Raw genomic sequence first — 288,358 nt, forward strand, 5'->3', positions numbered from 1 at the left:
CGCCAGACAATTTTTGAAGGATGCGGCAAACGAAGGATGAAACGTGAGGCCATCCGTCGCTAATACAAGTCTATGAGAAAAATATGGATCCGGAAGCATCAGTCGCCGGATCTGGTTTTTAAAAAAAAAAAAAAAAAAACTTTGACAGATTGCAACTGATGGCAAAAAACTGCTGTGTGAAAGGGGCCTAAGCCTGATGCAGCCCATATTACACGACAGCCTGGGGTCTACGGAGCGGCCATCTGGAATAACGGGACTCGTCTGTTCTCGGGTCGCCGGCGCCATTCTATATAGTCTCAATAAAAGGCAGAAAACCACAATGTGAACATTACACAAAGAAAAATGCATAAAACCAGAGGCCTCAATGCGGCTCCAACCCTGAGGTAACCGGTGAGGTCTGAGGTAAATCTGCCCCATACGTCTGTGAGGAGGAGGCTATTATATACTCACACACATGGCATGTATGTATCATTACTGGTCACCATCACTGGACCCTGCACTCCTCGCCTCACTCCTCTTCCCTCATCACCTCAGCACTAATATATTATTCCCGCCTTTTCTTTCTTCAGTCACCGAATTCGAACTACAGATCCCGGCATGCAGCGCGGCACTGGCGCAGCCTCGGTCACTGTACGTGTAACAGCTGATCCTCTCCCAGCAGTCAGTGCGCCGGCGCCGCGCAGAGTGAAGCCTGCCTGGACGCAGTGGTGACGTCACCGCGCAGAAGACGTCCACAGGGTGACGTGGGCTTTGGGCCCCGCTCCGCTCCTGGTTGTGTCACGTGACGTGTGCCGGTCCCGGGTCGGTTTCCGCCGCTGATCTTTCACCATTTCGCGCCTTTTTTGGGGGGAATATCGCGGTTCTGTCTCTCTCTGGTCGCCTTGTTACCTTTGGATGTTTTTCGCTGCTCCCTCACCATGACATGATGGCTGCACATGCGCGGGCGTCAACAAGAGGTTAATGCGCCATACACGTCTGTGGTAAGGATGTGTGTGCTGGGTCTGTGCCTTTCTGCTGCCGGTGTTCGGTTCGTTTATGGCTTTTCCTATAGATTCTCATATAGGAAGAAGAAGAGAAGGCGCAAAGAAAGCGGAACGGCGAGAAATCCGGAAACGGCAGCATCAGACGCCAGGTGCGGAGCCTCAGACGTCAGGTGCGGAGCCTCAGACGTCAGGTGCGGAGCCTCAGACGTCAGGTGCGGAGCCTCAGACGTCAGGTGCGGAGCCTCAGACGTCAGGTGCGGAGCCTCAGACGCCAGGTGCGGAGCCTCAGACGTCAGGTGCGGAGCCTCAGACGTCGGTGCGGAGCCTCAGTCTTCACGTGCGGAGCCTCAGACGTCAGGTGCGGAGCCTCAGTCTTCACGTGCGGAGCCTCAGACGTCAGGTGCGGAGCCTCAGACGTCAGGTGCGGAGCCTCAGACGCCAGGTGCGGAGCCTCAGACGCCAGGTGCGGAGCCTCAGACGTCAGGTGCGGAGCCTCAGACGTCAGTGCGGAGCCTCAGTCTTCACGTGCGGAGCCTCAGACGTCAGGTGCGGAGCCTCAGTCTTCACGTGCGGAGCCTCAGACGTCAGGTGCGGAGCCTCAGACGTCGGTGCGGAGCCTCAGTCTTCACGTGCGGAGCCTCAGACGTCCGGTGCGGAGCCTCAGACGTCCGGTGCGGAGCCTCAGACGTCAGGTGCGGAGCCTCAGTCTTCACGTGCGGAGCCTCAGACGTCAGGTGCGGAGCCTGACATATGAAGTAGCCTCAGACGCCAGGTGCGGAGCCTCAGACGTCATATGAAGTAGCCTCAGACGCCAGGTGCGGAGCCTCAGACGTCATATGAAGTAGCCTCAGACGTCAGGTGCGGAGCCTCAGACGTCGGTGCGGAGCCTCAGACGTCGGTGCGGAGCCTCAGTCTTCACGTGCGGAGCCTCAGACGTCCGGTGCGGAGCCTCAGACGTCCGGTGCGGAGCCTCAGACGTCAGGTGCGGAGCCTCAGTCTTCACGTGCGGAGCCTCAGACGTCAGGTGCGGAGCCTGACATCATATGAAGTAGCCTCAGACGCCAGGTGCGGAGCCTCAGACGTCATATGAAGTAGCCTCAGACGCCAGGTGCGGAGCCTCAGACGTCATATGAAGTAGCCTCAGACGTCAGGTGCGGAGCCTCAAACGTCATATGAAGTAGCCTCAGACGTCAGGTGCGGAGCCTCAGACGTCATATGAAGTAGCCTCAGACGTCAGGTGCGGAGCCTTAGACGCCAGGTGCGGAGCCTCAGACGTCAGGTGCGGAGCCTCAGACGTCATATGAAGTAGCCTCAGACGTCAGGTGCGGAGCCTCAGACGTCATATGAAGTAGCCTCAGACGCCAGGTGCGGAGCCTCAGACGTCATATGAAGTAGCCTCAGACGTCAGGTGCGGAGCCTCAGACGTCATATGAAGTAGCCTCAGACGTCAGGTGCGGAGCCTCAGACGTCATATGAAGTAGCCTCAGACGTCAGGTGCGGAGCCTCAGACGTCATATGAAGTAGCCTCAGACGTCAGGTGCGGAGCCTCAGACGTCATATGAAGTAGCCTCAGACGCCAGGTGCGGAGCCTCAGACGTCATATGAAGTAGCCTCAGACGCCAGGTGCGGAGCCTCAGACGTCATATGAAGTAGCCTCAGACGTCAGGTGCGGAGCCTCAGACGTCAGGTGCGGAGCCTCAGACGCCAGGTGCGGAGCCTCACGTCATATGAAGTAGCCTCAGACTTCAGGTGCGTAGCCTCAGACGTCAGGTGCGGAGCCTCAGATGTCATATGAAGTAGCCTCAGACGTCATATGAAGTAGCCTCAGACGTCAGGTGCGGAGCCTCAGACGTCATATGAAGTAGCCTCAGACGTCAGGTGCGGAGCCTCAGACGTCATATGAAGTAGCCTCAGACGTCAGGTGCGGAGCCTCAGACGTCATATGAAGTAGCCTCAGACGTCAGGTGCGGAGCCTCAGACGTCATATGAAGTAGCCTCAGACGTCAGGTGCGGAGCCTCAGACGTCATATGAAGTGGCCTCAGACGTCAGGTGCGGAGCCTCAGACGTCATATGAAGTAGCCTCAGACGTCAGGTGCGGAGCCTCAGACGTCATATGAAGTAGCCTCAGACGTCAGGTGCGGAGCCTCAGACGTCATATGAAGTAGCCTCAGACGTCAGGTGCGGAGCCTCAGACGTCATATGAAGTAGCCTCAGACGTCAGGTGCGGAGCCTCAGACGTCATATGAAGTAGCCTCAGACGCCAGGTGCGGAGCCTCAGACGCCATATGAAGTAGCCTCAGACGCCAGGTGCGGAGCCTCAGACGCCATATGAAGTAGCCTCAGACGCCAGGTGCGGAGCCTCAGACATCATATGAAGTAGCCTCAGACGTCAGGTGCGGAGCCTCAGACGTCAGGTGCGGAGCCTCAGACGTCAGGTGCGGAGCCTCAGACGTCAGGTGCGGAGCCTCAGACGTCAGGTGCGGAGCCTCAGACGTCAGGTGCGGAGCCTCAGACGTCAGGTGCGGAGCCTCAGACGTCAGGTGCGGAGCCTCAGACGTCAGGTGCGGAGCCTCAGACGTCAGGTGCGGAGCCTCAGACGTCAGGTGCGGAGCCTCAGACGTCAGGTGCGGAGCCTCAGACGTCAGGTGCGGAGCCTCAGACGTCAGGTGCGGAGCCTCAGACGTCAGGTGCGGAGCCTCAGACGTCAGGTGCGGAGCCTCAGACGTCAGGTGCGGAGCCTCAGACGTCAGGTGCGGAGCCACAGACGTCAGGTGCGGAGCCACAGACGTCATATGAAGTAGCCTCAGACGTCAGGTGCGGAGCCTCAGACGCCATATGAAGTAGCCTCAGACGCCAGGTGCGGAGCCTCAGACATCATATGAAGTAGCCTCAGACGCCAGGTGCGGAGCCTCAGACATCATATGAAGTAGCCTCAGACGTCAGGTGCGGAGCCTCAGACGTCAGGTGCGGAGCCTCAGACGTCAGGTGCGGAGCCTCAGACGTCAGGTGCGGAGCCTCAGACGTCAGGTGCGGAGCCTCAGACGTCAGGTGCGGAGCCTCAGACGTCAGGTGCGGAGCCTCAGACGTCAGGTGCGGAGCCTCAGACGTCAGGTGCGGAGCCTCAGACGTCAGGTGCGGAGCCTCAGACGTCAGGTGCGGAGCCACAGACGTCATATGAAGTAGCCTCAGACGTCAGGTGCGGAGCCTCAGCCAATGCCAGGTGCGGAGCCTCAGTCTTCACGTGCGGAGCCTCAGCCGACATCAGGTGCGGAGCCTGACATCATATGAAGTAGCTTCAGACATCACGCGCAGAGCCTCAGCCAACATCAGGTGCGGAGCCTCTGTCACCGCATGAAGTAGCCTCAGACATCAGGTGCAGAGCCTAAGACATCACATGCAGGGCCTCAGGTGCCACGTACGGAACCTCAGACATCACATGCGGAGCCTCAGTCACTGCATGAAGTAGCCTCGGACGTCACGGCAGAGGCTCATCCGCCACATGAAGTAGCCTCAGACATCACGTGCGGAGCCTCAACGACCAAGTGCAGAGCCTCATACATCACATGCGGAGCCTCATCCGCCACATGAAGTAACCTCAGACATAACATGCGGAGCCTCAGCCACTACATGAAGTAGCCTCAGACATCACATGCGGAGCCTCAACCGCCAGATGCGGAACCTCAAACTGGTGTTTTCTGTGTCTTCAGGTCGCTGCTGTCACCGTCCTCCCATCAGAGGAGAGCATGGAGGATTCTCTGCGGAGAACGTCTGTAATGGGGCGAGAGGTGCTGGAGCGGGCGAGACGCAGGGATGTTGACTGGTGGTCTGTACGTACACACAGCGGCCACAGGCCAAGGATACGGCACAGTGCGGAGAGTCCAGAGGTCAGTGCCGGGCTCCTCACCTTCCACGGAAATACTGGACAACTGTGTAGTCACCTGCCACCACACCAACTAATCCGCGGCTCCTCCTACCGCCACAGCAAATAATCCAAGGCCCATCCTACCGCCGCACTAACTAATCACAGCCCCTTCCACTGCCACACCAGCTAATCCACGGCCCCTCCTACCGCCACACCAGCTAATCCACGGCCCCTCCTACCGCCACACCAGCTAATCCACGGCCCCTCCTACCGCCACACCAGCTAATCCACGGCCCCTCCTACCGCCACACCAGCTAATCCACGGCCCCTCCTACCGCCACACCAGCTAATCCACGGCCCCTCCTACCGCCACACCAGCTAATCCACGGCCCCTCCTACCGCCGCGCTAACTAATCACGGCCCCTTCTACTGCCACACCAAATAATCTAAGGCTCCTTCTACTGCCACACCAGCTAATCCACAGCCCCTTCTACCTCCACACCGACTAATCCACAGCCCCTTCTCCTGCCACACCGACTGATCCACAGCCACTTCACCGACTAATCCACGGCCCCTTCTACCGCCACACCAACTAATCCACAGCCCCTTCTCCTGCCACACTGACTAATCCACAGCCCCTTCTACCTCCACACCGACTAATCCACATCCCCTTCTCCTGCCACACCGACTAATCCACAGCCCCTTCTGCCACACCGACTAATCCACAGCCCCTTCTGCCACACCGACTAATCCACAGCCTCTTCTCCTGCCACACCGACTAATCCACAGCCCCTTCTCCTGCCACACCGACTAATCCACAGCCCCTTCTCCTGCCTCACCGACTAATCCACAGCCCCTTCTCCTGCCACACCGACTAATCCACAGCCCCTTCTCCTGCCACACTGACTAATCCACAGCCCCTTCTCCTGCCACACCGACTAATCCACAGCCCCTTCTCCTGCCACACTGACTAATCCACAGCCCCTTCTCCTGCCACACCGACTAATCCACAGCCCCTTCTACCTCCACACCGACTAATACACAGCCCCTTCTACCTCCACACCGACTAATCCACAGCCCCTTCTCCTGCCACACCGACTAATCCACAGCCCCTTCTACCTCCACACCGACTAATCCACAGCCCCTTCTACCTCCACACCGACTAATACACAGCCCCTTCTACCTCCACACCGACTAATCCACAGCCCCTTGTCCTGCCACACCGACTAATCCACAGCCCCTTCTACCTCCACACCGACTAATCCACAGCCCCTTCTCCTGCCACACCGACTAATCCACAGCCCCTTCTCCTGCCACACTGACTAATCCACAGCCCCTTCTCCTGCCGCACCGACTAATACACAGCCCCTTCTACCTCCACACCGACTAATCCACAGCCCCTTCTGCCACACCGACTAATCCACAGCCCCTTCTACCTCCACACTGACTAATCCACAGCCCCTTCTCCTGCCACACCGACTAATACACAGCCCCTTCTCCTGCCACACCGACTAATCCACAGCCCCTTCTCCTGCCACACCGACTAATCCACAGCCCCTTCTCCCGCCACACCAAATAATCCACGGCCCCTTCTACTGCCACACCAAATAATCCATGGCCCCTTCTACTGCCACACCGACTAATCCACGGCCCCTTCTATTGCCACACCGACTAATCCACGGCCCCATCACCGACTAAACTACGGCCCCTTCTACCGCCACACCGACTGATCCACAGCCACTTCACCGACTAATCCACGGCCCCTTCTACCGCCACACCGACTAATCCACAGCCCCTTCTACTGCCACACCAGCTAATCCACAGCTCTTTCTACCACCGCGCTAACTAATCAGCGGTCCCATCTACTGCCACACCGACTAATCCACAGCCCCATCACCGACTAAACTACGGCCCCTTCTACCGCCACACCGACTGATCCACAGCCACTTCACCGACTAATCCACAGCCCCTTCTCCTGCCACACCGACTAATCCACAGCCCCTTCTCCTGCCACACCGACTAATCCACAGCCCCTTCTCCTGCCACACCGACTAATCCACAGCCCCTTCTACCTCCACACCGACTAATCCACAGCCCCTTCTACCTCCACACCGACTAATCCACAGCCCCTTCTCCTGCCACACCGACTAATCCACAGCCCCTTCTCCTGCCACACCGACTAATACACAGCCCCTTGTCCTGCCACACCGACTAATCCACAGCCCCTTCTACCGCCACACCAACTAATCCATGGCCCCTTCTACTGCTACACCAAATAATCCATGGCCCCTTCTACTGCCACACCAAATAATCCACGGCCCCTTCTACTGCCACACTGGCTAATTCACGGCCCCTCCTACCGTCACACCAAATAATCCACGGCCCCTTCTACTGCCACACCGACTAATCCACAGCCCCTTCTCCTGCCACACCGACTAATCCACAGCCCCTTCTCCTGCCACACCGACTAATCCACAGCCCCTTCTCCTGCCACACCGACTAATACAGCCCCTTCTACCTCCACACCGACTAATCCACAGCCCCTTCTCCTGCCACACCGACTAATCCACAGCCCCTTCTCCTGCCACACCGACTAATCCACAGCCCCTTCTCCTGCCACACCGACTAATCCACAGCCCCTTCTCCTGCCACACCGACTAATACACAGCCCCTTCTACCGCCACACCAAATAATCCATGGCCCCTTCTACTGCCACACCGACTAATCCACGGCCCCTTCACCGACTAATCCACGGCCCCTTCTACTGCCACACCGACTGATCCACAGCCACTTCACCGATTAATCCACGGCCCCTTCTACCGCCACACCGACTAATCCACGGCCCCTTCACCGACTAATCCACGGCCCCTTTTACTGCCACACCGACTGATCCACGGCCCCTTCTACCGCCACACCGACTAATCCACGGCCCCTTCTACCGCCACACCGACTGATCCACAGCCACTTCACCGACTAATCCACGGCCCCTTCTACCGCAACACCGACTGATCCACAGCCACTTCACCGACTGATCCACAGCCACTTCACCGACTAATCCACGGCCCCTTCTACCGCCACACCGATTAATTCACGGCCCCTTCTACCGCCACACCGAATAATCCACGGCCCCTTCAACCGCCACACCGACAAACTGAGGAGATCAGTGGGGACCATAAATGGGGCACTGTCACCCACATTCTTGGTATTCGTGAGGTCGGGGCCCCTGAGCTCAGACCCTTATGATGTGTCCGCTTGGTGTTCAGCTTCTGCTTTATCTCCTTGTGCAGGTGGAGTGTCCCGCGAGCTTAGAAGAGGCGTTCAGCACGTTGTCCCTCTTCATGCGCCAGACGACGGAGCAGTGTGAGGTACCGGCAGGTGGCGGTTTCAGGCTTTGTGTAATTGTACAGTATTACGGTGCTCTGTGAAGGAACGTGGCGGCACATTCTCCTCTAGTATTATACATTGGTCTGTGCTCTACGGCACAAGTTCGGTGCCACCGTAGTGTCAGGTGACGGGTCAGCGCCTGCTGCTGTGAAGTGTCTAATCCTTCCATATAATAAGATAAAACTGCCCCCGCCCGGCACCCTGATGTGTGCCGTCCTTTTACCCTTCAGTACATGGCATCGGAGGCATTATTCTTCCTGCAGCCGCACTTGTACTCGGGATTTCTGACACTGATTTCATACACATACTGAACACAGCAAATAGATATATATCACATAAAATAGTCTAAAGAATAAATCCGATCTCTATAATGAGTCCCATGACGGTATATATCTGCTGTATGTGGAGACCAAAAGAGAGAACCCGAACTTGGGGTACAAAAAAGCAGAAAAAGGACAATAAATGTAAGGATTTTTAATATATTTTTACCTCTGTTTAATCATGTTTCGCATTTTAACTCTTGCTGGCTCCTCTTTTATTACCCTCACCAATAAAGGTATTTTATTCTTAAATTTATTGCCCTATTTTTGGTCTGATTTCAGCAGTGATACCCCCACACATCACAGGATTATCGCAGTCTGTAGTAAACCCCCTATATCGCCTGCCTTTACCTGCAGCATGTCATCTAGGTATGTGGGCCGGCGGCAGTGTCTCATAATGACCCCAGAGGGCCGGAGGTGACATCTTCCCATCAGTCGCTTATATCTAGTGTTATTATATGTTGCCTGATACTTTCCCCCAGATACAAAAGGATTCATGGGATAAACCCCCGACCGCGCCCGGCCCCATAGGATGGGCTGTGTCCCGTCCTAGGATGGGCTGTGTCCCGGGCCTGTGGGCAGCCATAAACGATGCACACTCGCGGTGAGGTGTAGAGCAGATGAGACGTATGAATCCTGACCGCGGTACATGGATATTACAATATATCTCCTCTCCTAGAGGTATCACAGCTGTATCCCAGCCCCGGAGATGAGCAGGAGCGAAGTGCAGCACGTCTGCAGATTTCACTGCAGGAGACGCCAGCGAGCACCCGGGAAGCCTCCTCCTCCGGCATCGGTGAGTGGTGCAGCCGGTGGTGATCGTACGTGCAGTCTGGTCACGCACTGTGTCGTGTCAGATTATAGGGATCTTCCCTGGTTGTGACATTTACATACCAGTTTGGATGATGGTTTCTCCGTACATCTTGTGTTTATACTCTGCAGAGCTCGGCCGCTGGCCCCTTTCGGTCTCCTGAGACATTGCAGGACACCCGGGACGTTTCCATTGAAGTCGCTCCTGGAACATACAGCATCTCTGCCTCTTCCCCCAACTACCAGAAGCAAACTCACCTGCTGAACATCACCCCCGGGCAGAGCGTGGATCTCACCTTCACTGTGTAGTCTGTGGTGGGAGTCTGTGTAAGACGACCGGCCCTTTAAATCTATTCACCCAGCGATTTGTACAATCATTAAATACCAGAGACCACATCGTCTGACGTCCCTGGAACATGGTGGCAGAAAACCTGTGTGTGAACAATCGTGTACAGTCATGGTCATGGGTAGCTGCACTTTATATCTCTGGGACAACAGCAATGCAACTGGATTCTCTCTGCGAGGACGCACATAAGTGTCCTGGATTTTTAGATGCCATTAAAATGAATTCATGCACAAAGGTCGCCATGATGACGTGAGATGCCGGATGGCGTCCTATGAACTGAATTGGTGACTTTCAGTGTAGTATCCTCAGGGGGCAGCAGGCACCTTCTGATTTCCGGTCTTTATTTTAAATCGTTTGGTATAAATTATTTTAATAAAGATTTTCCTCTTTTTATTTATCTGCACAGAAGCTCGTCCATCCGGTCCTGAGTCTGGCACAAGGGTAGGACAACATGAGCAAATCATTATCAAAGGGACGATCCGGGCCTGGAAAGTCGTACACATAAAATCCAGAAACTCCTTGTGGCATCACCGTGGCCCTGTCTGGAAGGTCTGCAGCTCTCCTGCACAGAGAAGAGGACACGGCTATAGCACTGCATGGCGTCCTGTTGGGTGGTCGACTGTCACGTCGCTGGAAGGATGAGCAACCACAGATCGCTCTGTGCCGTGCTACGTCGCAGCAGAATACAGGGGACTGGTGGTGCGTTGCAACCTGCTCAGCGACTGGATTCCACCTTCCTTGCCGAAGTTGCGATATTTGCTACCACATTCACCTGCATTGCGATGTAGCAGGTGCTTAGCCTGTGCAAAGGCGAAAGAAACTGTCTGGCCTGAGAACAATACTGGAGGATGCTGGGTAATGTAGTGCATCAGCGCGAATCCCGCCTCCATCATGGAAGTAAGCGGCGGTGGACCTATGAGCAGATGCTATAGAGATGTGCAATCCTGGGGTGCGGAGGACAGCCATTGGACGGGGAAGTAGTGTTGCCTGGATGACTCCTGCAGGCAATGGCCGGTACTACACCACAGAGAAGACATTACAGCAATAAACGTTCACAAAGTGATTATTACAGGCGGAAAGACATAACCTCTGCAATCAAACCAACATCAGCTACATGACGCCTGTGTTCGGGCACCAGCCCTGCGGACTCGGCCGGCTGCTGGATTGTTTCCCTCGGCATCTACACCTCGGCGTCCTGGTGGCTCCCGCTTCGCCCTCCTTGCTGTTCAGCTTGGTAAACTCTTTCAGCCACCTGCTGGTAATGATCCTGAACTCTTCGCCTCCGCGCCTCCTGCGATGGATGAGAGAGACAGCCATTAATCAGGGCCGGGGGTAATCACTACATCTACCGCAGTGCAATGCACCGGAGCATGCTCCGTACAGACAGCACTAAGAGAGCGGTGAGGAGCAGAACTGTCCACCACCTCCTGGCTGAGCGCTCCACAATGCTGCGCTCACCATGTGATCTCTTTCTCTCTGTTCATTGACCGCACACTTCTCGAATTCCTTCTGGTCGATCCGTTCCCGCACCTTCCTCAGGTGTCCCAGCCTCCGCTCTTCTTTCTTCTTATCCTCCACAGCTAGGGTTTGGTACCTCTCGCTACGCTCCTCTTGTGCTGTTATCTTGGCCGTCATGGCGGTCACATTTCGCTCTCGTTCGTCCTTCAGCTTCTGCTCCTCGTTCTGTAGACGATGGAGGGTCTTCATCCTGCATGGAGAAATGGAAGATGGATTATAGCAGCCCAGTGCAGAGGGGTCAGACCTATACTTATACAGTCCTGGCCAAAAGTGTTGGCACCCTTGAAATTGTTACAGAAAATAAAGTAACCAGATAAAAGCAAGAGAAGTTGCCTCAATCTTTGCATTGTGTGTCTGTGTGTGCCACACTAAACATGGAGAACAGAAAGAGGAGAAGAGAACTCTGAGGACTTGGGAACCAAAATTGTTGAACAAATATCAATCTCAAGGTTACAAGTCCATCTCCAGAGATCTTGATGTTCCTTTTTTTCCATGGTGTGCAACACAATGAAGAAGTTTACAACCCATGGCACCGTAGCTAATCTCCCTGGATGTGGACGGCACAGAAAAGACTGATGAAAGGTTGTAACGCAGGATAGACCAGATGCTGCATCAGCACCAATCAAGATCCAAAGAAATTCAAGCTGTCCTGCAGGCCTAGGGTGCATCAATGTCAGCGAGATCTATACGTCCACATGTGAAAGAAATGAGACACTGTGGCCTCAGACCCAAGAGGTTCCCACTGCTGACACAGACATAAAAGCTACACTGCAGTTTGCCAAAATGTCCATGAGTTATCAAAAATCAAAAAAGCGTCTTGTGGACAGAAAAGACCAGGATGGAGCTTTTTGGTAAAGCACATCATTCTACTGTTTACCGAAAATGGAATGAGGCCTATGAAGAAAAGAACACAGTACCTACAGTTAAATATGGTGGAGGGTCACCTGTTTTGGGGTTGTTTTGCTGCCTCTGTCACTGGGGTCCTTGACTGTATGTGTGTATGTACATGTATATATGCCCCACACCTGTGAGCCTCCTGGCTGTCGCTGTATTTCTCTCCGGCCTCGTTTTCCCTCTTTTGCTCCCATTCTAGATGTTTAATTTTCTTCTTCTGTTGATGTTTCTGCTTCTGTTTCTTATGCTGTAGTTTTACCACTTCTGACTCTCCAAGACGATCAACTGCAGGAGGAGACTGTACCTTTAAGAAAAATGTATACCAGCAATATTAATCAACAATAATGAAGAGATGACAGGCATTCTCAGTGATGTCACCGCTGATCTCTAGTGATAGACAGGAGGCAGTCTCAGTGATGTCACCGCTGATCTCTAGTGATGGACAGGAGGCATTCTCAGTGATGTCACCGCTGATCTCTAGTGATGGACAGGAGGCATTCTCAGTGATGTCACCTCTGATCTCTGGTGATGGATAGGAGACATTCTCAGTGATGTCACCTCTGATCTCTGGTGATGGATAGGAGGCATTCTCAGTGATGTCACCTCTGATCTCTGGTGATGGATAGGAGGCATTCTCAGTGATGTCACCGCTGATCTCTGGTGATGGATAGGAGGCATTCTCAGTGATGTCACCGCTGATCTCTGGTGATGGATAGGAGGCATTCTCAGTGATGTCACCGCTGATCTCTGGTGATGGATAGGAGGCATTCTCAGTGATGTCACCGCTGATCTCTAGTGATGGATAGGAGGCATTCTCAGTGATGTCACCGCTGATCTCTGGTGATGGATAGGAGACATTCTTAGTGATGTCACTTCTGATCTCTGGTGATGGATAGGAGGCATTCTCAGTGATGTCACCGCTGATCTCTGGTGATGGATAGGAGGCATTCTCAGTGATGTCACCTCTGATCTCTAGTGATGGACAGGAGGCATTCTCAGTGATGTCACCGCTGATCTCTGGTGATGGATAGGAGACATTCTTAGTGATGTCACTTCTGATCTCTGGTGATGGATAGGAGGCATTCTCAGTGATGTCACCGCTGATCTCTGGTGATGGATAGGAGGCATTCTCAGTGATGTCACCTCTGATCTCTGGTGATGGATAGGAGACATTCTCAGTGATGTCACCGCTGATCTCTGGTGATGGATAGGAGGCATTCTCAGTGATGTCACCGCTGATCTCTGGTGATGGATAGGAGGCGTTCTCAGTGATGTCACCGCTGATCTCTGGTGATGGATAGGAGGCGTTCTCAGTGATGTCACCGCTGATCTCTGGTGATGGATAGGAGGCGTTCTCAGTGATGTCACCGCTGATCTCTGGTGATGGATAGGAGGCGTTCTCAGTGATGTCACCGCTGATCTCTGGTGATGGATAGGAGGTGTTCTCAGTGATGTCACCGCTGATCTCTGGTGATGGATAGGAGGCGTTCTCAGTGATGTCACCGCTGATCTCTAGTGATGGATAGGAGGCATTCTCAGTGATGTCACCTCTGATCTCTAGTGATGGACAGGAGGCATTCTCAGTGATGTCACCGCTGATCTCTGGTGATGGATAGGAGACATTCTCAGTGATGTCACTGCTGATCTCTGGTGATGGATAGGAGACATTCTCAATGATGTCACCTCTGATCTCTGGTGATGGATAGGAGGCATTCTCAGTGATGTCACCGCTGATCTCTGGTGATGGATAGGAGACATTCTCAGTGATGTCACCTCTGATCTCTGGTGATGGATAGGAGGCATTCTCAGTGATGTCACCTCTGATCTCTGGTGATGGATAGGAGGCATTCTCAGTGATGTCACTGCTGATCTCTGGTGATGGATAGGAGGCATTCTCAGTGATGTCACCGCTGATCTCTGGTGATGGATAGGAGACATTCTCAGTGATGTCACCGCTGATCTCTGGTGATGGATAGGAGACATTCTCAGTGATGTCACCTCTGATCTCTGGTGATGGATAGGAGGCATTCTCAGTGATGTCACCTCTGGTGATGGATAGGAGGCATTCTCAGTGATGTCACCGCTGATCTCTGGTGATGGATAGGAGGCATTCTCAGTGATGTCACCGCTGATCTCTGGTGATGGATAGGAGACATTCTCAGTGATGTCACCTGATCTCTGGTGATGGATAGGAGGCATTCTCAGTGATGTCACCTCTGATCTCTGGTGATGGATAGGAGGCATTCTCAGTGATGTCACTGCTGATCTCTGGTGATGGATAGGAGGCATTCTCAGTGATGTCACCGCTGATCTCTGGTGATGGATAGGAGGCATTCTCAGCGATGTCACCGCTGATCTCTAGTGATGGATAGGAGACATTCTCAGTGATGTCACCGCTGATCTCTGGTGATGGATAGGAGACATTCTCAGTGATGTCACCGCTGATCTCTGGTGATGGATAGGAGACATTCTCAGTGATGTCACCTCTGATCTCTGGTGATGGATAGGAGGCATTCTCAGTGATGTCACTGCTGATCTCTGGTGATGGATAGGAGGCATTCTCAGTGATGTCACCTCTGATCTCTGGTGATGGATAGGAGGCATTCTCAGTGATGTCACCTCTGGTGATGGATAGGAGGCATTCTCAGTGATGTCACCGCTGATCTCTGGTGATGGATAGGAGGCATTCTCAGTGATGTCACCGCTGATCTCTGGTGATGGATAGGAGACATTCTCAGTGATGTCACCTCTGATCTCTGGTGATGGATAGGAGGCATTCTCAGTGATGTCACCTCTGATCTCTGGTGATGGATAGGAGGCATTCTCAGTGATGTCACTGCTGATCTCTGGTGATGGATAGGAGGCATTCTCAGTGATGTCACCGCTGATCTCTGGTGATGGATAGGAGGCATTCTCAGTGATGTCACCGCTGATCTCTAGTGATGGATAGGAGACATTCTCAGTGATGTCACCGCTGATCTCTGGGGATGGATAGGAGACATTCTCAGTGATGTCACCGCTGATCTCTGGTGATGGATAGGAGGCATTCTCAGCGATGTCACCGCTGATCTCTAGTGATGGATAGGAGACATTCTCAGTGATGTCACCGCTGATCTCTGGTGATGGATAGGAGACATTCTCAGTGATGTCACCGCTGATCTCTGGTGATGGATAGGAGACATTCTCAGTGATGTCACCTCTGATCTCTGGTGATGGATAGGAGGCATTCTCAGTGATGTCACTGCTGATCTCTGGTGATGGATAGGAGGCATTCTCAGTGATGTCACCTCTGATCTCTGGTGATGGATAGGAGGCATTCTCAGTGATGTCACCTCTGGTGATGGATAGGAGGCATTCTCAGTGATGTCACCGCTGATCTCTGGTGATGGATAGGAGGCATTCTCAGTGATGTCACCGCTGATCTCTGGTGATGGATAGGAGACATTCTCAGTGATGTCACCTCTGATCTCTGGTGATGGATAGGAGGCATTCTCAGTGATGTCACCTCTGATCTCTGGTGATGGATAGGAGGCATTCTCAGTGATGTCACTGCTGATCTCTGGTGATGGATAGGAGGCATTCTCAGTGATGTCACCGCTGATCTCTGGTGATGGATAGGAGGCATTCTCAGTGATGTCACCGCTGATCTCTAGTGATGGATAGGAGACATTCTCAGTGATGTCACCGCTGATCTCTGGGGATGGGTAGGAGACATTCTCAGTGATGTCACCGCTGATCTCTAGTGATGGATAGGAGACATTCTCAGTGATGTCACCGCTGATCTCTGGGGATGGATAGGAGACATTCTCAGTGATGTCACCGCTGATCTCTGGTGATGGATAGGAGGCATTCTCAGTGATGACACCTCTGATCTCTGGTGATGGATAGGAGACATTCTCAGTGATGTCACCGCTGATCTCTGGTGATGGATAGGAGGCATTCTCAGTGATGTCACCTCTGATCTCTGGTGATGGATAGGAGGCATTCTCAGTGATGTCACCGCTGATCTCTGGTGATGGATAGGAGACATTCTCAGTGATGTCACCGCTGATCTCTGGTGATGGATAGGAGGCATTCTCAGTGATGTCACCGCTGATCTCTGGGGATGGATAGGAGACATTCTCAGTGATGTCACCGCTGATCTCTGGTGATGGATAGGAGGCATTCTCAGTGATGACACCTCTGATCTCTGGTGATGGATAGGAGACATTCTCAGTGATGTCACCGCTGATCTCTGGTGATGGATAGGAGGCATTCTCAGTGATGACACCTCTGATCTCTGGTGATGGATAGGAGACATTCTCAGTGATGTTACCGCTGATCTCTGGTGATGGATAGGAGACATTCTCAGTGATGTCACCGCTGATCTCTGGTGATGGATAGGAGGCATTCTCAGTGATGTTACCGCTGATCTCTGGTGATGGATAGGAGACATTCTCAGTGATGTCACCGCTGATCTCTGGTGATGGATAGGAGGCATTCTCAGTGATGTCACCGCTGATCTCTGGTGATGGATAGGAGGCATTCTCAGTGATGACACCTCTGATCTCTGGTGATGGATAGGAGACATTCTCAGTGATGTCACCGCTGATCTCTGGTGATGGATAGGAGGCATTCTCAGTGATGTCACCGCTGATCTCTGGTGATGGGTAGGAGACATTCTCAGTGATGACACCTCTGATCTCTGGTGATGGATAGGAGGCATTCTCAGTGATGTCACCGCTGATCTCTGGTGATGGATAGGAGGCATTCTCAGTGATGTCACCGCTGATCTCTGGTGATGGGTAGGAGGCATTCTCAGTGATGACACCTCTGATCTCTGGTGATGGATAGGAGACATTCTCAGTGATGTCACCGCTGATCTCTGGTGATGGGTAGGAGACATTCTCAGTGATGACACCTCTGATCTCTGGTGATGGATAGGAGACATTCTCAGTGATGTCACCGCTGATCTCTGGTGATGGATAGGAGGCATTCTCAGTGATGTCACCTCTGATCTCTGGTGATGGATAGGAGGCATTCTCAGTGATGTCACCGCTGATCTCTGGTGATGGATAGGAGGCATTCTCAGTGATGTCACCTCTGATCTCTGGTGATGGATAGGAGGCATTCTCAGTGATGTCACCGCTGATCTCTGGTGATGGATAGGAGGCATTCTCAGTGATGTCACCGCTGATCTCTGGTGAAACCTGGGATGGCTGGACACTACATACATTGTAAAGCCTTACCCTACGCACATATAGTATGTTTACTTGTGTACTTACTTTTTGGGAAGGGTTGAAGTCCGTATGGATCATGACATCTTTCATTGTTAGTCTTCTGGACGGGGAATCTGAAATGGCTTCAAACAGAGCGCTTTGATTGGACGACCCGATGATATCAGACGGCGCCGACCTCAGATCTGACGTACACGGTTTGCTCTTTGGTGTAATTATTCCTGGAAGACACAGAATCATTTCTTTATGAGATGATATCGCCATTATGTGAGGCGGGTCTGTGACGCCCTGGCAGTGCTCGCCGTGACGCAGATGTAGACCGGCGCGGTGCCGGTGTCTGTATATGACGACGTTATCCTTATATACTGAACGTCTCCATAACTCTGTGTTATACAGGACAATGTCCTATCCGTTCTCACATTTCATGTCTTTCCTGATAATGTTACAATGTATCAGTGTCGGATTCCGAACTGTTAAACTCCTGGATTGCACATTGTACCAAAGCCTCAGCAGTGAGAAGTGAACTGCTGGGTTTTCACCTGTACTCAGTGGTTTCCAGCATTTGTCTACCTAGCAGCTACACAACTACCCCTTCTACTGTGCCATGATATGGACTCGATGTCCTGACTTTATAGCTGTAGTTCTGTAGCTGCTGAGAAGTAACCGATTTACAAGCATATAGATTCTTTATAAAGCTGTTCGCTATTTTGCTCAGATTTGAACATCAGTGTGCGAGTTTTTCCCAGTTGCAGGGTGAGTGCAGCGTGTCCCCCCTTCATACCTGGCTTTCGATAGAAGGGCTCTGGTTGACCCCGCTTCCAATACCTCCATTCCGGCCGGCCGCTGGGCTCCAGTTTTGGCTTCTCCCACAGAGTGGAGTCCGTGTTCACAGCGCTGTCCACCATCGTACTCTGCGTGGTCTTGGACAGGTACGTCTCACTGTCACTCTCATCGTCCAGAGACTCTTGCCCTTCAGACTCGGATGATGAGGAGGAGAAGCGGCATTCGCCCTGCCTGCGTCTCTCGCCTTTCATCTTCATGGTTGAGGATAAGTCTCCTTCGTCCAGCTCCTTATTCCCATGGACGTAGACCGTGGTCCTGGGTGAGAGCGGCCACCAGTCCTGGCACTTGGGGTCGTAGCAGCAGGTGGAGAAGCAGGAGCAGTGGGGGTGGGTGACATGTGAGTGGACGCTGTGACAGTTGCATCGGTGGATGTGGTCGGCGGAGCACACGGGGATCGGCACTGGGGCGCAGCGCTCCGTGATCACATACGTGGTGCTGCTTCGTGCTGTGCACGGGCGGCTGCTGACCGGACGGTGAAGGGTGTCTACAATGCGGTGGTGAACCGAAGGGGAGATCCACACGGCCACCTGCAGTGGGACTGTTGATTTTTTGCCGTTCCAAAAGCTAATGGTGAGCTGCTCGTCCTCTGCGCCTGCGGGAGATAACGACAGTCGTGAATTTGTGTGTACAAACCATTGTATATTAGATATGCTATAACCCAGGAGGAAGAGCAGCAAAACGTATACAGGCTATACATGTAGAGTAAGCGCCGTGTACCCTGGCCTCTATGGCCAGGTCGCTGCAGAACTTCTTTACAACATTCAGTAAATTAAGGTTCTGTAACTTACAGACTTTGTGTTTCAGTTCCTTATCATGTTACAATGTATCGGTGTAGATGAGGTTCTGTGCGCTCAGCTCATCAGCAGCAGAAATATCTTTTCTTGTGCTGAGTGATTGTTACTGTGTGTCAGTGCAGGTAGAATATGCTACTAGAATCCAAGTTGTTGAAGGGGTTGTCCAGGACTGTGATATTGATGACCTCCCCTTAAGATAAGACGCAAGTATCAGATTGGCACAGCCAGAGCTGGACCCGAGATCGCCTCATACTCGGTGTGCGGAGCTCGGCTGCTCTGGCTCTGCACACTTCTGTATTTCTGGCAGCTGATCGCGGGGGACCAGGTGTCGGACCTCCACAGATCTGATATTGAAGACCTATTCTAGGGATAAATGATCAGTATCTCAATCCTGGACAACCCCTTTTAAGCATCTGGAGGGTACTCCAGACTGGATGCAACTGAAGCAAACCATCAGCTGTGAGATGACTTAGGTCATCATGGAAGTGCAAGTAAGAAAGTGTCCCATTCACTGACCGAAAGCAAATATCTTAATAGTGGAGAATGCAAGCACAAAGTCTATGATACACATCTGTGGAAGGGATGAGTGTACCTCGGAGGGGATCTCTCGTCTCCAGGCCTAGAATGACTGTCCCCGGCCCATATCTCGTCAGCTGTGGTTCCCAGGGGGCCAGCACATTGTCTCCGGGCACAACGCAATGTCTCAGCGCCTCCTCGTGCTGAATGATGTCACATGCGCGTGTCTTCTGTAACATGGCGGGATAGCGCTCGCCCTCCACGCATGGCTTGGAAAATTCTATAAGAAACACTCCGGGATCCTCCTGGTGTGAGATAAAACGTGCTGTATGTAATATTCACCTGCCATATAGTGCCGCATAATATGCACCATACCTCCTGTATCACCACACCGACATAGTAGAACCCATCAAGGTCTCTGCGGGCCAAAACCGTGTTTCGCCTAATGATTGACGTTAGACGTGGAAATGTGGGGGACGCGGTCGTCTTTCTACACGTTACACTGGTGTAATGAGGATAATGACCACTCAGGGAACATCTATAGAAAAGAACAAGTATCACGTGGACAGCTACTATAATACTGCTCCTATGTACAATAATATAACTACTATAATACTGCTCCTATGTACAAGAATATAACTACTATAATACTGCTCCTATGTACAAAAATATAACTACTATAATACTGCCCCTATGTACAGGAATATAACTACTATAATACTGCTCCTATGTACAAGAATATAACTGCTATAATACTGCTCCTATGTACAAGAATATAACTACTATAATACTGCTATGTACAAGAATATAACTACTATAATACTGCTCCTATGTACAAGAATATAACTACTGTAATACTGCCCCATGTACAGGAATATAACTACTATAATACTGCTACTTACAATAATATAACTACTATAATACTGCCCCTATGTACAAGAATATAACTACTATATTACTGCTCCTATGTACAAGAATATAACTACTATAATACTGCTCCTATGTACAAGAATATAACTACTATAATACTGCCCCTATGTACAGGAATATAACTACTATAATACTGCTCCTATGTACAAGAATATAACTACTATAATACTGCCACTATGTACAAGAATATAACTACTATAATACTGCCCCCTATTTACAGGAATATAACTACTATAATACTGCTCCTATGTACAATAATATAACTACTATAATACTGCTCCTATGTACAGGAATATAACTACTATAATACTGCTCCTATGTACAAGAATATAACTACTATAATACTGCCACTATGTACAAGAATATAACTACTATAATACTGCCCCCTATGTACAGGAATATAACTACTATAATACTGCTCCTATGTACAATAATATAACTACTATAATACTGCCCTTATGAACAAGAATATAACTACTGTAATACTGCCCCATGTACAGGAATATAACTACTATAATACTGCTCCTATGTACAATAATATAACTACTATAATACTGCTCCTATGTACAATAATATAACTACTATAATACTGCTCCTATGTACAAGAATATAACTACTATAATACTGCCCCATATGTACAAGAATATAACTACTATAATACTGCCCCTATGTACAAGAATATGACTACTATAATACTGCTCCTATGTACAAGAATATAACCACTATAATACTGCTCCTATGTACAGGAATATAACTACAATAATACTGCCCCTATGTACAGGAATATAACTACTATAATACTGCCCCTAGGTACAGGAATATAACTACTATAATACTGCTCCTATGTACAGGAATATAACTACTATAATACTGCTCCTATGTACAGGAATATAACTACTATAATACTGCTCCTATGTACAAGAATATAACTACTATAATACTGCTCCTATGTGCAAGAATATAACTACTATAATACTGCCCCTATGTACAGGAATATAACTACTATAATACTGTCCCCTAGGTACAGGAATATAACTACAATAATACTGCCCCTATGTACAAGAATATAACTACTATAATACTGCCCCTATGTACAAGAATATAACTACTATAATACTGCCCCTATGTACAAGAATGACTACTATAATACTGCCCCTATGTACAAGAATATAACTACTATAATACTGCTCCTATGTACAAGAATATATCTACTATAATACTGCCCCTATGTACAAGAATATAACTACTATAATACTGCTCCCTATATACAAGAATATAACTACTATAATACTGCCCCTATGTACAAGAATATAACTACTATAATACTGCCCCTATGTACAAGAATATGACTACTATAATACTGCTCCTATGTACAAGAATATAACTACTATAATACTGCTCCTATGTACAAGAATATAACTACTATAATACTGCCCCCTATGTACAAGAATATAACTACTATAATACTGCTCCTATGTACAAGAATATGACTACTATAATACTGCTCCTATGTGCAGGAATATAACTACTATAATACTGCCCCCTATGTACAAGAATATAACTACTATAATACTGCTCCTATGTGCAGGAATATAACTACTATAATACTGCTCCTATGTACAAGAATATAACTACTATAATACTGCTCCCTATGTACAAGAATATAACTACTATAATACTGCCCCTATGTACCAGAATGTAACTACTATAATACTGCTCCTATGTACAAGAATATGACTGCTATAATACTGCTGATATGTACAAGAATATAACTACTATAACACTGCCTCCCTATGTATAATAATATGACAACTATAATACCGCCTCAATATAAGAGAAGTTAGTGGCGGTGCTACTTACGGTCTGTGGATGGCGTGGTGAGTGGTCACGCACTGATGTCCTGTAGCTGAACAGCTGCACAGCGGCTCGGGATGTGTAACCAGGCTGTGGCAGGATGATGTAGGTAGGGGGGATGTCACGCTGCAGTATTTGTGGTCCAAGCACAGTGTCCCCATGTAGGGATCCATCTAAGTGATGAAAATGTGTGTACATTACATTCGATACATGGAAATCTGTGGAGGCGATCTATAAGATCATCCTGGATCCGGTGATCCATGGTAATAATGTGCTATGTGGCAGGATGCCGGCTTTATGGTGCATGTAATATCGGTGTAGACTTTCCATCCTTCATGTCTGTGAGCTGGTGAGTCTCTGCTCTCCACAATGATTCATTTTCACTGCACTGATACATTGCAACAAACCTTCAGTAAATATTTGTGCTGCTGCTGTAAGGATAGAATATTATGTAAATTGTAGCAAACCACAAGCTGTGCGAACTCTTCTTCCTAAGGGTATGTGCACACGTTGCGGATTTTGCTGCGGATTCGCAGCGGACTCGCAGCAGTTTTCCATGAGTTTACAATGCCATGTAAACCTTTGGAAAACAAAATCCGCAGTGCACATGCGGAAAAAAACGCGCGGAACGCTGCGCTGTTTATTCCGCAGCATGTCAATTCTTTGTGCGGATTCCGCAGTGGTTTACACCTGCTCCATAATAGGAATCTGCAGGTGGAATCCGCACAAAAAACGGTAATTCCGCAGTAAATCCCCAGTACGGATTTTATGCGGAATTACCAAAATCAGTGCGGAAAAATCTGCACAAGATTCCGCAACGTGTGCACATACCCTAAACGTTTCGATCCTCGTTTACTTTTTGTCCTTATTGAGAATATTTCTGAGCATTTGAAACAATACTGTATTATGGACTGAGGAGTGTCAGTACCCTGCACTGTCATGTTCTGAGTGATTGTTCTAGATATTATCTGGTGGAAGGTGTTATAGCATATAGATGGTTGCCAGCCCCAATGTCTTTGATCATCTAACCACCCCCTGGTGTGCTGACCCCAGCTGCCAAATTATCCACAACCAGTTCCCACAGTCCATCTCTTCTGACCCAGCATTCTGGACAATACATTTAGAAACATCCTTAGGGGTGCATGCATGTGGGGGTGCACGTGAGCATCCCGAAGATGAGCATCGATCAAAAGGCAGTTATTCCATGGCTGTTAGGGCAGGAGTCAGGTAACCCACACTCTACTCTCCCTTCTATTCATGTGCTTTGTTCCTATCCTCCTATGTTCCCTTGCCATTCACGTTCATAGCCCCATCCCCCCCTCCATCATGACTCATATACATCAGCCCCTCTCTCCTTCCCTCTCCCATGTACAGCTCCCATGCACTTCTCACCTTCCTGAAAAACCTCAGCCCATCTTGCCCAAACACACATCACAAAACAACTTCGTACAATTCCAATACCTACTTGCTCCTTATCTTCCTACTCCTACTAATTTCAGGGGACATCTCCCCCCAACCCTTGTCCACCATCCCCCAACCTCAACCCCTACCCAACCTCGTATCATAACCACACTAATCTTATTAATATTACTTGCCTACCCTGCTGCCATGGTGGCCTAATTCTCCCATTCCCCGAGACCCCCAAACAGACCTGGTGGTGGAGTCGGCATACTCCTGTCCCCACAATGCACTTTCCAGGTCATCCCCCTAGCTCCTTCACTCTCATTCCCTTCTTTTGAGGTCCACACCATCAGGCTCTTTCGTCCCCTCTCCCTCAGTGTAGCGGTCATATACCGGCCCCCAGGCTCGCCCACCCACTTCCTGGACCATATGTCTGCCTGGCTACCGCACTTTATGTCCTCAGAACTCCCAACCTTTATTTTGGGAGACTTCAACATCCCCATTTACAGCCCCACTTCCACATCAGCGTCCCAGTTTCTATCACTAACCACTTCTCTCGGCCTCTCACAGCTCTCAACCTCTGAGACACACAAAGACGGTAACACCCTGGACCTGGTCTTTGTCCAGCTCTGCTCAATCTCCTACCTAATAACTTCCCCTCTCTGACCACAACATTCTCTCCTTCACCCTCTCACCCTCCTACCTACCACACATTCAGAAATCTACATGCTATCAACCCTCACACACTCTGACTCCTTACACTCATCACTGTCCCCAATCTCCTCCGTTTCCTGTCCTGATCTGGTGGTACAGCACTACAATGACTCTCTTAGAAGCCCCCTGGACCAAGTAGCTCCCCTTACCCTCAGAACCTCCAAACACAGAGTGAAACAGCCCTGGCTCACATCGCAAACTCTGCTTCTCCAGCAATGCTCTAGGTGTGCTGAACGCTTATGGAGGAAAACTCGCACACCAGAAGACTTCATACACTTCAAATTTATGTTAAGGACACATAACTCTGCCCTTCACCTCGCCAAACAGACCTACTTCACCACTCTGATCTCCTCACTATCCAACAACCCCAAGAAACTTTGTGACACCTTTCACTCCCTCCTCAAGCCAAAAGCACAAGCCCCTATCACAGGCATTTGTGCTGATGACCTGGCCTCCCACTTTATAGAGAAAATAGATAATATCTGTCAGGAAATCTGCTTCCAGACACCAAGTGCATTTCCCCTGGCTCTATCCACATTCGATCCCATCACAGAAGAAGTCTCCAAGCTCCTCTCTTCTCGTCCAACTACATGCACCACCGACCCCATTCCCTCTCATCTCCTCCAGTTTGTCCAGTCGTCACAACTGACCTAACTACAATCTTTAATCTCTCCCTCTCCTCTGGCATTTTCCCCTCCTCCTTCAAACACTCTATCATTACTCCATTAGTAAAGAAACCCGCCCTCGACCCATCCTGCCCAAATTACTACAGACCAGTCTCCAACCTCCCCTTCATCTCTAAACTCTTGGAGCGCCTGATCTACTCCCGCCTGACCCGTTACCTCTCCGCTTACTCCCTCCTAGACCCTTCACAGTCCGGCTTCCGCCCCCTATATTCTACAGAAACTGCACTCATCAAAGTGACCAATGACCTTCTGACAGCAAAGTGTAATGGTGACCACTCTGCTCATTCTTCTCGACCTCTCTGTAGCTTTCGACACTGTCGACCACCCTCTCCTCAGTGTTCTGTTCTCTGGCTCCACTTTGTCTCCTCTTCCTCTCACTGTCGGGGTACCTCAGGGCCCAGTCCTTGGCCCCCTTCTCTTCTCTCTCTTCTCACCCCCGGAAGAAGGCACGTGGCCGAAGCGCGCGTTGGGGTGGATGGCATCGTGGTCCCGCAGGTAAACTTCTTGCTACTTTAACTGGTCATGCACCATTACTATATGTGCGGTCACCCTGGATTTTTTGCATGAGGCTTTATGGTACTTTATAGACCTTATATGTATTGGTCTATATACACATATGGGCATATTCTTATTGAAACCTCTTTGCAAACTATGTACCTTAGCACTGTTGGGCTGACTATTTACTTTGTGTACTTCATGTTTGCCTGTTGGGAACCACTCTGCCATCTTTTTGGTGAGATCCTTTGTCATTTTCCTGTTTTATATATTTTTGTCGTGTGTTATTACCCTTCTGACTTAATAAAATTCCTACTTTTACAAACAAAATTTTGGTTCTTTTGGTGCTATTTTTCTCTTTAGTCTCCAACATCATGTCTGTTCTCTATCTGAAACTCAACCTCTCCAAAACTGAACTTCTTCTGCTCCCGCCATCTACTAACCTCCCTAAGGCTAGGGTCACATTGCGTTAGTGCAACCCTTTTAGCGCTAGCGGGTTGCGCTAACGCAATGTTTTTAATGTGGCCGCGTCCCGGGGTCGCGGTAACGTCCCCGCTCTTGCAGATCCCCGATCTGCGAGAGCGGGAAGTGGACCGCGGGCGCGCCTCGGACGCTACAAGCAGCGTCCGCGGTGCGCCAGGAAACACCGGCGCGTCCCTAGCGCGTGCCGAACATGGCACGCACTAGTGCTGTGCGTTCCCATTGCCGTGAATGGGCGCGCTAACGGACGCGTTGCACGGCGTTAAGTTCGCCGTGCAACGCTGTCCGTTAGCGCTTTCCCATTAACGCAATGGGAACCAAGCCTAAACCTGACGTTTCCCTCTCCGTGGGTGGCACCATAATAACACCCCGGCAGCAGGCGCGCTGTCTGGGTGTTATGTCTGCCTCCGATCTCTCCTTCACCTCCCACATACAATCTCTTGCCCGCTCGTGCCGCTTACACCTAAAGAACATCTCTAGAATCCGTCCTTTTCTCTTACCCCATGACGGCACTAACGAGAGAGGGATCCGCCCTCAGGGACAGGAAACCCACAGGTTAAAAAGGCGGGACCTCTCCTCCACCTCAGTTCGGTTTCCTGTCCCCGACGGGGATCCCACAACTCACCATCCAGGAGTCCAGGGACCATCAGGCCGAGTTCAGGCAGCGGGGGGCCCTGCCACGGTCTCAGGTGGATTCCTCCCTGAGGGCGCGATCCGGGGTCGGCGGGCCTCGTAGATGCGCGCAGAGGGGAGGCAGTGAAGAGGATGCCGAGAAAGCCTGCCTCTTCCTTTTCAAAGGGATGATCGGCAATAGGTAGCGGCGGCTACCTGGAGGGTTTCTCCACCGATCCATAAGGCACACAGGAGTGGTGACGCCGGTCACTGACAAGAGAACGCTGGGAGCAGCGGCGGCTGCGGAAGCTCCGTCCCTCCTGTGAGCCGGCAAACAGTGAGCGCGCGCGCGGGGTTCGGCGACTTACTGCGCAGGCGTGGGGGTCACTTCCGGGGCGGCGCAGGGCACCTCTGGGTAAACCGGAAGTTGCCTGGCGCCGCTCCATTAGTATATATCCAGAAGAAAAAGGGGTATACCGCTGCTCAGAGATTACCACCATGAGTGGAATAGAGCAGTCGGTGGAAGAAATTTCACAGGCCCCTGTGACAAAGAACCCGAAGGAGCGCCATTCCTCAAGAAAACCCACGCAGCGCAGCAGCTCAGGATCCCAGCGTAGCAGAGGCTCTGGTGGATCCAGGAGGGAGACGGTGGTTCAAGTGGAGGAGGCATCCTCAAAGCCACAGCCGGTATCTTCCTCACATTAGGAGGGTAAGTGACCTCCGTGAAAGTGTAAATTCTAATAGGGGTTTATTGTTTCCTAGGGAAAGAAATGCCAGGGGAAAAGTAAACATAGAGTATGCCCGCTTTGTTCAGCAGATTTGCCGGATTCATGGGTTAAAAAACTCTGTGCGCCATGTATTAAGAACACCATTGATGAGGAGACACCAAGTTTCACATCTGAATTAAAAGATTTAATTAAAACCCAAGTAGCAGACGCATTAAAAAGCGTAAAAAACCGTAAAAGAAAACATAAAGAAAAATCTCCAGATTACAGCTCCAGCGAGGGAGATAGTACGAGTGGGGATTCTGATAGCTCTACAGCTTCATCATCCTCCTCCGCATCTTCAGAAAGCGGTCGCAACTGTTTCCCAATAGATGAAACGGATGCGTTGGTGAAAATGGTTAGGGCGACAATGGGTCTGGCAGACACTCGTTCCAAAAAATCTGTACAAGATCTTATGTTTAGTGGCCTGGAACAAAAGAAGTACAGAGTGTTCCCATTAAATGAAAAAATTCAAGCCCTTATAAAAAAGGAGTGGAAAAGACCAGACAAAAAAGTACTGTTAACACCCAAAAGGAAATACCCATTTGATGACCCAGCCTGCGCCTCATGGGGAAAAGCGCCAAAATTAGACGTCGCCATCGCGAAAGCCTCTAAAAAGTTCGCTCTGCCTTTTGAAGATATGGGGACCCTCAAGGATCCTATGGATAAAAAGGCCGATGTCTTCCTAAAAGGGTCCTGGGAGGCCGCCAGCGGGGGGCTAAAACCCGGTATAGCTGCTACGTGTACAGCTAGAGCACTAATGGTCTGGCTGGATCATTTAGAGATGTGAAGGTGAATATTTGTTCGGTCCCACCCTAGACGATGTCCTCGAAAAAGCGGTTGATAAAAAGAAAGCCTTTCCGGGATTCCTAAATCAATCTTATAGGCGGCCCTTTCGAGGAAGGAGGTTCACACAAAGACGCCCCCCAAAAAATCAAAAGGAGGGGTGGGAAGACAGAAAATTCAAAAGAGGAGGTTTCATGTTCAACAAGCCGGATAATAAAAAACAGCCACAATGAGGGTGTGCCCCAGGTAGGAGGGAGACTGACCCACTTCCTTCCAACCTGGGAAAAAATTTCTGGAAGTGCCTGGACTCTAAACATCATAAAGACGGGCCTAAAACTAAGCTTTCACACAATGCCACACAATCAGTTTGTGGTCACACCACGTAGAAAGTCAGAGATCGAGCAGCTAAGCATCCAGAGAGAAGTTCTCACTCTTCTGGAGAAGAAAGTCTTACAGGAAGTTCCACAACAGGAAGAGACGAGGGGGTTTTATTCTCCGCTCTTTCTTCGAACAAAACCGGACGGAACTTTCAGAGTAATTATAAATTTGAAACAACTAAACAGATACCTGGTAATAGAAAAATTCAAAATGGAGACAATAAAATCATGTGTCAGATCCCTTATCCCGTCTTGTTTCATGACTGTTATAGACTTAAAGGACGCATACTATCATGTGCCAATCCATCCGGATTTCCGGAAATATCTCAGGGTTGCAGTAATGATACAAGGGGAACTGAAACATTACCAATACAAGGCTCTTCCGTTTGGTCTAGCCATTGCCCCGAGAGTATTCACAAAATTAATGGCGGAAGTAATGGCCCATATAAGGGAACAAAACATATTGATTGTGCCTTATCTGGACGACCTCCTAGTGATGGGCAGTTCCTCTCTACATTGCAGCCAGCAACTAAACAGAGTGATGGTAGCCCTATCGAATCTAGGATGGTTTCTGAACCTGGAAAAATCCAGGCTTATCCCATCTCAAGTACAGTTGTACTTGGGGATATTAATAGACTCAACAAAGCAAGAGTGTCGTCTGCCAGAAGAGAAAGTATCCAACATGATACATCTAGTGAATCAGTTGAGTATCTCTCCTCTGATCTCTCTAAGGAGAGCCATGTCCATACTGGGATCAATGACATCCTGTATCCCAGCGGTACAGTGGGCTCAGAGCCACTCGAGAGATCTCCAGTGGGAAATACTAGAGGCGGTATCCCACGCAGGAGGAAATTTAGAAAAGCAATTAAAAATATCCTCTCGGACAAAAACTTCCTTAGCTTGGTGGAGAGACCCGTCCAATCTCAGGAGGGGGGTTCCATGGGTATGGCCGGTCTCGATAATCCTGACCACAGACGCAAGCCCTTGGGGGTGGGGGGCCCACCTAAACAGGCAAATTGCCCAAGGTCCTTGGTCAGTAGAATAAAAAGACCTTACTTCAAACATGAAGGAGCTTTTAGCAGTTCAGTACGCCATCAATCATTTTTTAACTTCCCTCCGTTCCCACCACGTGAGACTACTGACGGACAACAGGGTGGTAGTAGCATATTTAAACCATCAGGGAGGGACGAGGTCTCAATCCCTAATGAAAGTGACAAATTTCATCATGTCACAAGCAGAAGCCAACTTGTCCTCCCTGACAGCCCTTCACATAAAAGGGTCAGAAAATCAAACTGCAGATTTTCTAAGCAGAACCCAATTAAAACAGGGGGAATGGGAGTTAAATACAAGTATATTCAAACGCATAGTGGATCTTTGGGGGGCCCCGGATATAGATCTATTTGCAAACAATCAAAATCGGAAAACGGAGGCCTTCTGCTCGATAGATCCTCGGGGGAGTCCAGTGGCCATAGACGCGTTGTTAATTCCATGGAAATTCCATCTAGCTTATGTGTTTCCTCCGATAGCTCTAATTCCCTTAGTCTTGAAGAAAATCAGGGAAGACAGAGCCAAAGTGATACTGATAGCTCCGTTCTGGCCGAAAAGAGTATGGTTCCCATGGCTACGCCTAATGTCCATAGCGGATCCATGGGTACTCCCAGATATCCCAGACCTTCTGCATCAAGGGCCAGTGAATCACCCTCAAATAAAAAGTTTGCACATGACGGCCTGGCTTTTGAAAGGGAACTGTTAACAAAAAGGGGGTTTTCTTCAAATTTAATTTCTACCCTGCTGGCCAGTAGAAAACCTATAACTACCAGAGCCTACGGCAAAGTCTGGAAAAAGTTCCTCTCCACGTCAGGAGTTATCCTATCAAATCAGATGCCAATTCAGGAAATCTTAGAATTTCTTCAAAAAGGTTTAGAGAAAGGCCTAGCAACAAACACGCTGAAGGTTCAGATTGCAGCATTGGGTGCCCTTTACAACCAGGATTTGGCGGGGAATCACTGGGTAAAAAGATTTATTAGAGCATCTACTAGGTCCAGACCAGTTATACATCTCACCGCTCCTCCCTGGGACCTGAACTTAGTCCTTTCAGCACTAACTAAAGCGCCGTTCGAACCTTTATCTCAGGCTTCACTAAAAATAATATCTTGGAAAACCTGTTTATTGGTGGCCCTAACCTCAGCTCGCAGGATTAGTGATCTGCAGGCCTTATCAGCCTACCCACCTCTAACCCAAATATTAGAGGACAGAGTAATCCTCAAAACTGACCCTTCTTACCTTCCCAAAGTGGCGTCAAAATTCCACAGATCTCAAGAGATAGCGTTACCATCTTTTTGCCCCAATCCAAAAAACAAAAAAGAGGAGGCTCTACACACTCTAGATGTAAAGAGATGTCTAACACACTATCTATCAGCCACAAGGGAGTGTAGGAAAGGGAGGGCTCTGTTTGTCTGCTTTCAGGGACCAAATAAGGGTCACAAGGCATCGAAAGCCACGTTGGCGAGGTGGGTAAGAGATGCCATCAAGATGTCATATACCTCATCCGGGGAAAAAGTTCCAGACACAGTTAAGGCTCATTCAACCAGGTCGGTGGCAACCTCTTGGGCTGAACGTGGTGGAGCATCAATAGATCAAATATGTAGAGCAGCCACTTGGTCTTCCCCCTCTACATTCTTCAAGCACTATCAGCTTAATCTATCCTCTCCCTCAGACTTAACTTTTGGTAGGAGAGTTCTTGAGGCAGTAGTCCCACCCTAAAATTTTCATTCTTTGAAATTCTCTCGTTAGTGCCGTCATGGGGTAAGAGAATATCGTAGTTACTTACCGATAACGGTATTTCTCTGAACCCATGACGGCACCTGTATATTCCCTCCCTTCACGTATGGGTGTCCACACTACTTATAAATTAAGTCACGAGGTGTGCATAAAAAAAAAAAAAAAAAAAAAAAAAGTGTATATATATATATACAGTGGGGCAAAAAAGTATTTAGTCAGTCAGCAATAGTGCAAGTTCCACCACTTAAAAAGATGAGAGGCGTCTGTAATTTACATCATAGGTAGACCTCAACTATGGGAGACAAACTGAGAAAAAAAAATCCAGAAAATCACATTGTCTGTTTTTTTATCATTTTATTTGCATATTATGGTGGAAAATAAGTATTTGGTCAGAAACAAAATTTCATCTCAATACTTTGTAATATATCCTTTGTTGGCAATGACAGAGGTCAAACGTTTTCTGTAAGTCTTCACAAGGTTGCCACTCACTGTTGTTGGTATGTTGGCCCATTCCTCCATGCAGATCTCCTCTATAGCAGTGATGTTTTTGGCTTTTCGCTTGGCAACACGGACTTTCAACTCCCTCCAAAGTTTTTCTATAGGGTTGAGATCTGGAGACTGGCTAGGCCACTCCAGGACCTTGAAATGCTTCTTACGAAGCCACTCCTTCGTTGCCCTGGCAGTGTGCTTTGGATCATTGTCATGTTGAAAGACCAAGCCACGTTTCATCTTCAATGCCCTTGCTGATGGAAGGAGGTTTGCACTCAAAATCTCACGATACATGGCCCCATTCATTCTTTCATGTACCCGATCAGTCATCCTGGCCCCTTTGCAGAGAAACAGCCCCAAAGTATGATGTTTCCACCACCATGCTTTACAGTAGGTATGGTGTTTGATGGATGCAACTCAGTATTCTTTTTCCTCCAAACACGACAAGTTGTGTTTCTACCAAACAGTTCCAGTTTGGTTTCATCAGACCATAGGACATTCTCCCAAAACTCCTCTGGATCATCCAAATGCTCTCTAGCAAACTTCAGACGGGCCCGGACATGTACTGGCTTAAGCAGTGGGACACGTCTGGCACTGCAGGAGCTGAGTCCATGGTGGCGTAGTGTGTTACTTATGGTAGGCCTTGTTACATTGGTCCCAGCTCTCTGCAGTTCATTCACTAGGTCCCCCCACGTGGTTCTGGGATTTTTGCTCACCATTCTTGTGATCATTCTGACCCCACGGGGTGGGATTTTGCGTGGAGCCCCAGATTGAGGGAGATTATCAGTGGTCTTGTATGTCTTCCATTTTCTAATTATTGCTCCCACTGTTGATTTCTTCACTCCAAGCTGGTTGGCTATTGCAGATTCAGTCTTCCCAGCCTGGTGCAGGGCTACAATTTTGTTTCTGGTGTCCTTTGACAGCTCTTTGGTCTTCACCATAGTGGAGTTTGGAGTCAGACTGTTTGAGGGTGTGCACAGGTGTCTTTTTATACTGATAACAAGTTTAAACAGGTGCCATTACTACAGGTAATGAGTGGAGGAAAGAGGAGACTCTTAAAGAAGAAGTTACAGGTCTGTGAGAGCCAGAAATCTTTATTGTTTGTTTCTGACCAAATACTTATTTTCCACCATAATATGCAAATAAAATGATAAAAAAACAGACAATGTGATTTTCTGGATTTTTTTTTCTCAGTTTGTCTTCCATAGTTGAGGTCTACCTATGATGTAAATTACAGACGCCTCTCATCTTTTTAAGTGGTGGAACTTGCACTATTGCTGACTGACTAAATACTTTTTTGCCCCACTGTATATATATAGAGGAGCTTATATAAGTTATACAGTTATATTTTGTTGTGTAAAAATAACCAATTAAGTTACAGCAGAAATTCCCTGCAAGGCTCTGTAAACCAACTGAGGTGGAGGAGAGGTCCCGCCTTTTTAACCTGTGGGTTTCCTGTCCCTGAGGGCGGATCCCTCTCTCGTTAGTGCCGTCATGGGTTCAGAGAAATACCGTTATCGGTAAGTAACTACGATATTCTCACCATGGAAACAGCAAAAACACTCACTGTAGCCCTGATCCACTCCCGCCTGGACTACTGCAACTCTCTATTAATTGGCCTCCCCCACACTCGACTTTCCCCTCTCCAGTCCATCCTTAATGCGGCAGCCAGGGTCGTCCGTCTGGATAATCGTTACTCGGACGCGTCCGCTCTTCGCCAGTCGTTACACTGGCTGCCCATTCATTACAGGATACAATTCAAAGTACTTGTTCTCACCCACAAAACTCTCCACAGTGCGGCCCCCCATACATCTCCTCCCTCATTTCTGTCTATCGGCCTAACAGACCACTGCACTCTGCAAATGACTTCCGACTAACCTCTGCACTAATCCGTACCTCCCACTCCCGACTCCAAGACTTCTCCCGTGCTGCGCCAATCCTCTGGAATGCTCTACCCCAAGATATTAGGACCATACACAATTTGCATAATTTTAAGTGCGCCGTCAAAACACATTTGTTCAGAGCAGCCTTTCACATTCCCTAATCAGTCATTTTATGTGTGTGTGTAGCCCATTCACTATCCCCATCTATTCCCCAACCCCTGAAGATGGCTGGACCATCATTGTAAATACATCATTGTAAATACACACCTGTACTTTGTATCTCCCCCACCTCATGGTAGATTGTAAGCTCTCACGAGCAGGGTCGGCTTATTGGGCTTTAATTATTGTATTGTTAACGTTGTTACTTATGACTATTGTGTTTGAAACTGTTAAGCTGTAAAGCGCTGCGGAATATGTTGGCTCTATATAAATAAAGATTATTGTTTTTAAAGTCATGTGACAAGGCTCGTTAAAGGGTCGATATTGACTTGTAGAATCGCTACTTCCATTAGGTGGCGCTAGATTTCTAGTCTTCCTCCTCTCTGAAGAGACAATTTGCATATTGAATTATGGAACATTCTGCCACTTTCTTGTACACTTCCCCATTATCAGTATCTGCTGCTTTTCAGTGAATGTTCATGTTTACAGAATATAAAATCCCAGCATAGCCTTGTTGTGAGCAGAGCTAAAGTTTGTTACAATGTATCGGTTCAGATAATTGCACCATCTATGGATTATAATGTCCGCAGACCCTACCTTACCTCTCGTCCTGCAGCGGAGTGACCGGCTCGCTGCACAGTTTACTAGTCAGTCCTCATGTTTCCTGGTTACTTTGTTGGTTTCTATAGAAGCGGCTGGGAATGTGATCTGATAGGAGAGATCCAGCGCCTGCGCCCTCCAGGCCTGCAGCTCACATCTCATCTGATGTGTCCTGCAGACTATCGCAGCGCAGATCTCTACACCTGCAGAGCATCGCTGGGCTTCATCTGTACTAATATTAAATCCGCAGAATTCGAGACAATGGTGCAAGATCATTGAACATGTCAAAATTCTGCAACTTTTCAACGCGTTTTGTCCCCGACTCATCAAACGGTTATTACCTATTCTGCTAAAGTGTTTGGCCAGGCTCGATAAATCGGGGCCTTCGTGGTCCAATTCTTCATCAAGCTCTGGATCTCTGCTTGCTGTCAGTGACTGGAAGGATTCTTGTTTACTTCCAAAGCCTCAGATCCGTATAGTTTAGGCAACCTTCCCAGTCCTGCCCTTAGTACATGGTCAGTCTGTGATCCAGGTCGTGTCACTCACTGGTCAGGACACGTCTCTGAGTGAAAACAAATAGGTTTGTGCAGCATGGCAGCCTCTGGGAATACAGGACTGTCCATTCACCGCCTTAAAACCTAGATCCTTAGAATGGAGAGATTTCAAAAGAGAAGGAGATGTTTCCATTTCTGTGAGACTTGCAAAGTCTTATAATCTGTAACATCCTGCGGTGCTGGATTATGGGGCGCTCCTGTGCTGGGGCGCTCCTGTGCTGGGGCGCTCCTGTGCTGGGGCGCTCCTGTGCTGGGACGCTCCTGTCTTGGGGTGCTCCTGTGCTGGGACGCTCCTGTGCTGGGTGCTCCTGTGCTGGGACGCTCCTGTGCTGGGGTGCTCCTGTGCTGGGGTGCTCCTGTGCTGGGACGCTCCTGTTCTGGGACGCTCCTCTGCTGGGACGCTCCTGTGCTGGGACGCTCCTGTGCTGGGGCGCTCCTGTGCTGGGGCGCTCCTGTGCTGGGGCGCTCCTGTGCTGGGGCGCTCCTCTGCTGGGATTTTCCTGTGCTGGGACGCTCCTGTGCTGGGACGCTCCTCTGCTGGGGCGCTCCTGTGCTGGGGTGCTCCTGTGCTGGGGTGCTCCTCTGCTGGGACGCTCCTCTGCTGGGACGCTCCTCTGCTGGGACGCTCCTCTGCTGGGACGCTCCTCTGCTGGGGCGCTCCTGTGCTGGGGCGCTCCTCTGCTGGGATTTTCCTGTGCTGGGGGCGCTCCTCTGCTGGGACGCTCCTGTGCTGGGGCGCTCCTCTGCTGGGACGCTCCTGTGCTGGGGCGCTCCTCTGCTGGGATTTTCCTGTGCTGGGGCGCTCCTGTGCTGGGACGCTCCTCTGCTGGGGCGCTCCTGTGCTGGGGCGCTCCTCTGCTGGGATTTTCCTGTGCTGGGACGCTCCTGTGCTGGGACGCTCCTCTGCTGGGGCGCTCCTGTGCTGGGGTGCTCCTGTGCTGGGGTGCTCCTCTGCTGGGACGCTCCTCTGCTGGGACGCTCCTCTGCTGGGACGCTCCTCTGCTGGGACGCTCCTCTGCTGGGACGCTCCTGTGCTGGGGCGCTCCTCTGCTGGGATTTTCCTGTGCTGGGGGCGCTCCTCTGCTGGGACGCTCCTGTGCTGGGGCGCTCCTCTGCTGGGACGCTCCTGTGCTGGGGCGCTCCTCTGCTGGGACGCTCCTGTGCTGGGGCGCTCCTGTGCTGGGACGCTCCTGTGCTGGGACGCTCCTGTGCTGGGGCGCTCCTGTGCTGGGACGCTCCTGTGCTGGGACGCTCCTGTGCTGGGACGCTCCTCTGCTGGGGCGCTCCTCTGCTGGGACGCTCCTCTGCTGGGACGCTCCTCTGCTGGGGTGCTCCTGTGCTGGGGTGCTCCTCTGCGGGGATTTTCCTGTGCTGGGGGCGCTCCTCTGCTGGGGCGCTCCTCTGCTGGGGCGCTCCTCTGCTGGGGCGCTCCTCTGCTGGGACGCTCCTCTGCTGGGACGCTCCTCTGCTGGGGTGCTCCTGTGCTGGGGTGCTCCTCTGCGGGGATTTTCCTGTGCTGGGGGCGCTCCTCTGCTGGGACGCTCCTGTGCTGGGGCGCTCCTGTGCTGGGGCGCTCTTGTGCTGGGGCGCTCCTGTGCTGGGGCGCTCCTGTGCTGGGGCGCTCCTGTGCTGGGGCGCTCCTGTGCTGGGACGCTCCTGTGCTGGGGCGCTCCTGTGCTGGGGCGCTCCTGTGCTGGGGCGCTCCTGTGCTGGGACGCTCCTCTGCTGGGACGCTCCTCTGCTGGGACGCTCCTCTGCTGGGGTGCTCCTGTGCTGGGGTGCTCCTCTGCTGGGACGCTCCTGTGCTGGGGCGCTCTTCTGCTGGGATTTTCCTGTGCTGGGGGCGCTCCTCTGCTGGGACGCTCCTGTGCTGGGGCGCTCCTCTGCTGGGACGCTCCTGTGCTGGGGCGCTCCTCTGCTGGGACGCTCCTCTGCTGGGGCGCTCCTGTGCTGGGGTGCTCCTGTGCTGGGGTGCTCCTCTGCTGGGACGCTCCTCTGCTGGGACGCTCCTCTGCTGGGACGCTCCTCTGCTGGGACGCTCCTCTGCTGGGACGCTCCTCTGCTGGGACGCTCCTGTGCTGGGGCGCTCCTCTGCTGGGATTTTCCTGTGCTGGGGGCGCTCCTCTGCTGGGACGCTCCTGTGCTGGGGCGCTCCTCTGCTGGGACGCTCCTGTGCTGGGGCGCTCCTCTGCTGGGGCGCTCCTGTGCTGGGACGCTCCTGTGCTGGGACGCTCCTGTGCTGGGGCGCTCCTGTGCTGGGACGCTCCTGTGCTGGGACGCTCCTGTGCTGGGACGCTCCTGTGCTGGGACGCTCCTGTGCTGGGACGCTCCTGTGCTGGGACGCTCCTCTGCGGGGATTTTCCTGTGCTGGGGGCGCTCCTCTGCTGGGACGCTCCTGTGCTGGGGCGCTCCTGTGCTGGGGCGCTCCTCTGCTGGGGCGCTCCTCTGCTGGGGCGCTCCTCTGCTGGGACGCTCCTCTGCTGGGACGCTCCTCTGCTGGGGTGCTCCTGTGCTGGGGTGCTCCTCTGCGGGGATTTTCCTGTGCTGGGGGCGCTCCTCTGCTGGGACGCTCCTGTGCTGGGGCGCTCCTGTGCTGGGGCGCTCTTGTGCTGGGGCGCTCCTGTGCTGGGGCGCTCCTGTGCTGGGGCGCTCCTGTGCTGGGGCGCTCCTGTGCTGGGGCGCTCCTGTGCTGGGGCGCTCCTGTGCTGGGACGCTCCTGTGCTGGGGCGCTCCTGTGCTGGGGCGCTCCTGTGCTGGGGCGCTCCTGTGCTGGGACGCTCCTCTGCTGGGACGCTCCTCTGCTGGGACGCTCCTCTGCTGGGGTGCTCCTGTGCTGGGGTGCTCCTCTGCGGGGATTTTCCTGTGCTGGGGGCGCTCCTCTGCTGGGACGCTCCTGTGCTGGGACGCTCCTGTGCTGGGGCGCTCCTCTGCTGGGGCGCTCCTGTGCTGGGGCGCTCCTGTGCTGGGGAGCTCCTGTGCTGGGGCGCTCCTGTGCTGGGGCGCTCCTGTGCTGGGGCGCTCCTGTGCTGGGACGCTCCTGTGCTGGGACGCTCCTGTGCTGGGGCGCTCCTCTGCTGGGGCGCTCCTCTGCTGGGGCGCTCCTCTGCTGGGACGCTCCTCTGCTGGGGCGCTCCTCTGCTGGGGCGCTCATGTGCTGGGGCGCTCCTGTGCTGGGACGCTCCTGTGCTGGGGCGCTCCTGTGCTGGGACGCTCCTGTGCTGGGACGCTCCTGTGCTGGGGCGCTCCTGTGCTGGGGCGCTCCTGTGCTGGGACGCTCCTGTGCTGGGGCGCTCCTGTGCTGGGGCGCTCCTGTGCTGGGGCGCTCCTGTGCTGGGACGCTCCTGTGCTGGGGCGCTCCTCTGCTGGGACGCTCCTGTGCTGGGGCGCTCCTGTGCTGGGACGCTCCTGTGCTGGGGCGCTCCTCTGCTGGGGCGCTCCTCTGCTGGGGCGCTCCTCTGCTGGGGCGCTCTGGTGCGGGGCCTCATGCAGTTTTTTACATGGGACCTGTGTACTAATGTGCATTCATAACATACAGAAACACACGGCTGCCAAACCTGCAGGATAAAGAAACAAGACAGAAGACGAATCGAAGTCTTCCAAATGTGGTGGAGGAGAAGGTTTTCAATACCATGGATCTGTAGCGCCATAACATGCAAACATGAAATATGAAAATTGAATTACATCACTGCAATAGAAATATGAGAAATTTAGATTGGCCAATTCATGTGCACACATACCTGGTATATATGAATTGGCCTATTTATGCGCTAAACTTTCTCAATTTCTCATTTCTAATGCAGTGATGTAATTAAATCTTCATATTTCATGTTTGCATTCTGTGGCGCCGCAGTGTGCTGCCTTTTTTGGTTGTATAGGAGTTGGTGACTCTAAGTTCAGCACCTGTTCACACTTAGTCTATGTTTGGATGTGACGGTCATTTTTTTTAAAATCCGTACCATGGATGGCAAGAAGAACAGATCAAGCCAGACATGTCACTGAAGTTAAGGACCATCGAGCCACTACCTGTGGGCACATCATACGGAGAGAATGATCACTGGAGAAGGACATCATGGTCTGAAGAATAGAAGGAGCAAGGCAAAAAGGAGGACTAGCATGGTTTGATACTATCAAGATAACGGTGGAGAAGGCCCTGGTGGACCTTTCTAGACCTTAGTGTACCGATCTAGGCCCTGGTGGACCTTTCTAAGGACCAGTGGATCTTTCTAGGACCCGGTGGACCTTTCTAAGCCTTGGTGGACCTTCTAGGACCCGGTGGACCTTCTAGGGCCTGGTGGACCTTTCTAGGACCTGATGGACCTTTCTAGGATCCGGTGGACCTTTCTAGGACCTGATGGACCTTTCTAGGATCCGGTGGACTTTTCTAAGCCTTGGTGGACCTTCTAGGGCCAGGTGGACCTTCTAGGCTTGTACAAGATACATCTCGCTACAAAGCCTTCATCCATCAAGTCGCCATGGCTCGAGATCCAATAATAACTGATGTGCAGGTGATTGGTGATATCTGCTGCATTATAGGTTTACATTCTTCGCAGTATTATAAGGATATTACAAGTTGCCCGGCCTCTGTCTAATCCCAGACCTGGCAGTGACTGTTCCTATAATCTACAGGCTTTGCAATTACTGACTGATCCTCATTGTGTCGGTGACGAGCCTGAATCTCCTAAGTAATAAGATAAGGATGTAACACGCCCTGACGACGGGCGCGCATGTCCAAGGCTTATAATAGTGTATGAGTGACACAGCAGCACAGATGATACAGGAAAGATATATATCTTGATACCTGTGTAGTCTCGAAAGCTGCAATTTGTTACCATCTTTCCAGTTAGCCATTAAAAAGTATCAACTACTGAGGACTCTCAATTCTAAATATTTTTCACAGCAGCACAGAGCATTTCAGGAGAGGAGTGTGCTGATCTTGTGGGAGGTGACAGAATAAGATCTATACAGCAGCACAGCATTTCAGGAGGGGAGTGTGCTGATCTTGTGGGAGGTGACAGAATAAGATCTATACAGCAGCACAGAGCATTTCAGGAGCGGAGTGTGCTGATATTGTGGGAGGTGACAGAATAAGATCTATACAACAGCACAGAGCATTTCAGGAGAGGAGTGTGCTGATCTTGTGGGAGGTGACAGGATAAGATCTATACAGCAGCACAGAGCATTTCAGGAGCGAAGTGTGCTGATATTGTGGGAGGTGACAGGATAAGATCTATACAGCAGCACAGAGTATTTCAGGACCGGAGTGTGCTCATCTTGTGGGAGGTGACAGGATAAGATCTATACAGCAGCACAGAGCATTTCATGAGAGGAGTGTGCTGATCTTGTGGGAGGTGACAGGATAAGATCTATACAGCAGCACAGAGCATTTCAGGAGAGGAGTGTGCTCATCTTGTGGGAGGTGACAGAATAAGATCTATACAGCAGCACAGAGCATTTCAGGAGCGAAGTGTGCTGATATTGTGGGAGGTGACAGGATAAGATCTATACAGCAGCACAGAGCATTTCAGGAGAGGAGTGTGCTGATCTTGTGGGAGGTGACAGGATAAGATCTATACAGCAGCACAGAGCATTTCATGAGAGGAGTGTGCTGATCTTGTGGGAGGTGACAGGATAAGATCTATACAGCAGCACAGAGCATTTCAGGAGAGGAGTGTGCTCATCTTGTGGGAGGTGACAGAATAAGATCTATACAGCAGCACAGAGCATTTCAGGAGAGGAGTGTGCTGATATTGTGGGAGGTGACAGAATAAGATCTATACAGCAGCACAGAGCATTTCAGGAAGGGAGTGTGCTGATATTGTGGGAGGTGACAGGATAAGATCTATACAGCAGCACAGAGTATTTCAGGACCGGAGTGTGCTGATCTTGTGGGAGGTGACAGGATAAGATCTATACAGCAGCACAGAGCATTTCAGGAGCGGAGTGTGCTGATATTGTGGAAGGTGACAGAATAAGATCTATACAGCAGCACAGAGCATTTCAGGAGAGGAGTGTGCTGATCTTGTGGGAGGTGACAATAAGATCTATACAGCAGCACAGCATTTCAGGAGGGGAGTGTGCTGATCTTGTGGGAGGTGACAGAATACGATCTATACAGCAGCACAAAGCATTTCAGGAGAGGAGTGTGCTCATCTTGTGGGAGGTGACAGAATAAGATCTATACAGAAGCACAGAGCATTTCAGGAGAGGAGTGTGCTGATATTGTGGGAGGTGACAGAATAAGATCTATACAGCAGCACAGAGCATTTCAGGAGAGGTGTGCTGATCTTGTGGGAGGTGACAGAATAAGATCTATACAGCAGCACAGAGTATTTCAGGACCGGAGTGTGCTCATCTTGTGGGAGGTGACAGAATAAGATCTATACAGAAGCACAGAGCATTTCAGGAGAGGAGTGTGCTGATATTGTGGTAGGTGACAGAATAAGATCTATACAGCAGCACAGAGCATTTCAGGAGCGGAGTGTGCTGATCTTGTGGGAGGTGAGATAATAACATCTATACAGAAGCACAGAGCATTTCAGGAGCGGAGTGTGCTGATCTTGTGGGAGGTGACATAATAACATCTATACAGCAGCACAGAGTATTTCAGGAGAGGAGTGTGCTCATCTTGTGGGAGGTGACATAATAACATCTATACAGCAGCACAGAGCATTTCAGGAGAGGAGTGTGCTGATCTTGTGGGAGGTGACAGAATAAGATCTATACAGCAGCACAGAGTATTTCAGGAGAGAAGTGTGCTCATCTTGTGGGAGGTGACAATAACATCTATACAGAAGCACAGAGCATTTCAGGAGAGGAGTGTGCTCATCTTGTGGAAGGTGACAGAATAAGATCTATACAGCAGCACAGAGTATTTCAGGACCGTAGTGTGCTGATCTTGTGGGAGGTGACAGAATAAGATCTATACAGCAGCACAGAGCATTTCAGGAGAGGAGTGTGCTGATATTGTGGGAGGTGACAGAATAAGATCTATACAGCAGCAGAGTATTTCAGGAGAGGAGTGTGCTCATCTTGTGGGAGGTGAGATAATAACATCTATACAGCAGCACAGAGCATTTCAGGAGAGGAGTGTGCTCATCTTGTGGGAGGTGACATAATAACATCTATACAGAAGCACAGAGCATTTCAGGAGCGGAGTGTGCTGATCTTGTGGGAGGTGACAGAATAACATCTATACAGCAGCACAGAGTATTTCAGGAGAGGAGTGTGCTGATCTTGTGGGAGGTGACAGAATAAGATCTATACAGAAGCACAGAGCATTTCAGGAGAGGAGTGTGCTGATATTGTGGGAGGTGACAGAATAAGATCTATGCAGCAGCACAGAGCATTTCAGGAGAGGAGTGTGCTGATCTTGTAGAATGGATACATATTGTAAGAAGCAGTGTCCACAGCAGCACAGAGTGTTTCAGGAGAGGATTGTTGCTTCTTTGGAGGCCTTTCATACATCCAGTCTTCTTCTGTGTGACTCCTGCATCCGTGAGCGTCCACGGTGTAAGCTGAGCCGGGTGTCAGGTGTCCTGCCACAATGACCGGAGAGACGGAGTCGCATCTTGGCCGCTGCGGCCATTCACTCCTGTAATTGCATTTCACTTGTGAGCACCTTGACAGTACAGGGTGGTGACTATATGCAGTCTGCAGGACATGCACTGCATCGCTTCGTCACAGGATCAGTGGGGGCGCCACAGGTCATCCCCTTATAAGAGACGAGTACCACTTTAAGGAGGTGTAAGTTATATTCTAGTGGTAACTTTTGCTTGGAGCAATAAGAATCATTTGAATGAAAAGGTGTTTGCCCAGCGGGCACCTGCCCAGGCCACGAACAAAGAACTGCACTTCATCCCCTCCAAGTCCTAACAGCGGGACCGGACCCCATAGTTTAGCAAGTGATGATCTATCCCTGCTGTATATATCCCTGCTGTATGCCAGCACTGGCTGCTCCTGTAAATGGATAGATCTGGAAAAGCCTGAAACTATCATATTTTACAAGCGCATGTTCACATTGCCCACTCAACAGACAAAACGAAAATAAAAACAAAATAAGCAAATACCCTGCAGTAAATAAATAGCAATAGTGCATAAAAATAATATAGGATAGTAAGTTAACGTAATTTTGATAAACGTAAAAACCATCTCACCACGCCAAGGTAATCCTATTCGGGACAGTCCTAGCCTCTAGTATTAAAACCTTGCAATATGTCAAGTGACACCTTGGCATGGTGGGATGGCTTTTACTTTTTTAATCAAAATTATGTTAACCCTATGTTATTTTCATGCACTATTGCTATGTATTTACTGCAGGGTATTTGATATTTTGTTTTTATCTTAGGTTTTGTTTATTTACTTTAAGCAGCAACACTGATGACATTATACAGAAGTACTAAGCAGTGCAGTAGTGCATTCAGCACTGGGGTGAGATAAAACACTCTTGAATGCAGCTGCAGTATGGTGGACATAATACAGAGGTATTGGGCAGTGTAGCTGTGCATCCAGTACTGGGGTGAGATAAAACACTTTCTGCAATGCAGCTGCAGTATGATGGATATAATACAGAAGTACTGGGCAGTGTAGCTGTGCATCCAGTACTGGGGTGAGATAAAACACTTTCTCCAATGCAGCTGCAGTATGATGGATATAATACAGAAGTACTGGGGTGAAATAAAACACTTTCTGCAATGCAGCTGCAGTACGATGGATATAATACAGAAGTACCGGGCTGTGTAGCTGTGCATCCAGTACTGGGGTGAGATAAAACACTTTCTGGAATACATTGGCAGTACGAAGGGTATTATACAGAATTTGCTGAAACAACAGCGACAAGTCCGGATCCCGTCGTGCTCGCACAGCTGGGGGGCTTCTCACAATGTATCAGCGCCTATAAGACCTCAGTGCCCTAGAGATCCATGCTTCTAGTGTCCACAGTGATAGATTATATCTCGTCCTCAGTAGAACTAAGTCACAGAAGGTTTTAGCCTTTTTCATGTGTTGATATTAATTGACAACAAGCAGAGATTTTGAAAATGTCAAAGTTAATATAAAGTATATCAGAAACAATTAAGCTGTAAATAAAAGCTAGAAAACCACAGCACAATGACCGTAACGCTGCTGTTTAACATTTCTTTATTCACGTGTCTGTTGGTACAGTCTGTTGCTCGCTGTTATCAGCCATTCCAGGCTGGGTGCACTGGGAGCCCATCTGTCAGTGGTCGTAACTCTGCTGAATGGCGTCTCCGGAGTCCTCCGTCTTCTCCCAGCGGAGGGCTTCTTGCAGGCGACAGATGTATTTAATGGCGGCTCTGAGGGTCTGCACCTTGCTGAGCCGTTTTTCCGTATAATCCTGTGGTAGATGTCTCCGGAGCCGGGCGTAGCCTTCGTTCACGCACTTCACCCGCTGTCTCTCCCGTTCATTCCTCTTACGGACGTATGACGGTCCATAATAACCGTCACTATTCCCATACTGCTGACAAGGGGGCTGGGTTGGGAGGCCATATAGGCTGCTGTAGTAATGATCTATCCCCGGGGTCTCTACATAAGAGACAAGGGTCATGTCCTGACAGCGGTGCAGCTGATACATCTCAGGGGGCAAATGGAACATCACTGGGGCATCCACACAGAACGGGGGCAGAGGCAGGGAGGACAGCGCAAAAGCGTCACTGGCGTGAGCCGTCCTCTCCGGCTGATCATACAGATCATTACTCATTGTTCAGCCAGACCTATAGAAAAATAAGACCGCAAGAAATCTCAAACAAATGAGTGCAATTAAACTCCAGGATACAATATCACACCAATACCCCATTGTATAAACAACCCAATGGGTGAGGAGGTCTTTAAACAAAATCCAATATTTTATTACATATACCAGAAAAGAATCATTTACAAAATTATAGAGTACAACAAGCCAAGCAGGACTGAATGGGGGTGAGAACCAGGTATAAATAGATAACGGTCTACATCATTAAAATGTTATCAGTGTTGTAAAACTTTTTTTAGATTTTTTTAGACTGTTATGAAAAGACACAAATGATTAAATAAAATTATATAAATTTGTATTCTCACCCATCCCTTGTAGATTGTGATCCCTTGTGGGCAGGGTCCTCTCTCCTCCTGTATCCTCACCCATCCCATGTAGATTGTGATCCCTTGTGGGCAGGGTCCTCTCTCCTCCTGTATCCTCACCCATCCCTTGTAGATTGTGATCCCTTGTGGGCAGGGTCCTCTCTCCTCCTGTATCCTCACCCATCCCATGTAGATTGTGAGCCCTCGCAGGCAGGGTCCTCTCTCCTCCTGTATCCTCACCCATCCCATGTAGATTGTGAGCCCCCGTGGGCAGGGTCCTCTCTCCTCCTGTATCCTCACCCATCCCTTGTAGATTGTGAGCCCTCGCGGGCAGGGTCCTCTCTCCTCCTGTATCCTCACCCATCCCTTGTAGATTGTGAGCCCTCGCGGGCAGGGTCCTCTCTCCTCCTGTATCCTCACCCATCCCATGTAGATTGTGAGCCCTCGCGGGCAGGGTCCTTTCTCCTCCTGTATCCTCACCCATCCCATGTAGATTGTGAGCCCCCGTGGGCAGGGTCCTCTCTCCTCCTGTATCCTCACCCATCCCTTGTAGATTGTGAGCCCTCGCAGGCAGGGTCCTCTCTCCTACTGTATCCTCACCCATCCCTTGTAGATTGTGAGCCCTCGCGGGCAGGGTCCTCTCTCCTCCTGTATCCTCACCCATCCCTTGTAGATTGTGAGCCCTCGCGGACAGTGTCCTCTCTCCTCCTGTACCCTCACCCATCCCTTGTAGATTGTGAGCCCTCGCGGGCAGGGTCCTCTCTCCTCCTGTATCCTCACCCATCCCTTGTAGATTGTGAGCCCTCGCGGGCAGGGTCCTCTCTCCTCCTGCATCCTCACCCATCCCTTGTAGATTGTGTGCCCTCGCGGGCAGGGTCCTCTCTCCTCCTGTATCCTCACCCATCCCTTGTAGATTGTGAGCCCTCGCGGGCAGGGTCCTCTCTCCTCCTGTACCCTCACCCATCCCTTGTAGATTGTGAGCCCTCGCGGACAGTGTCCTCTCTCCTCCTGTACCCTCACCCATCCCTTGTAGATTGTGAGCCCTCGCGGGCAGGGTCCTCTCTCCTCCTGTACCCTCACCCATCCCTTGTAGATTGTGAGCCCTCGCGGGCAGGGTCCTCTCTCCTCCTGTACCCTCACCCATCCCTTGTAGATTGTGAGCCCTCGCGGACAGTGTCCTCTCTCCTCCTGTATCCTCACCCATCCCTTGTAGATTGTGAGCCCTCGCGGGCAGGGTCCTCTCTCCTCCTGTATCCTCACCCATCCCTTGTAGATTGTGAGCCCTCGCGGGCAGGGTCCTCTCTCCTCCTGTACCCTCACCCATCCCTTGTAGATTGTGAGCCCTCGCGGACAGTGTCCTCTCTCCTCCTGTATCCTCACCCATCCCGTGTAGATTGTGATCCCTCGCGGGCAGGGTCCTCTCTCCTCCTGTACCCTCACCCATCCCTTGTAGATTGTGATCCCTCGCGGGCAGGGTCCTCTCTCCTCCTGTATCATCACCCATCCCTTGTAGATTGTGAGCCCTCACGGGCAGGGTCCTCTCTCCTCCTGTACCAGTTATGACTTGTATTGTTTAAGATTATTGTACTTGTTTTTATTATGCACACCCCTCCTCACATGTAAAGCACCATGGAATAAATAGTATTATAATAATAATAATAGAAATATAACATGCAATAGTGCTATATATGATAAACCAATGTGCCAGCTAATCGTAAGGAGAAGAATGTAAGGCCGGGATCACACATGCGAGAAACATGTCCGTGTCTCGCATGTGAAATGCAAGCTCTGGCGCCGGCACTACAGAGCGGAGCGTGCAGCTCCATGTGTTGCTATGCGGCCGCACGCTCAGCTCTGGAGTGCCAGCGCCAGAGCTTGCATTTCACATGCGAGACACAGACGTGTTTCTCGCATGTGTGATCCCGGCCTAAGAGAACAACACATGTGCTAAAGGCAGATCACCTGAACACTAAATAGAGCAAACAGGGTATAGTCTGCAAATGCAGAAGTATATAACCTCTCTATAAAGTGCAATCCATGCCAAAAAGTGCAATTATTAGACAAAAAAAATGTAATCAAGTAACATGGGTAACGCGTGTTGGACTATAACTTACATTAAAGATGGAAGCCTGGACCCCAGCCTGCCGCACCTACGTGCGTTTCGCCGTTCTTCAGAAAAATACTGAGGAAAGAACACGGCCAAAGAGAAGGGGCAATTATAAGATGGCTACAAAATAATCTAATAATGCACATGCACTTACAGAGTACATCCAGAGCTGCACTCACTATTCTGCTGGTGCAGTCACTGTGCGCATACATTACATTACTGATCCTGAGTTACCTACTGTTATACTCCAGAGCTGCACTCACTATTCTGCTGGTGCAGTCACTGTGTACATACAATACATTACTGATCCTGAGTTGCATGCTGTATTATACTCCAGAGCTGCACTCACTATTCTACTGGTGCAGTCACTGTGTACATACATTACTGATCCTGAGTTACATCCTGTATTATACTCCAGAGCTGCACTCATTTTTCTGCTGGTGCAGTCACTGTGTACATACATTACATTACTGATCCTGAGTTACATCCTGTATTATACCCCAGAGCTGCACTCACTATTCTGCTGGTGCAGTCACTGTGTACATACATTACTGATCCTGAGTTGCATCCTGTATTATACCCCAGAGCTGCACTCACTATTCTGCTGGTGCAGTCACTGTGTACATACATTACATTACTGATCCTGAGTTACATCCTGTATTATACTCCAGAGCTGCACTCACTATTCTGCTGGTGCAGTCACTGTGTACATACATTACATTACTGATCCTGAGTTACATCCTGTATTATACCCCAGAGCTGCACTCACTATTCTGCTGGTGCAGTCACTGTGTACATACATTACATTACTGATCCTGAGTTACCTCCTGTATTATACCCCAGAGCTGCACTCACTATTCTGCTGGTGCAGTCACTGTGTACATACATTACTGATCCTGAGTTACATCCTGTATTATACCCCAGAGCTGCACTCACTATTCTGCTGGTGCAGTCACTGTGTACATACATTACATTTCTGATCCTGAGTTATCTCCTGTATTATACCCCAGAGCTGCACTCACTATTCTGCTGGTGCAGTCACTGTGTACATACATTACATTTCTGATCCTGAGTTACCGCCTGTATTATCCTCCAGAGCTGCACTCACTATTCTGCTGGTGCAGTCACTGTGTACATACATTACATTACTGATCCTGAGTTACCTCCTGTATTATACCCCAGAGCTGCACTCACTATTCTGCTGGTGCAGTCACTGTGTACATACATTACTGATCCTGAGTTACATCCTGTATTATACCCCAGAGCTGCACTCACTATTCTGCTGGTGCAGTCACTGTGTACATACATTACATTTCTGATCCTGAGTTATCTCCTGTATTATACCCCAGAGCTGCACTCACTATTCTGCTGGTGCAGTCACTGTGTACATACATTACATTTCTGATCCTGAGTTACCGCCTGTATTATCCTCCAGAGCTGCACTCACCCCTATAATGAAGCATCTTACCTCCCCGTGGTGTCGGGCGTCTCACTGCCCTCACATCGTGGAGCCTCCCGTCATTTATATTGGTTGAGACAATACCCCGAGTTGTGTATACAAGAGCAGCTCCGGGATCAATTCCACTACATAAATGGAATAACAGTCGTGTTTATGGGACAATATGAACACTTCTGTGTTGTCACTTTCCCTTCACACGTCTTCCTACATCTGTAATTTTAGGATGAATTCACTGGAGACTCTCTTGCAGAAATTGCAGCGGCTAAGAATCACATTGTTAATGCATACGGCGGCCACATTTTTTTGCTTCGGTTTTGCAGTTTCTTGCAGTGTGGTTTGAAATTGTCTCTGCCGCTCCATAACTATATCCTGCTCCCATTACTGATAGTCATAGATGCAATGATTATCAATGACCAAACAGATTTCATAATACAAACTACACACATAATGGAATAGATGTTGTGGAGCTGATGAGGCTGGTGTACATTCTGTGGATATCCATGTCAGAATGGCGGTATATTCCTGATAGTAAAATGAGTCTAAAGAGTGAGAGAAAACAAGTCCAAGTGTATTCAGTCTCCATCCACCCAGCCTGACAATTGTGCTGCAGAAGATTCAGATAATGCACGAGGAGCGCTGAAGAAGATTGAGATAATGTAGGAGGAGCGCTGCAGAAGATTGAGATAATGTAGGAGGAGCGCGGCAGAAGATTGAGATAATGTAGGAGGAGCGCTGCAGAAGATTGAGATAATGTAGGAGGAGCGCTGCAGAAGATTCAGATAATGTAGGAGGAGCGCTGCAGAAGATTCAGATAATGTAGGAGGAGCGCTGCAGAAGATTCAGATAATGTACGAGGGACGCTGCAGAAGATTCAGATAATGTAGGAGGAGCGCTGAAGAAGATTCAGATAATGTAGGAGGAGCGCTGAAGAAGATTGAGATAATGTAGGAGGAGCGCTGCAGAAGATTGAGATAATGTATGAGGAGCGCTGCAGAAGATTCAGATAATATAGGAGGAGCGCTGCAGAAGATTGAGATAATGTAGGAGGAGCGCGGCAGAAGATTCAGATAATGTACGAGGGGCGCTGCAGAAGATTCAGATAATGTAGGAGGAGCGCTGAAGAAGATTCAGATAATGTAGGAGGAGCGCTGAAGAAGATTCAGATAATGTAGGAGGAGCGCTGCAGAAGATTGAGATAATGTATGAGGAGCGCTGCAAAAGATTCAGATAATATAGGAGGAGCGCGGCAGAAGATTGAGATAATGTAGGAGGAGCGCTGCAGAAGATTCAGATAATGTAGGAGGAGCGCTGCAGAAGATTCAGATAATGTACGAGGGGCGCTGCAGAAGATTCAGATAATGTACGAGGGGTGCTGCAGAAGATTCAGATAATGCACGGAGAGCGCTGCAGAAGATTCAGATAATATAGGAGGAGCGCAGCAAAAGATTGAGATAATGTAGGAGGAGCGCTGCAGAAGATTCAGATAATATAGGAGGAGCGCTGCAGAAGATTCAGATAATGTAGGAGGAGCGCTGCAGAAGATTCAGATAATGTAGGAGGAGCGCTGCAGAAGATTCAGATAATGTAGGAGGAGCGCTGCAGAAGATTCAGATACTGCACGAGGAGCATTGCAGAAGATTCACATAATGCAGGAGGAGCGCTGTAGAAGATTCAGATAATACACGAGGAGCGCTGCAGAAGATTCAGATAATACACGAGGAGCGCTGCAGAAGATTCAGATAATACACGAGGAGCGCTGCAGAAGATTCAGATAATGTATGAGGAGCGCTGCAGAAGATTCAGATAATATAGGAGGAGCGCGGCAGAAGATTGAGATAATGTAGGAGGAGCGCTGCAGAAGATTCAGATAATGTAGGAGGAGCGCTGCAGAAGATTCAGATAATGTACGAGGGGCGCTGCAGAAGATTCAGATAATGTACGAGGGGTGCTGCAGAAGATTCAGATAATGCACGGAGAGCGCTGCAGAAGATTCAGATAATATAGGAGGAGCGCAGCAAAAGATTGAGATAATGTAGGAGGAGCGCTGCAGAAGATTCAGATAATATAGGAGGAGCGCTGCAGAAGATTCAGATAATGTAGGAGGAGCGCTGCAGAAGATTCAGATAATGTAGGAGGAGCGCTGCAGAAGATTCAGATACTGCACGAGGAGCATTGCAGAAGATTCACATAATGCAGGAGGAGCGCTGTAGAAGATTCAGATAATACACGAGGAGCGCTGCAGAAGATTCAGATAATACACGAGGAGCGCTGCAGAAGATTCAGATAATACACGAGGAGCGCTGCAGAAGATTCAGATAATGTAGGATGAGCGCTGCAGAAGATTCAGATAATGCACAGGGTGCACTGCAGAAGATTCAGATAATGTAGGAGGAGCGCTGGAAGAATATTCTGATAATGTAAGAGGGGCGTTGCAGAAGATTCAGATAATGCACGGGGAGCGCTGCAGAAGATTCAGATAATGCACGGGGAATGCTGCAGAAGATTCAGATACTGCACGAGGAGAATTGCAGAAGATTCGCATAATGTAGGAGGAGCGCTGCAGAAGATTCAGATAATGCACGAAGAGCGCTGCAGAAGATTCACATAACTGTTCTACCCTGTATGCACACATGGATTTTTCCTCTCTGAACCCTGTTCACACAGGTTATATACAGATGATCAGGTTTTTATATACATCAGATAGGGATTGCATACATTAGTTAGGACTGCTCTGATAAGGGTATACAGTGAAGATTGGTAGAGCAGCTTAGTATACATTTTTTGCAAAAAACGTATCAACCAAATACCCTGTTTTTTACATCTTTTACTAGCACTTGCGGATTACTGCAACATTTTTTCAAACTGAGTGTTTTTGGTTTTACTATTCTCTTTTGTGTCTTCAGGTTTCTTGGTGGTGTGTGAACATGATCATACAGACTTGTTCACTGTGCAAGTAGCCCATGTGTTCCTGTTTCCAGAAGATTCACATAATGTAGGAGGAGCGCTGTAGAAGATTCAGATAATGTAGGAGGAGCGCTGCTGAAGATTCAGATAATACACGAGGGGCGTTGCAGAAGATTCAGATAATGTACGAGGGGCGCTGCAGAAGATTCAGATAATGCACGGGGAATGCTGCTGAAGATTCAGATAATGTAGGAGGAGCGCTGCAGAAGATTCAGATACTGCACGAGGAGCAGTGCAGAAGATTTGCATAATGTAGGAGGGGCGCTGCAGAAGATTCAGATAATACACGAGGAGCGCTGCAGAAGATTCGCATAATGTAGGAGGAGCGCTGCAGAAGATTCAGATAATACACGAGGAGCGCTGCAGAAGATTCAGATACTGCACGAGGAGCATTGCAGAAGATTCGCATAATGTAGGAGGAGCGCTGCAGAAGATTCAGATAATGCACGAAGAGCGCTGCAGAAGATTCACATAATGTAGGAGGAGCGCTATAGAAGATTCAGATAATGTAGGAGGAGCGCTGCTGAAGATTCAGATAATACGAGGGGCGCTGCAGAAGATTCAGATAATGTAGGAGGAGCGCTGCAGAAGATTCAGATAATGCACGAGGAGTGCTGCAGAAGATTTAGATAATGCACGAAGAGAACTGCAGAAGATTTGGATAATGTAGAAGGAGCGCTGCAGAAGATTCAGATAATGTAGGAGGAGCACTGTAGAAGATTCAGATAATGCAAGAGGAGTGCTGCAGAAGATTCAGATAATACACGAGGAGCACTGCAGAAGATTCAGATAATGTAGGAGGAGCACTGCAGACGATTCAGATAATGCACGAGGAGCTCTGCAGAAGATTCGGATAATGTAGGAGAAGCGCTGCTGAAGATTCAGATAATGTAGGAGGAGCGCTGCAGACGATTCTGGTAATGCATGAGGAGCCCTGCAGAAGAATCGGATAATGTAGGAGGAGCGCTGCAGAAGATTCAGATAATGTAGAAGCACTGCAGAAGATTCAGATAATGTAGAAGCACTGCAGAAGATTCAGGTAATGTAGGAGAGCTGCAGAAGATTCAGATAATGTAGGAGAGCTGCAGAAGATTCAGATAATGTAGGAGGAGCACTGCAGAAGATTCAGATAACACAGGAGGAGCGCTGCAGAAGATTCAGATAATACAGGAGGAGCACTGCAGAAGATTCAGATAATACAGGAGGAGCGCTGCAGAATATTCAGATAATGTAGGAGAGCTGCAGAAGATTCAGATAATGTAGGAGGAGAGTTGCAGAAGATTCAGATAATACACAGAGAGCGCTGCAGAAGATTCAGATAATGCACAGAGAGCGCTGCAGAAGATTGAAATAATAATTCATAATAATGTAGGAGGAGCATTGCAGAAGATTCAGATAACACAGGAGGAGCGCTGCAGAAGATTCAGATAATGCACAGAGAGCGCTGCAGAAGATTGAAATAATGATTCATAATAATGTAGGAGGAGCATTGCAGAAGATTCAGATAACACAGGAGGAGCTCTGCAGAAGATTCAGATAATGTAGGAGGAGCGCTGCAGAAGATTCAGATAATGCATGAGGAGCGCTGCAGAAGATTCGGATAATGTAGGAAGAGTGCTGCAGAAGATTCAGATAATGTAGGAGAAGCACTGCAGAAGATTCAGATAATGTAGGAGCATTGCAGAAGATTCAGATAATACACGAGCAGTGCTGCAGAAGATTCAGATAATGTAGGAGCACTGCAGAAGATTCAGATAATACATGAGCAGCACTGCAGAAGATTCAGATAATGTAGGAGGAGCGAGGCAGAAGATTCAGATAAGACACAAGGAGCGCTGCAGAAGATTCAGATAATGTAGGAGCTGCAGAAGATTCATAATAATGTAGGAGGAGCATTGCAGAAGATTCAGATAACACAGGAGGAGCTCTGCAGAAGATTCAGATAATGTAGGAGGAGCGCTGCAGAAGATTCAGATAATACATGAGGAGCGCTGCAGAAGATTCAGATAATGTAGAAGCACTGCAGAAGATTCAGGTAATGTAGGAGGAGCGCTGCAGAAGATTCAGATTATGTAGGAGAGCTGCAGAAGATTCAGATAATGTAGGAGGAGCGCTGCAGAAGATTCACATAATGTAGAAGCACTGCAGAAGATTCAGGTAATGTAGGAGGAGCGCTGCAGAAGATTCAGATTATGTAGGAGAGCTGCAGAAGATTCAGATAATGTAGGAGGAGCACTGCAGAAGATTCAGATAATGTAGGAGAAGCACTGCAGAAGATTCAGATAATGTGGGAGGAGCGTTGCAGAAGATTCAGATAATGTGGGAGGAGCGTTGCAGAAGATTCAGATAATACACGAGCAGCATTGCAGAAGATTCAGATAATGTAGGAGCGAGGCAGAAGATTCAGATAAGACACGAGGTGCGCTGCAGAATATTCAGATAATGTAGGAGCTGCAGAAGATTCAGATAATGTAGGAAGAGCATTGCAGAAGATTCAGATAACACAGGAGGAGATCTGCAGAAGATTCAGATAATGTAGGAGCGCTGCAGAAGATTCAGATAATGTAGGAGGAGCGCTGCAGAAGATTCAAATAATACACGAGGAGCGCTGCAGAAGATTCAGATAATACACAAGGAGCGCTGCAGAAGATTCAGATAATGTAGGAGAGCTGCAGAAGATTCAGATAATGTAGGAGAGTTGGAGAAGATTCAGATAATGTAGGAGGAGCGAGGCAGAAGATTCAGATAATGTAGGAGGAGCGCTGCAGAAGATTCAGATAATGTAGGAGGAGCGCTGCAGAAGATTCAGATAATGTAGGAGGAGCACTGCAGAAGATTCAGATAATGTAGGAGGAGCACTGCAGAAGATTCAGATAACACAGGAGGAGCGCTGCAGAATATTCAGAAAACACATGAGGAGAGCTGCAGAAGATTCAGATAATGCACCAGGAGAGCTGCAGAAGATTCAGATAATGTAGGAGGACGCTACAGAAGATTCAGATAATGTAGGAGGAGCGCTGCAGAAGATTCAGATAATACACGAGGAGCGCTGCAGAAGATTCAGATAATGTAGGAGGAGCGCTGCAGGAGATTCAGATAATAATAATAATAATAATAATAATTTTTATTTATATAGCGCCAACATATTCCGCAGCGCTTTACAAATTATAGAGGGGACTTGTACATACAATAGACATTACAGCATAACAGAAATACAGTTCAAAACAGATACCAAGAGGAGTGAGGGCCCTGCTCGTAAGCTTACAAACTATGAGGAAAAGGGGAGACACGAGAGGTGGATGGTAACAATTGCTATAGTTATTCGGACCAGCCATAGTGTAAGGCTTGGGTGTTCATGTAAAGCTGCATGAACCAGTTAATTAATTTTTTTTTTTTTTTTTAATATAGGCCACACAGTGATCGTTAGGTTAATGCATTGAGGCGGTAGGCCAGTCTGAACAAATGAGTTTTTAGGGCACGCTTAAAACTGTGGGGATTGGGGATTAATCGTATTATCCTAGGTAGTGCATTCCAAAGAATCGGCGCAGCACGTATAAAGTCTTGGAGACGGGAGTGGGAGGTTCTGATTATTGAGGATGCTAACCTGAGGTCATCAGCGGAGCGGAGGGCACGGGTAGGGTGGTAGACTGAGACCAGAGAGGAGATGTAGGGTGGTGCTGAGCCATGGAGTGCTTTGTGGATGAGGGTAGTAGTTTTGTACTGGATTCTTGAGTGGATGGGTAACCAGTGTAATGACTGGCACAAGGTAGAGGCATCGGTGTAACGGTTGGTGAGGAATATGATCCTGGCAGCAGCATTCAGGACAGATTGGAGCGGGGAGAGTTTGGTAAGAGGGAGGCCGATTAGTAGAGAGTTACAATAGTCCAGACGAGAATGAATAAGTGAAACAGTAAGAGTTTTTGCAGAGTCGAAAGTAAGAAAAGGGCGAATTCTAGAAATGTTTTTGAGATGCAGGTAAGAAGAGCGAGCCAGTGATCGGATGTGGGGGGTGAATGAAAGGTCAGAATCAAGGATGACCCCAAGGCAGCGGGCATGTTGCTTTGGAGTAATGGTGGAACCGCAAACGGAGATGGCAATGTCAGGCAAAGGTAGGTTAGTAGAGGGAGAAAACACGAGGAGTTCAGTTTTTGACAGGTTTAGTTTCAGATAGAGGGAGGACATGATGCTAGAGACAGCGGTAAGACAATCACTGGTGTTTTCTAATAAGGCAGGCGTGAGATCAGGAGAAGAAGTGTATAGTTGGGTGTCGTCAGCATAGAGATGGTACTGGAAGCCAAATCTACTGATTGTTTGTCCAATAGGGGCAGTATACAAAGAGAAGAGGAGGGGGCCTAGGACTGATCCTTGAGGAACCCCAACAGTAAGGGGAAGGTGAGAGGAGGAGGAACCAGCAAAACATACAGTGAAGGATCGGTCAGAGAGATAGGAGGAGAACCAGGAGAGAACGGTGTCCTTGAGGCCGATGGAGCGGAGCATAGTGAGGAGGAGCTGATGATCCACAGTATCAAATGCACCAGGAGCGCTGCAGAAGATCCAGATAATGTAGGAGTGAGGCAGAAGATTCAGATAATACACGAGGAGCGAGGCAGAAGATCTGGACACAATACTTGGGAGAACTCAGTATTTATTTTACAATATCAACATACAAAAATCTGAACAAGTAAATTCAGCTTCAACACAAAGATGGCCACAGGGGAGGTCACCGGCTGTGGAGTCAGAGAAACTGGCATCACCCCGTCCATCATTAGACTACTACTCACATCTGGCAGCCAGAGCTGCAGTTCCATGGTCTGAGGGGAATGTCTAGGACGCCGACCAGCGCAGATCATGCTAATGCCCGGCGCGGCTGATGTCCTCTGATGTGAGACGTTCCTGTGCAGACACCGAACACTAGAACTGCCGTGGTGATCTCCGTTCCAGTCCAGCACCTGATCACAGCGATCATCGTACATCAGGCGCTAACGCCTCATCCTGTCCAGTGCAAATAACTATAAACTGCAACTTTCTATTTTTACTTGTTAATGTTTTAAGCTGAGGGTTTGTTACAATGTATAAGTGCAGATAAGAACATCATCAGAGATATGTGCTAACCTCAGGTGAAGCCGCCTGCACTGACACACTGTAACAAACATCCGGAGGCTGAAAACTGATCCTGCACTACCTGTGTATGGACTTGTTACAATGTGTCAGTGTAGATAATAACCATCAGCCTGGAGTTCAAGACAGTACCGAGATTTGTGTTCATCTCATAGAGGCAACACTGTAACAAACTTCCAGCTGCGAAACCATGGAATTACAGTGGAACCAAAAAATGTTGCAATCCACAGGAAGCAAGCAGAGTTCTTCAGTGGTGAAAAAAAGAAGTTGCAGAACAATCATAAAAGGGGAGGTTCGGGATTAGAGAAGGATGGCTACTCTTCTCCAAAACAGTGCCCTCCCCCCTTCCGAAGGATGTGTGTGGTACTGCAGCTCAGCCCCGCTCACTTATAGAAGGCTTAGCTGCAATAACAGTCACGACCTGAAGATGGCAGAATCGGGTAATGGTGATAGTAAGGTCTCCAGTCTTACAGCGGTGTCCAGTGTGGTCTCTGCCCCTGTGCAGACATGCACTACAAATACAGAACCTGTGAATGCCGCGGAGCATGCAATAATCAGGGGTCTTGCCGATGATTACATTAGGGGTATGGGGTCCTCTATATATGATGTATGATCTGATCGATCACCCAGTAATCAGCGATGAGAAGGGATCCGACAGCCCAGTGCCGGAGGATATGCAAGTCCTTCAGTTACGCAGGAATCACAGTGACGGGAATATAAACACGTAATCGCGGCAGCGACAGAACACATTAACCATTTTATTAGTAGGATCATCTGTATTTACACTGCGGTCACTACCCAGGAATCTGCCTGTTACGGGGTCCTGCACAATGCCCAGGAGTCCAGAAACCCACCAGTGCGGACGGTACCATGGTGGAGTCCTGACTGCGGAGCCGGCCTTCCTCTGATTAGCTCAGCACCACGTGGCGGTCAAACACGGACTTGCGCTGTTCTTGCACTTGTAACTTCCAGCGCTGCTGAGCGTATTCCACCTTGTTCAGCACGTTGGCGCGGCTCCTGGATCGGGCCAGCACATCGTGGGCGTTAGCGAAGGGCTGGTGATCCTGAAAGATAGAAAGCCAGAATGTGCGTCACGACGGCGTCATCTGGAAACACCGGAACGAGTGAAAAGCTCTGCAGATTGCTAACAGACTGTGGATAGGAGCTCTGCGTCCTGTCAGTGAATGAAGCCAGGGTCGGCCCTTGTCCTGCTCAGAGCCGAGAGCGCTGAGAACCAGATCTACGCACGTCCGCTCACGGACACTAAAACGTGTCAGCTCTCCTGATGTAGACCGCCGCCAGATACCATCCGGACAATGACGCCGGGACATTGGTGACTCGCCATTGTCACTATGTGTTTATACAATGAAAACCAAGAATGTAGGCGCACAACCATAACAGTCATATACGAGCAGGGGGTGCAAGTAGCAGAAAAATAGCATGAACAAGAGAAAGAAAAAGACACTGCTACAAAAATGCACACCACCCAATATATAGACAAAATACAAAAAACACTTTATTGGCAAAACAATAAAAACAGTTAAAAACACTACACCACCGCAGACCACCTGGATACAAGATACACATATCTATATACAAGCAATAAATACAGCCTGTCACCATGCCCATAGGGTATATGAAGCGTATATAGTAATACTATCCTACCTAACGGCTCATGGGGAATCTAAGAGTAACCATATAAAAGTGGTAACTCACACACCCTCAAGATGAATTAGGCCAAATAGCCACAAGACACCCATATGTACCGGTGGAAAAGGAAGATCCCATTCATAGGTCAAAAGGGCATAATACCTGTGATAGAGTACAAGCCAACCTATAGACTGGCAAGCCGAGGTATGCAGGGGACTGGGTGGACCATAGCCCCACGCGTATCGCCTCCCAAATGAGGCTTCGTCAGGGGAAGTATGTGCCCAGCCAATAAACAAGTGTTTATATAGATCCGCAATCATGTTTTAAAACTCTTACCGGTGTGTGTACACGTCTGACCATAAGGGCTGCAGCGCCACCCCCGAAACCGGAAATGACAAGCCTAGAAGGCTAGAGAGCCAGGCATATAGAGCATCCGCAAGAGGGTGCACATGAAGCGCGCATGCGCAGTAGTGTACAGAGAAGCGCAGTTACAACAAGAGCTGCGGCCTCCCCCGAGCCGGAGACAGCGCACCCAAGGGGCCAAAAAGCCAGGCGTACCAAGCGCCTGCATATAAGCAGAGAGGTGCACACGGAACACGCATGCGCAATACAACGCCATAATATGCATAGTAGCAGAGAGGCGCAGTCATAATAAGAACTGCAGCCTCCCCCGAACCAGAAACAGCGTACCTGAAGGGCTATAAAGCCAGGCGTACCAAGCGCCTGCATATAAGCAGAGAGGTGCACACGGAACACGCATGCACAATACAACGCCATAATATGCGTAGTAGCAGAGAGGCGCAGTCATAATAAGAACTGCAGCCTCCCCCGAACCAGAAACAGCGTACCTGAAGGGCTATAAAGCCAGGCGTACCAAGCGCCTGCATATAGGCAGAAAGGTGCACAGGCACACGCATGCGCAGTAGTACCTAAAGGAGCGCAGTCACAATTACAGAAACGCCTGTATAATAACAGCGCCTGTATATAAATACCATACGCCTGTGGCCAGATATAAAGTGGCCGTACCATCAGATGCGCATGCCTGGGACAATCCCATGATAATGAAAACCGCACATAACCACATGAGCGATGGGTTAAAGGTGCACATGCCAAATAGACCCAAACACCATAATACAAAAACCATATAGATAGACGAGCGCGCGTCCGCGACTAGTGCCAAACAATAGTTCCCCCATATGGTGTATTCCAAATCATATAAGTCCCTCCCTGCGTATGCCCGAGAGATATTCCCGAGCTGGCGCAGACAGGTTGCAAAAATGAAAAAGGGCCCATGCAGAAAAAGGGGGGGAAGAGTGTATAGCACTACATACATTCCCATAGGGTCCACACAGATATATAGATGCCAGAAGAAACGACAAAGCATGCAGACCAGGGGGCATAATTATATCTCACTCACACATATAGACTCATCTACCCCCAAGGGACCACATATACAACAATACACATATATAAACCATCCATATGAGGGGTCTCACTCATACCCATACACACAACACATAACAACCACACATACCCAAAACAACACATATATGTAGTCTACACATAGCAAAAGCTCACATATCCCATCAACACCAGAAAAGAAGGCGAGAAAGAGGTGGAAGGGGAAGTAGGGAAAAACAGAATCACACAGACACGTCAACCACCACAATAAACCAATAATGATTATAGACAACCAACATAGTAATTAAGTATTTATTGTATATAATATATGATATGTCTTGAATAAGTATAAATACCCTAGATCTAATATATATGCCCCAAATGGAGCAATCCCAAATCCTATCAAATGGGAACATAAAAATATAGAAATACCCATCAGAATTGATGAGGATAAGACCAAAGGTGAATGATAGTCCGGAACCATTGGGAGAAAAATTTGTCGTATCCATCACAAAGGGTCCCGATATAAAGACCTAAGTAGGTCCATGTGAAGCCCCAAAGGATAATGCATAATATGGGACCAGCCCATCCTTTATTAAGGCTTCTTCTTTTTACCCAAGTATAAACACCAAAAGGCCTACCTAAAACACTGTCCCACATATCCACAAACCATACCCCGGAACCCCCCCACACACCAATATGCATATCATCCAAAACCTGCCCCCATGAGCCAGCCTGAATCACTAATACTGCCCCCATGAGCCAAACAAGCATATACCATGTAATAGATGGCACAATGGCCAAGGAGGAAAGACCAAAATCAGTGTTGGGCATAAAGCCAATATTATTAGTCCCATAATGGTCTTGAATCCAAAATGAGAATGATATGCCAATGAAGAACCATCCATGATGTTTCATGTTCATCCTAGGTCCCATGTGTTTAACATCATTTCTCCAGGGGGGGGGGGGGGAGGGGGGAGGATACAATCCGATAGTCCACATGTACGTAGATTAACCAAGGAATCCGGTGAATAGCAGCTCCTCATTCAAACCTGTAGGAGCACCAGATCCCAAATTAAAAGTCCACCGTGACTCTACTTGAAGTAAGCCTTTTTTGGGGGAGCCCCCCCCCCCCCCTCTCCGACATAAGGATCTTTTCTAATCCAACCACCCGTGTATTCATGGTACTCCCAGAGTGGTGTGTTAGACAGTGGGCCGCCACCAGGGTCAGGGTCCTCCCTTTATCACTGTCACTTCTTGCCAGGTTGATTGTAGAAAAGTGTTTTTGGACCCTCCGTCGCAATTCCTGAGAGGTCTGGAACCACACAGACCATCTTACAAGGACAGATGAGAGCATAAATGACACATCTGGTCCTACAGTTGATATACCCCCCAAGTTTATATGTCACACCATCGACAGGATTTTGAAAAAATTCCCTAGTTGGACCCATGTGGGGACAGATGTTACAGTCCCCACAGGGAAAGGACCCCCTAAGTCTAACCCCACATTATCCTTTGGGGCTTCAGATGGACCTACTTAGGTCTTTATATCGGGACCCTTTGTGATGGATACGACAAATTTTTCTCCCAATGGTTCCGGACTATCATTCACCTTTGGTCTTATCCTCATCAATTCTGATGGGTATTTCTATATTTTTATGTTCCCATTTGATAGGATTTGGGATTGCTCCATTTGGGGCATATATATTAGATCTAGGGTATTTATACTTATTCAAGACATATCATATATTATATACAATAAATACTTAATTACTATGTTGGTTGTCTATAATCATTATTGGTTTATTGTGGTGGTTGACGTGTCTGTGTGATTCTGTTTTTCCCTACTTCCCCTTCCACCTCTTTCCCTCCCTCTTTCTCGCCTTCTTTGCTGGTGTTGATGGGATATGTGAGCTTTTGCTATGTGTAGACTACATATATGTGTTGTTTTGGGTATGTGTGGTTGTTATGTGTTGTGTGTATGGGTATGAGTGAGACCCCTCATATGGATGGTTTATATATGTGTATTGTTGTATATGTGGTCCCTTGGGGGTAGATGAGTCTATATGTGTGAGTGAGATATAATTATGCCCCCTGGTCTGCATGCTTTGTCGTTTCTTCTGGCATCTATATACAGTGGGGCAAAAAAGTATTTAGTCAGTCAGCAATAGTGCAAGTTCCACCACTTAAAAAGATGAGAGGCGTCTGTAATTTACTTCATAGGTAGACCTCAACTATGGGAGACAAACTGACAAAAAAAAATCCAGAAAATCACATTGTCTGTTTTTTATCATTTTATTTGCATATTATGGTGGAAAATAAGTATTTGGTCAGAAACAAACAATCAAGATTTCTGGCTCTCACAGACCTGTAACTTCTTCTTTAAGAGGCTCCTCTTTCCTCCACTCATTACCTGTAGTAATGGCTCCTGTTTAAACTTGTTATCAGTATAAAAAGACACCTGTGCACACCCTCAAACAGTCTGACTCCAAACTCCACTATGGTGAAGACCAAAGAGCTGTCAAAGGACACCAGAAACAAAATTGTAGCCCTGCACCAGGCTGGGAAGACTGAATCTGCAATAGCCAACCAGCTTGGAGTGAAGAAATCAACAGTGGGAGCAATAATTAGAAAATGGAAGACATACAAGACCCCTGATAATCTCCCTCGATCTGGGGCTCCACGCAAAATCCCACCCCGTGGGGTCAGAATGATCACAAGAACGGTGAGCAAAAATCCCAGAACCACGCAGGGGGACCTAGTGAATGAACTGCAGAGAGCTGGGACCAATGTAACAAGGCCTACCATAAGTAACACACTACGCCACCATGGACTCAGATCCTGCAGTGCCAGACGTGTCCCACTGCTTAAGCCAGTACATGTCCGGGCCCGTCTGAAGTTTGCTAGAGAGCATTTGGATGATCCAGAGGAGTTTTGGGAGAATGTCCTATGGTCTGATGAAACCAAACTGGAACTGTTTGGTAGAAACACAACTTGTCGTGTTTGGAGGAAAAAGAATACTGAGTTGCATCCATCAAACACCATACCTACTGTAAAGCATGGTGGTGGAAACATCATGCTTTGGGGCTGTTTCTCTGCAAAGGGGCCAGGACGACTGATCCGGGTACATGAAAGAATGAATGGGGCCATGTATCGTGAGATTTTGAGTGCAAACCTCCTTCCATCAGCAAGGGCATTGAAGATGAAACGTGGCTGGGTCTTTCAACATGACAATGATCCAAAGCACACCGCCAGGGCAACGAAGGAGTGGCTTCATAAGAAGCATTTCAAGGTCCTGGAGTGGCCTAGCCAGTTTCCAGATCTCAACCCTATAGAAAACCTTTGGAGGGAGTTGAAAGTCCGTGTTGCCAAGCGAAAAGCCAAAAACATCACTGCTCTAGAGGAGATCTGCATGGAGGAATGGGCCAACATACCAACAACAGTGTGTGGCAACCTTGTGAAGACTTACAGAAAACGTTTGACCTCGAGTCATTGCCAACAAAGGATATATTACAAAGTATTGAGATGAAAATTTGTTTCTGACCAAATACTTATTTTCCACCATAATATGCAAATAAAATGTTAAAAATACAGACAATGTGATTTTCTGGATTTTTTTTTCTCAGTTTGTCTCCCATAGTTGAGGTCTACCTATGATGTAAATTACAGACGCCTCTCATCTTTTTAAGTGGTGGAACTTGCACTATTGCTGACTGACTAAATACTTTTTTGCCCCACTGTATCTGTGTGGACCCTATGGGAATGTATGTAGTGCTATACACTCTTCCCCCCTTTTTCTGCATGGGCCCTTTTTCATTTTTGCAACCTGTCTGCGCCAGCTCGGGAATATCTCTCGGGCATACGCAGGGAGGGACTTATATGATTTGGAATACACCATATGGGGGAAATATTGTTTGGCACTAGTCGCGGACGCGCGCTCGTCTATCTATATGGTTTTTGTATTATGGTGTTCGGGTCTATTTGGCATGTGCACCTTTAACCCATCGCTCATGTGGTTATGTGCGGTTTTCATTATCATGGGATTGTCCCAGGCATGCGCATCTGATGGTACGGCCACTTTTTATCTGGCCACAGGCGTATGGTATTTATATACAGGCGCTGTTATTATACAGGCGTTTCTGTAATTGTGACTGCGCTCCTTTAGGTACTACTGCGCATGCGTGTGCCTGTGCACCTTTCTGCCGATATGCAGGCGCTTGGTACGCCTGGCTTTATAGCCCTTCAGGTACGCTGTTTCCGGTTCGGGGGAGGCTGCAGTTCTTATTATGACTGCGCCTCTCTGCTACTACGCATATTATGGCGTTGTATTGCGCATGCGTGTTCCGTGTGCACCTCTCAGCTTATATACAGGCGCTTGGTACGCCTGGCTTTTTGGCCCCTTGGGTGCGCTGTCTCCGGCTCGGGGGAGGCCGCAGCTCTTGTTGTAACTGCGCTTCTCTGTACACTACTGCGCATGCGCGCTTCATGTGCACCCTCTTGCGGATGCTCTATATGCCTGGCTCTCTAGCCTTCTAGGCTTGTCATTTCCGGTTTCGGGGGTGGCGCTGCAGCCCTTATGGTCAGACGTGTACACACACCGGTAAGAGTTTTAAAACATGATTGCGGATCTATATAAACACTTGTTTATTGGCTGGGCACATACTTCCCCTGACGAAGCCTCATTTGGGAGGCGATACGCGTGGGGCTATGGTCCACCCAGTCCCCTGGATACCTCGGCTTGCCAGTCTATAGGTTGGCTTGTACTCTATCACAGGTATTATGCCCTTTTGACCTATGAATGGGATCTTCCTTTTCCACCGGTACATATGGGTGTCTTGTGGCTATTTGGCCTAATTCATCTTGAGGGTGTGTGAGTTACCACTTTTATATGGTTACTCTTAGATTCCCCATGAGCCGTTAGGTAGGATAGTATTACTATATACGCTTCATATACCCTATGGGCATGGTGACAGGCTGTATTTATTGCTTTTATATAGACATGTGTATCTTGTATCCAGGTGGTCTGCGGTGGTGTAGTGTTTTTAACTGTTTTTATTGTTTTGCCAATAAAGTGTTTTTTGTATTTTGTCTATATATTGGGTGGTGTGCATTTTTGTACCAGTGTCTTTTTCTTTCTCTTGTTTATGTGTTTATACAACACGCGGCAGCTGCCGGGCATTGAGCAGACGGATCAGGTTACCCCTCTGTTATAGTAATCAACACGAACGCCCGAGAGCTGGAGCCAGAGCCGACGTGGAGCGACCGCAGCGTTACGCTCAGCACTCATCAGCTCTGCTGTGTAAACAGGCGCTATTGTGTATGACGGGGAGATAAAGCCACCAAAACTGCCCAGCACCAAGTGTGGCCATAGTGCTCCCATAATGCACTATGTGGAGGAGCGCCCCCCGATGGAGCCGCAGTGCAGGTGTCCAAACTCACCCCAACATCTTCATCATTCTGTATCAGCTGAGAGTGACCAAAGAGACGTCTCTTCAGCATGGGCTCCACCAGGGTCAGGTACACCATGTACAGCAGGAGGAGGCCGAGGATGGACAGGTAAATGATGATCGTCACCTGCGGAGGACAAGAACCGAGCGCAGCTCTGGAGTATAATACAGGATAAGCAATGTGTGTGCACAGTGACTGCACCAGCAGAATAGTGAGTGCAGCTCTGGGGTATAATACAGGATGTAACTCAGGATCAGTAATGTATGTACACAGTGACTGCACCAGCAGAATAGTGAGTGCAGCTCTGGGGTATAATACAGGATGTAACTCAGGATCAGTAATGTATGTACACAGTGACTGCACCAGCAGAATAGTGAGTGCAGCTCTGGAGTATAATACAGGATGTAACTCAGGATCAGTAATGTAATGTATGTACACAGTGACTGCACCAGCAGAATAGTGAGTGCAGCTCTGGGGTATAATACAGGATGTAACTCAGGATCAGTAATGTAATGTATGTACACAGTGACTGCACCAGCAGAATAGTGAGTGCAGCTCTGGGGTATAATACAGGAGGTAACTCAGGATCAGTAATGTAATGTATGTACACAGTGACTGCACCAGCAGAATAGTGAGTGCAGCTCTGGGGTATAATACAGGATGTAACTCAGGATCAGTAATGTAATGTATGTACACAGTGACTGCACCAGCAGAATAGTGAGTGCAGCTCTGGGGTACAATACAGGATGTAACTCAGGATCAGTAATGTAATGTATGTACACAGTGACTGCACGAGCAGAATAGTGAGTGCAGCTCTGGAGTATAATACAGGATGTAACTCAGGATCAGTAATGTAATGTATATACACAGTGACTGCACCAGCAGAATAGTGAGTGCAGCTCTGGAGTATAATACAGGAGGTAACTCAGGATCAGTAATGTAATGTATATACACAGTGACTGCACCAGCAGAATAGTGAGTGCAGCTCTAGGGTATAATACAGGATATAACTCAGGATCCGTAATGTAATGTATGTACACAGTGACTGCACCAGCAGAATAGTGAGTGCAGCTCTGGGGTATAATACAGGATTTAACTCAGGATCCGTAATGTAATGTATGTACACAGTGACTGCACCAGCAGAATAGTGAGTGCAGCTCTGGGGTATAATACAGGAGGTAACTCAGGATCAGTAATGTATGTACACAGTGACTGCACCAGCAGAATAGTGAGTGCAGCTCTGGAGTATAATACAGGAGGTAACTCAGGATCAGTAATGTAATGTATGTACACAGTGACTGCACCAGCAGAATAGTGAGTGCAGCTCTGGAGTATAATACAGGATGTAACTCAGGATCCGTAATGTAATGTATGTACACAGTGACTGCACCAGCAGAATAGTGAGTGCAGCTCTGGAGTATAATACAGGATGTAACTCAGGATCAGTAATGTAATGTATGTACACAGTGACTGCACCAGCAGAATAGTGAGCGCAGCTCTGGAGTATAATACAGTAGGTAACTCAGGATCAGTAATGTAATGTATGTACACAGTGACTGCACCAGCAGAATAGTGAGTGCAGCTCTGGAGTATAATACAGGAGGTAACTCAGGATCAGTAATGTAATGTATATACACAGTGACTGCACCAGCAGAATAGTGAGTGCAGCTCTGGGGTATAATACAGGATGTAACTCAGGATCAGTAATGTAATGTATGTACACAGTGACTGCACCAGCAGAATAGTGAGTGCAGCTCTGGAGTATAATACAGGATGTAACTCAGGATCAGTAATGTAATGTATGTACACAGTGACTGCACCTGCAGAATAGTGAGTGCAGCTCTGTGGTATAATACAGGATGTAACTCAGGATCAGGAATGTAATGTATGTACACAGTGACTGCACCAGCAGAATAGTGAGTGCAGATCTGGGGTAAAATACAGGAGGTAACTCAGGATCAGAAATGTAATGTATGTACACAGTGACTGCACCAGCAGAATAGTGAGTGCAGCTCTGGAGTATAATACAGGATGTAACTGAGGATCAGTAATGTAATGTATGTACACAGTGACTGCACCAGCAGAATAGTGAGTGCAGCTCTGGAGTATAATACAGGATGTAACTCAGGATCAGAAATGTAATGCATGTACACAGTGACTGCACCAGCAGAATAGTGAGTGCAGCTCTGGGGTATAATATAGGAGGTAACTCAGGATCAGGAATGTAATGTATGTACACAGTGACTGTACCAGCAGAATAGTGAGTGCAGATCTGGGGTATAATACAGGAGGTAACTCAGGATCAGAAATGTAATGTATGTACACAGTGACTGCACCAGCAGAATAGTGAGTGCAGCTCTGGGGTATAATACAGGATGTAACTCAGGATCAGTAATGTAATGTATGTACACAGTGACTGCACCAGCAGAATAGTGAGTGCAGCTCTGGAGTATAATACAGGATGTAACTCAGGATCAGAAATGTAATGCATGTACACAGTGACTGCACCAACAGAATAGTGAGTGCAGCTCTGGAGTATAATACAGGAGGTAACTCAGGATCAGTAATGTAATGTATGTACACAGTGACTGCACCAGCAGAATAGTGAGTGCAGCTCTGGAGTATAATACAGGAGGTAACTCAGGATCAGTAATGTAATGTATATACACAGTGACTGCACCAGCAGAATAGTGAGTGCAGCTCTGGGGTATAATACAGGATGTAACTCAGGATCAGTAATGTAATGTATGTACACAGTGACTGCACCAGCAGAATAGTGAGTGCAGCTCTGGAGTATAATACAGGATGTAACTCAGGATCAGTAATGTAATGTATGTACACAGTGACTGCACCAGCAGAAAAGTGAGTGCAGATCTGGAGTATAATACAGGAGGTAACTCAGGATCAGTAATGTAATGTATGTACACAGTGACTGCACCAGCAGAATAGTGAGTGCAGCTCTGGAGTATAATACAGGATGTAACTCAGGATCAGTAATGTATGTACACAGTGACTGCACCAGCAGAATAGTGAGTGCAGCTCTGGGGTATAATACAGGATGTAACTCAGGATCAGTAATGTAATGTATGTACACAGTGACTGCACCAGCAGAATAGTGCGTGCAGCTCTGGAGTATAATACAGGATGTAACTCAGGATCAGTAATGTAATGTATATACACAGTGACTGCACCAGCAGAATAGTGAGCGCAGCTCTGGAGTATAATACAGGATGTAACTCAGGATCAGTAATGTAATGTATGTACACAGTGACTGCACCAGCAGTATAGCGAGTGCAGCTCTGGAGTATAATACAGGATGTAACTCAGGATCAGTAATGTATGTACACAGTGACTGCACCAGCAGAATAGTGAGTGCAGCTCTGGAGTATAATACAGGATGTAACTCAGGATCAGTAATGTAATGTATTTACACAGTGACTGCACCAGCAGAATAGTGAGCGCAGCTCTGGAGTATAATACAGGATGTAACTCAGGATCAGTAATGTAATGTATGTACACAGTGACTGCACCAGCAGAATAGTGAGTGCAGCTCTGGAGTATAATACAGGATGTAACTCAGGATCAGTAATGTATGTACACAGTGACTGCACCTGCAGAATAGTGAGTGCAGCTCTGTGGTATAATACAGGATGTAACTCAGGATCAGGAATGTAATGTATGTACACAGTGACTGCACCAGCAGAATAGTGAGTGCAGATCTGGGGTAAAATACAGGAGGTAACTCAGGATCAGAAATGTAATGTATGTACACAGTGACTGCACCAGCAGAATAGTGAGTGCAGCTCTGGAGTATAATACAGGATGTAACTGAGGATCAGTAATGTAATGTATGTACACAGTGACTGCACCAGCAGAATAGTGAGTGCAGCTCTGGAGTATAATACAGGATGTAACTCAGGATCAGAAATGTAATGCATGTACACAGTGACTGCACCAGCAGAATAGTGAGTGCAGCTCTGGGGTATAATATAGGAGGTAACTCAGGATCAGGAATGTAATGTATGTACACAGTGACTGTACCAGCAGAATAGTGAGTGCAGATCTGGGGTATAATACAGGAGGTAACTCAGGATCAGAAATGTAATGTATGTACACAGTGACTGCACCAGCAGAATAGTGAGTGCAGCTCTGGGGTATAATACAGGATGTAACTCAGGATCAGTAATGTAATGTATGTACACAGTGACTGCACCAGCAGAATAGTGAGTGCAGCTCTGGAGTATAATACAGGATGTAACTCAGGATCAGAAATGTAATGCATGTACACAGTGACTGCACCAACAGAATAGTGAGTGCAGCTCTGGAGTATAATACAGGAGGTAACTCAGGATCAGTAATGTAATGTATGTACACAGTGACTGCACCAGCAGAATAGTCAGTGCAGCTCTGGAGTATAATACAGGATGTAACTCAGGATCAGTAATGTAATGTATGTACACAGTGACTGCACCAGCAGAATAGTCAGTGCAGCTCTGGAGTATAATACAGGAGGTAACTCAGGATCAGTAATGTATGTACACAGTGACTGCACCAGCAGAATAGTGAGAGCAGCTCTGGAGTATAATACAGGATGTAACTCAGGATCAGTAATGTATGTACACAGTGACTGCACCAGCAGAATAGTGAGTGCAGCTATCAGTTATTTCTGATTTTGTATAGATGTCTCCGTACTCTCCCGCTAACATGTCAGGGAAGAGAAGGATGGGGACACTTCAATGTCAGCCGTGTGATGGAATATAAGTCACCATTATCCGGCTGAGGACACATGTATGGTCAGTTGTACCGAGTGTGCATGTGTAAGGGAGATGGATCCACGTGTCAGGTATCTAATGTACACGATCGCCTGCAGCGGTGTCTCACCTTGATGGTGACGGAGCTCCTCTCCTCATATTTACATTCACAGCGCAGACAATACGCTTCCACGTCCGCTCCCGGTACAGGCATGGGGCTGACAACATGGAGGCAATCGCTGAAACCAGGAGAACAGAAGCGCAATTATCAACTGCTTTACACACAAAAAATACTCTTTTGCTTTATTCTAGGTGGCAAATTCTATGCTGCTTGTACATGAGAGGACGGTAATATCAGCTAATCCCCACAAATCCTCTTGGTGCGGGGGCTTCACGTCTGCTCCCCCCTATTACCTGCCATATAAAGAACAGCTCAGATAAGCGACAAATATAAACAAAGGCGGTGATTTCTGCTACAGAACCATTCTGGTTTCCTTTAATAGACCTGCTGTTGTTACAATGTATCAGTGCAGACGATCCTCTGAGCTGTACACAGCAGCGCACACTTGTGCTGGACTCCAGGCTCTTGGCTACGCTGACACATTGTAACAAGCTATGAGCAGAATGTCTTGTTTTTAAACTCTTTAAAGTGAATGTATCTATTCACTGACTGCAAGCAGTGATCTTATGGTGTTCTCTCTGTGGTTCGGCGCCAGACTCTACATTCTGTCAACAGTTCATGGAGCTCAGCAGTAACCGGCACAGGAAGTGGCACTGACCAGTCCTTCTGCGTCACGTTCCGGTTGTAGATGTTCCCCGGCTTGTCCTTGTAGGGGGGACAGATACATTTACAGCGCACGTCCTCGGAATTCTGGGAACCAATGAAAACAATTACACCGTGGTGATCTGGGACTATGCGGGGGAGGAGTCAGCAGTGATCTGGGACTATGCGGGGGAGGAGTCAGCGGTGATCTGGGAGTATGCGGGGAGGAGTCAGCAGTGATCTGGGACTATGCAGGGGAGGAGTCAGCGGTGATCTGGGACTATGCAGGGGAGGAGTCAGCGGTGATTTGGGACTATGCGGGGGAGGAGTCAGCGGTGATCTGGGACTATGCGGGGGAGGAGTCAGCAGTGATCTGGGACTATGCGGGGGAGGAGTCAGCGGTGATCTGGGACTATGCGGGGGAGGAGTCAGCAGTGATCTGGGACTATGCAGGGGAGGAGTCAGCGGTGATTTGGGACTATGCGGGGGAGGAGTCAGCGGTGATCTGGGACTATGCGGGGGAGGAGTCAGCGGTGATCTGGGACTATGCGGGGGAGGAGTCAGCAGTGATCTGGGACTATGCGGGGGAGGAGTCAGCAGTGATCTGGGACTATGCAGGGGAGGAGTCAGCGGTGATTTGGGACTATGCGGGGGAGGAGTCAGCGGTGATCTGGGACTATGCGGAGGGAGGAGTCAGCAGTGATCTGGGACTATGCGGGGGAGGAGTCAGCAGTGATCTGGGACTATGCAGGGGAGGAGTCAGCGGTGATTTGGGACTATGCGGGGGAGGAGTCAGCGGTGATCTGGGACTATGCGGAGGGAGGAGTTAGCGGTGATCTGGGACCATGCGGGGGAGGAGTCAGCGGTGATCTGGGAGTATGCAGGGAGGAGTCAGCAGTGATCTGGGACTATGCGGGGGAGGAGTCAGCGGTGATCTGGGACTATGCGGGGGAGGAGTCAGCAGTGATTTGGGACTATGCGGGGGAGGAGTCAGCAGTGATTTGGGACTATGCGGGGAGGAGTCAGCAGTGATCTGGGACTATGCGGGGGAGGAGTCAGCAGTGATTTGGGACTATGCGGGGGGAGGAGTCAGCAGTGATTTGGGACTATGCAGGGGAGGACTCAGCAGTGATTTGGGACTATGCGGGGGAGGAGTCAGCGGTGATCTGGGACTATGCGGGGGAGGAGTTAGCGGTGATTTGGGACTATGCGGGGGAGGAGTCAGCGGTGATCTGGGACTATGCGGGGGAGGAGTTAGCGGTGATTTGGGACTATGCGGGGGAGGAGTCAGCAGTGATTTGGGACTATGCGGGGGAGGAGTCAGCAGTGATTTGGGACTATGCGGGGGAGGAGTCAGCGGTGATCTGGGACTATGCGGGGGGAGGAGTCAGCAGTGATTATAAGGTGTATATATTCAGTACTATGACTGTGTATATAGATATATATATATATATATATATATATATAGTCATTGTGCATATTTGGGGGTCTGCATATGTTCAGCCGTTGCTGTGTACATATTTGGGGGGTGCCAGGACATCTCTTTTGGACGTACACACAGATATGATCGCAGCGCTATAGCTGGGCATGCTTCCCCCCTGCACAGACCCCGGTCCCCTCCTCTCACCTTCTCCTCAGAGCCGTGCACCGCAGCCAGCAGCAGGATCACCACCGCGGTGTATGCGGGGATCGCCGCCATCATCAATGATCCTAGGCAGCCCCTAGCCTGCAGTCAGCTGACTGCACCACAACAGGAGCAGCCCCACTTCCGGCCGACTTCCGGGTCAGTGTGCACAGTGATTCCCTTCCTTCCGGTGACTTGGGAGTTACAGAACAGTTCCACTCCCATGTGCGCTGCCATGTGCGCCCCCTGGTGGACGACTCTGGCCTCACAGGAGCTGGGAAGGCAGCGGAGCGCGGATGATGAGGGCGGATGATGATGAGGGCGGATGATGATGAGGGCGGATGATGATGAGGGCGGATGATGATGAGGGCGGATGATGATGAGGGCGGATGATGATGAGGGCGGATGATGATGAGGGCGGATGATGATGAGGGCGGATGATGAGCGCCGGACTCACGCGAGAAGACCCCGGTTTATGTGTCCAGGGGTGGAAGGAACTGCGGGGGCTGCAGGGTGGCGGGAGCCCGAGGAGCCGAAACGTCCCTGTGGCCTCTATGAAGAGACCATTACTATTAAACACTGCTGGGGCCCCTGGAGATGCTGCATTGGGGCCCCCGAGCTCCAGGTTAGACCACCCGATGTGTCAGCAATGTGTATTGGAGTTTAGGCTTTTCTCACTTTTTGCTTTTCAGGATCTCTTGCTGTCGGTGCTTTGAGAACCTGGTCTTACATGGGGCTGCTAGTGCAGACCTTACATGGGGCTGCTGGTGCAAGTGTGACAGACCCTCAGCTGTGAAGGGTTTAATCCTCTGGGAAAGAACAAGACCATTCTGGTCACCAACAGCAAGCAGAGATCTTGGGAATGGTGAGGAATGAAAGCACTGGAGGGACTTATAAAGAGGGGCGCAGGGGGGTGCGGGGCGACGCTCAGGCCTCGTGGCGGGGCACGTGCACACGGAGGATGAAGTGGAGGCCATTGATTCCATGCGGTGGCCGTGGCCTCGTTGTACAGGGTTACCATAGTAACCGTGCTGGATAATCTTGGCTCCTTTTTTTCTGATCTGCAGCTCACGCCACCGAAAAGATAAGAAAAAAGTCTAATGATATAGTATATGGTGTGTGGAGAGGACGGGACGGAGGCGCCATCATCACCGGCCATGGTCTGACTGCTCATCACTACTGTCAGGACCTCTGCTTGCTGTCACTAAATGGAAACCGTCACTGTAACATGAAAAAGCAGAACATCCTCCCGTCTCACACAGCTGGGGGGTTGTTACAGGTGCATTAAACAATCCAGCGGAAGGAACAGCTGCATACAAGTCTCCTGCACAATACATTGTGACAAACTACCAGCACAGGACACAGGTTTGTGCTGCTGATTCTGGTTTATGAAGGACCATATACATTGTAACAAACCCTCAGCGATGGCAGCAGAATTAGGTCAGCACTGATCGTCGGCCTTATGGGATTAATTATAACTGGGGAAGTGAGAAAGAGCTGACGTGTCAACCTCCATTGCAGTAAGGATCTCTGTAGTGACCAGGTAATTTAACAGGATCTGCTCTGAGAGCCAGACACTAAGACTGGGATCCATTTATGCAGAGGCGGAGGAGTCCACTTCCCAGGGATAGCGCTTCCTCTGATCAAAGCACGATTCTGAGACAGTTTCAACATTGTAGCGAAACAGTGCATTCACTCACATCACCGTAATGGCGGCAGAACCCCTCCGACCTAATATTGGGCCCATAGATGCTGCTATCCATGTCATGATTCATCTCTATAGACAGGTAAAGTCGCAATATCTAACGCCTGGGACCTCCTGAAAGTTGGGGATCTCATAAACGTCTAACAGACCTTGCACATCCCACAACAGCCCCCACATGAGCTCCCCAAGGGGATGTCTGTGGGCATCAGAATTCTGGTTAGGTCCTTTGTCAGTCCTGTAAGGTTCACCTTGTTATTGTTCTGTCCATTTCCATGAGGTTTACTTCCCTCCACTAAGCTCTGAGCCAGTTCCATGACATCAGCTTCAGTACTTCTTTATCCCTGTTATTTTATGTCATTGTTTGTACCTTATTGTTTTGTTTCCATTTTGGATCATCTTTGTTCATTCGTTACACCCTGTTTACCTTTCGCTTTGTTCCTCTTTCTCTATAGACTTCACTCCTAAAGCCGTACGCCACCTGTAACGGGCGTCCAATCGGACGGTATAAACGATTGGTGGCAGCAGCTACGAGTTCCTTTTATTATTGTGGAGTTGGCAGTGACTTACTGGGGTGTACACAGTGGTTTGTGAAAGTATTCATACCACTCCCTTGGCTTTTTTCATGTTTTGTTAGTATGTCACATCCCGGAATTTCACTATTTTTTGGAGGGTTTGTGTCCGTTCATGACAACTGTGAACATTTGTTTTTCTTCTTTTTTTGTGAAGCAAACAACTAGGAAAAAATAACAAAACTTCAATGTGCAGAAGTCTTCACCCCACTTCAGTCAGTACTGTGTGGAGCCTCCTTGTGCAGTAATCACGGCTGCGGTCTCTTTAGATAAGTCTCTATGAGATTTCCACATCTTCCGCTGGGATTTTTACTTATTCCTCAAGACAAAACTGCTCCAGGTCAGATGTTTCCTCTGTGAGCAGCCATCTTCTCGTCTGACCACAGATTCTCCAGTGGATGAAGGTCGGGGCTGTGACTCGGCCGCTCCAGGACATTTCCACGTTTCCCCTTACACCGCCCAGTGTTGCTTTAGCCGTATGCTTTGGGTCATTGTCTTATTGGAGGGTGAACCTTGGTCCCAATCTCAAATCACTGACAGACTGAGACAGGTTTTGCTCAAGAATATCCCTGTATCTCACATCATCCATTTTCCCTATCCTGCTCCAAAAAAAACGTCCCCACAGCAGCATGTGGCCACCACCATGTTTCACTGTGGGATGGTGGTCTTGAGTGATGAGCAGTGATGGTTTGGCGCCAGACATAGCATTTACCTTGGTGGCAAAAAAGTTAAATTTTGGTCTCCTCTGACCACAGCACCTTCCTCCATACATTTGCGGAGTCTCCTACGTCTTTTGGCAAACTCAAAATTACCCTTACAGATTTTGTGTGTCTGTAAAGGCTTTTTTTCTCCTTTGTCTCATTGGGGGACACAGGACTGTGGGTGCATGCTACTGCTGCCAGGAGGCTGACACTAAGTAGTTTAAAAAACAATTATCTCCTCCTCCAACATATACACCCTGACACTGGCCGAGACAGCTCCACTTTATGCTTAGTGTCCATAGGAGGCACATCTCTGGGTTTTTCCCCAGATTCTTTCCCTTTAAAACTATGACGATGAGACAGGGGCGAAGAACCCTTTTGAAGTGGTCTGATCTCCCCAAACCTACAACAGGCGAGCACATGGAGTGTCGCCTCCACGTATCCTCCCTGCGACGTGGGAACACTTGCCGGACTTGCCCATGTCCACCCTAAGGTAACGAAACCCTAGGCTGTACAGGCACACATAGTCTGTCCGTGCAGCCTTCACTTCATCACCGCTGTCAGTGCATTGGTGACTATGAGAGGCAGATGTCCCTCTCCTCACCTCCTGAAAGGGTGACTGAGTTAGGGTGCCTGCACCGTCTTATACAGAAGCCCCCCTCTGACCTTGTTTTCGGCGGTGGTGGGCTGGAAGGCTCCGACAGCGCTATGATTTATCTTTTCTGCCAGGATGGCGTGGGTTCATTCCGCAGCAGTGGCGCTGCTGGAAACTATATCCCGGGTACTTCCCCGGGCGCCGGCTAATCAAGTCCCCGGCTCTTGACATGTTAGGCCGCGGGCGGAAGTCCCGCCCCCTTTTTACCGCGTCTTCTTCCGGCGGTCACGCCCCCCTCCCCGGGAAGGATCCAGGAGCGAAAATCTAGGCCCCGGCTTTTGCCTGAAGTAGGCCGCAGCCGGAAAAACCCTTCCCCCTCGCGGTGGATCCACCCTCCAATCGAGCGCACTGTGTTATAAGGATGGCGCCAACACTTCTCCCGGTGACAGCCTTCACTACAGGCACGGGGCCACAGGACTGGGGTAAGTGCTACTCCCCCCAGCCTGACAGCTGAAATACTTGATTCAGCAGCATTTTTTTGAGGGTGCGATTGTCAGCACCAACAGCAGAGTCACCATGTCTAGAAAGACTAAGTCTCACAAGGTTTTATATACCACGTGTGTTGCCTGTCGGTCTGCTTTTCCGCGTGCCCAGAGCAACCGTCTCTGTGAGGCCTGCGATTCCGAGCGCGCTCAGGAGCCCTCCCCGTGTCTCTGTCCAGTGCGCCTGTATCTGAGATGGCGGTGTTTCCTCCTGATGGGTCGCATCCTTGACACAGTCTATGTCGTCCTTAACTAAGGCGATCAAGTCCCTCCAGACCCCGCCTGGGGCCAGTGACGACGGTTCATCTGTCTTAGAAAAATCCTCCGGTTCACAGGAACCTCCGGCCTGCAAGGGCAGCGCTCCCTCTAGGCAGACGCGGGGGAAACAAACCCATACAGCGTCTCTCGGTCCGTCAGGTGCATCTGCATCCTGGAGTTCCGTGTCCCATTCTCCCTCTCCTGCTGAGGTGAGTGAACATGGTTTGGACTATGACTCCGAAGGTTCTCTGGATTTAGAGGCTCCTGATTACCAAGAGTCAGTAGACAGCCTCATCGAGGCCGTTAATCAAACCTTGGGAGTGGAGGACGAAGCCACCTTGACTTCCGGTCATGAGGTGTCTTTTAAGAGGTTCAAGCAGCCTCATAGAATTTTTTCCGCTCATCCTGAATTTGAGGACCTAGTCCAGCATCACATGGAATGGCCGGACAGGCGCTTCTCGGGTCAAAAAGCTCTAAGTGCAAGTTATCCTTTTTCCCCTGAGTTACGTAAAAAGTGGGCGGAATCTCCTGCGGTAGATCCACCTGTTTCTCGGTTGGCTTCTAATACGCTCCTATCCCTGCCTAATGGTTCCTCTATTAGCTCTCGCGCCCTCTTTTGCGGCGACCTGGGTTGCCAAAGCCATGATATCCTGGTCAGAGTCTTTGACCAAGGTTCTTCAGGAATAGAGGATTACCGATAGATGTGACGGAAATGTCAAATCAGATAGCTTTAGCCGGAAGTTACCTGATCAATGCATCCTTGGATGCAGCAAATTGTGCTGCATTGGCAGCTGCTAATGCAATATCCATTAGAAGGGCTCTATGGTTGAGAACTTGGCGAGCGGACTCTACCTCAAAGAAATCTCTTACAAGTCTCCCCTATCAGAGCGGCCGACTTTTTGGCGAAAAGTTGGATCAACTCATTTCAGATACCACAGGAGGAAAGAGTAATTTTCTCCCACAACAAAAAGTTAAACAGCCGTTTCATCGCCAATTTCAGGCGAGGTTTAAGCCCTTTCGTAACTCCAAGTGGACCACAACAGCAAACCCTGTCGCTCTAGCCAAGACACAGACCATCAGGTCTCATATAGAGCCAACCCATTGGGAAGAATGCGGTCCCAATGGCCAAGGTCAAGGGGATCTAGATCCCATCGGTCCTCAGCCAAATGACTGGAGGCATCCGCGGCTCGTTTCCAACAGAGTAGGCGGTCGTCTGCTCCTGTTTCATCAGTCTTGGCTTACCGTCGTTTCCGACAGATGGGTAAGAGACCTGGTGTCTTCAGGGTACAAGATAGAGTTCCTCTCTCTTCCCCCGAGCCGGTTTTTTCCATCCTGTCTCCCCCGTTCAAAAACCAGTATGCAAGCGTTGGTCAAAGCCGCCGAATCCCTTCAGATCAACGGGGTCATTTCTCCCGTCCCAAAGGAACAAAGGTTTCAGGGGTTTTATTCAAATCTGTTCATCGCTCCCAAAAAGGACGGAACAGTAAGGCCCATTTTGGACCTAAAGTGTTTAAACAAATTTGTCTGCATTCGTTGGTTCCGAATGGAATCCCTCCGGTCAGACATTGCGGCTATGGAAAAGGGAGAATTCCTAGCCTCCATAGATATTCAAGATGCCTATCTTCATATCCCCATATTTCCTTCACATCAAAAGTTTCCTACGTTTTTCCATAGGCAATCGGCACTTCCAGTTCACAGCCTTGCCCTTCGGGCTTGCCACTGCTCCCAGAATATTCACAAAGGTAATGGCAACAGTTGTCTATCCTGCATTCTCAGGGCGTAGTCATCATGCCATATTTAGACGACCTTTTGGTAAAAGGTTCAACTTTTCGGGCATGCGAGGAGAATGTCAACATTACTATGAATACTCTGTCTCGCCTAGGGTGGCTAGTGAAGTTAAAGAAGTAGTCTCTGGTGCCATCCCGGAAAATTTCTATTCTAGGGATGGTCTTCGACACCTCCCGAGGTCTGGCTGTCCTCCCCCAGAACAAGGTACTGACCCTCCAGCAGAAAGTGAGGGTCCTTCGCCAACCAGGCGCCCTCACGATCAGGTTTTGCATGAAGGTCTTAGGAAAGATGGTGGCAGCAATAGAGGCAGTGCCTTTTGCGCAACTCCATCTTCGCCCTCTCCAACATGTGCTTTTAACATCCTGGGACAAAAGTCCATCCTCTCTCAATCTCAGGTGTCGTCTGTCTCCCCAGGTCAGACAAGCTCTGACATGGTGGACAATGAGTCCCTCTCTGCAGCAGGGGAAGCCTTTTCCCCCGCCCATTGGCTGGTGGTCACAACGGATGCCAACCTGCTCGGTTGGGGAGCAGTATTTTGCCACCACACAGCCCTGGGACGCTGGTCCTCAAGGGAGTCAATCCTTCCGATCAACCTGTTGGAGATTCGGGCGATTCGGCTGGTTCTGCAGCACTTTCATCCCTTTCTGGCAGGCCACCCGGTCAGGATCCAATCAGACAATGCCACGGCGGTGGCATACATAAATCACCAGGGAGGCACCCGCAGCAGGGCAGTTATGCACGAGGTGAAACAAGTCCTCTGCTGGGCCGAGATGAACCTCTGTTATCTCGGCGGTTCATATTCCGGGCAAGGAAAATTGGGCAGCGGACTTTCTCTGCAGGCAGGGCCTTGCGTCCGGGGAATGGTCTCTCCATCCCGACATTTTTTTGCAGATATGCCAGCGTTGGGAAACCCTGGATGTGGATCTAATGGCCTCAGTATTGAATGCCACGGTACCCAGGTTCATTGCCCGGTATCGAGATCCACAGGCAATAGCGGTGAATGCATTAGTTCTACCTTGGAACCAGTTTCGGCTCCCATATCTGTTTCCCCCTCTGGCACTACTCCCGAAGGTGGTCAGGAAGGTCAGGATAGAGGGAGTTCCTGCAATTCTAGTGGCCCCAGATTGGCCTCGTCGGTCATGGTACGCAGACCTGGTGCAGTTGCTCGCCGAAGCTCCGTGGCGGCTGCCTGCCCATCCGGATCTTCTGTACCTTCCTTCTTGCCAAAGGTGGTTTCCTCGTTCCACATTAACGAGGATATTGTCTTATCTTTTGTCCAGCACCAGCGCATCGTGTGGAAAAAGCTCTCCATACGTTGGACCTAGTGAGAGCTCTGAGGAGATAAGTTTCAAGGACTGCATCTTTTCATCAGACAGATGTTCTGTTCGTTCTTCCTCAGGGTCGTAGGAAGGGACTCGCAGCCTCAAAATCTTCCTTAGCCAGATGTATACGATCAACTATTCAGGAAGCCTACCGTATCAAGTGTACGGTTGTCCCGGCTGGGATCAAGGCGCACTCCACTCGAGCAGTGGGGGCTTCCTGGACGCTTCGGCACCAGGCATCAGCAGAACAGGTTTGAAAGGCCACAACCTGGTCCAGTCTGCACACCTTTGCCAAGCATTATAATATTCATATTCAGGCCTCTGCAGATGCAAGTCTGGGTAGAAGGATTCTTCAGGCAGCGGTAGCACACCTATAGGCGGTAAGTGCCTAGGGGCTTATTCAGCTGGGTTTTCTTCCCACCCAGGGACTGCTTTGGGACTTCCCACAGTCCTGTGTCCCCCAATGAGACGAAGGAGAAACATGGATTTTTGTGTTACTCACCGTAAAATCCTTTTCTCCGAGTCGTTCATTGGGGGACACAGCTCCTGGAGTTATTCTAGACATGTTGTCTCTATATTAATGCTGTTTTACTTTCTCTCCTACTGCTTTTGCACCAAACTGGAGCTGTCTCTGCCAGTGTCAGGGGGTATATGTCGGAGGAGGAGCTATTTTTTTTTTATCTACTTAGTGTCAGCCTCCTGGCGGCAGTAGCATACACCCACAGTCCTGTGTCCCCCAATGAACGACTCGGAGAAAAGGATTTTACGGTGAGTAACACAAAAATCCATGTTTTCTGCCCACTCTTCCATAATGGTCTTATGGACAGATGCTCCAGTCTCTTCTTGGGAACTCTGCAGTTCCTTCAGGATTACCTTTGATCTCTTCTGCCTCTCTGATTAATGCCCTCCTTTCCCGGGCTGACAGTTTTGGTGGGCGACCCTCTCTAGGCAGTTTTGTTGAGGTACCATGTTCTTACCATTGGATGATAATGGATTTGATGATTCTCCAGGGAGTTCATCAGAGATTGGGATATTTTTTTTATAACCCAACCCTGACTTGTATTTCTCAACAACCTTGTCCCTGACTTGTTTTTAGATCTCCTTGGTCTTCATGGTGTTGTTTGGAGCGCTCATTGGTCTTCGCAGTGTTGTGCTGAGATCTCCTTGGTCTTCACGGTGGTGTGTGGAGATCTCCTTGGTCTTCACGGTGGTGTGTGGAGATCTCCTTGGTCTTCGTGGTGTTGTGTTGAGATGTCCTTGGTCTTCACGGTGGTGTGTGGAGATCTCCTTGGTCTTCATGGTGTGCCGTTGAGATGTCCTTGGTCTTCACGGTGGTGTGTGGAGATCTCCTTGGTCTTCGTGGTGTTGTGTTGAGATGTCCTTGCTCTTCACGGTGGTGTGTGGAGATCTCCTTGGTCTTCGTGGTGTGCTGTTGAGATGTCCTTGGTCTTCACGCTGGGGTGTGGAGATCTCCTTGGTCTTCGTGGTGTTGTGTTGAGATGTTCTTGGTCTTCACGCTGGTGTTTAGAGATCTCACGGTGGTGTGTGGAGATCTCCTTGGTCTTCGTGGTGTTTGGTTAGTGGCCCCTCTTGTTAATGGTGTTGCAGCCTCTGTGGCCTTTCAGAAAAGATAAAGTGTATATACTGACAGACGTGTGACACTTAGTTAGCACACTGGAGGATGTCACTAAGCATTGGACTTTAGAAGGGAATTGCTGGCACCAAAAATTTTTAGGAGCTTCATAGCAAAAGGGGTGAATACATATGCACATGCCAATTTTTAGTTATTTGAGCCCATAAATGTAATGTATGCCTATATTTTTCTTACTTTCCTAAGGCTACTTTCACACTTGCGTTGGTACGCGGCCGTCGCAAAGTGTCAGCGCGACGTACCGACGGACGTTGTGCAAATTTGGCAAAACGTGGGCAGCGGATGCAGTTTTTCAACGCATCCGCTGCCCATTCTAAGTCCCGTGGAGGAGGGGGCGGAGATCCAGTCGCGCATGCGCAGTAGGAAATGGCGGATCTGACGTACTAAAAAACGTTACATTGAACGTTTTTTCGTGCCGGCGGTCCGCCAAAACACGACGGATCCAGTGCACGATGGATGGCCACCCGTCACAATCCATCGCTAATACAAGTCTATGGGAAAGTGCAGGATCCTGCATTCTCAAAAAACAATGGATTGTGACGGAAGCTGAAAAACGCACGTGTGAAAGTAGCCTAACTTCAGTGCTGTTGCAAAGCGTCTCATAAATATTTTCCTAATGTTCACAAAGCCATTTTGCTATTCATATTTCATGTATTTCATATTAGACAATGCTTTGGCACGATAGAGTGCAACCTTTCTTTGTATATTGTGTATGGAGGTAGCTGCTCCGGGTATGCCCCTATTCACACTAGTTTGGATGTGGAGGTAGCTGCTCCGGGTATGCCCCTATTCACACTAGTTTGGATGTGGAGGTAGCTGCTCCGGGTATGCCCCTATTCACACTAGTTTGTATATGGAGGTAGCTGCTCCGGGTATGCACCTATTCACACTAGTTTGGATGTGGAGGTAGCTGCTCCGGGTATGCCCCTATTCACACTAGTTTGGATGTGGAGGTAGCTGCTCCGGGTATGCCCCTATTCACACTAGTTTGGATGTGGAGGTAGCTGCTCCGGGTATGCCCCTATTCACACTAGTTTGGATGTGGAGGTAGCTGCTCCGGGTATGCCCCTATTCACACTAGTTTGGATGTGGAGGTAGCTGCTCTGGGTATGCCCCTATTCACACTAGTTTGGATGTGGAGGTAGCTGCTCCGGGTATGCCCCTATTCACACTAGTTTGGATGTGGAGGTAGCTGCTCCGGGTATGCCCCTATTCACACTAGTTTGTATATGGAGGTAGTTGCTCTGGGTATGCCCCTATTCACACTAGTTTGGATGTAGAGGTAGCTGCTCCGGGTATGCCCCTATTCACACTAGTTTGGATGTGGAGGTAGCTGCTCTGGGTATGCCCCTTGTTGTGAATTCCGCTCTTGGGCTCCCTCCGGTGGTTGTAAGTGGCACTTTTGTGAGTTCTGCTCTTGGGCTCCCTCTTGTGGTTTCTAGTGGTATGGCTGCTCCTTGGAGTTAGCTGTCTTCAGCTGCCTCCACTTATCTTCTCTTCTGCTCAGCTATTTAGGCCTGGCTCTTTCTCCAGCCAGTGCCACTTGTAAATGGTTCCTGGTTGGATTCACATCTCTTTGGAGTTCCCTGTTATCCTGACCAGTTCAGCAAAGCTAAGTTTTTGCTTGCTCTTTTCTGTCCACAGATTGTGGACTTATCCGTTCTGTGCTTTCTTTGTTTGTCCAGCTTATCAGTGTGAATTAATTCTGTCTTGCTGGAAGCTCTGGGAGGCAGATTTGCCCTCCACACCTTTAGTCAGGTGTGGAGATTTTTTGTAAACTCTGCGTGGATTTTTGTAGTGTTTTATACTGACCGCACAGTATTCCATCCTGTCCTATCTATTTAGCTAGACTGGCCTCCTGTGCTCATCCTGGTCTCATCCTGTGTATGTCTTTTCCCTCTCCACTCACTGTCATTATTTGTGGGGGGCTAATCTATCCTTTGGGGATTTTCTCTGAGGCAAGTTAGCTTTCCTGCTTCTTTCTTTAGGGGTAGTTAGCTCTTAGGCTGTGACAAGATGCCTAGGGAGAGATAGGAGCATTCCACGGCTACTTCTAGTGTTGTGTTGAGCTTAGGGACTGCGGTCAGTACAGTTACCACTTCCTTCAGAGCTCGTTCCATGTTGCTCCTAGACCACCGTATCATAACAGCCCCTATTCACACTAGTTTGTATATGGAGGTAGCTGCTCCGGGTATGCCCCTATTCACACTAGTTTGCCAGTCGTTTTTCTGTCTTTTCTGTCATTTCAGTGCTAATACGACATCAGACACAAAGCGATGACACAACTATTTACACACAGGTTGTAATGTAACGCAATAGGTAAAAAGCCACGGGGTGAATACTTTGGGAAGCCACAGTATATATGTTCCATGTGTTGGAATCGGAGGTGTATATGTTCCCCAGTAGTCGGCCTAGTAGTGGAAGCCGCCGCGTCCATCACTTGTCAGTCAATTCCGTAATTCCTCTGATGATTGGAGGCAGCGGCGGAGGGCAAGTGATCTCCCCAACTGTTACCCCTAGCAAAAAGGTGATGGCGGGGGGATCTGTGTACGACCCCCTCATAGTTTCCTCCTTGACAATTGGTGGCAGTGGTGGCATCTGCGCACCTCACCCCCTTCCCAAAAGGCCCCAACACTGGACACCCCCTTTATACAAGACCAGACTCCCACAGGGGTGGTCACCTGGTTTTGCTGAGGGTCCGATCTGCCCAGTTTTGTAGTGATGCTCTGCTCCCCCGTTTTCCTGATCTGTGTACCCGCTCCTCTTAGTGGGGTCACGCAGAGCGGCTGATGCCAGTCTCCTCCTGTGCTGCCCCCCGCACTGCGACTGCCTGTTCCCTGGAAGCTGCAATCTTCCTGCTGACACATGTAAGGGCCCGGCCGCCGGGGGTCTCCTGCTTGGTGGGACAGAGCTGTATGAGCGCCGCCGTCACTCAGATCAACTGCTGAGAAGCCGAAGGACGATAATAGCGCAGGACGCAGCGCGACGTCACAGCAGCCTGCACCCGCACCATGGAGATCAGGCCACTGCTGCAGAAGAAGGCGACGTGATGAAGCTCAGCAGACAGTATCACACAGGATAGGATTAGATACACGGCTCAGCAGACAGTATCACACAGGAGAGGATTAGATACACAGCTCAGCAGTCAGTATCACACAGGAGAGGATTAGATACACGGCTCAGCAGTCAGTATCACACAGGAGAGGATTAGATACACGGCTCAGCAGTCAGTATCACACAGGAGAGGATTAGATACACGGCTCAGCAGTCAGTATCACACAGGATAGGATTAGATACACGGCTCAGCAGTCAGTATCACACAGGAGAGGATTAGATACACGGCTCAGCAGTCAGTATCACACAGGAGAGGATTAGATACACGGCTCAGCAGTCAGTATCACACAGGATAGGATTAGATACACGGCTCAGCAGACAGTATCACACAGGAGAGGATTAGATACACAGCTCAGCAGTCAGTATCACACAGGAGAGGATTCGATACAGGGCTCAGCAGTCAGTATCACACAGGATAGGATTAGATACACGGCTCAGCAGTCAGTATCACACAGGAGAGGATTAGATACACGGCTCAGCAGTCAGTATCACACATAGGATTAGATACACAGCTCAGCAGTCAGTATCACACAGGATAGGATTAGATACACGGCTCAGCAGACAGTATCACACATAGGATTAGATACACAGCTCAGCAGTCAGTATTACACAGGATAGGATTAGATACACGTCTCAGCAGACAGTATCACACAGGATAGGATTAGATACAGGGCTCAGCAGACAGTATCTCACAGGATAGGATTAGATACACGGCTCAGCAGACAGTATCACACAGGATAGGATTAGATACACAGCTCAGCAGACAGTATCACACAGGAGAGGATTAGATACACGGCTCAGCAGTCAGTATCACACATAGGATTAGATACACAGCTCAGCAGTCAGTATCACACAGGATAGGATTAGATACACGGCTCAGCAGACAGTATCACACATAGGATTAGATACACAGCTCAGCAGTCAGTATTACACAGGATAGGATTAGATACACGTCTCAGCAGACAGTATCACACAGGATAGGATTAGATACACGTCTCAGCAGACAGTATCACACAGGATAGGATTAGATACATGGCTCAGCAGACAGTATCACACAGGATAGGATTAGATACACGGCTCAGCAGACAGTATCACACAGGATAGGATTAGATACACGGCTCAGCAGACAGTATCACACAGGATAGGATTAGATACAGGTCTCAGCAGACAGTATCACACAGGAGAGGATTAGATACAGGTCTCAGCAGACAGTATCAAACCAGGGATTCAAGCTTCAGGAGGCTAATTTGCATATTCCAGGTGCCTTCTGGGAGAAGCGAAGTCTCCCTAAGCTAGAAGATCGTTGGGTACAGCCGGGACCAGCTGCTTCGAAAGCATCACCAAACCTGTAGGACATTATTGCAAGAGAGCTTGGCTGAGTAGATTACACAAGAAGGAAAACACACAGCAAGTCAGCAGGATCTAGGAGCAACATGGCAGATGTGACAACCTACATGGTGAGCTGCAGCATGTGCTACATGTTCACAGATCGACCAGAAGAAGAATCCAATTTCACCTGTCAGAAGTGTAGACTAGTGGCCCTTTTAGAAGAAAAGGTGCGGGGTCTGGAAGAAAGAATAGCAACTTTGAAACTCATCAAAGAGAATGAAGACTTTCTAGACAGAACAGAAGCATCTCTACTGGTCACAGAAGGTGCAAAAAGTGTCAGAGAACCTCCAAAAGCAGATGAGTGGAAGTATGTGACCAAAAGAAGCAAGAAGACCATGGAGAAATCACCAACCACACAACTGAAGAACCGATATCAAATCTTTGTAGAGGATGAAGATGGCACACCTAAGAATGAAGCAATACCAGCAAGCAAAAAAGAAAAGGGCACACAGCAACAAGTGACAGCAAAAAGTACAGCCAAGAAGCAACGAAGAGTGGTGGTGGTGGGAGACTCACTACTGAGAGGCACCGAAGCAGCCATCTGCAGACCGGACATAACTGCAAGAGAAGTATGCTGCCTTCCAGGTGCGATGATCAAGGATGTGACCGATAGGATACCAAAGCTCTTCAGCTCCAAGGACGTCCACCCATTTCTTCTGATACATGTTGGCACCAATGACACGGCAAGGAAGGACCTACCGACAATCTGCAAGGACTTTGAAGAGTTGGGGAAGAAAGTAAAGGAACTGGATGCACAGGTAGTTTTTTCTTCTATCCTTCCAGTAGACGGGCATGGCACCAGGAGATGGAACAGGATCCTTGATGCAAACAACTGGCTAAGACGATGGTGCAGACAACAAGGATTTGGATTCCTGGACCACGGTGTGAATTACTGGTATGATGGACTCCTCGCCAGAGACGGACTACACCTCAACAAACCTGGGAAACACACATTCGCCAGAAGACTCGCTACACTCATCAGGAGGGCGTTAAACTAGAAGAAGAGGGGACGGGAAGAAAAACATTAGACTCGTACAAAGACGACCCAGGAAAACATACTCAGAAGGGAGGTAAGAACATTTCTAAAACAATCCACAGTGAGGAGATTGGAACAAAACAAAATCCTCTAAACTGCATGCTCGCAAACGCCAGAAGCCTGACAAACAAGATGGAAGAACTAGAAGCAGAAATATCTACAGGTAACTTTGACATAGTGGGAATAACCGAGACATGGTTAGATGAAAGCTATGACTGGGCAGTTAACTTACAGGGTTACAGTCTGTTTAGAAAGGATCGTAAAAATCGGAGAGGAGGAGGGGTTTGTCTCTATGTAAAGTCTTGTCTAAAGTCCACTTTAAGGGAGGATATTAGCGAAGGGAATGAGGATGTCGAGTCCATATGGGTTGAAATTCATGGAGGGAAAAATGGTAACAAAATTCTCATTGGGGTCTGTTACAAACCCCCAAATATAACAGAAAGCATGGAAAGTCTACTTCTAAAGCAGATAGATGAAGCTGCAACCCATAATGAGGTCCTGGTTATGGGGGACTTTAACTACCCGGATATTAACTGGGAAACAGAAACCTGTGAAACCCATAAAGGCAACAGGTTTCTGCTAATAACCAAGAAAAATTATCTTTCACAATTGGTGCAGAATCCAACCAGAGGAGCAGCACTTTTAGACCTAATACTATCTAATAGACCTGACAGAATAACAAATCTGCAGGTGGTTGGGCATTTAGGAAATAGCGACCACAATATTGTGCAGTTTCACCTGTCTTTCACTAGGGGGACTTGTCAGGGAGTCACAAAAACACTGAACTTTAGGAAGGCAAAGTTTGACCAGCTTAGAGATGCCCTTAATCTGGTAGACTGGGACAATATCCTCAGAAATGAGAATACAGATAATAAATGGGAAATGTTTAAGAACATCCTAAATAGGCAGTGTAAGCGGTTTATACCTTGTGGGAATAAAAGGACTAGAAATAGGAAAAACCCAATGTGGCTAAACAAAGAAGTAAGACAGGCAATTAACAGTAAAAAGAAAGCATTTGCACTACTAAAGCAGGATGGCACCGCTGAAGCTCTAAAAAACTATAGGGAGAAAAATACTTTATCTAAAAAACTAATTAAAGCTGCCAAAAAGGAAACAGAGAAGCACATTGCTAAGGAGAGTAAAACTAATCCCAAACTGTTCTTCAACTATATCAATAGTAAAAGAATAAAAACTGAAAATGTAGGCCCCTTAAAAAATAGTGAGGAAAGAATGGTTGTAGATGACGAGGAAAAAGCTAACATATTAAACACCTTCTTCTCCACGGTATTCACGGTGGAAAATGAAATGCTAGGTGAAATCCCAAGAAACAATGAAAACCCTATATTAAGGGTCACCAATCTAACCCAAGAAGAGGTGCGAAACCGGCTAAATAAGATTAAAATAGATAAATCTCCGGGTCCGGATGGCATACACCCACGAGTACTAAGAGAACTAAGTAATGTAATAGATAAACCATTATTTCTTATTTTTAGTGACTCTATAGCGACAGGGTCTGTTCCGCAGGACTGGCGCATAGCAAATGTGGTGCCAATATTCAAAAAGGGCTCTAAAAGTGAACCTGGAAATTATAGGCCAGTAAGTCTAACCTCTATTGTTGGTAAAATATTTGAAGGGTTTCTGAGGGATGTTATTCTGGATTATCTCAATGAGAATAACTGTTTAACTCCATATCAGCATGGGTTTATGAGAAATCGCTCCTGTCAAACCAATCTAATCAGTTTTTATGAAGAGGTAAGCTATAGACTGGACCACGGTGAGTCATTGGACGTGGTATATCTCGATTTTTCCAAAGCGTTTGATACCGTGCCGCACAAGAGGTTGGTACACAAAATGAGAATGCTTGGTCTGGGGGAAAATGTGTGTAAATGGGTTAGTAACTGGCTTAGTGATAGAAAGCAGAGGGTGGTTATAAATGGTATAGTCTCTAACTGGGTCGCTGTGACCAGTGGGGTACCGCAGGGGTCAGTATTGGGACCTGTTCTCTTCAACATATTCATTAATGATCTGGTAGAAGGTTTACACAGTAAAATATCGATATTTGCAGATGATACAAAACTATGTAAAGCAGTTAATACAAGAGAAGATAGTATTCTGCTACAGATGGATCTGGATAAGTTGGAAACTTGGGCTGAAAGGTGGCAGATGAGGTTTAACAATGATAAATGTAAGGTTATACACATGGGAAGAAGGAATCAATGTCACCATTACACACTGAATGGGAAACCACTGGGTAAATCTGACAGGGAGAAGGACTTGGGGATCCTAGTTAATGATAAACTTACCTGGAGCAGCCAGTGCCAGGCAGCAGCTGCCAAGGCAAACAGGATCATGGGGTGCATTAAAAGAGGTCTGGATACACATGATGAGAGCATTATACTGCCTCTGTACAAATCCCTAGTTAGACCGCACATGGAGTACTGTGTCCAGTTTTGGGCACCGGTGCTCAGGAAGGATATAATGGAACTAGAGAGAGTACAAAGGAGGGCAACAAAATTAATAAAGGGGATGGGAGAACTACAATACCCAGATAGATTAGCGAAATTAGGATTATTTAGTCTAGAAAAAAGACGACTGAGGGGCGATCTAATAACCATGTATAAGTATATAAGGGGACAATACAAATATCTCGCTGAGGATCTGTTTATACCAAGGAAGGTGACGGGCACAAGGGGGCATTCTTTGCGTCTGGAGGAGAGAAGGTTTTTCCACCAACATAGAAGAGGATTCTTTACTGTTAGGGCAGTGAGAATCTGGAATTGCTTGCCTGAGGAGGTGGTGATGGCGAACTCAGTCGAGGGGTTCAAGAGAGGCCTGGATGTCTTCCTGGAGCAGAACAATATTGTATCATACAATTATTAGGTTCTGTAGAAGGACGTAGATCTGGGGATTTATTATGATGGAATATAGGCTGAACTGGATGGACAAATGTCTTTTTTCGGCCTTACTAACTATGTTACTATGATAGGATTAGATACAGGGCTCAGCAGACAGTATCACACAGGATAGGATTAGATACACGGCTCAGCAGTCAGTATCACACAGGATAGGATTAGATACACGGCTCAGCAGTCAGTATCACACAGGATAGGATTAGATACACGGCTCAGCAGACAGTATCACACAGGATAGGATTAGATACACGGCTCAGCAGACAGTATCACACAGGATAGGATTAGATACACGGCTCAGCAGTCAGTATCACACAGGATAGGATTAGATACACGGCTCAGCAGTCAGTATCATACAGGAGAGGATTAGATACACAGCTCAGCAGTCAGTATTACACAGGATAGGATTAGATACACAGCTCAGCAGTCAGTATCACACAGGATAGGATTAGATACACGGCTCAGCAGTCAGTATCACACAGGATAGGATTAGATACAGGGCTCAGCAGACAGTATCACACAGGATAGGATTAGATACAGGGCTCAGCAGACAGTATCACACAGGATAGGATTAGATACACGGCTCAGCAGACAGTATCACACAGGATAGCATTAGATACAGGGCTCAGCAGACAGTATCACACAGCATAGGATTAGATACACAGCTCAGCAGTCAGTATCACACAGGAGAGGATTAGATACACAGCTCAGCAGACAGTATCACACATAGGATTAGATACACGGCTCAGCAGTCAGTATCACACAGGAGAGGATTAGATACACAGCTCAGCAGACAGTATCACACAGGATTAGATACAGGGCTCAGCAGTCAGTATCACACAGGATAGGATTAGATACACAGCTCAGCAGACAGTATCACACAGGATAGGATTAGATACACAGCTCAGCAGACAGTATCACACAGGATAGGATTAGATACACGGCTCAGCAGACAGTATCACACAGGATAGGATTAGATACACGGCTCAGCAGACAGTATCACACAGGATAGGATTAGATACACGGCTCAGCAGACAGTATCACACAGGATAGGATTAGATACACGGCTCAGCAGACAGTATCACACAGGATAGGATTAGATACACGGCTCAGCAGACAGTATCACACAGGAGAGGATTAGATACACAGCTCAGCAGTCAGTATCACACATAGGATTAGATACACAGCTCAGCAGACAGTATCACACAGGAGAGGATTAGATACACGGCTCAGCAGACAGTATCACACAGGAGATGATTAGATACACAGCTCAGCAGTCAGTATCACACATAGGATTAGATACACAGCTCAGCAGACAGTATCACACAGGAGAGGATTAGATACACGGCTCAGCAGTCAGTATCACACAGGAGATGATTAGATACACAGCACAGCAGACAGTATCACACAGGACAGGATTAGATACACGACTCAGCAGACAGTATCACACAGGAGAGGATTAGATACACAGCTCAGCAGACAGTATCACACAGGAGAGGATTAGATACACAGCACAGCAGACAGTATCACACATAGGATTAGATACACAGCTCAGCAGACAGTATCACACATAGGATTAGATACAGGGCTCAGCAGTCAGTATCACACAGGATAGGATTAGATACACAGCTCAGCAGACAGTATCACACAGGATAGGATTAGATACACAGCTCAGCAGACAGTATCACACAGGATAGGATTAGATACACAGCTCAGCAGTCAGTATCACACAGGAGAGGATTAGATACACAGCTCAGCAGTCAGTATCACACATAGGATTAGATACACGGGTCAGCAGACAGTATCACACAGGATAGGATTAGATACACGGCTCAGCAGACAGTATCACACAGGATAGGATTAGATACACGGCTCAGCAGACAGTATCACACAGGATAGGATTAGATACACGGCTCAGCAGACAGTATCACACAGGAGAGGATTAGATACACAGCTCAGCAGTCAGTATCACACATAGGATTAGATACACAGCTCAGCAGACAGTATCACACAGGAGAGGATTAGATACACGGCTCAGCAGACAGTATCACACAGGAGATGATTAGATACACCGCTCAGCAGTCAGTATCACACATAGGATTAGATACACAGCTCAGCAGACAGTATCACACAGGAGAGGATTAGATACACGGCTCAGCAGTCAGTATCACACAGGACAGGATTAGATACACAGCTCAGCAGACAGTATCACACAGGAGAGGATTAGATACACAGCTCAGCAGACAGTATCACACAGGAGAGGATTAGATACACAGCACAGCAGACAGTATCACACATAGGATTAGATACACAGCTCAGCAGACAGTATCACACAGGAGAGGATTAGATACACGGCTCAGCAGTCAGTATCACACAGGAGATGATTAGATACACAGCACAGCAGACAGTATCACACAGGACAGGATTAGATACACAGCTCACCAGACAGTATCACACAGGAGAGGATTAGATACACAGCTCAGCAGACAGTATCACACAGGAGAGGATTAGATACACGGCTCAGCAGTCAGTATCACACAGGAGATGATTAGATACACAGCACAGCAGACATTATCACACAGGACAGGATTAGATACACAGCTCAGCAGACAGTATCACACAGGACAGGATTAGATACACAGCTCAGCAGACAGTATCACACAGGAGAGGATTAGATACACAGCACAGCAGACAGTATCACACATAGGATTAGATACACAGCTCAGCAGACAGTATCACACAGGAGAGGATTAGATACACAGCTCAGCAGACAGTATCACACAGGACAGGATTAGATACACAGCTCAGCAGACAGTATCACACAGGAGAGGATTAGATACACAGCTCAGCAGACAGTATCACACAGGAGAGGATTAGATACACAGCACAGCAGACAGTATCACACATAGGATTAGATACACAGCTCAGCAGTCAGTATCACACAGGAGATGATTAGATACACAGCACAGCAGACAGTATCACACAGGACAGGATTAGATACACAGCTCACCAGACAGTATCACACAGGAGAGGATTAGATACACAGCTCAGCAGACAGTATCACACAGGAGAGGATTAGATACACGGCTCAGCAGTCAGTATCACACAGGAGATGATTAGATACACAGCACAGCAGACAGTATCACACAGGACAGGATTAGATACACAGCTCAGCAGACAGTATCACACAGGACAGGATTAGATACACAGCTCAGCAGACAGTATCACACAGGAGAGGATTAGATACACAGCACAGCAGACAGTATCACACATAGGATTAGATACACAGCTCAGCAGACAGTATCACACAGGAGAGGATTAGATACACAGCTCAGCAGACAGTATCACACAGGACAGGATTAGATACACGGCTCAGCAGTCAGTATCACACAGGACAGGATTAGATACACAGCTCAGCAGACAGTATCACACAGGAGATGATTAGGTACACGGCCCAGCAGTCAGTATCATACAGGATAGGATTAGATACACGGCTCAGCAGTCAGTATCACACAGGAGAGGATTAGATACACAGCTCAGCAGTCAGTATCACACAGGATAGGATTAGATACACAGCTCAGCAGACAGTATCACACATAGGATTAGATACACGGCTCAGCAGTCAGTATCATACAGGAGAGGATTAGATACACCGCTCAGCAGTCAGTATCACACATAGGATTAGATACACGGCTCAGCAGTAACTCTCTGGACCCTTGACACAGTTCTGTTTATTATAAGAATCTCCAGTAATCCATCAGATCCGGTTCTGGCGACCTTTTGCTGTTACAGTGGAATCTCCAGAGGAAGCCTGATCTCCAGCACAGCAGACACAGGAGAAACTGTTACAATGTGTCATTACTTCTCTTAAAGGGACAGAACTCCATTTTCATTTAGCCTTATTCTAATTGGCCACAGGTTTGCCTCTGCTGCCATTTCATCGGTTGTCAGCGGTAACACTTCTGTGTCCACATGGCGTTATATAGAGGTAAATAAACTATTAACCCATTCATTTTCGGAGACAGATTGCACAAAATCTTCAGGATCCCATGATTATTATTATTATGTTGTTGAGACGACAGAGGGGCCATTTCTATGGTCGGTATTAATAGCTGGGTTCCCAGGTTGATGGGAGTCACATAATGTCTTTTATGGAAATCTGCAGAATGAGGGTTATAGTTCCCTGCGGCGTGCAGACTATACGGCTTATGTGTATGTATGCAATATAGGAGAAAGTATTCACACCCTTCAAGATGTTTCTGATCTGTGCACACATTGTAATGTCGCACCTGTGGAAATCGTTAGGACCAACAGGAATATCCCCACATGCAGAAGTGCGTGCCCCCTATAATGATCAATCTGTGACGGAATATTCGCCGGCCGCGCTCCCGGCTCAGATGAGGACGCAGTGGTCCTGATGATAGTGCAGCCATTAATGAGGAGCATCTGCAGGCGGGAGGACTTTTTATACCATTTTATTAATATGTTTTTATGTGCAGATATGTTGAGGTTTGACCATCGACAATATGAACGTTTATCCAACAGTTGCACGTTCCCGTCACGATGTCATATACAAATCTCTGCTATCCGGGAAGTTTCCACCTCCGGCCTCGTCTCATGACTCCCATTCATCACTTGGGGGTTTTGTAGTCACTTTTCTTATTTGTCTTTTTGCGCCAAATTCTTCAAAATGAAACTTTGCCTTCTACTGTTTTTTCCTCTTTTTTGAGCAAAATGTTGCACAACCCTTTAAACAGTCGCACTCGCGTTTAACATTTGTGTATAAAAGAAATCACTCCTGTGGGGGAGGGTTATTTGGGGTCAATTTGCGCCAAAAAAAAGTGACTTAAGTCCGAAATAATTAGCCACAAACTGCTGGATTACAAAATCCGCACTCACAATAACGGATGGATAGAACAGATAGAAAAGTGACGAACAAGTAGAAAATAGACTTTAAGAACAAGTTTGGCACAAAAAAAACAGCCTGAATCCAGCAAAAACGAGTGACATATTGAATCGAGCCCTTACACGTAAGGTAAAAATATTGGCGAGCAGTTCCGGAGGGCTATATGGATGGCTATCTGCACAGGATACATTGTGACAGCATCTAGTATAAAATCTCCAGCTGTAGTGATATCTTCAGGAGGAGGGGCAGGTAGAGAAAGCACAGAGATCAAGGCATCACAGGTTCCGCGGGCAAACGACGACACGGGGGATGGGAAAAATGCGGGTTATCTTTAATTCCATCTTCGTATGCATCCAGTGAACTGATATAAAGAGAGGGAAGGGTTAATCCAAACCTATTGTAACACCGCTACATATTAACCATATAATCTATATCCTCATAGGAAAGCAATAAGCCCCTCGTCTCCCCCTCTGCAGCCTATGGCTGTCGCCCCAGCATTGCCCCTGCTCCCTCCTACGTCCTATTGTGGTCCATCACCCCAAAACCAGATGTGTACAATGGGCCCAGGTAAATTTCCCCTTTGTGATCCCCATCGTCTGATCTAAGGATGGGGGAGTAGTCCAGACCAGGGGAACCAATATGGAATATATTGAGGGAGGTCCATTTACGTGATTCCCAGACCCCGCCGCTCTGCCAGCACTCACCACTCCTCTTTGGCAGCGCTGCGGCTGGCGATGAACGGCACGACCTCTCTGTCCGCTCTTCCCACTTCAAGATGATTCTTCTCCAGGTTTATTACACACTAGGAAAATAAGTGACATCAGGCAATGCTGATCCCAGTGATTCCGGGCTGCAGAATTATTAGTGGTTGCCCCTGGTTACAGCACAATGAGCCCTCATAGATACATTGTATCCAGTGCAGGGGGCACAGCTGATGTCATCCATATACATCCGGACCGTACTGGTGGACACACGCAGAATCTCAGCCCTGTGCAAGAACAATAATTGGGCCCTCTGCAGTCCAATAACTTATTATGATGTACAATTCCCCCTGTTTTAGATGTAAAGCCCCCCTCGCCTCTTGGACCCCTGTTGCCCCAATATGTCCTCCCCTGCAGACCCTCTTACCTTCAGGGAGCGCAGAGCCTGGAGCCCCAGGGAGAAGTTGCGCTCCTTGTCATCTGCAGAGAAGAGGCAGAGATGTGAGGACCCCTCTACAAACAATGCAAAACATCCCCCCAGGACTGAGCTTCCACCCCTCTCCGTGTTAATGACAAATTGGTGTGAGCGGTGGGGAAGATAAAGATATCCTCCCCGTGAACCGTGACATGGTGTCTGTGTGTAATACTTGCAGCACACGTGTGACAGCCATGTGCCGTATCAGTAGCACATGTGCCAGCGCCTGGGAAGCAGTAGTACAGTTAGATCTGTTCCCCTGTGCCAGGTGCTGGACGAATGATGAGTTATATTCAACTGATAACAGCGATGGCAGGAGCGGGTGATGTGAGTTCGTCACCCCTGCCTGCTCTATAAATAAATAAAACGGCGTGGGTTCCCCTGTATTTTTGTTAACCAGCCAGGCAAAACAGCTGGGGGCTGCAACCCTGTTTTTTTAATTAATTAAATAATTGCCATGGGTTCCCCTCCATTTTTGACAACCAGCCTTTCTAAAACAGACAGCTGGGGGCTGGTATTTTCAGGCTGGTAACGGGCCATAGATATTGCCCCCCCCCCCCAGGATAAAAGTAGCAGCCTGCAGCCGCCCAGAAAAGGCGCATCTATTAGAAGCTCCAATTCTGGCTCTTTGCCTGGCTCTTCCCACATGCCCTGTAGCGGTGGCAAGTGGGGTTCATATTTGTGGGGTTGACGTCACCTTTGTATTGGCAGGTGACATCAAGCCCACGGCTTAGTATTGGAGAGGCGTCTATAAGAACCTATCCATTACTAATCCTATAGTTATATGTAAATAAAAACATAGCCAGAATATAGTCCTTTATTAGAAATAAAACAAAATACAGTTTTCCATTTTTATTTAATAATAACAAACACAGTTATACTCACCTACGCCTATTCCATGGGAGTATAACTTATTTTTAAATAAAAATAGAAAAGTATGTTTTGTTTTATTTCTAATAAGACTTTTATTCTGGTCGTGTCTTTATTTACCATGTAACTATAGGATTAGTATTGGATAGATGTCTTATAGACGCTTCTCCATTACTAAGCCATGGGCTTGATGTCACCTGACAATACAAAGGTGACATCAACCCCACAAACATGAACCCACCTGCCACCACTACAGGGCAAGTGGTAAGAGCCTGGCAAAATGCCAGAATTGGTGCATCTAATAAATGTGCCTTTTCTGGGTGACAGCGGGCTATTTTTTTTAATCCTGGGGGCCAATATCCATGGCCCCTTTATAGTCTGAGACTACCAGCCCCCAAGTGTCAGCTTTAGCTTGGCTGGTTGTAAAAAATTGGGTGACCCCACGCCGTTTAAAAAAAAAAACAATTATTTAAATATTAAAAAAAAAAAGAAAAACAGCTTGGGGACCGCTCTATTCTTGATAACCAGCCTTGCTAATTCTGACAGCTAAGGGTTGCAGCCCCCAGTTGTCAGTTTTGCCTGGCTGATTATCAAAAGTACAGGGGAACCCACGGCGTTTATTTATTTATAGTGTAGGCGGCGGCTGATGAATACTCCCATCAGCCGCCTCCTGCTCTCACTGTTAGTAGCAGCAGGTGTAGGCTGATAGGAGTAATAGTCACATGAGCCGCCGCCTGCTGTTGCCGTTATCAGTTGAATATAACTCATCATTCTCTGCTGATTGTCGGCAGAGCAGGGGAGAATAATTAGATCTGTCTTCAACACCCGGTGCCGGGGAGCAGCGCTAACTGTACAACTGCTTCTCAGGTGCCTGTGTATCCGGATGACATCCATGTGCACGTGTGCGGGATGTTTTGCGCCCATGCTGCTGTTAAAAAAACAGACATGTCAGCGTGTTTTGTCCACAGACACATGATCCGAAAAACACTGATGTGCACAGACGCGTGTAAGTGTCTCCGGTATGTGTGAAAACTGTCACCACACGCACCAGACACAGTGACGTCTGAAAGAGACCTAATAGCCACGAATCATGCAGCCGCAGGGACTCGAACATCCGAGCACGCCCAAAACACTCTGATAACACCCGGGCATGCTCAGATAACACCTTTTCCTAGCGCGTTCACTCATCACTATAACATCTAACCCTTGGGGATGATCGGCTGAGCGTGTGGCATCTAGTACGCACCGATCACAGCGGCGCTGCAGTCCAGGGACATGTGGCCCAGCGTCACCGTCACACGATCTACCTGACCGATGCTCTTCACATTGTATGGCAGAGATAAGATCTCCTCCTCTTTCTTGTAGGACCTGAAATGTTCCTTCAGCCTAAGATAAAGGAAAAGAAGATGTCACATCTCCGATTATAACGGCCCGGATCCGGACGTCTTCCAGGGATTCAAGCAGGTGTAATCATTGTATTATGAGAAGATCGGTTCCTTTTCATGCCTGCTTGCTGTCAGTGAATCTCTCTGCTGAGAATTTTCTACAATTGTATTCAGTCTAGGCAATCCTCTGTGAGATGGACATCTGGGGCTCCAGATTCATTTTACCTGCACTGATACATTGTAACGCATCACGTGAACTGAACTTGGTCTGAACGTTTTTCAACCTCTAGAGGTCACTGAAATAATTTTATAAAGGATCTGTCACGAGATTTAAAAATATAAACTGCATCAGCTCAATTTCACCTGATGAGGCTGCTGTACTTACTATGATGACTCCTGATGGAAAGGCTGTATGTGTAAATTTATAAATAATCACCTAGCCTGATTGACAGCTCCTCATTGTCCTCCCTGCAGAGATCTCACACTGCTCAGCATAAGCTGCAATTCTCCAACAGACTGATGGGAGGCAGAGACTGGATAGCTGTCAAGCTGGGTGGGCAGTGGTTGGATAGCTGTCAGGCTTGGTGGGCGGGAATTTGATAGCTGACAGTCAAACATCAAACTGGGTAGGTGGAGTGTGGATAACTGGCAGGTTGGGTAGGTGGAGATTTGAGAGCTGTTGGGTAGGTGGAGATTTGAGAGCTGTTGGGTAGGTGGAGTGTGGATAACTGTCAGGCTGGGTGGGTGGAGATTGGATAACTGTCAGGCTGGGTGGGTGGAGATTGGAGAGCTGTCAGGCTGGGTGGGTGTAGATTGGAGAGCTGGGTGGGTGGAGTTTGGAGAGGTGTGAGGCTGGGTGGGTGTAGATTGGAAAGCTGTCAGGGTGGGTGGAGTTTGGAGAGCTGTCAGGCTGGGTGGGTGGAGTTTGGAGAGCTGTCAGGCTGGGTGGGTGGAGTTTGGAGAGCTGTCAGGCTGGGTGGGTGGAGATTGGAGAACTGTCAGGCTGGGTGGGTGGAGATTGGAGAACTGTCAGGCTGGGTGGGTGGAGATTGGAGAACTGTCAGGCTGGGTGGGTGGAGATTGGAGAACTGTCAGGCTGGGTGGGTGGAGATTGGAGAGCTGTCAGGCTGGGTGGGTGGAGATTGGAGAACTGTCAGGCTGGGTGGGTGGAGATTGGAGAACTGTCAGGCTGGGTGGGTGGAGATTGGAGAACTGTCAGGCTGGGTGGGTGTAGATTGGAAAGCTGTCAGGGTGGGTGGAGTTTGGAGAGCTGTCAGGCTGGGTGGGTGGAGTTTGGAGAGCTGTCAGGCTGGGTGGGTGGAGTTTGGAGAGCTGTCAGGCTGGGTGGGTGGAGATTGGAGAACTGTCAGGCTGGGTGGGTGGAGATTGGAGAACTGTCAGGCTGGGTGGGTGGAGATTGGAGAGCTGTCAGGCTGGGTGGGTGGAGATTTGAGAACTGTCAGGCTGGGTGGGTGGAGGTTTGAGAACTGTCAGGGTGGGTGGAGATTGGAAAGCTGTCAGGCTGGGTGGGTGGAGATTGGAAAGCTGTCAGGGTGGGTGGAGATTTGAGAACTGTCAGGGTGGGTGGAGATTGGAAAGCTGTCAGGCTGGGTGGGTGGAGATTGGAAAGCTGTCAGGCTGGGTGGGTGGAGGTTTGAGAGCTGTCAGGCTGGGTGGAGATTTGAAAGCTGTCAGGCTGGGTGGAGATTTGAGAGCTGTCAGGCTGGGTGGGCACAGACTGGAGAGCTGTGAAGCTGGGTGGGCGAAGATTGGAGAGTTGTCAAGTTGGGTGGGCAGAGATTGGAGAGCTGTCAGGCTGCGTGGATGGAGATTTGAGAGCTGTCAGGCTGGGTGGGCGGAGATTTGAGAGCTGTCAGGCTGGGTGGGCGGAGATTTGAGAGCTGTCAGGCTGGGTGGGTGGAGATTTGAGAGCTGTCAGGCTGAGTGGGCGGAGATTTGAGAGCTGTCAGGCTGGGTGGGCGGAGATTTGAGAGCTGTCAGGCTGGGTGGGCGGAGATTTGAGAGCTGTCAGGCTGGGTGGGCGGAGATTTGAGAGCTGTCAGGCTGGGTGGGCGGAGATTTGAGCTGTCAGGCTGGGTGGGCGGAGATTTGAGCTGTCAGGCTGGGTGGGCGGAGATTTGAGAGCTGTCAGGCTGGGTGGGCGGAGATTTGAGAGCTGTCCATCGATCTGGGTGGGTGGGGATTAATTACACTAGAACTTCTGAGATCACTTTGTAGCTGGACTGATAAAATGCTCATTTCAGCATTGGAATTTCATGGCTGTTCTCACCTGGATTTTCATAGTAAATACACCAGCCACATTGGGTCTAAGGGATCAATTTATTAATTGATTAATCACATTTAGTGTGAATTGTGAAATCTGGTGTCACATCTGCTTTGATTCACTGAATACAATCAGGGATCTGGCGACCTCTGATGACCTGAAACACTTGGGGGGGTCTGCCATAACCTATTTAATTACTTCCATCGAAGTCTATTAGAAAGTTGTAGGATATCTGTAGGAGTAATAGAAATTTCTATGGAACTGTGGGGGGGGTCTGCCGTTTGGGGGTCTGCACAGATGCTGCCCCAGGTACTGCATAGACAATCAACTACAACCACTATCGGCCTCCCCGGGGTCCTAGCCCCCAGATTAAAGGGCCGGTAGGGTCCAGCTCTGACTACAACCAGCGTTTATGGACAGCAGAGCTCAGACTGAGCGGCGGCCCCCTGACCATGACCGTTCCATATATTTCCATGAGACGCTCACAGTCGGGACCCCCAGTCAGTCCGTGCGTTTCCTTAGCGCTCGCTCCCACTTGCTCGGATTGCATTCTTACCAGTTTAATCCTATGTTTGTGTTCTCGGCGGTTTTTTTCCTACTCTGATGGGATCTGTGCTGTGATTGAACGTCAAATTCGGATCACACGCTCCCATATACGTCTATGGTGCTTGTGAAACATCGTGCTGCACTCGGAAATCACCTGAGCGCAGTGCGATTCCTGCGGACGCCAACAGCGGAGGAGATGGAGAAGTGACTTTCTCCGTCTCCTCCACAGCTGTGCTCTGATTCTCACGCAAGATAGCGGAGGGCGGACGTTCGCAGCAGAGCCGAGGGTTAGTGGCATATCACATCTGATGCTCTCACTAGTGGGGCCCCGGCCTCAGACCACTCCAGAGCTGCGGTCACTATTCTGCTGTTACATGGTGTCTTATCCTCCAGAGCTGCAGTCACTATTCTGCTGTTACATGGTGTCTTATCCTCCAGTCACCTCCAGAGCTGCAGTCACTATTCTGCTGTTACATGGTGTCTTATCCTCCAGTCACCTCCAGAGCTGCAGTCACTATTCTGCTGTTACATGGTGTCTTATCCTCCAGTCACCTCCAGAGCTGCAGTCACTATTCTGCTGTTACATGGTGTCTTATCCTCCAGTCACCTCCAGAGCTGCACTCTCTATTCTGCTGTTACATGGTGTCTTATCCTCCAGTCACCTCCAGAGCTGCAGTCACTATTCTGCTGTTACATGGTGTCTTATCCTCCAGTCACCTCCAGAGCTGCAGTCACTATTCTGCTGTTACATGGTGTCTTATCCTCCAGTCACCTCCAGAGCTGCAGTCACTATTGTGCTGTTACATGGTGTCTTATCCTCCAGTCACCTCCAGAGCTGCGGTCACTATTCTGCTGTTACATCATGTCTTATCCTCCAGAGCTGCAGTCACTATTCTGCTGTTACATGGTGTCTTATCCTCCAGTCACCTCCAGAGCTGCGGTCACTATTCTGCTGTTACATGGTGTCTTATCCTCCAGTCACCTCCAGAGCTGCAGTCACTATTGTGCTGTTACATCGTGTCTTATCCTCCAGTCACCTCCAGAGCTGCAGTCACTATTCTGCTGTTACATGGTGTCTTATCCTCCAGTCACCTCCAGAGCTGCAGTCACTATTCTGCTGTTACATCGTGTCTTATCCTCCAGTCACCTCCAGAGCTGCAGTCACTATTCTGCTGTTACATGGTGTCTTATCCTCCAGTCACCTCCAGAGCTGCAGTCACTATTCTGCTGTTACATGGTGTCTTATCCTCCAGTCACCTCCAGAGCTGCGGTCACTATTCTGCTGTTACATGGTGTCTTATCCTCCAGTCACCTCCAGAGCTGCAGTAACTATTCTGCTGTTACATCGTGTCTTATCCTCCAGTCACCTCCAGAGCTGCAGTCACTATTCTGCTGTTACATGGTGTCTTATCCTCCAGTCACCTCCAGAGCTGCAGTCACTATTCTGCTGTTACATCGTGTCTTATCCTCCAGTCAGCTCCAGAGCTGCAGTCACTATTCTGCTGTTACATGGTGTCTTATCCTCCAGTCACCTCCAGAGCTGCAGTCACTATTCTGCTGTTACATGGTGTCTTATCCTCCAGTCACCTCCAGAGCTGCAGTCACTATTCTGCTGTTACATGGTGTCTTATCCTCCAGTCACCTCCAGAGCTGCAGTCACTATTCTGCTGTTACATCGTGTCTTATCCTCCAGTCACCTCCAGAGCTGCAGTCACTATTCTGCTGTTACATGGTGTCTTATCCTCCAGTCACCTCCAGAGCTGCAGTCACTATTGTGCTGTTACATCGTGTCTTATCCTCCAGTCACCTCCAGAGCTGCAGTCACTATTCTGCTGTTACATGGTGTCTTATCCTCCAGTCACCTCCAGAGCTGCAGTCACTATTCTGCTGTTACATCGTGTCTTATCCTCCAGTCACCTCCAGAGCTGCAGTCACTATTCTGCTGTTACATCGTGTCTTATCCTCCAGTCACCTCCAGAGCTGCAGTCACTATTCTGCTGTTACATGGTGTCTTATCCTCCAGTCACCTCCAGAGCTGCAGTCACTATTCTGCTGGTACATCGTGTCTTATCCTCCAGGTCTTTTATTAAATAAAATGAAATACTTTACATGACAATAACTGTGATACATTACAAAATAAAACACAACAGAACAGAACATAAGAACAAAGCTCCAATCAGACGACAACAAACGACAAAAGCCACAAAGTAATAAACCGGAAATGGAACAAAAATGGAGAAAGTTGATGACCTACAAATCAGGGACTAGAAAGAAAAATTCCAATAACATAAAAAAAACAAAACTAAAAGACAACAAACAAAATACTCATAACTTACGTGAATACCTGTAAAAAATTATAAATAATAAATAGTATAAAATCATGTAAGACCCCCGGCCCAGCTTCATTCATACTACTATATACAACCCCAACTACATTCACACCGTCCTATATACAATATTATATACAATATATACACTATAAACACATTACACTAAACCAAACACTATACAACACCGCAAACACAACAAAACCCTACTGGTCCCACTGCCTCACCTTACAACCCCCCTTACACCACCACATTCACCCTACAACAAACTAAACAACACAGTGTACAACATAACATTTGTTTTTGTTTTGTTTTTTTATTATTTAATTTATTTATTTATTTATTTATTTTTTAATATATATACACACACCTACTCTAACTATCCCGCCACCCCTGATCCAGCTCTGGCCACAAAGTTCAGGAATCATCCGAGCTAGGATCAGGCCCCAAAGTTTTTCCCCAGGCGGGGCCTGGGCCAGACCAGATCAGTCTCTTATCACCGCCGTTGAACCCCCCAATCCCCCACCCAACCTAACTAAGACCCTCTATTATACACACTATGTACAATATATACAATACACTATATACAATATATACATAAACCAACATCACAGAACACAACCTACATTCTCACCACCCGAGGCTCAAGTTCGATGCCTGCAAACCTTCTATTCAGGGAACAGAAATACAAAAATCTAGGGTGTAAAGACATCAGCCCACCACCAGGATATAGGAGCGCTAACGGACTAAGGCACCCGGAAGGAGAAACCCCTCCAGAGATGGGCCGCCCTCCGGGCACCCAGTCCTCCGCACTCCAGAGAACGCACCTTCACCAGGGCACCTAGGATGCTGCTACAAACTTCATCTACATGGAGGATTTTACTCTGCGTGGAAACTAAAACTCGTGCGTTCCACGTGAAATACCTGACCACTGCGCTGACTAAGAATAAAGTGGCTCGGTCCCTTCTCCCGAGGTCTCTGAACGCTCCATAGGCCCACTCGGCATAGGACAGAGTGGCCAGCCGCGGCCAACCAATGGAAGCGCCCACCCTGTTGTACACCTCTGTATTAAAGGGACAATGAAGCAAGAAGTGCTCCATGCTTTCCAGCAAGGTAGCGCAAGCCTCACGGGGACAATTCCTGTCCGCGGAGCTCCTGTGCTTCAAATTGTCCCTCACATACAACTTACCTTGGAAGCAGCGCCAAGTCAAGTCCCAATACTTTTTGGGGATCCTGCTAGAATTTAACAAACTCAACCCAACCTCTAGATCCCGACTCGGGCAGTCCTTGAGGACCAATGGTCTCTGAAAATGCGAAAGCAAGACCCGCATGTCGAGGAGTTTCCTCGGGAGGGACCTCACTTCCCACATTCCCAGACCCCACCGGCGCATCATTTTCAGAACCGGGGTAACATAAGCCGGGAGATGCCCGTGGGGTGTGCGAAGATCCTTCAATCTTCCCCCTGTCTCCCATTCCTGGAAGAAAGGCTGAAACCATCCCTTGCAGGAGAATACCCACGGAGGAGCCCTCTCTTTCCAGAGGTTTGCCACGTTAACTTTCAAAAAGGTGTTCACTAGAAACACCACGGGGTTCACCATATTCAACCCCCCTAGTCTCCTTGTGCGATAAGTGACCTCCCGTTTGACTAGGTTTAGTCTATTCCCCCATAACATCTGGAAGAACAGACTGTAGACCCGTGTCCAGAGAGGCTCCGGCAAGACACAGACGCTGCCCAGGTAGATTAGCAAGGGGAGCAGGAAAGCTTTGCACAGGTCAACCCTTTCCCTCAGGGTCAAAGACCAACCCTTCCATTGGTCCACTCTTTGGGCGGCACCTTTGATTCTGCCTTCCCAGTTTTTCGTGGGGTAATCACCCTGGCCAAATTCGATGCCTAGGACTTTGGCATGTTCTTGGGGTTCGGGGAGGGTGTCCGGAAGATCAAACGTGGGATCCCCGCCTCCCAGCCAGAGACTCTCACACTTGTCCTGGTTGACCTTGGACCCGGATGCCTCCGAGTAGCTCTCCACTTCTGACATCACCACCATCGCCTCCTCTTGCGAAGAAACAAAGACGGTAACGTCGTCGGCGTAGGCCACTACCCTCAGGATAGCCTCTGGCGCCAACCCGCCCATCCTCACCCCCGCCAACGGTCCACAATCAACCCTTCTGAGGAAGGGATCGATCGCAAACGCGTAAAGCAAAGGGCTAAGAGGGCAGCCCTGGCGGACACCAGATCCCACCCCGAAAGGTTGTCCAATCCACCCGTTTACCAGAGGGAAAGTCTCAGCCCCTGCATATAAGGTCTTAAGCCAGTCCACAAACCCTCCAGGCAGACCATACCTCAAAAGAGTGGACCAGAGGTACTCGTGGTTGACCCGATCAAAGGCTTTTGCCTGATCCAGGGCCAGCAAGAACCCCTTCCAAAGGCCTGCCCTGCCCTGCTCCACGGCCTCTCGGACACCCAGAACAGCACTGAAAGTGCTACGGCCAGGAACGCAACAGTGCTGGGCCTCCGAAAGGAGCCGTGGCGCAAACTTCACCAGCCTGTTGAAGAGTATCTTAGCCAAAACCTTCCTGTCCACATTGAGAAGTGATATGGGACGCCAATTCTCAATGCGTGACGGATCCTTACCCTTTGTCAAAATGATCAAAGCCGACCTCCTTAATGATCTCGGCAGAGTGCCCGAGGAGAGACACTCATTAAACACCTGAGTCAAGAGGGGGACCAAGGAGTCCCTAAAGGTCTTAAAGAACTCGGATGTTAAGCCATCTGGACCTGGCGATTTTTTGGGCCGGAGCCCATCGATCGCCAGTCTCACTTCCTCTTCCTTGATCGCTTCTGTCAAAACGCCCAGCGAGAGGTCAGCCCCTGGCTCTGGAACAGCTTCAGCCAGGAAAGCCGACATCCTGTCACGATCCAGTTCCTTCCTTCCCAAGAGGTGCGAGTAGTATGAACTGACGACCTCCAAGATCCCTGATCTGGACCTTCTCAGGGATCCCGTACTGTCCATCAGCCCTGTCACTATCTTACTATTCACTGACATCTTGCAGCTTCTGTAAGGGTCGGGTGAGTAGTACTTCCCGTAGTCCCTCTCAAAAACCAAAGATGCGTGCCTATCGTACTGACACCTCTTTAGCAAGGATTTCACACTGGAGATCGCCTCGCGGCTACCCCCAGTCGAGACAAGATGCTCGAGTTTCCTCCTCAGGCTCTGATACAGGCGATCCCTGTTCAGGCTTCTGAGGTTCGAGAGTTGCCGGAAGAATCTCGCCACCCGATGTTTGAACATCTCCAACCACTCAGACTTAGTGTTACTTAGGCCCAGCAGCGGTACCTGGCTCTGAAGAAATTCCTCAAAGGACCGTCTTACAGCTTCTTCCTCAAGGAGTAACGAATTCAGCTTCCAATAACCTCTTCCCATCCGAGGGGTCTCTAACGCTCAGAGAAAACATAATCAAACAGTGATCGGAGAATTCCACCTCCACAACCGACAACGGCGAGGAGACGGCCTCCTCCTTCAAATAAAACCTGTCTATCCTAGACCTGCACTGACTACCTCTAAAAAAGGTGAACCCCGCGTGGCCTGTGTTGTGCCGGATGTGGACATCCACCAGGCGTGCCTCACTTACTATCCTATTTAGCGCGACGCAATCGTAAGCCAGCCGGTCTCCGGAACCTCCTCTATCACAGGGTCTCGTGACGTTGTTGAAATCCCCTCCAAAGACCACCTGCCGGCTCGAAAATAAGAAAGGTTTGATCTTCATGAAGAGACACTTGCGGTCCCACTTGGACTGGGGACCGTAGATGTTAATGAGCCGAAGCTCCTGTCCCCCCATGGAGACATCTAGGATCAAGCATCTCCCCATTTCTAACTCGATCAATCGTCTGCATTCAACCGCTGCGGTCTTAAAAAGGACCGCCACCCCGCTATACGGCTCGGCCGCAAGAGACCAGTAGGAGGGCCCGTGCCTCCACTCCCGCCTTGCCTTATGCATGGTTGATAGGTCGGTCAACCTGGTCTCCTGCAAAAACAAAATGTCGGCATCAAGTTGGCCGAGAAAATGAAAGGCCATGTACCTAGCCGCTTCTGACTTTATGCTGGCAACATTAATGGTTGCCAGCGTCAACGGGGTGGGTGCCGCCATCATGATTGATTGAATTAGACAGCCTTTTTCTTCCCACCCCCAACAGTTTCACCCTCTTCCTCTGACATTGATGAGTTTTTAGTGCGTTTAAGACAAACAGACTCATCCATTCTCTCCTTACATACACTCTGGCCCTCGTCTGGTGGTCCTGAGGTAGTCCCCCCCCCAGAAGGCTTTGTGTTTACCCCCTGAGAAGAAGACCCAGCGACCTCCTGAGCCCCAACAACCTTGTCCGCAACCTCCGGCCCCGGGTCCCCATCGCCCCCCTCTGGAGGGGAGTCCTGGAGGGCCCGGAACCGGTTAGAGAGATCCACCAGAGGGGGGGCGGCTGGACCTTCCAATGGCACCTGGATCAGGGCTACGGAGTCAGAGGGGTCGCACTCCAAGGAGGAGGCTCGAGGCCCGGACCCCCTCTTATCCTTAGTTGTTTTCCTGTTACCCTTTTTCTTTTGCTGTGACCACTCGCCCTCTCCCTCATCCAGACTGTCACCGGATGAAGGTTCCTGGGCAGACATGGCGTCATTTTGCTCCTCCCTTTCAAGTCTCTTGACTTCCTCGCTCAATTCGCTGTCTTTAGGATCCTCAGCTGCAAGTGAAGCACCCGGGTCAGAGTTTAGGGTCATTACTCCCTGCCCCCTGTTCCCATGGCGCTGCTCCTGCCGCCTGATATTGGATGGCGGCAGCCTGCTCCTCACCGGTTCCCTGCCTCCTCCGCCTCTGCTGGTCCCTTCACCGGCGAGATTGGTCCCGGCTTTCGCCTGTCCCGCACTCGCCGCTTTCAGGACCGCATTGGCGAAGGAACGCGGACAGCGACTGAACGGGTGACCGAGGTCACCACACAAGTTACACCTAATCCTGCCACAGGTAGCAGCAAGATGGCCGAGGTCCCCACACAGTGCGCATTTCTGGGTGGTACACTGCGCACTGAAGTGTGTGGGGCTGCCGCACCTGTGACAGACCTTAGGCTGCCCCCGGTAGAAAATCAAGATCCTGTCCCTCCCCAAAAATGTTGAGGAAGGGATATGGGTAACAGTGTTTCCTGAAACCTTCAATTTCACCATGAAGGTCCAGGCTCCTGACCAGATACCATGCTCATCGAGGGTCTTCTCGGGAATACCGACGATGTCGCCGTATCGTCCAACCCAGGTAGAGATGTCGACACAGGAAAGGGACTCGTTACTGGTCAAAACGGTCACCTTCCTGACCGAGTTCTGGCAGGATATTGCTACAGCGAGGAAACCACGCCATTCGGGGCAACCCCGAGCCAGCTCATGGCGAGACCAGAAAAGCTCAAGGCCCTCCGGTCTCACGAAGCTGACATCGAAGTAGGAGGTCCCATAGGGATGGATCAAGGCAAAGATGTCATATGCCGCGAAGCCCATCCCCAGCAGGAGCTCAGCAACCTTTGACCGATCAGGACAGGCATCCTTGCTTACCCACTGGAGACGGGCCACGTTCCTACGGTTACTCCTCTGCCCCGGTGTCGGCAGAGACCAGTCTCTGCCCCTCTATCTCGGAAGGCGGAAAGACCGTGTCTCTATCCAGAAAGACAGATCAACCTCCCTCCCCTCTACATTGGTAAAACTCTCCCCTCTCCTCAGGGCGTCCAGGAAGCGCTGCTGCAAGTCAGCATCCTCAGGGTCACCAGACAAGGGCGCACTACTACCCCCAGCAGTGACAGCTCCTGAATAGCTTGGGGCTGAAGCCCCCGCCACCGCTGGGGGGGCAGCGGGACCACTACCTGCTTCCCCTCCACCAACACCAATAATGCTCTCCTCATTCACTCCACCACTACTCCCATCATTTGCAACATCACTACTCCCACCATTCACTCCACTACTACTCCCATCATTCACTCCACCACTACTCCCATCATTCACTTCACCACTACTCCCATCATTCACTCCACCACTACTCCCAACATTCACTCCACCACTACTCCCTCCATTCACTCCACCACTACTCCCATCATTCACTCCACCACTACTCCCTCCATTCACTCCACCACTACTCCCATCATTTGCAACACCACTACTCCCAACATTGACTCCACCACTACTCCCACCATTCACTCCACCACTACTCCCACCATTCACTCCACCACTACTCCCATCATTCACTCCACCACTACTCCCATCATTCACTCCACCACTACTCCCACCATTCACTCCACTACTACTCCCATCATTCCCCTTACCATTGCCACCACTTCCCGTCACTTTATTACCAGTAGTGTCACCACCATTTCTTCCAGTGTTCTCTGCACCTTCCACAGTCACATCCATTCCTTCCTCACTTGTGTCTGGCTTCTCTGCGCTCACACCTGCTGGACCGGGGGAGGGGTGCAGCACCACACCCGGTTTCCCTTGATTGGTGCTGTGTTGTGTCTCTGGAGCATCTTGCCCCCCTACTGCAGCAGTTTGCATTTTATTATCCTGGGCCTGCTGCTTGTTGGGGGGCGCCGCCTGCCCCGCACCGACAGACTTCGGGGTCCTGGTGTCACGTTTGGGCGCTGGAGCACTCTGTCCCCCCGTCACTGCAGGGCGCCCAGTGTTCCCTGCAGATGATTTTTCCTGCTTTTTTTTTCCTTTTTGGACTCGCTGCTCCCCTGTCGCAGCCGCATGCCTCTTCTCTGTTGAGGCGCACTGCGCCCGTCACAACAGTGCGCCGCACCAAGTCTCTCGGACCTGCCCCCCACAGCCCCGGCGTCGGCCGGCTCAGCCGTAGTGAGCAGGGATGGAGTCTGCCCACACCGTACCCCTTTCGCAACAGCGTGGACATCCCCCTCGCCCCCCTCAGCCCCGGTGAGAACCGGCTTAGCCGCAGAGGGCAGGGAGGGAAACTCCTCGGGGTCCCCTATGTCCGGCGCCATGAGTACCACCACAGCCTCGCCCCCTGCACTGTTCCCCGCACAGACGGCAGCACCGCCGGACGACGTCCTCCTCCTCTCCCCACCTTGCCTATGCCCCGGACCCACTGCAGAGCCCGTGCCTTTAGGTTTGGTGGGGTTTACACAGGAGGCGGCAGGTGTAACATTATCCATCAGTACATATCTGTAACTCACCACCTCCCGTGCGGTCTCCTTCCTTGTCTTCTTCCTCTTCTTGGATTCCTCTGCTGGCTCGTCCTCACCAAAGGAAAAGCGGTCCAGGTTCACTGGAGACTCCAGCTGTCGGATCTCCTCTAGCAGACCGCCCTCCTCCTCTTCCTCCTCTAGCAGACCGCCCTCCTCCTCCTCTAGCAGACCGCCCTCCTCCTCTTCCTCCTCTAGCAGACCGCCCTCCTTCTCTTCCTCCTCTAGCAGACCGCCCTCCTCCTCTTCCTCCTCTAGCAGACCGCCCTCCTCCTCTTCCTCCTCTAGCAGACCGCCCTCCTCCTCTTCCTCCGCTGACACTCCAGCCTGTGCTGTCGGAGTCCTCTGCCGTGCCGGGAGGCCGCTCCCCTGTTGTCGGCTCTGCGACTCACTCTCCCGGCTGGTTCCAGCTTGTAGGACTCCAGTCACAGCCACGTCGTCCTCCTCTTCCTCCTCGTCGCTTAGGACGCCGGCTGGCGGCTCTCCTGAGGTATTTAACCCCTTCATTTCTGAGAACCGCCGCTGGTTCTTAAACCTCTCCAGGAAGGGACCTGCGCTTTTCTCAATCCCCTCCCGGAGGAGCACTAACCGGACCACCTCGTCTCTGAGGGCTCTGAACCTCTGGGAGGTCACGGGTCTCTCTTTGTTAGAGGTTTGGGTGTTCAGGACCCGAGCCTCCCGCAGCTTCTCCTTCAGCCCGGTCAGTGCTTTGCCGGCGTCCTCGTACTCACGTAGCATGGCGACCACTCGGGAGGAGAAGGTACTCGAGGACTCGCCGGAGCTCGTCTCCCCCCAGGATGTTCCTGGGCTCTCCTTCCTGGAGCGCCCCTGTCTCCCTCTCTGGGCGGACGATGAGCCGTCTCAGGGTTGGTGTCGGTGGGTATGGTTCTTCTCACCCGTCCCGACCTCCTCAGTCCCTCTTGGGCCGGTTGCTGCTGCTGCTGCTCTCTGTCCCCCGCCGGCACAGACCGGGGAACAGAAGCCTGGGAAGCCATGCCGGCCTCCCAGGAAGCCTGCCTCTCCCTGGGGAGAAGAGAGGCCGACTCTGGGCCTCCTCCTGGAAGTGCTGGAGCTCACAAGACAGGTGCTGCTCCTAGCAGGGTGTGACTGATTGTGGGCACCTGTCCTACAGTCACCTCCAGAGCTGCAGTCACTATTCTACTGTTACATTGTGTCTCATCCTCCAGTCACCTCCAGAGCTGCAGTCACTATTCTGCTGTTACATGGTGTCTTATCCTCCAGGTCTTTTATTAAATAAAATGAAATACTTTACATGACAATAACTGTGATACATTACAAAATAAAACACAACAGAACAGAACATAAGAACAAAGCTCCAATCAGACGACAACAAACGACAAAAGCCACAAAGTAATAAACCGGAAATGGAACAAAAATGGAGAAAGTTCATGACCTACAAATCAGGGACGAGAAAGAAAAATTCCAATAACATAAAAACAAAACTAAAAGACAACAAACAAAATACTCATAACTTACGTGAATACCTGTAAAAAATTATAAATAATAAATAGTATAAAATCATGTAAGACCCCCGGCCCAGCTTCATTCATACTACTATACACAACCCCAACTACATTCACACCGTCCTATATACAATATTATATACAATATATACATTATAAACACATTACACTAAACCAAACACTATACAACACCGCAAACACAACAAAACCCTACTGGTCCCACTGCCTTACCTTACAGCCCCCCTTACACCACCACATTCACCCTACAACAAACTAAACAACACAGTGTACAACATAACATTTGTTTTTGTTTTGTTTTTTTTTATTATTTATTTATTTAATTTATTTTTTTATTTTTTTTTTTTAATATATATACACACACCTACTCTAACTATCCCGCCACCCCTGATCCAGCTCTGGCCACAAAGTTCAGGAATCATCCGAGCTAGGATCAGGCCCCAAAGTTTTTCCCCAGGCGGGGCCTGGGCCAGGCCAGATTAGTCTCTTATCACCGCCGTTGAACCCCCCAATCCCCCACCCAACCTAACTAAGACCCTCTATTATACACACTATGTACAATATATACAATACACTATATACAATATATACATAAACCAACATCACAGAACACAACCTACATTCTCACCACCCGAGGCTCAAGTTCGATGCCTGCAAACCTTCTATTCAGGGAACAGAAATACAAAAATCTAGGGTGTAAAGACATCAGCCCACCACCAGGATATAGGAGCGCTAACGGACTAAGGCACCCTGAAGGAGAAACCCCTCCAGAGAAGGGCCGCCCTCCGGGCACCCAGTCTTTCGCACTCCAGAGAACGCACCTTCACCAGGGCACCTAGGATGCTGCTACAAACTTCATCTACATGGAGGATTTTACTCTGCGTGGAAACTAAAACTCGTGCGTTCCACGTGAAATACCTGACCACTGCGCTGACTAAGAATAAAGTGGCTCGGTCCCTTCTCCCGAGGTCTCTGAACGCTCCATAGGCCCACTCGGCATAGGACAGAGTGGCCAGCCGCGGCCAACCAATGGAAGCGCCCACCCTGTTGTACACCTCTGTATTAAAGGGACAAAGAAGCAGGAAGTGCTCCATGCTTTCCAGCATGGTAGCGCAAGCCTCACGGGGACAATTCCTGTCCGCGGAGCTCCTGTGCTTCAAATTGTCCCTCACATACAACTTACCTTGGAAGCAGCGCCAAGTCAAGTCCCAATACTTTTTGGGGATCCTGCTAGAATTTAACAAACTCAACCCAACCTCTAGATCCCGACTCGGGCAGTCCTTGAGGACCAATGGTCTCTGAAAATGCGAAAGCAAGACCCGCATGTCGAGGAGTTTCCTCGGGAGGGACCTCACTTCCCACATTCCCAGACCCCACCGGCGCATCATTTTCAGAACCGGGGTAACATAAGCCGGGAGATGCCCGTGGGGTGTGCGAAGATCCTTCAATCTTCCCCCTGTCTCCCATTCCTGGAAGAAAGGCTGAAACCATCCCTTGCAGGAGAATACCCACGGAGGAGCCCTCTCTTTCCAGAGGTTTGCCACGTTAACTTTCAAAAAGGTGTTCACTAGAAACACCACGGGGTTCACCATATTCAACCCCCCTAGTCTCCTCGTGCGATAAGTGACCTCCCGTTTGACTAGGTTTAGTCTATTCCCCCATAACATCTGGAAGAACAGACTGTAGATCCGTGTCCAGAGAGGCTCCGGCAAGACACAGACGCTGCCCAGGTAGATTAGCAAGGGGAGCAGGAAAGCTTTGCACAGGTCAACCCTTTCCCTCAGGGTCAAAGACCAACCCTTCCATTGGTCCACTCTTTGGGCGGCACCTTTGATTCTGCCTTCCCAGTTTTTCGTGGGGTAATCACCCTGGCCAAATTCGATGCCTTGGACTTTGGCATGTTCTTGGGGTTCGGGGAGGGTGTCCGGAAGATCAAACGTGGGATCCCCGCCTCCCAGCCAGAGACTCTCACACTTGTCCTGGTTGACCTTGGACCCGGATGCCTCAGAGTAGCTCTCCACTTCTGACATCACCACCATCGCCTCCTCTTGCGAAGAAACAAAGACGGTAACGTCGTCGGCGTAGGCCACTACCCTCAGGATAGCCTCTGGCGCCAACCCGCCCATCCTCACCCTCGCCAACGGTCCACAATCAACCCTTCTGAGGAAGGGATCGATCGCAAACGCGTAAAGCAAAGGGCTAAGAGGACAGCCCTGGCGGACACCAGATCCCACCCCGAAAGGTTGTCCAATCCACCCGTTTACCAGAGGGAAAGTCTCAGCCCCTGCATATAAGGTCTTAAGCCAGTCCACAAACCCTCCAGGCAGACCATACCTCAAAAGAGTGGACCAGAGGTACTCGTGGTTGACCCGATCAAAGGCTTTTGCCTGATCCAGGGTCAGCAAGAACCCCTTCCAAAGGCCTGCCCTGCCCTGCTCCACGGCCTCTCGGACACCCAGAACAGCACTGAAAGTGCTACGGCCAGGAACGCAACAGTGCTGGGCCTCCGAAAGGAGCCGTGGCGCAAACTTCACCAGCCTGTTGAAGAGTATCTTAGCCAAAACCTTCCTGTCCACATTGAGAAGTGATATGGGACGCCAATTCTCAATGCGTGACGGATCCTTACCCTTTGTCAAAATGATCAAAGCCGACCTCCTTAATGATCTCGGCAGAGTGCCCGAGGAGAGACACTCATTAAACACCTGAGTCAAGAGGGGGACCAAGGAGTCCCTAAAGGTCTTAAAGAACTCGGATGTTAAGCCATCTGGACCTGGCGATTTTTTGGGCCGGAGCCCATCGATCGCCAGTCTCACTTCCTCTTCCTTGATCGCTTCTGTCAAAACGCCCAGCGAGAGGTCAGCCCCTGGCTCTGGAACAGCTTCAGCCAGGAAAGCCGACATCCTGTCACGATCCAGTTCCTTCCTTCCCAAGAGGTGCGAGTAGTATGAACTGACGACCTCCAAGATCCCTGATCTGGACCTTCTCAGGGATCCCGTACTGTCCATCAGCCCTGTCACTATCTTACTATTCACTGACATCTTGCAGCTTCTGTAAGGGTCGGGCGAGTAGTACTTCCCGTAGTCCCTCTCAAAAACCAAAGATGCGTGCCTATCGTACTGACACCTCTTTAGCAAGGATTTCACACTGGAGATCGCCTCGCGGCTACCCCCAGTCGAGACAAGATGCTCGAGTTTCCTCCTCAGGCTCTGATACAGGCGATCCCTGTTCAGGCTTTTGAGGTTCGAGAGTTGCCGGAAGAATCTCGCCACCCGATGTTTGAACATCTCCCACCACTCAGACTTAGTGTTACTTAGGCCCAGCAGCGGTACCTGGCTCTGAAGAAATTCCTCAAAGGACCGTCTTACAGCTTCTTCCTCAAGGAGTAACGAATTCAGCTTCCAATAACCTCTTCCCATCCGAGGGGTCTCTGTAACGCTCAGAGAAAACATAATCAAACAGTGATCGGAGAATTCCACCTCCACAACCGACAACGGCGAGGAGACGGCCTCCTCCTTCAAATAAAACCTGTCTATCCTAGACCTGCACTGACTACCTCTAAAAAAGGTGAACCCCGCGTGGCCTGTGTTGTGCCGGATGTGGACATCCACCAGGCGTGCCTCACTTACTATCCTATTTAGCGCGACGCAATCGTAAGCCAGCCGGTCTCCGGAACCTCCTCTATCACAGGGTCTCGTGACGTTGTTGAAATCCCCTCCAAAGACCACCTGCCGGCTCGAAAATAAGAAAGGTTTGATCTTCATGAAGAGACACCTGCGGTCCCACTTGGACTGGGGACCGTAGATGTTAATGAGCCGAAGCTCCTGTCCCCCCCATGGAGACATCTAGGATCAAACATCTCCCCATTTCTAACGCGATCAATCGTCTGCATTCAACCACTGCGGTCTTAAAAAGGACCGCCACCCCGCTATACGGCTCGGCCGCAAGAGACCAGTAGGAGGGCCCGTGCCTCCACTCCCGCCTTGCCTTATGCATGGTTGATAGGTCGGTCAACCTGGTCTCCTGCAAAAACAAAATGTCGGCATCAAGTTGGCCGAGAAAATGAAAGGCCATGTACCTAGCCGCTTCTGACTTTATGCTGGCAACATTAATGGTTGCCAGCGTCAACGGGGTGGGTGCCGCCATCATGATTGATTGAATTAGACAGCCTTTTTCTTCCCACCCCCAACAGTTTCACCCTCTTCCTCTGACATTGATGAGTTTTTAGTGCGTTTAAGACAAACAGACTCATCCATTCTCTCCTTACATACACTCTGGCCCTCGTCTGGTGGTCCTGAGGTAGTCCCCCCCCCCAGAAGGCTTTGTGTTTGCCCCCTGAGAAGAAGACCCAGCGACCTCCTGAGCCCCAACAACCTTGTCCGCAACCTCCGGCCCCGGGTCCCCATCGCCCCCCTCTGGAGGGGAGTCCTGGAGGGCCCGGAACCGGTTAGAGAGATCCACCAGAGGGGGGGCGGCTGGACCTTCCAATGGCACCTGGATCAGGGCTACGGAGTCAGAGGGGTCGCACTCCAAGGAGGAGGCTCGAGGCCCGGACCCCCTCTTATCCTTAGTTGTTTTCCTGTTACCCTTTTTCTTTTGCTGTGACCACTCGCCCTCTCCCTCATCCAGACTGTCACCGGATGAAGGTTCCTGGGCAGACATGGCGTCATTTTGCTCCTCCCTTTCAAGTCTCTTGACTTCCTCGCTCAATTCGCTGTCTTTAGGATCCTCAGCTGCAAGTGAAGCACCCGGGTCAGAGTTTAGGGTCATTACTCCCTGCCCCCTGTTCCCATGGCGCTGCTCCTGCCGCCTGATATTGGATGGCGGCAGCCTGCTCCTCACCGGTTCCCTGCCTCCTCCGCCTCTGCTGGTCCCTTCACCGGCGAGATTGGTCCCGGCTTTCGCCTGTCCTGCACTCGCTGCTTTCAGGACCGCATTGGCGAAGGAACGCGGACAGCGACTGAACGGGTGACCGAGGTCACCACACAAGTTACACCTAATCCTGCCACAGGTCGCAGCGAGATGGCCGAGGTCCCCACACAGTGCGCATTTCTGGGTGGTACACTGCGCACTGAAGTGTGTGGGGCTGCCGCACCTGTGACAGACCTTAGGCTGCCCCCGGTAGAAAATCAAGATCCTGTCCCTCCCCAAAAATGTTGAGGAAGGGATATGGGTAACAGTGTTTCCTGAAACCTTCAATTTCACCATGAAGGTCCAGGCTCCTGACCAGATACCATGCTCATCGAGGGTCTTCTCGGGAATACCGACGATGTCGCCGTATCTTCCAACCCAGGTAGAGATGTCGACACAGGAAAGTGACTCGTTACTGGTCAAAACGGTCACCTTCCTGACCGAGTTCTGGCAGGATATTGCTACAGCGAGGAAACCACGCCATTCGGGGCAACCCCGAGCCAGCTCATGGCGAGACCAGAAAAGCTCAAGGCCCTCCGGTCTCACGAAGCTGACATCGAAGTAGGAGGTCCCATAGGGATGGATCAAGGCAAAGATGTCATATGCCGCGAAGCCCATCCCCAGCAGGAGCTCAGCAACCTTTGACCGATCAGGACAGGCATCCTTGCTTACCCACTGGAGACGGGCCACGTTCCTACGGTTACTCCTCTGCCCCGGTGTCGGCAGAGACCAGACAGTCTCTGCCCCTCTATCTCGGAAGGCGGAAAGACCGTGTCTCTCTATCCAGAAAGACAGATCAACCTCCCTCCCCTCTACATTGATGGAACTCTCCCCTCTCCTCAGGGCGTCCAGGAAGCGCTGCTGCAAGTCACCATCCTCAGGGTCACCAGACAAGGGCGCACTACTACCCCCAGCAGTGACAGCTCCTGAATAGCTTGGGGCTGAAGCCCCCGCCACCGCTGGGGGGGCAGCGGGACCACTACCTGCTTCCCCTCCACCAACACCAATAATGCTCTCCTCATTCACTCCACCACTACTCCCATCATTTGCAACACCACTACTCCCATCATTCACTCCACCACTACTCCCATCATTCACTCCACCACTACTCCCATCATTCACTCCACCACTACTCCCACCATTCACTCCACCACTACTCCCATCATTCACTCCACCACTACTCCCACCATTCACTCCACCACTACTCCCACCATTCACTCCACCACTACTCCCATCATTCACTCCACCACTACTCCCACCATTCACTCCACCACTACTCCCATCATTCACTCCACCACTACTCCCACCATTCACTCCACCACTACTCCCATCATTCCCCTTACCATTGCCACCACTTCCCGTCACTTTTTTACCAGTATTGTCACCACCATTTGTCCCAGTGTTCTCTGCTCCTTTCACAGTCACATCCATTCCTTCCTCACTTGTGTCTGGCTTCTCTGCACTCACACCTGCTGGACCGGGGGAGGGGTGCAGCACCACACCTGGTTTCCCTTGATTGGTGCTGTGTTGTGTCTCTGGAGCGCCTTGCCCCCCTACTGCAGCAGTTTGTATTTTATTTTTCTGGGCCTGCTGCTTGTTGGGGGGCGCCGCCTTCGGGGTCCTGGTGTCACGTTTGGGCGCTGGAGCACTCTGTCCCCCCGTCACTGCAGGGCGCCCAGTGTTCCCTGCAGATGATTTTTCCTGCTTTTTTTTTCCTTTTTGGACTCGCTGCTCCCCTGTCGCAGCCGCATGCCTCTTCTCTGTTGAGGCGCACTGCGCCCCTGTCACAACAGTGCGCCCCCCTTTCGCCGCACCAAGTCTCTCGGACCTGCCCCCCACAGCCCCGGCGTCGGCCGGCTCAGCCGTAGTGAGCAGGGATGGAGTCTGCCCACACCGTCCCCCTTTCGCAACAGCGTGGACATCCCCCTCGCCCCCCTCAGCCCGGTGAGAACCGGCTTAGCCGCAGAGGGCAGGGAGGGAAACTCCTCGGGGTCCCCTATGTCCGGCGCCGTGAGTACCTCCACAGCCTCGCCCCCTGCACTGTTCCCCGCACAGACGGCAGCACCGCCGGACGTCCTCCTCCTCTCCCCACCTTGCCTATGCCCCGGACCCACTGCAGAGCCCGTGCCTTTAGGTTTGGTGGGGTTTACACAGGAGGCGGCAGGTGTAACATCATCCATCAGTACATATCTGTAACTCACCACCTCCCGTGCGGTCTCCTTCGTTGTCTTCTTTCTCTTCTTGGATTCCTCTGCTGGCTCGTCCTCACCAAAGGAAAAGCGGTCCAGGTTCACTGGAGACTCCAGCTGTCGGATCTCCTCTAGCAGACCGCCCTCCTCCTCTTCCTCCTCTAGCAGACCGCCCTCCTCCTCTTCCTCCTCTAGCAGACCGCCCTCCTCCTCTTCCTCCTCTAGCAGACCGCCCTCCTCCTCTTCCTCCTCTAGCAGACCGCCCTCCTCCTCTTCCTCCTCTAGCAGACCGCCCTCCTCCTCTTCCTCCTCTAGCAGACCGCCCTCCTCCTCTTCCTCCTCTAGCAGACCGCCCTCCTCCTCTTCCTTCTCTAGCAGACCGCCCTCCTCCTCTTCCTCCGCTGACACTCCAGCCTGTGCTGTCGGAGTCCTCTGCCGTGCCGGGAGGCCGCTCCCCTGTTGTCGGCTCTGCGACTCACTCTCCCGGCTGGTTCCAGCTTGTAGGACTCCAGTCACAGCCACGTCGTCCTCCTCTTCCTCCTCGTCGCTTAGGACGCCGGCTGGCGGCTCTCCTGAGGTATTTAACCCCTTCATTTCTGAGAACCGCCGCTGGTTCTTAAACCTCTCCAGGAAGGGACCTGCGCTTTTCTCAATCCCCTCGCGGAGGAGCACTAACCGGACCACCTCATCTCTGAGGGCTCTGAACCTCTGGGAGGTCACGGGTTTCTCTTTGCTAGAGGTTTGGGTGTTCAGGACCCGAGCCTCCCGCAGCTTCTCCTTCAGCCCGGTCAGTGCTTTGCCGGCGTCCTCGTACTCACGTAGCATGGCGACCACTCGGGAGGAGAAGGTACTCGAGGACTCGCCGGAGCTCCTCTCTCCCCAGGATGTTCCTCTCCTTCCTGGGGCCTGGGGCGCCCCTGTCTCCCTCTCTGGGCGGACGATGAGCCGTCTCAGGGTTGGTGTAGGTGGGTATGGTTCTTCTCACCCGTCCCGACCTCCTCAGTCCCTCTTGGGCCGGTTGCTGCTGCTGCTGCTCTTTGTCCCCCGCCGGCACAGACCGGGGAACAGAAGCCTGGGAAGCCATGCCGGCCTCCCAGGAAGCCTGCCTCTCCCTGGGGAGAAGAGAGGCCGACTCTGGGCCTCCTCCTGGAAGTGCTGGAGCTCACAAGACAGGTGCTGCTCCTAGCAGGGTGTGGCTGATTGTGGGCACATATCCTCCAGTCACCTCCAGAGCTGCACTCACTATTCTGCTGCTACATCATGTCTTATCCTCCAGTCACCTCCAGAGCTGCAGTCACTATTCTGCTGTTACATGGTGTCTTATCCTCCAGTCACCTCCAGAGCTGCAGTCACTATTCTGCTGTTACATGGTGTCTTATCCTCCAGTCACCTCCAGAGCTGCAGTCACTATTCTGCTGTTACATGGTGTCTTATCCTCCAGTCACCTCCAGAGCTGCAGTCACTATTCTGCTGTTACATGGTGTCTTATCCTCCAGTCACCTCCAGAGCTGCAGTCACTATTCTGCTGTTACATGGTGTCTTATCCTCCAGTCACCTCCAGAGCTGCAGTCACTATTCTGCTGTTACATGGTGTCTTATCCTCCAGTCACCTCCAGAGCTGCAGTCACTATTCTGCTGTTACATGGTGTCTTATCCTCCAGTCACCTCCAGAGCTGCAGTCACTATTCTGCTGTTACATGGTGTCTTATCCTCCAGTCACCTCCAGAGCTGCAGTCACTATTCTGCTGTTACATCGTGTCTTATCCTCCAGTCACCTCCAGAGCTGCAGTCACTATTCTGCTGTTACATCGTGTTTTATCCTCCAGTCACCTCCAGAGCTGCAGTCACTGGAAGCAATGTCCGGGGCACTCTGCGTTTCATCTGGATTGATCATCTGGACTGTTATATGTGGGAGAGTCTCTTATTTTCCGTCCTCAGGTGACTCTGAATAACGAGCCGCCCAGGGATAGAGAATCGGAAACCTCTGCTCTGCCCCGGTGCATGATGGGACAGATGCTTTAATTAGAAATAATTGGAGGCAGCAGAACAGAACTGATAAATCTTTTCCGAGTGATCGGAGGGGTCCTGCCGTGGTCAGACCAGTAGTCAGTGGTGTTACCCTTTAATTCATAGAGGGGGCACTTACCCCAGGCGGTCCAGGCAGGCCGAGGACATGATGCTGTGCGGACACGATGTGTCAATCTTCACTTTCATCTCCTTCCCTGCGCACTGCAGGATAACGAGAACCATATTATCTAAGGACGGAGGAGGAAGGTCTCGGGGCAGCAGCATGTACCTGGATGGTGGGCGGCTAAGCAGAGGTGCCCAGGTCCCCCCACCCCGGACCAGTCCCCTAGTATCTTGTTAGTACCCCCCTTCCCTGGCTGCTGGGTGTGTTCTCATCCTGTACCAATAAGTCACCTGAGGCCGCATCACACTTTGTGACAGATGAGGCATTTCATACAGATTGTGATGAGGCCGCAGATGATTTACAGCAAGGTACAGCACCTGATTTACAGCAAGGTACAGCACCTGATTTACAGCAAGGTACAGCACCACTGGGGCTCGGGGGCTATAAACCGTAAGCTAGCAAATGTTTAGGGCCACTTGTTGTTTTAGAAGCAATGTACTGTGGTTGTATCAGAATCTAATTAGCTCCGCACAGCAGCACATTGGACTGAGAGGAGTGATGTCCTGCAGGAGACGGCTGTGTATAGAGGACTTGGAGGAGTGATGTCCTGCAGCATAGGGATGAGAGGAGTGATGTCCTGCAGAAAAGAGATTTATATAGAGGGACTGAGAGGAGTGATGTCCTGCAGGAGACGGCTGTGTATAGAGGACTTGGAGGAGTGATGTAATGCAGCATAGGGATGAGAGGAGTGATGTCCTGCAGAAGAGAGATTTATATAGAGGGACTGAGAGGAGTGATGTCCTGCAGGAGACAGCTGTGTAAAGAGGACTTGGAGGAGTGATGTAATGCAGCATAGGGATGAGAGGAGTGATGTCCTGCAGAAGAGAGATTTATATAGAGGGACTGAGAGGAGTGATGTCCTGCAGGAGACGGATGTGTATAGAGGGACTTGGAGGAGTGATGTAAGGCAGCATAGGGATGAGAGGAGTGATGTCCTGCAGAAGAGAGATTTATATAGAGGGACTGAGAGGAGTGATGTACTGTAGAGTGGTGCTGTATGTAGAGGAGCTGAGAAGAGTGGTCTACTGTAGAGTGGGGCTGTAAGGAAATAGGAAAGATCTGATTACTTCACTTACACATACAGGGCTCTCAGCTGCAGTTTCCTCTACCTGCAAACACAAGGCTGGAATTCTAAGCCACTCTTTCTCCCTCTGCCTGTGTGTGTAATCCTATACTTTTCCCCCTCCCTCAGGAATTTATATGGCTCTGTGCAGCGCCAGACAAGTCTCCCCTACACTCCTCATTCCCCCCTCCCACCTGATACTGGCTAAAACTGGTACAGAAACCATGGAATTCTATTGTTCATTTAAGGTTATGTATATTGGCACCGATCAGGGCTAGAGATATAAGGATTATATATTGCAGATGTCCATTGAGAGATCTACAGTTAGGGCCAGAAATATTTGGACAGTGACACAATTTTCGCGAGTTGGGCTCTGCATGCCACCACATTGGATTTGAAATGAAACCTCTACAACAGAATTCAAGTGCAGATTGTAACGTTTAATTTGAATGGTTGAACAAAAGTATCTGATAGAAAATGTAGGAATTGTACACATTTCTTTACAAACACTCCACATTTTAGGAGGTCAAAAGTGATTGGACAAATAAACATAACCCAAACAAAATATTTTTATTTTCAATATTTTGTTGCAAATCCTTTGGAGGCAATCACTGCCTTAAGTCTGGAACCCATGGACATCACCAAACGCTGGGTTTCCTCCTTCTTAATGCTTTGCCAGGCCTTTACAGCCGCAGCCTTCAGGTCTTGCTTGTTTGTGGGTCTTTCCGTCTTAACTCTGGATTTCAGCAAGTGAAATGCATGCTCAATTGGGTTTAGATCTGGAGATTGACTTGGCCATTGCAGAATGTTCCACTTTTTGGCACTCATGAACTCCTGGGTAGCTTTGGCTGTATGCTTGGGGTCATTGTCCATCTGTACTATGAAGCGCCGTCCAATCAACTTTGCAGCATTTGGCTGAATCTGGGCTGAAAGTAGATCCCGGTCCACTTCAGAATTCATCCGGCTACTCTTGTCTGCTCTTATGTCATCAATAAACACAAGTGACCCAGTGCCATTGAAAGCCATGCATGCCCATGCCATCACGTTGCCTCCACCATGTTTTACAGAGGATGTGGTGTGCCTTGGATCATGTGCCGTTCCCTTTCTTCTCCAAACTTTTTTCTTCCCATCATTCTGGTACAGGTTGGTCTTTGTCTCATCTGTCCATAGAATACTTTTCCAGAACTGAGCTGGCTTCTTGAGGTGTTTTTCTGTCTATTTTTGGTATTGGTGAATGGTTTGCATCTAGATGTGAACCCTTTGTATTTACTGTCATGGAGTCTTCTCTTTACTGTTGACTTAGAGACAGATACACCTACTTCACTGAGAGTGTTCTGGACTTCAGTTGATGTTGTGAACGGGTTCTTCTTCACCAAATTAAGTATGCGGCGATCATCCACCACTGTTGTCATCCGTGGACGCCCAGGCCTTTTTGAGTTCCCAAGCTCACCAGTCAATTCCTTTTTTCTCAGAATGTACCCAACTGTTGATTTTGCTACTCCAAGCATGTCTGCTATCTCTCTGATGGATTTTTTCTTTTTTTTCAGCCTCAGGATGTTCTGCTTCACCTCAATTGAGAGTTCCTTTGACCGCATGTTGTCTGCTCACAGCAACAGCTTCCAAATGCAAAACCACACACCTGGAATCCACCCCTGACCTTTTAACTACTTCATTGATTACAGGTTAACGAGGGAGACGCCTTCAGAGTTAATTGCAGCCCTTAGAGTTCATTGTCCAATTACTTTTGGTCCCTTGAAAAAGAGGACGCTATGCATTACAGAGCTATGATTCCTAAACCCTTTCTCCGATTTGGATGTGGAAACTATCATATTGCAGCTGGGAGTGTGCACTTTCAGCCCATATTATATATATAATTGTATTTCTGAACATGTTTTTGTAAACAGCTAAAATAACAAAACTTGTGTCACTGTCCAAATATTTCTGGCCCTAACTGTATAACCCCCTGAATTTGCTAGGAGCTAAACCCAACGAGTGCAAGGAGATGGTTTTTCCACAAGCGGGTCAGGTAACTACGCAGTGTTTACACTTAAAAGAATCCTCCCGAGGGGTGCACCTCCTGATCATTGTCTTTTGTATACGAGGTTCACACAGCGAGATATGTATAAAAATGGTTGCCATAACTCTAAGAAAAGAGGAGGATTCAGCCTCTAAGTGATGTCCCCACAGGGAGAGTGCCTTGGTTTTAGACTGGGAAATAAGTGAGTGAAGCAGCAGTCTTCACATGTCTTTTGTCCAGGGTCTAGCTGCCATACAAGGGTGATGCATCTGGATATATGCTCACCCTTCCCCCACAGCACACGGTCCGCCATAAGATGAAATGATCTGAACAAAATGTAAGTGTTCTTTCAACTTTAATCCCATTTTATTTGTAATTGTACTGTACATACAATACTTGTCTTCTTTATAATATCTTTTTATGCTTCTGTAAACACTGCCTACCTTTTTTGGAGTAAAATACAAAATTACTAGCTTTGTCTATCCTTGCTCTATAATGAACTGTCACGTTCTCTGGAGTGAATTATGCTACTAATCTGGGTTGGCTCCGGACCCGTTAATAATTAAGAAATCGGAGTGGAATTAGTTCTGTGCGTTTAGGAGGCTTTGTAGCGATGGCGGCGTTGATAATTATTGTTCCCACCTGAGTGGGAGTAGTTATATCGCCCTCGCTGCAGTGTGCCCAATAGCCAGTACAAAGTAATGCAGCCTTTCTGGTGACTAATTATCCTAGGTGCAGTACCCGGTCTGACCTGAGGGTAAGGGGGGCACCAAAGAGCTGCAGGTTTCAAACCGGAACTGGGAAGTGGGATATAGATAAATCCCCTTCAGAAAGGAACCAGGGCAAACAAACAACCCCGGTTCATGACAAATTGGAGTGAGTGGTGGGGAAGATAAGGGTATCCTCCCCGTGAACTGTGACATATTGAGCTGTATGTAGGGGGGCTGTGAGGAGTGATGTACTGTAGAGAGGGGCTGAAAATAGTGTACTGTAGAGGGGCTGAGAGGAGTGGTGTACTGCAGCATGGGGCTGAGAAGGAGTGATGCACTGCAGCATGGGGCTGAGAAGGAGTGATGTACTGTAGAGTGGGGATGTATATAGAGGGGCTTAGAGGAGTGATGTACTGCAGAAAGAGGCTGTATGTAGAGGGGCTGAGAGAAATGATCTACTTCAGCATGGGGCTGTATATAAAGGGGCTGAGAGGAGTGATGTTCTATAGCATGGAGCTGAGAGGAGTGTTGTACTGCAGGATGGGGCTATATATAGAGGTGCGGAGAGGAGTGATGTATAGTAGCTTGGACTGTATATAGAGGGGCTTAGAGGAGTGGTGTTCTTCAGGATGGGGACATATATAGAGGTGCTGAGAGGAGTGGTGTACTATAGCATGGAGCTGAAAAGAGTGATGCATTGCAGGATGGGGCTATATATAGAGGTGCTGAGAGTGATGTACAGTAGCAGGGACTGTATATAGCGGGGCTTAGAGGATTGGGGCTTAGAGGAGCGATGTATTGCAGCATTTATGGGGCTGTATATAAAGGGGCTGAGGGGAGTGGTGTATTGCAGGATGGGGCTATATATAGAGGTGCTGAGAGTGATGTACAGTAGCAGGAACTGTATATAGCGGGGCTTAGAGGAGGGGCTGAGAGGAGCGATGTATTGCAGCATCATGGGGCTGTATATAAAAGGGCTGAGAGCAGTGATGTATTGCAGGATGGGGCTATATATAGAGGTGCTGAGAGTGATGTACAGTAGCAGGAACTGTATATAGCGGGGCTTAGAGGAGTGGGGCTGAGAGGAGCGATGTATTGCAGCATCATGGGGCTGTATATAAAGGGGCTGAGAGGAGTGGTGTATTGCAGGATGGGGCTATATATAGAGGTGCTGAGAGGAGTGATGCACAGTAGCAGGGACTGTATATAGCGGGGCTTAGAGGAGTGGGGCTGAGAGGAGCGATGTATTGCAGCATCATGGGGCTGTATATAAAGGGGCTGAGAGGAGTGGTGTATTGCAGGATGGGGCTATATATAGAGGTGCTGAGAGGAGTGATGCACAGTAGCAGGGACTGTATATAGCGGGGCTTAGAGGAGTGGGGCTGAGAGGAGCGATGTATTGCAGCATCATGGGGCTGTATATAAAGGGGCTGAGAGGAGTGGTGTATTGCAGGATGGGGCTATATATAGAGGTGCTGAGAGGAGTGATGCACAGTAGCAGGGACTGTATATAGCGGGGCTTAGAGGAGTGGGGCTGAGAGGAGCGATGTATTGCAGCATCATGGGGCTGTATATAAAGGGGCTGAGAGGAGTGGTGTATTGCAGGATGGGGCTATCTATAGAGGTGCTGAGAGGAGTGATGCACAGTAGCAGGAACTGTATATAGACGGCCTTAGAGAAGTGATGTACTTAGACAGGAGTGATGTCATGCATGATGGGGCTGTGATGTGCTGCTCGATGGGACTGAGGAGTGATATACTGCATTACATCTTCGTTGCGTTATTATCAGACCCCTCTACCTGACACCAGACAAACACAGCCTCGTCCTCGTCGCTCTTCCTGGGGGGCTCTGCCTTCCCATGACGCAGTTTGTTGCTCTGGACTGAGGCTTCGCTCTTCGGGGTCAATGTCGGCCGATTATTCCTCACTTTGGATAAATTGGTCTCCAGCAAACGTCTTTGCAGAATATTGTGCGGCTGCTGTAAAAGACAAAATCAAGAAATCAGGCCCGAACAAATATGTCGGATGCACTGCTGGACAATTAAAGAAACGCATCAGAAGATGTTGGTCAGATGTCGGCAGTTCTGTGATATTGAAACACTGCAAATATGTCCATGGAGGCAGAACGGCTTCTCTCAGCTACAGGGTTAGAAAGTCTCCAAACTCTTTAGAGGTGGTGATTTGAGTAAGATCTTGAGCCAAGAATCTTACTGGATCTTCAAGTTGCAGACAAGAACCCCGAAGGGGTTAAATGTACGGCGAGATCTCATCCTCCAATATAACCGACTAGATGGTGGCCCGATTCTAACGCATCAGGCATTCTAGAATATGTACCGTACGTAGTTTATATATGAAGATTTCAGAATAATGCAATGAATACACAGGATTCGGCCGGCCGGGCGCGACCAATCGGCGAAGTGTGGTTCAAATCCCGCGCCAATTCGAGGCCGGACTGCGACTGTCACTGATTGTTCGTGGCCGGCCGGGCGCAACTAATAAGTGAAGCCAGGGCCAGCTCCAGGTTTTTGAGGGCCCCGGGCAAAAGAGTCTACGCAGTATATGGCACGGCGACGCAGTATACACTGTGCAGAATTATTGGGCAAGTTGTATTTTGCTCACATGATACTTTTATACATGTTGTCCTACGCCAAGCTGTTCAGGCTGAGAGCCAACTTCCAATTAAGTAAGTCAGGTGATGTGCATCTCTGTGATGAGGTGTTGTCTAATGACATCAGAACCCTATATGAGGTGTGCTTAATTATTAGGCAACTTCCTTTCCTTTGGCAAAATGGGTCAGAAGAAAGATTTGACGGCTCTGAAAAGTCCACAATTGTGAGATGTCTTGCAGAGGGAGCAGCAGTCTTGAAATTGCCAAACTTTTGAAGATTGATCACCGAACAATCAAGCGTTTCATGGCAAATAGCCTACAGGGTCGCAAGAAGCGTGTTGGGCAAAAAAGGCGCAAAATAACTGCCCATGAATTGGGGAAAATCAAGCGTGAAGCTGCCAAGATGCCATTTGCCACCAGTTTTGCCATATTTCAGAGCTGCAACGTTACTGGAGCAACAAAAAACACAAGGTGTGCAATACTCAGGGACATGGCCAAGGTGAGGAAGGCTGAAAAACGAGAAACATAAGATAAAACGTCAAGACTGGGCCAAGAAATATCTTAAGCCTGACTTCTCACAGGTTTTCTGGACTGATGAGATGAGAGTGACTCTTGATGGGCCGGATGGACGGGCCGGAGGCCGGATCAGTAAAGGGCAGAGAGCTCCACTCCGACTCAGACCCAGCAAGGTGGAGGTGGGGACTGGTCTGGGCTGGGATCATCAAAGATGGACTTGTGGGATCTTTTCAGGTTGAGGATGGAGTGAAGCTCAACTCCCAGACCTACTGCCAGTTTCTGGAAGACTTCTTCAAGCAGTGGTGCAGGAAGAAGTCGGTATCGGTCAAGAAAAACATGATTTTCATGCAGGACAATGCTCCATCACATGCCTCCAACTACTCCACAGCGTGGCTGGCCAGTAAAGGTCTCAAAGAAGAACAAATAATGACATGGCCCCTTGTTCACCTGATCTGAACCCCATAGAGAACCTGTGGTCCCTCATAAAATGTGAGATCTACAGGGAGGGAGAACAGTCCACCTCTCGGAGCAGTGTCTGGAGGCTGTGGTGGCCGCTGCACACAATGTTGGTCGTAAACAGATCAAGCAACTGACAGAATCTATGGATGGAGGCGGCTAAGTGTCATCATAAAGAAAGGGGGCTATACTGGGCACTAATGTTTGGGGGTTTTATTTTTGCATGTCAGAAATGTTTATTTCTACATTTTGTGCAGTGATATTGGTTTACCTGGTGAAAATAAACAAGTGAGATGGGAAAATATTTGGTTTTTATTAAGTTGCCTAATAATTCTGCACAGTAATAGTTACCTGCACAAACAGATATCCTCCTAAGAGCCAAATCTAAAAAAGAAAAACCACTGCAACTTCCAAAAATATTAAGCTTTGATATGTATGAGTCTTTAGGGTTGATTGAGAACATAGTTGTTGCTCAATAATAAAAATAATCCTCTAAAATACAACTTGCCTAATAATTCTGCACACAGTGTATAACACAGGCCACGTATTATATAACACAGGCCACATAGTATATTGCACAGCCACGCAGTATACAACACAGCCCACGCAGCATATAACACAGGCCACGTAGTATATAACACAGCCCACGCAGTATATAACAGCCCACATAGTATATTGCACAGCCACGCAGTATACAACACAGCCCACGCAGCATATAACACAGGCCACGTAGTATATAACACAGGCCACGCAGTATATAACAGCCCAGATAGTATATTGCACAGCCACGCAGTATATACACAGCCCATGTAGTATATAGCACAGCCACACAGTATATAACACAGCCACACAGTATATAACAGCCCACGTAGTATATAGCACAGAGACACAGTATATAACACACCCCATGTAATTTAGCACAGCGACGTAGTATATAACACAGGCCACACAGTATATAACAGCCCACATAGTATATTGCACAGCCACGCAGTATATAACAGCCCACGTAGTATGGTACTGTGCAGTGTATATATACAGGAGGAGTGGTACTGTACAGTGTATATATACAGGACAGGAGGAGTGGTACTGTGCAGTGTATATATACAGGACAGGATGAGTGGTACGGTGCAGTGTATATATACAGGAGGAGTGGTACTGTGCAGTGTGTATATATAGAAGGAGCGGTGCTGTGCAGTGTATATATACAGGAGGAGGGGTACTGTGCAGTGTATATATACAGGACAGGAGGAGTGATACTGTGCAGTGTATATGTACAGGAGGAGTGGTACTGTGCAGTGTATATATATACAGGAGGAGTGGTACTGTGCAGTGTATATATACAGGAGGAGTGGTACCGTGCAGTGTATATATACAGGACAGGAGGAGTGGTACTGTGCAGTGTATATGTACAGGAGGAGTGGTACTGTGCAGTGTATATATACAGGAGGAGTGGTACTGTGCAGTGTATATATATACAGGAGGAGTGGTACTGTGCAGTGTATATATACAGGAGGAGTGGTACTGTGCAGTGTATATATACAGGAGGAGCGGTACTGTGCAGTGTATATATACAGGAGGAGTGGTACCGTGCAGTGTATATATACAGGAGGAGTGGTACCGTGCAGTGTATATATACAGGAGGAGTGGTGCTGTGCAGTGTATATATACAGGAGGAGTGGTGCTGTGCAGTGTATATATACAGGAGGAGTGGTACTGTGCAGTATATATATATACAGGACAGGAGGAGTGGTACTGTGCAGTGTATATATACAGGACAGGAGGAGCGGTACTGTGCAGTGTATATATACAGGAGGAGTGGTACTGTGCAGTGTATATATACAGGACAGGAGGAGTGGTGCTGTGCAGTGTATATATACAGGACAGGAGGAGTGGTACTGTGCTGTGTATATATACAGGAGGAGTGGTACTGTGCAGTGTATATATACAGGACAGGAGGAGTGGTACTGTGCAGGGTATATATATATACAGGACAGGAGGAGTGGTGCTGTGCAGTGTATATATACAGGACAGGAGGAGTGGTGCTGTGCAGTGTATATATACAGGACAGGAGGAGTGGTACTGTGCAGTGTATATATACAGGACAGGAGGAGTGGTACTGTGCAGTGTATATATACAGGACAGGAGGAGTGGTACTGTGCAGGGTATATATACAGGACAGGAGGAATGGAACTGTGCAGTGTATATATACAGGACAGGAGGAGTGGTACTGTGCACTGTATATATACAGGACAGGAGCAGTGGTACTGTGCAGTGTATATATACAGGAGGAATGGTACTGTACAGTGTATATATACAGGACAGGAGGAGTGGTACTGTGCAGTGTATATATACAGGAGGAGTGGTACTGTGCAGTGTATATATACAGGAGGAGGGGTACTGTGCAGTGTATATATACAGGAGGAGGGGTACTGTGCAGTGTATATATACAGGACAGGAGGAGTGGTGCTGTGCAGTGTATATATACAGGACAGGAGGAGTGGTACTGTGCAGTGTTTATATACAGGAGGAGTGGTACTGTGCAGTGTATATATACAGGAGGAGTGGTACCGTGCAGTGTATATATACAGGAGGAGTGGTACCGTGCAGTGTATATATACAGGAGGAGTGGTACTGTGCAGTGTATATATACAGGACAGGAGGAGTGGTACTGTGCAGTGTATATATACAGGAGGAGTGGTACCGTGCAGTGTATATATACAGGAGGAGTGGTACTGTGCAGTGTATATATACAGGAGGAGCGGTACCGTGCAGTGTATATATACAGGAGGTGTGGTGCTGTGCAGTGTATATATACAGGAGGAGTGGTGCTGTGCAGTGTATATATACAGGAGGAGTGGTGCTGTGCAGTGTATATATACAGGAGGAGTGGTGCTGTGCAGTGTATATATACAGGAGGAGTGGTGCTGTGCAGTGTATATATACAGGAGGAGTGGTGCTGTGCAGTGTATATATACAGGAGGAGTGGTGCTGTGCAGTGTATATATACAGGAGGTGTGGTGCTGTGCAGTGTATATATACAGGAGGAGTGGTGCTGTGCAGTGTATATATACAGGAGGAGTGGTGCTGTGCAGTGTATATATACAGGAGGAGTGGTGCTGTGCAGTGTATATATACAGGAGGAGGGGTACTGTGCAGTGTATATATACAGGACAGGAGGAGTGGTGCTGTGCAGTGTATATATACAGGACAGGAGGAGTGGTACTGTGCAGTGTATATATACAGGAGGAGCGGTACTGTGCAGTGAATATATACAGGAGGAGTGGTACTGTGCAGTGTATATATACAGGAGGAGTGGTACTGTGCAGTGTATACAGGAGGAGTGGTACCGTGCAGTGTATATATACAGGAGGAGTGGTACTGTGCAGTGTATATATACAGGAGGAGTGGTACTGTGCAGTGTATATATACAGGACAGGAGGAGTGGTGCTGTGCAGTGTATATATACAGGACAGGAGGAGTGGTACTGTGCAGTGTATATATACAGGAGGAGCGGTATCGTGCAGTGTATATATACAGGAGGAGTGGTGCTGTGCAGTGTATATATACAGGAGGAGTGGTACTGTGCAGTATATATATATATATATATATATACAGGACAGGAGGAGTGGTACTGTGCAGTGTATATATACAGGACAGGAGGAGCGGTACTGTGCAGGGTATATATACAGGACAGGAGGAGAGGTACTGTGCAGTGTACATATACAGGAGGAGTGGTACTGTGCAGTGTATATATACAGGAGGAGTGGTACTGTGCAGTGTATATATACAGGAGGAGTGGTACTGTGCAGTGTATATATACAGGACAGGAGGAGCGGTACTGTGCAGTGTATATATACAGGACAGGAGGAGAGGTACTGTGCAGTGTATATATACAGGACAGGAGGAGTGGTACTGTGCAGTGTATATATACAGGACAGGAGGAGCGGTACTGTGCAGGGTATATATACAGGACAGGAGGAGAGGTACTGTGCAGTGTACATATACAGGAGGAGTGGTACTGTGCAGTGTATATATACAGGAGGAGTGGTACTGTCCAGTGTATATATACAGGAGGAGTGGTACTGTGCAGTGTATATATATACAGGACAGGAGGAGTGGTGCTGTGCAGTGTATATATACAGGACAGGAGGAGTGGTACTGTGCAGTGTATATATACAGGACAGGAGGAGTGGTACTGTGCAGGGTATATATACAGGACAGGAGGAGTGGTACTGTGCAGTGTATATATACAGGAGGAGTGGTACTGTGCAGTGTATATATACAGGAGGAGTGGTACTGTGCAGTGTATATATACAGAACAGGAGGAGTGGTACTGTGCAGGGTATATATACAGGACAGGAGGAGTGGTACTGTGCAGGGTATATATACAGGACAGGAGGAGTGGTACTGTGCAGTGTATATATACAGGAGGAGTGGTGCTGTGCAGTGTATATATACAGGAGGAATGGAACTGTGCAGTGTATATATACAGGACAGGAGGAGTGGTACTGTGCAGTGTATATATACAGGACAGGATGAGTGGTACTGTGCAGTGTATATATACAGGAGGAGTGGTACTGTGCGGTGTATATATACAGGAGGAGTGGTACTGTGCAGTGTATATATACAGGACTGGAGGAGCGGTACTGTGCAGGGTATATATAGGAGGAGTGTTACTGTGCAGTGTGTATATACAGGACAGGAGGAGTGATACTGTGCAGTGTATATATACAGGACAGAAGGAGTGGTACTGTGCAGTGTATATATACAGGAGGAGTGGTACTGTGCAGTGTATATATACAGGACAGGAGGAGTGGTACTGTGCAGTGTATATATACAGGAGGAGTGGTACTGTGCAGTGTATATATACAGGACAGGAGGAGTGGTACTGTGCAGTGTATATATACAGGAGGAGTGGTACTGTGCAGTGTATATATACAGGACAGGAGGAGTGGTACTGTGCAGTGTATATATACAGGACAGGAGGAGTGGTACTGTGTAGTGTATATATACAGGACAGGAGGAGTGGTACTGTGCAGTGTATATATACAGGACAGGAGGAGTGGTACTGTGCAGTGTATATATACAGGACAGGAGGAGTGGTACTGTGCAGTGTATATATACAGGACAGGAGGAGTGGTACTGTGCAGGGTATATATACAGGACAGGAGGAGTGGTACTGTGCAGTGTATATATACAGGAGGAGTGGTGCTGTGCAGTGTATATATACAGGAGGAATGGAACTGTGCAGTGTGTATATACAGGACAGGAGGAGTGATACTGTGCAGTGTATATATACAGCACAGGAGGAGGGTTACTGTGCAGTGTATATATACAGGACAGAAGGAGTGGTACTGTGCAGTGTATATATACAGGAGGAGTGGTACTGTGCAGTGTATATATACAGGACAGGAGGAGTGGTGCTGTGCAGTGTATATATACAGGAGGAGTGGTACTGTGCAGTGTATATATACAGGACAGGAGGAGTGGTACTGTGCAGTGTATATATACAGGACAGGAGGAGAGGTACTGTGCAGTGTATATATACAGGAGAGGAGGAGCGGTGCTGTGCAGTGTATATATACAGGAGGAGTGGTACTGTGCAGTGTATATATACAGGACAGGAGGAGTGGTACTGTGCAGTGTATATATACAGGACAGGAGGAGTGGTGCTGTGCAGTGTATATATACAGGACAGGAGGAGTGGTGCTGTGCATTGTATATATACAGGACAGGAGGAGTGGTACTGTGCAGTGTATATATACAGGACAGGAGGAGTGGTACTGTGCAGTGTATATATACAGGACAGGAGGAGTGGTACTGTGCAGGGTATATATACAGGACAGAAGGAGTGATACTGTGCAGTGTATATATACAGGACAGAAGGAGTGGTACTGTGCAGTGTATATATACAGGACAGGAGGAGTGGTACTGTGCAGTGTATATATACAGGACAGGAGGAGTGGTGCTGTGCAGTGTATATATACAGGACAGGAGGAGTGGTACTGTGCAGTGTATATATACAGGACAGGAGGAGTGGTACTGTGCAGTGTATATATACAGGACAGGAGGAGTGGTACTGTGCAGTGTATATATACAGGACAGGAGGAGTGGTACTGTGCAGTGTATATATACAGGACAGGAGGAGTGGTACTGTGCAGTGTATATATACAGGACAGGAGGAGTGGTACTGTGCAGGGTATATATACAGGACAGGAGGAGTGGTACTGTGCAGTGTATATATACAGGAGGAGTGGTGCTGTGCAGTGTATATATACAGGAGGAATGGAACTGTGCAGTGTGTATATACAGGACAGGAGGAGTGATACTGTGCAGTGTATATATACAGGACAGGAGGAGGGTTACTGTGCAGTGTATATATACAGGACAAAAGGAGTGGTACTGTGCAGTATATATATACAGGAGGAGTGGTACTGTGCAGTGTGTATATACAGGACAGGAGGAGTGATACTGTGCAGTGTATATATACAGGACAGAAGGAGTGGTACTGTGCAGTGTATATATACAGGAGGAGTGGTACTGTGCAGTGTATATAAACAGGACAGGAGGAGTGGTACTGTGCAGTGTATATATACAGGACAGGAGGAGTGGTGCTGTGCAGTGTATATATACAGGACAGGAGGAGTGGTACTGTGCAGTGTATATATACAGGACAGGAGGAGTGGTACTGTGCAGTGTATATATACAGGACAGGAGGAGTGGTACTGTGCAGTGTATATATACAGGACAGGAGGAGTGGTACTGTGCAGGGTATATATACAGGACAGGAGGAGTGGTACTGTGCAGTGTATATATACAGGAGGAATGGAACTGTGCAGTGTGTATATACAGGACAGGAGGAGTGATACTGTGCAGTGTATATATACAGGACAGGAGGAGGGTTACTGTGCAGTGTATATATACAGGACAGAAGGAGTGGTACTGTGCAGTGTATATATACAGGAGGAGTGGTACTGTGCAGTGTATATATACAGGACAGGAGGAGTGGTGCTGTGCAGTGTATATATACAGGAGGAGTGGTACTGTGCAGTGTATATATACAGGACAGGAGGAGTGGTACTGTGCAGTGTATATATACAGGACAGGAGGAGAGGTACTGTGCAGTGTATATATACAGGAGAGGAGGAGCGGTGCTGTGCAGTGTATATATACAGGAGGAGTGGTACTGTGCAGTGTATATATACAGGACAGGAGGAGTGGTACTGTGCAGTGTATATATAGAGGACAGGAGGAGTGGTGCTGTGCAGTGTATATATACAGGACAGGAGGAGTGGTGCTGTGCATTGTATATATACAGGACAGGAGGAGTGGTACTGTGCAGTGTATATATACAGGACAGGAGGAGTGGTACTGTGCAGTGTATATATACAGGACAGGAGGAGTGGTACTGTGCAGGGTATATATACAGGACAGGAGGAGTGGTACTGTGCAGTGTATATATACAGGAGGAGTGGTGCTGTGCAGTGTATATATACAGGAGGAATGGAACTGTGCAGTGTGTATATACAGGAGGAGTGGTACTGTGCAGTGTGTATATACAGGAGGAGTGGTACTGTGCAGTGTGTATATACAGGACAGGAGGAGTGATACTGTGCAGTGTATATATACAGGAGGAGTGGTGCTGTGCAGTGTATATATACAGGAGGAATGGAACTGTGCAGTGTATATATACAGGAGGAATGGAACTGTGCAGTGTGTATATACAGGAGGAGTGGTACTGTGCAGTGTGTATATACAGGACAGGAGGAGTGATACTGTGCAGTGTATATATACAGGAGGAGTGGTGCTGTGCAGTGTATATATACAGGAGGAATGGAACTGTGCAGTGTGTATATACAGGACAGGAGGAGTGATACTGTGCAGTGTATATATACAGGACAGGAGGAGGGTTACTGTGCAGTGTATATATACAGGACAGAAGGAGTGGTACTGTGCAGTGTATATATACAGGACAGGAGGAGTGGTACTGTGCAGTGTATATATACAGGAGAGGAGGAGCGGTGCTGTGCAGTGTATATATACAGGAGGAGTGGCACTGTGCAGTGTATATATACAGGACAGGAGGAGTGGTACTGTGCAGTGTATATATACAGGACAGGAGGAGTGGTACTGTGCAGGGTATATATACAGGAGGAGTGGTACTGTGCAGTGTATATATACAGGACAGGAGGAGTGGTACTGTGCAGTGTATATATGCAGGACAGGAGGAGTGGTACTGTGCAGTGTATATATACAGGACAGGAGGAGTGGTACTGTGCAGGGTATATATACAGGACAGGAGGAGTGGTACTGTGCAGTGTATATATACAGGAGGAGTGGTACTGTGCAGTGTATATATACAGAAGTGGTACTGTGCAGTGTATATATACAGGACAGGATGTATAGGGCTAGTATGTGTGTGTATACTGCTGTGTATACACATATGTTATTATAGGTATTTTATATACAATGTACATGCATGAGGGGGGCCCCGAATGTATTTCCTGCACAGGGGCCCATTGCTGCTTGTGTCCGCCCCTGCTGTGCAGTGTATATATACAGGAGGAGTGGTACTGTGCAGTGTATATATACAGGACAGGAGGAGTGGTACTGTGCAGTGTATATATACAGGACAGGAGGAGTGGTACTGTGCAGTGTATATATACAGGAGAGGAGGAGCGGTGCTGTGCAGTGTATATATACAGGAGGAGTGGTACTGTGCAGTGTATATATACAGGACAGGAGGAGTGGTACTGTGCAGTGTATATATACAGGAGAGGAGGAGCGGTGCTGTGCAGTGTATATATACAGGAGGAGTGGTGCTGTGCAGTGTATATATACAGGACAGGAGGAGTGGTACTGTGCAGTGTATATATACAGGACAGGAGGAGTGGTGCTGTGCAGTGTATATATACAGGACAGGAGGAGTGGTACTGTGCAGTGTATATATATAGGAGGAGTGGTACTGTGCAGTGTATATATACAGGACTGGAGGAGCGGTACTGTGCAGGGTATATATACAGGACTGGAGGAGTGGTACTGTGCAGTCTATATATACAGGACAGGAGGAGTGGTGCTGTGCAGTGTATATATACAGGACAGGAGGAGTGCTACTGTGCAGTGTATATATACAGGACAGGAGGAGTGGTACTGTGCAGTGTATATATACAGGACAGGAGGAGTGGTACTGTGCAGGGTATATATACAGGACAGGAGGAGTGGTACTGTGCAGTGTATATATACAGGAGGAGTGGTGCTGTGCAGTGTATATATACAGGAGGAATGGAACTGTGCAGTGTGTATATACAGGACAGGAGGAGTGATACTGTGCAGTGTATATATACAGGACAGGAGGAGGGTTACTGTGCAGTGTATATATACAGGACAGAAGGAGTGGTACTGTGCAGTGTATATATACAGGAGGAGTGGTACTGTGCAGTGTATATATACAGGACAGGAGGAGTGGTGCTGTGCAGTGTATATATACAGGACAGGAGGAGTGGTACTGTGCAGTGTATATATACAGGAGGAGCGGTACTGTGCAGTGTATATATACAGGACAGGAGGAGTGGTACTGTGCAGTGTATATATACAGGACAGGAGGAGTGGTACTGTGCAGTGTATATATACAGGAGAGGAGGAGCGGTGCTGTGCAGTGTATATATACAGGAGGAGTGGTACTGTGCAGTGTATATATACAGGACAGGAGGAGTGGTACTGTGCAGTGTATATATACAGGACAGGAGGAGTGGTACTGTGCAGTGTATATATACAGGACAGGAGGAGTGGTACTGTGCAGTGTATATATACAGGAGGAGTGGTACTGTGCAGTGTATATATACAGGACTGGAGGAGCGGTACTGTGCAGGGTATATATAGGAGGAGTGTTACTGTGCAGTGTGTATATACAGGACAGGAGGAGTGATACTGTGCAGTGTATATATACAGGACAGAAGGAGTGGTACTGTGCAGTGTATATATACAGGAGGAGTGGTACTGTGCAGTGTATATATACAGGACAGAAGGAGTGGTACTGTGCAGTGTATATATACAGGACAGGAGGAGTGGTGCTGTGCAGTGTATGTATACAGGAGGAGTGGTGCTGTGCAGTGTATATATACAGGAGGAATGGAACTGTGCAGTGTGTATATACAGGACAGGAGGAGTGATACTGTGCAGTGTATATATACAGGAGGAGTGGTGCTGTGCAGTGTATATATACAGGAGGAATGGAACTGTGCAGTGTGTATATACAGGACAGGAGGAGGGTTACTGTGCAGTGTATATATACATGAGGAGTGGTGCTGTGCAGTGTATATATACAGGAGGAATGGAACTGTGCAGTGTGTATATACAGGACAGGAGGAGTGATACTGTGCAGTGTATATATACAGGAGGAGTGGTGCTGTGCAGTGTATATATACAGGAGGAATGGAACTGTGCAGTGTGTATATACAGGACAGGAGGAGTGATACTGTGCAGTATATATATACAGGACAGGAGGAGGGTTACTGTGCAGTGTATATATACAGGAGGAGTGGTACTGTGCAGTGTATATATACAGGACTGGAGGAGCGGTACTGTGCAGGGTATATATACAGGAGGAGTGGTACTGTGCAGTGTATATATACAGGACAGGAGGAGTGGTACTGTGCAGTGTATATATACAGGACAGGAGGAGTGGTACTGTGCAGTGTATATATACAGGACAGGAGGAGTGGTACTGTGCAGTGTATATATACAGGAGGAGTGGTACTGTGCAGTGTATATATACAGGACTGGAGGAGCGGTACTGTGCAGGGTATATATAGGAGGAGTGTTACTGTGCAGTGTGTATATACAGGACAGGAGGAGTGATACTGTGCAGTGTATATATACAGGACAGAAGGAGTGGTACTGTGCAGTGTATATATACAGGAGGAGTGGTACTGTGCAGTGTATGTATACAGGAGGAGTGGTGCTGTGCAGTGTATATATACAGGAGGAATGGAACTGTGCAGTGTGTATATACAGGACAGGAGGAGTGATACTGTGCAGTGTATATATACAGGAGGAGTGGTGCTGTGCAGTGTATATATACAGGAGGAATGGAACTGTGCAGTGTGTATATACAGGACAGGAGGAGTGATACTGTGCAGTGTATATATACAGGACAGGAGGAGTGGTACTGTGCAGTGTATATATACAGGACAGGAGGAGTGGTGCTGTGCAGTGTATATATACAGGACAGGAGGAGTGGTACTGTGCAGTGTATATATACAGGACAGGAGGAGTGGTACTGTGCAGTGTATATATACAGGACAGGAGGAGTGGTACTGTGCAGGGTATATATACAGGACAGGAGGAGTGGTACTGTGCAGTGTATATATACAGGAGGAGTGGTGCTGTGCAGTGTATATATACAGGAGGAATGGAACTGTGCAGTGTGTATATACAGGACAGGAGGAGTGATACTGTGCAGTGTATATATACAGGACAGGAGGAGGGTTACTGTGCAGTGTATATATACAGGACAGAAGGAGTGGTACTGTGCAGTGTATATATACAGGAGGAGTGGTACTGTGCAGTGTATATATACAGGACAGGAGGAGTGGTGCTGTGCAGTGTATATATACAGGACAGGAGGAGTGGTACTGTGCAGTGTATATATACAGGACAGGAGGAGTGGTACTGTGCAGTGTATATATACAGGAGAGGAGGAGCGGTGCTGTGCAGTTTATATATACAGGAGGAGTGGTACTGTGCAGTGTATATATACAGGACAGGAGGAGTGGTACTGTGCAGTGTATATATACAGGAAAGGAGGAGTGGTACTGTGCAGTGTATATATACAGGACAGGAGGAGTGGTACTGTGCAGTGTATATATACAGTAGAGGAGGAGCGGTGCTGTGCAGTGTATATATACAGGACAGGAGGAGTGGTACTGTGCAGTGTATATATACAGGAGGAGTACTGTGCAGTGTATATATACAGGAGGAGTGGTACTGTGCAGTGTATATATACAGGACAGGAGGAGTGGTACTGTGCAGTGTATATATACAGGAGAGGAGGAGTGGTACTGTGCAGTGTATATATACAGGAGGAGTGGTTCTGTGCAGTGTATATATACAGGAGGAGTGGTACTGTGCAGTGTATATATACAGGAGGAGTGGTACTGTGCAGTGTATATATACAGGACAGGAGGAGTGGTACTGTGCAGTGTATATATACAGGACAGGAGGAGTGGTACTGTGCAGTGTATATATACAGGAGAGGAGGAGCGGTGCTGTGCAGTGTATATATACAGGACAGGAGGAGTGGTACTGTGCAGGGTATATATACAGGACAGGAGGAGTGGTACTGTGCAGTGTATATATACAGGAGGAGTGGTACTGTGCAGTGTATATATACAGGACAGGAGGAGTGGTACTGTGCAGGGTATATATACAGGACAGGAGGAGTGGTACTGTGCAGTGTATATATACAGGAGGAGTGGTACTGTGCAGTGTATATATACAGAAGTGGTACTGTGCAGTGTATATATACAGGACAGGATGTATAGGGCTAGTATGTGTGTGTATACTGCTGTGTATACACATATGTTATTATAGGTATTTTATATACAATGTACATGCATGAGGGGGGCCCCGAATGTATTTCCTGCACAGGGGCCCATTGCTGCTTGTGTCCGCCCCTGCTGTGCAGTGTATATATACAGGAGGAGTGGTACTGTGCAGTGTATATATACAGGACAGGAGGAGTGGTACTGTGCAGTGTATATATACAGGACAGGAGGAGTGGTACTGTGCAGTGTATATATACAGGAGAGGAGGAGCGGTGCTGTGCAGTGTATATATACAGGAGGAGTGGTACTGTGCAGTGTATATATACAGGACAGGAGGAGTGGTACTGTGCAGTGTATATATACAGGAGAGGAGGAGCGGTGCTGTGCAGTGTATATATACAGGAGGAGTGGTGCTGTGCAGTGTATATATACAGGACAGGAGGAGTGGTACTGTGCAGTGTATATATACAGGACAGGAGGAGTGGTGCTGTGCAGTGTATATATACAGGACAGGAGGAGTGGTACTGTGCAGTGTATATATATAGGAGGAGTGGTACTGTGCAGTGTATATATACAGGACTGGAGGAGCGGTACTGTGCAGGGTATATATACAGGACTGGAGGAGTGGTACTGTGCAGTCTATATATACAGGACAGGAGGAGTGGTGCTGTGCAGTGTATATATACAGGACAGGAGGAGTGCTACTGTGCAGTGTATATATACAGGACAGGAGGAGTGGTACTGTGCAGTGTATATATACAGGACAGGAGGAGTGGTACTGTGCAGGGTATATATACAGGACAGGAGGAGTGGTACTGTGCAGTGTATATATACAGGAGGAGTGGTGCTGTGCAGTGTATATATACAGGAGGAATGGAACTGTGCAGTGTATACATACAGGACAGGAGGAGGGTTACTGTGCAGTGTATATATACAGGACAGAAGGAGTGGTACTGTGCAGTGTATATATACAGGAGGAGTGGTACTGTGCAGTGTATATATACAGGACAGGAGGAGTGATACTGTGCAGTGTATATATACAGGACAGGAGGAGGGTTACTGTGCAGTGTATATATACAGGACAGAAGGAGTGGTACTGTGCAGTGTATATATACAGGAGGAGTGGTACTGTGCAGTGTATATATACAGGACAGGAGGAGTGGTGCTGTGCAGTGTATATATACAGGACAGGAGGAGTGGTACTGTGCAGTGTATATATACAGGAGGAGCGGTACTGTGCAGTGTATATATACAGGACAGGAGGAGTGGTACTGTGCAGTGTATATATACAGGACAGGAGGAGTGGTACTGTGCAGTGTATATATACAGGAGAGGAGGAGCGGTGCTGTGCAGTGTATATATACAGGAGGAGTGGTACTGTGCAGTGTATATATACAGGACAGGAGGAGTGGTACTGTGCAGTGTATATATACAGGACAGGAGGAGTGGTACTGTGCAGTGTATATATACAGGACAGGAGGAGTGGTACTGTGCAGTGTATATATACAGGAGGAGTGGTACTGTGCAGTGTATATATACAGGACTGGAGGAGCGGTACTGTGCAGGGTATATATAGGAGGAGTGTTACTGTGCAGTGTGTATATACAGGACAGGAGGAGTGATACTGTGCAGTGTATATATACAGGACAGAAGGAGTGGTACTGTGCAGTGTATATATACAGGAGGAGTGGTACTGTGCAGTGTATATATACAGGACAGAAGGAGTGGTACTGTGCAGTGTATATATACAGGACAGGAGGAGTGGTGCTGTGCAGTGTATGTATACAGGAGGAGTGGTGCTGTGCAGTGTATATATACAGGAGGAATGGAACTGTGCAGTGTGTATATACAGGACAGGAGGAGTGATACTGTGCAGTGTATATATACAGGAGGAGTGGTGCTGTGCAGTGTATATATACAGGAGGAATGGAACTGTGCAGTGTGTATATACAGGACAGGAGGAGGGTTACTGTGCAGTGTATATATACATGAGGAGTGGTGCTGTGCAGTGTATATATACAGGAGGAATGGAACTGTGCAGTGTGTATATACAGGACAGGAGGAGTGATACTGTGCAGTGTATATATACAGGAGGAGTGGTGCTGTGCAGTGTATATATACAGGAGGAATGGAACTGTGCAGTGTGTATATACAGGACAGGAGGAGTGATACTGTGCAGTATATATATACAGGACAGGAGGAGGGTTACTGTGCAGTGTATATATACAGGAGGAGTGGTACTGTGCAGTGTATATATACAGGACTGGAGGAGCGGTACTGTGCAGGGTATATATACAGGAGGAGTGGTACTGTGCAGTGTATATATACAGGACAGGAGGAGTGGTACTGTGCAGTGTATATATACAGGACAGGAGGAGTGGTACTGTGCAGTGTATATATACAGGACAGGAGGAGTGGTACTGTGCAGTGTATATATACAGGAGGAGTGGTACTGTGCAGTGTATATATACAGGACTGGAGGAGCGGTACTGTGCAGGGTATATATAGGAGGAGTGTTACTGTGCAGTGTGTATATACAGGACAGGAGGAGTGATACTGTGCAGTGTATATATACAGGACAGAAGGAGTGGTACTGTGCAGTGTATATATACAGGAGGAGTGGTACTGTGCAGTGTATGTATACAGGAGGAGTGGTGCTGTGCAGTGTATATATACAGGAGGAATGGAACTGTGCAGTGTGTATATACAGGACAGGAGGAGTGATACTGTGCAGTGTATATATACAGGAGGAGTGGTGCTGTGCAGTGTATATATACAGGAGGAATGGAACTGTGCAGTGTGTATATACAGGACAGGAGGAGTGATACTGTGCAGTGTATATATACAGGACAGGAGGAGTGGTACTGTGCAGTGTATATATACAGGACAGGAGGAGTGGTGCTGTGCAGTGTATATATACAGGACAGGAGGAGTGGTACTGTGCAGTGTATATATACAGGACAGGAGGAGTGGTACTGTGCAGTGTATATATACAGGACAGGAGGAGTGGTACTGTGCAGGGTATATATACAGGACAGGAGGAGTGGTACTGTGCAGTGTATATATACAGGAGGAGTGGTGCTGTGCAGTGTATATATACAGGAGGAATGGAACTGTGCAGTGTGTATATACAGGACAGGAGGAGTGATACTGTGCAGTGTATATATACAGGACAGGAGGAGGGTTACTGTGCAGTGTATATATACAGGACAGAAGGAGTGGTACTGTGCAGTGTATATATACAGGAGGAGTGGTACTGTGCAGTGTATATATACAGGACAGGAGGAGTGGTGCTGTGCAGTGTATATATACAGGACAGGAGGAGTGGTACTGTGCAGTGTATATATACAGGACAGGAGGAGTGGTACTGTGCAGTGTATATATACAGGAGAGGAGGAGCGGTGCTGTGCAGTTTATATATACAGGAGGAGTGGTACTGTGCAGTGTATATATACAGGACAGGAGGAGTGGTACTGTGCAGTGTATATATACAGGAAAGGAGGAGTGGTACTGTGCAGTGTATATATACAGGACAGGAGGAGTGGTACTGTGCAGTGTATATATACAGTAGAGGAGGAGCGGTGCTGTGCAGTGTATATATACAGGACAGGAGGAGTGGTACTGTGCAGTGTATATATACAGGAGGAGTACTGTGCAGTGTATATATACAGGAGGAGTGGTACTGTGCAGTGTATATATACAGGACAGGAGGAGTGGTACTGTGCAGTGTATATATACAGGAGAGGAGGAGTGGTACTGTGCAGTGTATATATACAGGAGGAGTGGTTCTGTGCAGTGTATATATACAGGAGGAGTGGTACTGTGCAGTGTATATATACAGGAGGAGTGGTACTGTGCAGTGTATATATACAGGACAGGAGGAGTGGTACTGTGCAGTGTATATATACAGGACAGGAGGAGTGGTACTGTGCAGTGTATATATACAGGAGAGGAGGAGCGGTGCTGTGCAGTGTATATATACAGGACAGGAGGAGTGGTACTGTGCAGTGTATATATACAGGACAGGAGGAGCGGTACTGTGCAGTGTATATATACAGGACAGGAGGAGTGGTACTGTGCAGTGTATATATACAAGACAGGAGGAGCGGTACTGTGCAGTGTATATATACAGGACAGGAGGAGCGGTACTGTGCAGTGTATATATACAGGAGGAGGGGTACTGTGCAGTGTATATATACAGGACAGGAGGAGTGGTACTGTGCAGTGTATATATACAGGACAGGAGGAGCGGTACTGTGCAGTGTATATATACAGGACAGGAGGAGCAGTACTGTGCAGTGTATATATACAGGACAGGAGGAGCGGTACTGTGCAGTGTATATATACAGGACAGGAGGAGTGGTACTGTGCAGTGTATATATACAAGACAGGAGGAGCGGTACTGTGCAGTGTATATATACAGGACAGGAGGAGTGGTACTGTGCAGTGTATATATACAGGACAGGAGGAGTGGTACTGTGCAGGGTATATATACAGGACAGGAGGAGTGGTACTGTGCAGTGTATATATACAGGACAGGAGGAGTGGTACTGTGCAGTGTATATATACAGGACAGGAGGAGTGGTACTGTGCAGTGTATATATACAGGAAAGGAGGAGTGGTACTGTGCAGTGTATATGTACAGGACAGGAGGAGTGGTACTGTGCAGTGTATATATACAGGAGAGGAGGAGCGGTGCTGTGCAGTGTATATATACAGGACAGGAGGAGCGGTACTGTGCAGTGTATATATACAGGAGGAGGGGTACTGTGCAGTGTATATATACAGGACAGGAGGAGTGGTACTGTGCAGTGTATACATTTAGGTCCATATATATTTGGACAGAGACAACATTTTTCTAATTTTGGTTATAGACATTACCACAATGAATTTTAAACAAAACAATTCAGATGCAGTTGAAGTTCAGACTTTCAGCTTTCATTTGAGGGGATCCACATTAAAATTGGATGAAGGGTTTAGGAGTTTCAGCTCCTTAACATGTGCCACCCTGTTTTTAAAGGGACCAAAAGTAATTGGACAGATTCAATAATTTTAAATAAAATGTTCATTTTTAGTACTTGGTTGAAAACCCTTTGTTGGCAATGACTGCCTGAAGTCTTGACCTCATGGACATCACCAGACTCTGTGTTTCCTCCTTTTTGATGCTCGGCCTTCACTGCGGTGGTTTTCAGTTGCTGTTTGTTTGTGGCATTTCTGTCTGAAGTTTAGTCTTTAACAAGTGAAATGCTGCTCAATTGGGTTGAGATCAGGTGACTGACTTGGCCATTCAAGAATATTCCACTTCTTTGCTTTAATAAACTCCTGGGTTGCTTTGGCTTTATGTTTTGGGTCATTGGTCGTCGTTTCATACTACAGATGGACAATCAGTTTGGCTGCATTTGGCTGGATCTGAGCACACAGTATGGCGGCTCTGAAGACCTCAGAATTCATTCGGCTGCTTCTGTCCTGTGTCCCATCATCAATAAACACTAGTGACCCAGTGCCACTGGCAGCCATGCATGCCCGCGCCATCACACTGCCTCCGCCGGGTTTATGCATGCCCGCGCCATCACACTGCCTCCGCCGTGTTTTACAGATGATGTGGTATGCTTTGGATCATGAGCTGGACCGCGCCTTCACCATACTTTTCTCTTTCCATCATTCTGGTAGAGGTTGATCTTGGTTTCATCTGTCCATAGAATGTTCTTCCAGAACTGTGCGGCTTTTTTAGATGTTTTTTCGCCTTTTTCTTCTTGATGCTTATGAGTGGCTGCACCGTTCAGTGAACCCTCTGTAGTTACTTTCATGCAGTCTTCTCTTTATGGTAGATTTGGATATTGATACGCCGACCTCCTGGAGAGTGTTGGTCACTTGGTCGGCTGTTGTGAAGGGGTTTCTCTTCACCATGGAGATTATTCTACGATCATCCACCACTGTTGTCTTCCGTGGGCGCCCAGGTCTTTTTGCATTGATGAGTTCTCCAGTGCTTTCTTTCTTTCTCAGGATGGACCAAACTGTAGATTTTGCCGCTCCTAATATTGTAGCAATTTCTCGGATGGTTTTTTCTGTTTTCGCAGCTTAAGGACGGCTTGTTTCACCTTCATGGAGAGCTCCTTTACCGCATGTTTACTTCACAGCAAAACCTTCCAAATGCAGCACCGCACCTCAAATCAACTCCAGGCCTTTTATCTGCTTAATTGTGAATGACATAACGAAGGTATTGCCCACACCTGTCCATGAAATAGCCTTGGAGTCAATTGTCCAATTACTTTTGGTCCCTTTAAAAACAGGATGGCACATGTTAAGGAGCTGAAACTCCTAAACCCTTCATCCAATGTTAATGTGGATCCCCTCAAATGAAAGCTGAAAGTCTGAACTTCAACTGCATCTGAATTGTTCTGTTTAAAATTCATTGTGGTAATGTCTATAAGGGAGGATATTAGCGAAGGGAATGAGGATGTCGAGTCCATATGGGTTGAAATTCATGGAGGGAAAAATGGTAACAAAATTCTCATTGGGGTCTGTTACAAACCCCCAAATATAACAGAAAGCATGGAAAGTCTACTTCTAAAGCAGATAGATGAAGCTGCAACCCATAATGAGGTCCTGGTTATGGGGGACTTTAACTACCCGGATATTAACTGGGAAACAGAAACCTGTGAAACCCATAAAGGCAACAGGTTTCTGCTAATAACCAAGAAAAATTATCTTTCACAATTGGTGCAGAATCCAACCAGAGGAGCAGCACTTTTAGACCTAATACTATCTAATAGACCTGACAGAATAACAAATCTGCAGGTGGTTGGGCATTTAGGAAATAGCGACCACAATATTGTGCAGTTTCACCTGTCTTTCACTAGGGGGACTTGTCAGGGAGTCACAAAAACATTGAACTTTAGGAAGGCAAAGTTTGAACAGCTTAGAGATGCCCTTAATCTGGTAGACTGGGACAATATCCTCAGAAATGAGAATACAGATAATAAATGGGAAATGTTTAAGAACATCCTAAATAGGCAGTGTAAGCGGTTTATACCTTGTGGGAATAAAAGGACTAGAAATAGGAAAAACCCAATGTGGCTAAACAAAGAAGTAAGACAGGCAATTAACAGTAAAAAGAAAGCATTTGCACTACTAAAGCAGGATGGCACCATTGAAGCTCTAAAAAACTATAGGGAGAAAAATACTTTATCTAAAAAACTAATTAAAGCTGCCAAAAAGGAAACAGAGAAGCACATTGCTAAGGAGAGTAAAACTAATCCCAAACTGTTCTTCAACTATATCAATAGTAAAAGAATAAAAACTGAAAATGTAGGCCCCTTAAAAAATAGTGAGGAAAGAATGGTTGTAGATGACGAGGAAAAAGCTAACATATTAAACACCTTCTTCTCCACGGTATTCACGGTGGAAAATGAAATGCTAGGTGAAATCCCAAGAAACAATGAAAACCCTATATTAAGGGTCACCAATCTAACCCAAGAAGAGGTGCGAAACCGGCTAAATAAGATTAAAATAGATAAATCTCCGGGTCCGGATGGCATACACCCACGAGTACTAAGAGAACTAAGTAATGTAATAGATAAACCATTATTTCTTATTTTTAGTGACTCTATAGCGACAGGGTCTGTTCCGCAGGACTGGCGCATAGCAAATGTGGTGCCAATATTCAAAAAGGGCTCTAAAAGTGAACCTGGAAATTATAGGCCAGTAAGTCTAACCTCTATTGTTGGTAAAATATTTGAAGGGTTTCTGAGGGATGTTATTCTGGATTATCTCAATGAGAATAACTGTTTAACTCCATATCAGCATGGGTTTATGAGAAATCGCTCCTGTCAAACCAATCTAATCAGTTTTTATGAAGAGGTAAGCTATAGACTGGACCACGGTGAGTCATTGGACGTGGTATATCTCGATTTTTCCAAAGCGTTTGATACCGTGCCGCACAAGAGGTTGGTACACAAAATGAGAATGCTTGGTCTGGGGGAAAATGTGTGTAAATGGGTTAGTAACTGGCTTAGTGATAGAAAGCAGAGGGTGGTTATAAATGGTATAGTCTCTAACTGGGTCGCTGTGACCAGTGGGGTACCGCAGGGGTCAGTATTGGGACCTGTTCTCTTCAACATATTCATTAATGATCTGGTAGAAGGTTTACACAGTAAAATATCGATATTTGCAGATGATACAAAACTATGTAAAGCAGTTAATACAAGAGAAGATAGTATTCTGCTACAGATGGATCTGGATAAGTTGGAAACTTGGGCTGAAAGGTGGCAGATGAGGTTTAACAATGATAAATGTAAGGTTATACACATGGGAAGAGGGAATCAATATCACCATTACACACTGAACGGGAAACCACTGGGTAAATCTGACAGGGAGAAGGACTTGGGGATCCTAGTTAATGATAAACTTACCTGGAGCAGCCAGTGCCAGGCAGCAGCTGCCAAGGCAAACAGGATCATGGGGTGCATTAAAAGAGGTCTGGATACACATGATGAGAGCATTATACTGCCTCTGTACAAATCCCTAGTTAGACCGCACATGGAGTACTGTGTCCAGTTTTGGGCACCGGTGCTCAGGAAGGATATAATGGAACTAGAGAGAGTACAAAGGAGGGCAACAAAATTAATAAAGGGGATGGGAGAACTACAATACCCAGATAGATTAGCGAAATTAGGATTATTTAGTCTAGAAAAAAGACGACTGAGGGGCGATCTAATAACCATGTATAAGTATATAAGGGGACAATACAAATATCTCGCTGAGGATCTGTTTATACCAAGGAAGGTGACGGGCACAAGGGGGCATTCTTTGCGTCTGGAGGAGAGAAGGTTTTTCCACCAACATAGAAGAGGATTCTTTACTGTTAGGGCAGTGAGAATCTGGAATTGCTTGCCTGAGGAGGTGGTGATGGCGAACTCAGTCGAGGGGTTCAAGAGAGGCCTGGATGTCTTCCTGGAGCAGAACAATATTGTATCATACAATTATTAGGTTCTGTAGAAGGACGTAGATCTGGGGATTTATTATGATAGAATATAGGCTGAACTGGATGGACAAATGTCTTTTTTCGGCCTTACTAACTATGTTACTATGTATGTTACTATAACCAAAATTAGAAAAATGTTGTCTCTGTCCAAATATATATGGACCTAACTGTATATACAGGACAGGAGGAGCGGTACTGTGCAGTGTATATATACAGGACAGGAGGAGTGGTACTGTGCAGTGTATATATACAGGACAGGAGGAGTGGTACTGTGCAGTGTATATATACAGGACAGGAGGAGTGGTACTGTGCAGTGTATATATACAGGAGGAGTGGTACTGTGCAGTGTATATATACAGGAGGAGCGGTACTGTGCAGTGTATATATACAGGAGGAGTGGTACTGTGCAGTGTATATATACAGGAGGAGCGGTACTGTGCAGTGTATATATACAGGAGGAGTGGTACTGTGCAGTGTATATATACAGGAGGAGGGGTACTGTGCAGTGTATATATACAGGACAGGAGGAGGGTACTGTGCAGTGTATATATACAGGAGGAGTGGTACTGTGCAGTATATATACAGGACAGGAGGAGGGTACTGTGCAGTGTATATATACAGGAGGAGTGGTACTGTGCAGTGTATATATACAGGAGGAGTGGTACTGTGCAGTGTATATATATAGGAGGAGCGGTACTGTGCAGTGTATATATACAGGAGGAGCGGTACTGTGCAGTGTATATATACAGGAGGAGAGGTACTGTGCAGTGTATATATACAGGAGGAGTGGTACTGTGCAGAGTATATATACAGGAGGAGTGGTACTGTGCAGTGTATATATACAGGAGGAGTGGTACTGTGCAGTGTATATATACAGGAGGAGTGGTACTGTGCAGTGTATATATACAGGAGGAGTGGTACTGTGCAGTGTATATATACAGGAGGAGTGGTACTGTGCAGTGTATATATACAGGAGGAGTGGTACTGTGCAGTATATATATACAGGAGGAGTGGTACTGTGCAGTGTATATATACAGGAGGAGTGGTACTGTGCAGTGTATATATACAGGAGGAGTGGTACTGTGCAGTGTATATATACAGGAGGAGTGGTACTGTGCAGTGTATATATACAGGAGGAGTGGTACTGTGCAGTGTATATATACAGGAGGAGTGGTACTGTGCAGTATATATATACAGGAGGAGTGGTACTGTGCAGTGTATATATACAGGAGGAGTGGTACTGTGCAGTGTATATATACAGGAGCAGTGGTACTGTGCAGTGTATATATACAGGAGGAGTGGTACTGTGCAGTGTATATATACAGGACAGGATGAGTGGTACTGTGCAGTGTATATATACAGGAGGAGTGGTACTGTGCAGTGTATATATACAGGAGGAGTGGTACTGTGCAGTGTATATATATATAGGAGGAGTGGTACTGTGCAGTGTATATATACAGGAGGAGTGGTACTGTGCAGAGTATATATACAGGAGGAGTGGTACTGTGCAGTGTATATATACAGGAGGAGTGGTACTGTGCAGTGTATATATACAGGAGGAGTGGTACTGTGCAGTGTATATATACAGGACAGGAGGAGTGGTACTGTGCAGTGTATATATACAGGAGGAGTGGTACTGTGCAGTGTATATATACAGGAGGAGTGGTACTGTGCAGTGTATACATACAGGACAGGAGGAGTGGTACTGTGCAGTGTATATATACAGGAGGAGTGGTACTGTGCAGTGTATATATACAGGAGGAGTGGTACTGTGCAGTGTATATATACAGGAGGAGTGGTACTGTGCAGTGTATATATACAGGAGGAGTGGTACTGTGCAGAGTATATATACAGGAGGAGTGGTACTGTGCAGTGTATATATACAGGAGGAGTGGTACTGTGCAGTGTATATATACAGGAGGAGTGGTACTGTGCAGTGTATATATACAGGACAGGAGGAGTGGTACTGTGCAGTGTATATATACAGGAGGAGTGGTACTGTGCAGTGTATATATACAGGAGGAGTGGTACTGTGCAGTGTATACATACAGGACAGGAGGAGTGGTACTGTGCAGTGTATATATACAGGAGGAGTGGTACTGTGCAGTGTATACATACAGGACAGGAGGAGTGGTACTGTGCAGTGTATATATACAGGAGGAGTGGTACTGTGCAGTGTATATATACAGGAGGAGTGGTACTGTGCAGTGTATATATACAGGAGGAGTGGTACTGTGCAGTGTATATATACAGGAGGAGTGGTACTGTGCAGTGTATATATACAGGACAGGAGGAGTGGTACTGTGCAGGGTATATATAGGAGGAGCGGTACTGTGCAGTGTATATACAGGAGGAGCGGTACTGTGCAGGGTATATATAGGAGGAGTGGTACTGTGCAGGGTATATACATTTTGCGCAGTGATTAGTTTCAGGTTCTGGGTTTTCTGTTTTGACTGATTTCTGGTGACCGATGATAAAACAAGATCAGGGTAGAATGCTGGAGACACTGGGGGCAGAATGCTGGAGACACTGGGGGCAGAATGCTTAAGACACTGGGGGCAGAATGCTGGAGACACTGGGGGCAGAATGCTGGAGACACTGGGGGCAGAATGCTGGAGACACTGGGGGCAGAATGCTTAAGACACTGGGGGCAGAATGCTGGAGACACTGGGGCAGAATGCTGGAGACACTGGGGGCAGAATGCTGGAGACACTGGGGGCAGAATGCTGGAGACACTGGGGGCAGAATGCTGGAGACACTGGGGGCAGAATGCTGGACACACTGGGGGCAGAGTGCTGGAGACACTGGGGGCAAATGCTGGAGACACTGGGGGCAGAATGCTAGAGACACTGGGGGCAGAATGCTTGAGACACTGGGGGCAGAATGCTGGAGACACTGGGGGCAGAATGCTAGAGACACTGGGGGCAGAATGCTGGAGACATTGGGGGCAGAATGCTGGAGACACTGGGGGCAGAATGCTTAAGATACTGGGGGCAGAATGCTGGAGACACTGGGGGCAGAATGCTGGAGACACTGGGGGCAGAATGCTGGAGACACTGGGGGCAGAATGCTGGAGACACTGGGGGCAGAATGCTGGAGCACTGGGGCAAATGCTGGAGACACTGGGGGCAGAATGCTGGAGACACTGGGGCAAATGCTGGGACACTGGGGGCAGAATGCTGGAGACACTGAGGGCAGAATGCTGGAGACACTGGGGGCAGAATGCTGGAGACACTGGGACAGAATGCTGGAGACACTGGGGGCAGAATGCTGGAGACACTGGGGGTAGAATAATGGAGACACTGGGGGCAGAATGCTGGAGACACTGGGGCAGAATGCTGGAGACACTGGGGGCAGAATGCTGGAGACACTGAGGGCAGAGATGCTGGAGACACTGGGGGCAGAATGCTTGAGACATTGGGGGCAGAATGCTGGAGACACTGGGGGCAGAATGCTTGAGACATTGGGGGCAGAATGCTGGAGACACTGGGGGCAGAATGCTGGAGACATTGGGGGCAGAATGCTGGAGACACTGGGGGCAGAATGCTTAAGATACTGGGGGCAGAATGCTGGAGACACTGGGGGCAGAATGCTGGAGACACTGGGGGCAGAATGCTGGAGACACTGGGGGCAGAATGCTGGAGACACTGGGGGCAGAATGCTGGAGCACTGGGGCAAATGCTGGAGACACTGGGGGCAGAATGCTGGAGACACTGGGGCAAATGCTGGGACACTGGGGGCAGAATGCTGGAGACACTGAGGGCAGAATGCTGGAGACACTGGGGGCAGAATGCTGGAGACACTGGGACAGAATGCTGGAGACACTGGGGGCAGAATGCTGGAGACACTGGGGGTAGAATAATGGAGACACTGGGGGCAGAATGCTGGAGACACTGGGGCAGAATGCTGGAGACACTGGGGGCAGAATGATGGAGACACTGAGGGCAGAGATGCTGGAGACACTGGGGGCAGAATGCTGGAGACACTGGGGGCAGAATGCTGGGGCAAATGCTGGGGCACTGGGGGCAGAATGCTGGAGACACTGAGGGCAGAATGCTGGAGACACTGGGGGCAGAATGCTGGAGACACTGGGGGCAGAATGCTGGAGACACTGGGGGCAGAATGCTGGAGACACTGGGGGCAGAATGCTGGAGCACTGGGGCAAATGCTGGAGACACTGGGGGCAGAATGCTGGAGACACTGGGGCAAATGCTGGGACACTGGGGGCAGAATGCTGGAGACACTGGGGGCAGAATGCTGGAGACACTGGGGGCAGAATGCTGGAGACACTGGGGGCAGAATGCTGGAGACACTGGGGGCAGAATGCTGGAGCACTGGGGCAAATGCTGGAGACACTGGGGGCAGAATGCTGGAGACACTGGGGCAAATGCTGGGACACTGGGGGCAGAATGCTGGAGACACTGGGGCAAATGCTGGGACACTGGGGGCAGAATGCTGGAGACACTGGGGGCAGAATGCTGGAGACACTGGGGGCAGAATGCTGGAGACACTGGGGGCAGAATGCTGGAGACACTGGGGGCAGAATGCTGGAGACACTGGGGGCAGAATGCTGGAGACACTGGGGCAAATGCTGGAGACACTGGGGGCAGAATGCTGGAGACACTGGGGCAAATGCTGTGACACTGGGGGCAGAATGCTGGAGACACTGGGGCAAATGCTGGGACACTGGGGGCAGAATGCTGGAGACACTGGGGCAAATGCTGGGACACTGGGGGCAGAATGCTGGAGACACTGGGGCAGAGTGCTGGAGACACTGGGGGCAGAATGCTGGAGACACTGGGGGCAGAATGCTGGAGACACTGGGGCAGAATGCTGGAGACACTGGGGCAGAATGCTGGAGACACTGGGGCAGAATGCTGGAGACACTGGGGGCAGAATGCTGGAGACACTGGGGGCAGAATGCTGGAGACACTGGGGGCAGAATGCTGGAGACACTGGGGGCAGAATGCTGGAGACACTGGGGGCAGAATGCTGGAGACACTGGGGGCAGAATGCTGGAGACACTGGGGGCAGAATGCTGGAGACACTGGGGGCAGAATGCTGGACACACTGGGGGCAGAATGCTGGAGACACTGGGGGCAGAATGCTGGAGACACTGGGGCAAATGCTGGGACACTGGGGCAGAATTCTGGAGACACTGGGGCAAATGCTGGGACACTGGGGGCAGAATGCTGGACACACTGGGGGCAGAATGCTGGAGACACTGGGGGCAGAATGCTGGAGACACTGGGGGCAGAATGCTGGAGACACTGGGGGCAGAATGCTGGAGACACTGGGGGCAGAATGCTGGAGACACTGGGGGCAGAATGCTGGAGACACTGGGGCAGAATGCTGGAGACACTGGGGGCAGAATGCTGGAGACACTGGGGGCAGAATGCTGGAGACACTGGGGGCAGAATGCTGGAGACACTGGGGCAGAATGCTGGAGACACTGGGGGCAGAATGCTGGAGCACTGGGGCAAATGCTGGAGACACTGGGGGCAGAATGCTGGAGACACCGGGGGCAGAATGATTGTTACATTGTGGCCATAACCTAATTCTGAAGCTTCTCTTATTTGTGGGGACTGTAGTGTGATAGACAAGAAGGAGGAGCCGGCGCTTGTACAGAGGAGAGGGCGACATTTCATAAATCCGATGGTTTTATCCTCCACCATGTAGGGGAAGTGTACGTCACTGCAGCGGGGAGGGGCTTTCATTACTGCCGAGAGAAGCTTCCGGATCCGCAGGGGAGGGTCTTACACAATAGCAGGGGAGGGGCTTACACAATAGCAAGGGAGGGGCTTACACAATAGCAGGGGAGGGGCTTACACAATAGCAAGGGAGGGGCTTACACAATAGCAGGGGAGGGGCTTACACAATAGCAAGGGAGGGGCTTACACAGCAGGGGTGGGGCCACGTGAGTGAGTAGGACTGTGGTGTTCACTCTGACACTTCGTCACAATGTGTATTCAGGACCAAATCATGTCCCAATAATGCGGATTCCACCACGGCGCCACCACATGGCGACATCTCATACTCCAGTCACATCCAAAGCTGCAGATGTGAGTGAAGCCTATCAGTGATGAGGGCATGCTGGGAGTTGTAGTTTCACTCCTCATCCTGAGGAGGTGAGCGATCACCAGATACTGATGATGGAGGTGACGGGCGATCACCAGATACTGATGATGGAGGAGACGGGTGGTCACCAGATACTGATGATGGAGGTGACGGGCGGTCACCAGATACTGATGATGGAGGAGACGGGCGGTCACCAGATACTGATGATGGAGGTGACGGGCGGTCACCAGGTACTGATGATGGAGGTGACGGGCGGTCACCAGATACTGATGATGGAGGAGACGGGCGGTCACCAGATACTGATGATGGAGGTGACGGGCGGTCACCAGATACTGATGATGGAGGTGACGGGCGGTCACCAGATACTGATGATGGAGGAGACGGGCGGTCACCAGATACTGATGATGGAGGAGACGGGCGGTCACCAGATACTGATGATAGAGGAGACGGGCGGTCACCACATACTGATGATGGAGGGGACGGGCGGTCACCAGATACTGATGATGGAGGTGACGGGCGGTCACCAGATACTGATGATGGAGGTGACGAGCGGTCACCAGATACTGATGATGGAGGAGACGGGTGGTCACCAGATACTGATGATGGAGGTGACGGGCGGTCACCAGATACTGATGATGGAGGTGACGGGCGGTCACCAGATACTGATGATGGAGGAGACGGGTGGTCACCAGATACTGATGATAGAGGTGACGGGCGGTCACCAGATACTGATGATGGAGGAGACGGGCGGTCACCAGATACTGATGATGGAGGAGACCGGCAGTCACCAGATACTGATGATGGAGGCGATGGGCGGTCACCAGATACTGATGATGGAGGCGACGGGCGGTCACCAGATACTGATGATGGAGGAGACGGGTGGTCACCAGATACTGATGATGGAGGAGACGGGCAGTCACCAGATACTGATGATGGAGGAGATGGGCGGTCACCAGATACTGATGATGGAGGTGACGGGCGGTCACCAGATACTGATGATGGAGGTGACGGGCGGTCACCAGATACTGATGATGGAGGAGACCGGCAGTCACCAGATACTGATGATGGAGGCGATGGGCGGTCACCAGATACTGATGATGGAGGCGACGGGCGGTCACCAGATACTGATGATGGAGGAGACGGGTGGTCACCAGATACTGATGATGGAGGTGACGGGCGGTCACCAGATACTGATGATGGAGGTGACGGGCGGTCACCAGATACTGATGATGGAGGAGACGGGCGGTCACCAGATACTGATGATGGAGGTGACGGGCGGTCACCAGATACTGATGATGGAGGTGACGGGCGGTCACCAGATACTGATGATGGAGGAGACGGGCGGTCACCAGATACTGATGATGGAGGTGACGGGCGATCACCAGATACTGATGATGGAGGAGACGGGCGGTCACCAGATACTGATGATGGAGGTGACGGGCGGTCACCAGATACTGATGATGGAGGCGATGGGCGGTCACCAGATACTGATGATGGAGGCGACGGGCGGTCACCAGATACTGATGATGGAGGAGACGGGTGGTCACCAGATACTGATGATGGAGGTGACGGGCGATCACCAGATACTGATGATGGAGGTGACTGGCGATCACCAGATACTGATGATGGAGGTGACGGGCGATCACCAGATACTGATGATGGAGGTGACGGGCGATCACCAGATACTGATGATGGAGGAGACGGGCGGTCACCAGATACTGATGATGGAGGAGACGGGCGGTCACCAGATACTGATGATGGAGGGGACGGGCGGTCACCAGATACTGATGATGGAGGAGACGGGCGGTCACCAGATACTGATGATGGAGGTGATGGGCGGTCACCAGATACTGATGATGGAGGTGACGGGCGGTCACCAGATACTGATGATGGAATAGACGAGCGGTCACCAGATACTGATGATGGAGGTGATGGGCGATCACCAGATACTGATGATGGAGGAGACGGGCGGTCACCAGATACTGATGATGGAGGAGACGGGCGGTCACCAGATACTGATGATGGAGGAGACGGGCGGTCACCAGATACTGATGATGGAGGTGACGGGCGGTCACCAGATACTGATGATGGAGGTGATGGGCGGTCACCAGATACTGATGATGGAGGGGACGGGCGGTCACCAGATACTGATGATGGAGGAGACGGGCGGTCACCAGATGCTGATGATGGAGGAGAGGGGCGATCACCAGATACTGATGATGGAGGAGAGGGGCGATCACCAGATACTGATGATGGAGGAGACGGGCGGTCACCAGATACTGATGATGGAGGAGACGGGCGGTCACCAGATACTGATGATAGAGGAGACGGGCGGTCACCAGATACTGATGATGGAATAGACGAGCGGTCACCAGATACTGATGATGGAGGAGACGGGCGATCACCAGATACTGATGATGGAGGTGACTGGCGGTCACCAGATACTGATGATGGAGGTGACGGGCGGTCACCAGATACTGATGATGGAGGTGACGGGCGGTCACCAGATACTGATGATGGAGGAGACGGGCGGTCACCAGATACTGATGATGGAGGTGACGGGCGGTCACCAGATACTGATGATGGAATAGACGAGCGGTCACCAGATACTGATGATGGAGGAGACGGGCGGTCACCAGATACTGATGATGGAGGAGACGGGCGGTCACCAGATACTGATGATGGAGGTGACGGGCGGTCACCAGATACTGATGATGGAATAGACGAGCGGTCACCAGATACTGATGATGGAGGAGACGGGCGATCACCAGATACTGATGATGGAGGAGACGGGCGGTCACCAGATACTGATGATGGAGGAGACGGGCGGTCACTAGATACTGATGATGGAGGGGACGGGCGGTCACCAGATACTGATGATGGAGGTGACGGGCGGTCACCAGATACTGATGATGGAGGGGACGGGCGGTCACCAGATACTGATGATGGAGGAGACGGGCGGTCACCGGATACTGATGATGGAGGTGACGGGCGGTCACCAGATACTGATGATGGAGGTGACGGGCGGTCACCAGATACTGATGATGGAGGAGACGGGCGGTCACCAGATACTGATGATGGAGGAGATGGGCGGTCACCAGATACTGATGATGGAGGTGACGGGCGATCACCAGATACTGATGATGGAGGAGACGGGCGGTCACTAGATACTGATGATGGAGGGGACGGGCGGTCACCAGATACTGATGATGGAGGTGACGGGCGGTCACCAGATACTGATGATGGAGGGGACGGGCGGTCACCAGATACTGATGATGGAGGAGACGGGCGGTCACCGGATACTGATGATGGAGGTGACGGGCGGTCACCAGATACTGATGATGGAGGTGACGGGCGGTCACCAGATACTGATGATGGAGGAGACGGGCGGTCACCAGATACTGATGATGGAGGAGACGGGCGGTCACCAGATACTGATGATGGAGGAGACGGGCGGTCACCAGATACTGATGATGGAGGGGACGGGCGGTCACCAGATACTTCACATCTGCCTAAGACTTTTGCACAGTGCCTTGTATTATCTCTTGAACCACCCAAAGCCCCCCTTTATATATGTGTCACCGCCCAGAGCCCCCCATATCACCACCGCTGGCATTTTGCCCTCTCCCGGCTTATAATAGAATTTGTGAAATAATTATTAGTAAACTGAGTAGACCGTAAATCCGTCCTCCATCACCACCATCATCTTCATCGTCCCCATCTGCCTATGATGATGCTGGCGGTTCGTGCTTTGCCTGTGGCGCCCCACATTTGGGTCGTTTTTGGGCCCCCCTGCCCCTCTCTGCCGCCCACCACCCCCATCTTGTGTCTTACTGTGTCCTTGGAGGTCCCCAGCTTCTTGAGGCCGTCCAGAGGCAGCAGATCGGCTGAGTCCTTGTGGATAAACTGCACGGATTGCTTCATCCGCCGCTGCTGTCGGACGGACGCGGCTTCCCGCAGATCCGCGTCTTTCCTGGCGCTGTCGGTGAGGATCCCGGAGTAGAACATGTCGTGTTTCCAGCCCCGGGAGAAGTGACGGCTGCAGCGAAGCAGCTGACGCACCGCAGCCCCGGACGCAGACTCTGCTGCCACCTCTCATCTGCACACGATATTCCCATCCGCTTCTCGGCGTTTCATTACGTCAAGACTCTGAAAACTTCTAGCATTTCTCACAGCTGAGGGTTTGTTACACTTGCATCCATAAAAAAAAATTATAAACACTCAGAAGCTCATATCCCACTGACCATACGCTGTATATACCACTGACCACCAGGGACCATATACTGTATATACACTGACCACCAGGGACCAAACATTGTATATACACTGACCACCAGGGACCGAGCACTGTATATACCACTGACCACCAGGGACCATATACTGTATATACCACTGACCACCAGGGACCATATACTGTATATACCACTGACCACCAGGGACCAAACATTGTATATACCACTGACCACCAGGGACCGAGCACTGTATATACCACTGACCACCAGGGACCGAGCACTGTATATACCACTGACCACCAGGGACCGAGCACTGTATATACCACTGACCACCAGGGACCATATACTGTATATACACTGACCACCAGGGACCAAACATTGTATATACACTGACCACCAGGGACCATATACTGTATATACACTGACCACCAGGGACCAAACATTGTATATACCACTGACCACCAGGGACCGAGCACTGTATATACACTGACCACCAGGGACCAAACATTGTATATACACTGACCACCAGGGACCGAGCACTGTATATACCACTGACCACCAGGGACCGAGCACTGTATATACCACTGACCACCAGGGACCGAGCACTGTATATACCACTGACCACCAGGGACCATATACTGTATATACACTGACCACCAGGGACCAAACATTGTATATACCACTGACCACCAGGGACCGAGCACTGTATATACCACTGACCACCAGGGACCGAGCACTGTATATACCACTGACCACCAGGGACCATATACTGTATATACACTGACCACCAGGGACCGAACACTGTATATACCACTGACCACCAAGAAACATACACTGTATATACACTGAACACCAGGGACCAAACATTGTATATACCACTGACCACCAGGGACCGAGCACTGTATATACACTGACCACCAGGGACCATATACTGTATATACACTGACCACCAGGGACCGAACACTGTATATACCACTGACCACCAAGAAACATACACTGTATATACACTGAACACCAGGGACCGATCACTGTATATACCACTGACCACCAGGGACCGAGCACTGTATATACCACTGACCACCAGGGACCATATACTATATATACACTGACCACCAGGTACCAAACATTGTATATACCACTAACCACCAGGGACCGAGCACTGTATATACCGCTAACCACCAGGGACCGAGCACTGTATATACCACTGACCACCAGGGACCAAACATTGTATATACACTGACCACCAGGGACCAAACATTGTATATACACTGACCACCAGGGACCATATACTGTATATACACTGACCACCAGGGACCGAACACTGTATATACCACTGACCACCAGGGACCGAGCACTGTATATACCACTGACCACCAGGGACCAAACACTGTATATACCACTGACCACCAGGGACCATATACTGTATATACACTGACCACCAGGGACCATATACGGTATATACACTGACCACCAGGGACCGAGCACTGTATATACCACTGACCACCAGGGACCGAGCACTGTATATACCACTGACCACCAGGGACCAAACACTGTATATACCACTGACCACCAGGGACCATATACTGTATATACACTGACCACCAGGGACCATATATGGTATATACACTGACCACCAGGGACCGAGCATTGTATATACCACTGACCACCAGGGACCATATACTGTATATTCACTGACCACCAGGGACCATATACGGTATATACACTGACCACCAGGGACCGAGCACTGTATATACCACTGACCACCAGGGACCATATACTGTATATACACTGACCACCAGGGACCATATACGGTATATACACTGACCACCAGGGACCGAACACTGTATAAACCACTGACCACAAGGGACCGAACACTGTATAAACCACTGACCACTAGGGACCATATACTGTATATACACTGACCACCAGGGACCGAGCACTGTATATATCACTGACCACCAGGGACCATATACTGTATATACCACTGACCACCAGGGACCGAGCACTGTATATACCACTGACCACCAGGGACCATATACTGTATATACCAATGACCACCAGAGACCGAACACTGTATATACCAATGACCACCAGGGACTGAACACTGTATATACCACTGACCACCAAGAAACATACACTGTATATACACTGAACACCAGGGACCGATCACTGTATATACCACTGACCCCCAGGGACCGATCACTGTATATACCACTGACCACCAGAGACTTAACAATGTGTATACCACTGACCTCCAGGGACTGAGCACTGTATATACCACTGACCACCAGGGACTGAGCACTCTATAAACCACTGACCACCAGGGCCCAAACACTGTATATACCACTCACCACCAGGGACCGAGCACTGTATATACCACTAACCACCAGGGACCGAACACTGTAGATATCACTGACCACCAGGGACCAAACATTGTATATACCACTGACCACCAGGGACCGAACACTGTATACACCACTGACCACCAGGGACCATATACGGTATATACACTGACCACCAGGGACCGAGCACTGTATATACCACTGACCACCAGGGACCGAGCACTGTATATACCACTGACCACCAGGGACCAAACACTGTATATACCACTGACCACCAGGGACCATATACTGTATATACACTGACCACCAGGGACCATATATGGTATATACACTGACCACCAGGGACCGAGCACTGTATATACCACTGACCACCAGGGACCATATACTGTATATACACTGACCACCAGGGACCATATACGGTATATACACTGACCACCAGGGACCGAGCACTGTATATACCACTGACCACCAGGGACCATATACTGTATATACACTGACCACCAGGGACCATATACGGTATATACACTGACCACCAGGGACCGAACACTGTATAAACCACTGACCACAAGGGACCGAACACTGTATAAACCACTGACCACTAGGGACCATATACTGTATATACACTGACCACCAGGGACCGAGCACTGTATATATCACTGACCACCAGGGACCATATACTGTATATACCACTGACCACCAGGGACCGAGCACTGTATATACCACTGACCACCAGGGACCATATACTGTATATACCAATGACCACCAGAGACCGAACACTGTATATACCACTGACCACCAGGGACCGAACACTGTATATACCACTGACCACCAAGAAACATACACTGTATATACACTGAACACCAGGGACCGATCACTGTATATACCACTGACCCCCAGGGACCGATCACTGTATATACCACTGACCACCAGAGACTTAACACTGTGTATACCACTGACCTCCAGGGACTGAGCACTGTATATACCACTGACCACCAGGGACTGAGCACTCTATAAACCACTGACCACCAGGGATCGATCACTGTATATACCACTGACCACCAGGGCCCAAACACTGTATATACCACTCACCACCAGGGACCGAGCACTGTATATACCACTGACCACCAGGGACCAAACATTGTATATACCACTGACCACCAGGGACCGAACACTGTATACACCACTGACCATCAGGGACCGAGCAGTTTATACCACTGACCACCAAATATCGAGCATTGTATATACCATTAACCATCGTGGACCGAGCACTGTATATATGCACTGACCACCAGGGACCAAGCTCCCTCTAGTGGTGGCTACAGACAGGATCTTATCATGTATCTCTGTATACAGGGAGCTCCCTCTAGTGGTGGCTACAGACAGGATCTTATCATGTATCTCTGTATACAGGGAGCTCCCTCTAGTGGTGGCTACAGACAAGATCTTATCATGTATCTCTGTATACAGGGAGCTCCCCCTAGTGGTAACTGCAGACAGGATCTTATCATGTATCTCTGTATACAGGGAGCTCCCCCTAGTGGTAACTGCAGACAGGATCTTATCACGTATCTCTGTATACAGGGAGCTCCCCCTAGTGGTGACTGCAGACAGGATCTTATCACGTATCTCTGTATACAGGGAGCTCCCCCTAGTGGTGACTGCAGACAGGATCTTATCACGTATCTCTGTATACAGGGAGCTCCCCCTAGTGGTGACTGCAGACAGGATCTTATCAAGTATCTCTGAATACAGGGAGCTCCCCCTAGTGGTGGCTGCAGACAGGATCTTATCATGTATCTCTGTATACAGGGAGCTCCCCCTAGTGGTGGCTGCAGACAGGATCTTATCACGTATCTCTGTATACAGGGAGCTCCCCCTAGTGGTGGCTGCAGACAGGATCTTATCACGTATCTCTGTATACAGGGAGCTCCCCCTAGTGGTGGCTGCAGACAGGATCTTATCGCGTATCTCTGTATACAGGGAGCTCCCTCTAGTGGTGGCTGCAGTCAGGATCTTATCATGTATCTGTATATAGGGAGCTCCCCCTAGTGGTGGCTGCAGACAGGATCTTATCATGTATCTCTGTATACAGGGAGCTCCCACTAGTGGTGGCTGCAGACAGGATCTTATCATGTATCTCTGTATACAGGGAGCTCCTCCTAGTGGTGGCTGCAGACAGGATCTTATCATGTATCTCTGTATACAGGGAGCTCCCCCTAGTGGTGGCTGCAGACAGGATCTTATCATGTATCTCTGTATACAGGGAGCTCCCCCTAGTGGTGGCTGCAGACAGGATCTTATCACGTATCTCTGTATACAGGGAGCTCCCCTAGTGGTGGCTGCAGACAGGATCCTATCACGTATCTCTCTATACAGGGAGCTCCCCCTAGTGGTGACTGCAGACAGGATCTTATCACGTATCTCTGTATACAGGGAGCTCCCCCTAGTGGTGGCTGCAGACAGGATCTTATTACGTATCTCTGGATACAGGGAGCTCCCCCTAGTGGTGGCTGCAGACGGGATCCTATCATGTATCTCTGTATACAGGGAGCTCCCCTTAGTGGTGGCTGCAGACGGGATCTTATCATGTAACTCTGTATACAGGGAGCTCCCCCTAGTGGTGACTGCAGACGGGATCGTATCGTGTATCTCTGTATACAGGGAGCTCCCCCTAGTGGTGACTGCAGACAAGATCATATCATATATCTCTGTATACAGGGAGCTCCCCCTAGTGGTGACTGCAGACGGGATCGTATCGTGTATCTCTGTATACAGGGAGCTCCCCCTAGTGGTGACTGCAGACAAGATCATACCATATATCTCTGTATACAGGGAGCTCCCCCTAGTGGTGACTGCAGACAGGATCTTATCCTGTATCTCTGTATACGGGGAGCTCTCCCTAGTGGTGACTGCAGACAGGATCTTATCATGTATCTGCATACATGGAGCTCCCCCTAGTGGTGACTGCAGACAGGATCTTATCCTGTATCTCTGTATACGGGGAGCTCCCCCTAGTGGTGACTGCAGACAGGATCTTATCATGTATCTCTGTATACAGGGAGCTCCCCCTAGTGGTGACTGCAGACAGGATCTTATCCTGTATCTCTGTATACAGGGAGCTCCCCCTAGTGGTGACTGCAGACAGGATCTTATCATGTATCTCTGTATACAGGGAGCTCCCCCTAGTGGTGACTGCAGACAGGATCTTATCATGTATCTCTGTATATAGGGAGCTCCCCCTAGTGGTGGCTGCAGACAGGATCTTATCATGTATCTCTGTATACAGGGAGCTCCCCCTAGTGGTGGCTGCAGACAGAATCTTATCATGTATCTCTGTATACAGGGAGCTCCCCCTAGTGGTGACTGCAGACAGGATCTTAACATGTATCTCTGTATACAGGGAGCTCCCCCTAGTGGTGACTGCAGACAGGATCTTAACATGTATCTCTGTATACAGGGAGCTCCCCCTAGTGGTGACTGCAGACAGATCTTATCATGTATCTCTGTATACAGGGAGCTCCCCCTAGTGGTGGCTGCAGACAGGATCTTATCATGTATCTCTGTATACAGGGAGCTCCCCCTAGTGGTGGCTGCAGACAGGATCTTATCATGCATCTCTGTATACAGGGAGCTCCCCCTAGTGGTGGCTGCAGACAGGATCCTATCATGCATCTCTGTATACAGGGAGCTCCCCCTAGTGGTGACTGCAGACAGGATCTTATCATGCATCTCTGTATACAGGGAGCTCACCCTAGTGGTGGCTGCAGACAGGATCTTATCATGTATCTCTGTATACAGGGAGCTCCCCCTAGTGGTGGCTGCAGACAGGATCTTATCATGTATCTCTGTATACAGGGAGCTCTTCCTAGTGGTGGCTGCAGACAGGATCTTATCATGTATCTCTGTATACAGGGAGCTCCCCCTAGTGGTGACTGCAGACAGGATCTTATCATGTATCTCGGTATACAGGGAGCTCCCCCTAGTGGTGGCTGCAGACAGGATCTTATCATGTAACTATGTTACTATATTAGGTTCTGTAGAAGGACGTAGATCTGGGGATTTATTATGATGGAATATAGGCTGAACTGGATGGACAAATGTCTTTTTTCGGCCTTACCAACTATGTTACTTACCAACTATGTATCTCTGTATACAGGGAGCTCCCCCTAGTGGTGGCTGCAGACAGGATCTTATCATGTATCTCGGTATACAGGGAGCTCCTCCTAGTGGTGACTGCAGACAGGATCTTATCATGTATCTCTGTATACAGGGAGCTCCCCCTAGTGGTGACTGCAGACAGGATCTTATCATGTATCTCTGTATACAGGGAGCTCCTCCTAGTGGTGGCTGCAGACAGGATCTTATCATGTATCTCTGTATACAGGGAGCTCCCCCTAGTGGTGGCTGCAGACAGGATCTTATCATGTATCTCTGTATACAGGGAGCTCCCCCAATTACTGGAAGTTTATTTAATGCTTTGAGCAAAGTGACTGTAACCCATTGCTTTACTTATTTTGGAGAATTAGCTGACTCTAAAATTGTAATCCAGACCCATGCGTGTCTTGTAATTTTGATAATTCATTGGGATAAGAGATGACAGTTCTCTATGTGGCTCGTGGACATCTCCATTGTCGGCCTGGAGATGGGAGGATGTTCTGCTCCAGGGTTGCGCTGAATACTAGGATGATGAAGAGCTGCGGCTCCTTTCTCATTGTTGACCTTGCACATTGCATGTTTCATTCTGTTGTGTTACTCTCTGTTGCCTTGGAGATTTGCTGTAAAGATGGGTTAAAGTGTAATTGCCAATTCTATTTATTTTTTTAACTTTTCCTTTTGAAGTAACAATACTTCTATAAAATATTGCGATAAAAACTCGCTTTTGATGGAATATATATACCTACATACACTGCTCAAAAAAATAAATGGAACACTTAAACAACAGAATATAACTCCAAGTAAATCAGACTGTCCACTTAGGAAGCAACACTGATTGACAATGTCACATGCTGCTGTACAAATAGAATAGACAACAGATGGAAATTATTGGCAATTATCAAGACCCCCTCAATAAAGGAGTGGTTCTGCAGGTGGGGACCACAGACCAAATCTCAGTACCAATGCTTTCTGGCTGATGTTTTGGTCACTTTTGAATGTTGGTTGTGCTTTCACACTCGTGGTAGCATGAGACGGACTCAACAACCCACACAAGTGGCTCAGGTAGTGCAGCTCATCCAGGATGGCACATCAATGCGAGCTGTGGCAAGGTTTGCTGTGTCTGTCAGCGTAGTGTCCAGAGGCTGAAGGCGTTACCAGGAGACAGTCCTTTACACCAGGAGACGTGGAGGGGGCCATAGGAGGGCAACAACCCAGCAGCAGGACCGCTACCTCAGCCTTTGTGCAAGGAGGAGCACTGCCAGAGCCCTGCAAAATGACCTCCAGCAGGCCACAAATGTGCATGTGTCTGCACAAATGGTTAGAAGCCGACTCCATGAGGATGGTCTGAGTGCCCGACGTCCACAGATGGGGGTTGTGATCACCGTGCAGGACGCTTGGCATTTGCCACAGAACACCAGGATTGGCAAATTCACAACATATGTATCTTGGGAAGGTAGTCTACTGTCTCCAATCTTGTCAGGTGATCTGGCTGGGAACCAAGAAGAAGGGGAACATTTCACACCTTTGGCTCTTTGAAGAGAGATGTCAATTACAGCCTGACACTATCTAGCTGTGAGAAACTTTTACACAGGGAATCTCAGAGGAAATAATATATTCATTGGGGGAGCAGCCGTGGTCCAATCAAAAACGAGCAATTATAATAATAACATGAGAGGCTGGTCTAGAAATTTGACCTCCAGAGTAACTCTATAAATTAGGCTTGTGTGTGTATATAAAATTGTTCACATGTGGGGGCAGCCTGGGAAGCTGATGTGATCCATTCCATATTTCTTCCTCCCTCAGGGAGCAGAAGCAGACTACAAGTTAGCTATTTCTGTAAGTTTTCTCCTGCTTATTTTATACTGTTTTGCATATTTGTATGTATTTTTATTACCATATTTTTATACCTTTTTCTTCAATGTAACATAGTAACATAGTAACATAGTTAGTAAGGCCGAAAAAAGACATTTGTCCATCCAGTTCAGCCTATATTCCATCATAATAAATACCCAGATCTACGTCCTTCTACAGAACCTAATAATTGTATGATACAATATTGTTCTGCTCCAGGAAGACATCCAGGCCTCTCTTGAACCCCTCGACTGAGTTCGCCATCACCACCTCCTCAGGCAAGCAATTCCAGATTCTCACTGCCCTAACAGTAAAGAATCCTCTTCTATGTTGGTGGAAAAACCTTCTCTCCTCCAGACGCAAAGAATGCCCCCTTGTGCCCGTCACCTTCCTTGGTATAAACAGATCCTCAGCGAGATATTTGTATTGTCCCCTTATATACTTATACATGGTTATTAGATCGCCCCTCATTCGTCTTTTTTCTAGACTAAATAATCCTAATTTCGCTAATCTATCTGGGTATTGTAGTTCTCCCATCCCCTTTATTAATTTTGTTGCCCTCCTTTGTACTCTCTCTAGTTCCATTATATCCTTCCTGAGCACCGGTGCCCAAAACTGGACACAGTACTCCATGTGCGGTCTAACTAGGGATTTGTACAGAGGCAGTATAATGCTCTCATCATGTGTATCCAGACCTCTTTTAATGCACCCCATGATCCTGTTTGCCTTGGCAGCTGCTGCCTGGCACTGGCTGCTCCAGGTAAGTTTATCATTAACTAGGATCCCCAAGTCCTTCTCCCTGTCAGATTTACCCAGTGGTTTCCCGTTCAGTGTGTAATGGTGATATTGATTCCCTCTTCCCATGTGTATAACCTTACATTTATCATTGTTAAACCTCATCTGCCACCTTTCAGCCCAAGTTTCCAACTTATCCAGATCCATCTGTAGCAGAATACTATCTTCTCTTGTATTAACTGCTTTACATAGTTTTGTATCATCTGCAAATATCGATATTTTACTGTGTAAACCTTCTACCAGATCATTAATGAATATGTTGAAGAGAACAGGTCCCAATACTGACCCCTGCGGTACCCCACTGGTCACAGCGACCCAGTTAGAGACTATACCATTTATAACCACCCTCTGCTTTCTATCACTAAGCCAGTTACTAACCCATTTACACACATTTTCCCCCAGACCAAGCATTCTCATTTTGTGTACCAACCTCTTGTGCGGCACGGTATCAAACGCTTTGGAAAAATCGAGATATACCACGTCCAATGACTCACCGTGGTCCAGCCTATAGCTTACCTCTTCATAAAAACTGATTAGATTGGTTTGACAGGAGCGATTTCTCATAAACCCATGCTGATATGGAGTTAAACAGTTATTCTCATTGAGATAATCCAGAATAACATCCCTCAGAAACCCTTCAAATATTTTACCAACAATAGAGGTTAGACTTACTGGCCTATAATTTCCAGGTTCACTTTTAGAGCCCTTTTTGAATATTGGCACCACATTTGCTATGCGCCAGTCCTGCGGAACAGACCCTGTCGCTATAGAGTCACTAAAAATAAGAAATAATGGTTTATCTATTACATTACTTAGTTCTCTTAGTACTCGTGGGTGTATGCCATCCGGACCCGGAGATTTATCTATTTTAATCTTATTTAGCCGGTTTCGCACCTTGTAAGCAATGTATTTTTTGTATTAAAGCATAAAACTTTAACAAGTTGAACCTTGTATGTTCTAAAGAACCCATAGCCTTAAAGTTTGTGATCCTTATGATTGGCAGACAGTACTAGTACTATTTCCAGGACTCATCGCCCGTGTATTTGGTGAGTGGTGGCAGCGTGTATGAATGGGTGTGTGGCCTGGGTCGGGGTGTGATTTATGCTCCCACTACAGCATAGGACAGAGGTTGAATGCTGGACTGAGAGTAGGGAGATAGATTAACCCCTGCAGGCACAACCCCAAGTCGCGTGCTGAGAGCGGGTGCGTGACAAATTGGTGGCAGCACGGTGGGATCCGTGACATATATTTATATGTGTGTGTGTGTGTGTGTGTATATATATGTATATATTTTTAGGAGGAAGAAGCTTTATTGCATTGTGTTCCCGGGGGACGGGTGCATTACCCCGGGCAGTTCTGGGAATGCCGCAGATGCTGGATTGTGCATTTATGTGGGAGAGAAGCTGCGGTATTCATGGCCACCGGCTTTTCCAGCAGCAGATCCCGGCAGATTACAGACACGGGTCGGCATCGCAGCGTCCACCCTTGATTTGGTAAATAAGCGCTTTATTAATTTGCAAAACTAAAAAAATATTCTCTTACTATCCCAATAAACTGTGACTACGGCCGAGCGGACTCTTGTAAAGAGTATACGTTGAATATTAATAGTGCGTAAAACTGTACAATATTTACAGGGCGCGTTCTCTGCAGGGTCCGCGACGCTCTGCAGAACCAGTGTGCTAAGCCTCTGTCCGACCCTCTCCAGGACCCCTCTCCCCGCAGTGCCGGCCCATACACGGAGTCCATCTCAGCGTCCAGCACTGTGACCTCCTGGATAAACGGGTCACACCTCAGTCGCCCTTTTTTGTCCTCTTGTACAAAGCACATCTTATTTCCCCCTCACAGCCGTATCCGAGGCCCAGAAATATGTAGATCCAGGACCGAGTCCAAGCAGGAGGGTGACGACTTGGTGTCAGTAAGCTGCCAGCGAGCCTGTGACATTCAGGTCATTGTACATTTGTTCTTTTCCTCCTGGATTTCTAGTAATCTTTGTCTAGTTCCGATCACTTCTTACCTGACGGCCTCAGCCGGACCCCAAGTGCCCCCTTGTAACGTATTTGACTGTTTGTCATAAGTTTCGTCTTTTCTTCTCATTAATATAAGGTAAATCCAACAAGTTCTGCCGTCTTCGAGGCTGAAGATCCTCTGAGACCTAGTCCTGGTTTACATGGCATTTACTAAATTTCACCTTTACAATATGGCAGCTGAATAGCAGACCCCCGGGGGGAGACCGTTCAGGCGAGACGTCAGAAGATTACGACCCAAAAATGGTATAAAGTCGCTTCCCCCTCAGGAGTGCGGGCGTCGTGTACGGCGTAAGGGTGCAGCGGAGATATTACCGGACCCCGATCCAAAGCCTCCGGTCACACCTTATTTATACGGCCGCAGGAATCTGGAGACTTTGGCGCGCAGGAGCCTGATGAAGGATTTAGGAAACATTTCCCTGGATTCCTGAGCCGTGTACTTAAAATAATTCTGAGGGTGAGCGAGGACTTCAAACAGCGCCTTAATCAGCTTCTTATCCTGCAAGACACAAAGAAGAAGGGTCAGATGGGCCATGACTGGAGACCTCTGGTATAAGAAGGCGGCTGGAGGCTTTGTGTCCAGTTACTTCCTTGCACCCCTCAGATCCCACTCAGGTGAGACAAATACCCCACTGCTAAACTGTGTAGGGAAAAGGACTGGACCCCCCATCGCAAGCACTGACCTTGGGTTTCTCCTTCAACTCCATTGCCTCCAAGAGTATACGCTATAGCCTCCACCCCCGGTGTATAACCTCTGGCCCCCCACGTGCTGGCTGCCATTACCACCATGTGACAGAGCGGCCGGTGGTCCAGAGCTCCATGATACCAGCCCAGTCCAGTAAGAGGAGCCTCCAAGGAACTAGACCGTCCATGACATTTCTTCCTCCTGTATTTTCCCCATCACCTGTGAGTGGAAGGAACCGCAGCAACTCAGCCATGAAGGGGAGACCCCATAACATTGCGGGGGGCCGAGTGCTGAGGAGCAGAGGGCAGAAACGTCACCACCGCTCTGCTCACCCCATAACGGCAGAGTCCAGACCTCCTCTATCAGCACAGACCCTGCACCCCACTGGGAGCTGCACACAGCCGTACATCACCAAGCACAATGATGAGCGTAGGATGGAGTGGTGTAAAGCCGCCACCACCGGACTCTGGAGGAGACGTGTTCTGTGCAGTGACAGATCGCACTTCTCTATCCCCCGACTGCATTGTGCCCCCTGTACAGAAGGTGGAGGGGAATAATGCTTTGGGCTGTTAACAGGGGGCGGCCTCGGACCCTCCGCTCCAGTGATGGGAAATCTTATCTTCAGCACAAGTCATTGTGGACAATCGTAACTTCAGCTTTGTGGGTGCAGTTTGTAGAGACCTTTATCTGCCCCCCATAATGGTGCCAAGTGCATGAGGTCCATACAGCCATGGAGGGGACACGAGCGGCCGCACAGAACTCGGACCTAAACCTATAATGGAGATTGTGAGCCCGGACCCCCAACATCAATGTCTGACCCCACAACTGCTATTCTGCAGAGGGGCGACTCCACATTAATGTCTATGGATGGCAGCACTGCGCCGGGCACAGGCGGCACTTTGTCGCGCTCATCTGAATGGCGCAGAGGCTACGACTCCATCACAATGTGGTTTTCTCAAGTGCAGAAGTTTCTGAACATGGCTCCTTCTGTTACATGTAGCAGGAGGTTTACGGACCCCGATCCTGTAATGTAAATGCAGCTTTACCTTTAATATCTCCTGGTGATTTTCAGAAGCGTATAATCTCCCGTCTCTGACGATATCTTCTATCAGCTCCTGATAATCTTCTGTGAAAGACAAGAAAGAAGTAAAGGTACCGTCACACTGAGCGACGCTGCAGCGATACCGACAACGATGTCGATCGCTGCAGCGTCGCTGTTTGGTCGCTGGAGAGCTGTCACACAGACAGCTCTCCAGCGACCAACGATCCCAAAGTCCCCGGTAACCAGGGTAAACATCGGGTTACTAAGCGCAGGGCCGCGCTTAGTAACCCGATGTTTACCATGGTTACCAGCGTAAACATTAAAAAAACAAACACTACATACTTACCTTCAGCTGTCTGTCCTCCGGCGCTCTGCTTTCCTCTGCACTGTCAGCGCCGGTCAGCCGGATAGCAGAGCGGTGACGTCACCGCTGTGCTTTCCGGCTGGCCGGCGCTGACCCAGGATGCAGGAGGAGTGCAGAGAAGCAGAGCCCTGGGGACAGACACTGGAAGGTAAGTATGTAGTGTTTTTTTACATTTACACTGGTAACCAGGGTAAACATCGGGTTACTAAGTGCAGCCCTGCTCTTAGTAACCCGATGTTTACCCTGGTTACCAGTGAAGACATCGCTGGATCGGTGTCACACACGCCGATTCAGCGATGTCAGCGGGAGATCCAGCGACGAAATAAAGGTCTGGACTTTCCTCAGCGACCAACGATCTCCCAGCAGGGGCCTGATCGTTGGTCGCTGTCACACAGAACGATTTCCTTAACGATATTGTTGTTACGTCACAAAAAGCAACTATATCGTTATGTGTGAAGGTACCTTTAGAGTCCTGACCCTAGGAGCTGACGCTCTGTAAGGTAAACTGGTCATGTACAAGGGGCACTCAGTGCTGGGAGTCTACAGTCCTGAGAGAAGGGGCTCAAACTCACCATTATGGGGTCTTACCGTCGTATGTCACATACGGAACCTGGAAGCCTTTGGCGCTGTTCCCCTCATTAGACCGAAATTGTATCCAGAGCTTCTTAGACCGCGAGGTGAAGGCGATTGGACGCTCGTAGGTCTGACAGGTTTCATACGTTGTCACGGAATTGGACGAAGCTAAGAAATAAAGGGACAGAATTTCCTTAAGTAACAAATCTGTAACCTGACCATCATATACAGGGGCGCTGTAACCTGACCATCATGTATGGGGCGCTGTAACCTGACCATTATAAACAGGGGCGCTGTATCCTGACCATTATATACAGGGGCGCTGTATCCTGACCATTATATACAGGGGCGCTGTATCCTGACCATTATATACAGGGGCGCTGTATCCTGACCATTATATACAGGGGCGCTGTATCCTGACCATTATATACAGGGGCGCTGTAACCTGACCATCATGTATGGGGCGCTGTATCCTGACTATTATATACAGGGGCGCTGTAACCTGACCATCATGTATGGGGCGCTGTATCCTGACCATTATATACAGGAGCGCTGTATCCTGACCATTATATACAGGGGCGCTGTATCCTGACCATTATATACAGGGGCGCTGTATCCTGACCATTATATACAGGGGCGCTGTATCCTGACCATTATATACAGGGGCGCTGTATCCTGACCATTATATACAGGGGCGCTGTATCCTGACCATTATATACAGGGGCGCTGTAACCTGACCATTATATACAGGGGCGCTGTATCCTGACCATTATATACAGGGGCGCTGTATCCTGACCATTATATACAGGGGCGCTGTAACCAGACTATTATATACAGGGGCGCTGTATCCTGACCATTATATACAGGGGCGCTGTATCCTGACCATTATATACAGGGGCGCTGTAACCTGACCATTATATACAGGGGCGCTGTATCCTGACCATTATATACAGGGGCGCTGTATCCTGACCATTATATACAGGGGCGCTGTAACCTGACCATCATATACAGGAGCGCTGTAACCAGACCATTATATACAGGGGCGCTGTATCCTGACCATTATATACAGGGGCGCTGTATCCTGACCATCATATACAGGGGCGCTGTAACCTGACCATCATGTATGGGGCGCTGTATCCTGACCATTATATACAGGGGCGCTGTATCCTGACTATTATATACAGGGGCGCTGTATCCTGACCATTATATACAGGGGCGCTGTATCCTGACCATTATATACAGGGGCGCTGTATCCTGACCATTATATACAGGGGCGCTGTATCCTGACCATTATATACAGGGGCGCTGTATCCTGACCATTATATACAGGGGCGCTGTATCCTGACCATTATATACAGGGGCGCTGTATCCTGACCATTATATACAGGGGCGCTGTATCCTGACCATTATATACAGGGGCGCTGTAACCTGACCATTATATACAGGGGCGCTGTATCCTGACCATTATATACAGGGGCGCTGTATCCTGACCATTATATACAGGGGCGCTGTATCCTGACCATCATATACAGGGGCGCTGTAACCTGACCATCATATACAGGAGCGCTGTAACCAGACCATCATATACAGGGGCGCTGTATCCTGACCATTATATACAGGGGCGCTGTATCCTGACCATTATATACAGGGGCGCTGTATCCTGACCATTATATACAGGGGCGCTGTATCCTGACCATTATATACAGGGGCGCTGTATCCTGACCATTATATACAGGGGCGCTGTATCCTGACCATTATATACAGGGGCGCTGTATCCTGACCATTATATACAGGGGCGCTGTAACCTGACCATTATATACAGGGGCGCTGTATCCTGACCATTATATACAGGGGCGCTGTATCCTGACCATTATATACAGGGGCGCTGTATCCTGACCATTATATACAGGGGCGCTGTATCCTGACCATTATATACAGGGGCGCTGTAACCTGACCATTATATACAGGGGCGCTGTATCCTGACCATTATCTACAGGGGCGCTGTATCCTGACCATTATATACAGGGGCGCTGTATCCTGACCATTATCTACAGGGGCGCTGTATCCTGACCATTATATACAGGGGCACTGTAACTTGACTATTATATTCAAGGGTGTTGTAATATCACTAAGTGTGGGGGTGCTGTAATTCGATCACTATATATGGAGATGCAGTAAACCAATTACTTTATGCAGGGGTGCTGTAGCCCGATCACTATACACAGGGGTGCTGTAGCCCGATCACGATACACAAGGGTGCTGTAACCTGATCACTATACGAAGAGTGCTGCAAACCAATTACTTTATACAGGGGTGCTGTAACCCGATCGCTATATACCGGGGTGCTGTAACCTGATCACTATATCTCTGGGTGCTGTAACCCAATCACTATATCTCTGGGTGTGGTAACCCGATCACTATATACCGGGGTGCTGTAACCAGATCACTATATCTCTGGGTGCTGTAACCCGATCACTATATACCGGGGTGCTGTAACCTGATCACTATATCCCGGGGTGCTGTAACCCGATCGCTATATACCGGGGTGCTGTAACCTGATCACTATATACCGGGGTGCTGTAACCCGATCGCTATATACCGGGGTGCTGTAACCTGATCACTATATCTCTGGGTGCTGTAACCCAATCACTATATCTCTGGGTGTGGTAACCCGATCACTATATACCGGGGTGCTGTAACCCGATCACTATATACCGGGGTGCTGTAACCTGATCACTATATCCCGGGGAGCTGTAACCTGATCACTATATACCGGGGAGCTGTAACCCGATCACTATATACCGGGGAGCTGTAACCCGATCACTATATACCGGGGTGCTGTAACCCGATCACTATATACCGGGGTGCTGTAACCCGATCTCTATATACCGGGGTGCTGTAACCCGATCGCTATATACCGGGGTGCTGTAACCTGATCACTATATCCCGGGGTGCTGTAACCTGATCACTATATCCCGGGGAGCTGTAACCCAATCACTATATACCGGGGAGCTGTAACCCGATCACTATATCCCGGGGAGCTGTAACCCGATCACTATATCCCGGGGAGCTGTAACCTGATCACTATATACCGGGGTGCTGTAACCCGATCACTATATCCCGGGGAGCTGTAACCCGATCACTATATACCGGGGTGCTGTAACCCGATCACTATATCCCGGGGAGCTGTAACCTGATCACTATATACCGGGGTGCTGTAACCCGATCACTATATCCCGGGGTGCTGTAACCTGATCACTATATCCCGGGGTGCTTCCATCAGACGCGGGGCACCCAGGTGAATAAACATGAGGTGCTGACCCCAATCACGAGATGTCCGCCCTCCTGGCGGGAGATACTCACGGCTCTTCCTCATCACCAGGTAGTCTCCGCACTCGTCTTCGATCGGCAGGAAGATTTCTGGCACCACGATCAGGATCCGTCTCTTGGGGGGAGGGGAGATGTTCCAGGTGCACTCCGTGTTCGCAGGGTAATTTCCGGGATAATTGGGAGATTCGATGTACCCGGAGTAATCCCCCAGCTGCCCCCCGCACTGCCGGTCTGAGGACAAACAAGTGATAAAATTATGACAAATTATTTGGAGGATTCTTCTTTGCCGGTTTACACTGGACAACTGATAAATGTCACGATATGGTATGAAATATCATAAGTAGTTCTCTTGCTAGCCTGCGTGGGCTAAGCCCCCCTTCTTGGAGTGATACTGCAAATTCCTGGCTTTCCTTCTCAGAGAGTGTGGGGGTTAGGAGAGCCAAAAGTATTTACGACCGGCATTTCCTGTGTAAGCTCTTGTTCAGCTATAAGTGAAGTAGAAACTTCGAGGATCCATGAGAGATTCTTTGTTTAGTTTTTGTTAGATATTAGGTAAACGATTTAAGCTAGAAATACGAAAATATATATTCTTATTCTCACTCGGTGTACCTACCCATTCCCCGAAACACGGGCTTCTAACTCCGTCTGGTAAAGAAGTAGGGTTTTCTCTGTAATTATGTATCCCAGATAGGACATATTTGATCTCATTAGAATGCTCACGTTAATCCGAGATGAATGATGGGTTGGTTAGGACTATGAGATGTTTTGTAGCAGAATTATAGAAATTAGATATAGGTTAGGGTAAAATCAGTAAACTGAAGAGGTAGGAGGGACGAGGTGATCCAACCCCTTTATGGGATGTTACAGGCTTAAGCTATAACTGTCTGCACACATCCCCAGCTTCCTTCTTGTCCTATTTTCCTGGAAGAGCTGAGTACATCCCATGAGCTGGGACGTATGGAAAACTGCCCTAGCCTGGTTGCCTGTCATGCTTTGAACATGTGAGTGTTGTTTTTTCTCATTTATTCCCTTTATGTTATAATTACCCTTGTACATATTTGCAATTGTCTCATTTGTAACATCTTTATAAAATATTTTTGATAAAGCACTGCCTAATTTTTTATGGGATATAATATTATATGTTAGTTCATTCTCCATGCTCTAAACGCACCCTGTCTCTGGAAGAGAATTACGCTACTGTGTTGGGTTAGCTTCGGACCCATTTAATCGAAGCTGGTGGCAGCATACATTTTGTACTGGGTAGTTGGGTGGCGTTATAGCGACTGCGGCGTTGATAATTATTGTTCCTGCCTAAGTGGGAGTAGTTTATCGCGTCGATGCAGCGTGCCCAATAGCCAGTACATAGCAGGCAGCCTGTCTGGCGACTAATTACCCTAGGTGCAGTACCTAATCTGACCTGAGAGTAAGGGGGGCGCCAGAGAGCTGCAAGTGTTAAGTGGAACTGTAAGCGGGATATACATAAATCCCTGCAGTTTGTGGTATATTAAAAGCAGTGGGATACCTAAAATAAGCCCCTGCTGTAAACTAAGAGGTCAATAGCCTTGTGTGTGGTTTTTCATCACATCGTGGAGTGGAGGGATAACTAAGATAAGCCCCCCTGCACATGTGATAGCCGTCTGTTGGCCTAAAGTCACCTCAATCCGTGACGTAGGGGTGACTGTCACGGTGTGAATCCTGACCCATTGGTGACAGCGGTCAGGGGAATCGTGACAATTGGTGGCAAGGCGGTGGGATATCTTTGAGCATTAGTGATTTGGTTTGAGTAATCATTCCTCTCACTAAAAACTTGCAGAAAGTTCTTGCGAGGACTCTGCGCAAATAAGTTTGGAGAACGAACTCAGTGTTTTATTAGTCTTGAGACAATTGTGTACGGGTAATTATCCCCTCCCTTTCTCTTCGTTTTTCTATCCTATCTTTTATTTGGCAACCATGGTTGTGCAGGGAGAAACCTTCTATGAGCAGCAGACGAGAGACACCCTTGTTGCCTTATGCAAGTCACAGCACATTGACTTTGCAAGCAAAAACAAAGCCCAACTGGTCGCAGTTCTGGTGCAATGGGAAGCCGACCAAGCCAGGTCACAGAGCCCAGAGGCCGCAGAAGCCAGCACCAGCGAACATGGTGCTGCAGCAGAGGTCCAACCACTGAATGCTGGCCCTGTTAGCAATCCGGGCGAATTGGACCCCCACCTGCAGGCGGCCTTGGAAGGGACGCCTACAGCTGATTCAGCAGTATCGGCAGGAGGCGCGAGCCGAACGAGAGGCCCAGCGAGAGGCTGAGAGCCGAGCGAGAGGCCCAGCGAGCCGAGCGCCAAGCCCAGCGAGAACATGAACTGGAGATGCTCCGGCAGGGGGGGATGCCCTCCACCGCCCAGAGACGTGAGCCCAGCAGCGCTCAGATACCTAAGCCCCGGCCCGATCACTTTCCTGTTATGGAGAAGGACGGGGACTTGGACACGTTTCTGCGGGCCTTTGAGAAAGCCTGCAGACAGTACCGGCTGCCTACAGATGAATGGGCACGATACCTGACACCAGGGCTGAGAGGTAAAGCTCTGGAGGCGTTTGCTGCCCTCCCTCAAGAACAAGATGGTGACTATGAGGCCATCAAGCAGCCAAGTATCAGCTTACACCCGAGGTGTACCGTAGAAAGTTCCGGACCCTCCAACGTGGCCCACACGACAGTTACAGTGATGTGGTGCATGGACTGGGGACCCACTTTGACCAGTGGACCCAAGGACTGTCAGTGACCACCTTTGCACAGCTGCGAGACCTGATGATCAAAGACCAGTTCTTTCATCTTTGCCCAGCTGAGGTGCGACCGTTCGTGATGGACAGAGAACCCAAAGACGTGACGAAAGCAGCACAGATTGCCGATGCCTATGAGGCCAACCGTAGATCGGAAGTGCGGAAGCCAGTCACCACCAGCTGGAGAGGGGGTAAGCCTGCAACCAACCCCAGTACCCCTGCCAGCCAACACACCAGAGGTCCTGTCCCCGTAGCCAACAGCACCAGACCTACCACTGAACCTCGCAAGTGTTTCACCTGCCATCAGACTGGTCATATCAGTCCCTCCTGCCCAACCAAGCAGAAGAACCCCCCAGCCAAGGCCCCAGGGCCTAATGCAGCAGTTCTTTTGGTGGGTGGTGTGGTTGGGAGGGTGTGTGACAACGTACAGCCCGTCACTGTGGGAGGCCATGTTGCTACAGGCCTCAAGGACACCGGGGCTGAACGAACCCTCATCCGACCCGAACTGGCGGCCCCTGAAGAAATCATTCCGGGGAAAACCCTAACTGTCACTGGGATTGGGGGCATCAGCTGTCCCTTACCGATGGCCCGGGTTTTTATTGATTGGGGTGCTGGGAGCGGGGTGAAGGAAGTGGGGCTGTCTGATAATTTGCCCACTGATGTTTTGTTGGGGACTGATTTGGGGAGGTTGGTTGCCCACTACGTCACTGATACCCCTCCCCAATCTACTAATAAGGGTAACGTTAACCCTGATGATGATGATGATGGGAGATCGCATGTGTTACCTGACCATGCTTTATCTTGTAATGATGCATCTATTAACCATTTTTTTCCTAGGATTGATGGTGAAAATGTTGTACCTGTGCCAGTTGAACCTGATAATGATTTTTCTGTGAAGGTTAATGTGTCCATAGGTACATGCGTGCCCTGCCACGTCGCTCTGCGGAGTGAGACGGCTGAGGAACCCCTAACAGGGGCAAGTGTCGGTGCTACAGGAAATGGGGAGATGCATGGGAACCGTGAGGAAGGTGATGCCATGAAAGTGACCGGTGCCACCGAGGAAGGTAACTGGCCCATAAGTAGCACTGCCCCTGGAGTGTTGGGGGTGGATGGGGAGGTAGAGCCCATAGCAGCGCCGGCTGATGGGTCTGTAGAAACCCCCGGGGAGACAGCCTACGTAGCTGCTGTCACCCGCAGTCAGAGTGCCCGCAACGCAGATAACTGTCTGCCTTCCGGACCCTCCTCAGTCATCACTGTGACTGAACCAGAGGTGGACCCAGAGCAGGTCCAAGAGGGTTCCCGTGGGGAAGGGACCCTGTCGTCGCTTCTGGCTTCCCCTAGCCAGGAGTTTCAGGCCGCTCTGCACACAGATGCGAGCCTAGAGAGTTTGAGACAACTTGCCGGGACGCTCTTCTCCGAGACTGATAAGGAGAAGGTGTTCTGGGAACGAGGAAGGTTGTACCGGGAGACAGTACCCGGAGAATCACAAAAGGAGTGGTTGAGGGAAAGACAGCTGGTCGTCCCGCAGCAATTCCGGGGTGAGTTGGTGTTGATTGCCCATGAGATCCCGCTAGCTGGACACTTGGGGATCAGCAAAACTAAGGCCCGGCTGTCTCAACACTTCTATTGGCCTAAGATGGGGACAGATGTGTCAAACTACTGCCGCTCCTGTGTCACCTGTCAAAGAGTGGGGAAAGCGGGGCCTGCTATTAAGGCTCCCCTGATCCCTTTGCCAGTGATAGAGGAGCCTTTCCAGAGGATCGCGGTGGACATTGTGGGCCCGCTGGCCGTCCCCAGCAGCTCTGGAAAGCAATACATCCTTACTGTGGTAGACTACACTACTTGGTACCCAGAGGCAGTAGCTCTGTCGTCAACTAGGGCAGATAAGGTGGCGGATGCCCTGTTGGCCATCTTTTCACGTGTAGGATTTCCCAGGGACCCAATTTATGTCTCGCCTAATGGAGGCTCTCTGTAAGAGAATGCAGGTGAAGCACCTGGTATCGAGTGCGTATCACCCACAGACCAATGGCTTGTGTGAACGCTTCAATGGTACCCTCAAACAGATGCTACGCATGCTGGTTGAGACACAAGGGCGCGACTGGGAGCGGTACCTCCCACACCTGCTATTCGCTTACCGAGAGGTTCCGCAGGCCTCGACGGGGTTCTCCCCCTTCGAGCTCCTGTACGGCAGGCGAGTCCGGGGACCCATCGGTTTGGTAAGAGAATCCTGGGAAGAGGAGCCGAACCCTTCTGAAGTGTCCATAGTGGAGTATGTCATGCGCTTCCGTGACAAGATGCAGACCTTGACGCAGTTGGTGCATGACAACATGACGCAGGCTCAGGCTGATCAGAAGCACTGGTACGACCAGAACGCCCAGGAGCGGACCTACCACGTGGGTCAAAAGGTGTGGGTGCTGGTCCCCGTACCAACGGATAAGCTTCAGGCAGCCTGGGAGGGCCCGTACGTCGTCCACCAACAGCTCAACCCGGTCACGTACATGGTCACGCTTGACCACGCTCGGGGTAGGCGAAAGGCCTTTCACGTCAACATGATGAAGGCTCATCACGAACGTGAACTTTTCGTCCTACTGGTCTGCAGCTTGCCCGAAGACGGTGAGGAAGACACCCTCCTGGACATGCTGGCCCAAGCCAAGGCCAATGGGACCATCGAGGACGTGGAGGTAAGCGCCTCGTTAACTGAATCCCAGCGGTTGCAGTTGCAAACCACACTGGAACCCTTCCGGGTCGTGTTCTCCAACCGACCTGGGAGGACTCGGTTAGCAGTCCACGAGGTGGACACCGGGAATCACGCCCCACTACGGCGAACACCCTATCGAATCTCTGACCAGGTGCAGCAGACTATGCGCCAAGAGATCGATGAGATGTTACAGCTGGGAGTGATTCGACGGTCAAAGAGCGCGTGGGCATCACCTGTAGTTCTCGTGCCAAAGAAGGACCGGACCACCCGGTTCTGCGTGGACTACAGGGGGCTCAACGCCATCACAGCCTCGGATGCGCACCCAATGCCATGCATCGAGGAGCTGCTTGAGAAGTTAGCTGGCGCAGATTACCTAACAATAATGGATTTGAGTCGAGGATACTGGCAGATTCCCCTGAGCCCCGAGGCGCAGGAAAAGTCCACCTTTATCACACCCTTTGGACTGTACGAGTCCACGGTCATGCCCTTCGGCATGAAGAATGCCCCTGCCACTTTCCAGCGGATGGTCAACCTCCTGCTACAGGGACTGGAGACGTACGCCGTGGCATACTTGGATGACATTGCCATCTTCAGTCTCTCCTGGGAGGAACACCTGCAGCATCTCGAGGAGGTGCTCCAGCGAATTCACCAAGCAGGACTGACTATCAAGCCGGGAAAGTGCCAGATGGGCATGAGGGAGGTTCACTACCTGGGGCACCGGGTAGACGGGAACACCCTGAAGCCAGAGCCTGACAAAGTGGGAGTGATCGTGAACTGGCCCACTCCCGTGACCAAGAAACAGGTGATGTCCTTCTTGGGCACTGCAGGGTACTATAGGCGCTTCGTACAGCACTATAGTAGCCTGGCAAAACCTTTGACGGACCTCACCAGGAAGAAGCTACCCCACATTGTCAACTGGACAGATGGCTGTGAGGGGGCCTTCCAGGCGTTGAAAACCGCACTGTGCAACGCCCCTGTGTTGAAAGCAGTCGACAGCAGTCGATCGTACTTGGTTAAGACCGACGCCAGCGAGTTTGGCCTTGGTGCTGTGCTCAGCCTGGTTGACTCGGAGGACCAAGAGCACCCCGTGTTATACCTGAGCCGAAGCTTTTGCCGAGGGAAGTGGCCTACTCCACCATCGAGAAGGAGTGCCTGGCCATAGTCTGGGCCCTGCAGCGCTTGCAGCCCTACTTGTACGGTCGCACCTTCACTGTGGTGACCGACCACAACCCTCTGCGCTGGCTAAACGCCATGTGTGGAACCAACGGCAGGTTGCTACGCTGGAGCCTTGCCCTTCAGCAGTTTGACTTCACCATTGAACACAAAACGGGCAAAGAGCATGGGAATGCAGATGGACTCTCCCGCCAGGGCGAACCTACTGAGGTGCCCATGGAGGCATACCGTGGGGTACTGCCTCCCTAGCGCACACCAAAAGGGGGAGGTGTCACGATATGGTATGAAATATCATAAGTAGTTCTCTTGCTAGCCTGCGTGGGCTAAGCCCCCCTTCTTGGAGTGATACTGCAAATTCCTGGCTTTCCTTCTCAGAGAGTGTGGGGGTTAGGAGAGCCAAAAGTATTTACGACCGGCATTTCCTGTGTAAGCTCTTGTTCAGCTATAAGTGAAGTAGAAACTTCGAGGATCCATGAGAGATTCTTTGTTTAGTTTTTGTTAGATATTAGGCAAACGATTTAAGCTAGAAATACGAAAATATATATTCTTATTCTCACTCGGTGTACCTACCCATTCCCCGAAACACTGGCTTCTAACTCCGTCTGGTAAAGAAGTAGGATTTTCTCTGTAAATATGTATCCCAGATAGGACATATTTGATCTCATTAGAATGCTCACGTTAATCCGAGATGAATGATGGGTTGGTTAGGACTATGAGATGTTTTGTAGCAGAATTATAGAAATTAGATATAGGTTAGGGTAAAATCAGTAAACTGAAGAGGTAGGAGGGACGAGGTGATCCAACCCCTTTCTGGGATGTTACAGGCTTAAGCTATAACTGTCTGCACACATCCCCAGCTTCCTTCTTGTCATATTTTCCTGGAAGAGCTGAGTACATCCCATGAGCTGGGACGTATGGAAAACTGCCCTAGCCTGGTTGCCTGTCATGCTTTGAACATGTGAGTGTTGTTTTTTCTCATTTATTCCCTTTATGTTATAATTACCCTTGTACATATTTGCAATTGTCTCATTTGTAACATCTTTATAAAATATTTTTGATAAAGCACTGCCTAATTTTTTATGGGATATAATATATGTTAGTTCATTCTCCATGCTCTAAACGCACCCTGTCTCTGGAAGAGAATTACGCTACTGTGTTGGGTTAGCTTCGGACCCATTTAATCGAAGCTGGTGGCAGCATACATTTTGTACTGGGTAGTTGGGTGGCGTTATAGCGACTGCGGCATTGATAATTATTGTTCCTGCCTAAGTGGGAGTAGTTTATCGCGTCGCTGCAGCGTGCCCAATAGTCAGTACATAGCAGGCAGCCTGTCTGGCGACTAATTACCCAGGGTGCAGTACCTAATCTGACCTGAGCGTAAGGGGGGCGCCAGAGAGCTGCAAGTGTTAAGTGGAACTGTAAGCGGGATATACATAAATCCCTGCAGTTTGTGGTATATTAAAAGCAGTGGGATACCTAAAATAAGCCCCTGCTGTAAACTAAGAGGTCAATAGCCTTGTGTGTGGTTTTTCATCACATCGTGGAGTGGAGGGATAACTAAGATAAGCCCCCCTGCACATGTGATAGCCGTCTGTTGGCCTAAAGTCACCTCAATCCGTGACGTAGGGGTGACGGTCACGGTGTGAATCCTTACCCATTGGTGACAGCGGTCAGGGGAATCGTGACAATAAAGAACAGAAATTATCCGGGAAAACACTTGGTCCAGCTGCGTCCTCCGCGATCAGTGCACCAGCACCCTGTGTACAGGCGGCCATCACCGAAAATCAGCCACAAACGCCGGTAACAAAGCGGCAGCAGCTTTCTCATAGAATTTACCTCCCAGTCATTTGGGCATATGCACAAGTCTTCCTGAAGGGGGCGCTGGAGTAAGAAACGCTCCAAACGTATGAAGAGGTGGAAGTTGTGATGAGTTTGTCGTGCCGGTTTCCCAGCGCTCCATCCCGGCCCTGTCCCCCCGCTCCGTCCCCCTGCTCCGTCCCGGCTCTGTCCCTCCGCTCCATCCCGGCTCTGTTCCCCCGCTCCGTCCCGGCTCTGTCCCTCCGCTCCATCCCGGCTCTGTTCCCCCGCTCCGTCCCGGCTCTGTCCCCCCGCTCTGTCCCGGCTCTGTCCCCCCCGCTCCGTCCCGGCTCTGTCCCCCCCGCTCCGCCCCGGCTCCGTCCCCCTGCTTCGTCCCGGCTCCGCACACCTTCACCGACCCGCTAGCACCGATGTAAACAACCAGAGTCACAACTTATTGCCCAATTTCAGGCTGCACTAAAACCGCAACATTTCAGAGTTTTATGCCAGAATTCTGGTGAAAAGTCTGGTCTGATTCTGAGCCTCCATGTCAGCATTAGATTCACAGCTGAGGGTTTGGTACAGTTGTATCCAGTGTGAAGGGTCTTCTCTATGGACTCCAGACCGATACATCACAGCAATCAGAGCAGGAGATTTTATGCTGCTGATGTATAGACTGGATACAATTGTAACAAACCCTCAGCTGTGATCGGTCCGGAAGGATTTTCAGCCTCTTGATTGATCAGTAATATTATAATGACAATTTATAATAATCTGCACCAGATTTCCCTGTCTCATAAGTTACATTTTTATGGACTGTCCTGGATTTCTGGGTGGTTGGCAGCCGTCATATAAACATGAATGTTGTCATTACAATCTCTGCTTGCTGCTAGTCCTTGAAAATGCTCCACAGAGGCAACATCACTGCTAAAAGAAAGAAATCACACCCCTCCGCTCCTCGCTGGTGCTCCGTGTACAGGGGCTGCAGATGTCACGTGTAATACGTGGGTAGTGACCCCCGATCCCATGCACCATGACCCCCCCTGATCCCCGCGTGGTACATGGGCCGTTTACCCCCCACCAATCCCTGCACAGTACGTGGGCTGCGATTCCTGCAGCCCCTGTATACAGAGCACCAGCGAAGGGCAGAGAGGAATATTCTGTCTTTCTTTTAAGGGTAAGTTCACACGGGCGTGTCACGGATCCCTTCTCCGTGATGTCACTTATTCGTCACGTGCCTGCTCTCACACGTGACTTGAGGTTGTGCCTGCAAGGGTTAATCTATCTCCCCACTCTCAGTCCGAGCATTCAAGCTCTGTCCTATGCTGTAATGGGAGCATAAATCACACACTGACCCAGGCCACACACCCGCTCATACGCGCTGCCACCACTTATCGAATACATGGGCGGTGAGTCCCGGACTAATAATAATACTAATAAAAATATGTCTATCACTCATAAGGCTCACACACCTTTGAGCTATGGATTCTTTTAGAACATTCAAGGTTCAACTTGTTAAAGTTTTATACTTTAATAACAAAAAGTTCAATGCTTACAATAAGAAAAAGGTATAAAAATATGATAATAAAAAGACATACAACTTATGCAAACAGTGTCAAAATAAACAGGAGAAAACTTACAGAAATTACCTAACTGGTAGTTGCTTTCTGCTCCCTGAGGGAAGGAAGAATGTAGATTGGATCACACCAGCTTCTCAGGCTGCCCTCACATGTGAACACAATTCTCTGTCTGCAGCCAAAATTTATAACTTTGGTCTGAGGTCAGGTTTCTAGACTGGCCTCCCCAGGTTAATATCATAATTGCGGTCTGTTTGATTGGGCACGGCCGCTCTACTAATGAATATATTATTTTCTCTTGTGAAAACGTTCTCAGGAATAGATTCCCTCAGGCCGCAATTAATACCTCCCCTCCAAGACCTAGGAGGTGCCAAATGTTAGCTTCTTCTTGGCCCTAGCTAGACCTCCTGGTGAGATATGGAGACACAATTTCTACTAGTCCCAAGGAAGTACCTATTAACACCTAGGTGCAACTTGCCTTCAGGACAGATGTTACATTATCACTGGTCACACATATAACCCTAGACATATGTCCCTACACACACACACACACATATATATATATATATATATATATATATATATATTTTTATTTCACCACAGGGCATTTTTGCTGCGTTTTTCTATGCTGATTGTCAGCTGCTTTTTACAATACCAGCAAAGCCTATGAGACTTCACAAATCTGCACACATTGTTTTTTTTGTGTGATCAGTGTTTTGTGCTTCGCTGCATTTTTTGGACATAGAGCATGTCACTTCTTTCAGCGTTTTTGCTGCGTTTTTTTCACCCATTGACTTGAATGGGTGTTGAACAAAAACGCAGCAAAAATGCAGATATCATTATTTGCAGCGTTTTTGCTCCTGAAAATCCAAGGACATTAGAATGGACAAAGAGAAAAAAAACGCACCAAAAAAACGCATGAAAAACGCACCAATATGCAACAAAAAACGCACCTAAACCTGCATTTTTGACGCAGCTTCTTTCCTGCCAAGATGATCAGGTTTTGCTGCAGAAAAAAAAAGCAGCAAAAACGCCTTGTGTGAACTTACCCTAACAGTAATTTTGCAGCATTTGCTTAAACTTCAACTCATTTAAAAAGGCACTGTCAGAATGAAACTCATTTAAAGGGGCACTGTCAGAATGAAACCCACAACACCGAGGATTGTGGATTTCTTGCTGATTGCTGGGAATGTGCCGCATGGACACCCAGTGATGCACTAGAATTATTATTTATCATTATAGCGCCATTTATTCCATTGCGCTGTCCATCCCTTGCGAATCTTGGTCATTCCTGGATCCCCCTACAATGCTTTTGGAGAGTCTGGAGGAGGATTGTAGTTTAGAGAAACCAACCAGAATTTTTGGAGCAGAACATTGACGTCAATCAGGAGGCGACGTAAAGAAACTGAGAACGATGCTGCAAGTTATCACACAGCGAGCGCCACTAACAATGAATCTGCCCCAATGCAGCAGGAGAGACCAGAGGGCCCGGAGGATGCCCCCCAGAGTACTCGGCTCCGGGGTCACGCAGATGCTGGAATGTGATGGAGAACAGCCGCCGCCACGGGGACATGGTGCCAAATATCACAGCTGCCCGACATCTCGCTGCTGAACCCGTCACCGTGCAGACAGAAAACACACGGACTAATCCTCTGCTGCTTCTACCAAGGAGAGACGTCCCCCACTGATAACAGAGGAAGCGCCCTATAACACCTACAACCCTGCTGAGGACCGGTATGGCCGCCGTGACCGCTGCCACAGTCACCCGGTGTGAAGAGGGAGCAGCCGCCATCTTGGATATGGGGCATAATGCTGGCCTCCTATCAGAGATTGGCCTGACTCCATTTTGTCTCATTTCAGGATTCACCTGGTCACATGCACGGACATGAGCACTCCTGGCCCCCACCTTTTCCCTACTTGAATGAAGACCCTTTAGTATGGTAATGGCTTTGGCCAGTGTAGCAGGCAGATGGCACTTCAAAGCTTGAATGAGGAAGCCACGCCAGCAGGGGGCATGGAGGTGCCTGGGGGCTCAATTAAAGTATACATGTCAGATGGCTACACGTCTATTGTCCTCCCAGCCGAACCATCTCCAACATGAAATCATGAATTATGGACGCATCGTCCGAGGTCCAGGCTCATAAAAAACATCCTAATAGCCCTGAAGAAATTGCGCATCTGACAGTGCAACTCCCGGGTCAATGAGGGTTCTGGAACCTGAGATATAGAGATCAGCCTCCCACAGCGATCGAAGGGGTCCAGGTTTGATCCCTGTACGACCGGCAGAACAAGCCACAGGCGCTGGTACCGCCCGTGTACTGATCCGATCATCCTGAGAGAAGTTATTCCATTTATTAGGTATTGGGAATAGATTCTGCAGGGAAGCTGAAGGGTGGAGATTGTTAGCCCACCCAGGTACAGGGGGGGAGGGACACAGAAGGATTAAGAGCTGAAGACACATGGAGAGTCAGACACAACAGAAGAAGATGATAATGAAATAAGGAACAGGGCATATGCCAGCCAGAGGGGAGCAAGCACACGCTTTTTGGGGGCTGCCCAGCAACTAGAAGTCTTGTACCTGTGGAACGCAGAGCTCCCCGGCCTCCACAAGCGACCTTCAACCTGGTAAATTGACCTCCAGCTTTATAACTCTAAGCTTTGTACTATTATTGTTATATTTTACGCTGACTGGAACTCTTGGTATATTTTTACTGTATATTTCTTGTAATTATCTAGTGTGCCCTTAAGGCAATTAAACCATAAATTAATTTTGGGCTGATCCTTTTATTCTGATTGTGAATCTTAGAATACCCAGCGTGGGTAACAGGGCAATCTCACAGCGGCCTTTTGCTCTAGGTGCAGTTCCCTTATTGACCTGAGAGACAAAGGGGCGCTGGAGAGCTGTGCCTGTGCGGTTACGTCACGGATTGGTGACGTGGGAGCAACCAGTTTACAACACACCCGGCTTTCTACAGAAGGACAATAAGCAGATTCTAGAGTCTGATACTTTATCATTGGTAATTTATCGCTTGTGTCACGTTCCAGCAGCAGAGACGTCACTCACTTTTACACTGGGTTATGTTAGTGGATCCATCGAAGTCCGTGTTGGTGTTTCCTGGACAATAAATGCAGGAGTTCTGTCCGAACTCTGGCTGAAAAGTCCCCACCGGGCAGCGGATACATCTGTGTGTCGTCGTGTTGTATGAATGTCCCGGAGAACACTGAACTATAAAGGCAAGCAGGAAAAATAATTACCATACCTCCTGTATTACACTATTCTGCTGGTGCAGTCACTGTGTACATACATTACTGATCCTGAGTTACATCCTGTATTATACCCCAGAGCTGCACTCACTATTCTGCTGGTGCAGTCACTGTGTACATACATTACTGATCCTGAGTTACATCCTGTATTATACCCCAGAGCTGCACTCACTATTCTGCTGGTGCAGTCACTGTGTACATACATTACATTACTGATCCTGAGTTACATCCTGTATTATACTCCAGAGCTGCACTCACTATTCTGCTGGTGCAGTCACTGTGTACATACATTACTGATCCTGAGTTACCTCCTGTATTATACTCCAGAGCTGCACTCACTATTCTGCTGGTGCAGTCACTGTGTACATACATTACATTACTGATCCTGAGTTACATCCTGTATTATACCCCAGAGCTGCACTCACTATTCTGCTGGTGCAGTCACTGTGTACATACATTACTGATCCTGAGTTACATCCTGTATTATCCTCCAGAGCTGCACTCACTATTCTGCTGGTGCAGTCACTGTGTACATACATTACATTACTGATCCTGAGTTACATCCTGTATTATACCCCAGAGCTGCACTCACTATTCTGCTGGTGCAGTCACTGTGTACATACATTACATTACTGATCCTGAGTTACATCCTGTATTATACCCCAGAGCTGCACTCACTATTCTGCTGGTGCAGTCACTGTGTACATACATTACTGATCCTGAGTTACCTCCTGTATTATACTCCAGAGCTGCACTCACTATTCTGCTGGTGCAGTCACTGTGTACATACATTACTGATCCTGAGTTACCTCCTGTATTATACCCCAGAGCTGCACTCACTATTCTGCTGGTGCAGTCACTGTGTACATACATTACTGATCCTGAGTTACATCCTGTATTATCCTCCAGAGCTGCACTCACTATTCTGCTGGTGCAGTCACTGTGTACATACATTACATTACTGATCCTGAGTTACCTCCTGTATTATACTCCAGAGCTGCTCTCACTATTCTGCTGGTGCAGTCACTGTGTACATACATTACATTACTGATCCTGAGTTACATCCTGTATTATACCCCAGAGCTGCACTCACTATTCTGCTGTTGCAGTCACTGTGTACATACATTACTGATCCTGAGTTACCTCCTGTATTATCCTCCAGAGCTGCACTCACTATTCTGCTGGTGCAGTCACTGTGTACATACATTACATTACTGATCCTGAGTTACCTCCTGTATTATCCTCCAGAGCTGCACTCACTATTCTGCTGGTGCAGTCACTGTGTACTTACATTACATTACTGATCCTGAGTTACCTCCTGTATTATGCTCCAGAGCTGCACTCACTCTGCACATACATTACATTACTAATCCGGAGTTACATCCTGTATTATACTCCAGAGCTGCACTCACTATTCTGCTGATGCAATCACTGTGTACATACAGTACATTACTGATCCTGAGTTACCTCCTGTATTATACCCCAGAGCTGCACTCACTATTCTGCTGGTGCAGTCACTGTGTACATACATTACTGATCCTGAGTTACATCCTGTATTATACCCCAGAGCTGCACTCACTATTCTGCTGGTGCAGTCACTGTGTACATACATTACTGATCCTGAGTTATATCCTGTATTATACTCCAGAGCTGCACTCACTATTCTGCTGGTGCAGTCACTGTGTACATACATTACTGATCCTGAGTTACATCCTGTATTATACCCCAGAGCTGCACTCACTATTCTGCTGGTGCAGTCACTGTGTACATACATTACATTACTGATCCTGAGATACATCCTGTATTATACCCCAGAGCTGCACTCACTATTCTGCTGGTGCAGTCACTGTGTACATACATTACTGATCCTGAGTTACATCCTGTATTATACCCCAGAGCTGCACTCACTATTCTGCTGGTGCAGTCACTGTGTACATACATTACATTACTGATCCTGAGATACATCCTGTATTATACCCCAGAGCTGCACTCACTATTCTGCTGGTGCAGTCACTGTGTACATACATTACATTACTGATCCTGAGTTACATCCTGTATTATACCCCAGAGCCGCACTCACTATTCTGCTGGTGCAGTCACTGTGTACATACATTACATTACTGATCCTGAGTTACCATCTGTATTATACTCCAGAGCTGCACTCACTATTCTGCTGGTGCAGTCACTGTGTACATACATTACATTACTGATCCTGAGTTACATCCTGTATTATACCCCAGATCTGCACTCACTATTCTGCTGGTGCAGTCACTGTGTACATACATTACATTACTGATCCTGAGTTACCTCCTGTATTATACCCCAGAGCTGCACTCACTATTCTGCTGGTGCAGTCACTGTGTACATACATTACTGATCCTGAGTTACATCCTGTATTATACCCCAGAGCTGCACTCACTATTCTGCTGGTGCAGTCACTGTGTACATACATTACATTACTGATCCTGAGTTACCTCCTGTATTATACTCCAGAGCTGCACTCATTATTCTGCTGTTATGTGTGGAGCGAATGGAAGGACATAAACAATTCTGTGCATTTAACCTTTTTCTTTCCAGTTTGTGAACAGTCACCTCTGGTTTCGCAGTCGTGGAAAGACGTGGCGCTGCTGTGTTTCGTTGCGAGTCCTCCACCACAGGAGACACAAGACGTGCGTCCAGGTTCTGGCTGATACGTTCCGAGCGGACAGGGAACACAAGGCCGAAAACCATCAGAAGAGAATTCACCCGGAGAACACAAACCTGAATAATAAGGAGGGATGGAGTTACAGCGTGCGTGTTTTGCCTGGCTGGAGACTTTTTGGCTCTGGTCACACAGGGGCTGCTGGATTTAGGGAACGTTTCTACTAATGTGAACTGAGTCTACTCCACCCACAATAACAAGGTATCATGTGCCAACAGTTTTCAGACTGCGATATATCAGTGAGCCACTAGATGGCAGCGTCCCACCACTCTGAAGACGTCGCCCGCCATGTGGAATCCGGACACATGACAAGTCCAGCGGCCGACGCTCATTGGCCCAGAGGTGGACGAGGAATAAAGACAGAAATTCAATAAAATATATATAAAAATATAAGAGTAAAAATAATAAAGGAAGGATAATATCAGCAACTGTTGCCCCCTAGGTATCACGGCGGTTTCTACATTGAGATTATATCGCGATATGCCGCTGTCAGGACACTGCAGGTGGAGCGCTGCCCCCAGGGTTACAGCCCGGACCTCCAGTCAGGGTTCAGTTTTAGTTTGATCCTTTGGGGATCCCTCCGTGCACCCCTTCCACGCCACTTTTGCCCGGTTATATACCTTCCAATTATTTCTGTCCCGACCTTGCACACACGGAGTCTTTTCCCTCTAGTCACCTCCAGAGCTGCAATCACACAGCTGGCACACCTCCTCCAGCAGCATATTCACATACAGCAGAGGAACAGAGAAGCGACAGAAGGTTAAATCTGCCGTGGGTGAATTTAGCCAAACGTTTCTGGCATTATGGGATGCAGACTATAAGGACCGGTCATCAGCAGCGCAAAAGACCTCGCAGCCTAGAAACTGGGAGAGCAGCAGAATTGTCAGTGCAGCTCCGGATGTGAGCGGAGGATAAGGGTGACGGTAAGGCTGTGGAAATCCACAGATCTCACCCACACACAGACCAGAGAAGGATTCCTGGGGATTTAACCCCCACAATGCTGGCAGCGGAGCTCTGCCTCGGTTACCTCCACACTCAGATACGTCTCGAGCGCCGGCGTGCTTCGGGTGGTCTCGGTGGTCAGGGCAGATTTCGCACGCTATCTGCCCGTCCTCGCGCTGATACGTTCCGTGCGGACATAAGATGCACTGCTCCTTGTCCTCGTCGTAGTACGTCCCGGCACGGCAGCTAGCTGATAGAAAGAGGAGAAAACTGCGCTGGTTAATGCGGGCCGGAGGGGCGAGCGCTGCAAGCAAAGCGATGAAGGGAAATTCAGTCATCCCCCTGTGATGACTTTGGGGTCAAGGATGCAACTCTGAACTTCTACTGAACGCTTACATGTAAGACCCCCAGTGTTACAAGAGCTCAGCTGTTAGAGGTTGTGGCCGGCTAAAGCAACAGGCAGAATTGTGAGCGCAGCTCTGGAGGACTATCCTAGGTGAGAGAGGTCAGCAGCACTGTTCATCATGGTGCATGAATAAAATAACAGATCAGCAGTGAAGACTGACACATGCAGAGCAGAAGGAGGCAGCAGCGTTTACAGCCATCTAGTCCCCGGGAAGGGTCGGGGTGCGGAGCAGCAGAGCCGAGCAACTTCACATGATGTGTGTCGTGCACATGGTGTAGTTGGGGGCTGTCAGAAGCGCTGTGAGGGTCTCCATACACCTCCAATCGCAGTCAGCCAAACAGTTATCTCTCCCAACCCTCCATACACAATCACGATCAGCTCAGAGAGGGGAGTGAGCTGCTGCCGGACCCTCTGCCCTCTCCAGGTTTGGTTACTATCCAGACATATATCTGCCATCTCCAATCCCTGTTTACCAATTCAGACTCCTCCCCCCCGACCACCCTGTCCCCATCACACTCCTCTCCCCCCCCCCCCCTGTCCCCATCACACTCCTCTCTCCCCCTCCAGGATCCTCTGTCCCATCACACTCCTCTCTCCCCCTCCAGGATCCTCTGTCCCATCACACTCCTCTCTCCTCCTCCAGGATCCTCTGCCCCATCACACTCCTCTCTCCTCCTCCAGGATCCTCTGCCCCCATCACACTCCTCTCTCCACCTCCAGGATCCTCTGTCCCCATCACACTCCTCTCTCCCCCTCCAGGATCCTCTGTCCCATCACACTCCTCTCTCCCCCTCCAGGATCCTCTGTCCCATCACACTCCTCTCTCCTCCTCCAGGATCCTCTGCCCCCATCACACTCCTCTCTCCCCCTCCTGCATCCTCTGCCCCCATCACACTCCTCTCTCCCCCTCCTGCATCCTCTGCCCCCATCACACTCCTCTCTCCCCCTCCTGCATCCTCTGCCCCCATCACACTCCTCTCTCCCCCTCCTGCATCCTCTGCCCCCACCACACTCCTCTCTCCCCCTCCTGCATCCTCTGCCCCATCACACTCCTCTCTCCCCCTCCTGCATCCTCTGCCCCCATCACACTCCTCTCTCCCCCTCCTGCATCCTCTGCTCCATCACACTCCTCTCTTCCCCTCCAGGATCCTCTGTCCCCATCACACTCCTCTCTCCTCCTCCAGGATCCTCTGCCCCATCACACTCCTCTCTCCCCCTCCAGGATCCTCTGTCCCCATCACAGTCCTCTCTCCCCCTCCAGGATCCTCTGTCCCATCACACTCCTCTCTCCCCCTCCAGGATCCTCTGTCCCATCACACTCCTCTCACCCCCTCCAGGATCCTCTGTCCCATCACTCTCCTCCTCCAGGATCCTCTGCCCCATCACACTCCTCTATCCCCCTCCAGGATCCTCTGCCCCATCACACTCCTCTCTCCCCCTCCAGGATCCTCTGCCCCATCACACTCCTCTCTCCCCCTCCAGGATCCTCTGCCCCATCACACTCCTCTCTCCCCCTCCAGGATCCTCTGCCCCATCACACTCCTCTCTCCCCCTCCAGGATCCTCTGCCCCATCAAACTCCTCTCTCCCCCTCCAGGATCCTCTGCCCCATCACACTCCTCTCTTCCCCTCCAGGATCCTCTGTCCCCATCACACTCCTCTCTCCCCCTCCAGGATCCTCTGTCCCCATCACACTCCTCTCTCCCCCTCCAGGATCCTCTGTCCCCATCACACTCCTCTCTCCCCCTCTAGGATCCTCTGCCCCCATCACACTCCTCTCTCCTCCTCCAGGATCCTCTGCTCCATCACACTCCTCTCTCCTCCAGGATCCTCTGTCCCCATCACACTCCTCTCTCCCCCTCCAGGATCCTCTGTCCCCATCACACTCCTCTCTCCCCCTCCAGGATCCTCTGTCCCCATCACACTCCTCTCTACCCCTCCAGGATCCTCTGTCCCCATCACACTCCTCTCTACCCCTCCTGCATCCTCTGCTATATCACACTCCTCTCTCCCCCTCCAGGATCCTCTGCCCCATCACACTCCTCTCTCCCCCTCCAGGATCCTCTGCCCCATCACACTCCTCTCTCCCCCTCCTGCATCCTCTGCCCCCATCATACTCCTCTCTCCCCCTCCTGCATCCTCTGCCCCATCACACTCCTCTCTTCCCCTCCAGGATCCTCTGTCCCCATCACACTCCTCTCTCCCCCTCCAGGATCCTCTGCCCCCATCACACTCCTCTCTCCTCCTCCAGGATCCTCTGCTCCATCACACTCCTCTCTCCCCCTCCAGGATCCTCTGTCCCATCACACTCCTCTCTCCTCCTCCAGGATCCTCTGCCCCATCACACTCCTCTCTCCTCCTCCAGGATCCTCTGCCCCCATCACACTCCTCTCTCCCCCTCCTGCATCCTCTGCCCCCATCACACTCCTCTCTCCCCCTCCTGCATCCTCTGCCCCCATCACACTCCTATCTCCCCCTCCTGCATCCTCTGCCCCATCACACTCCTCTCTCCCCCTCCTGCATCCTCTGCTCCATCACACTCCTCTCTTCCCCTCCTGCATCCTCTGCCCCCATCACACTCCTCTCTCCCCCTCCTGCATCCTCTGCCCCCATCACACTCCTCTCTCCCCCTCCTGCATCCTCTGCCCCATCACACTCCTCTCTCCCCCTCCTGCATCCTCTGCCCCCATCACACTCCTCTCTCCCCCTCCTGCATCCTCTGCTCCATCACACTCCTCTCTTCCCCTCCAGGATCCTCTGTCCCCATCACACTCCTCTCTCCTCCTCCAGGATCCTCTGCCCCATCACACTCCTCTCTCCCCCTCCAGGATCCTCTGTCCCCATCACAGTCCTCTCTCCCCCTCCAGGATCCTCTGTCCCATCACACTCCTCTCTCCCCCTCCAGGATCCTCTGTCCCATCACTCTCCTCCTCCAGGATCCTCTGCCCCATCACACTCCTCTCTCCCCCTCCAGGATCCTCTGCCCCATCACACTCCTCTCTCCCCCTCCAGGATCCTCTGCCCCATCACACTCCTCTCTCCCCCTCCAGGATCCTCTGCCCCATCACACTCCTCTCTCCCCCTCCAGGATCCTCTGTCCCCATCACACTCCTCTCTCCCCCTCCAGGATCCTGTCCCCATCATACTCCTCTCTCCCCCTCCAGGATCCTCTGCCCCCATCACACTCCTCTCTCCTCCTCCAGGATCCTCTGCTCCATCACACTCCTCTCTCCTCCAGGATCCTCTGTCCCCATCACACTTCTCTCTCCCCCTCCAGGATCCTCTGTCCCCATCACACTCCTCTCTACCCCTCCAGGATCCTCTGTCCCCATCACACTACTCTCTCCCCCTCCTGCATCCTCTGCTATATCACACTCCTCTCTCCCCCTCCAGGATCCTCTGCCCCCATCCCACTCCTCTCCCCCTCCAGGATCCTCTGCCCCATCACACACCTCTCTCCCCCTCCAGGATCCTCTGCCCCATCACACTCCTCTCTCCCCCTCCAGGATCCTCTGCCCCATCACACTCCTCTCTCCCCCTCCAGGATCCTCTGCCCCATCACACTCCTCTCTCCCCCTCCAGGATCCTCTGCCCCATCACACTCCTCTCTCCCCCTCCAGGATCCTCTGTCCCCATCACACTCCTCTCTCCCCCTCCAGGATCCTCTGCCCCATCACACTCCTCTCTCCCCCTCCAGGATCCTCTGCCCCATCACACTCCTCTCTCCCCCTCCAGGATCCTCTGCCCCATCACACTCATCTCTCCTCCTCCAGGATCCTCTGCCCCCATCCCACTCCTCTCTCCCCCTCCAGGATCCTCTGTCCCCATCACACTCCTCTCTCCCCCTCCAGGATCCTCTGTCCCCATCACACTCCTCTCTCCCCCTCCAGGATCCTCTGCCCCATCACACTCCTCTCTCCCCCTCCAGGATCCTCTGCCCCATCACACTCCTCTCTCCTCCTCCAGGATCCTCTGCCCCCATCCCACTCCTCTCTCCCCCTCCAGGATCCTCTGCCCCATCACACTCCTCACTCCCCCTCCAGGATCCTCTGTCCCCATCACACTGCTCTCTTCCCCTCCCGAATCCTCTGCTCCATCACACTCCTCTCTCCCCCTCCAGGATCCTCTGCCCCATCACACTCCTCACTCCCCCTCCAGGATCCTCTGTCCCCATCACACTGCTCTCTTCCCCTCCCGAATCCTCTGCTCCATCACACTCTTCTTTACTCCTCCAGGATCCTCTGCCCCCATCCCACTCCTCTCTCCCCCTCCAGGATCCTCTGCCCCATCACACTCCTCTCTCCTCCTCCAGGATCCTCTGCCCCATCACACTCCTCTCTCCCCCTCCAGGATCCTCTGCCCCATCACACTCCTCTCTCCTCCTCCAGGATCCTCTGCCCCATCACACTCCTCTCTCCCCCTCCAGGATCCTCTGCCCCATCACACTCCTCTCTCCCCCTCCAGGATCCTCTGCCCCATCACACTCCTCTCTCCTCCTCCAGGATCCTCTGCCCCATCACACTCCTCTCTCCCCCTCCAGGATCCTCTGCCCCATCACACTCCTCTCTCCTCCTCCAGGATCCTCTGCCCCATCACACTCCTCTCTCCCCCTCCAGGATCCTCTGCCCCATCACACTCCTCTCTCCCCCTCCAGGATCCTCTGCCCCATCACACTCCTCTCTCCCCCTCCAGGATCCTCTGCCCCATCACACTCCTCTCTCCACCTCCAGGATCCTCTGCTCCATCACACTCTTCTTTACTCCTCCAGGATCCTCTGCTCCATCACACTCCTCTCTCCCCCTCCAGGATCCTCTGCCCCATCACACTCCTCTCCCCTCCCCCCAGGATCCTCTGCTCCATCACACTCCTCTCTCCTCCTCCAGGATCCTCTGCCCCATCACACTCCTCTCTCCCCCTCCAGGATCCTCTGCCCCATCACACTCCTCTCTCCACCTCCAGGATCCTCTGCCCCATCACACTCCTCTCTCCTCCTCCAGGATCCTCTGTCCCCATCACACTCCTCTCTCCACCTCCAGGATCCTCTGTCCCCATCACACTACTCTCTCCCCCTCCTGCATCCTCTGCTATATCACACTCCTCTCTCTCCCTCCAGGATCCTCTGCCCCATCACACTCCTCTCTCCACCTCCAGGATCCTCTGCCCCATCACACTCCTCTCTCCACCTCCAGGATCCTCTGCCCCATCACACTCCTCTCTCCCCCTCCAGGATCCTCTGTCCCCATCACACTCCTCTCCCCTCCTCCAGGATCCTCTGCCCCATCACACTCCTCTCTCCCCCTCCAGGATCCTCTGCCCCATCACACTCATCTCTCCTCCTCCAGGATCCTCTGTCCCCATCACACTCCTCTCTCCTCCTCCAGGATCCTCTGCCCCATCACACTCCTCTCTCCCCCTCCAGGATCCTCTGCCCCATCACACTCCTCTCTCCCCCTCCAGGATCCTCTGCCCCATCACACTCCTCTCTTCCCCTCCAGGATCCTCTGTCCCCATCACACTCCTCTCTCCCCCTCCAGGATCCTCTGTCCCCATCACACTCCTCTCTCCCCCTCCAGGATCCTCTGTCCCCATCATACTCCTCTCTCCCCCTCCAGGATCCTCTGCCCCCATCACACTCCTCTCTCCTCCTCCAGGATCCTCTGCTCCATCACACTCCTCTCTCCTCCAGGATCCTCTGTCCCCATCACACTCCTCTCTCCCCCTCCAGGATCCTCTGTCCCCATCACACTCCTCTCTACCCCTCCAGGATCCTGTGTCCCCATCACACTACTCTCTCCCCCTCCTGCATCCTCTGCTATATCACACTCCTCTCTCCCCCTCCAGGATCCTCTGCCCCCATCCCACTCCTCTCTCCCCCTCCAGGATCCTCTGCCCCATCACACACCTCTCTCCCCCTCCAGGATCCTCTGCCCCATCACACTCCTCTCTCCCCCTCCAGGATCCTCTGCCCCATCACACTCCTCTCTCCCCCTCCAGGATCCTCTGCCCCATCACACTCCTCTCTCCCCCTCCAGGATCCTCTGCCCCCATCCCACTCCTCTCTCCCCCTCCAGGATCCTCTGTCCCCATCACACTCCTCTCTCCCCCTCCAGGATCCTCTGCCCCATCACACTCCTCTCTCCCCCTCCAGGATCCTCTGCCCCATCACACTCCTCTCTCCCCCTCCAGGATCCTCTGCCCCATCACACTCCTCTCTCCCCCTCCAGGATCCTCTGCCCCATCACACTCATCTCTCCTCCTCCAGGATCCTCTGCCCCCATCCCACTCCTCTCTCCCCCTCCAGGATCCTCTGTCCCATCACACTCCTCTCTCCCCCTCCAGGATCCTCTGTCCCCATCACACTCCTCTCTCCCCCTCCAGGATCCTCTGCCCCATCACACTCCTCTCTCCACCTCCAGGATCCTCTGTCCCCATCACACTCCTCTCTCCCCCTCCAGGATCCTCTGCCCCATCACACTCATCTCTCCTCCTCCAGGATCCTCTGTCCCCATCACACTCCTCTCTTCCCCTCCAGGATCCTCTGTCCCCATCACACTCCTCTCTCCCCCTCCAGGATCCTCTGCCCCATCACACTCATCTCTCCTCCTCCAGGATCCTCTGTCCCCATCACACTCCTCTCTTCCCCTCCCGAATCCTCTGCTCCATCACACTCTTCTTTACTCCTCCAGGATCCTCTGCTCCATCACACTCCTCTCTTCCCCTCCCGAATCCTCTGCTCCATCACACTCTTCTTTACTCCTCCAGGATCCTCTGCTCCATCACACTCCTCTCTCCACCTCCAGGATCCTCTGCCCCATCACACTCCTCTCTCCACCTCCAGGATCCTCTGCCCCATCACACTCCTCTCTCCCCCTCCAGGATCCTCTGTCCCCATCACACTCCTCTCCCCTCCTCCAGGATCCTCTGCCCCATCACACTCCTCTCTCCCCCTCCAGGATCCTCTGCCCCATCACACTCATCTCTCCTCCTCCAGGATCCTCTGTCCCCATCACACTCCTCTCTCCTCCTCCAGGATCCTCTGCCCCATCACACTCCTCTCTCCCCCTCCAGGATCCTCTGCCCCATCACACTCCTCTCTCCTCCTCCAGGATCCTCTGTCCCCATCACACTCCTCTCTCCACCACCAGGATCCTCTGTCCCCATCACACTACTCTCTCCCCCTCCTGCATCCTCTGCTATATCACACTCCTCTCTCTCCCTCCAGGATCCTCTGCCCCATCACACTCCTCTCTCCACCTCCAGGATCCTCTGCCCCATCACACTCCTCTCTCCACCTCCAGGATCCTCTGCCCCATCACACTCCTCTCTCCCCCTCCAGGATCCTCTGCTCCATCACACTCCTCTCCCCTCCTCCAGGATCCTCTGCTCCATCACACTCCTCTCCCCTCCTCCAGGATCCTCTGCCCCATCACACTCCTCTCTCCCCCTCCAGGATCCTCTGCCCCATCACACTCATCTCTCCTCCTCCAGGATCCTCTGTCCCCATCACACTCCTCTCTCCTCCTCCAGGATCCTCTGCCCCATCACACTCCTCTCTCCCCCTCCAGGATCCTCTGCTCCATCACACTCCTCTCTCCCCCTCCAGGATCCTCTGCCCCATCACACTCCTCTCTCCACCTCCAGGATCCTCTGTCCCCATCACACTCCTCTCTCCCCCTCCAGGATCCTCTGCCCCATCACACTCCTCTCTCCTCCTCCAGGATCCTCTGCCCCATCACACTCCTCTCTCCCCCTCCAGGATCCTCTGCTCCATCACACTCCTCTCTCCCCCTCCAGGATCCTCTGCCCCATCACACTCCTCTCTCCACCTCCAGGATCCTCTGTCCCCATCACACTCCTCTCTCCCCCTCCAGGATCCTCTGCCCCATCACACTCATCTCTCCTCCTCCAGGATCCTCTGTCCCCATCACACTCCTCTCTCCCCCTCCAGGATCCTCTGCCCCATCACACTCATCTCTCCTCCTCCAGGATCCTCTGTCCCCATCACACTCCTCTCTCCCCCTCCAGGATCCTCTGCCCCATCACACTCCTCTCTCCACCTCCAGGATCCTCTGTCCCCATCACACTCCTCTCTCCCCCTCCAGGATCCTCTGCCCCATCACACTCATCTCTCCTCCTCCAGGATCCTCTGTCCCCATCACACTCCTCTCTCCCCCTCCAGGATCCTCTGCTCCATCACACTCCTCTCCCCTCCTCCAGGATCCTCTGCCCCATCACACTCCTCTCTCCCCCTCCAGGATCCTCTGCCCCATCACACTCATCTCTCCTCCTCCAGGATCCTCTGTCCCCATCACACTCCTCTCTCCTCCTCCAGGATCCTCTGCCCCATCACACTCCTCTCTCCCCCTCCAGGATCCTCTGCCCCATCACACTCCTCTCTCCCCCTCCAGGATCCTCTGCTCCATCACACTCCTCTCTCCCCCTCCAGGATCCTCTGCCCCATCACACTCCTCTCTCCACCTCCAGGATCCTCTGTCCCCATCACACTCCTCTCTCCCCCTCCAGGATCCTCTGCCCCATCACACTCATCTCTCCTCCTCCAGGATCCTCTGTCCCCATCACACTCCTCTCTCCTCCTCCAGGATCCTCTGCCCCATCACACTCATCTCTCCTCCTCCAGGATCCTCTGTCCCCATCACACTCCTCTCTCCCCCTCCAGGATCCTCTGCTCCATCACACTCCTCTCTCCCCCTCCAGGATCCTCTGCCCCATCACACTCCTCTCTCCTCCTCCAGGATCCTCTGCCCCATCACACTCCTCTCTCCACCTCCAGGATCCTCTGTCCCCATCACACTCCTCTCTCCCCCTCCAGGATCCTCTGCCCCATCACACTCATCTCTCCTCCTCCAGGATCCTCTGTCCCCATCACACTCATCTCTCCTCCTCCAGGATCCTCTGTCCCCATCACACTCCTCTCTTCCCCTCCCGAATCCTCTGCTCCATCACACTCTTCTTTACTCCTCCAGGATCCTCTGCTCCATCACACTCCTCTCTTCCCCTCCCGAATCCTCTGCTCCATCACACTCTTCTTTACTCCTCCAGGATCCTCTGCTCCATCACACTCCTCTCCCCTCCCCCCAGGATCCTCTGCTCCATCACACTCCTCTCCCCTCCCCCCAGGATCCTCTGCTCCATCACACTCCTCTCCCCTCCCCCCAGGATCCTCTGCCCCCATCACACTATTATCTGTCGTGTTACATAGGACTGCAGGTGACATCTACTACATTATCTGTACTCAGAGCGTTATGACTGTGTGATCTGTGGCGTTACATAGGACTGCAGACCACCATACTTCCATAGTGTATCTCGGCCCGGGGTGAAGCGTCTGGATCCTGCTTCCTTCTGTGCGGCTCTGGATCCGGAATCTGCCTCGGCTCAGCTGTCAGGATCCGGCGTTATCGCCCTGGGCGCGGGATTCCCGTAAAGTGTTGTGAAATCCAAGAATATGTTCTAACTCTGCATTAACTAGACGTCTCTATAAACAATGAGGGGTGTCAGGAATTCTGCAGCCAGCTCAGGACTGAGCGCTGCTCCTTGACCCTGGGGTGCGGCGATGCATATGGCGGTATTTATCAGTGCTGATGTTATCCGATGGCAGCGGACGCCTCCATTCCAGGGCTGCTCTTCACACCTCGATTGACTCGGAGTATTAAAGAATCAAGAATTCGAGTCCCCTCGTCTTTGGCCTCGGACAATGGGGGCGATTGGCTTCGGCAGACTTCATTCTCATAGCAGGGTCTTTTGTGAGTCTTCAGTGACCATTAAAAGCCCATTCGGGGGTCTCTGCGCAGCTGGATTTTAATACTCTGGGGCCTTTATGATGTAAAATGGGGCCCTGCAGGGGGCGCTCCGGATTAGCCGCCACAAAGACCTTAAAGGCACCTCACCGCCATTCAGACATTGTGTCCTTTAAGTATCTAATGCTGCAGAAAAAAATCCCTATTGGTCCCGGAGAGGTGAACTCAACCCCGAGGTCAGAGCGGCGCCTTCCTGCACCGCCAAGATCGGATCCTGCAGCCATAGCGCCATGTACCCAGATCTCAGGCTCCGCTGAGGAGTGCTATCTGGGGTATTAGGAGTTACCCCCTGTGGCTATGCCGGGGCGTCCGGACATGGCGGCAGTGCGGTGGAGGGGACAGGGCGCGAGTAGCCGAAATATCCCCCCCTTACCGAGCGCTGTTATTTATAGGCTGCATGCAACATCCGATAGTCCAAGAATCCGGCCGACCGGCCGCAGCGATGGCGGATCAGCAGGAGGCAGTGCGGCACTCCATGATTCCGCAGCGTCACCCCCCACCCTGGCGATCAGATCCATGGTGAGAGGGATGTGCTCTGCCAGGAGGGGGCGCTATCGCACTACAGAATGCTTTTACACTGTTTTTGTTTTTTCAGCACACCATCGCCGCCCTCATCATAATGTCTGAGACTGGTGTTTAAAATAACATAGAGGAGGTGGGGGAGGGGCGAGGGCGCCAGACGCCTGCTTGTTTGGGGGATTGTCAATGATGTGGAAAAATGACAATATATAGGGGGGGACAACTCTTCCATGCATGTTCCATTGTAACCAGCGGGGGCGCTGTGCTCTGGCTCCCTCACTATTAATCCGTATGGCGTCGTCTGCCTGTCCATTAGTGTGAGTGTGGATGATCGGGGCCAGACTCCGAGGCTGCGAAACGCCGACTTCAGCCTGATCCAATCTATTTACTGAACCCCGATTTCTCGGTGGCGGCTCATTTACCAGCCGGGTGTTGGGGATGAGGGTCAGATGTTATCTCACTAAGGGGCCGCGGATTACGGAGGCCGTGCGGCCCGATGGGCTTGTAATCGCCTCTCGGGAACAAAGAGCCTGCAGAAGGCCTGTCACATCCAATGAGCGTCACCGGTGCGAATGTTTACACGCCAGGGGATGCCGTGACGGGAAGTTACAGTGAGGGGGAGTAAAGACTTGTTTACAAGCATTGGTCGGGACGAGGGTTGCGAGGCCGCCGGGTCCGAGAACGCGCGGATCTGTGCCGCAGAACAGTGAATGAGAATAATAATGAGTCCCGGGGGGCTCGGATATGGCGGAGAATGCACAGAATTCACTACAATCCCCCCACAGTTACCAGGAAATGTGCGACCCCCGGCAGACGGCATTTGTGCACATCACGGCGCCCGTCTGTCGCCACGTGTCTTACCGCAGCGGTTTTCCACGCGGATCTGCCCTGTGCCGCACGGCTCCGGGGTCTCTGGCGATCGGGGCGTCTTCTTAGAGACCTCAAAGTCCTTCCCGGACAGGCGGACATGGAAGTGGTCCTTGCTGATCGCTTTCCGCAGGGTCCTGATTGTTTTGCGGAGCCTTTTTTCTGCTTTTCCGCGCACACAGCTGAGACTGCAGGTTTCTGAAACAGAAGGGCGGTGCATAAGTATTAACACCCTGGAGCATTCAGCAGAGCGTTGTATTGACACCGGCCCTAGTGCCGAGGACATCACCCGACATATTTCCAGACACGGAATCCAACACAGGAGAAGATACTTGTGATCGAGACACAGAAGCGGGAAAGGAAAAAGCGTAAAAAGCGAAGCCGGGCGCCATCGTGCAACCAACCTGTCACCTCCTTGTGGTTCACATCCAGCTCCATCTGAGCGGTGAGCAGCGTCTCCTTGGCAGGCGCCTTCCGTCCGCTCGCTCGGCTCTTGCACGTTATGTTGACAAAGGAAAGACTTTCATAGACGTGAGACTGTCGCTCTGCGCGGAAAGAGGAGATGAAAGAGACGCGGCAGCGAGACAGCGACGGCAGCGACAGAGTCTCCGAGAGAGAAGGAGCCGGATACAATGTAGCAATCTAACGCCCCATTTATCCTGATCCCCGCGGCTCCCAGCCTCTTATCACAGACTCCCAAAATACAGGATCACCTCCCCGAGATCCACCCAGCGCTGTGATATCGTGTCCGAGAGCGTTATAACTACACTGATATAAGACTAAGACGGTCACCAATCCCTGCTAGAGACCCCGGGGACCACAGAGACCCCAACACTGTCGGAACATGGGAGCGGCTATACAGAATGTCCGGGGTTATATCAGTCCTGGAGCGTTATAAGAGGCTGATATCAGTCACATATGGTGTAATGTCTGGAGGTTATATCAGTACTGGAGCGTTATAAGAGGCTGATATCAGTCACATACGCTGTAATGTCTGGGGGTTATATCAGTACTGGAGCGTTATAAGAGGGGCTGATATCAGTCACATATGATGTAATGTCTGGAGGTTATATCAGTACTGGAGCGTTATAAGAGGGGCTGATATCAGTCACATATGGTGTAATGTCTGGGGGTTATATCAGTACTGGAGCGTTATAAGAGGGGCTGATATCAGTCACATATGGTGTAATGTCTGGGGGTTATATCAGTACTGGAGCGTTATAAGAGGGGCTGATATCAGTCACATATGATGTAATGTCTGGAGGTTATATCAGTACTGGAGCGTTATAAGAGGGGCTGATATCAGTCACATATGGTGTAATGTCTGGGGTTATATCAGTACTGGAGCGTTATAAGAGGGGCTGATATCAGTCACATATGATGTAATGTCTGGGGGTTATATCAGTACTGGAGCGTTATAAGAGGCGGATATCAGTCACATATGGTGTAATGTCTGGGGTTATATCAGTACTGGAGCGTTATAAGAGGGGCTGATATCAGTCACATATGGTGTAATGTCTGGGGGTTATATCAGTACTGGAGCGTTATAAGAGGGGCTGATATCAGTCACATATGGTGTAATGTCTGGGGGTTATATCAGTACTGGAGCGTTATAAGAGGCGGATATCAGTCACATATGGTGTAATGTCTGGAGGTTATATCAGTACTGGAGCGTTATAAGAGGGGCTGATATCAGTCACATATGGTGTAATGTCTGGAGGTTATATCAGTACTGGAGCGTTATAAGAGGGGCTGATATTAGTCACATATGGTGTAATATCTGGGGGTTATATCAGTACTGGAGCGTTATAAGAGGGGCTGATATCAGTCACATATGGTGTAATGTCTGGAGGTTATATCAGTACTGGAGCGTTATAAGAGGCTGATATCAGTCACATATGGTGTAATGTCTGGAGGTTATATCAGTACTGGAGCGTTATAAGAGGGGCTGATATCAGTCACATATGGTGTAATGTCTGGGGGTTATATCAGTACTGGAGCGTTATAAGAGGCTGATATCAGTCACATATGGTGTAATGTCTGGAGGTTATATCAGTACTGGAGCGTTATAAGAGGGGCTGATATCAGTCACATATGGTGTAATGTCTGGGGGTTATATCAGTACTGGAGTGTTATAAGAGGCTGATATCAGTCACATATGGTGTAATGTCTGGGGTTATATCAGTACTGGAGCGTTATAAGAGGGGCTGATATCAGTCACATATGATGTAATGTCTGGAGGTTATATCAGTACTGGAGCGTTATAAGAGGGGCTGATATCAGTCACATATGGTGTAATGTCTGGGGTTATATCAGTACTGGAGCGTTATAAGAGGGGCTGACATCAGTCACATATGATGTAATGTCTGGGGGTTATATCAGTACTGGAGCGTTATAAGAGGCGGATATCAGTCACATATGGTGTAATGTCTGGGGTTATATCAGTACTGGAGCGTTATAAGAGGGGCTGATATCAGTCACATATGGTGTAATGTCTGGGGGTTATATCAGTACTGGAGCGTTATAAGAGGGGCTGATATCAGTCACATGGTGTAATGTCTGGGGTTATATCAGTACTGGAGCGTTATAACGGGCTGATATCAGTCACATATGGTGTAATGTCTGGAGGTTATATCAGTACTGGAGCGTTATAAGAGGGGCTGATATCAGTCACATATGGTGTAATGTCTGGAGGTTATATCAGTACTGGAGCGTTATAAGAGGGGCTGATATCAGTCACATATGGTGTAATGTCTGGGGGTTATATCAGTACTGGAGCGTTATAAGAGGGGCTGATATCAGTCACATATGGTGTAATATCTGGGGGTTATATCAGTACTGGAGCGTTATAAGAGGGGCTGATATCAGTCACATATGGTGTAATGTCTGGAGGTTATATCAGTACTGGAGCGTTATAAGAGGGGCTGATATCAGTCACATATGGTGTAATGTCTGGGGGTTATATCAGTACTGGAGCGCTATAAGAGGGGCTGATATCAGTCACATATGGTGTAATGTCTGGAGGTTATATCAGTACTGGAGCGTTATAAGAGGCTGATATCAGTCACATATGGTGTAATGTCTGGGGGTTATATCAGTACTGGAGCGTTATAAGAGGGGCTGATATCAGTCACATATGATGTAATGTCTGGAGGTTATATCAGTACTGGAGCGTTATAAGAGGCTGATATCAGTCACATATGGTGTAATGTCTGGAGGTTATATCAGTACTGGAGCGTTATAAGAGGGGCTGATATCAGTCACATATGGTGTAATGTCTGGAGGTTATATCAGTACTGGAGCGTTATAAGAGGGGCTGATATCAGTCACATATGGTGTAATGTCTGGGGGTTATATCAGTACTGGAGCGTTATAAGAGGGGCTGATATCAGTCACATATGGTGTAATATCTGGGGGTTATATCAGTACTGGAGCGTTATAAGAGGGGCTGATATCAGTCACATATGGTGTAATGTCTGGAGGTTATATCAGTACTGGAGCGTTATAAGAGGGGCTGATATCAGTCACATATGGTGTAATGTCTGGGGGTTATATCAGTACTGGAGCGTTATAAGAGGCTGATATCAGTCACATATGGTGTAATGTCTGGAGGTTATATCAGTACTGGAGCGTTATAAGAGGGGCTGATATCAGTCACATATGATGTAATGTCTGGGGGTTATATCAGTACTGGAGCGTTATAAGAGGGGCTGATATCAGTCACATATGGTGTAATATCTGGGGGTTATATCAGTACTGGAGCGTTATAAGAGGGGCTGATATCAGTCACATATGGTGTAATGTCTGGAGGTTATATCAGTACTGGAGCGTTATAAGGGGCTGATATCAGTCACATATGGTGTAATGTCTGGAGGTTATATCAGTACTGGAGCGTTATAAGAGAGGCTGATATCAGTCACATATGATGTAATGTCTGGAGGTTATATCAGTACTGGAGCGTTATAAGAGGGGCTGATATCAGTCACATATGGTGTAATGTCTGGAGGTTATATCAGTACTGGAGCGTTATAAGAGGCTGATATCAGTCACATGTGGTGTAATGTCTGGAGGTTATATCAGTACTGGAGCGTTATAAGAGGGGCTGGTATCAGTCACATATGGTGTAATATCTGGGGGTTATATCAGTACTGGAGCGTTATAAGAGAGGCTGATATCAGTCACATATGGTGTAATGTCTGGGGGTTATATCAGTACTGGAGCGTTATAAGAGGCTGATATCAGTCACATACGGTGTAATGTCTGGGGGTTATATCAGTACTGGAGCGTTATAAGAGGGGCTGATATCAGTCACATGGTGTAATGTCTGGAGGTTATATCAGTACTGGAGCGTTATAAGAGGGGCTGATATCAGTCACATATGGTGTAATGTCTGGGGGTTATATCAGTACTGGAGCGTTATAAGAGGGGCTGATATCAGTCACATATGGTGTAATGTCTGGAGGTTATATCAGTACTGGAGCGTTATAAGAGGCTGATATCAGTCACATACGGTGTAATGTCTGGGGGTTATATCAGTACTGGAGCGTTATAAGAGGGGCTGATATCAGTCACATGGTGTAATGTCTGGGGTTATATCAGTACTGGAGCGTTATAACGGGCTGATATCAGTCACATATGGTGTAATGTCTGGAGGTTATATCAGTACTGGAGCGTTATAAGAGGCTGATATCAGTCACATATGGTGTAATGTCTGGGGTTATATCAGTACTGGAGCGTTATAAGAGGGGCTGATATCAGTCACATATGGTGTAATGTCTGGGGTTATATCAGTACTGGAGCGTAATAAGAGGGGCTGATATCAGTCACATATGGTGTAATGTCTGGGGTTATATCAGTACTGGAGCGTTATAAGAGGGGCTGATATCAGTCACATATGGTGTAATGTCTGAGGGTTATATCAGTACTGGAGCGTTATAAGAGGGGCTGATATCACTCACATATGGTGTAATGTCTGGAGGTTATATCAGTACTGGAGCGTTATAAGAGGGGCTGATATCAGTCACATATGGTGTAATGTCTGGGGGTTATATCAGTACTGGAGCGTTATAAGAGGGGCTGATATCAGTCACATATGATGTAATGTCTGGAGGTTATATCAGTACTGGAGCGTTATAAGAGGGGCTGATATCAGTCACATATGGTGAAATGTCTGGAGGTTATATCAGTACTGGAGCGTTATAAGAGGGGCTGATATCAGTCACATATGGTGTAATGTCTGGAGGTTATATCAGTACTGGAGCGTTATAAGAGGCTGAAATCAGTCACATATGGTGTAATATCTGGGGGCTATATCAGTATTGGAGCGTTATAAGAGGGGCTGATATCAGTCACACATGGTGTAATGTCTGAGGGTTATATCAGTACTGGAGCGTTATAAGAGGGGCTGATATCACTCACATATGGTGTAATGTCTGGGGGTTATATCAGTACTGGAGCGTTATAAGAGGCTGATATCAGTCACATATGATGTAATGTCTGGAGGTTATATCAGTACTGGAGCGTTATAAGAGGGGCTGATATCAGTCACATATGGTGTAATGTCTGGAGGTTATATCAGTACTGGAGCGTTATAAGAGGGGCTGATATCAGTCACATATGGTGTAATGTCTGGGGGTTATATCAGTACTGGAGCGTTATAAGAGGGGCTGATATCAGTCACATATGATGTAATGTCTGGAGGTTATATCAGTACTGGAGCGTTATAAGAGGGGCTGATATCAGTCACATATGGTGTAATGTCTGGAGGTTATATCAGTACTGGAGCGTTATAAGAGGGGCTGATATCAGTCACATGTGGTGTAATGTCTGGAGGTTATATCAGTACTGGAGCGTTATAAGAGGGGCTGATATCAGTCACATATGGTGTAATGTCTGGGGGTTATATCAGTACTGGAGCATTATAAGAGGGGCTGATATCAGTCACATATGGTGTAATGTCTGGAGGTTATATCAGTACTGGAGCGTTATAAGAGGGGCTGATATCAGTCACATATGGTGTAATGTCTGGAGGTTATATCAGTACTGGAGCGTTATAAGAGGCTGATATCAGTCACATGTGGTGTAATGTCTGGAGGTTATATCAGTACTGGAGCATTATAAGAGGGGCTGATATCAGTCACATATGGTGTAATGTCTGGGGGTTATATCAGTACTGGAGCGTTATAAGAGGGGCTGATATCAGTCACATATGGTGTAATATCTGGAGGTTATATCAGTACTGGAGCGTTATAAGAGGGGCTGATATCAGTCACATATGGTGTAATGTCTGGGGTTATATCAGTACTGGAGCGTTATAAGAGGGGCTGACATCAGTCACATATGATGTAATGTCTGGGGGTTATATCAGTACTGGAGCGTTATAAGAGGCGGATATCAGTCACATATGGTGTAATGTCTGGGGGTTATATCAGTACTGGAGCGTTATAAGAGGGGCTGATATCAGTCACATATGGTGTAATGTCTGGAGGTTATATCAGTACTGGAGCGTTATAAGAGGGGCTGATATCAGTCACATATGGTGTAATGTCTGGGGGTTATATCAGTACTGGAGCGTTACAAGAGGGGCTGATATCAGTCACATATGGTGTAATATCTGGGGGTTATATCAGTACTGGAGCGTTATAAGAGGCTGATATCAGTCACATATGGTGTAATGTCTGGGGGTTATATCAGTACTGGAGCGTTATAAGAGGGGCTGATATCAGTCACATGGTGTAATGTCTGGGGTTATATCAGTACTGGAGCGTTATAACGGGCTGATATCAGTCACATATGGTGTAATGTCTGGAGGTTATATCAGTACTGGAGCGTTATAAGAGGGGCTGATATCAGTCACATATGGTGTAATGTCTGGGGGTTATATCAGTACTGGAGCGTTATAAGAGGGGCTGATATCAGTCACATATGGTGTAATATCTGGGGGTTATATCAGTACTGGAGAGTTATAAGAGGGGCTGATATCAGTCACATATGGTGTAATGTCTGGGGGTTATATCAGTACTGGAGCGTTATAAGAGGGGCTGATATCAGTCACATATGGTGTAATGTCTGGGGGTTATATCAGTACTGGAGCGTTATAAGAGGGGCTGATATCAGTCACATATGGTGTAATATCTGGGGGTTATATCAGTACTGGAGCGTTATAAGAGGGGCTGATATCAGTCACATATGGTGTAATGTCTGGAGGTTATATCAGTACTGGAGCGTTATAAGAGGGGCTGATATCAGTCACATATGGTGTAATGTCTGGGGGTTATATCAGTACTGGAGCGTTATAAGAGGCTGATATCAGTCACATATGGTGTAATGTCTGGAGGTTATATCAGTACTGGAGCGTTATAAGAGGGGCTGATATCAGTCACATATGGTGTAATGTCTGGAGGTTATATCAGTACTGGAGCGTTATAAGAGGGGCTGATATCAGTCACATATGGTGTAATGTCTGGGGGTTATATCAGTACTGGAGCGTTATAAGAGGGGCTGATATCAGTCACATATGGTGTAATATCTGGGGGTTATATCAGTACTGGAGCGTTATAAGAGGGGCTGATATCAGTCACATATGGTGTAATGTCTGGAGGTTATATCAGTACTGGAGCGTTATAAGAGGGGCTGATATCAGTCACATATGGTGTAATGTCTGGGGGTTATATCAGTACTGGAGCGTTATAAGAGGCTGATATCAGTCACATATGGTGTAATGTCTGGAGGTTATATCAGTACTGGAGCGTTATAAGAGGGGCTGATATCAGTCACATATGATGTAATGTCTGGGGGTTATATCAGTACTGGAGCGTTATAAGAGGGGCTGATATCAGTCACATATGGTGTAATATCTGGGGGTTATATCAGTACTGGAGCGTTATAAGAGGGGCTGATATCAGTCACATATGGTGTAATGTCTGGAGGTTATATCAGTACTGGAGCGTTATAAGGGGCTGATATCAGTCACATATGGTGTAATGTCTGGAGGTTATATCAGTACTGGAGCGTTATAAGAGAGGCTGATATCAGTCACATATGATGTAATGTCTGGAGGTTATATCAGTACTGGAGCGTTATAAGAGGGGCTGATATCAGTCACATATGGTGTAATGTCTGGAGGTTATATCAGTACTGGAGCGTTATAAGAGGCTGATATCAGTCACATGTGGTGTAATGTCTGGAGGTTATATCAGTACTGGAGCGTTATAAGAGGGGCTGGTATCAGTCACATATGGTGTAATATCTGGGGGTTATATCAGTACTGGAGCGTTATAAGAGGGGCTGATATCAGTCACATATGGTGTAATGTCTGGAGGTTATATCAGTACTGGAGCGTTATAAGAGGGGCTGATATCAGTCACATATGGTGTAATGTCTGGGGGTTATATCAGTACTGGAGCGTTATAAGAGGGGCTGATATCAGTCACATATGGTGTAATGTCTGGAGGTTATATCAGTACTGGAGCGTTATAAGAGGCTGATATCAGTCACATACGCTGTAATGTCTGGAGGTTATATCAGTACTGGAGCGTTATAAGAGGGGCTGATATCAGTCACATATGGTGTAATGTCTGGGGGTTATATCAGTACTGGAGCGTTATAAGAGGGGCTGATATCAGTCACATATGGTGTAATGTCTGGGGGTTATATCAGTACTGGAGCGTTATAAGAGGGGCTGATATCAGTCACATGGTGTAATGTCTGGGGTTATATCAGTACTGGAGCGTTATAACGGGCTGATATCAGTCACATATGGTGTAATGTCTGGAGGTTATATCAGTACTGGAGCGTTATAAGAGGCTGATATCAGTCACATATGGTGTAATGTCTGGGGTTATATCAGTACTGGAGCGTTATAAGAGGGGCTGATATCAGTCATATATGGTGTAATGTCTGGGGTTATATCAGTACTGGAGCGTAATAAGAGGGGCTGATATCAGTCACATATGGTGTAATGTCTGGGGTTATATCAGTACTGGAGCGTTATAAGAGGGGCTGATATCAGTCACATATGGTGTAATGTCTGAGGGTTATATCAGTACTGGAGCGTTATAAGAGGGGCTGATATCACTCACATATGGTGTAATGTCTGGAGGTTATATCAGTACTGGAGCGTTATAAGAGGGGCTGATATCAGTCACATATGATGTAATGTCTGGGGGATATATCAGTACTGGAGCGTTATAAGAGGGGCTGATATCAGTCACATATGGTGTAATGTCTGGGGGTTATATCAGTACTGGAGCGTTATAAGAGGGGCTGATATCAGTCACATATGATGTAATGTCTGGAGGTTATATCAGTACTGGAGCGTTATAAGAGGGGCTGATATCAGTCACATATGGTGTAATATCTGGAGGTTATATCAGTACTGGAGCGTTATAAGAGGGGCTGATATCAGTCACATATGGTGAAATGTCTGGAGGTTATATCAGTACTGGAGCGTTATAAGAGGGGCTGATATCAGTCACATATGGTGTAATGTCTGGAGGTTATATCAGTACTGGAGCGTTATAAGAGGCTGAAATCAGTCACATATGGTGTAACATCTGGGGGCTATATCAGTATTGGAGCGTTATAAGAGGGGCTGATATCAGTCACATATGGTGTAATGTCTGGAGGTTATATCAGTACTGGAGCGTTATAAGAGGGGCTGATATCAGTCACATATGGTGTAATGTCTGGGGGTTATATCAGTACTGGAGCGTTATAAGAGGGGCTGATATCAGTCACATATGATGTAATGTCTGGAGGTTATATCAGTACTGGAGCGTTATAAGAGGGGCTGATATCAGTCACATATGGTGTAATGTCTGGAGGTTATATCAGTACTGGAGCGTTATAAGAGGGGCTGATATCAGTCACATGTGGTGTAATGTCTGGAGGTTATATCAGTACTGGAGCGTTATAAGAGGGGCTGATATCAGTCACATATGGTGTAATGTCTGGGGGTTATATCAGTACTGGAGCATTATAAGAGGGGCTGATATCAGTCACATATGGTGTAATGTCTGGAGGTTATATCAGTACTGGAGCGTTATAAGAGGGGCTGATATCAGTCACATATGGTGTAATGTCTGGAGGTTATATCAGTACTGGAGCGTTATAAGAGGCTGATATCAGTCACATGTGGTGTAATGTCTGGAGGTTATATCAGTACTGGAGCATTATAAGAGGGGCTGATATCAGTCACATATGGTGTAATGTCTGGGGGTTATATCAGTACTGGAGCATTATAAGAGGGGCTGATATCACTCACATATGGTGTAATGTCTGGAGGTTATATCAGTACTGGAGCGTTATAAGAGGGGCTGATATCAGTCACATATGGTGTAATGTCTGGGGGTTATATCAGTACTGGAGCGTTATAAGAGGGGCTGATATCAGTCACATATGATGTAATGTCTGGAGGTTATATCAGTACTGGAGCGTTATAAGAGGGGCTGATATCAGTCACATATGGTGTAATGTCTGGAGGTTATATCAGTACTGGAGCGTTATAAGAGGGGCTGATATCAGTCACATGTGGTGTAATGTCTGGAGGTTATATCAGTACTGGAGCGTTATAAGAGGGGCTGATATCAGTCACATATGGTGTAATGTCTGGGGGTTATATCAGTACTGGAGCATTATAAGAGGGGCTGATATCAGTCACATATGGTGTAATGTCTGGAGGTTATATCAGTACTGGAGCGTTATAAGAGGGGCTGATATCAGTCACATATGGTGTAATGTCTGGAGGTTATATCAGTACTGGAGCGTTATAAGAGGCTGATATCAGTCACATGTGGTGTAATGTCTGGAGGTTATATCAGTACTGGAGCATTATAAGAGGGGCTGATATCAGTCACATATGGTGTAATGTCTGGGGGTTATATCAGTACTGGAGCATTATAAGAGGGGCTGATATCAGTCACATATGGTGTAATGTCTGGAGGTTATATCAGTACTGGAGCGTTATAAGAGGGGCTGATATCAGTCACATATGGTGTAATGTCTGGAGGTTATATCAGTACTGGAGCGTTATAAGAGGCTGATATCAGTCACATGTGGTGTAATGTCTGGAGGTTATATCAGTACTGGAGCGTTATAAGAGGGGCTGATATCAGTCACATATGGTGTAATGTCTGGGGGTTATATCAGTACTGGAGCGTTATAAGAGGGGCTGATATCAGTCACATATGGTGTAATATCTGGAGGTTATATCAGTACTGGAGCGTTATAAGAGGGGCTGATATCAGTCACATATGGTGTAATATCTGGAGGTTATATCAGTACTGGAGCGTTATATGAGGGGCTGATATCAGTCACATATGGTGTAATGTCTGGGGGTTATATCAGTACTGGAGCGTTATAAGAGGGGCTGATATCAGTCACATATGGTGTAATGTCTGGAGGTTATATCAGTACTGGAGCGTTATAAGAGGCTGATATCAGTCACATATGGTGTAATGTCTGGGGTTATATCAGTACTGGAGCGTTATAAGAGGCTGATATCAGTCACATATGGTGTAATGTCTGGGGTTATATCAGTACTGGAGCGTTATAAGAGGGGCTGATATCAGTCACATATGGTGTAATGTCTGGGGTTATATCAGTACTGGAGCGTTATAAGAGGGGCTGATATCAGTCACATATGGTGTAATGTCTGGGGTTATATCAGTACTGGAGCGTTATAAGAGGGGCTGATATCAGTCACATATGGTGTAATGTCTGGGGTTATATCAGTACTGGAGCGTTATAAGAGGGGCTGATATCAGTCACATACGGTGTAATGTCTGGGGGCTATATCAGTACTGGAGCGTTATAAGAGGCTGATATCAGTCACATATGGTGTAATGTCTGGGGGTTATATCAGTACTGGAGCGTTATAAGAGGGGCTGATATCAGTCACATATGGTGTAATGTCTGGGGGTTATATCAGTACTGGAGCGTTATAAGAGGCTGATATCAGTCACATATGGTGTAATGTCTGGGGGTTATATCAGTACTGGAGCGTTATAAGAGGCTGATATCAGTCACATATGGTGTAATGTCTGGAGGTTATATCAGTACTGGAGCGTTATAAGAGGCTGATATCAGTCACATATGGTGTAATGTCTGGGGTTATATCAGTACTGGAGCGTTATAAGAGGGGCTGATATCAGTCACATATGGTGTAATGTCTGGGGTTATATCAGTACTGGAGCGTTATAAGAGGGGCTGATATCAGTCACATATGATGTAATGTCTGGGGGTTATATCAGTACTGGAGCATTATAAGAGGGGCTGATATCAGTCACATATGGTGTAATGTCTGGAGGATATATCAGTACTGGAGCGTTATAAGAGGGGCTGATATCAGTCACATATGGTGTAATGTCTGGAGGTTATATCAGTACTGGAGCGTTATAAGAGGGGCTGATATCAGTCACATATGGTGTAATGTCTGGGGTTATATCAGTACTGGAGCGTTATAAGAGGGGCTGATATCAGTCACATATGATGTAATGTCTGGGGGTTATATCAGTACTGGAGCATTATAAGAGGGGCTGATATCAGTCACATATGGTGTAATGTCTGGGGGTTATATCAGTACTGGAGCGTTATAAGAGGGGCTGATATCAGTCACATACGGTGTAATGTCTGGAGGATATATCAGTACTGGAGCGTTATAAGAGGGGCTGTTATCAGTCACATATGGTGTAATGTCTGGAGGTTATATCAGTACTGGAGCGTTATAAGAGGGGCTGATATCAGTCACATATGGTGTAATGTCTGGAGGATATATCAGTACTGGAGCGTTATAAGAGGGGCTGTTATCAGTCACATATGGTGTAATGTCTGGAGGTTATATCAGTACTGGAGCGTTATAAGAGGGGCTGATATCAGTCACATATGGTGTAATGTCTGGGGGTTATATCAGTACTGGAGCGTTATAAGAGGGGCTGATATCAGTCACATATGGTGTAATGTCTGGGGGTTATATCAGTACTGGAGCGTTATAAGAGGGGCTGATATCAGTCACATATGGTGTAATGTCTGGGGGTTATATCAGTACTGGAGCGTTATAAGAGGGGCTGATATCAGTCACATATGGTGTAATGTCTGGAGGTTATATCAGTACTGGAGCGTTATAAGAGGGGCTGATATCAGTCACATATGGTGTAATGTCTGGGGGTTATATCAGTACTGGAGCGTTATAAGAGGCTGATATCAGTCACATGTGGAGTAATGTCTGGGGGTTATATCAGTACTGGAGCATTATAAGAGGGGCAGATATCAGTCACATATGGTGTAATGTCTGGAGGATATATCAGTACTGGAGCGTTATAAGAGGGGCTGATATCAGTCACATATGGTGTAATGTCTGGAGGTTATATCAGTACTGGAGCGTTATAAGAGGGGCTGATATCAGTCACATATAGAAGGGTCTCCGCTCTGGAGATATGTGCATATAACAGGGTCAGCGGTACAATTCCTGCCACTCATCCTGTAGTCCCATATAATAACGATGTAACGCTGTAATAAGACGAGTGATATAACTCCGGCCTCCTCAGCCATTACGCTGGGTTCTAATTCACTAGATGACAAGTGCACCCCCCACTCCTGCTGTTCAGGGTCATGTACCCAGCTTTTCTAGAGCCGGACCCCGGGTCCTGTAGTAACGGCCATATTGGTGGTCATGCAGCTTTCGCAGACACTGGCTGCAGAGCAGCGCTCCGGGCGCGTCGGTACCTGCCAGTCTCTGCAGAGCCGAGCCCTGCTGCAGCTCCGTCTTCTTCACCCGGCACGCGCCGTCATTCAGCTTCAAGGTGACGCTGCTCCGCACCACATCTACGAGAGGAAAGGAAATCTTGGGCTTTGGAGCTTGTACTCATCAATAAATGCTGGAACATCACCTGACAGACGCCTTCTATTCATCCCACCTTGCTGGAAAATACCCCAAATTAAGCTCCGGCCAATCACAGGGCTGCAAAAAACATTCCAGGAAAAAGAAAAACTTTCCAAAAACTCTTCAGCGAGCGAAAAATTCTCCCAAAATCTCCATAAATAAACGCGCAAATCCCGACAATCTGCCACCAGCGGGGAAGGAGACTGACGGCGGCGCAGACTCCGAGCGTCAATACTCCGAGCGTCAGCACTCCGAGCGTCACTACTCCCAGCGTCACTACTCCCAGCGTCACTACTCCCAGCGTCACTACTCCTAGCGTCACTACTCCCAGCGTCACTACTCCCAGCGTCACTACTCCCAGCGTCACTACTCCCAGCGTCACTACTCCCAGCGTCACTACTCCGAGCGTCAATACTCCGAGCGTCAATACTCCCAGCGTCACTACTCCCAGCGTCAATACTCCCAGCGTCAATACTCCCAGCGTCACTACTCCCAGCGTCAATACTCCCAGCGTCAATACTCCCAGCGTCACTACTCCCAGCGTCACTACTCCGAGCGTCAATACTCCGAGCGTCAATACTCCCAGCGTCACTACTCCCAGCGTCACTACTCCCAGCGTCAATACTCCCAGCGTCAATACTCCCAGCGTCAATACTCCCAGCGTCAATACTCCCAGCGTCAATACTCCGAGTGTCACTACTCCCAGCGTCACTACTCCCAGCGTCACTACTCCCAGCGTCACTACTCCCAGCGTCACTACTCCGAACGTCACTACTCCCAGCGTCACTACTCCCAGCGTCACTACTCCCAGCGTCACTACTCCCAGCGTCAATACTCCGAGCGTCACTACTCCCAGCGTCACTACTCCCAGCGTCACTACTCCGAGCGTCAATACTCCGAGCGTCAATACTCCCAGCGTCACTACTCCCAGCGTCAATACTCCCAGCGTCAATACTCCCAGCGTCAATACTCCCAGCGTCACTACTCCCAGCGTCAATACTCCGAGCGTCACTACTCCCAGCGTCACTACTCCCAGCGTCACTACTCCCAGCGTCACTACTCCCAGCGTCACTACTCCCAGCGTCAATACTCCCAGCGTCAATACTCCCAGCGTCAATACTCCCAGCGTCAATACTCCGAGCGTCAATACTCCCAGCGTCACTACTCCCAGCGTCACTACTCCCAGCGTCACTACTCCCAGCGTCAATACTCCCAGCGTCACTACTCCCAGCGTCACTACTCCCAGCGTCACTACTCCCAGCGTCACTACTCCGAACGTCACTACTCCCAGCGTCACTACTCCCAGCGTCACTACTCCCAGCGTCACTACTCCCAGCGTCACTACTCCCAGCGTCAATACTCCGAGCGTCACTACTCCCAGCGTCAATACTCCGAGCGTCAATACTCCGAGCGTCAGCACTCCGAGCGTCACTACTCCCAGCGTCACTACTCCCAGCGTCACTACTCCCAGCGTCACTACTCCCAGCGTCACTACTCCCAGCGTCACTACTCCCAGCGTCACTACTCCCAGCGTCACTACTCCCAGCGTCACTACTCCGAACGTCACTACTCCCAGCGTCACTACTCCCAGCGTCACTACTCCCAGCGTCACTACTCCCAGCGTCACTACTCCCAGCGTCACTACTCCGAACGTCACTACTCCCAGCGTCACTACTCCCAGCGTCACTACTCCCAGCGTCACTACTCCCAGCGTCACTACTCCCAGCGTCACTACTCCCAGCGTCAATACTCCGAGCGTCAATACTCCGAGCGTCAGCACTCCGAGCGTCACTACTCCGAGCGTCACTACTCCCAGCGTCACTACTCCGAGCGTCACTACTCCCAGCGTCACTACTCCGAACGTCACTACTCCCAGCGTCACTACTCCCAGCGTCACTACTCCCAGCGTCACTACTCCCAGCGTCACTACTCCGAACGTCACTACTCCCAGCGTCACTACTCCCAGCGTCACTACTCCCAGCGTCACTACTCCCAGCGTCACTACTCCGAACGTCACTACTCCCAGCGTCACTACTCCCAGCGTCACTACTCCCAGCGTCACTACTCCCAGCGTCACTACTCCGAACGTCACTACTCCGAGCGTCACTACTCCCAGCGTCACTACTCCCAGCGTCACTACTCCGAGCGTCAGTACTCCGAACGTCACTACCCCCAGCGTCACTACTCCCAGCGTCACTACTCCCAGCGTCACTACTCCGAACGTCACTACCCCCAGCGTCACTACTCCGAACGTCACTACTCCCAGCGTCAATACTCCGAGCGTCACTACTCCGAGCGTCACTACTCCCAGCATCACTACTCCCAGCGTCAGCACTCCCAGCGTCACTACTCCCAGCGTCACTACTCCCAGCGTCACTACTCCCAGCGTCACTACTCCCAGCGTCACTACTCCGAACGTCACTACTCCGAGCGTCACTACTCCGAGCGTCACTACTCCGAGCGTCAGCACTCCGAGCGTCAGCACTCCGAGCGTCAATACTCCGGATTCTTCTTCCCCGTAGTTTCTGCTGATTTCCCGGCCAGATGATATCAGAGGGGCTGTCGATCCCACCCGGCCCGGACTGTATGTGACATTATTGTGTCTGCTGCCGCGGCCTGGGGTCTCCGTCCTGCCGTGTCCTGTGCGAGGCTTCAGGTGACGGCTGGATCCCGGCTCAGTGATCAAACCGACAGATCTGAGATTAACAGAAGAGGAGATTCTAGATCTCCCAGAAATGATCTGCAGGAAACCAGCGTCCCGAACAGCACAAAAAAGAGACCAGCCCCCTCCTCAATGGTCAGACAAGTGCGGCCCACTGAGCCCGGGCCCTCCGCAGTGTCCTGAACAGGGTGAGGGGAGCAGAACTCTGCAAAGACCCCGCTGTCCACCTCCAGACCCCACTGTCCTCCTCCTCCAGACCCAGCTGTCCTCCACCTCCAGACCCAGCTGTCCTCCACCTCCAGACCACGCTGTCCTCCTCCAGACCACGCTGTCCTCCTCCAGACCACGCTGTCCTCCTCCTCCAGACCCAGCTGTCCTCCTCCTCCAGACCCCGCTGTCCTCCTCCACCTCCAGACCACGCTGTCCTCCTCCACCTCCAGACCACGCTGTCCTCCTCCACCTCCAGACCACGCTGTCCTCCTCCACCTCCAGACCACGCTGTCCTCCTCCAGACCACGCTGTCCTCCTCCTCCAGACCACGCTGTCCTCCACCTCCAGACCACGCTGTCCTCCACCTCCAGACCCCACTGTCCTCCTCCTCCTCCCGACCACAATGTCCTCCTCATCCAGACGATGCTGTCCTCCTCATCCAGACCACGCTGTCCTCCTCATCCAGACCAAGCTGTCCTCCTCCTTCTCCAGACCCCTCTGTCCTCCTCTCCAGACCCCTCTGTCCTCGTTCTCCTCCAGACCACGCTGTCCTCCTCCAGACCCCTCTGTCCTCCTCCTCCAGACACTCATGCCTGATCCTTCTTTTCCGGACATCATCACGCATTCGGTGGTCAGATGATCCTACCAGAATCACCAGATTTTGTCATTTTTTGTGTTTGGAGCCGCAGCCCTCTATTCTGAGGAGAGGAAGCATCTGGATATAAATATACACAAATAGATTCCACAAAGTAACGACGGCGTCCGGGTACCTGAACTGAGCGATTCATTGCTCCTGGGGCTTCTCCCTTTGCCACAAGTGATTATGTAAGAATCCTGCAGACCTAACGAGGAAGAAAAGGAATATTCATCGTCATAGTGCAAAAATACAACCAATGGGGTGAGTGCAGCTCTGGGGTATAATACAGGAGGTAACTCCGGATCAGTAATGTAATGTATGTACATAGTGACTGCACCAGCAGAATAGTGAGTGCAGCTCTGGGGTATAATACAGGATGTAACTCAGGATCAGTAATGTAATGTATGTACACAGTGACTGCACCAGCAGAATAGTGAGTGCAGCTCTGGAGTATAATACAGGATGTAACTCCGGATCAGTAATGTAATGTATGTACATAGTGACTGCACCAGCAGAATAGTGAGTGCAGCTCTGGGGTATAATACAGGATGTAACTCAGGATCAGTAATGTAATGTATGTACACAGTGACTGCACCAGCAGAATAGTGAGTGCAGCTCTGGGGTATAATACAGGAGGTAACTCCGGATCAGTAATGTAATGTATGTACACAGTGACTGCACCAGCAGAATAGTGAGTGCAGCTCTGGGGTATAATACAGGATGTAACTCAGGATCAGTTATGTATATACACAGTGACTGCACCAGCAGAATAGTGAGTGCAGCTCTGGGTATAATACAGGATGTAACTCAGGATCAGTAATGTAATGTATGTACACAGTGACTGCACCAGCAGAATAGTGAGTGCAGCTCTGGGGTATAATACAGGATGTAACTCAGGATCAGTAATGTAATGTATGTACACAGTGACTGCACCAGCAGAATAGTGAGTGCAGCTCTGGAGTATAATACAGGATATAACTCAGGATCAGTAATGTAATGTATGTACACAGTGACTGCACCAGCAGAATAGTGAGTGCAGCTCTGGGGTATAATACAGGATGTAACTCAGGATCAGTAATGTAATGTATGTACACAGTGACTGCACCAGCAGAATAGTGAGTGCAGCTCTGGGGTATAATACAGGAGGTAACTCCGGATGAGTAATGTAATGTATGTACACAGTGACTGCACCAGCAGAATAGTGAGTGCAGCTCTGGGGTATAATACAGGATGTAACTCAGGATCAGTTATGTATATACACAGTGACTGCACCATCAGAATAGTGAGTGCAGCTCTGGGTATAATACAGGATGTAACTCAGGATCAGTAATGTAATGTATGTACACAGTGACTGCACCAGCAGAATAGTGAGTGCAGCTCTGGGGTATAATACAGGATGTAACTCAGGATCAGTAATGTAATGTATGTACACAATGACTGCACCAGCAGAATAGTGAGTGCAGCTCTGGAGTATAATACAGGAGGTAACTCAGGATCAGTAATGTAATGTATCTACACAGTGACTGCACCAGCAGAATAGTGAGTGCAGCTCTGGAGTATAATACAGGATATAACTCAGGATCAGTAATGTAATGTATGTACACAGTGACTGCAACAGCAGAATATTGAGTGCAGCTCTGGAGTATAATACAGGATATAACTCAGGATCAGTAATGTAATGTATGTACACAGTGACTGCACCAGCAGAATAGTGAGTGCAGCTCTGGAGTATAATACAGGATATAACTCAGGATCAGTAATGTAATGTATGTACACAGTGACTGCACCAGCAGAATAGTGAGTGCAGCTCTGGGGTATAATACAGGATGTAACTCAGGATCAGTAATGTAATGTATGTACACAGTGACTGCACCAGCAGAATAGTGAGTGCAGCTCTGGGGTATAATACAGGAGGTAACTCCGGATGAGTAATGTAATGTATGTACACAGTGACTGCACCAGCAGAATAGTGAGTGCAGCTCTGGAGTATAATACAGGATGTAACTCCGGATTAGTAATGTAATGTATGTGCAGAGTGAGTGCAGCTCTGGAGCATAATACAGGAGGTAACTCAGGATCAGTAATGTAATGTAAGTACACAGTGACTGCACCAGCAGAATAGTGAGTGCAGCTCTGGAGGATAATACAGGAGGTAACTCAGGATCAGTAATGTAATGTATGTACACAGTGACTGCACCAGCAGAATAGTGAGTGCAGCTCGGGGGTATAATACAGGAGGTAAATCAGGATCAGTAATGTAATGTATGTACACAGTGACTGCAGCAGCAGAATAGTGAGTGCAGCTCTGGAGTATAATACAGGAGGTAACTCAGGATCAGTAATGTAATGTATGTACACAGTGACTGCACCAGCAGAATAGTGAGTGCAGCTCTGGAGTATAATACAGGAGGTAACTCAGGATCAGTAATGTAATGTATGTACACAGTGACTGCACCAGCAGAATAGTGAGTGCAGCTCTGGAGGATACTACAGGAGGTAACTCAGGATCAGTAATGTAATGTATGAGCACAGTGACTGCACCAGCAGAATAGTGAGTGCAGCTCTGGGGTATAATACAGGAGGTAACTCAGGATCAGTAATGTAATGTATGTACACAGTGACTGCACCAGCAGAATAGTGAGCGCAGCTCTGGGGTATAATACACGATGTAACTCAGGATCAGTAATGTAATGTATGAGCACAGTGACTGCACCAGCAGAATAGTGAGTGCAGCTCTGGGGTATAATACAGGAGGTAACTCAGGATCAGTAATGTAATGTATGTACACAGTGACTGCACCAGCAGAATAGTGAGTGCAGCTCTGGAGTATAATACAGGAGGTAACTCAGGATCAGTAATGTATGTACACAGTGACTGCACCAGCAGAATAGTGAGTGCAGCTCTGGAGTATAATACAGGATGTAACTCAGGATCAGTAATGTATGTACACAGTGACTGCACCAGCAGAATAGTGTGCGCAGCTCTGGAGTATAATACAGGAGGTAACTCAGGATCAGTAATGTACTGTATGTACACAGTGACTGCACCAGCAGAATAGTGAGTGCAGCTCTGGGGTATAATACAGAATGTAACTCAGGATCAGTAATGTAATGTATGTACACAGTGACTGCACCAGCAGAATATCGAGTGCAGCTCTGGGGTATAATACAGGAGAAGTGATGTATGCGGTGACAGTACAGTTATAGGTAGAATACTTTGTTATACGATATAATGTTGATGAAACATAACGAGCGGCTACATTGGAGCAGTTAGTGTGCGTGTCCATGGTCCGTAATGACGGCGCTTTGGACGGAGTGGAAAGCCCGCTCTGCCTCCTTCTGTATGCGCGGTGTTCATTGCACACATCCGGAATCTCCGCACCCCATACATAGGGCCCTGTGATTTACCTTGCGGCGATGGAGTGGACATGCTGCGTTCTAATCAATCTGCAGCTCATCATGGTGTAACACACACCCCGACATTCAGACGTGCCGTATAGGTCCACTATGATTCCCATGTCCGCCGGTGTTTACTGTCTGAGGACACCAGTACGTTACCATCAGGACGGGAGACCTGACTCTACAGCAGTCCCATCACTAACGTGCTCCAGGCGGCTGGGACTTGTGGTGCTGTTGGATGACATGTCATGTGGATGGGAGCGGCCACTTACCAGGGACGTGATAGATGCGGGACTGGCAGGCTATGAGGCAGCGCTCGCTTCCACCATTCTTTACACACTGCAGAACGGCCTTTTGGGGCACAGAGTCCAAAATGGGGCTCTCCACCTCTGAGCAAGATAAAAGCAGAGATCCGAATAGAGAACGCACAACACTGGGAAGCCAACGTCCCCCGTCACCAGGAGACACACAGGGTCAGTGTCAAAAAACAAGTAAATGTGGACAATGCACAAAAATCACATCTCACTAGAAAAACTAAACGTGACAATAAAAGCCTGACATCAAAATCAGATAAAAAGAAGACAAGAACCTATAGACACTAAATGCCCGAACATCAGAGTGACATAAATGCATAGAAATAATAAGAAAACAAATACATGTAATAGTGTGAATGTGTCAGAAGTGTAACATTTAATCAAATATAATAAAACTATACATAAAATATACAAAAAATAAAGCTTAAAATATAAAATGTCACAAAATAGTACAAAAACCTCTAGAAATAAAAGCTCATTATTATTATTATAACGGTCCGTTATTTTTCACTTACCTCCAGGGATCGGCTGCAGGAAACATGAGAACACAATTCAGTCGATGTGTCAGTAAAGTGCGTAAGTGCGTGGGCTCGATGGCTTAGGCGCGGTGGTCTCGCCCGTGGAGGCCGGGGGTCACAAGATACAGCGGGGCTCAGTAATATGGACATACTTGATTTGCAGCCATAATGCAGAAACAATGGTGAGCGGACAGCGGGCAGCGCTCGCCCATTGTGCCCGTCCCTGGCTGAACCCGTGGACTTTGTGTGCCGCCTTTGTTGCTCCCTGGGATGGTCGCAGCGGCACAAATCCGTGTTTTCTATAGGCGCCTCTTCTACGTGACCTTGTGTCCGCGCAGGAATTCGCAGGTTTAACCTGTTGATTGGCGGGGTCTGTCCTCAGCGGTAGAGCGCCCGCTGTACGTGTGACTCCCAGCATGCACTGCAGGCGGATAGCACGGCGTGAGTAAGGACGCAGGACAGCGTTAGTAATCACATGACCGTGCAGCGCGCAGGGAGGTCACGGGGTGAAGTATCTCCTGTGTTCTGGAAATAATCCCCCGATCCTGTGAACACCCCGTCACCACTGCAGGTGACATCACACACAGGACAAGGGTGAGGGACGGAGGGTCTGCGGGCACCGAGGGGTCTTACCCACACAATCCTTGCGGTTCCAGTGCAGCCTGAAGCGAGGGGGGCACTGGCAGTAATAATCCCCCGCTGTATTCACACACGCGTGTTCACAGCCCCCGTTATTGATGCTGCATTCATTCACATCTAGGAGAAAGGAAGGAAAAGATTAAGCCAGCTCACTGCTGAAACGCTCTGTGCTGCTGGAAACCCGGCCCCCTATACTATTCTATGACCTCCCATAGGACCAGCTCACTGCTGAAACGCTCTGTGCTGCTGGAAACCCGGCCCCCTATACTATTCTGTGACCTCCCATAGGGCCAGCTCACTGCTGAAACGCTCTGTGCTGCTGGAAACCCGGCCCCCTATACTATTCTGTGACCTCCCATAGGACCAGCTCACTGCTGAAACGCTCTGTGCTGCTGGAAACCCGGCCCCCTATACTATTCTGTGACCTCCCATAGGGCCAGCTCACTGCTGAAACGCTCTGTGCTGCTGGAAACCCGGCCCCCTATACTATTCTGTGACCTCCCATAGGACCAGCTCACTGCTGAAACGCTCTGTGCTGCTGGAAACCCGGCCCCCTATACTATTCTGTGACCTCCCATAGGACCAGCTCACTGCTGAAACGCTCTGTGCTGCTGGAAACCCGGCCCCCTATACTATTCTGTGACCTCCCATAGGACCAGCTCACTGCTGAAACGCTCTGTGCTGCTGGAAACCCGGCCCCCTATACTATTCTGTGACCTCCCATAGGACCAGCTCACTGCTGAAACGCTCTGTGCTGCTGGAAACCCGGCCCCCTATACTATTCTGTGACCTCCCATAGGACCAGCTCACTGCTGAAACGCTCTGTGCTGCTGGAAACCCGGCCCCCTATACTATTCTGTGACCTCCCATAGGACCAGCTCACTGCTGAAACGCTCTGTGCTGCTGGAAACCCGGCCCCCTATACTATTCTGTGACCTCCCATAGGGCCAGCTCACTGCTGAAACGCTCTGTGCTGCTGGAAACCCGGCCCCCTATACTATTCTGTGACCTCCCATAGGGCCAGCTCACTGCTGAAACGCTCTGTGCTGCTGGAAACCCGGCCCCCTATACTATTCTGTGACCTCCCATAGGACCAGCTCACTGCTGAAACGCTCTGTGCTGCTGGAAACCCGGCCCCCTATACTATTCTGTGACCTCCCATAGGACCAGCTCACTGCTGAAACGCTCTGTGCTGCTGGAAACCCGGCCCCCTATACTATTCTGTGACCTCCCATAGGGCCAGCTCACTGCTGAAACGCTCTGTGCTGCTGGAAACCCGGCCTCCTATACTATTCTGTGACCTCCCATAGGACCAGCTCACTGCTGAAACGCTCTGTGCTGCTGGAAACCCGGCCCCCTATACTATTCTGTGACCTCCCATAGGGCCAGCTCACTGCTGAAACGCTCTGTGCTGCTGGAAACCCGGCCCCCTATACTATTCTGTGACCTCCCATAGGGCCAGCTCACTGCTGAAACGCTCTGTGCTGCTGGAAACCCGGCCCCCTATACTATTCTGTGACCTCCCATAGGACCAGCTCACTGCTGAAACGCTCTGTGCTGCTGGAAACCCGGCCCCCTATACTATTCTGTGACCTCCCATAGGGCCAGCTCACTGCTGAAACGCTCTGTGCTGCTGGAAACCCGGCCCCCTATACTATTCTGTGACCTCCCATAGGACCAGCTCACTGCTGAAACGCTCTGTGCTGTTGGAAACCCGGCCCCCTATACTATTCTGTGACCTCCCATAGGACCAGCTCACTGCTGAAACGCTCTGTGCTGCTGGAAACCCGGCCCCCTATACTATTCTGTGACCTCCCATAGGACCAGCTCACTGCTGAAACGCTCTGTGCTGCTGGAAACCCGGCCCCCTATACTATTCTGTGACCTCCCATAGGACCAGCTCACTGCTGAAACGCTCTGTGCTGCTGGAAACCCGGCCCCCTATACTATTCTTTGACCTCCCATAGGGCCAGCTCACTGCTGAAACGCTCTGTGCTGCTGGAAACCCGGCCCCCTATACTATTCTGTGACCTCCCGTAGGACCAGCTCACTGCTGAAACGCTCTGTGCTGCTGGAAACCCGGCCCCCTATACTATTCTGTGACCTCCCATAGGACCAGCTCACTGCTGAAACGCTCTGTGCTGCTGGAAACCCGGCCCCCTATACTATTCTGTGACCTCCCATAGGACCAGCTCACTGCTGAAACGCTCTGTGCTGCTGGAAACCCGGCCCCCTATACTATTCTGTGACCTCCCATAGGACCAGCTCACTGCTGAAACGCTCTGTGCTGCTGGAAACCCGGCCCCCTATACTATTCTGTGACCTCCCATAGGACCAGCTCACTGCTGAAACGCTCTGTGCTGCTGGAAACCCGGCCCCCTATACTATTCTGTGACCTCCCATAGGACCAGCTCACTGCTGAAACGCTCTGTGCTGCTGGAAACCCGGCCCCCTATACTATTCTGTGACCTCCCATAGGGCCAGCTCACTGCTGAAACGCTCTGTGCTGCTGGAAACCCGGCCCCCTATACTATTCTGTGACCTCCCATAGGGCCAGCTCACTGCTGAAACGCTCTGTGCTGCTGGAAACCCGGCCCCCTATACTATTCTGTGACCTCCCATAGGACCAGCTCACTGCTGAAACGCTCTGTGCTGCTGGAAACCCGGCCCCCTATACTATTCTGTGACCTTCCATAGGACCAGCTCACTGCTGAAACGCTCTGTGCTGCTGGAAACCCGGCCCCCTATACTATTCTGTGACCTCCCATAGGACCAGCTCACTGCTGAAACGCTCTGTGCTGCTGGAAACCCGGCCCCCTATACTATTCTGTGACCTCCCATAGGACCAGCTCACTGCTGAAACGCTCTGTGCTGCTGGAAACCCGGCCCCCTATACTATTCTATGACCTCCCGTAGGGCCAGCTCACTGCTGAAACGCTCTGTGCTGCTGGAAACCCGGCCCCCTATACTATTCTGTGACCTCCCATAGGACCAGCTCACTGCTGAAACGCTCTGTGCTGCTGGAAACCCGGCCCCCTATACTATTCTGTGACCTCCCATAGGACCAGCTCACTGCTGAAACGCTCTGTGCTGCTGGAAACCCGGCCCCCTATACTATTCTGTGACCTCCCATAGGGCCAGCTCACTGCTGAAACGCTCTGTGCTGCTGGAAACCCGGCCCCCTATACTATTCTGTGACCTCCCATAGGACCAGCTCACTGCTGAAACGCTCTGTGCTGCTGGAAACCCGGCCCCCTATACTATTCTGTGACCTCCCATAGGGCCAGCTCACTGCTGAAACGCTCTGTGCTGCTGGAAACCCGGCCCCCTATACTATTCTGTGACCTCCCATAGGACCAGCTCACTGCTGAAACGCTCTGTGCTGCTGGAAACCCGGCCCCCTATACTATTCTGTGACCTCCCATAGGGCCAGCTCACTGCTGAAACGCTCTGTGCTGCTGGAAACCCGGCCTCCTATACTATTCTGTGACCTCCCATAGGACCAGCTCACTGCTGAAACGCTCTGTGCTGCTGGAAACCCGGCCCCCTATACTATTCTGTGACCTCCCATAGGGCCAGCTCACTGCTGAAACGCTCTGTGCTGCTGGAAACCCGGCCCCCTATACTATTCTGTGACCTCCCATAGGACCAGCTCACTGCTGAAACGCTCTGTGCTGCTGGAAACCCGGCCCCCTATACTATTCTTTGACCTCCCATAGGGCCAGCTCACTGCTGAAACGCTCTGTGCTGCTGGAAACCCGGCCTCCTATACTATTCTATGACCTCCCATAGGACCAGCTCACTGCTGAAACGCTCTGTGCTGCTGGAAACCCGGCCCCCTATACTATTCTGTGACCTCCCATAGGGCCAGCTCACTGCTGAAACGCTCTGTGCTGCTGGAAACCCGGCCCCCTATACTATTCTGTGACCTCCCATAGGACCAGCTCACTGCTGAAACGCTCTGTGCTGCTGGAAACCCGGCCCCCTATACTATTCTGTGACCTCCCATAGGACCAGCTCACTGCTGCCCTGAAATGCTGAAACACTCTGTGCTGCTGGGGACCTGATTCTTCCTATGGTTGCTAATGCCTATATCAGAAAGCTCTGAGTATTTCAGGTGATCAATGGGGCGGCAGCAGCAGTGGGGTGGCAGTAAAGGACGGCAGCGGTGGGGTGGCATGGGTAGGGTGGCAGTGGTAGGGCAGCAGCGGTGGTACGGCAGAGGTAGGGCGGCAGCAGTGGGACGGCAGCGATGGGGTGGCAGTGGTAGGGCGGCAGTGGCGGGGTGGCAGCGGTGGGACGGCAGAGGTAGGGCAGCATCGGTGGGACGGCAGAGGTAGGGCGGCAGAGGTGGGACGGCAGAGATAGGGCAGCATCGGTGGGACGGCAGCGGTAGGGCGGCAGAGGTGGGACGGCAGCGGTAGGGCGGCAGAGGTGGGACGGCAGCGGTAGGGCGGCAGAGGTGGGACGGCAGTGGTGAGGCAGCAGCAGTGGGGTGGCAGCGGTGGGATGGCAGTGGTAGGGTGGTAGCGGTGGGACGGCAGTGGTAGGGTGGTAGCGGTGGGACGGCAGAGGTAGGGCAGCAGCGGTGGGACAGCAGTGGTGAGGCAGCAGCAGTGGGGGTGGCAGCGGTGGGACGGCAGAGGTAGGGTAGCAGCGGTGGGACAGCAGTGGTGAGGCAGCAGCAGTGGGGTGGCAGCGGTGGGACGGCAGAGGTAGGGCGGCAGAGGTGGGGTAGCAGAGGTAGGATGGCAGAGGTAGGGCGGCAGCGGTGGGGTGGCAGCGGTGGGGTGGCAGAGGTAGGATGGCAGAAGTAGGGCGGCAGAGGTAGGGAGGCAGCGGTAGAGCGGCAGCGGTGGGGTAGCAGCGGTGGGGTGGCAGCGGTGGGATGGCAGAGGTAGGATGGCAGAGGTAGGGCGGCAGCGGTAGGGCGGCTGCTCCTGGCACACAACCTTCCCCTTTAAATGAGGGTCTGGTCCCCGGGCAGCAGGCGCCAGCGTCCACACACGCTCCGCAGCGGACACTTCGCTCCACAACTCTCCGTCAACAAGGAATATTTTCACAAATCCAGACGTTTCCAGCTGAATACTTTGCTGCGAGGTTTCTTCCACCACAAGGACCCGCTTGGCGTTAGCAAACTGTATTTTTGGCGTTTTCTGATTTCTCGGTGGTCAGACGCCGAACCACAAAACTCTACACTGCGGATACACTGACACTTCAATTCTGAAGAGGGTGCGATACTCATGGTGTAACCCATAATGCAAGGGGGGACGTGCAGACTATTGCACCACTGATCTAACAATCTGCAGAGCATCGCTCCTCCACCTCCTGACATACAGTGATATATCCTGCAGATTATTACACCACTGACCTCTCTGCAGAGCATCGCTCCTCCACCTCCTGACAGTTACATAGTGATATATCCTGCAGATTATTACACCACTGACCTCTCTGCAGAGCATCGCTCCTCCACCTCCTGACAGATACACAGTGATACATCCTGCAGATTATTACACCGCTGACCTCTCTGCAGAGCATCGCTCCTCCACCTCCTGACAGTTACATAGTGATATATCCTGCAGATTATTACACCACTGAACTCTCTGCAGAGCATCGCTCCTCCACCTCCTGACAGATACATAGTGATATATCCTGCAGATTATTACACCACTGACCTCTCTGCAGAGCATCGCTCCTCCACCTCCTGACAGATACAGTGATATATCCTGCAGATTATTACACCGCTGACCTCTCTGCAGAGCATCGCTCCTCCACCTCCTGACAGTTACATAGTGATATATCCTGCAGATTATTACACCACTGACCTCTCTGCAGAGCATCGCTCCTCCACCTCCTGACAGATACATAGTGATATATCCTGCAGATTATTACACCACTGAACTCTCTGCAGAGCATCGCTCCTCCACCTCCTGACAGATACATAGTGATATATCCTGCAGATTATTACACCACTGACCTCTCTGCAGAGCATCGCTCCTCCACCTCCTGACAGATACAGTGATATATCCTGCAGATTATTACACCGCTGACCTCTCTGCAGAGCATCGCTCCTCCACCTCCTGACAGTTACATAGTGATATATCCTGCAGATTATTACACCACTGACCTCTCTGCAGAGCATCGCTCCTCCACCTCCTGACAGATACATAGTGATATATCCTGCAGATTATTACACCACTGACCTCTCTGCAGAGCATCGCTCCTCCACCTCCTGACAGTTACATAGCGATATATCCTGCAGATTATTACACCGCTGACCTCTCTGCAGAGCATCGCTCCTCCACCTCCTGACAGATACATAGTGATATATCCTGCAGATTATTACACCCCTGACCTCTCTGCAGAGCATCGCTCCTCCACCTCCTGACAGATACAGTGATATATCCTGCAGATTATTACACCGCTGACCTCTCTGCAGAGCATCGCTCCTCCACCTCCTGACAGATACATAGTGATGTATCCTGCAGATTATTACACCACTGACCTCTCTGCAGAGCATCGCTCCTCCACCTCCTGACAGATACATAGTGATATATCCTGCAGATTATTACACCACTGACCTCTCTGCAGAGCATCGCTCCTCTACCTCCTGACAGATACATAGTGATATATCCTGCAGATTATTACACCACTGACCTCTCTGCAGAGCATCGCTCCTCCACCTCCTGACAGATACATAGTGATATATCCTGCAGATTATTACACCACTGACCTCTCTGCAGAGCATCGCTCCTCCACCTCCTGACAGATACATAGTGATATATCCTGCAGATTATTACACCACTGACCTCTCTGCAGAGCATCGCTCCTCCACCTCCTGACAGTTACATAGCGATATATCCTGCAGATTATTACACCGCTGACCTCTCTGCAGAGCATCGCTCCTCCACCTCCTGACAGATACATAGTGATATATCCTGCAGATTATTACACTCCTGACCTCTCTGCAGAGCATCGCTCCTCCACCTCCTGACAGATACAGTGATATATCCTGCAGATTATTACACCCCTGACCTCTCTGCAGAGCATCGCTCCTCCACCTCCTGACAGATACATAGTGATATATCCTGCAGATTATTACACCACTGACCTCTCTGCAGAGCATCGCTCCTCCACCTCCTGACAGTTACATAGTGATATATCCTGCAGATTATTACACCCCTGACCTCTCTGCAGAGCATCGCTCCTCCACCTCCTGACAGATACATAGTGATATATCCTGCAGATTATTACACCACTGACCTCTCTGCAGAGCATCGCTCCTCTACCTCCTGACAGATACATAGTGATATATCCTGCAGATTATTACACCACTGACCTCTCTGCAGAGCATCGCTCCTCCACCTCCTGACAGATACATAGTGATATATCCTGCAGATTATTACACCACTGACCTCTCTGCAGAGCATCGCTCCTCCACCTCCTGACAGTTACATAGTGATATATCCTGCAGATTATTACACCCCTGACCTCTCTGCAGAGCATCGCTCCTCCACCTCCTGACAGATACATAGCGATATATCCTGCAGATTATTACACCGCTGACCTCTCTGCAGAGCATCGCTCCTCACCTCCTGACAGATACAGTGATATATCCTGCAGATTATTACACCCCTGACCTCTCTGCAGAGCATCGCTCCTCCACCTCCTGACAGATACATAGTGATATATCCTGCAGATTATTACACCACTGTCCTCTCTGCAGAGCATCGCTCCTCTACCTCCTGACAGATACATAGTGATATATCCTGCAGATTATTACACCACTGACCTCTCTGCAGAGCATCGCTCCTCTACCTCCTGACAGATACATAGTGATATATCCTGCAGATTATTACACCACTGACCTCTCTGCAGAGCATCGCTCCTCTACCTCCTGACAGATACATAGTGATATATCCTGCAGATTATTACACCACTGACCTCTCTGCAGAGCATCGCTCCTCCACCTCCTGACAGATACATAGTGATATATCCTGCAGATTATTACACCCCTGACCTCTCTGCAGAGCATCGCTCCTCCACCTCCTGACAGATACATAGTGATATCCTGCAGATTATTACACCACTGACCTCTCTGCAGAGCATCGCTCCTCCACCTCCTGACAGATACATAGTGATACATCCTGCAGATTATTACACCACTGACCTCTCTGCAGAGCATCGCTCCTCCACCTCCTGACAGATACATAGTGATATATCCTGCAGATTATTACACCCCTGACCTCTCTGCAGAGCATCGCTCCTCCACCTCCTGACAGATACATAGTGATATATCCTGCAGATTATTACACCACTGACCTCTCTGCAGAGCATCGCTCCTCCACCTCCTGACAGTTACATAGTGATATATCCTGAAGATTATTACACCACTGACCTCTCTGCAGAGCATCGCTCCTCCACCTCCTGACAGATACATAGTGATATATCCTGCAGACTATTACACCACTGACCTCTCTGCAGAGCATCGCTCCTCTACCTCCTGACAGATACATAGTGATATATCCTGCAGATTACTACACCACTGACCTCTCTGCAGAACATCGCTCCTCCACCTCCTGACAGATAGTGATATATCCTGCAGATTATTACACCACCGACCTCTCTGCAGAGCATCGCTCCTCCACCTCCTGACAGACACATAGTGATATATCCTGCAGACTATTACACCACTGACCTCTCTGCAGAGCATCGCTCCTCCACCTCCTGACAGATACACAGTGATATCTCCTGCAGATTATTACACCACTGACCTCTCTGCAGAGCATCGCTCCTCCACCTCCTGACAGATACATAGTGATGTATCCTGCAGATTATTACACCACTGACCTCTCTGCAGAGCATCGCTCCTCCACCTCCTGACAGATACATAGTGATATATCCTGCAGATTATTACACCGCTGACCTCTCTGCAAAGCATCGCTCCTCCACCTCCTGACAGATACATAGTGATATATCCTGCAGATTATTACACCACTGACCTCTCTGCAGAGCATCGCTCCTCCACCTCCTGACAGATACATAGTGATATATCCTGCAGATTATTACACCACTGACCTCTCTGCAGAGCATCGCTCCTCCACCTCCTGACAGATACATAGTGGTATATCCTGCAGACTATTACACCACTGACCTCTCTGCAGAGCATCGCTCCTCCACCTCCTGACAGATACATAGTGATATATCCTGCAGACTATTACACCACTGACCTCTCTGCAGAGCATCGCTCCTCTACCTCCTGACAGATACATAGTGATATCTCCTGCAGATTATTACACCACTGACCTCTCTGCAGAGCATCGCTCCTCCACCTCCTGACAGTTACATAGTGATATATCCTGCAGATTATTACACCACTGACCTCTCTGCAGAGCATCGCTCCTCCACCTCCTGACAGATACATAGTGATATATCCTGCAGATTATTACACCACTGACCTCTCTGCAGAGCATCGCTCCTCCACCTCCTGACAGATACATAGTGATATATCCTGCAGATTATTACACCACTGACCTCTCTGCAGAGCATCGCTCCTCCACCTCCTGACAGATACACAGTGATATATCCTGCAGATTATTACACCACTGACCTCTCTGCAGAGCATCGCTCCTCCACCTCCTGACAGATACATAGTGATATATCCTGCAGATTATTACACCACTGACCTCTCTGCAGAGCATCGCTCCTCCACCTCCTGACAGATAGATAGTGATATATCCTGCAGATTATTACACCACTGACCTCTCTGCAGAGCGTCGCTCCTCCACCTCCTGACAGATACATAGTGATATATCCTGCAGATTATTACACCACTGACCTCTCTGCAGAGCATCGCTCCTCTACCTCCTGAGATACATAGTGATATATCCTGCAGATTATTACACCACTGACCTCTCTGCAGAGCATCGCTCCTCCACCTCCTGACAGATACATAGTGATAAAACCTGCAGATTATTACACCACTGACCTCTCTGCAGAGCATCGCTCCTCCACCTCCTGACAGATACATAGTGATATATCCTGCAGATTATTACACCACTGACCTCTCTGCAGAGCATCGCTCCTCCACCTCCTGACAGATACATAGTGATATATCCTGCAGATTATTACACCACTGACCTCTCTGCAGAGCGTCGCTCCTCCACCTCCTGACAGATACATAGTGATATATCCTGCAGATTATTACACCACTGACCTCTCTGCAGAGCATCCCTCCTCCTCCTCCTGACAGATAGTGATATATCCTGCAGATTATTACACCCCTGACCTCTCTGCAGAGCATCGCTCCTCCACCTCCTGACAGATACATAGTGATATATCCTGCAGATTATTACACCACTGACCTCTCTGCAGAGCATCGCTCCTCCACCTCCTGACAGGTACATAGTGATATATCCTGCAGATTATTACACCACTGTCCTCTCTGCAGAGCATCGCTCCTCCACCTCCTGACAGATACATAGTGATATATCCTGCAGATTATTACACCACTGACTTCTCTGCAGAGCATCGCTCCTCCACCTCTTGACAGATACATAGTGATATATCCTGCAGACTATTACACCCCTGACCTCTCTGCAGAGCGTCGCTCCTCCACCTCCTGACAGATAGATAGTGATATATCCTGCAGATTATTACACCACTGACCTCTGCAGAGCGTCGCTCCTCCTCCTCCTGACAGATACATAGTGATATATCCTGCAGACTATTACACCACTGACCTCTCTGCAGAGCATCGCTCCTCCACCTCCTGACAGATAGATAGTGATATATCCTGCAGATTATTACACCCCTGACCTCTCTGCAGAGCGTCGCTCCTCCACCTCCTGACAGATACATAGTGATATATCCTGCAGATTATTACACCACTGACCTCTCTGCAGAGCATCCCTCCTCCTCCTCCTGACAGATACATAGTGATATATCCTGCAGATTATTACACCACTGACCTCTCTGCAGAGCATCGCTCCTCCACCTCCTGACAGATAGTGATATATCCTGCAGATTATTACACCACTGACCTCTCTGCAGAGCATCGCTCCTCCACCTCCTGACAGATACATAGTGATATATCCTGCAGATTATTACACCACTGACCTCTCTGCAGAGCATCGCTCCTCCACCTCCTGACAGGTACATAGTGATATATCCTGCAGATTATTACACCACTGACCTCCCTGCAGAGCATCGCTCCTCCACCTCCTGACAGATACATGGTGATATATCCTGCAGATTATTACACCACTGACCTCTCTGCAGAGCATCGCTCCTCCACCTCCTGACAGATACATAGTGATACATCCTGCAGATTATTACACCACTAACCTCTCTGCAGAGCATCGCTCCTCCACCTCCTGACAGATACATAGTGATATATCCTGCAGATTATTACACCACTGACCTCTCTGCAGAGCATCGCTCCTCCACCTCCTGACAGATAGATAGTGATATATCCTGCAGATTATTACACCACTGACCTCTCTGCAGAGCGTCGCTCCTCCACCTCCTGACAGATACATAGTGATATATCCTGCAGATTATTACACCACTGACCTCTCTGCAGAGCATCGCTCCTCCACCTCCTGACAGATAGATAGTGATATATCCTGCAGATTATTACACCACTGACCTCTCTGCAGAGCGTCGCTCCTCCACCTCCTGACAGATACAGTGATATATCCTGCAGATTATTACACCACTGACCTCTCTGCAGAGCATCGCTCCTCTACCTCCTGAGATACATAGTGATATATCCTGCAGATTATTACACCACTGACCTCTCTGCAGAGCATCGCTCCTCCACCTCCTGACAGATACATAGTGATAAAACCTGCAGATTATTACACCACTGACCTCTCTGCAGAGCATCGCTCCTCCACCTCCTGACAGATACATAGTGATATATCCTGCAGATTATTACACCACTGACCTCTCTGCAGAGCATCGCTCCTCCACCTCCTGACAGATACATAGTGATATATCCTGCAGATTATTACACCACTGACCTCTCTGCAGAGCGTCGCTCCTCCACCTCCTGACAGATACATAGTGATATATCCTGCAGATTATTACACCACTGACCTCTCTGCAGAGCATCCCTCCTCCTCCTCCTGACAGATACATAGTGATATATCCTGCAGATTATTACACCCCTGACCTCTCTGCAGAGCATCGCTCCTCCACCTCCTGACAGATACATAGTGATATATCCTGCAGATTATTACACCACTGACCTCTCTGCAGAGCATCGCTCCTCCACCTCCTGACAGGTACATAGTGATATATCCTGCAGATTATTACACCACTGTCCTCTCTGCAGAGCATCGCTCCTCCACCTCCTGACAGATACATAGTGATATATCCTGCAGATTATTACACCACTGACTTCTCTGCAGAGCATCGCTCCTCCACCTCTTGACAGATACATAGTGATATATCCTGCAGACTATTACACCCCTGACCTCTCTGCAGAGCGTCGCTCCTCCACCTCCTGACAGATAGATAGTGATATATCCTGCAGATTATTACACCACTGACCTCTGCAGAGCGTCGCTCCTCCTCCTCCTGACAGATACATAGTGATATATCCTGCAGACTATTACACCACTGACCTCTCTGCAGAGCATCGCTCCTCCACCTCCTGACAGATAGATAGTGATATATCCTGCAGATTATTACACCCCTGACCTCTCTGCAGAGCGTCGCTCCTCCACCTCCTGACAGATACATAGTGATATATCCTGCAGATTATTACACCACTGACCTCTCTGCAGAGCGTCGCTCCTCCACCTCCTGACAGATACATAGTGATATATCCTGCAGATTATTACACCCCTGACCTCTCTGCAGAGCATCGCTCCTCCACCTCCTGACAGATACATAGTGATATATCCTGCAGATTATTACACCACTGACCTCTCTGCAGAGCATCGCTCCTCACCTCCTGACAGATACATAGTGATATATCCTGCAGATTATTACACCACTGACCTCTCTGCAGAGCATCGCTCCTCCACCTCCTGACAGATAGTGATATATCCTGCAGATTATTACACCACTGACCTCTCTGCAGAGCATTGCTCCTCCACCTCCTGACAGATACATAGTGATATATCCTGCAGATTATTACACCACTGACCTCTCTGCAGAGCATCGCTCCTCCACCTCCTGACAGGTACATAGTGATATATCCTGCAGATTATTACACCACTGACCTCCCTGCAGAGCATCGCTCCTCCACCTCCTGACAGATACATGGTGATATATCCTGCAGATTATTACACCACTGACCTCTCTGCAGAGCATCGCTCCTCCACCTCCTGACAGATACATAGTGATACATCCTGCAGATTATTACACCACTAACCTCTCTGCAGAGCATCGCTCCTCCACCTCCTGACAGATACATAGTGATATATCCTGCAGATTATTACACCACTGACCTCTCTGCAGAGCATTGCTCCTCACCTCCTGACAGATACATGGTATATATATATATATATATATATATATATATATATATTACGCTTCTGACCACTACAGATCTGCAGAATATTACGGGGTAATCCCACTATGCTGCGGGAACCTGTAGTGCCTCCCCGACATCACGGTGCGGTTTGTGCGACCATTTCCGTGCAGGGAGATAATGTGTCACCCACCAGTGGATCCGCCGCTCGCCCCAGTATAATGAGCTCAGTGTAGCTTCTGCTGCGCAAACAAACGCCCCGGAGTCAGGAATAAATAGCCGACATTTACCCAGAGACGCCGCTCAGCGGAAACGATCCGGACGGGGAAAACAGATCAGCGCGGACCGTCTGCAGTGAGCGCTGCGCCTGTGAGGGCACTACAACTCCCAGCATCCACCACCATTGCACCAGTCCTGATAACCTTCTGCCCCTCTTACCTCCACAGTGCGTCAGTCCGTACAGCGCATAGCCCCGGTCACACGAGCAGACGAACCATCCCGGGTGATTGATGCAGGTATGATCACAAGTGCGCTCAAAGGAGCATTCATCGACATCTGCAAGAAGACAGCGCCGATCAGGGGCCACAAGGTCCGACAGTAAGAATAAGGCGCGACATGACCCAGGCACAAAGCAGGAAACTCAACCCACTGTCACGTCATTACCGCCTGTGACACTCCGTCCAGCCACCAACATACATAAGAATCGGCGCCCACGTGTACCGGAGCACGCGGTCAGGCCTGTAAATAAGTGCCCCCCCGGTGAGAGCTTCAGCACCCGCAGGGATGTCGGCCGGCTGCGTCTCGTGGCTGGCTGCGTCTCGTGGCTGGCACCGCTTACCTTGGCAGGACTTCTCATCTGTGAGCAACTTATATCCGGCTTTGCAGCTGCAATCGAAGCTGCCCACGGTGTTTTTGCAGAAGTGATCACACCCTCCGCTGTTGCTCTGGCACTCGTCAACATCTGAAACGAGGACAAGGTGGGTCGTTTTGTCACCAGGGGTCTACAGTATACAGAGCGAAAGACCCTGGAAAACGATGACCGGCAGGGTCAATATGGGCAACGGGAGCAAAGTTCATGTGTTAAAGGGATATTCCCACAAGTGAAAGCCATCTCCTTTAAGTTTGTGTGATCATCAGCTGGGACCCCCATGTATCCAGGGAGCGGAGAGCTGTGCATGCCGACCTCTGCTCCGGTCATCATCTATGGGATCGCAGAGCCGTACACATGGCTTTCTCCGGCCGTCCCATACACCATGAATGGAGCAGAGGGCGAAGCTTTGTAAATCATTGGGGGCCCAGTGGTCGGACCTCCAGAGGTAAGTAAATTACCCCCTGTGGATACAAAACTAGCTTTAATTGTGGTGATCCCCTTAAGAGAGGCCATGGAGATAATTTACATGGCTGTTTCACAGGGCGCCTGTAAGACTTTCCACCTTGCGGTGGTCTCCACAGATAATACATTAGCCCCCTAGATCCTCTGCTGTGTGCCGGCCCCCCAGTTAGCGCTGCTGCGGCCCCTCCAGGGCGTCCTGTATTCCTCCGCTCACGCACAGGCCGGGGGACTGATCCTTACAGTGATGTTTCATTATGGCAGCCAAGTCTCCTCTATAACTGGGAGCAGCCGGCGCAGCTTGGCACCGACACCAAAGAGCCGGAGTGGAGGGTTCAGGGCCGCTCCGCCCGCAGCGTACGGCTGTGTGCATGCTTACTCATCGCCTCGCTCACCTTTACACGTCTTCCCATCAAACTGCAGCGTGAACCCCACAGGACAGCTGCAGCGCACACCCGTCGATGTGTCCCGGCACGTCCGGTCACACCCGCCGTTATTAACAGCGCACGTCTCTGAGGAAGAAGACACACTGGGATCAATCATTACCGACCCTGTACAGACCCCCGAGAGACCCCCAGCTTACCCATCACCAGCCGGCGCTTCACCCTCTTATCCAGCTCAGCCACCGACGTAGCATTAAGGTCAGATTCCTCCTTCTCTGAGGAGGCAAGACACAAACACCAGTGACAACCTGTCTGCCCAATACCAACCAGCAGAATAGTGAGCGCAGCTCCGGAGTATAATACAGGATCGGTAATGTATGTACACAGTGACTGCACCAGCAGAATAGTGAGCGCAGCTCTGGGGTATAATACAGGATCGGTAATGTATGTACACAGTGACTGCACCAGCAGAATAGTGAGCGCAGCTCTGGGGTATAATACAGGATCGGTAATGTATGTACACAGTGACTGCACCAGCAGAATAGTGAGTGCAGCTCTGGGGTATAATACAGGATGTAACTCAGGATCAATAATGTAATGTATGTACACAGTGACTGCACCAGCAGAATAGTGAGCGCAGCTCTGGGGTATAATACAGGATCGGTAATGTATGTACACAGTGACTGCACCAGCAGAATAGTGAGTGCAGCTGTGGAGTATAATACAGGATTTAACTCAGGATCAGTAATGTAATGTATGTACACAGTGACTGCACCAGCAGAATAGTGAGTGCAGCTCTGGGGTATAATACAGGAGGTAACTCAGGATCAGTAATGTATGTACACAGTGACTGCACCAGCAGAATAGTGAGTGCAGCTCTGGAGTATAATACTGGAGGTAACTCAGGATCACTAATGTAATGTATATACACAGTGACTGCACCAGCAGAATAGTGAGTGCAGCTCTGGGGTATAATACAGGATGTAACTCAGGATCAGTAATGTAATGTATGTACACAGTGACTGCACCAGCAGAATAGTGAGTGCAGCTCTGGGGTATAATACAGGATGTAACTCAGGATCAGTAATGTAATGTATATACACAGTGACTGCACCAGCAGAATAGTGAGCGCAGCTCTGGGGTATAATACAGGATGTAACTCAGGATCAGTAATGTATGTACACAGTGACTGCACCAGCAGAATAGTGAGCGCAGCTCTGGAGTATAATACAGGAGGTAACTCAGGATCAGTAATGTAATGTATGTACACAGTGACTGCACCAGCAGAATAGTGAGTGCAGCTCTGGAGTATAATACAGGAGGTAACTCAGGATCAGTAATGTAATGTATGTACACAGTGACTGCACCAGCAGAATAGTGAGTGCAGCTCTGGAGTATAATACAGGAGGTAACTCAGGATCAGTAATGTAATGTATGTACACAGTGACTGCACCAGCAGAATAGTGAGTGCAGCTCTGGAGTATAATACAGGATGTAACTCAGGATCAGTAATGTAATGTATGTACACAGTGACTGCACCAGCAGAATAGTGAGCGCAGCTCTGGGGTATAATACAGGATGTAACTCAGGATCAGTAATGTATGTACACAGTGACTGCACCAGCAGAATAGTGAGCGCAGCTCTGGGGTATAATACAGGATGTAACTCAGGATCAGTAATGTAATGTATGTACACAGTGACTGCACCAGCAGAATAGTGAGTGCAGCTCTGGGGTATAATACAGGAGGTAACTCAGGATCAGTAATGTAATGTATGTACACAGTGACTGCACCAGCAGAATAGTGAGTGCAGCTCTGGTGTATAATACAGGAGGTAACTCAGGATCAGTAATGTAATGTATGTGCACAGTGACTGCACCAGCAGAATAGTGAGTGCAGCTCTGGGGTATAATACAGGATGTAACTCAGGATCAGTAATGTAATGTATGTACACAGTGACTGCACCAGCAGAATAGTGAGTGCAGCTCTGGGGTATAATACAGGATGTAACTCAGGATCAGTAATGTAATGTATGTACACAGTGACTGCACCAGCAGAATAGTGAGTGCAGCTCTGGGGTATAACACACGATGTAACTCAGGATCAGTAATGTAATGTATGTACACAGTGACTGCACCAGCAGAATAGTGAGTGCAGCTCTGGGGTATAATACACGATGTAACTCAGGATCAGTAATGTAATGTATGTACACAGTGACTGCACCAGCAGAATAGTGAGTGCAGCTCTGGTGTATAATACAGGATGTAACTCAGGATCAGTAATGTAATGTATGTACACAGTGACTGCACCAGCAGAATAGTGAGTGCAGCTCTAGAGTATAATACAGGATGTAACTCAGGATCAGTAATGTAATGTATGTACACAGTGACTGCACCAGCAGAATAGTGAGTGCAGCTCTGGGGTATAATACAGGAGGTAACTCAGGATCAGTAATGTAATGTATGTAAACAGTGACTGCACCAGCAGAATAGTGAGTGCAGCTCTGGTGTATAATACAGGAGGTAACTCAGGATCAGTAATGTAATGTATGTGCACAGTGACTGCACCAGCAGAATAGTGAGTGCAGCTCTGGGGTATAATACAGGAGGTAACTCAGGATCAGTAATGTAATGTATGTAGACAGTGACTGCACCAGCAGAATAGTGAGTGCAGCTCTGGTGTATAATACAGGAGGTAACTCAGGATCAGTAATGTAATGTATGTACACAGTGACTGCACCAGCAGAATAGTGAGTGCAGCTCTGGGGTATAATACAGGATGTAACTCAGGATCAGTAATGTAATGTATGTACACAGTGACTGCACCAGCAGAATAGTGAGTGCAGCTCTGGGGTATAATACAGGATGTAACTCAGGATCAGTAATGTAATGTATGTACACAGTGACTGCACCAGCAGAATAGTGAGTGCAGCTCTGGGGTATAATACAGGATGTAACTCAGGATCAGTAATGTAATGTATGTACACTGACTGCACCAGCAGAATAGTGAGTGCAGCTCTGGGGTATAATACAGGAGGTAACTCAGGATCAGTAATGTAATGTATGTACACAGTGACTGCACCAGCAGAATAGTGAGCGCAGCTCTGGGGTATAATACAGGAGGTAACTCAGGATCAGTAATGTAATGTATGTACATAGTGACTGCACCAGCAGAATAGTGAGTGCAGCTCTGGGGTATAATACAGGAGGTAACTCAGGATCAGTAATGTAATGTATGTACACAGTGACTGCACCAGCAGAATAGTGAGAGCAGCTCTGGGGTATAATACAGGAGGTAACTCAGGATCAGTAATGTAATGTATGTACACAGTGACTGCACCAGCAGAATAGTGAGTGCAGCTCTGGGGTATAATACAGGATGTAACTCAGGATCAGTAATGTAATGTATGTACACAGTGACGGCACCAGGAGAATAGTGAGTGCAGCTCTGGAGGATAATACAGGAGGTAACTCGGGATCAGTAATGTAATGTATGCACACAGTGACTGCACCAGCAGAATAGTGAGTGCAGCTCTGGGGTATAATACAGGATGTAACTCAGGATCAGTAATGTAATGTATGTACACAGTGACTGCACCAGCAGAATAGTGAGTGCAGCTCTGGGGTATAATACAGGAGGTAACTCAGGATCAGTAATGTAATGTATGTACACAGTGACGGCACCAGGAGAATAGTGAGTGCAGCTCTGGGGTATAATACAGGAGGTAACTCGGGATCAGTAATGTAATGTATGCACACAGTGACTGCACCAGCAGAATAGTGAGTGCAGCTCTGGGGTATAATACAGGATGTAACTCAGGATCAGTAATGTAATGTATGTACACAGTGACTGCACCAGCAGAATAGTGAGTGCAGCTCTGGGGTATAATACAGGAGGTAACTCAGGATCAGTAATGTAATGTATGTACACAGTGACGGCACCAGGAGAATAGTGAGTGCAGCTCTGGGGTATAATACAGGAGGTAACTCGGGATCAGTAATGTAATGTATGCACACAGTGACTGCACCAGCAGAATAGTGAGTGCAGCTCTGGGGTATAATACAGGAGGTAACTCAGGATCAGTAATGTAATGTATGTACACAGTGACTGCACCAGCAGAATAGTGAGTGCAGCTCTGGGGTATAATACAGGAGGTAACTCAGGATCAGTAATGTAATGTATGCACACAGTGACGGCACCAGGAGAATAGTGAGTGCAGCTCTGGGGTATAATACAGGAGGTAACTCGGGATCAGTAATGTAATGTATGCACACAGTGACTGCACCAGCAGAATAGTGAGTGCAGCTCTGGGGTATAATACAGGATGTAACTCGGGATCAGTAATGTAATGTATGCACACAGTGACGGCACCAGGAGAATAGTGAGTGCAGCTCTGGGGTATAATACAGGAGGTAACTCAGGATCAGTAATGTAATGTATGCACACAGTGACGGCACCAGGAGAATAGTGAGTGCAGCTCTGGAGGATAATACAGGAGGTAACTCGGGATCAGTACTGTATGATATGATTGGCGTTAGTAGCCCGGTAGTAATTACCTATGCAGGTCTTGCCATCAGACTGCAGGCTGTACTTCGGGTGGCACATGCACACTGGCCTGGTGTCGGTATCGTTACATGTATGCTGACATGCTCCATTTCCATGATTACAGGTCACTGTGAAGGAAACACCAACGGGTCAAAATCAGAGAAGAATCGTCTGTATTCATAAGATCTATCTTCAGTCAGTGGACGCAGCAATATGCTACCATTCACTGACAGCAAGCAGAGATCTGGGACATGGCAGAGTATTGAGACAAGTATCACAGGCAGTTGCAGAACCTTTCTCTGATTACATTTCTCTGGATTTTCTGGTTTTATATTGGTGAAATCTCCCTATTAATTACAATTGGAGTCGCTGAAACCCAAGCCCCCCTGCCGGACCCCGATCTCCCGCCTGATGGAGGGCCTCCGCTCACCAGCAGTTTATATAGCGGCCCCCCGCCCGATGGACGCGCTACACATAAAGGGGACGGCTGGACGTGAGCCTGATGGAGCCAAGCTGCCGGCGACAGGCACAGCCACTCAGGATTTCTGTTTTGATGGATTTTTGGCGCAGACATTGACTCATTTATTTATTTATTGAAATAAAACTTTACGAGTCAAGATCTGGAAACGCGGAGACATAACATAATGAGCCGACCAATCAGGAGTCGGACTACAGCGAGATCCCAAAGTCCACAAAGTCGGGGAGTTTGTGGTTTTCTTCCCGCACAAAAGAACAGAAATCAGGTGGGATGGAGCAGTGATAATAGGGACGTGTGGGCCGGAGATCAGCGGAACCGCAGATACAGACCGAAAAAACTAACACAGTGTGCTGTTCCCTTATTATTAACCCATAAAATGAGGAGCCTGCCCAATAGAAGACTCGGGATCACTATGTGAGCGATTGTCTGACGTGTCTGGTGTAAAGGGCCGGCATGCTCCATGTCCAAGAACGTTGCTGCAATCTCTCACTTTGTATTTCCGTTCTCGGCCTTCTCGGGATCTCGGTTTGCTTTCAGTGAATGGAAACCATTCCAGCAGAAAGTCCTAATGTTTCACCAGGATAGCGGCGTTCTGTCACACTCTGAGAACTGAGCCCTGCCTGCACTGATACATTGTAGCAGAGTCTCAGCACAGGGGGGAGATTTGTGCTGCTGATCTGCTTACCCCAAACAGGATGACTTAATCTGGACACAACTGTAACAACACAAGTCTTCAGTCACTGACAGCAAGCAAACGTAGTCGGGACGACCGAATGATCTCTTGGCCTTCAGCGCCCAGATCCCAGACACTCACAGATACAAGCTCTTTGGTTCTTTGCAAGTTCAAATCCAGGTCTGCAGTCACACGCCACGCCGCCTCTCGGGGTCTCCCGGCAGATGTGCCCACATCCGTGGTCTTTGTTCATGCAGCTCAAGCCCTCTGGAAAACACAAAGTGAAGGTCGGGGTTTACAGATCACAGCTGGATGAGAGGTCCTCGTCACTTCCAACCATTAATCCGATTCATTTCATAGATCGGAAATTTATATAGTACAGCGCCATCTGGTGTTCATAGTGTATAGCAATGTGCACATCCGCCTGATGAGCGGAGTGTTGTAGGACACACATGCTCAGTCACCGCCACCTAATGAGCCAAGTGCTGGAGGACAAAACATGCTCAGTCACCTCCATCTAACAAGTCGAGTGCTGGAGGACACACACGCTCAGTCACCTCCACCTAGTGAGCCGAGCGCTGTAAGATACACATGCTCAGTCACCTCCATCTAACAAGACGAGTGATGGAGGACACATATGCTCAGTTCCCTCCACCTAATGAGCCGAGTCTTGGAAGACACACATATCAGTCATCTCCATCTAGTGAGACGAGTTCTGGAGGACACACATGCTCCGTTACCTCCACCTAATGAGCCGAGTGCTGCAGGACACACACGCTCAGTCACCTCCAGATGATGAGATGAGTGATGGAGGACACACACGCTCAGTCACCTCCAGATGATGAGATGAGTGATGGAGGACACACACGCTCAGTCACCTCCAGATGATGAGATGAGTGATGGAGGACACACACGCTCAGTCACCTCCAGATGATGAGATGAGTGATGGGAGGACACACACGCTCAGTCAACTACAGATGATGAGCTGAGTGCTGGAGGACACACATGCTCAGTCACCTCCACCTAGTGAGCCAACTGCTGGAGAACACACATGCTCAGTCACCTCCACCTAGTGAGCCGAGCGCTGTAAGATACACATGCTCAGTCACCTCCATCTAACAAGATGAGTGATGGAGGACACATATGCTCAGTTCCCTCCACCTAATGAGCCGAGTCTTGGAAGACACACATATCAGTCATCTCCATCTAGTGAGACGAGTTCTGGAGGACACACATGCTCCGTTACCTCCACCTAGTGAGCAGAGTGCTGGAGGACACACATGCTCCGTTACCTCCACCTAGTGAGCAGAGTGCTGGAGGACACACATGCTCCGTTACCTCCACCTAGTGAGCAGAGTGCTGGAGGACACACATGCTCCGTTACCTCCACCTAATGAGCCGAGTGCTGCAGGACACACACGCTCAGTCAACTACAGATGATGAGCTGAGTGCTGGAGGACACACATGCTCAGTCATCTCCACCTAGCGAGCCGAGTGCTGGAGGACACACATGCTCTGTCACTTCCATCTAACAAGTCGAGTGCTGGAGGACACACACTCAGTCCCCTCCACCTAATGAGCCAAGTGCTGAAGAACACACACGCTCAGTTACCCTAATCACAGCCAGTAGTGTGCAGAGTGATGCCCTTCTTTGCAGGGCACCTAATATCTTTCTGACTGCTTGGCAGGGAAGAAGCAGAGCCCTGCACTATATGGCAGTACAGCTGTACTGTACAGAGGAGGAGACAGATTCTGTCTGGAGCAGCTCCTGCAGCGCAGATTAACAATAGCTCCTGGGAGGACACACGGAAACATAAAGGATTAAAAAAAAATCATTTTATTGTTGTAAAAAATTACTACACGGGAAGTATAGGCACTACTATTGGCTGCCAGAGGGGAAAGGAGACTGATCCTGTGCAGAGTCGCCCACATCAGCACCAAGACATGTGAAGCGAAGTGTTTACGGCGCAGGTGGAATCCGCACATTATAAAACGGACGTAACAATCCACAAAAAGTCTCAAATTGCCATAAAACACAACCAGACTCAATACACAATGCACCACGATACTTAGATTCAATAATATTTATTAATAATTCACATATAATTTAACAACAGTAGTTATGAATGAGAAAACCTCCAAATGTATTGGAGCGGATTTATTCACATAACATCTACAAAAACACCAATATGAAAATTCAATAGCCAAGAAAGCCCACATGCAGAAAAAACTGCATTGTCAGAGACCAGTACCTAGCAAACCGATAGGGTTTGTATACACAAAAGGCTCCATGAATGCCAGGTGACCCAATCAATGGGACTTTAAATTATCACTGCCACATGGCATGTAAATATACTGGCGCTCACCACCTATAACGATACACTATTAGAAAATACCGTGGCCGGTCCCAAAAACTAATCAAGGTATGGGCAAGCTGACAAATGACTTACATATGGTAAGATGTCCGTGTCTCCGTTCCTTTACCCCGACGCGCGTTTCGTAACACTTCCTCAGGGGGCATCCTGGTATGCCCCTATTCACACTAGTTTGGATGTGCCAGTGGTTTTTCTGTCATTTCTTTGTCAGCTTACTGACTGAGCACTCCTCCCTTCACCATGTGGTTTTTAATTACGTCTAATCACACTTGGTTCCGGCCAACCCATATGTAGGCTTTGCTGACAGAGGTGTCCATATTCACCCAGGCATACAGACATTGGCCTTCGGTAAGTGTTCACATTTGGACAGGGAGGTCAGGGACCCATCAGATTAATGAGACCACCTTGATGATGGTTGATGGGCTCACACTATTTGGCCAAATTCTGTGCAAAGCGTCTCTCAAATATTTTTCCTAATGTTCAAAAAGCCATTTTGCTATTCATATTTCATGTATTTCATATTCGACATGCTTTCTTGTACATTGTGTATGGAGGTAGCTGCTCCGGGTATGCCCCTATTCACACTAGTTTGTATATGGAGGTAGCTGCTCCGGGTATGCCCCTATTCACACTAGTTTGTATATGGAGGTAGCTGCTCCGGGTATGCCCCTATTCACACTAGTTTGGATATGGAGGTAGCTGTTCCGGGTATGCCCCTATTCACACTAGTTTGGATATGGAGGTAGCTGCTCCGGGTATGCCCCTATTCACACTAGTTTGTATATGGAGGTAGCTGCTCCGGGTATGCCCCTATTCACACTAGTTTGGATATGGCGGTAGCTGCTCCGGGTATGCCCCTATTCACACTAGTTTGGATATGGCGGTAGCTGCTCCGGGTATGCCCCTATTCACACTAGTTTGTATATGGAGGTAGCTGCTCCGGGTATGCCCCTATTCACACTAGTTTGTATATGGAGGTAGCTGCTCCGGGTATGCCCCTATTCACACTAGTTTGGATACGGAGGTAGCTGCTCCGGGTATGCCCCTATTCACACTAGTTTGGATACGGAGGTAGCTGCTCCGGGTATGCCCCTATTCACACTAGTTTGTATATGGAGGTAGCTGCTCCAGGTATGCCCCTATTCACACTAGTTTGGATGTGGAGGTAGCTGCTCCGGGTATGCCCCTATTCACACTAGTTTGGATGTGGAGGTAGCTGCTCCGGGTATGCCCCTATTCACACTAGTTTGTATATGGAGGTAGCTGCTTCGGGTTTGCCCCTATTCACACTAGTTTGTATATGCAGGTAGCTGCTCCGGGTATGCCCCTATTCACACTAGTTTGGATGTGGAGGTAGCTGCTCCGGGTATGCCCCTATTCACACTAGTTTGTATATGGAGGTAGCTGCTCCGGGTATGCCCCTATTCACACTAGTTTGGATGTGGAGGTAGCTGCTCCGGGTATGCCCCTATTCACACTAGTTTGGATGTGGAGGTAGCTGCTCCGGGTATGCCCCTATTCACACTAGTTTGGATGTGGAGGTAGCTGCTCCGGGTATGCCCCTATTCACACTAGTTTGGATGTGGAGGTAGCTGCTCCGGGTATGCCCCTATTCACACTAGTTTGGATGTGGAGGTAGCTGCTCTGGGTATGCCCCTATTCACACTAGTTTGTATATGGAGGTAGCTGCTCCGGGTATGCCCCTATTCACACTAGTTTGTATATGGAGGTAGCTGCTCCGGGTATGCCCCTATTCACACTAGTTTGTATATGGAGGTAGCTGCTCCGGGTATGCCCCTATTCACACTAGTTTGGATGTGGAGGTAGCTGCTCCGGGTATGCCCCTATTCACACTAGTTTGGATGTGGAGGTAGCTGCTCCGGGTATGCCCCTATTCACACTAGTTTGGATGTGGAGGTAGCTGCTCCGGGTATGCCCCTATTCACACTAGTTTGGATGTGGAGGTAGCTGCTCCGGGTATGCCCCTATTCACACTAGTTTGGATGTGGAGGTAGCTGCTCTGGGTATGCCCCTATTCACACTAGTTTGGATGTGGAGGTAGCTGCTCCGGGTATGCCCCTATTCACACTAGTTTGTATATGGAGGTAGCTGCTCCGGGTATGCCCCTATTCACACTAGTTTGTATATGGAGGTAGCTGCTCCGGGTATGCCCCTATTCACACTAGTTTGTATATGGAGGTAGCTGCTCCGGGTATGCCCCTATTCACACTAGTTTGTATATGGAGGTAGCTGCTCCGGGTATGCCCCTATTCACACTAGTTTGGATGTGGAGGTAGCTGCTCCGGGTATGCCCCTATTCACACTAGTTTGGATGTGGAGGTAGCTGCTCCAGGTATGCCCCTATTCACACTAGTTTGGATGTGGAGGTAGCTGCTCCGGGTATGCCCCTATTCACACTAGTTTGGATGTGGAGGTAGCTGCTCCGGGTATGCCCCTATTCACACTAGTTTGTATATGGAGGTAGCTGCTCCGGGTATGCCCCTATTCACACTAGTTTGTATATGGAGGTAGCTGCTCCGGGTATGCCCCTATTCACACTAGTTTGGATGTAGAGGTAGCTGCTCCGGGTATGCCCCTATTCACACTAGTTTGGATGTGGAGGTAGCTGCTCCGGGTATGCCCCTATTCACACTAGTTTGTATATGGAGGTAGCTGCTCCGGGTATGCCCCTATTCACACTAGTTTTTATATGGAGGTAGCTGCTCCGGGTATGCCCCTATTCACACTAGTTTGTATATGGAGGTAGCTGCTCCGGGTATGCCCCTATTCACACTAGTTTGTATATGGAGGTAGCTGCTCCGGGTATGCCCCTATTCACACTAGTTTGGATGTGCCGGTCGTTTTTTGGTCATAACTCCCATCCGCAATACACAAACATATGTTTTCTACATTGTCTTTTATTTGATATTTTTTAGCAGAAATTCCAGACATAAATGTAAAGTTTGCTCCGACTTCTCTGCCAGGATAAATGTAACCGGAGCTAATGGAGCTCAGCGTCAGGCTGCAGCGTTAATGCCGCTCTGTCATCGTTACACGCGGGCGCGATCCAATGTGAAACGCGATCTCGTTACTGTGAAGTCCAGAAGGGCCATAAATCGCGGGTCCCGGGGCGCTGCTACAACATGGCCGCTCTCCTAAAGCTGCCGGCGCGCTCGGATTTTGTGCACATCTGACTGGTTGTATTATCGGGATGACCGCAGAGTCTGATCCTGGAAGCGCCAGACGTTTGTATTGGCCGGGGAACGCTGGGAAGGAATCTATGGGAAAACGCCGGGAAGCTGGAGATGAAGAATTCAGGTGTTTGTTAAAAAAAAATAAAAAATGAGTGACGGTAAAGAAAACAGTGAGTCGGCCATGAAACTGAAGCCGCCATTGTAACAGCCTATAAAGCAGCGGCTCTGGAGCTGGATGGCGGCACTGCGCCCCTGGAGCTCAGGGGGGGGGGGGGGAGGGGGGGGTTCGGTTTCATCATTATAAGGTCAAAAGTTGAGTAATTCCAGGTTGGGGTCTCCAGCGAGAGGCGACGGCTCACTGGCTGCAACCTTTACCATAGGACCGAGAACAGGGAGTACCACAAGTCCCAGGAGCTGACGATTAAAGGGCTCCTCCAGGCTGCTGGAAATGAGAAGTGCCCCATCACTAGGACCCTCAGAAGAACTCCATCATTCTCCTGGGAAGAAAGCTAAAAGAGTTGCCACTTATGGCCCTTACGGACTAACTTCATCATTATTCTATCTCTGCTTGCTGGCAGTGAACAGAAACATCTATCAGTTACATTCAGACACTGGAAAGCTCTGGACGGTTTGCAGAAAAATGTTCCCCTTTTCGCTGACAGCAAACAGGGACTTGAGGAATTAACACCAAGGTGTGAAGGTGACAGGGAGGGACCTTATACAGTGATGGCGCATTAATACCACCTCTGCCGATCCTGATAATGGAGGGGGGGAACCATTGCTGGTACAGCCGGGCTTCAAATATAGGGGCGAGCTGCGATTTCCTGCAAAGTCCACGAGTGCTGCTCTTCAGGAAATGCTTAGGATAACACTGCGGCCCAATGTAAGATATACAGTGGGGCAAAAAAGTATTTAGTCAGTCAGCAATAGTGCAAGTTCCACCACTTAAAAATATGAGAGGCGTCTGTAATTTACATCATAGGTAGACCTCAACTATGGGAGACAAACTGAGAAAAAAAAATCCAGAAAATCACATTGTCTGTTTTTTTAACATTTTATTTGCATATTATGGTGGAAAATAAGTATTTGGTCAGAAACAATCCAGATTTCTGGCTCTCACAGACCTGTAACTTCTTCTTTAAGAGTCTCCTCTTTCCTCCCTCATTACCTGTAGTAATGGCACCTGTTTAAACTTGTTGTCAGTATAAAAAGACACCTGTGCACACCCTCATACAGTCTGACTCCAAACTCCACTATGGTGAAGACCAAAGAGCTGTCAAAGGACACCAGAAACAAAATTGTAGCCCTGCACCAGGCTGGGAAGACTGAATCTGCAATAGCCAACCAGCTTGGAGTGAAGAAATCAACAGTGGGAGCAATAATTAGAAAATGGAAGACATACAAGACCACTGATAATCTCCCTCGATCTGGGGCTCCACGCAAAATCCCACCCCGTGGGGTCAGAATGATCACAAGAACGGTGAGCAAAAATCCCAGAACCACGCGGGGGGACCTAGTGAATGAACTGCAGAGAGCTGGGACCAATGTAACAAGGCCTACCATAAGTAACACACTACGCCACCATGGACTCAGATCCTGCAGTGCCAGACGTGTCCCACTGCTTAAGCCAGTACATGTCCGGGCCCGTCTGAAGTTTGCTAGAGAGCATTTGGATGATCCAGAGGAGTTTTGGGAGAATGTCCTATGGTCTGATGAAACCAAACTGGAACTGTTTGGTAGAAGCACAACTTGTCATGTTTGGAGGAAAAAGAATACTGAGTTGCATCCATCAAACACCATACCTACTGTAAAGCATGGTGGTGGAAACATCATGCTTTGGGGCTGTTTCTCTGCAAAGGGGCCAGGACAACTGATCCGGGTACATGAAAGAATGAATGGGGTCATGTATCGTGAGATTTTGAGTGCAAACCTCCTTCCATCAGCAAGGGCATTGAAGATGAAACGTGGCTGGGTCTTTCAACATGACAATGATCCAAAGCACACCGCCAGGGCAACGAAGGACTGGCTGCGTAAGAAGCATTTCAAGGTCCTGGAGTGGCCTAGCCAGTCTCCAGATCTCAACCCTATAGAAAACCTTTGGAGGGAGTTGAAAGTCCGTGTTGCCAAGCGAAAAGCCAAAAACATCACTGCTCTAGAGGAGATCTGCATGGAGGAATGGGCCAACATACCAACAACAGTGTGTGGCAACCTTGTGAAGACTTACAGAAAACGTTTGACCTCTGTCATTGCCAACAAAGGATATATTACAAAGTATTGAGATGAAATTTTGTTTCTGACCAAATACTTATTTTCCACCATAATATGCAAATAAAATGTTAAAAAAACAGACAATGTGATTTTCTGGATTTTTTTTCCTCAGTTTGTCTCCCATAGTTGAGGTCTACCTATGATGTAAATTACAGACGCCTCTCATCTTTTTAAATGGTGGAACTTGCACTATTGCTGACTGACTAAATACTTTTTTGCCCCACTGTACCTGTAAAGCAGCGCTCCTGGGCATCCACCTGTGCAGGGAACTGCGGAACACCCGCTGATGGATGTGGCATGGGGGGACGTGCTGGTCTCTGCTGGTAGATGTGACATGGGGGGACGTGCTGGCCTCTGCTGGTAGATGTGACATGGGGGGACGTGCTGGCCTCTGCTGGTAGATGTGACATGGGGGGACGTGCTGGCCTCTGCTGGTAGATGTGACATGGGGGGACGTGCTGGCCTCTGCTGGTAGATGTGACATGGGGGGACGTGCTGGCCTCTGCTGGTAGATGTGACATGGGGGGACGTGCTGGCCTCTGCTGGTAGATGTGACATGGGGGGACGTGCTGGCCTCTGCTGGTAGATGTGACATGGGGGGACGTGCTGGCCTCTGCTGGTAGATGTGACATGGGGGGACGTGCTGGCCTCTGCTGGTAGATGTGACATGGGGGGACGTGCTGGCCTCTGCTGGTAGAAGTGACATGGGGGGGGGACGTGCTGGCCTCTGCTGGTAGATGTGACATGGGGGGACGTGCTGGCCTCTGCTGGTAGATGTGACATGGGGGGGTACGTGCTGGCCTCCGCTGGTAGATGTGACATGGGGGGACGTGCTGGCCTCTGCTGGTAGAAGTGACATGGGGGGACGTGCTGGCCTCTGCTGCTAGATGTGACATGGGGGGACGTGCTGGCCTCTGCTGGTAGAAGTGACATGGGGGGGGGACGTGCTGGCCTCTGCTGGTAGATGTGACATGGGGGGAAGTGCTGGCCTCTGCTGGTAGATGTGACATGGGGGGGTACGTGCTGGCCTCCGCTGGTAGATGTGACATGGGGGGACGTGCTGGCCTCTGCTGGTAGATGTGACATGGGGGGACGTGCTGGCCTCTGCTGCTAGATGTGACATGGGGGGACGTGCTGGCCTCTGCTGCTAGATGTGACATGGGGGGACGTGCTGGCCTCTGCTGCTAGATGTGACATGGGGGGACGTGCTGGCCTCTGCGGGTAGATGTGACATGGGGGGACGTGCTGGCCTCTGCTGGTAGATGTGACATGGGGGGACGTGCTGGCCTCTGCTGGTAGATGTGACATGGGGGGACGTGCTGGCCTCCGCTGGTAGATGTGGCATGGGGGGACGTGCTGGCCTCTGCTGCTAGATGTGACATGGGGGGACGTGCTGGCCTCTGCTGCTAGATGTGACATGGGGGTGGACGTGCTGGCCTCTGCTGCTAGATGTGACATGGGGGGACGTGCTGGCCTCTACTGGTAGATGTGACATGGGGGGGGACGTGCTGGCCTCTGCTGCTAGATGTGACATGGGGGGGACGTGCTGGCCTCTGCTGCTAGATGTGGCATGGGGGCACGTGCTGGCCTCTGCTGGTAGATGTGACATGGGGGGACGTGCTGGCCTCTGCTGCTAGATGTGACATGGGGGGGACGTGCTGGCCTCTGCTGGTAGATGTGACATGGGGGGGGGGGTACGTGCTGGCCTCTGCTGGTAGATGTGACAAGGGGGGACGTGCTGGCCTCTGCTGGTAGATGTGACATGGGGGGACGTGCTGGCCTCTGCTGGTAGATGTGACATGGGGGGGGACGTGCTGGCCTCTGCTGGTAGATGTGACATGGGGGGACGTGCTGTCCTCTGCTGGTAGATGTGACATAGGGGGACGTGCTGGCCTCTGCTGGTAGATGTGACATGGGGGGACGTGCTGGCCTCTGCTGCTAGATGTGACATGCGGGGACGTGCTGGCCTCCGCTGGTAGATGTGACATGGGGGGACGTGCTGGCCTCTGCTGCTAGATGTGACATGGGGGGACGTGCTGGCCTCTGCTGGTAGATGTGACATGGGGGGACGTGCTGGCCTCTGCTGGTAGAAGTGACATGGGGGGGGACGTGCTGGCCTCTGCTGGTAGATGTGACATGGGGGGACGTGCTGGCCTCTGCTGGTAGATGTGACATGGGGGGACGTGCTGGCCTCTGCTGGTAGAAGTGACATGGGGGGGGGGACGTGCTGGCCTCTGCTGGTAGATGTGACATGGGGGGACGTGCTGGCCTCTGCTGGTAGATGTGACATGGGGGGACGTGCTGGCCTCTGCTGGTAGATGTGACATGGGGGGACGTGCTGGCCTCCGCTGGTAGATGTGACATGGGGGGACGTGCTGGCCTCTGCTGGTAGATGTGACATGGGGGGACGTGCTGGCCTCTGCTGGTAGATGTGACATGGGGGGACGTGCTGGCCTCCGCTGGTAGATGTGGCATGGGGGGACGTGCTGGCCTCTGCTGCTAGATGTGACATGGGGGGACGTGCTGGCCTCTGCTGCTAGATGTGACATGGGGGTGGACGTGCTGGCCTCTGCTGCTAGATGTGACATGGGGGGACGTGCTGGCCTCTGCTGCTAGATGTGACATGGGGGGACGTGCTGGCCTCTGCTGCTAGATGTGACATGGGGGGACGTGCTGGCCTCTGCTGCTAGATGTGACATGGGGGTGGACGTGCTGGCCTCTGCTGCTAGATGTGACATGGGGGGACGTGCTGGCCTCTGCTGCTAGATGTGACATGGGGGGACGTGCTGGCCTCTACTGGTAGATGTGACATGGGGGGGACGTGCTGGCCTCTGCTGCTAGATGTGACATGGGGGGGACGTGCTGGCCTCTGCTGCTAGATGTGGCATGGGGGGACGTGCTGGCCTCTGCTGGTAGATGTGACATGGGGGGACGTGCTGGCCTCTGCTGCTAGATGTGACATGGGGGGTACGTGCTGGCCTCTGCTGGTAGATGTGACATGGGGGGGTACGTGCTGGCCTCTGCTGGTAGATGTGACATGGGGGGACGTGCTGTCCTCTGCTGGTAGATGTGACATGGGGGGACGTGCTGGCCTCTGCTGGTAGATGTGACATGGGGGGACGTGCTGGCCTCTGCTGGTAGATGTGACATGGGGGGACGTGCTGGCCTCCGCTGTTAGATGTGACATGGGGGGGTACGTGCTGGTCTCTGCTGCTAGATGTGACATGGGGGGGTACGTGCTGGCCTCTGCTGGTAGATGTGACATGGGGGGGTACGTGCTGGCCTCTGCTCTGGTAGATGTGACATGGGGGGACGTGCTGGCCTCCGCTGTTAGATGTGACATGGGGGGGTACGTGCTGGTCTCTGCTGCTAGATGTGACATGGGGGGGTACGTGCTGGCCTCTGCTGGTAGATGTGACATGGGGGGGGGGGTACGTGCTGGCCTCTGCTGGTAGATGTGACAAGGGGGGACGTGCTGGCCTCTGCTGGTAGATGTGACATGGGGGGACGTGCTGGCCTCTGCTGGTAGATGTGACATGGGGGGGGACGTGCTGGCCTCTGCTGGTAGATGTGACATGGGGGGATGTGCTGTCCTCTGCTGGTAGAAGTGACATAGGGGGACGTGCTGGCCTCTGCTGCTAGATGTGACATGCGGGGACGTGCTGGCCTCCGCTGGTAGATGTGACATGGGGGGACGTGCTGGCCTCTGCTGGTAGATGTGACATGGGGGGACGTGCTGGCCTCTGCTGGTAGAAGTGACATGGGGGGGGACGTGCTGGCCTCTGCTGGTAGATGTGACATGGGGGGACGTGCTGGCCTCTGCTGGTAGATGTGACATGGGGGGACGTGCTGGCCTCTGCTGGTAGAAGTGACATGGGGGGGGGACGTGCTGGCCTCTGCTGGTAGATGTGACATGGGGGGACGTGCTGGCCTCTGCTGGTAGAAGTGACATGGGGGGGGGACGTGCTGGCCTCTGCTGGTAGATGTGACATGGGGGGACGTGCTGGCCTCTGCTGGTAGATGTGACATGGGGGGACGTGCTGGCCTCTGCTGGTAGATGTGACATGGGGGGACGTGCTGGCCTCTGCTGGTAGATGTGACATGGGGGGACGTGCTGGCCTCCGCTGGTAGATGTGGCATGGGGGGACGTGCTGGCCTCTGCTGGTAGATGTGACATGGGGGGACGTGCTGGCCTCTGCTGGTAGATGTGACATAGGGGGACGTGCTGGCCTCTGCTGGTAGATGTGACATGGGGGGACGTGCTGGCCTCCGCTGGTAGATGTGGCATGGGGGGACGTGCTGGCCTCTGCTGCTAGATGTGACATGGGGGGACGTGCTGGCCTCCGCTGTTAGATGTGACATGGGGGGGTACGTGCTGGTCTCTGCTGCTAGATGTGACATGGGGGGGTACGTGCTGGCCTCTGCTGGTAGATGTGACATGGGGGGGTACGTGCTGGCCTCTGCTGGTAGATGTGACATGGGGGGACGTGCTGGCCTCTGCTGGTAGATGTGACATGGGGGGGTACGTGCTGGCCTCTGCTGGTAGATGTGACATGGGGGGACGTGCTGGCCTCTGCTGGTAGATGTGACATGGGGGGACGTGCTGGCCTCTGCTGGTAGATGTGACATGGGGGGACGTGCTGGCCTCTGCTGGTAGATGTGACATGGGGGGACGTGCTGGCCTCCGCTGTTAGATGTGACATGGGGGGGTACGTGCTGGCCTCTGCTGGTAGATGTGACATGGGGGGATGTGCTGGCCTCTGCTGGTAGATGTGACATGGGGGAGGATGTGCTGGCCTCTGCTGGTAGATGTGACATGGGGGGGGGGGATGTGCTGGCCTCTGCTGGTAGATGTGACATGGGGGGGGGACGTGCTGGCCTCTGCTGGTAGATGTGACATGGGGGGACGTGCTGGCCTCCGCTGTTAGATGTGACATGGGGGGGTACGTGCTGGTCTCTGCTGCTAGATGTGACATGGGGGGGTACGTGCTGGCCTCTGCTGGTAGATGTGACATGGAGGGACGTGCTGGCCTCTGCTGGTAGATGTGACATGGGGGGACGTGCTGGCCTCTGCTGGTTGATGTGACATGGGGGGGGATGTGCTGGCCTCTGCTGGTAGATGTGACATGGGGGGGGATGTACTGGCCTCTGCTGGTAGATGTGACATGGGGGGGTACGTGCTGGCCTCTGCTGGTAGATGTGGCATGGGGGGGGACGGGACGGGTTTGGCCTCCGCTGGTAGAAGTGGCATGGGGGGGACGTGTTGGCCTCCGCTGGTGGATGTGGCACGCATGGGGGGGGGGACGGGTTTGGCCTCCGCTGGTAGATGTGGCATGGGGGGGGACGGGACGGGTTTGGCCTCCGCTGGTAGAAGTGGCATGGGGGGGACGTGTTGGCCTCCGCTGGTGGATGTGGCACGCATGGGGGGGGGGGACGGGTTTGGCCTCCGCTGGTAGATGTGGCATGGGGGGGGACGGGACGGGTTTGGCCTCCGCTGGTAGATGTGGCATGGGGGGGACGTGTTGGCCTCCGCTGGTGGATGTGGCATGCATGGGGGGGGAGGGGACGGGTTTGGCCTCCGCTGGTAAAATGACAGCATACAGCACCTTACAGCTGGTGTAAATGGCAGTAACAGGCAATGCCGCCTATGACCAGCGCTCGCCGTAGTGAATGCCAAGCACAGGAGGAGCCGGAGATCAGCGGCGCGGGCACCGGACTGAGGCCGAGCGATACATATATTTATACGTCAGTTATATTTTATGACTTTTCCTAATCTCTAAAACCCTTAAATAATTAAGCGGCAGAGACTCCTGTGTGCTGCAGTGATGTTACTAGAGCACACGTGGCCCCGGGCCCCCGGCAGCACCTGCTCTCTGCGGGGCCCATTTCCTCCAATGATCCAGCACAGTCCATTTGTCTCAATCTGAGCCTGTAAATTACACCTAATGTACCCTTGTAGTCATCCCCTGGGCAACCTTTGACCCCTGGGGGCTCTGCGACAAATTGCCCCCAATTCCTGAGCGTGTAACAGTATCCCACCCAAATCACCAGGGTAATATAGCTCTATGAGGGCGTGCAATTACACAGCGTCCCACCGGACACCCCCACCATAACCTGCAGCTGTATCCTGCCCCCACTATACAGCCAGAATAGTGAGCTGGAACTGAACCGCCAGAGTGTACAGGGGCCGCACCGACGTATACACGGATAACGGGGGCCGCACCGACGTGTACACGGATAACGGGGTCGCACCGACGTGTACACGGATAACGGGGGCCGCACCGACGTGTACACGGATAACGGGGGCCGCACCGACGTGTACACGGATAACGGGGGCCGCACCGACGTGTACACGGATAACGGGGGCCGCACCGACGTGTACACGGATAACGGGGGCCGCACCGACGTGTACACGGATAACGGGGGCCGCACCGACGTGTACACGGATAACGGGGGCCGCACCGACGTGTACACGGATAACGGGGGCCGCACCGACGTGTACACGGATAACGGGGGCCGCACCGACGTGTACACGGATAACGGGGGCCGCACCGACGTGTACACGGATAACGGGGGCCGCACCGACGTGTACACGGATAACGGGGGCCGCACCGACGTGTACACGGATAACGGGGGCCGCACCGACGTGTACACGGATAACGGGGGCCGCACCGACGTGTACACGGATAACGGGGGCCGCACCGACGTGTACACGGATAACGGGGGCCGCACCGACGTGTACACGGATAACGGGGGCCGCACCGACGTGTACACGGATAACGGGGGCCGCACCGACGTGTACACGGATAACGGGGGCCGCACCGACGTGTACACGGATAACGGGGGCCGCACCGACGTGTACACGGATAACGGGGGCCGCACCGACGTGTACACGGATAACGGGGGCCGCACCGACGTGTATACGGATAACGGGGGCCGTACCGACGTGTACACGGATAACGGGGGCCGCACCGACGTGTACAGGGATAACGGGGGCCGTACCGACGTGTACAGGGATAACGGGGGCCGCACCGACGTGTACACGGATAACGGGGGCCGCACCGACGTGTACACGGATAACGGGGGCCGCACCGACGTGTACACGGATAACGGGGGCCGCACCGACGTGTACACGGATAACGGGGGCCGCACCGACGTGTACACGGATAACGGGGGCCGCACCGACGTGTACAGGGATAACGTGGGCCGCACCGACGTGTACACGGATAACGGGGTCGCACCGACGTGTACAGGGATAACGGGGGCCGCACCGACGTGTACACGGATGACGGGGGCCGCACCGACGTGTACACGGATAACGGGGGCCGCACCGACGTGTACACGGATAACGGGGGCCGCACCGACGTGTACACGGATAACGTGGGCCGCACCGACGTGTACACGGATAACGGGGGCCGCACCGACGTATACACGGATAACGGGGGCCGCACCGACGTATACACGGATAACGGGGGCCGCACCGACGTGTACACGGATAACGGGGGCCGCACCGACGTGTACAGGGATAACGGGGGCCGCACCGACGTGTACAGGGATAACGGGGGCCGTACCGACGTGTACAGGGATAACGGGGGCCGCACCGACGTGTACACGGATAACGGGGGCCGCACCGACGTGTACAGGAATAACGGGGGCCGCACCGACGTGTACACGGATAACGGGGGCCGCACCGACGTGTACAGGGATAACGGGGGCCGTACCGACGTGTACAGGGATAACGGGGGCCGCACCGACGTGTACACGGATAACGGGGGCCGCACCGACGTGTACAGGGATAACGGGGGCCGCACCGACGTGTACAGGGATAACGGGGGCCGCACCGATGTATACTTATCACACAAGCTAGGATTAGATACACGGCTCAGCAGACAGTATCACACAGGATAGGATTAGATACACAGGTCAGCAGACAGTATCACACAGGATAGGATTAGATACACGGCTCAGCAGACAGTATCACACAGGATAGGATTAGATACACGGCTCAGCAGACGGTATCACACAGGATAGGATTAGATACACAGGTCAGCAGACAGTATCACACAGGATAGGATTAGATACACGGCTCAGCAGACAGTATCACACAGGAGAGGATTAGATACACGGCTCAGCAGACAGTATCACACAGGATAGGATTAGATACACGGCTCAGCAGACAGTATCACACAGGATAGGATTAGATACACAGGTCAGCAGACAGTATCACACAGGATAGGATTAGATACACAGGTCAGCAGGCAGTATCACACAGGATAGGATTAGATACACAGGTCAGCAGACAGTATCACACAGGATAGGATTAGATACACGGCTCAGCAGACAGTATCACACAGGATAGGATTAGATACACGGCTCAGCAGACAGTATCACACAGGATAGGATTAGATACACGGCTCAGCAGACAGTATCACACAGGATAGGATTAGATACACGGCTCAGCAGACAGTATCACACAGGAGAGGATTAGATACACAGCTCAGCAGACAGTATCACACAGGAGAGGATTAGATACACAGGTCAGCAGACCGTATCACACAGGATAGGATTAGATACACGGCTCAGCAGACAGTATCACACAGGAGAGGATTAGATACACAGGTCAGCAGACCGTATCACACAGGATAGGATTAGATACACGGCTCAGCAGACAGTATCACACAGGAGAGGATTAGATAAACGGCTCAGCAGACAGTATCACACAGGAGAGGATTAGATACACAGGTCAGCAGACCGTATCACACAGGATAGGATTAGATACACGGCTCAGCAGACAGTATCACACAGGAGAGGATTAGATAAACGGCTCAGCAGACAGTATCACACAGGAGAGGATTAGATACACAGGTCAGCAGACCGTATCACACAGGATAGGATTAGATACACGGCTCAGCAGTCAGTATCACACAGGAGAGGATTAGATACACGGCTCAGCAGTCAGTATCACACAGGAGAGGATTAGATACACGGCTCAGCAGTCAGTATCACACAGGAGAGGATTAGATACACGGCTCAGCAGACAGTATCACACAGGAGAGGATTAGATACACGGCTCAGCAGACAGTATCACACAGGAGAGGATTAGATACACGGCTCAGCAGTCAGTATCACACAGGAGAGGATTAGATACACGGCTCAGCAGTCAGTATCACACAGGAGAGGATTAGATACACGGCTCAGCAGACAGTATCACACAGGAGAGGATTAGATACACGGCTCAGCAGTCAGTATCACACAGGAGAGGATTAGATACACGGCTCAGCAGACAGTATCACACAGGAGAGGATTAGATACACGGCTCAGCAGACAGTATCACACAGGAGAGGATTAGATACACGGCTCAGCAGTCAGTATCACACAGGAGAGGATTAGATACACAGCTCAGCAGACGGTATCACACAGGATAGGATTAGATACACAGCTCAGCAGACGGTATCACACAGGAGAGGATTAGATACACGGCTCAGCAGACAGTATCACACAGGAGAGGATTAGATACACGGCTCAGCAGTCAGTATCACACAGGATAGGATTAGATACACGGCTCAGCAGTCAGTATCACACAGGAGAGGATTAGATACACGGCTCAGCAGTCAGTATCACACAGGAGAGGATTAGATACACGGCTCAGCAGTCAGTATCACCCATGATGGGATTAGATACACGGCTCAGCAGACAGTATCACACAGGATAGGATTAGATACACAGCTCAGCAGACAGTACCACACAGGATAGGATTAGATACACGTCTCAGCAGACAGTATCACACAGGAGAGGATTAGATACATGGCTCAGCAGTCAGTATCACACAGGATAGGATTAGATACACGGCTCAGCAGTCAGTATCACACAGGATAGGATTAGATACACGGCTCAGCAGACAGTATCACACAGGAGAAGATTAGATACACAGCTCAGCAGACAGTATCACACAGGACAGGATTAGATACACGGCTCAGCAGACAGTATCACACAGGAGAGGATTAGATACACGGCTCAGCAGACAGTATCACACAGGAGAGGATTAGATACAAGGCTCAGCAGACAGTATCACACAGGATAGGATTAGATACACGGCTCAGCAGACAGTATCACACTGGATAGGATTAGATACACAGGTCAGCAGACAGTATCACACAGGAGAAGATTAGATACACAGCTCAGCAGACAGTATCACACAGGACAGGATTAGATACACGGCTCAGCAGACAGTATCACACAGGAGAGGATTAGATACAAGGCTCAGCAGTCAGTATCACACAGGAGAGGATTAGATACACGGCTCAGCAGTCAGTATCACACAGGATAGGATTAGATACACGGCTCAGCAGACCGTATCACACAGGATAGGATTAGATACACGGCTCAGCAGTCAGTATCACACAGGATAGGATTAGATACACAGGTCAGCAGACAGTATCACACAGGAGAAGATTAGATACACAGCTCAGCAGACAGTATCACACAGGACAGGATTAGATACACGGCTCAGCAGACAGTATCACACAGGAGAGGATTAGATACACGGCTCAGCAGACAGTATCACACAGGAGAGGATTAGATACAAGGCTCAGCAGTCAGTATCACACAGGAGAGGATTAGATACACGGCTCAGCAGTCAGTATCACACAGGATAGGATTAGATACACGGCTCAGCAGACCGTATCACACAGGATAGGATTAGATACACGGCTCAGCAGTCAGTATCACACAGGATAGGATTAGATACACGGCTCAGCAGACCGTATCACACAGGATAGGATTAGATACATGGCTCAGCAGTCAGTATCACACAGGAGAGGATTAGATACACGGCTCAGCAGACAGTATCACACAGGATAGGATTAGATACACGGCTCAGCAGACAGTATCACAGGATAGGATTAGATACATGGCTCAGCAGTCAGTATCACACAGGAGAGGATTAGATACACGGCTCAGCAGACAGTATCACACAGAAGAGGATTAGATACACGGCTCAGCAGTCAGTATCACACAGGAGAGGATTAGATACACGGCTCAGCAGTCAGTATCACCCATGATGGGATTAGATACAATGGCTCAGCTTTAGGGTCTGATGTGAGTCTTCGTTTATCTCAGGGGTCTGGCCTGGGGGCTAGTTACTGTTTTGATCATCATTTAGCAGCTGCTCGGAGACCTGATCTGGTCTTGGGTGTAAATGGCTTTATGGAAATTTCGGTATCTGGACGTCTCACCCTGTTCCTGAAGACATCAGACGCTCCATGTGAACACTGCCCTGCGGTTTTATGTCACACTAATGTGTGTATAATGTCTTTGTATTATGGCGATGTGCAGTATGTAAAGTGTTAATGAATAATGTGAGGACATCACAGGAAACAGAATAAGCATAATGACATGAAATGGTTAAGGACAGAACTAGCCCAGTGGGGGGCACTATTGCTGATAAAAGGGGGCAGTTACTAGTTAGAGGGAGTTCAGAGTCCGTAAAGTGCATGGTGAAGGCCAAGTTCAGGGGCAGTGGGCTGCTGGGGGGCATGGGCTGCTAGTGGGGGCATGGGCTGCTGGGGGGCATGGGCTGCTGGGGGGCATGGGCTGTTAGGGGGGCATGGGCTGTTAGGGGGGGCATGGGCTGTTAGGGGGGGCATGGGCTGCTAGGGGGGCATGGGCTGCTGGGGGGCATGGGCTGCTGGGGGGCATGGGCTGCTAGGGGGGGCATGGGCTGTTAGGGGGGGCATGGGCTGCTGGGGGGGGCATGGGCTGCTGGGGGGCATGGGCTGCTGGGGGGCATGGGCTGCTGGGGGGCATGGGCTGCTAGGGGGGGCATGGGCTGCTAGGGGGGCATGGGCTGCTGGGGGGCATGGGCTGCTAGGGGGGGCATGGGCCCACCATTTGAGGCAGTGGGAGGACAAATGGAGTTCCTGATGGACACTCCTGCAGTGTCCGGAGCCTGGGGCTCGGGCCAGGAACCATGGGGCCGGCCTGGTCTTCTGACATCATGGGGTCGGTGGACATGGAATTACGTGCGCTCGGTGCCCTGCCAGAGTGGGCAATGAATCCCCGCGGCTGATGGAGTCAGTGGGCTTGGGGGACCGTCCAGAATGAACGGGTGGCAGGACAGAGGAGGACTTGTACTATGGAGGTAGGAGGTGCGCATTGCTGAGCCCTCGCCCACCTGATGACCTTGGACTGTTCAGTACAAGATGGCTGATATAAAGACCCTGGTGTCCCATGCATTGTGCGCCGGCTCCTGAGGATGGAAGCACGGAGCCAGCGGAGGCTGGCAACCTAGGAGTGTAACGCACCCTCTGGGACTGGGACACCCCTGCCCGTAAAGTGCCAGAGTGAAACCAGACAGCCGCGACCACCGCTCTGCGCACTGTACAGAGAAATCCTACATGAGCAAAGACTTCTACAGACACAAGGCTGGAATGGCTGCCAACCGTGCAGGCTGCCAGGAGGGGGTGAACACTTATGCAATCATTAAGGACTCTTATGTAGGTCCATAGTGGTGAATATGATTTACAGGCCCTGTATATATCGCATACAGCACATGGCGCGGATCGTGGGCCGGGGGATCACTGTGTGCAGGGGCATCACCGTGAGCAGGGGGCATCACCGTGTGCAAGGGCATCACCGTGTGCAGGGGCATCACCGTGTGCAGGGCACGGCCATATAATCGGTGGCCGGTGTGAAGACGGCGCGTGAATCACATCTCAATTAGTCACTTGGTCTGAAGGCCGGGCCATTGACATTAGTGTCCAGAGGGCGTCCTGCTCCCCGATCATAGGGGCTTTAGTCAACAAAGGAGCCGACGTCGGCCCCTCTACCACTATTCAGCCCAGATGGCTTTTTGATCCTTTTTTTCCCACAGTGAGAACTTCACACAAAAAAAGATTCCTCCATCCGAGCAAATGTGCAGGACATGAAAGAGCCGGGCCCGTCCCGCTGCCCATCACTGCTCTGGGGACACAAATCACTCGGATTTATGCCGCCATCCACTGTGACATTTCTGCACTAACAAGCAAGTGATCCCTCAACAAACTGCAACTGCCGAAATGAACCCACGGATTTAACGAAAGTCATTTACTCTTCAGCCGCTGGGGAAGGGGCCCCCGACGTACCAGGTAGTGCCATAGGGTTCACCGAGCAAGCATAAAACAGTGCAGAGATGAAGAGCGCAGCTCCGGGGTGAACGCTCCCTGTGTCCTCGCAATGCCACATTTATAGGGGGGTGAAGCGGCCACATACATTATAGACAGCACAAAATAAAGGAGACTCGTATTATAGTCCTAGAGAGAAAGGGACTCAATACTGTCAGGGAGAAGGGAGTCTACACCTCACCATACTGCAGTATTATAATAGTTATATTCCTGTACATAGGAGCAGTATTATAGTAGTTATATTCTTGTACATGGGGCAGTATTATAGTAGTTATATTCTTGTACATAGGAGCAGTATTATAGTAGTTATATTCTTGTACATAGGAGCAGTATTATAGTAGTTGTATTCTTGTACATAGGAGCAGTATTATAGTAGTTATATTCTTGTACATAGGAGCAGTATTATAGTAGTTGTATTCTTGTACATAGGAGCAGTATTATAGCAGTTGTATTCTTGTACATAGGAGCAGTATTATAGTAGTTGTATTCTTGTACATAGGAGCAGTATTATAGCAGTTATATTCTTGTACATAGGGGCAGTATTATAGGAGTTATATTCCTGTACATAGGAGCAGTATTATAGTAGTTATATTCTTGTACATAGGGGGCAGTATTATAGTAGTTGTATTCTTGTACATAGGAGCAGTATTATAGTAGTTATATTCTTGTACATAGGAGCAGTATTATAGTAGTTGTATTCTTGTACATAGGAGCAGTATTATAGTAGTTATATTCTTGTACATAGGAGCAGTATTATAGTAGATATATTATTGTACATAGGGGCAGTATTATAGTAGTTATATTCTTGTACATAGGAGCAGTATTATAGTAGTTGTATTCTTGTACATAGGAGCAGTATTATAGTAGTTATATTCTTGTACATAGGAGCAGTATTATAGTAGTTGTATTCTTGTACATAGGAGCAGTATTATAGTAGTTATATTCTTGTACATAGGGGCAGTATTATAGGAGTTATATTCCTGTACATAGGAGCAGTATTATAGTAGTTATATTCTTGTACATAGGGGGCAGTATTATAGTAGTTGTATTCTTGTACATAGGAGCAGTATTATAGTAGTTATATTCTTGTACATAGGAGCAGTATTATAGTAGTTGTATTCTTGTACATAGGAGCAGTATTATAGTAGTTATATTCTTGTACACAGGGTGCAGTATTATAGTAGTTATATTCTTGTACATAGGGGCAGTATTATAGTAGTTATATTCTTGTACATAGGGGCAGTATTATAGTAGTTATATTCTTGTACATAGGAGCAGTATTATAGTAGTTATATTCTTGTACATAGGGGCATTATTATAGTAGTTATATTCTTGTACATAGGGGACAGTATTATAGTAGTTATATTCTTGTATATAGGAGCAGTATTATAGTAGTTATATTCTTGTACATAGGAGCAGTATTATAGTAGTTATATTCTTGTACATAGGGGACAGTATTATAGTAGTTATATTCCTGTACATAGGGGGCAGTATTATAGTAGTTATATTCTTGTATATAGGGGCAGTATTATATTAGTTATATTCTTGTATATAGGGGCAGTATTATAGTAGTTATATTCTTGTACATGGGAGCAGTATTATAGTAGTTATATTCTTTTACAAAGGGGGCAGTATTATAGTAGTTATATTACTGTACATAGGAGCAGTATTATAGTGGTTATATTCTTGTACATAGGAGCAGTATTATAGTAGTTATATTCTTGTACATAGGGGCAGTATTATAGTAGTTATATTCTTGTACATAGGGGCAGTATTATAGTAGTTATATTCTTGTACATAGGAGCAGTATTATAGTAGTTATATTCTTGTACATAGGGGGTAGTATTATAGTAGTTATATTCTTGTACATAAGAGCAGTATTATAGTAGTTATATTCTTGTACATAGGAGCAGTATTATAGTAGTTGTATTATTGTACATAGGAGCAGTATTATAGTAGTTATAATCTTGTACACAGGGTGCAGTATTATAGTAGTTATATTCTTGTACATAGGAGCAGTATTATAGTAGTAATATTCTTGTACATAGGGGCAGTATTATAGTAGTTATATTCTTGTACATAGGGGCAGTATTATAGTAGTTATATTCTTGTACATAGGGGCAGTATTATAGTAGTTATATTCTTGTACATAGGGGGCAGTATTATAGTAGTTATATTCTTGTACATAGGAGCAGTATTATAGTAGTTATAGTCTTGAAACAGGAACACATGGGCTACTTTAACAGTGAACAAGTCTGTAGGAACATGTTCACACACCACCAAGAAACTTGAAGACACAAAAGAACATAGCAGAACCAAAAACACTCAGTTTCAAAAAAATCACAGTAATCCGTAAGTGCTAGTAAAAAGATGTAAAAAACAGGGTATTTGGTTGATACGTTTTTTTGCAAAAAATGTATACTAAGCTGCTCCACCAAACGTCAAGGTATACCCATATCCTAATGTATGCAATCCCTATCTGATGTATTTAAAAACTTGATCATCTGTATATTACCTGTGTGAACAGGGTTCAGAGAGGAAAAGTCCATGTGGACATGCTGAGTGGAACAGCTTTCTCTTTTGTGTCTTCAGGTTTCTTGGTGGTGTGTGAACATGTTCCTAACAGACTTGTTCACTGTGCAAGTAGCCCATGTGTTCCTGTTTCCATAATTGTTCTCTTGGGTCTACAAGACTAGGGAGTTACCCACCATTCCTCTTGGGCTATCTGCACACAAGCTGTTCCACTCAGCATGTCCACATGGACTTTTCCTCTCTGAACCCTGTTCAGACAGGTAATATACAGATGATCAGGTTTTTAAATACATCAGAAACGGATTGCATACATAAGTTAGGACTGCTCTGATATGGGTATACCTTGACGTTTGGTGGAACAGCTTAGTATACACTTTTTGCAAAAAAAGTATCAACCAAATACCCTGCTTTTTACATCTTTTTACTAGCACTTGCGGATTACTGTGATTTTTTGAAACTGAGTGTTTTTGGTTCTACTATGCTCTTTTGTGTCTTCTAGTTATATTCTTGTACATAGGGGCAGTATTATAGTAGTTATATTCTTGTACATAGGAGCAGTATTATAGTAGTTATATTCTTGTACATAGGTTCAGTATTATAGCAGTTATATTCTTGTACACAGGGGCAGTATTATAGTAGTTATATTCTTGTACATAGGAGCAGTATTATAGTAGTTATATTCTTCTACATAGGGGCAGTATTATAGTAGTTATATTCTTATACATAGGGGCAGTATTATAGTAGCTATATTCTTGTACATAGGAGCAGTATTATAGTAGTTATATTCTTGTACATAGCAGTATTATAGTAGTTATATTCTTGTACATAGGGGCAGTAATATAGTAGTTATATTCTTGTACATAGGGGGCAGTATTATAGTAGTTATATTCTTGTACATAGGGGCAGTAATATAGTAGTTATATTCTTGTACATAGGGGCAGTAATATAGTAGTTATATTCTTGTACATAGGGGCAGTAATATAGTAGTTATATTCTTGTACATAGGGGCAGTAATATAGTAGTTATATTCTTGTACATAGGGGCAGTATTATAGCAGTTATATTCTTGTACATAGGGGACAGTATTATAGTAGTTATATTCTTGTACATAGGGGCAGTATTATAGTAGTTATATTCTTGTACATAGGGGCAGTATTATAGTAGTTATATTCTTGTACATAGGGGCAGTATTATAGTAGTTATATTCTTGTACATAGGGGCAGTATTATAGTAGTTATATTCTTGTACATAGGGGGCAGTATTATAGTATATTCTTGTACATAGGGGCAGTATTATAGTAGTTATATTCTTGTAAATAGGGGCAGTATTATAGTAGTTATATTCTTGTACATAGGAGCAGTATTATAGTAGTTATATTCTTGTACATAGGGGGCAGTATTATAGTAGTTATATTCTTGTACATAGGGGCAGTATTATAGTAGTTATATTCTTGTACATAGGAGCAGTATTATAGTAGTTATATTCCTGTACAAAGGGGCAGTAATATAGTAGTTATATTCTTGTACATAGGGGCAGTATTATAGTAGTTATATTCTTGTACATAGGGGCAGTATTATAGTAGTTATATTCTTGTACATAGGAGCAGTATTATAGTAGTTATATGCTTGTACATAGGGGGCAGTATTATAGTAGTTATATTCTTGTACATAGGGGCAGTAATATAGTAGTTATATTCTTGTACATAGGGGGCAGTATTATAGTAGTTATATTCTTGTACATAGGGGCAGTATTATAGTAGTTATATTCTTGTACATAGGAGCAGTATTATAGTAGTTATATTCTTGTACATAGAGGCAGTATTATAGTAGTTATATTCTTGTACATAGGGGCAGTATTATAGTAGTTATATTCTTGTACTTAGGGGCAGTATTATAGTAGTTATATTCTTGTACATAGGGACAGTATTATAGTAGTTATATTCTTGTACATAGGAACAGTATTATAGTAGTTATATTCTTGTACATAGGAGCAGTATTATAGTAGTTATATTCCTGTACATAGGGGCAGTAATATAGTAGTTATATTCTTGTACATAGGGGGCAGTATTATAGTAGTTATATTCTTGTACATAGGGGCAGTATTATAGTAGTTATATTCTTGTACATAGGAGCAGTATTATAGTAGTTATATTCTTGTACATAGAGGCAGTATTATAGTAGTTATATTCTTGTACATAGGGGCAGTATTATAGTAGTTATATTCTTGTACATAGGGGCAGTATTATAGTAGTTATATTCTTGTACATAGGGACAGTATTATAGTAGTTATATTCTTGTACATAGGGAGCAGTATTATAGTAGTTATATTCTTATATATAGGGGCAGTATTATAGTAGTTATATTCTTGTACATAGGGGCAGTATTATAGTAGTTATATTCTTGTACATAGGGGGCAGTATTATAGTAGTTATATTCTTGTACATAGGGGGCAGTATTATAGTAGTTATATTCTTGTACATAGGGGGCAGTATTATAGTAGTTATATCCTTGTACATAGGGGCAGTATTATAGTAGTTATATTCTTGTACATAGGGGCAGTACTATAGTAGTTATATTCTTGTATATAGGAGCAGTATTATAGTAGTTATATTCTTGTACATAGGGGGCAGTATTATAGTAGTTATATTCTTGTATATAGGAGCAGTATTATAGTAGTTATATTCTTGTACATAGGGGCAGTATTATAGTAGTTATATTCTTGTACATAGGGGCAGTACTATAGTAGTTATATTATTGTACATAGGGGCAGTATTATAGTAGATATATTCTTGTACATAGGGGCAGTATTATAGTAGTTATATTCTGTACATAGGAGCAGTATTATAGTAGTTATATTCTTGTACATAGGAGCAGTATTATAGTAGTTATATTCTTGTACATAGAGGCAGTATTATAGTAGTTATATTCTTGTACATAGGAGCAGTATTATAGCAGTTATATTCTTGTACATAGGGGCAGTATTATAGTAGTTATATTCTTGTACATAGGGGCAGTATCATAGTAGTTATATTCTTGTACATAGGAGCAGTAATAGGCCAGCGTCACACTACCGTAGATTACGGGCGAGTGCTATGCGACAAAACATTCCCAAGAAGAGTCATGGCAGTACTAGCTGAAAAAGTATTTCACTTTTCTGTTTTAATAAATTTGCAAAAAAAAAATTCAGTTTTTTTTCCAGTCAAGATGGGGTGCGGAGTGAATATTAATGAGAAAAAAAAAAGAACATTTTTGAATTTACGAAATGGCTGCAATGAAACAAAGAGTGAAAAATGTCAAGGGGTCTGAATACTTTCTGTACCCACTGTATATTCTTGTACAAAGGGGGCAGGGAAAAAACAAATATTCCTATCACAGGGTACAAACTGGGAAAGATTAGTACATAGGCCGTGTCACTCACCTTCGGAGCGATGTATACATGTGTGCTGATTGTCGCTCAGAAAGAAGCCATCTTTACAGCGACATTCATAGCTCCCCATGGTGTTGACGCACGTCTGCTGACAGCCCCCATTGTTTGACCGGCACTCGTCCACATCTAGTAAAATGGAGAACACATTGTCAGTGTGTGCAGATCCCTCCTCACATGTATTCCGGCAGGTTGAGGATACACTGCACATCGTGGCCGGTCACCATTCCCTCCTTCCACCAGTCACATGGAGCACGATGGACTCCCCTCAGCCCAGGACCCTCCATGCTCCATCAGCACAAGGCCACGTTCACACGCTCAGTATTCGGTCAGGATTTTCATCAGTATTTGTGGCCAACGCCAGGAGTGGGTGATACAGGGCCGGCTCCAGGTTTTCATGGGCCCTGGGCGAAAGAGTCCCGGCGGGCCCCTTTAACATACCACAATTCATAATGTACGGATACGGCAGAGAAATACAAGTATAGTACAATGCCAAAGATTTCACTTACTTCTTACATTACATGAGTGATATCTATTGTGCATTCTACATTAGCCCAGAAACTGGACAGAACAGTCCTCTATACAGAATAATGAGCCCCATATATTGCTCCAAACAGAATAACGAGCCCCATATATTGCGCCATACAGTATAATGACCCCATATAGTGCTCCATACAGTATAATTGGCACCACATAGTCCTCTATACAGAATAATGAGCCCCATATATTGCTCCAAACTGAATAATGAGCCCATATATTGCGCCATACAGTATAATGACCCCATATAGTGCTCCATACAGTATAATTGGCACTACATAGTCCTCTATACAGAATAATGAGCCCCATATATTGCCCCATACAGTATAATGGCCCCATATAGTGCTCCATACAGTATAATTGGCACCACATAGTCCTCTATACAGAATAATGAGCCCTATATATTGCTCCAAACAGAATAATGAGCCCCATATATTGCCCCATACAGTATAATGGCCCCATATAGTGCTCCATACAGTATAATTGGCACCACATAGTCCTCTATACAGAATAATGAGCCCTATATATTGCTCCAAACAGAATAATGAGCCCCATATATTGCCCCATGCAGTATAATGGCCCCATAGAGTGCTCCATACAGTATAATGACCCCATATAGTGCTCCATACAGTATAATTGGCACTACATAGTCCTCTATACAGAATAATGAGCCCCATATATTGCCCCATACAGTATAATGGCCCCATATAGTGCTCCATACAGTATAATTGGCACCACATAGTCCTCTATACAGAATAATGAGCCCTATATATTGCTCCAAACAGAATAATGAGCCCCATATATTGCCCCATACAGTATAATGGCCCCATATAGTGCTCCATACAGTATAATTGGCACCACATAGTCCTCTATACAGAATAATGAGCCCTATATATTGCTCCAAACAGAATAATGAGCCCCATATATTGCCCCATGCAGTATAATGGCCCCATAGAGTGCTCCATACAGTATAATGAGCCCCATATAGTGCACCATACAGTATAATTGGCACCACATAGTCCTCTATACAGAATAATGAGCCCCATGCAGTATAATGGCCCCATAGAGTGCTCCATACAGTATAATTGGCACCAAATAGTCCTCTATACAGAATAATGAGCCCCATATATTGCTCCAAACAGAATAATGAGCCCCATATATTGTCCCATGCAGTATAATGGCCCCATATAGTGCTCCATACAGTAAAACTGGCACCACATAGTCCTCTATACAGAATAATGAGCCCCATATATTGCCCCATACAGTTTAATGGCCCCATATAGTGCTCCATACAGTATAATTGGCACCATATAGTCCTCTATACAGAATAATGAGCCCCATATATTGCTCCAAACAGAATAATGAGCCCAATATTATGCTCCATACAGAATAATGAGCCTCATATCATGCTCCATACAGTATAATGGGCACCACAGAGAACTCCATACAGAATGAGCCGCATATATTGCACCATACGGAATTGACCCCATATAATGCTCCATACAGTATAGTGAGCCACATATAATTCTCCATACAGTATATGATGGGCCCCATCTATTGCTCCATATATAATGGGCCTCATATAATGCTCCATACAGTATATGATCGGCCCCATACAGTATACTGAGTCCCATATATTGCTCCATACAGAATGGGTCCCATAAGATGCTCCATGTGTAATGGGCCCCATATATAATTGGCCATATAAAATGCTCCATATATAATTAGTCCCATAAGATGCTTCATATATTATTGGCCCCATATACTGCTCCATATTAAATTGGCCCCATAAGATGCCCCTATATTATTGGCCCCAGAAGATACTCCCTATAGAATTAGCCCCATATAATGCTCCATATATGGCCCCCTCTGATGGTCACCATATATTGCTCCAAATTATATATATATATATATATATATATATATATATATATATATATATATAAAAATACTCACCTCTTGTTGCTTGTCGCTGCTCTGCTCTGTACTCCTCAGCGTCTTCCTGCTCTGTGCTGCGACTGCTCAGGCAGAGGACGCGCACTGGTGATGTCATCGCGCCCTCTGACCTCAACGTCACAGTCAGAGGATGGAAGACGCTGCAGCGCTGGAACCGGGAGAGGTAAGTATCGCAAGTGCCGGGGCCCGGAGCAGGTGGGGGGTCTACTCGCGGGGGCCGGTACTATAACATGCCCGACTCCACACTGATGAGGGGCAAATACCCCGAAACAGCTGTCTGTGGATGGATTCCATGTTTTGGCATAGGTGGTTTTCCTTTTTGGATGCTGCCCTTCCCGTGGTTGTTCCTTCCTGGTGAAAGACCTGGCTATTTATTGCTTGCGTTGAGAAACACGTGATGGTGTCTCCGCGGCTTTTCTACATGCATTAGCATCTTTCCCATAAGGGATGGGGGCAGTGTTCTGGATCACTGCGTTGAGAAACACGTGATGGTGTCTCCCCGAGGTCATTCATCCTTATGTTTATATGCCAGTGTCCCCGACGGCGAGTGGGCCCCCTGCCTGGTCAGGGCCCCGGCACTTGCCCGGGTGCTGACGCCGGCCCCGCGGTGATAAATACAGAAGTGGTGACGCACCTCTATTATCCTTCTCCTCCGATTGTTCCTCTCCTGATTTTGGCTTACAAATACTGATGTAAAATATTCATCAAATACTGACCGTGTGATCATGTCCTTATATATCGGATTCATTTACAAGACCTCTACTTGCTTTCAGTGAATGAAAACAATATATTTGCTTTCTCCATTGTTGCTGTGTGTCATATCATGTTCCTTCCTATAGAGTCCAATAAAATGCCCCATTTATTTAAGAGATTTTTACTGCAGTTTCATTCAATGCAAAGTAATTTGTGAAATCAGTGGTTTCATTATCTGCACACAAATCTGCAAGGAACACGTTGGTTTCATCGTAGTTGTAGGTGAAGATTTTCAGGCTGCTTTCACACATCAGGTTTTCAGTGTCAGGCTAAATCCAGCAAAAGTTGGAAAAAAAACGGATCCGGCGCAGATTGTGAAAAACTGATGCGACTGATCCGTTTTTTCGATGGATCTGACTAGCAGATCCAGATAATTGGATAATAAAAATTGGAGCATGCTCAGTTTAAAAAAATGGAATCCGGTGCCGGAATCCATCATTTTCCGGATCAAGCACCTTCCGGCTCCCATTCTAGCAGCTTTTTCGCCGGAGACAAAAAAAATATTGCTATGGACGTTTTTTACAGAAACGTCAGATTAACTATCTTTAACATCCCGCCACGTCGATGCTACGGTTATGTCCATTAGTCAGTGTTTACTTGCCCTGCAGTTATAATAATGGTTGAAATAAGTGATTGGCTGCAGTGGTCACTTAGTAAGCACATCCATCATTATTTCAAGGTTAACACAGACCAGCGGGGATTTAAAAGGTGAATTATGGTTACATTTTTTTTCTATTTGGTTCCTTTTGCTGATGTTTAGAAAAAAAATTTTGACAGCACCATTTAAGCCTGGAGTTTCAATACCTCACGATGGTCAAGATCTGTGCTTGCTGTCAGGAAATAAAAGAAAACTTGTTTTTTATCCAGAAACCAAGGGTGTTGTCAAGACCAAATATTTCTCACAGTTGATGGTTTGTTACAATGTTTCCAAAGTAGACAGTCGTCTGCAAGACATACAGCTTGGACTCTAGTAGTGATATATTGGGACTGACTTGCTAAACTACATCTAAATATATATATACAGGTCCTTCTCAAAAAATTAGCATATAGTGTTAAATTTCATTATTTCCCATAATGTAATGATTACAATTAAACTTTCATATATTATAGATTCATTATCCACCAACTGAAATTTGTCAGGTCTTTTATTGTTTTAATACTGATGATTTTGGCATACAACTCCTGATAACCCAAAAAACCTGTCTCAATAAATTAGCATATCAAGAAAAGGTTCTCTAAACGACCTATTACCCTAATCTTCTGAATCAACTAATTAACTCTAAACACATGCAAAAGATACCTGAGGCTTTTATAAACTCCCTGCCTGGTTCATTACTCAAAACCCCCATCATGGGTAAGACTAGCGACCTGACAGATGTCAAGAAGGCCATCATTGACACCCTCAAGCAAGAGGGTAAGGCCGGCGTCACAAACAGCGTAAAACAATACGGTCCGTATATTACGGCCGTAATACGCTGAAAAGTCCCGAAAAAAGTGGTCCGTAGCTCCTCCGTAGGCAGGGTGTGTCAGCGTTTTTTGCGCATGGCATCCTCCGTATGTAATCCGTATGGCATCCGTACTGCGTGGTTTTCTCGCAGGCTAGCAAAACCAACATACCGCTATAGAAGTGATCCATGTGTCCCAAAAAGAAAAGAAAATATATATATACTGTATGTATATATATATATATATATATATATATATATATATATATGTGTGTCAGTAGACACATATACCGTATTAGAGAGAAAAGCCGGTAATTCAGTGCGGTGTACAGTAAAATCACACTGACAGCTTACAGTAGAATAGGTAGAATAAATGTGTACACATAGAATAGGTATATATATATATGTCAGTGAGACACATATATGTACATATATTAATATTTATTCCAGCGCTAGACAGCTTGAAAGCCGGTAATTCAATTACCGGCTTTTTCCTTCTCCTTCCTAAAACCCGACATGATTTGAGACATGGTTTACATACAGTAAACCATGTCTTCTCTCCATTTTTTTTGCAGATTCCACACTACTAATGTCAGTAGAGTGTATCTGCAAAATTTGGCCGTTCTAGCTCTTAAAATAAAGGGTTAAATGGCGGAAAAAATTGGCGTGGGCTCCCGCGCAATTTTCTCTGCCAGAGTAGTAAAGCCAGTGACTGAGGGCAGATATTAATAGCCTGGAGAGGGTCCACGGTTATTGGCCCCCCCCTGGCTAAAAACATCTGCCCCCAGCCACCCCAGAAAAGGCACATCTGGAAGATGCGCCTATTCTGGCACTTGGCCACTCTCTTCCCATTCCCGTGTAGCGGTGGGATATGGGGTAATGAAGGGTTAATGCCACCTTGCTATTGTAAGGTGACATTAAGCCTAATTAATAATGGAGAGGCGTCAATTATGACACCTATCCATTATTAATCCAATTGTAGTGAAGGGTTAAATAAAACACAAACACATTTTTTTAAATTATTTTAATGAAATAAAAACAATGGTTGTTGCAGTATTTTATTCAACGCCCAATCCAGTCACTGAAGACCCTCGTTCTGTGAGTAAAAAAACATAATAAACCAACAATATACTTACCCTCCGCAGATCTGTAACGTCCAACGATGTAAATCCTTCTGAAGGGGTTAAAACATTTTGCAGCAAGGAGTTGTGCTAATGCAGGCTGCTCCTCGCTGCAAAACCCCAGGGAATGAGGCTAAAAATAGATCAATGATCTATATTTAGCTTCATTTGCGGTGAGGCGCCCTCTGCTGTCTGTTCATAGATCGTGGGAAATTACCTAGAAAGCCTGGGAGCTATTTTTAGCCTCATTCCCTGGGGTTTTGCAGCGAGGAGCAGCCTGCATTAGCACAGCTCCTTGCTGCAAAATGTTTTAACCCCTTCAGAAGGATTTACATCGTTGGACGTTACAGATCTGCGGAGGGTAAGTATATTGTTGGTTTATTATGTTTTTTTACTCACAGAACGAGGGTCTTCAGTGACTGGATTGGGCGTTGAATAAAATACTGCAACAACCATTGTTTTTATTTCATTAAAATAATTTTAAAAAATGTGTTTGTGTTTTATTTAACCCTTCACTACAATTGGATTAATAATGGATAGGTGTCATAATTGACGCCTCTCCATTATTAATTAGGCTTAATGTCACCTTACAATAGCAAGGTGGCATTAACTCTTCATTACCCCATATCCCACCGCTACACGGGAATGGGAAGAGAGTGGCCAAGTGCCAGAATAGGCGCATCTTCCAGATGTGCCTTTTCTGGGGTGGCTGGGGGCAGATATTTTTAGCCAGGGGGGGGCCAATAACCGTGGACCCTCTCCAGGCTATTAATATCTGCCCTCAGTCACTGGCTTTACTACTCTGGCGGAGAAAATTGCGCGGGAGCCCACGCCAATTTTTTCCGCCATTTAACCCTTTATTTTAAGAGCTAGAACGGCCAAATTTTGCAGATACACACTACTGACATTAGTAGTGTGGAATCTGCAAAAAAAATGGAGAGAAGACATGGTTTACTGTATGTAAACCATGTCTCAAATCATGTCGGGTTTTAGGAAGGAGAAGGAAAAAGCCGGTAATTGAATTACCGGCTTTCAAGCTGTCTAGCGCTGGAATAAATATTAATATATGTACATATATGTGTCTCACTGACATATATATATATATATACCTATTCTATGTGTACACATTTATTCTACCTATTCTACTGTAAGCTGTCAGTGTGATATTCATATCTTTCGTATATCGGACTACATTTTGTTTGGAGTACCTGGTGTATGAATGTGTGTTACACTAAGAGGATCCATACATGTATGTTTAACCGTTGGGAGTGTTTAGACATGGTTTACAAGCACTACAGCACTTTATTACAAATATAATATCCTATTTCCCTAAACATCCAATAAGGGACAGGCTAGTGGACAGTCGTCGTTGAGCGGGGGCGCCACTGTCGTACTATAATAGGGTGCCAACCTCCGCTGACAGGTAGGGGTAGAGCAGGTAGTAATATAGACTCCCCCTCTCTTTCTATCATATTTACTATATCATTTCTGTATGATTGTTTATGTGTTTCCATCCCATCCTATTAGGGCCCAATAGGGGTAGGAGGGAGAGTCGACGGTGAGCGGGGGCGCCAACTGCGCAGGATTATAGGGTGCCAACCTCCGCTGGTAGGTAGGGTGCAGGTAGTGCAGTATAGGGCTAGGCATCACCCTGGTCTTTTCTATTATATGTTGTTGTCATGGTGACGGTTTACGTTAAGTGCACTTATTATTATTATTGTTTTTGATAGGTTTTAAAACTAACTAATAAAGACATTTTTATCTAGTTTACACTGGGGATTTTTTTGTTTCTGTGAATTTGTTAAAGATAGATGTCCCCATAGATATATATTTTTTCTCTGTGAATGTAAGTCTGTTGGAAGGAAACAATGTGGCAGAAAACGCTGTACAACGAGAAGAGGAGACCGGACCCTGAGGAAGATTGTGGAGAAGGACCGATTCCAGACCTTGGGGAACCTGAGGAAGCAGTGGACTGAGTCTGGTGTGGAAACATCCAGAGCCACCGTGCACAGGCGTGTGCAGGAAATGGGCTACAGGTGCCGCATTTCCCAGGTAAAGCCACTTTTGAACCATAAACAGCGGCAGAGGCGCCTGACCTGGGCTACAGAGAAGCAGCACTGGACTGTTGCTAAGTGGTCCCAAGTACTTTTTTCTGATGAAAGCAAATTTTGCATGTCATTCGGAAATCAAGGTGCCAGAGTCTGGAGGAAGACTGGGGAGAAGGAAATGCCAAAATGCCTGAAGTCCAGTGTCAAGTACCCACAGTCAGTGATGGTGTGGGGTGCCATGTCAGCTGCTGGTGTTGGTCCACTGTGTTTCATCAAGGGCAGGGTCAATGCAGCTAGCTATCAGGAGATTTTGGAGCACTTCATGCTTCCATCGGCTGAAATGCTTTATGGAGATGAAGATTTCATTTTTCAGCACGACCTGGCACCTGCTCACAGTGCCAAAACCACTGGTGAATGGTTTACTGACCATGGTATTACTGTGCTCAATTGGCCTGCCAACTCTCCTGACCTGAACCCCATAGAGAATCTGTGGGATATTGTGAAGAGAAAGTTGAGAGACGCAAGACCCAACACTCTGGATGAGCTTAAGGCCGCTATTGAAGCATCCTGGGCCTCCATAACATCTCAGCAGTGTCACAGGCTGATTGCCTCCATGCCACGCCGCATTGAAGCAGTCATTTCTGCCAAAGGATTCCCCACCAAGTATTGAGTGCATAACTGAACATTATTATTTGTTGGTTTTTTTGTTTGTTATTAAAAAACACTTTTATTTGAATTGAAGGGTGAAATATGCTAATTTATTGAGACAGGTTTTTTGGGTTATCAGGAGTTGTATGCCAAAATCATCAGTATTAAAACAATAAAAGACCTGACAAATTTCAGTTGGTGGATAATGAATCTATAATATATGAAAGTTTAATTGTAATCATTACATTATGGGAAATAATGAAATTTAACACTATATGCTAATTTTTTGAGAAGGACCTGTATATATATATTTTTTCTTACTCTTTTTACCACATTAATTATGTAGCCGAGTCACAATCTAGGGTACTGAAATGCTGCCACAATTTGATGTAACTTAGTGACCAATTGGTCTAAACAGAAAAAAGAAGCGCCACATTCAGCAAACAGCCCGAAATATGAAACACGTTGTAATCTTAAAATGAGACACATGAAGTTTACCCCGTCTAGAAATGAGGCTCTTTTTATATGTCTGATTGTAACTAATCCAGCAGAAAAACAAACTGGATGCAAAACTAAAGTCAAAGTTGCTTTTCTTCGGTTGAGTTCCCACAATGAGCTTTTGGTGAGTTTTTGATGTTGCAGATTTTCTGCACCCATTAAGTTAAATCGGTTACTGAAAGTTTTTTCAAAGTATACAACATAAAAAAAATCTCACGAAAAACTGATTGTGGGAACGTAGCCTTAAACAGATTATTCACGCAGATCCATTTAGGACATGTACTCACGTTCAGTATTTTACATCAATATTTGTAGCCAAAATCAGGAGAGGAAAAATCAGAGGAGAAGTGTAATAGAAACTCGTCACCACTTCTGTATTTATCACCCACTCCTGGTTTCGGCCGCCAAATACCGACGAAAAATACTGAAGGTGTCCTTAAAGATAGACACTTTGGATCCCGTTTGTCACTGATCCGTATTTACCGTAGTTGTCTCTGAACACCTCAAGAATTCTAGGTAAGTGCAGTGTGAAAAAACGGATGTGTATGCATGACATAATGTATGAGGCTATGTTCACACATAGCGTCGGGTCCCTGCGGGTTCTCCCGCAGCGGATTTGATAAATCTGCAGGGCAAACCCGCTGCGGGTTGCCCTGCAGATTTATCACTTTTTGTCCTGCGGGTTCCGCTGCGGGATTTTACTCCTACTATTGATGCTGCATATGCAGCATCAATAGTAATGTTAAAAATAATAAAATAATGATATACTCACCTTCTGACGTCCCGATCTCCTCGGCGCTGCAGGGGGCGGTCCGGTTCCAAAGATGCTGTGCGAGAAGGACCTTCGTGACGTCACCGCAAGTCCTGGTAGCATAGCAAACCTGAGACAGGACGGCCGCGTGCAGCGCTGAGAGGTGAGTATAGCATTATTTTTTATTTTAATTCTTTTTTTTTACTCAAATATGGTTCCCGGGGCCTGGAGGAGAGTCTCCTCTCCTCCACCCCGGGTACCACCCGCACATTATCCGCTTACTTCCCGCATGGTGGGCACAGCCCCATGCGGGAAGTAAGCAGATCAATGCATTCCTATGGGTGCAGAATCGCTGCGATTCTGCACAAAGAAGTGACATGCAGCGGGTTGTAAACCGCTGCGTTCCCGCGCGTTTTTTCCAAAAGCATGTGCACAGCGGTTTGCGGTTTCCATAGGGTTTACAGGTTACTGTAAACGCAATGGAAACTGCAGCGGACCCGCAGCGGTAAAATCGCCGCGGTTCCACGGTAAAAACCGCAAAGTGTGAACATGGCCTGAATCTCCGCTCCGTTTGTTATTTGTTTGTGAATGGGAAAAAAAAAAGTCGAAGGTGGAATGCCGGCAAACTGAAGACAGTTCAAAAATATTGAAATGAAGGGATCGTGTTACTGACAGGTCATAAAAAAGAGAAATAAAATCAGGCCTTTATAGATTTTTGCCGTTTTGCTAAGAGATACATTGATGCAGACCCTCAGCTGGTGAGCAGGACAGGAGTCGCTCTGTGGGATGGAATATGGATGTTCCGCTAGTTCTAAGCCTATGTGCCCACACTGTGGATTCATGTGCGGATTTTTCCGCACCATTTTTGAAAAATCCGCAGGTAAAACGCACCCTTTGTCTATTGTGAAGGACTCTATAAGGACGCTTTCACACGTGTCACTTTGTTGCAGATTTTTTTTTCGAAAATTGGCAGAAAAAAGGCCTCCAGACCCAGACGACCACAGATCCTCGTGATGACTCTTTTGGTCACTATAACTCCGGGTATCCTAATTACACCTCCGTAAATCTACAAAGTCTTACCCAGGCAGTTATGCCCATCGTGCGCCAACTGAAATCCATCGTAGCAAGTGCAGCGGTAGTTACCAGGAATGTTCGTACACTCGTGGACGCAGTCTCCATTGTACTCGTTATCGCATTCATCAATGTCTGCAGGATAAAGAACACAAGTGATTATGATGGATGCTCAGCTCCCCCAGAATAGGCCTTCACAGCTCAGTGACACAAGTGAAAACACTCGCCGGCCCTTTAAGAGCCGGATTGTCTTGCAAATCAAGTGTTTTTGTTGCTCTTCTCTGGCAGCTGAAGTGGCTGCGGAGTGAGCATTGCACCAAGTGACGGAGGCTGATTGATGAGGCGACCAGCGCTGCCCGTGAGGGTTAAACCCACAAGTGTCCTTCTGCCAAGCACCCTATTAAGCCTGGTACAGGGCCCTTTACATGTTTATTGTGCATTAAGTGCATGTGATTAAAGAAAGGTCAGAGAAAAGTAAGTGCACGCTAACCTTATATATCCAGGACTTATCATAAAGTAGATTTGTAGAAAATAAAAAATAAAAACACGCGAGAACAGACATGTGATGTCATATAGCGACTGCAGGAACTGACTCTGTGCCACATTCAGCACCAGCCACCATCTGCCTGAACAGCAGCGGCTGGAGTCCCTCTGATCACTGATCAGGGAAGAAGGAATCAATATCACCATTACACACTGAATGGGAAACCACTGGGTAAATCTGACAGGGAGAAGGACTTGGGGATCCTAGTTAATGATAAACTTACCTGGAGCAGCCAGTGCCAGGCAGCAGCTGCCAAGGCAAACAGGATCATGGGGTGCATTAAAAGAGGTCTGGATACACATGATGAGAGCATTATACTGCCTCTGTACAAATCCCTAGTTAGACCGCACATGGAGTACTGTGTCCAGTTTTGGGCACCGGTGCTCAGGAAGGATATAATGGAACTAGAGAGAGTACAAAGGAGGGCAACAAAATTAATAAAGGGGATGGGAGAACTACAATACCCAGATAGATTAGCGAAATTAGGATTATTTAGTCTAGAAA

General features: G+C 49.1%; 7 protein-coding genes and 1 long non-coding RNA gene across 11 annotated transcripts in view; 2 read left to right on the forward strand and 6 right to left on the reverse strand.

Annotated features, from left to right (window-relative positions):
- Window positions 1-715: 715 nt before the first annotated feature.
- AKIP1 (A-kinase interacting protein 1) lies at window positions 716-10,466 on the forward strand. Its single transcript, XM_069738478.1, has 5 exons — window positions 716-980; window positions 4,692-4,868; window positions 8,134-8,211; window positions 9,230-9,346; window positions 9,493-10,466. The coding sequence occupies exons 1-5, from the start codon at window positions 936-938 to the stop codon at window positions 9,667-9,669; spliced, it is 594 nt and encodes a 197-aa protein (XP_069594579.1). The 5' UTR covers window positions 716-935; the 3' UTR covers window positions 9,670-10,466.
- Window positions 10,467-10,753: 287 nt separating this feature from the next.
- Window positions 10,754-34,591, reverse strand: C9H11orf16 (chromosome 9 C11orf16 homolog). The gene is made up of 9 exons (XM_069738477.1): window positions 34,501-34,591; window positions 22,278-22,444; window positions 19,863-20,025; window positions 19,564-19,792; window positions 18,116-18,769; window positions 17,383-17,555; window positions 12,250-12,422; window positions 11,165-11,414; window positions 10,754-10,997 (listed from the first exon to the last, which is right to left on the reverse strand). Exons 2-9 carry the CDS (start codon window positions 22,442-22,444, stop codon window positions 10,887-10,889), a joined length of 1,920 nt encoding a protein of 639 aa, XP_069594578.1. The 5' UTR covers window positions 34,501-34,591; the 3' UTR covers window positions 10,754-10,886.
- Window positions 34,592-35,160: 569 nt separating this feature from the next.
- LOC138649500 (streptococcal hemagglutinin-like) lies at window positions 35,161-44,236 on the reverse strand. The gene is made up of 2 exons (XM_069739973.1): window positions 44,210-44,236; window positions 35,161-38,187 (listed from the first exon to the last, which is right to left on the reverse strand). The coding sequence occupies exons 1-2, from the start codon at window positions 44,234-44,236 to the stop codon at window positions 35,161-35,163; spliced, it is 3,054 nt and encodes a 1,017-aa protein (XP_069596074.1).
- A 30-nt stretch (window positions 44,237-44,266) lies between these two features.
- On the reverse strand, window positions 44,267-44,767 carry ASCL3 (achaete-scute family bHLH transcription factor 3). Its single transcript, XM_069739974.1, has one exon. The coding sequence runs from the start codon at window positions 44,765-44,767 to the stop codon at window positions 44,267-44,269; it is 501 nt and encodes a 166-aa protein (XP_069596075.1).
- A 12,742-nt stretch (window positions 44,768-57,509) lies between these two features.
- TMEM9B (TMEM9 domain family member B) lies at window positions 57,510-72,574 on the reverse strand. Its single transcript, XM_069740171.1, has 5 exons — window positions 72,412-72,574; window positions 70,801-70,892; window positions 70,152-70,260; window positions 65,262-65,396; window positions 57,510-57,835 (listed from the first exon to the last, which is right to left on the reverse strand). Exons 1-5 carry the CDS (start codon window positions 72,484-72,486, stop codon window positions 57,680-57,682), a joined length of 567 nt encoding a protein of 188 aa, XP_069596272.1. The 5' UTR covers window positions 72,487-72,574; the 3' UTR covers window positions 57,510-57,679.
- A 263-nt stretch (window positions 72,575-72,837) lies between these two features.
- LOC138648831 (uncharacterized) lies at window positions 72,838-98,640 on the forward strand. Its single transcript, XR_011315195.1, has 3 exons — window positions 72,838-73,033; window positions 73,476-73,773; window positions 98,305-98,640. It is a non-coding gene; the product is annotated as an uncharacterized lncRNA (long non-coding RNA).
- Window positions 94,447-160,517, reverse strand: NRIP3 (nuclear receptor interacting protein 3). Its single transcript, XM_069738776.1, has 7 exons — window positions 160,301-160,517; window positions 127,080-127,259; window positions 121,446-121,528; window positions 98,186-98,325; window positions 96,022-96,074; window positions 95,598-95,695; window positions 94,447-95,254 (listed from the first exon to the last, which is right to left on the reverse strand). Exons 1-7 carry the CDS (start codon window positions 160,472-160,474, stop codon window positions 95,161-95,163), a joined length of 822 nt encoding a protein of 273 aa, XP_069594877.1. The 5' UTR covers window positions 160,475-160,517; the 3' UTR covers window positions 94,447-95,160.
- Window positions 160,518-171,330: 10,813 nt separating this feature from the next.
- The window catches only part of SCUBE2 (signal peptide, CUB domain and EGF like domain containing 2), a 127,632-nt gene continuing 10,604 nt past the window's right edge, over window positions 171,331-288,358 (reverse strand). The window contains exons 3-23 of one of the 4 annotated variants that reach the window (XM_069740097.1): window positions 287,320-287,445; window positions 276,477-276,611; window positions 249,673-249,798; window positions 248,392-248,508; window positions 244,037-244,111; window positions 243,849-243,965; window positions 242,962-243,084; window positions 242,562-242,678; window positions 228,632-228,754; window positions 227,439-227,555; window positions 223,902-223,973; window positions 220,103-220,201; window positions 206,785-206,925; window positions 206,375-206,578; window positions 194,860-195,024; window positions 193,724-193,891; window positions 190,932-191,093; window positions 177,893-178,090; window positions 174,545-174,697; window positions 173,597-173,676; window positions 171,331-172,364 (exon numbers count right to left, since the gene is read on the reverse strand). In XM_069740097.1, coding sequence (XP_069596198.1) covers window positions 172,212-172,364; window positions 173,597-173,676; window positions 174,545-174,697; window positions 177,893-178,090; window positions 190,932-191,093; window positions 193,724-193,891; window positions 194,860-195,024; window positions 206,375-206,578; window positions 206,785-206,925; window positions 220,103-220,201; window positions 223,902-223,973; window positions 227,439-227,555; window positions 228,632-228,754; window positions 242,562-242,678; window positions 242,962-243,084; window positions 243,849-243,965; window positions 244,037-244,111; window positions 248,392-248,508; window positions 249,673-249,798; window positions 276,477-276,611; window positions 287,320-287,445 — 2,771 coding nt within the window. In that variant the 3' untranslated portion in view covers window positions 171,331-172,211. The remainder of the gene's footprint in view (window positions 172,365-173,596; window positions 173,677-174,544; window positions 174,698-177,892; window positions 178,091-190,931; window positions 191,094-193,723; window positions 193,892-194,859; window positions 195,025-206,374; window positions 206,579-206,784; window positions 206,926-220,102; window positions 220,202-223,901; window positions 223,974-227,438; window positions 227,556-228,631; window positions 228,755-242,561; window positions 242,679-242,961; window positions 243,085-243,848; window positions 243,966-244,036; window positions 244,112-248,391; window positions 248,509-249,672; window positions 249,799-276,476; window positions 276,612-287,319; window positions 287,446-288,358) is intronic. The other 3 variants (XM_069740098.1, XM_069740099.1, XM_069740100.1) reach the window with 3 other exon arrangements.

Source organism: Ranitomeya imitator, chromosome 9, assembly GCF_032444005.1.
Source record: "Ranitomeya imitator isolate aRanImi1 chromosome 9, aRanImi1.pri, whole genome shotgun sequence".
Taxonomy (NCBI): domain Eukaryota; kingdom Metazoa; phylum Chordata; class Amphibia; order Anura; family Dendrobatidae; genus Ranitomeya; species Ranitomeya imitator.

Bases quoted from the DNA above. Each gene is read 5' to 3' on its own strand.
- AKIP1 (XM_069738478.1), top strand. From the start codon at position 936: ATGCGCGGGCGTCAACAAGAGGTTAATGCGCCATACACGTCTGTG. The intron at 981-4,691 runs GTAAGGATGTGT...CTGTGTCTTCAG, and splicing joins ATGCGCCATACACGTCTGTG to GTCGCTGCTGTCACCGTCCT. The intron at 4,869-8,133 runs GTCAGTGCCGGG...CTCCTTGTGCAG, and splicing joins ACAGTGCGGAGAGTCCAGAG to GTGGAGTGTCCCGCGAGCTT.
- C9H11orf16 (XM_069738477.1), bottom strand. From the start codon at position 22,444: ATGGATCCCTACATGGGGACACTGTGCTTGGACCACAAATACTGCAGC. The intron at 19,793-19,862 runs GTATGGTGCATA...ATCTCACACCAG, and splicing joins TCGGTGTGGTGATACAGGAG to GAGGATCCCGGAGTGTTTCT. The intron at 18,770-19,563 runs GTACACTCATCC...TATCTCCCGCAG, and splicing joins GACGAGAGATCCCCTCCGAG to GCGCAGAGGACGAGCAGCTC.
- LOC138649500 (XM_069739973.1), bottom strand. From the start codon at position 44,236: ATGGCTGATAACAGCGAGCAACAGACT. The intron at 38,188-44,209 runs GTACCAACAGAC...GCGCCCCAGCAG, and splicing joins ATAACAGCGAGCAACAGACT to AGGAGCGCCCCAGCAGAGGA.
- ASCL3 (XM_069739974.1), bottom strand. From the start codon at position 44,767: ATGAGTAATGATCTGTATGATCAGCCGGAGAGGACGGCTCACGCCAGT.
- TMEM9B (XM_069740171.1), bottom strand. From the start codon at position 72,486: ATGATGGCGGCGATCCCCGCATACACCGCGGTGGTGATCCTGCTGCTG. The intron at 70,261-70,800 runs GTCAGTGCCACT...TCCTGGTTTCAG, and splicing joins AACGTGACGCAGAAGGACTG to CGATTGCCTCCATGTTGTCA. The intron at 65,397-70,151 runs GTGAGACACCGC...TGTCCTCCGCAG, and splicing joins GGAGCTCCGTCACCATCAAG to GTGACGATCATCATTTACCT.
- NRIP3 (XM_069738776.1), bottom strand. From the start codon at position 160,474: ATGTTCTACTCCGGGATCCTCACCGACAGCGCCAGGAAAGACGCGGAT. The intron at 98,326-121,445 runs GTAAGTGCCCCC...CCTTTATCTTAG, and splicing joins GCCTGCCTGGACCGCCTGGG to GCTGAAGGAACATTTCAGGT. The intron at 96,075-98,185 runs GTGCGTACTAGA...TCTTCTCTGCAG, and splicing joins CTGCAGCGCCGCTGTGATCG to ATGACAAGGAGCGCAACTTC.